This window comes from Bacillus rossius, chromosome 2, assembly GCF_032445375.1.
Source record: "Bacillus rossius redtenbacheri isolate Brsri chromosome 2, Brsri_v3, whole genome shotgun sequence".
Lineage (NCBI taxonomy): Eukaryota > Metazoa > Arthropoda > Insecta > Phasmatodea > Bacillidae > Bacillus > Bacillus rossius.
In genome coordinates, this window is record NC_086331.1 from 13,797,353 (window position 1) to 14,085,710 (window position 288,358).

General features: G+C 38.4%; 1 protein-coding gene across 1 annotated transcript; it reads left to right on the forward strand.

Moving 5' to 3' along the window:
• The first annotated feature begins 1,275 nt into the window (after positions 1-1,275).
• LOC134528842 (facilitated trehalose transporter Tret1-2 homolog) lies at positions 1,276-168,517 on the forward strand. Its single transcript, XM_063362509.1, has 9 exons — positions 1,276-1,357; positions 110,089-110,242; positions 115,120-115,255; positions 128,295-128,480; positions 131,862-131,960; positions 137,149-137,336; positions 140,836-141,039; positions 162,134-162,323; positions 168,399-168,517. The coding sequence occupies exons 1-9, from the start codon at positions 1,341-1,343 to the stop codon at positions 168,515-168,517; spliced, it is 1,293 nt and encodes a 430-aa protein (XP_063218579.1). The 5' UTR covers positions 1,276-1,340.
• Positions 168,518-288,358: the final 119,841 nt, after the last annotated feature.

Genomic DNA, 288,358 nt, shown 5'->3' on the forward strand with positions numbered 1-288,358 from the left:
CTTGTGAGTTCGCATCACCGACGTGCTGTAGTAGCAGTAAGTGAAGTTAAATTGACCACGTGAAAAGTTTAATTCGTGCATATGTAGTGTGCATTGCCCAGTGAACACATGACCTAGGTCTGACATAATTGGTAAGTCATAGCTATGTAATGAGTTTTTACGTATTTTTGACATACCACTGACACCTGCTGTGACTAAAAAAAATTATGTAAGGATAAATGATATCATGCAGACATTATACTGATATAATAAATAAATCATTTTTCCACGTACATTCGACGTATAAATGATGTCATATTATACATTTAAAATCAAAGTTTTAAGTTTTCACTTCTGTCGACAGTCTCCATGATTGCCAATTTTTTTTTTTTTGACGTGACAACGTCTAATAAATCGATGAACGCCGGCTGCACGCACGAAAAAGTGTCCCGTTACGCACATTGTCACGTTTCGCTGTGTCCCGTTACGCTAGTTTTATATTGCTCTTTGCTAACCTGAACCTCCTAGCATTGCGACCGAGTCCGTGGCGTAATTTTATTTTCATGCATTTCAATGTAACATTTTCATTGCTCTTTGCTAACCCGTTCCTCCTAGCATTGCTGCAGAGTTCGTGGCGCAAATATATTATTTTTAACTGCATCTTGGTGTTGGGTAAGCCATTTTCCTTCACATCATCCTTGAAACACTCCCATTCGTTTCCTACTTTTCCTATCATCGTCCTATACTTAACAGAATAACACAGATTGGAAGAAGTTAAATAGTAAACATGTATAAAAGTTATAGTTAAAATAATCTCTTCGTTAAAGTAATAAACATATTTGAGTTAATGAGTGCAAATAAAAGTAAATTTATCAATTAAATGGTAGATTTCATTTCACTCCTTCTTTGTATCCATACGAAATAGCGATAATTCGATAAAAATAATTCAATTTTATTCATAAAAAAAGTATGCAATCATTTCATCAATGTTTTGTTATGACGTTGTCACGTTTAACTATCGTCCGTAATCCGACTTTACAGACAACCAATTTTTTTTTGCGTACCGGTAAGAACGAATTCCGGTACCAGGGCTCGGAGCTGTGGTACGGCGCTCACGCACAACGCGGGCCAGACGCGTGCTGGTCATGGTGTGACGTCACGCACCACGGTCGGGAGGGGAGGGGAGGGGTCGATGTGACGTCACGGGGGAAGGAGGAGGGGGGCTTGGGGAGAGAGGGGGGAGAGGGGGAAGACGGCCGGGCGATCAGCTGTCGGCTCGCCTTGCGCAGAGCGTTGTGCGTGGTCGGCGGCAGAGGTTGCAGTTGGCAGCACCGGTCGGTTGCCTGGGGGCTGCCAGCGTCATGGAAGGGAGCAACAGGTACGTAGCTTCGTCGCCGGAGATTGGTCTCCTCGCGTCAGCCCGGCGCCAATTTACAACACTTCCAAAACCAAAGAACGGCCAGTGTGAATAACCTAACAATGTGAACGACTGGCAGATAAAGACCTGAAAAATTCGCGGTTTCGATGGCCTTCAGGATAGACTGCACATACCCCTGTACACTCGGGCAAATAACGGCAAGTTCATCGGCTGCCGACTTGTAAGTCGTCTCAGCTGGTTTGTCTGTGATTCGATCCTTCTTTGGTTGAGGGGTTTATAACTGGTTGAGATTCGTCCAGATGAACAGTAAAGCCAATAGCAAAATTATCTAAGAGGTATATGTGTTTGAATTCTAGCCTATCACCGAATGAATCCCGCGAATTTTGCAGGTCTCTACTGGCAGATAATCGAGGTTGTACTTGGCACCTGAGTGACCAACAAAGTTAGTTTCATTTTGTTTTCAAGTATGTAAAATTAACATAAAACATATTTCGCCATAGTAAGACTGGAGATCAACGGACAGCTAGCGGAAGGATACACAAATTAAAAAAATGGCGGGAAATAAAGTCGTTTTAGAAGTATAAAATATTTTCCATGTTAAAATTTGGTGTTTTAAGGTGGAACTTTATTTCGTGCCGTTGAACTCTAAGGCTTTATGCGACGGGGCTCCATTATGATTTCATAATAGTGGGCTCCAATGTATACGAGGACGATTCGGTGCTCATAAATATGAGTCTTGCCTTGGGTCTGGGATCATACTTATGCACCTAGTTCATACAAATTTCAATATTTTTCGACGGTGTTTGTCTATCATTTTGAAAATACATTTATTAATGTTCTTATGTGAATTATAAAAAAAAAAAACACATGAACATCAAATCTGTTTTTCTTTGGTAACTTTGTATTAACTTTTTCTTAGAATTTTTTTATTAGCAGCATGATAAAATACTTATAAACGGAGAGACAAATGTCTTGTTTGGAAAGAACTTTTCATTATTAGATATAGAAAAATCTCATTAACTTTTCTGGCAACAGGATGAACTTAAATCACTTCAGTTATGAGCTGATAATGAGAATGGCTCAGATGCCTTGTAGGCTTTAAGCAATGGTAAATCGTCAGTGACTTATCAATATTAGCAGCCAATGAACAAACGATATTTGCTCTAAAATGCATAATACCTCAAAGTCTAGTCTGTAAACTTGTAGTCAGTAACCGCGCGAAATATATATATATATATATATATATGTATGTATATATATATATATATATATATCCCAATTCGTAATTATTTACATCTATGGCTGCAATAATCAAGTAAAATTCTTCCTTATCGCGTGACCAGTTTATACTGAAGTTTTATAAATTATATTTTCTAATTCATATATACATATTTGGGTTATGGTACAGTTTCACATCTCAAACACATTCAACTGCTTACTTGATTTTATATATTTTTTTAAAATTTTAAAATATAATTGTACATGTTACACAGAACAATTGCTCCCGGGAACAATATTCCTCAAAGATAATATTTATGTATGTATGTATGTATGTATATATATATATATATATATATATAATCATATTTGCATCACAAACATAACCAATTGCTTTCTTTTTTTAAATATTTTATTTTACAATACAGCTGCATATGCGATAGGGAACAATGACCTAGTATTATAATAATGTAGAAAAAATTGGGATTTAGAAAATTCTGCATGGTTTCTTGTCTTATTAGGTCTACTGAAAGTGTATGTCTGCATCTATCAGTGAAAGAGAAATTTCGAATATATATATATATATATATATATATATATATATATATATATATATACATACACATTACATCTATTCAAAGAAAACATACAGCTGAGTTTAAGAAATCAAGTTTTTTTATACAAATCTAGAGAAAATATTTTTTTTATGACTGCCTAATATTTTGACGTGCAAATTTACTTCTGCCAAAGAATATCTCCTCTGTTCTCTCTTTATAATGTAATCGGTCAAGATTTATATTTTCCTACGTGCTTGGCTTTTATTTTGCCGGAAGCTGATGTGAGTATCTATGAAATATACTTGGACAGTTAAGATAATGGGGTTTGCACAATTATTGCAGTCCTAATTTATTCAATTTATCGTTTTACAACTATGTTGAGTTGTTACGAAAGATGATTTTATATTGTTTGGCTGTGCACATAACGTGGTTTGAGTGGGACAATCACCACGCTTGCACAAACAGTTGGTAATGCCAACGTTGTATAACGGAAGTTCAATTCTGATATGAGATCTCGAGGCTCGCTGTTTCTTGGGACTAGAGACCTGCAAAAGTTGTGGATTCACTCGGTGATAGGCTAGAATTCAAACACATATACCTCTTAGATAATTTTGCTATTGGCTTACTGTTCATCTGGACGAATCTCAACCAGTTATAAACCCTCAACCAAAGAAGGATCGAATCACAGACAAACCAGCTGAGACGACTTACAAGTCGGCAGCCAATGAACTTGCGTTATTTGCCCGAGTGTACAGGGGTACGTGCAGTCTATCCTGAAGGCCATCGAAACCGCGAATTTTGCTTGTCTCTACTTGGGACCATGGTAAAAATAGCGTTAGACCCAATGTGTTCTGTTTTTACTTGTTCAAACGTGTTCTTTGTACAGCACAGGTTATGTTTTGGTTCGAGGAGATGTCTGAGAAAAAATATTTCAGACCACATGGTCGATTACCCAAGGGTAACAACACGTTTAATGAAATCTACGAGTGATGAGGTGGATATTTCACGAAAGACCCGTAAGGGCTCTGACATTGCAGAATTAGTCACAACTATTTTAAAAATCACTGGAAACTTAATTTCGCTGCCCTTGTCATGTTATAGACGGTTGTTTAGGATTTTGGGAAAACCTGATTTTTATCGATTTAATGAATAATCTACCAAACATAAAGCGTTTGAAGGCGAAGGCTACACAAAGAATAGTCAATCCAAAACTATACATCACATGTCTTCATGTTCCCAGTACGTGCTACGATTGACATAAAAATTTGCCTTTAAGTTCGAAAAAAAGCTTTAAATAAGGGATTGTTTGGTTGAAAACAATCATAAACAAATAAATGTAGTTTTAGTGTGAATTTATTTAAAATCTTGTGCAAAAACGCGAAATATTATAAGCAGAATAATATAGGATAACACCCATTTGCTTTCGCAATTATTTGTAATCGTAAATTTTTTGGACTTAATCTAAATCAGTTATTTAACAGAAGAAGTAAGTTTATAATGGGTTTAATACTTCATAAGTGATATTTAAGGGTGTTGATCAAAATAAAGGCAAGTTTATATTTCAGTCCTAGCATGAATTCAATCATATGTTATATAATTTTGAGTTATGTATTTGTATTTAGCATTTGTCTAAATTCTTTATTTTTAGGGTCTCATTTATAAGTAAGTAAAAATGCAGTTGTTACAAAACTCTTATAATATCACATTTTTGCATTATTGAAAAATCGGATTTATCTTCATTTATGAATAAAATCATAAAAAATTACAAAAAAAAAACTTTTACGATAAAGTCTCATGAAAATGTTTAATTCCGAAAGGTATTGTTCATGTTTATACAGGATTAAAAATATAAGTTAGCCTTTAGGTTTCTCAAAACCATTAATTAAACATATTGATAAAACCATTTTTTTAAATATAAAGGATACCAAAATGTAAAGAATCATACCAGTAGTAGTAGCAAAATATCCCTCCGAGCCCAGGCTTGAGGTGCGAGGTTCCGACTGCCATATTTGATTGTGACGTCACGGCGGCCATATTGGATGACCTTGACTCTTGACCTTTGACATTGACCTTCAAAATTAGCAAAAAATTGCCAAAAATGACTCCAAATTTGTCCAATATTCGCCAAATTCCGCCATAAGTTCCAGTTTGTTGGAAAAAAATATCAAAATATTTCTCTATTTCGAGGGAAAAATTCCCGTATTGAGGAAAAATATCCCGCTTTAGTTCTTAAAAATGCCAAAGGCTTGAAAAGTCCGCAATGAGGCTTAAGAATCAATGTCTACAAACCTAACTAAGCCTCCGAGGTCATGACCTTGACAATTAGGATGCCATGGAAGCCATATTGAATTATGATGTAACTGTTGCAATCATCGTTACGACCGCCATCTTAAAAATCCGTATTTTTATGTTAGAATATCGGGGAAAAATTTAAAATTTATAAAAAATATAATTGATACAATTTTAATAAAAACACTCCGCCATCTTGGATTATGAAATTACTGCCGCCATATTGAAAATCCATAATTATTATTAGATTTTAATGGGAAAGATTTAAAATTAAAAATAATAATATTTTAGTTAAATACTATTTGAAAAACAAACTTGCATCATGGAGTCCTTGGTTCGAACCTGATGAGGGCAAAATAAAAAATGGCGATGGATCCTTCCTCTACGGAAGCCACCGACAGACTGACCTCCCAACATTAATGCCAAGGTATATATCGCCAGCTAGTATGACGGAATGCCCGCCATCTTGTTTTCGTCTGCTGGAGGCCACCATCTTGTTTCGTCTGCTAAAGTGTGCTACCGCCATGTTCGAGTGTAGTAATTAATTATTACTACTGTGGCGCCTACCATTTTGAAATTTTGACACAATCTTGGAAATCTGTATTTATTTAGCTATAAATTCGGGAAAAATTCCAAAATTCATTAAAAAATCACTCACTAATATACTGTTTGATTTTATCGATTCCCGTCCTTGGTTCGATACTTGATCAATGTAAAAAAATATTTTAGACAAAAAATATTTATTTAATAAATCATGTTCAAAATCCTAAAAGCAGCTTAAGTTCCTCAATAAGGAGCCACCTATAAGCCGATATGACCGCCATCTTGAAAATTCGTAATTACTTAGTCCGCCTGTCGGCGGGACACTCCACAGCCTTGCCAATCAGATAGCCTGCTCTTCGACCACGCTCGAGTCCCTTAGCTTGTTCCGTGATACGGATGACGTAGCCGGGAGTCGTAAGACGTGGTTTTGTCGCGGCTGTGGAGTGCAGTACCGCCATGTTGCTTCCTTCGTTACCCGCTAGAGTGCACTAGTAAACGTACTTTGTCTACCTTCTTGCAATCTTAAAAAAATCACCCTAAAAATATGGAAAATAATTTAAATTTTTTTAAAAATAAGTACCTTAATAATTTGCTAATTGATTTGATTTATTTCCGTCCTTAGTTCAATCCCTGATCGATGCAATAAAAATTTATTCACGCTTTAAAATACTTATTATACTTCAAATATATTGTAATTTCTTAAATATGGCTTTACTTTACATTAATGGGTTCGTTCAGTCAAACGGCGAGTTCATGGGTTCAGTCCTAAGTGAGATTACAAGAAATAAAACAGGCCTTGTAGAAACATTATTTATCGACTTCATTTCTAATCTACGAAATAAGCGATATATTACGCACTTACGTCTGCTCGCAAGCTTGCGTCCTACCGAGCGGCTGGATTCGAACCCACGACGCTCGCCACGTGAGCATGGACCGTTAGCGCTCCCGGCCAATCACGAGACGAGCACGTGTTTAGAGACAAGACTGACATGTACACCATACAGGCTGTCCATAACAGACTGTCCCAGCTTCAATGTATATTATTACACTTTAATTTAGACTATTTACAAAAAATCATTAAAAAAATTGAAGGTAAACTAACCTAGTTTTTCTTACAAATGTATAATATGTTCACCTTTAGTTATACGTAGAGACCGGAAAAATTCGCGAATTCATTTCGCGATAGGCTAAAATACAAATAGTTTTACCTCAGTGCTGCCTCTGCTATTGGCTTACAACTCACCTGGATGACTCTGGGCCAATGAGAAACGCCCGAGCAAAGCGTTATCAAATCACAGGCTGCTACGTTGGGACGTTTCACAAGACAGAAGCCAATCAGTGGGTTACATTTGACCGAGTGTATGTAGAACTATGGAGTTCATCCTGCAGGTCATTGGACCCGCGAATTTTTCCGGTCCCTAGTTATACGGCACTCATCAAACCTAAAGTCCAATTCTTCCCACACTTTGGTTAACACGTCCGGAGTAATGGAATCAATAGCCTCTTCAATGCCGTGTTTCAACGCTGGAAAATCATTAGGTAGCGGCGGAACGTAAACACAATTTTTTTTCAAAGCCCCAAAGGAAAAATAAATCGCATTATCTGGCTTTAAGGCATGTGGCAATTGTGACCGGTGTGGACGCATGTGTAAACGTGATCTTAAAACCTCCCACGCGGTCGTCTTTGGCAACGGAAGTTCACGACTTGCTTCCCGAACATATTTCTCAGGACTACGCAGGTCAGACGCTCTGACTCGGTCAACATCCGGCACAGACACTTCTGGTCGTCCCGTGCTTCTCCCTTCACAAACATCAGGTCGTCTCTAATTGCCTGCACCATCGGCGGATGTTTTTGCCAAACTAGGGATCACAATTAAACTTCAAATGAAATTAAAGATTGACTCGGGTTCACTCTTAGCAAATTGCAGTACACTAAACGCAATTTTGCGTAGGTGGCGTTGCAAAGCAGTACTCACGCATGCGCTTAACCAAAACTGTTTTTGACGTGACGTGACGTGACGTCTAATAAATCGATCAACGCCGGCTGCACGCACGAAAAAGTGTCCCGTTACGCACATTGTTCCGTTACGCTGTGTCCAGTTACGCTCATTGTTCCGTTTCGCTGTGTCCCGTTACGCTCATTGTTCCGTTACGCTGTGTTCCGTTACGCTGTTGGCAAGTGCAGTAATAATAGGTTATGTTACAATTGACTAAAAAATTATGGTGATTCATATAATTGATGAAAGATATTTGATTACAGTTTATTTATATGAAAACTTGTTCATAATTATATTTAAACTTTATAGCTAAACGCCAGTTTTAAAAATTAATTACAAGTCATCTACATGTGAACTGTTTCGTCGACTGTTTATAAAGTGAAGTGAAAAGTTAACGTGGTTTTCATTGCTTATTACAACAACAATTTCGGCAATAAAGGTTAATTATTCTTGCATTTTAAAAATCTGATTACTAGTATAATTTCAAGTATTTATTCTTTTATTATTAAAATAAAAATGATTCAATTTTATTCATAAAAGTATGCAATCATTACATCAATGTTTTTTATGACGTCACGCTAAACTATTGTCCGTAAACAGACTTTACAGACAACCATTTTTTTGAGTTACTCTTTAATTGTGACCTTGAACCCAAACTCTATAGAACGCTTACAGTTGATACTATTAAAATTTATAACTGGCGAGCGTCACTCTTTGTTTCTAAACTAAATACAAAATACAAATTAACACTCATGCTTTTTCCGGGACTCAGAAACAGGAAAACTTTGCCAGTTCCGCTGCAGAAGTCGGTTTGTCGAAGACACCATTCGAATTTCATATCAGCGTGACACTTGGTCGTGTTCAGCAAGCGCGCTGATTATGGCAATGGTTGGCGAGTTATTTTAATTTTTTTCCCCACAAATAATGTTGCACGTGTTTTGTGCTTATATATATATATTTTTTTGACTTTATAGGAACAGTACCCGAAATTACAAGTCCGTCACTAACTGCATCTTGGTTTTTGCTTGAAAGCTACGTCCGTGGAAATGATGGTGCGAATGGGGTTTCTGCACGCGTTACTTCTGATTGCCTCTGACTGCAGCAGTTCGTGCGGAAACATCAGGCATGTCATCGACACTACCGTTCGTCAAAGTCCGAAAACTATATATACATATAATTTTTCATCCTGTTCCTACGCCAGTTGGCTAATCGTGAGGCAAAAGTGAGGGTGACCAGACAGATACATTAATATAATTTCCAGTGCATCCAAACATCACGCAGAAGTGTCATCCGAGATTCGAACCCGCACTCCCTCGACATCGAAGTAGGCGTCCCAACCGACTCGCGCCGTGTTCCAATTGGTTCAGCGCTTGGTATTTATTTTGTGTTCTTTCAAATAAAACGCTTTTATCGTCATTTGTCTGCGCCTACAGACGCTGAGTAAATACGGCATTAGTTTAATAATGTTAATGTGAGAAAGCCTTAATTTTTTAGTTTAGTCTTTTTCGTAAGTCTTTTTTTAAAATTAGATGCCAAAATATAAAATAATCATAATAACTAAACTATCTCTAAAAAAAAATGTGAGTCTTCAGTACCTACTCGCCAGTGATGTGTAAATATCTAAACTCGGTAATTAGCATATTCAAGTGTTCTCATGCTGAAAATATCGTAAACTTATAATACAAAACTCGGACATGAAATTTAACGTATAATTCTTTAAAATAATGCCAAGCGTGATAAATATACGAAAATTATTCATTTAAGGGAAAAACTGTAAGAACCTTTATCCTTTTAAAACTTTACTATAATTCTGTTTAACAAGATGGCAATAACCTAACCGAACCCAACCCAAGTTTAATTGTTACTGATTTCCTATGATTTTTCTCAAAGACTGGGCATTTTATGCGCTTTGGGTGGTTTCGGAACAGTTAGGATGCATTTTGTTCTCTTGTTTAGATAGGGTGCCTTAAAAGAACAAAAAGTAAAGTTAGTGCAATTGATACGCTTCGGGCCATTTTGGAATATATACAATGAAGTTCGTGCTTAAGTTCAAGGACAAACCTTTTTTTTTAAAATTATAACTATATATAATTATATTAAAAATTTTAACTGTACTTTTTTTAGCATAAGTTATGATATAAGGTATGGATTAAGGTGTGTCTGTTAAAGGTTTGCCTATAAGATATGATCATAAATTTAATAAAGTTATATTTACAAATCATTTAATGTTTTTATAGCATATGATATTATATATGGTACAAATGAAAGGGCATGGGGTACAGTACATACTATGTCATAAGATTATAAATATATCTTTATTTCAAATGTTTTTTAAATGTACCTATACCATAGATTATTATATTCAGCACGAATTAAGAAAGGGCTATGTTGACATACCAATGTCATGTGATTATTATTAACATTTTATTTAAAAAGGTTTAAAATCTATTTTAAAAAACTGGCGTTATTGCATGTATATATGAAGGGTACATGAAAAAGCATAGTCTTAAGACACATCTTTGTGATTAGTCATATATTTATATTATCATTTAACTAAAAAAAATTTAAACTATTTTATATCCATATTTTATCATATAAATTATGGAGAAAGGGGCGTAGTCTAAAGACATACTAATGCAAAAAAAATATTAGTTATATTAACATTTAAAAAAATGTATTTTAGTACAATTGTTAATGATAATATGTATAATAACTTTATATTATGGCTTATGTCTAAAGAAATAACTATGCCTTCAGATTATATCATAATTTTTATTTAAAAACCTATTTTTTATTAAAGGACTTATAATTATTTTTTCTGAGATATTCGTACTATATATACGTTTTTAAGTCTTATACATTATCTATACATATACACACACACACAATAAAACCTCGTTTAACCGGCCCTCGTTGATCGTGATCTCCAGGTAATCCTGATCAGATTCGTAGACATTTTATTTAATGTTTTCATAAAAATCTTTAACTACGTTAGCAAGATCGTAACTAAAAGTACGCCAAATATTCACTTTTTATTTCGATTCAATGTTCAGTTCCTACACAGATGTTAGAATCAGTGGCGTAGCTAGGATTTGTGTATGGGGGGGGGGGGGTTTAAGAAGCATGGCCCCCCCCCCCCCGTATTAAAGCGGGGGGTCCGGGGGTCCTCCCCCGGGAAAATTTGGATTTTAAGGTGTAAAATAGTGCTATTTTAGTAGTTTTCGGTTCTTAAATTTAAATATTGTAATGGTAAAATTTTTATTAATTTTTAATATGAAATTTGTTTGAGTGATGAATAAGAAATTAATTAAAGATTTGGAGCTAGGGGGGGGGGTTTAACTCCTAACCCCCCCCCCCCCCCTGGCTACGCCCCTGGTTAGAATTGCTCATCGTAGAGTTAAAGAAAGCGCACCAGCTGACAAACATGGCGCACTGAAGCGTCAGCTGAGCTGTTTGTTTCACCGTGCTTTGCTTCGTTCAAACTACATTCATGTTCGAAACAGAAGATGATGGGCGTATTATTTGTTAAGAAATGTCGAGAAAAGTTATTTTTAATGTCATGTATACTATAGGGACACCTGTATTTCGCGATTTCATTTCATGTCAAGGTATTTCACAAAACACTAGCTTTTTCTAAGAGTCATGGCAAATTGTGAGGGTGCAGCAGTACGGTGACCACATTCTCATTGGCCCCGTCAAGAGCGGGACGACACCTATCCCCGACCTCAGCCAATAACCACAGGAGAAAAGCTACAGTATTTTGTGAAATACCTTGACACGAAATGTATTCGCGAAATACAGGTGTACCTATGTATACAATATAAGTATATTAGTAGAGACATGCAAAATTCGCGGATTCATTTCGCGATAGGCTAGCATCAAAACAACTATACCTTCGTACCGCTTCTGCGATTGGCCCACATTTTATTCGGGGAACTGTGAGCCAATGGGAAACACTATACCAAGAAAGTGCCGAATTACGGACAGCCTAGGTGAGACGACTCACGCGTCAGTAGCCAATGAACAGGTGTTCATTTCCGCGAGTATTTAAAGGACTGTGGAGTCTATCCTAGAGGTCAATGAATCCGCGAATTTTGCAGGTCTCTATATATTAGGTACTTTTGTTAGGAAACTTATATTTTTAAAAAATCGTACTAAACGGAAAGTCTGGTTATTTAATGATTTCTTTTTTGCTTATTACCTACATTACCCAGATTGTCCGGGTTTTCGATTGCCCGGATTTCCGGATTGCCTTTGGTCCCAGTTAGTCAGGATAGACGATGTTGAACTATATATATATATATATATATATATATATATATATACACACACAAATATACACACACAAACACACACACGTATTAATCGCGCTGGTCCGCCATCTTTTCGAGTTTCCTGAGACTTCCGCACAGACGCAGCACCGTTGTTAACGCATTTCTGATCACGTTCACGAAATAACTCCTACCAAATTCCGCATACCGAGAGATAAGATGTTTACACATCAAAATCTTTAATGAAATATTATACCCATTAAATATATCGCAACCGGTACAAGTTATTTAATTTAATTTATCGATTCATCACTCGTACGAAGTGAAACTAAAATGGCGGTGATCTGGCGATTTGTATTCGTTGATTGGTAAGCTCCGAAACTGAATGAAACGTAACACGCAAACTACAAAAAACGGGCGATTAGTTCGATAATGCGTGGTCACGCAGCCGATCAGTGCACGAAACAAAAGAGCCAACACGGGCGCACGGGCGGGGAAACTTTCCGGCCGCTGTGTTGGCGACCCTGCGCGCATCTGCCGGCGATGCGCAGCTGTCTGCGGCGGCGCGAGGACGAGGCTGTTCTGCAGGGGTTAACTGCCGTTAACATCGTCCCGGGCGGACGAGTCCTGGCGGAGGGGAGAGGCTTCCATGTTCGCCCTGGCTGCGCGCCACATAACCTATAACTAGAGACCGGAAAAATTCGCGATTTCATTTCGCGATAGGCTAAAATACAAATCGTTATACCTCAGTGCTGCCTCTGGTATTGGCTCACAACTCACCTGGATGACTCTGGGCCAATGAGAAACACCTGACCAAAGCTGTATCGAATCACAGGCTGCTACGATGGGACGTCTCACAAGACAGCAGCCAATGAGTGGGTGACATTTGACCGAGTGTACGTAGAACTATGGAGTTCATCCTACAGGTCATTGAATTCGCGAAATTTTCCTGTCCCTACCTATAACTAGAGACCTGCAAAATTCGCGGATTCATTCGGTGATAGGCTAGAATTCAAACACATATACCTCTTAGATAATTTTGCAATTGGCTTACTGTTCATCTGGACAAATCTCAACCAGTTATAAACCCTCAACCAAAGAAGGATCGAATCACAGACAAACCAGCTGAGACGACTTACAAGTCGGCAGCCAATGAACTGGCGTTATTTGCCCGAGTGTACAGGGGTGTGTGCAGTCTATCCTGAAGGCCATCGAAACCGCGAATTTCGCAGGTCTCTACCTATACCTAGGGGCATGACGATTTCGCGTAAAGATTTAGGGACTAGATGAAAGTTAAAACACTGTAGCATCGTCTGTGTTTCGTTATTGGGTGAGTTTCTTCCAGGTACATATCGATTGTAACAACACCAATCACAGTGATTCAGTGCGGAAGTAAACGCGTCCTGCGTGGCTCGGTCAAATATGGCAACGACTTCTCTCGCAGACGGCCGCCAATCACAAGGAAGAAACCACAGGTGTGGGTATACCTTGTTACAGTCTAATAAATGTTCAGATCTTTTCGCGAAATCTGCATGCCCCTACCTATACCTCCTGCGTGCTTACGATCCTCCAAAAGAACTGTCCAAATCAGCTTTGTGAACACAGACAGTGGCGCCCCGTGGGGGAAGGGGGGGGAGTGTGTTTAAACCCCCTCCAAAAATGTGAAGAAAAAAATCTAGAATGGAAAAAAGTAAAACATTCCCAGTCCCAGCAAAATAGGTACGATGGTCTATGGGCAGCGCTCAATCTACCAAACTTTGTGAGATGTTCTCACGTCAGTGTATACATTATGGTGTTAGTATTACATTTGTAGTCTGCTACCGTGAATTAATTTAATATTTTTTTTTACAAATTAGTTTCTGTTATATAAAAACTAAGAATTGTTTGTGCGCTACGTTTATCTCAATTTTTGCATAATTTTGGACTGTATTTCTGCAGTTTTAAAAAGACATTATATGTGTGAATTTTATACCCTTACTTTTTACTCGTAGAGTGAACTTAATTTGTTTGTGTGAATGCAGTAAAAAGCAAACCATCATTGTCAGTGATTTAAGTTGCACAGAATGTGGACTTCATAATGCATGCTATGATTCTCATGGTATTAAAATAATACTTATTTAGGGCAGACGAGACCCTGGGTTTGATAAAGGTATCTTTGTTTGATTCTTGTCTAAAACAAAATTTAGTACCGTACTAAAAAATTATTCTTTTTTCTACCAGCAGTATATTCAATAATTAGATACAAAAACTTCTTAAATCGCACCAATTTTCACATAGAATTCCTAATTTTCCCGGGAAAGGACCCCCGGACCCCCTCTTTATTTTTGAAACCGGTGTTCCTTCATAAAAAACCTCTTCAAAACCCGTCCACCCCTCCCCCCCCCCAAAAAAAAAATCCTGGGTGCGCCTCTGAACACTGACATGCGTGTTTTACTACAAATGATAATCATGCGCTTTTGTTTCAAATTATTGAATGTTAATTAGTAATATTTCACAGAACATACGAGGATACGTCCACAAAGATTACACACGAGTGCTACGTAGCTACATATTCATACCTATCACTGAAGTTGCAATACTTATTCAGGCACGTTGAGTGTGAAATTTTGGTACGCGACGAAATGCGTGCTCCATGCAACGTAAATTTAGCAGGCCGGAAGTCCAATCCGCATGCGCGTTTCTGCTATACCCAAGAGTTGAAGTCGTCAAGATGGCGGACCCGAGAGTGGCAACATGCATCCGTATATATTCGCTTTCGTGAACATCGTGGGACGTACTAAGCGTATTGATGTACCATATGAAACTATATAATAGTAAAACTATTATGTAATACACATTTTAACTTGAGAAGTCATTACAATATGTAACCATAACTTTAAAAATACTTATAATTTATATGCTAAAATTATTTTGGGGTAACTAACATGGCATCGCATGTATTTATTAATTTGTTGGTTCTCTTTGATATTAAGAATCATGGGCTAATTTTTAATGCATTTGTCAAACTATATGTTGCAGTCTAAAAGTTATATGTTTGTGTATAAGGGGACATGTCTGGATTTGGTAATGAATACTTAACAATTTCTGCTTTGAATCTCGGAAATATAAAGTGATACGAGATTACATAACTTCAACAACGCCTTAAATGTCAGCACCATGAGACATTGTTTCTTTAGTTAGTCATGTAGAAAAGTCATAGAAATCCACAACAATCGTTCAAATTACCTAAAAAAAAATTCTTTCTAAGATGCTATGGAAGATGTTATAAAGTTCAAAATTTTAATTAAAGTAGCCTAAATATTTTTTTTTTTTTGCAAAATTACAAACAAGTTATGAAAGTTTTAAAAATTAAAAAAAGGACTATTCTTCAAATAAAAATTAGCCTACTTGCAATTCACGCAGATAAAAGAAATAATTTTTTCTCCAATTTCAGCACAGAGTTCGTGGGCCCAAATGAAGCACATATCACCCTAGATCAATTGTTTTTGTAATATTGAAGCTGAAATCTTTTGTTACAGTAGATGCACGTCTTCACTTGGGTTGGTTTTCCTGAGCTTTTTGGTTTTTCTTTCTGTAATTGTTTCCCTCCTTCTTCTGCTCATCAGCAGCTTTACGTTTTTCAGCCTCTTTTTTTCCCCTTAAGCTTCGGTTTCATCTTTTGCAGTTTTAATTATTTTTATGTGGACTTGATGTCAATATCTCCCCGGAGCCTTCCATTCGGCCGTTGCTTTTTCGTTCTTTGCTGCTGGTAGGCCTACGCGAGGCACAGTTACAATGTCCCCATAGCTCATAAAAGGGAGTACCCGGCAGTTGGTTTGTTGGAGGAGTGCTTACACTTCCAACTGCATCAGGGGATGAGCTGGCTGCACAGATGTAGCTGCTGATGGTGCAACATCTAGAGGGAGGGGAATGTCTGTCACCTCAGCGGCAAGAAAATCTTCTTCTTTGAAGGTGCCTGCATCAAGTGGCTCATATCCACATTTATTGGACACACTAATGACATTTTCTGGTGTTGACACCTTCAAGTAGGTTTCTCCAAAAAGTCTGCCAACTTAAAATTTAATAAAAACCATCCCTGGATTGTTTCTCTACAACTTTTCAATTGCTTTGACAAACAAAAAGTATTCAATGGCCCCATGAAAGTTATGTCTAGGGGCTGCAGGCTGTGGCTACAGTGTAGTGATAGACAGGTCACTGTCGTGTAATTTGCCCTAGTCAGGTTAATAAACTCAATATTTTTATTGTGGGTAGGGTTACTTTCCAAAGCTAGCAAGAGATGGCCCTCTTTTGCTGGCTTATAATAGTTTAAAAAGTGATGGCACCACTCAACAATTATTTCAATTTGCACCCATACAGACGGTAGTATGAAGTCTCAGGCCCATCAATTCTCTGACATGTGAAGATTAGTAAAGGATGGATGTAGCAACATCCTGCTGAAATGCACAACACCACAGTAATTGCCTCCCTTTCAAGCTGAAGAAAGTGAGCCAACTTGTCATCTGCCTTCAAAATCTATCATTTTAAGCTTTTGGTCTGTATGATAACGATTCCAGTTTCATATATATTGTAGATTCGGTGGGCAGAGTAGATATGTAGTTTTTTGAAGTGAGGATGTTAAAAAACCTTTTGGACATTAACTGTGTTAAATGCAGAAGCTCTTGCAGCTGACATCATTTAAGGGGACCTCATACACCCTTCTGGAATCGAGCAACCCAATCCTTCCCCTCCATCCTATTCTCTGGATTGAATGTATGTGAAATTTGGTTCTGTTAAGCCAGTTCATATGCAACACTTATGAAATTAGCTAAAGACATATCAAAGAAATGAACCTCCAAACATAGAAGGTGATCCACAATCTCCTGTTCTTTTTCTGGACTGAAAACTGTCCGATATCTTCCCAAAACCTTCTTATTTTCAGTGGGATCCTTGTTTGTATTAAGGACTCTTCCCTGCATGTATTCCTGGGCACACCAAAGGTGGTTGCAGCAGTTGAAAACTTAATTCCACATCTCACGGATCGGATAGCTCACACCATTGCATATGCATCTCAAGACTGCTGATCCCCTTTCCTTTTATATTTATAGACGATAGCTACTGGCAGCAGACAGTTCCTGAAATGAAAAAAAAGATCAAGTAAAAAACTCTTATAGGTCAAATTAAAAATAGATGGACTGCCATGATAATCGCCTAAAATATAGCCTATAGAAAGAACTTATCATAAGAACAAATTCATAACGAAAATTTTGGAATATTAATTGTACTTTAATTGATTACGAATTTATATTATAATTAGTATTGTCACTTAATCGTCAAATGATAATACAACATCCATTTAAAGTAGTTTTTAAAATCGGGAGTGGTAATAATAGACCTACAGAAGAAATAAAATTGGCCTATAAATTGGCCAAAAGCCAAAAGTTTGGCCACTTTGCCCAGATTGACGTCATAACACAACAGTTGTTCTTCCTTAACGGCTCAATGGAACTACTTAATGCGAGCCCCTAAAGCGGGAATTTGTAGTCGAGATACACCACCCTCTCAAAACAATTTCCTTGAAGAACGCTAAGTGACTTGGTTTCATGGTAAGAAGAAATGCACAAACTGAGCGCTTACCTTCCATCAGGATGATTAAAAACCCACTCCAAATATAATAACTTGGAGAAACGACCTGCAAACCGAATCGGCCGTCTCGAAAGTGACCGACAGCATCGAGGGACAAGTTCAAGTATTCCCCGGGGGTTGGCAGCACCTGCCTGTCTCTTCCCTATTGGAGAACAAGCCAACACTGTATCACTGCGCAGCTAGCGCACGTGGTACGTGTCCATAACAAGTCTTAGCAACACAACTGGCCAGTTTCCCTTTCCCCCCTTCCCTTCACCCACGAGAGCTTCGGGCTTTCATTGGAGCTGATTGCGTTAATTGTCTGGGGACATTGCGTCAGTGGTGGCGGATGGAAAAGAAGTAACTATTTATAGACTTGTCTCGCACCGAGTTCTCGAGGGGTCTGCCTCCCTGTATTGAGAAAAATGAGCACACAAAGTTAATAGCAGTTCTGTAATAGGTCTACTGGTAAGCAGTTACCAAGCTGCAGAACCAGCTACAGAATGAGCTATACACAGGGAAATTAAACCACAGTACGTAACAGTTACATGTATTAAAGGATCAGTTAGTTATATGGTACCACAAAGTCATCTGATTTTGTCCTTTCTATAATAGTTAACAATCTTTTGTGGGTACATCACATCATTTTGGTTCCTATAACTATGAATTTTTTTCTTAGTGTGGCGAGTGAATTAACACACACAGTCCTGGGCCGCGTTCTAATACGTAGATTTCGCGACTTTATTTTGTATAAAAAACAAACTAATGACGCATTTAGTAAAATCGTTTTCTCTGTTTTTATATGCAGGCTAACGTAACTCAAAACATTACAAAATACAAACTTCAGAACTTAGCCTATTTCAAATTAACCATTGAAATAAAACTGTTTTTGTGCTTGCACCGAGAAGCCAGGTGCAAATATAACCGGCATATATATTAACACAATAAAATATTAATTTGAAAAGGCCAACATCGATGTCAGAGCAATCCATCGGCTGCATGCGAAAGGAAAAATAAGCAGATTCAGTTGCTGGCTGTACACGAAGATAAAGATCACTAACTTTTAAAATAATCATCTACCAGAGGCTCGTTTCATTGTATTTCACGGGAATAAATAAATTAATACATTGATAATAAACGTCTCGCTGACATCCGGGTTATTAGAGACGGATCAGCAGTGATGCAAAAAGGAAGTGAAGCGATGAGAAGTGAAGCGATGAGAAGTGAAGCGATGAGAAGTGAAGCGATGAGAAGTGAAGCGACGAGAAGTGAAGCGATGAGCATTGAAGCTATGAGAAGTGAAGCGATGAGAAGTGAAGCGATGAGAAGTGAAGCGATGAAGTGAAGCGATGAGAAGTGAAGCTATGAGAAGTGAAGCGATGAGAGATGAAGCGATGAGAGATGAAGCGATGAGAAGTGAAGCGATGAGCATTGAAGCTATGAGAAGTTAAGCGATGAGAAGTGAAGCGATGAGAAGTGAAGCGATGAGAAGTGAAGCGATGAAGTGAAGCGATGAGAAGTGAAGCTATGAGAAGTGAAGCGATGAGAGATGAAGCGACGAGAAGTGAAGCGACGTGAAGTGAAGCGACGAGATGTAGCAGTGACGAGATGTATCAGTAGGGGGAAAAAAAAACTTGAGTACCACGACAAACCCCGCTGGCTCTCTGCAACGTTCGCCATGTTTCCCACCTGCGAGAACGCGTCTTGTTAGGCAGGGTACGTAAGGACGTACCACCGCAACATGGAACCGACGCAGGAAAATCACGGTCCTTTACAAAGTTCGAAAGTCGCAAGTCACCAACCCTATACAACTTGAAACAAATTTCTTACCCGGTCTTCTTATGATAGTTCGTGTTTATCATGAAAACAATAGAAATGGTTAATTAAAGTTAGTAATTTTTTCAAATATGGAAGGTGGAAACGCAAGCCTAAACGAAAGAAGTTGGAAGTCGTCCGGTGCCTGAATTGTTGTTTAACGTCTTGTATTGTTTATAAACGTGTATTTGAAAACTTCGTTATTGGACTTTTTTTCTCCTTGCGTTCTTACGTTTCTTGCGTATTTCGGTGGCGTGGTTCGTGGGCTCGATCTGAACACCCCAATATCTCCAAGTCTGGTACCGTAGCGGCTTGAAGACCACAGTAATTTGGAGGATACGTCGCGCTAACCTTCTGTTATAAATAGGGGCATGCATATTTCGCGAAAAGATTCCGAGAATAGCTGAAAGTTAAATCACCTTAGCATCGTCTGTGTTCCGTGATAGGGTGAGTTTCTTTCATCTACATGTTGAGTGTTACAACACCAATCACAATAATGCAGTGAGCCAGCAAACTCGTCCTGAATGGCTCGGTCAAGTAAGGCAACGACTTCTCTTGCAGACGGCCGCCAATAATAAGGAAGAAACCGCTGGTGCTGTTATACATTGTTGCAGTCTAATAGGCGTTCAGATTTTTTTCGCGAAAAATGCCTGCCCCTAGTTATGAACCATGCGACGCAAAGCCCTTTAAAGTCAAAGCAGAGCCTAGTAAAACACACACATTTTTCCTACTGACACCCTAACAATTGAAAGTTTGTAACTACTTAAATTCGCAAAAGAGAAATTTGACACGTGCAGCTGTTTCCCGGGGGTATAAACGATGCAAAAAAAAAAAAAAAAAACGCAAGACGCAAAAGGTAAACTAAAGATGTTTCCAAATACCGGTTTATAAACTGAGCAAGACGCAAAGACGTAACGCACGAAAACATCGTCCTGCTATGAACTTCTTTCGTTTGAACTTCGTCCCATATTTGAATTGAAGTGTTCCGAAAGATTTCAAAGACCCAGACGTCATGTGGATAAAAGGCTAAGATAATCTTTTTTATTCTATGCGTCACTTTTTCACTTGTTAAACGTTCGTATATTAAAAGCAAAAATAATTTACTATCAAACTACTGACAATTATAAAAGTTTTCATGATAAACATGAACCATGCAAATTAGCCCAGAGAAGAAATTTCTTTTCTACGGAGTAAAAATTTAGGGTTGTAGGGTTGGTGACGTCATGCGCCTGTAAGCGCTCACATGTTTTTAAACATTACAGCTCTTCGACGACTAGACCATTATACAAGGGGTCTCCAAACTAACTCTCCCACTAAGTCCCAAGGCCAAGATCTCGATACCCTTCAAACTCCTTATTTATAGTATATATTTCATAAAAACAACAAAAATTAATTTTTCCCCAAAAAAACATAGAATCCTGAGAATATGAAAATATATTAAAAATAAAGATTTTGAAAACGAAGGCTAAATACAAATGGTTAATACAAAACTGTGTAGGTACCACACGATTTTATGCTTTCAGTACATGCTAGGATTAACATAAACATTTGCCTTTAAATTCATAAAAAACATTAAATATGGATGTGTTTGGTAGAAAAATATTTTTTTTAAGCAATGAAATATGGTTGATTAATAATTAATTAGTTGTAGTTGCTTGGCTTCTGGGTTGTAGCCGCGTCGTAGGCGAAGGAAGATATTATCGACGTTTCGGTTGACGTTGCAGTCGCCATCGTCTGGGAGCAGCTACCGACTGACTGCTCCCTGATGATGGCGACTGCAACGTCGACCGAAACGTCGGCGATATCTTCGCCCTCGCCAGCCCAGAAGCCAAGCAACTGCTATTAGAAGCGAGTAGAGGGTTTTGCCAACTAACGCTGCGAGAAAGCGCGTTTGTTTGCTTTACCGTATCTGCACACTTCGTCATCCGCCAGCTCTGTTATGAGTTGCAACGCTTATCTGCAATGGCAATGTTATGCTTCCTTTTGTTTGCACGGCTCTTTGTTTCTTGGGCGTAAGTCCATAAACACACTTGCCGATCGCCGTGCGTCGCGATAGCGAAGATAATGCGGCGGCAGCGAGTGTTGATGCTAAACATTCCCATGAATTGTTCTGCTTCCCCCTTTGTGTTCTGAAAGGTTATCAGCAGCTAAGAAGGTTGCCAGCTTCTTCGTTACCTCCGCGGGTTTACCTGCATCGTGCAGTCATGGATGCCTTAGCGGTCTCGTGTTCAGAGTGAATGTAGAATTGAGAGCGTGGGCTGGGCTGCCTACAACCACGTGAATCGTTCGCTCAACCAATCAGCATCGAGGATGCCTCCCGAAAAAAAAAAAAAAAAAAACAGCGTGTATCAGACATTTTTTGTGGGTCGTTACCACAACGCCGAAATACCACAACGCCGAAATACCACAACGCCGAAATACCACAACGCCGAAATACCACAACGCCGAAATGCCAAATTGACCACAACGCCGACAGCTAGAAAACTGCTGTGTGCCACAACGCCGAAATAACAACTGAATGAATTTGTGTGTGTTTCTTAAATGTACCTTTACGCCGAAATACCACAATCAAACCTAAACTTACCTAACCTAACCTAACCTAGCGTAATATAACCTAACCTAACTTAACCTAGCCTATCCTAGCCTAGCCTAACCTAACCTAGCCTAACCTAACCTAGCCTAACCTAACCTAGCCTAACCTAACCTAGTCTAACCTAACCTAGTCTATCCTAACCTAGTCTAACCTAACCTAACCTTTGTGGCAGTCCTGCAATGACATTTTTCGGCGTTAGTGTATTTCGGCGTTGTGGTATTTCGGCGTTGTGGTGCGTCCCCATTTTTTGTCCCGTCTCTTAGCAACACAGCTCAACCTATACGTTAAAACTACTATAAAACTCATCATTTCATTGGTTTTTTTTCTCTCGCAAGATTAGGATTTTTTATTTAACTAAAGTACCAAATCATCTTAATCATACGCCATTTACGATTCGCAACAAACCATAATTCGATTTTCTCAGTTTAACGAGTTTAAATGTCAGTGACGTAATAAATGTGGGTAATCAAAGAACGTGAACAACAATATTTTGATTTCTATGAAGAATATAATGATAATGAAGTTAATCCCTCACGCTGCTTAGAAAAAAAAACGTTATTTAGAGTTTAATTATAAAATGTATTTTAAAACATATGTTTAGGACTAATTCATGGCGAAACATTCTTTAGTTCATCGAGTTTAAAACCGAAGTTAAAATTTTGATCCCGGTAAAAATTAACTCATTTTCTTATTTTTTGAAGTTACACTTCTTTAGGCACGATATGGAAAAAAATGATTAAAGTGAATTTTTACGATGCGCAGGCTCCATGCAACGAAATTTTCACAGGAAGATGACGGGCACATGTGTATGAACATTAAACCACATGTAGTTACTTTCATAAAAATTATGGGAAATACCAAACGTATTGGTGTGCCAAATTAAACTTTATGATAGGTAGAGTCCCGGAAATTTCGCGGATTCCTCTGGCCTCAGGATAGAATTCAAAATTATAGGTGTGCTCGACCCATGTTTACTTTCCCATTGGTTGATTTCTTAGCGAGAACATTTTTATCCTTGTTATTTGGCACTACCTGATTCGCTTACTTCTCTCCTAGCTGGGCGTCGTTGGCTCGTAGAGAGGCGTGTCCAGATAACTGCTGTCCAATCACGAACACAGTGCGACAGTGTGGAGGTTTGCATTCTAGCTTGCGACTAAATGAATCTGCGAAATTTCCGTGGCTCTAATGATAGGGAAACTACCCTGGAATATATTTGGTAAACTAAAATAGTCAAAGCAAAGAGTAATTTCAAGTTATAAAAAACTTTAGAATACTGCTAGTGTTACAAAATTATAATAGATATTCTCCTCATTATCTTATTTCAGGTTAAGCAGCGCAATGGTTATAATACGCGGTTAATAAACTAAAGGAACGTGGTTCAAAACTCGGCAATGAAAAAGTATTTTAATGGCTGCCCTCCCGTGCGGCAGATGTTGGAACGCAATGCGTCGCGCCGCGCTCGTGTGAACCGCGTGCCTCCGCTAGCGGTCAGAGCTGCGGGCGCGCGCGCACTTCACATGGGTGCGTTATCGCCTGTTGTTCCGCCCCGTCGTGAATCACCTCGTGGACACAGCGCGAGGAGCGAGCAAGAGATTGTTGGCGCTCGGCGAATCGATCTGTTGGAGGTCTAATGGAAGGGACGCGACAAGGTCACGCGGGTTAAATGGGGTCGCTACCCGCTCGCACGCGCTTATCTGCTGGAACGAAAACTCACGTCCCAACTGAACAAGTCCTGGTTCCATTCCCTGACTGGGTTAGACTCGAATCTTTTGGCGTGGGAGGAAAACGGGGCAGACGTTTCTGTGAGCCGAAATAATTATGTCTGGGGGCAAGCATTTCTCGCGAAAAGATCTGAACACATATTAGACTGCAACAAGTTATACCCACACCTGTGGTTTCTTCCTTGTGATTGGCGGCTGTCTGCGGGAGAAGTCGTCTTATTTGACCGAGCCACTCAGGACGCGTTTACTTCCGCACTGAATCACTGTGATTGGTGTTGTTACAATCGATATGTACCTGGGAGAAACTCTCCCAATCACGAAACACAGACGGTGTTACAGTGTTTTAACTTTCATCTAGCCCCGAAATCTTTTCGCGAAATCTGCATGACCCTAATTATGTCGTTTCCACACTTCTGTCATGAACACGGGCAGTCATTTTTTGCGACAAAACCTGAATGCCTGTTAGGCTGCAACAAGGTGTACCCGCACCAACAGGTTCTTCCTTGTGATTGGCGGCCGTCTGCGAGAGAAGTCGTCACCTCGTTTGACCGAGCCACTCAGGACGCGTTTTGCTTCCGCATTGAATCACTGTGATTGGTGGGCTGACAGTGCGCATGTAACTGAAAGAAACTCATCAAATCACGGAACGTAGTTGATGCTGCAGTGGTTTTAACTTTCAGCTGGTCTCGGTATCTTTTCGCGAAATGTGCATGCCCCCTAGTCATGATCATTTTGTCAGATCCGTGTTACAAGTGTAACTCCGCTGATGGAGAAGTAAGAATGTGTGCTGGTGTGAAATTAAGCCAAGCCATAATACGAACACGTCATTGAGCGCCCCACTCCTCGCTGCCATCGAGTTCCCCATGCCGTGATTGGTGCACTTGTAGTTGATCTGTGAAGGCTGCACCTGACGTCGACGTCTGGACTTGCCCCACCGGCTGTAAAGAAATTTCATATAAAAAAAATTGGTTGTCTGTAAAGTCGGTTTACGGACGATAGTTTAACGTGACAACGCCATGACACAACATTGATGAAATGATTGCATACTTTTATGAATAAAATTGAATAATTTTTATTGAATTATCACTATTTTGTATGGATACAAAGAAGGAGTGAAATGAATTCTACAATTTAATTGATTAATTTACTTTTTTTGCACTCATTAATTCAAATATATTTATTACTTCAACGAATAGATTATTTTAACTATAACTTTTATACATGTTTGCTATTTAACTTCTTCCATCTGTGTTATTCTGTTAAGGATAGGACGATGATAGGAAAAGTAGGAAACGAATGGGAGTGTTTCAAGTTTAATGTGCCTCGAAAAAGTCCAATCGATGGTTTTTCCAATCGAGTGGAAGAGAGATAGATGCGGCGCAAGCGTACAATGAGCGTAACGGGACACAGCGAAACGGGACAGTGTGCGTAACGGGACACTTTTTCGTGCGTGCAGCCGGCATTTATCAATTTATGTGACGTCACGTCAATAAATGTTGTGGCTGCCTTACAGAGATAATGTTTGCCCACAAGCAACCTCGTGCGATGGCCTTCAACTTCTCTAAAGGGGCGGTTACACGGGTAGAGCAAATGGGATAGCAACTAGAGTAAGTGGACTCCGCTGACTACTCTAATTTCCTATACACGGTAAAAAAAAAAAAAAGCTGTCCATATACAGAATTATTAAATGGGATAGTTCAGTACAGAAGCGGCTTCCAGAAAAGTAGTCGTTGATGTAGTAAGTGCTCCCATGCATCATTAATTCCTTGTAAATAATTTTAACATAGTATTCATTATTTGTCAGACTTTATATTAATTGAAGGAATATTAGAATATTATCAGATGCCGCGCAAGCCCTATTAAGAATCCATATTTATTTTTAACTAGTTTATGCCCCGCATGCGTTGCAATGCCTCAATGAGTTTTTTTGTAAGTTTTTGCAGTAGGTACACATAAACAAAGCATCCGTCTATCTCTCTCTAATTCTATATCCCTCTATCTAACTCTGTATGTATACCTCTATATTTCTCTAGCTAAATCTCTCTATCTACATATCTATATCTCTTTACCTCTATATCTACATATCTATCTATACCTCCCTATATATCTATATATCCTCTATATACCTTTATCTATATATGTCTCTATATATGTCACTATAGCAATGAAAATATTAAAAATCTATGTTTACCTATCTATATTTTTAGCTATCGTTTTACCTGTCACAGGTGTGACTTAGGTGTTTAAAATACACGCGCGTATTCTAATACATCGTTGTGTCAAAATTTCAAAGCAATCGGTGAAGAACTTTCGGAGATTCAAGATTCTGAACGAACACTTTACATTTTTATTTATGTGGATGGCATTAAGTGCTCTAGTGTTTGGCAAAGGGGCCGAATCTATAGCGCATTCAAACTCTATGACTGCGAATGCCTCTGTGACATGACCAACTGTTGGTTTTATCACGACTGGAGCCCAATTATTTTTGACACGCCCTTTGCGACCCTGGGCTAGTAATAATTGGAGAGAAGTGGGCTGAACAAATGATGCGAAGCTAAAAAAAAACAAAAAAAAAAACAGAAGTGTCCCCTAAACGTGACAGCGGACAATGAAAACAAACCTGCGACTCAAGTACGTAGAGAGAAGTGAGTGCTGTGCCAAAGAACTTGTCTAAATTTACAGTTCCGCAGCTGTGATGCAAGAGCTTGCGCGGACCACAACGGGTTTCTGCGTACAGACACAAGACAATGTTACACAATGCGGTGTGTAACCGAACTCTGTTGTAACTTCCAAAGGGTACCTAACGCCTACGCAGGAAAATGTTTTTAGTAAGAACTATATCAAGGATATCTGCTAATTTTTTTCTCTTCTGATCTTATAAATGAAGACGAGCCATCAATAACTTTATACTGTACATTTTTTTTGATTAACTTTATATGTATATATTCAAAGCATTTTAGAAACGTTCACACTCTCCCATTAGCCACGGACAAAACCTCCCAATACTGTAGTTATTTACACTGAAAGTTAAACTTGGTTTTATAAAGCCGTGCATTGCTTACTAACGCAATATTTTTACTCTCAAGAACACAATTTTTACTCTTTTGAAATATAGTGTTTTAATATTTATTTTCAATACCTAAAATAATTTTGCTGTCACTAAAAAGCCACTTCGTCGAAAAATACTGAATTATTTTGTTGTCCACACACAATTTTCGTTAGGGTATATTTTAACAAAATATTTTCTCGTAGCCTTAAACGTGTGTTTTAAGGGGTCCAACTAGTCGTGGGTGTATTTGTGTAAGTGAGGCTGGGTGATAAGCACGATGCTCGCTGGTGCTTCTAGCACGGTATCGCATCTAAGCGCAGGGCTCTGGACTGGCGCGCAGTCTTCTCGTCGTGCACAAGACAACTATGAGATCCGAGCGGTAACCATAACATTGTACGGCGGAGAAATGAACATAGAGGTGTAGTGTAGGTCCTTTGAGTGCTTTCAACAATCTCTACCGGATGTTTCATGCAAAAAAATATACTGAAAACACTTTTTTTTAAAGCCGTTTTCACTCTTCTAAAAATACAGTATTCTTAAATTTGTTTCCGCAAACAGACCCCACAAGGATATACTGAGCATGTTTTAAAATAGCTTGGTGTTATTTTTTGACGTGACAACGTCTAATAAATCGATGAACGCCGGCTGCACGCACGAAAAAGTGTCCCGTTACGCACATTGTCCCGTTACGCTCATTGTATGCTTGCGCAACATCTATCTCTCTTCCACTCGATTGGAACAACCATCGATTTGACTTTTTCGAGGCACATTAAACTTGAAACACTCCCATTCGTTTCCTACTTTTCCTATCATCGTCCTATCCTTAACAGAATAACACAGATTGGAAGAAGTTAAATAGAAAACACGTATAAAAGTTATAGTTAAAATAATCTGTTCGTTAAAGTGATAAACATATTTGAATTAATGAGTGCAAATAAAAGTAAATTTATTTTTTAAATTGTAGATTTTATTTCACTCCTTTGTATCCATACAAAATATTGATAATTCAATAAATATGATTCAATTTTATTCATAAAAGTATGCAATCATTTCATCAATGTTGTTATGACGTCACGTTAAACTATCGTCCGTAAACCGACTTTACAGACAACCAATTTTTTTAAAGACGTTTTAACTCATCTAAAAATACAGTTAAAAACCCTCAGCGTATTCTTAAATGTTTTTTTCGCAAACAGACCCCAATTGGATATACTGAGCATGTTTTCAAATCGCTTGGTGTTATTTTTTTTTTTGAAGCTTTGCACATCGTATGTGTGCCAAGGCAGACGCCGGCGACAGAACGTAACTGGAACCTAGCGGACATCTGTATGCACGCACAGGCTGTCTCTTGTTTCCACAGCACAAACTGCACGCTTGTTTGCACTGGTCTCGTCTCCTGCGCAATTCGACCGGACTTGTGCCGTTTGCACAACGGTTGCGGCCGATATCTGACGTCTGGGAGTCACGCACCGTAGATACCGCGCGCACGCAAGGTCAAAGGTCGTCGCTGCGGTGACATCACAAGGGGGGGGGGGGGGAATGTGATGATTCATGGTTTTTCTTGGCCTGCAAAGAAAGAGCACGGTCACTTATCTGTTATCTGTATCGCACGGGGATTGGTAATGAACGGAATGTGCGTTTCGCACGGACTGACCCAGTATTACAAAAGCCCAGAAAACCCACTTTATGGCCACACCTTAATCTCAGCCAAAAGGTTCAAGCGTCAGTCTCCGAACCGCGGGACCTACCGCAAGTTCATACAATGACGTGCTTTAAACTGGGTTTACAATCAAACGATCGTAAGTGATTGCAAAGCAGACCATGCACATGATTTGTGCGAAATCGGTTCACAATTTTTTATTTTACCCAATGAAAATTCGTGGTGGGAATGTCTTTTGTATGTAGCCTTAGTAAATAAATATTTTTAGTACAATTTTTCCGCGACAGTTATCCAACATCCTGTAAAAACTACTTTACAACTCGTATATTATTAGGTTATAATAGGGTAAGCAAACCTTTTAGTAAACAACCGTTAAATAACCTGATTTTTTTGTATTTTTATAATTTATTACGAGCCACTTAGCTAAATAGTTATGAAGAAAGTTTGTAAAGGAAGAGTTACGCAAAAAAAAAAAAACCCAATAATTTTCTACCATCATATGTAGGGACCGGAAAAATTCGCGGATTCAATGACCTCTAGGATAGCCTCCATTATCCTCTGCATTTCTCAAGTAAACACACGTGTTCATTGGGTACTAAGTTGTGAGGCGTCTCCACTGGGTAGCTTGTGATTCGACGCTTCTTGGGTCGATAGTAGCTATCTCATTCGCCCAGAGAGCTCCAGTTAAACTGCGAGCCAATAGCAGAACCAGCAGAATTGTACACATGTTTGAATTTCAGCCTATCACGAAATGAATCCGCGAATTTTTCCGGTCTCTAAACATATGGTAAATTAATATATCCGGTTCTCAAATCCCGCCAAAACGGCAACCTACTCTGCTTTATCTGGCTGTTGTGCCATGCGTCCGTAACATAAATCAAATATATTAATTTGTAGAGTCCCGGAAATTTCGCGGATTCCTCTGGCCTCAGGATAGAATTCAAAGTTATAGGTGTGCTCGACCCATGTTTACTTTCCCATTGGTTGATTTCTTAGCGAGAACATTTTTATCCTTGTTATTTGGCACTACCTGATTTGCTTACTTCTCTCCTAGCTGGACATCGTTGGCTCACGGTCGTAGAGGGGCGTGTCCAGATAACTGCGGTCCAATCATGAACACAGTGCGACAGTGTGGAGGTTTGCATTCTAGCTTGCGACTAAATGAATCCGCGAAATTTCCGTGGCTCTATTAATTTGCTTCCTAAGCGCACGATATCTCCCCATGCACACGGCCGTAATATGCGTAATTGTAATTTAGAGACCGGAAAAATTCGCGAATTCATTTCGCGATAGGCTAAAATACAAATAGTTATACCTCAGTGCTGCCTCTGTTATTAGCTCACAGCTCACCTGGATGACTCTGGGCCAATGAGAAACACCCAACCGAAACTTTATCGAATCACAGGCTGCTGCGTTGGGACGATTCACAAGACAGCAGCCAATGAGTGGGTGACATTTGACCGAGTGTACGTAGAACTATGGCGTTCATCCTGGAGGTCATTGAACCCACAAATTTTTCCGGTCCCTAGTAATTGTGAATCAGTAGGTTCAAAAACACGATGGTCAAATCCATCCTACAGTTATTGTTATATTTTCAATTGTGAATTCAGCCATAAGCGTACTGCAGACCCAAGAGTTTCCAAACGACTGCAGCTTACTCTAGCACACGCTCTATGCTTTTATTCACCACACCTCTTCCAGACTGTGGGACATAGGGCTAGTCTGAGAACTACAGTCTCTATGACATAGTCGTGCTCATGAGGCGAGAGTCGTGTGTTCGACCCCAGGGCCGCGGGCATGACTCATGTTCGCGAGCAGTGAGTCGGTAGCCCTCTACACCGCGCAGAACAAGTCGGATCAAGTTTCTGTGCTCAGCCGTGCGATGTAACACCCATGTAAAAAAAAAAAAATCTTGAAAACATGCAACCTTAAGGCTTAATCTCAAACGCAATCTTGATTATTTAATTTTATTGTCATTACTGTTATTCAAGCGATAATATTGCATATTCTTCACAATAGCGTTCCTGCTTATTATGTTTCGTCTAAAAATTTCTCGACAGGTGTTTACAAGACATTTATTATAATAGCGATAAAACGTCACGCGAGTGTTTGTAATGATTTACTTTTCCAGTTCAAAAATTACTTATATAATAAATATCTATCTGTATTTGGCTTAGTAACAAATCCTCAAAAAAATCCACAAATAATAGTATTTACAATAAAAACAAACGTCAAAATTGACGTGTGAGCCCGAGATTAAGCACCCATACTTGCATGTTTTCCGCCCACCAAAGGGGCATGATCGGTGTGCCATACGCCCACCAGAGGGGCATGTTCGGTGTGCCATACGCCTACCAGTGGTGCATGTTCGGTGTGCCATACGCCCACCAGAGGGGCATGTTCGGTGTACCATACGCACACCAGAGGGGCATGTTCGGTGTGCCATACGCCTACCAGTGGTGCATGTTCGGTGTGCCATACGCCCACCAGAGGGGCATGTTCGGTGTACCATACGCACACCAGAGGGGCATGTTCGGTGTGCCATACGCCTACCAGTGGTGCATGTTCGGTGTGCCATACGCCCACCAGAGGGGCATGTTCGGTGTACCATACGCACACCAGAGGGGCATGTTCGGTGTGCCATACGCCCACCAAGGGTGCATGTTCGGTATGCCATACGACCACCAGAGGGGCATGTTCGGTGTGCCATACGCCCATCAAATGGGCATGTTCGGTGTGCCATACGCCTACCAGTGGTGCATGTTCGGTGTGCCATACGCCCACCAGAGGGGCATGTTCGGTGTGCCATACGCCTACCAGTGGTGCATGTTCGGTGTGCCATACGCCCACCAGAGGGGCATGTTCGGTGTACCATACGCACACCAGAGGGGCATGTTCGGTGTGCCATACGCCCACCAAGGGTGCATGTTCGGTATGCCATACGACCACCAGAGGGGCATGTTCGGTGTGCCATACGCCCATCAAATGGGCATGTTCGGTGTGCCATACGCCCACCAGGGGTGCATGTTCGGTGTGCCATACGACCACCAAAGGGGCATGTTCGGTGTGCCATACGCCCACCAGAGGGGCATGTTTGGTGTGCCATACGCCCACCAAAGGGGCATGTTTGGTGTGCCATTAGCCCACCAAAGGGGCATGTTCGGTTTGCCATACGCCTACCAGAGGTGCATGTTCGGTGTGCCATACGCCCACCAGGGGTGCATGTTCGGTGTGCCATACGACCACCAAAGGTGCATGTTCGGTGTGCCATACGCCCACCAGAGGGGCATGTTTGGTGTGCCATACGCCCACCAGAGGGGCATGTTCGGTGTGCCATACAACCACCAGAGGGGCATGTTCGGTGTGCCATACGCTCACCAGAGGGGCATGTTCGGTGTGCCATACGCCCACCAGAAGGGCATGTTCGGTGTGCCATATGCCCACCAAAGGGGCATGTTCGGTGTGCCATACGCCCACCAGAGATGCATGTTCGGTGTGCCATACGCCCACCAGGGGTGCATGTTCGGTGTGCCATACGACCACCAAAGGTGCATGTTCGGTGTGCCATACGCCCACCAGAGGGGCATGTTTGGTGTGCCATACGCCCACCAGAGGGGCATGTTCGGTGTGCCATACAACCACCAGAGGGGCATGTTCGGTGTGCCATACGCTCACCAGAGGGGCATGTTCGGTGTGCCATACGCCCACCAGAAGGGCATGTTCGGTGTGCCATATGCCCACCAAAGGGGCATGTTCGGTGTGCCATACGCCCACCAGAGATGCATGTTCGGTGTGCCATACGCTCACCAGAGGGGCATGTTCGGTGTGCTATACGCCTACCAGAGGGGCATGTTCGGTGTGCCATACGCCTACCAGAGGGGCATGTTCGGTGTGCCATACGCCTACCAGAGGGGCATGTTCGGTGTGCCATACGCCCACCAGAGGGGCATGTTCGGTATGCCATACGCCCACCAGAGGGGCATGTTCGGTGTGCCATACGCCTACCAGAGGGGCATGTTCGGTGTGCCATACAACCACCAGAGGGGCATGTTCGGTGTGCCATACGCTCACCAGAGGGGCATGTTCGGTGTGCCATACGCCCACCAGAAGGGCATGTTCGGTGTGCCATATGCCCACCAAAGGGGCATGTTCGGTGTGCCATACGCCCACCAGAGATGCATGTTCGGTGTGCCATACGCCCACCAGAGGGGCATGTTCGGTGTGCCATACGCCTACCAGAGGGGCATGTTCGGTGTGCCATACGCCCACCAAAGGGGCATGTTTGGTGTGCCATACGCCCACCAGAGGGGCATGTTCGATGTGCCATACGCCCACCAGAGGGGCATGTTCGATGTGCCATACGCCCACCAAAGGGGCATGTTCGGTGTGCCATACGCCCACCAGAAAGGCATGTTCGGTGTGCCAATCGCCTACCATTGAGCTATGATAAATGTGTTGCACCAACTATTGATGTTACGGGTAATGCTAGAAGAATAAGAAGTAAACCTAGGTTTACCCGATTTAATTCAGTATTATCAAAGGTTGTAGGGTGAAGTCTGTATAATCACTAAAATAAATTGGAATCTGGCGATTACCCGTGTATACCTAAGCCTAACCAACACTGGCTGGGTAATATTAGGTGCTTCATCATTTTTGAGCAGGTTAGGTTAGGTTAGTTAGTTAAGGTATAAATGAAACTAAAGTTATTAATCATCTGGTTTTTCTAACATTACCCAGGTGTAGACGGACTTAGGTGTACACGGGTAAACGCCGAATTAAAATATTTGTTAGTTTTTTTTCGGACTTAACCCAACAAACTTGGATAATGCTAAGTTAACCCGGGTAAACGTAGGTTTAATTCTTCTTCTAGCATTATCCTTAACATAAAAAAACCCATGACAGTCATCTAGAGCTATGCGTCTCCGAGACTCATGGTTAGAGACCCGGAAAATTCGCGGGTTCAATGACCTCCAGGATAGACTCCAATATCCTCTACACACTCGGGCAAATGCCAACTGTTCATTGGCTGCTGACTTGTGAGTCGTCTCGACTGGGTGGCCTGTGATTCGACACTTCTATGAGTGAGGGTCTCTAATTGGCCCTCAGTCCTCCAGATTAACAGTGAACCAATGACAGAAGCAGCACTAAGGTATAATTATTTGTATTTTAGCATTACACGAAATGAACCCGCGAATTTTTCGGGTCTCTAGGCAGGCTTAAATGGTGGCGCCATTTCTCAGTCGGGTGTTTGCTTTATTTCGTCATTGATTGTAATGAGGATTATCTGTATGCTCAGAGATGCTGTAGTAGAAGGATGCAATTACAATTTTTCATTATTTATCCCACCTAGATAAACCCAGGATATTGTAATTGTGTGCTGTGGGTCAATTTTAAAATTGACACATTTTTTTAGCGAAATTAATTGTTACTGACGAGGGATAAAACTATTGGTGAAATGTCTTTAATAACTTTTTATAATTGTGGAATATTTAGAATTTTTTACGAATATTTTTAAAATACATATTTTTCTTCATTTTATAACATATTAACGTGTTTGCCTCATGTCCAAAGGCCTCGTGGTGATGGCTTACCAAATAAGTAATTTCAAACACACTTGTGATTGAAGTAGGATTCAAACCTATGACCCCCAGAGTTTGGAGAAATTATCACTGACATCTGCAAAACTGAAGTCAGCCAAAACCTAATATGGCGTCCAAGATGGTGGTCCTAATTTTCCTGGAATTAGAAAGGGCGCACGTAAGAATTAATTGCATAGAATCTAATGTTGGAATCCAAGAGAGCAGATAGAAAATACCGGGCCTTAGAAGGTGGATTCAAGATGGCGGATTCAGGATCGCTGATTTGAGCTGGGGGATTGAAGATGGGGGATTCCAGATGGCTTATTGAAGACGGTGGCCAGAGTTATGAAATCACAAATCCAAGATGGCGGACAGACACCTGTAAACCTCGTTCTCAATTCTGTTCTCGAAGCAACATAATGTTACTACTAAGTTGCCAGCTACATTCACGAAATATTCCTCTCTCTACATAACAACTAATCACGTGACCTTCAACTACGGAGGATGGCTACAAGATCGACTTGAACGCTTCCACCGAGCCCTTCTTTGTCTCTGTGGCTGTCAAGCGCAGACCTGCAGCTCTGCTGCCGGCATCACAATGGCACAACGACCCGACGCAACATAAAATAATTTTCTACCAGTCACGTTCGAAACATCTGTGACGTCAGCATGACGCAAGAACTTGACATCTTATTTCCCGATTTTAAAGTTTTTTTTTCATTGCGTCGCGCGCGCATAGCAACTGAAATGAACGTCAGAATACCGTTTTCCAACTATAGAAAAAATTGGTGCACTGATAATATAATCATTATTTGTTTACTTTTGCGGTTTTGTTAACTCAATTCATTTATCAATGCTTTTAATGCGTTCACGTACAGCGAAGTTCACGAAAATTTTATCATCTTTTCCTAAATTTGACCGTTGAAACAAAAATAATTGATCATTGATTGCCCCCACGTATGTAATGCGTTTGTAATGAATGGTAAGAAACTGTTTCCAACGAGACGATTTTTCTGTTTGTCGCGCGGTTAAAAACCTAATGTTCACAATGAAGCGATTTTTTTTTTTTTGCTGTTGCGTCGCTTCTGTCGCGCTGTTGTGATTCCAGCATCAGGTGATAACTTAATAAAGTGAGTTGATACGATGGGGTTTCGTTTACACATTTCTTTGAAAGTGATGAAATAAGAGATGTGGCGCTTCTTGTTATGTAATTATATTATACTTTTTCTACACTGTGCTTTAAAAAAACGTAAAGGAGCATTTGGTTGATTTTTTTTTAATATTCCAATGACCGAATAAGAAAATAAAATAAGAGAGAGAGAGAGAAACCGCAAACACGATCTTGATTTCAGCAGTTATTATGTCATAACAATCTTCTACCTTTTAATTTTAAAAATTTGGCTTGGTTGATGCATAGTATGCAATTCCATGACATGTCTAAAGCTGATTGCGACTGACTGCTGCAAATAGTTACCCCTTTGAAGTCGTTGATTTGCGTTTAGTATTGAATTCATTCTTGGGAATTGACCTTAACTGTTATCATACTGTCAAAAGACACTATTTTATAGTGTTTACAAATCTGTTCTCAACCAAGAAAAATGTCCAATACTAAACGTAATAAAAAGGTTATGGCTAGGGACACCTGTATTTCACGATTTCATTTCATGTCAAGGTATTTCACAAAACACTGTAGCTTTCTCTAAGAGTCATGGCAAATTGTGAGGGTGCAGCAGTACGGTGACCACATTCTCATCGGCCCCGTCAAGAGCGGGACGACACCTCTCACTGACCTGAGCCAATAACCACAGGAGAAAAGCTACAGTATTTTGTGAAATACCTTGACACGAAATGTATTCGCGAAATACAGGTGTCCCTAGTTATGGCATAAAAAACTGTTCAAACCAGTATGGCGTATTCCGTTGCCTGTGCTTCCCTTCTAACATTTCATGGCCAGCGAGGACACTGCACGGAACTACACGAGGAAACTCATGCCCGAGACACGTCGTTAGGTTGGCTCTGCGAAATGATTGTCAGTTTGACCTTCGGACGCGAGCTGGCCTTGTGCTGCAATGTGCCAGTCAGCGCATGTAGCCACGTTTGTGCTAGCAAACACACCCGTGGAAGAACCTAAACATTTTTGGAACCAAAACAAAGTTAATCCGATTACTTAAGTAAATTAGAAATAAAAAGAAATCATCGCAGTTCCGCCATACGTCTTTATTATTTTGGATTGATGCTTAAACTGAAAAAAAAACCCTTAAGAATTGGGTTTTACACCTTTTCATTACCACCAGGCAAGATAGAGTAAATGAATTGTAATAAAACTGAGTACAGCCAGACAATAACGTGTTCTACCTCAATTATATCAGCGTTTATCAAACGGTTGTCACACGTCGCTGTCATGAGCTCTCTTGGATTCTTTTTTCTTCAAGCTTGACTGGATTGTTATACAGAAAATCAAGTTTTTTTTTTAAGATAGCTCATTTTCCGTATAATGTGGGGGAAACTGGGTCCGTAAGGGATAGCCCAATTAAGTTTTATTACAGTTTTATTAATTACTAATATTTAAATTACTAATAAATAATTGTACTTAAAAGTGTCCGATCACAAATCACTGGCACTTAAAAATGTTCATTCTCAAGTAACTCCTTGTCTGTTAAGTTCCGCAGTTCGCACTCCTCACTGGAGCTAGGCTCAACAGTGGTTCGCCCCTTACTTCGCGCCTGTCAACACACAGTCTCGCGCCACTCGGTCGCACTCTCTCTATCTCGTCGCTCCGCGTCACGCCACTCTCGAGGATGTCTCTCACCCTCTTCGCCGATGTTGCACTTCCCTTCACTCGCGGAACTCTCCGAACTCTCGGAACTCGCTTGGAACTCCTTGGAAGGCCAGCATCGCTGCTTAAATACCAGTGGCGCCCTTCTCAAAGGGACGATAGCGGCTGTGACGTGACGGGCCGACCCGACGCCCGAAACACCCAGAACAGCGACGCTTATTCACGCCACTCCACGCGACGGCCTCTGTAGGCCCGGAATTCCCAGACCACTAAAGATGACAATAGCCCGAGGCGGGACTATGCGCTGGGGCGAAAGGGGGGTGGGTAGCGAGTACCCTTGTAATCCGGCCAGGCACGCGTGGTGTGCCTTACGTCAATGGACGGCGCGTGACGTCAGTGGCCGTGCGTGGCCGCGAGTCAACTCCGACCCTGGCGCGCATCGCGGTCTTGTCTTTCGCGTTCGTAACAATACTTCTACACGTCTTGTCCTTGTATTACTGGCTCATGGACTTCGACGCAGTGTTGACAGATCTGTGGCAAAGTCATCAAAGTAAAGAAAGTACATATGTGCTCCAAGTCTACTTTGCTGCAGAATGGTTCCTGGAAATCCTCTAACCTCTTGCCATATCGAAAGGCCTGACCTCACTGAATAGTGTGAAATCGGTGGATGTCAATCGAACCAGGTTTCGCAGGTTCGCTTCTGAGACGCGACAGCAAGATACTGCGTCATCGTGAACACCCAGTTTTTACCCGCGCCGACAAACAAATGTAAACTATTATATGTAACATATTCCTTGCCATTACTTACATACGGTCACAAATACAACAGCCGTAAATGATTGCATTTCTTTTGGATTTTATGTATTTGAACAAAATAGGGTTTTATTAAAATATTACATTTATTTGAAAGAAATACCATTCTTTTGAAACAGTTAACGAATAACATCAGCAAAGAAAACTTTTAAAAATATACGAATAATAATTTTAGCAACGCACCAATCTCATCATGGTTTAGAAAAAAAATTGGTGGTCTGTAAAATCGGTTTACGGACGATATTTTAACGTGAAGTCATAACAAAACATTGATGTAATGATTGCATACTTTTATGAATAAAATTGAATCATTTTTATTTTAATAATAAGAGAATAAATACTAGTAATCAGATTTTTAAAATGCAAGAATAATTAACCTTTATTGCCGAAATTGTTGTTGTAATAAGCAATGAAAACCACATTAACTTTTCACTTCACTTTATAAACAGTCGACGAAACATTTCACGTGTAGATGACTTGTAATTAATTTTAAAAACTGGCGTTTAGCTATAAAGTTTAAATATAATTATGAACAAGTTTTCATATAAATAAACTGTAATCAAATATCTATCATCAATTATATGAATCACCATAATTTTTTAGTCAATTATAACAAAACCTATTATTAATGCACCCGCCGACAGCGTAACGGAACAATGAGCGTAACGGGACACTTTTTCGTGCGTGCAGCCGGCGTTCATCGATTTATTAGACGTTGTCACGTCAAAAAAATTTTGACCACGCATTTCAGTAACATCGCACTCGCGACGCGATGGAATTAGAAAATCTTTCGCGACGGCTGTCGCGTCCGCGACTTTAGTCGCGCTCACGCGGCATACGTGTCGGACGTGATTAGTTGGAAAAAAAAAAATTATTATATTCGCGTCGCGCCGTTGCGATGCCAGCACTGCGCAAAGCAATAACTCAGGTTTCCTCGAAGCGACGGCTGCCTCGAAATAGTCGCGACCTTGTTCCAAGAAACCTGACCCACACTCGTCATCTGGGGCCCAGTTCTCGCATCTGCTGCGTTCCAGCAACTGTGGAGCTTCGGGACTTCGGGACCGAACGCGTGAAACACCATTCCTGGAAACTCCTGCACACAAGACAACTTGAAAGTAGCCCGTTCTCCAGCTATTCCGTCCGGCAGCAGTAAAGCCTTTCAATATATATACTGTATAGAAGTCGCCAGCCCAGGTTAAAATTTCTAATACGGTTTTGAGGTAGTTGGTTAATTCACCGCCGCAATCGCCACCATCTCTAAGGCATCGACTTGTGGTGGTCCCTAGCGGACAAGTGTCGAACTCTTCAAACACCCCTTCCCCCTCCCGTTGAACGACCGTGAGCTGCAGTGAATGAGGGTGGGGGGTGCGGGGAATGACAGCGGGCGACAGTGCTGCGCCCTAACGGGTAAATAACAACTAAGACGATACAGGGCGTTACGGCAGCGCACTGCAGCGGTGAAGTTCCCAAGCTGCTCATCATACGCTTCTGAAAAACGCAGAGTAAATCCTATCCACTCGCGACTTCTATACAGTATATATATTCAAAGGTAAAGCTGAGTTCGCATGTTAAAACTCACAAGCGAGTGCACAGCAGGCAGATGTTATCCAACCTTATGTTGGCAATATTTAATTCAGCACTTATTTCCTCTTCAAGATAGAAACCCCATTGGGGGTATGCTTGAAGAATTAATTTCTGTAATTAATTTATTTATACATATATACAATTCTTTCCTGGATTCTAAAATGATTTCCCGGGGTTATTGCTAGGTCTTCTTAATTCCCAATATGTATATTTTATATTTTGTATAATAAATATATATAATTAAATTATATACATTTCAATAAATCTTCTAGGGAGTGGAATATAGAGCTCCCCAGGATTAATACATGCTATATATATATATAGATAAAAAATAAATGATTATACATAGAGCCATGCAGATTTCGCGAAAAGATTTCGGGACTAGATGAAAGTTTAAACACTATAGCATCGTCTGTGTTTCGTGATTGGGTGAGTTTCTCCCAGGTACGTATCGATTGTTACAACACCAATCACAGTGATTCAGCGCGGAAGCAAACGCGTCCTGAGTGGCTCGGTCAAAAAAAGGCAACGACTTCTCTCGCAGACGGCCGCCAACCACAAGGAAGAAACCACTGGTGCGGGTATACCTTGTTGCAGTCTAATGGGTGTTCGGATCTTTTCGCGAAAAATGCCTGCCCCTAATTATACACTATAAAATGATAGAGAAATTCCACAATAAATGATATATGATATATACAGAGTCAATATTCCTACTCTTCCTCATCCTCTTCAACTTCATCTTCAGCAGGCAGTGAGCACAACTGTGCCAATGAAAAATGAACATCCACATGTAGTTTCCCGCCTGGGCAATGGAATGGGGCTGACACTCGTTGTAGCCGGCTGTCCTCGCAGAGGGAATGGAGTTGCGACGGAATGAATCTGTCGGGGGTAAACGGGAGCACCCCGAGAAAAACCCACAGGCCACGTTTCCCACGTGCGGAAATCTGGGGTCGACCCTGGTGGGAAGGGAGTGTTAAAACTTTTTTTTTTGACGTGATAGCGTCTTATAAATCGATGAACGCCGGCTGCACGCACGAAAAATTGTCACGTTCCGCCTGAGCCGAATGTGCAAGAACCGGCCAACCACCGTGCGGGAAAATCTTCTATAATATCAAACAGGTTAAGGCGTTTTTTTAAACTAGTTGTTCGTGCTTATATTTAAACAAATTATTTAAATTAAAATTGCAAAAACTGTAAATATTATTTGAAAATTAAAAAGTATGCAATTTCTCATCAATGTTTTCTTATGACGTTATCACGTAAAATTATTTTATTTATTTATTTATTTATCAATTTGTTACATGCCTACCAACGGCTTAAGGCCATGGGTGGTAGGCACGATAAACATAAAAAAAATACATAGACAAAACAAATACATGAAACAAAATGAATAACATTGAGGACAATACTATAATAACACATACACAAGACAACACAGAAAGCAACCAACAGATAAACAAGAACAAGTTTCATAATTCTATAACAACAGAAATGATAATCCAGAACCTGATTATAAAAAAAAATTAAATATGATATCATCATTAACCTTAAACATATTCAATTTAAATTAAGATAAGAAAAATTGTTTTATATTTAAATTATTTTTGATAGAGAGACATAGCAACCATGTTTATTAAAATTTGATATAATTCTGTATAATATAGCATAATAAAGGTGTCTGTCGACTGTTATAGGTGGGTACTTTAATCCCAGTATTATCTAGAATATAATTGCATTTTGTTTTATTAGTATAACAGTTATAGATAAAAAGGGCATCTAATAGCTCTCTTCTTAGAGCTAAAGATCTGAGAGAGGATAGACTATTAGAATTGTTGGTAATGTTGGTCTTTTGATTAATGATATCGATTAATTTATTTTGTAATTTATCTAGTTTGTCACTATCTGTTTTTGTGATATTGTTCCAGACCACGGAGGCATACTCAATCTTGGATCTTACTAAAGCTAAATATAAACTAACAATAGAATCTAAATTAGTGGCATTGAAAGTAATATATTTAATCAACGCTAACAATCTATTACATTGCGATCTAAGAGATTCAATATGGTTATGAAAGTACAATTTATTATCAAGTAAGACACCTAAATCTCTAACACAAACTGACTTAAAGATAACATGATTACCAAGTTTATAATCAGAAGCAATGATATGATGTTTTCTGGAGAAGGTTATAGAAGTAGTTTTCTCATAATTAAGGTCAACAAGATTTCTTTTACACCAATCGAAAACTGATGAGATGTCATTTTGAAGAAGTTTACAGTCTAGATGAAGAGAAATTTTTCTGTAAATCTTAAGATCATCAGCAAAAAGTAGACAATTAGAGAATTGTTATACTTTGGTAATGTCGTCTATAAAAATGTTAAAAAGAAGAGGGGATAATGTTCCACCCTGGGGTACACCAGAACTAACTATATGTAGATTAGATTTAATATTATTAATTGAAACATAAAAGATTCTATTTAATAAATAGCTATTGAACCACTTTAGATATTTATCGCTTAATCCTATATTTGATAATTTTGTTAGTAAAATACAGTGGTTAACCGTGTCAAAAGCCTTGGCTAAGTCAAAGTAACATGCGTCAACTTGGCCCCGCGTTATTACTTCTGAATAAATTGGGTTAACAAAACTAATTAAATTAGTAGCAGTAGATTTCCCCTTTCTAAACCCATGTTGACAGTCGGAGAGTCTATGTTTAAGATTGAATTCAAGATCCTTACATATAATTTTGTCAAATACTTTAGCAAATCCGTTTAAAAGTGATATCGGTCTGTAGTTTGCAACATTAAGTTTACTCTTTTTCTTATGTACAGGTATTACCTTTGCAATTTTCCATTTTTTGGGGTAAATTCCGCTATTTATACTAGTATTGAAAATAAAGTTAAGTATAGGGGCCAGAATAACAGCACATCCTTTTATAATAAAATTTGGAATACCATCAGGCCCAGTTGACATAGTGGATTTCAATGATTTAATTCCCCAAAGTACAAGGCTCTCAGATATGGTAATCATAGGAATAGAGCACTTACTGTTTCCAGAAATTGAGTAGTTTAAATTATTTGTAGGAGTTACATAAATACTAGACAAATGATGTGCAAAACTGTAAGCAATAAGTACTGGGTCATTGGTAACGTTATCATTGATTTTAAGAGATAATTTCTGTCTGTATCCTTCTTTCATAATTTTTACATAGCGCCAAAAAAAATTTGGATTTTTTTTAAATTTATTGTTAAGATTTTGTAGACAAAAATTTTTGTCCCGAGAAATGAGACTTTTGGCCTCTCTACGATATTGAGAAAATAAATCATAGTAATAGGGGTTCATATTTCTTTTATATAACTTATGGAAATGTTTTTTGGATTTTAATGTTTCTATAAGTTGTTTGGAATACCAATGCGAGTAACTGGTTTTTTTTTTATTTTATTCGGGATGTAGTTCTTGATGTAGTTAATCAAAGTAGTAGTGAGAAAATCAACCATTAGATTAACATCATCAGATTTGTACAGTGTAGACCAATCATGTTCTTTAATGGCCATAAATACACTTAAATAATCATTTTTTTTGTAGTCCAGATAAGAAAACGTAGTATTAACATCCCTTGTTAATATATCCATTTTGATATTAATTATGATAGCAGGATGATAAATATCTTCCGGCCGTAAACCGACTTAACAGACAACCCCCCCCCCCTTTTTTTTAAAGATTTGTGGCACACTGGCAAGTTTTAACAGACACCAGTGTGCAAATAATCCCCCCCCCCCTTAATGACGTATTATTATGTTACCCTACTCATTGTGAAATTGTAGTTGTGGTTGTTGGTGTATTAAGACAACACAAATTTCATCCTTGTCTTAGCCGGGATTCGAACCTCGAACCCCCGCAACGTAGCCCGGTGCGTTGCCAACTACGTCACGGAGACCGAGAGATGACAGAAATTAGTGAACACAGTTTAAAAATGTATAATTTAATTAGGGTTACGTAAAACTTACGGTTTACCATTAAACCCACGAAACTTTTAATTTTTTTATTTACGTTAATTGCTAGTGACTTTATATAATTGATAACATTAATACATTTTTAAAGCAGGAATTGCATACGCCTGAGAATTGTAATATCTCAACAATTTCTAGCCACGATATTATTAATAATTATGAACCTTTATCTAGTCCCGCCAAAATCACATTCTGCTCTAACCTCATTGGCTGTTGCGCCATCCATCCGTAAGAGAAATAAAATACATTCATATCCCTTCTATGCACACGACCTTCCTATGCGCTATTGAGAATCAGTAGGTCAGAAAACATGGCGCTTAAATCTTGTGCACACGACCTACTGTTACGTTGCCGTTATGTTTTCAACTGTACACCCCGCTTCAGAAGGACAGGATGTTTCGTATTCCAACGTCCTCTCGACTGAAAAAGGGGGGGGGGGGGGGATTGGTTGTCTGTAAAGTCGGTTTACGGACGATAGTTTAACGTGACAACGTCATAACAAAACATTGATGAAATGATTGCATGTTTTTAAGAATAAAATTGAATCATTTTTATTGAATTATCACTATTTCGTATGGATACAAAGAAGGAGTGAAATGAAATCTACAATTTAATTGATAAATTTACTTTTATTTGCACTCATTAATTCAAATAGGTTTATTACTTAATGAAGAGATTATTTTAACTAAATATTTTATACATGTTTGCTATTTAACTTCTTCCAATATGTGTTATTCTGTTAAGGACAGGACGATGATAGGAAAAGTAGGAAACGAATGGGAGTGTTTCAAGTTTAATGTGCCTCGAAAAAGTCAAATTGATGGTTGTTCCAATCGAGTGGAAGAGCGATAGATGCGGCGCAAGCGTACAATGAGCGTAACGGGACAATGTGCGTTACGGGACACTCTTTCGTGCGTGCAGCCGGCGTTCATCGATTTATTAGACGTTGCCACGTCAAAAACTGTTAGTTTAAAAGTGTTCGAAACAGCTGGAAATGCACTGAACATTCGCGCACACTTTGCGCAGAGCCAGGTGCTCTGTAATATCAAACAAGGCCACGACTGCAAGCGCTACGCCGATAGGTGCGACGCTCGCTGGTGTTTCTAGCGCGGTGTCGCTTCTAAGCGCAAGGCTGTGGACTGGCGCGCAGTCTTATCGTCGTGCATCGGTTCAACCGTGAGATTTCCGTGGTAACCTTAACATTACAATATGAAGGTAAAAGGTGTAGTGCAAGTCCGTTGAGAGCTTTCAAGAATCCACACCGGTTGTTTCATGCCTGAAATGTAGTAGACTGAAAACACGCGTTTTAACAATTTTCACTCATCTAAAAATACAGTTTCAAAACGAAATACGGAAAAAGAACTAACTGTCTCTCCTCAGCGTATTCTTGAATGCTTTTCGTGAAAATACACCACTATGAAATTGTGTGTTTTTTTAAAAATCTCTGTGACCTTTCAACACTGTATAACAACACAGTATAATACACGATATAATACAGTCTTTTAAAACGGTTTCCACGATGACAGCGCCCCTTTCGAGCCAACGTCTCGTGTGTCCGGGTGTCACCAAGACGGACGAGTGAGGCTCCACGCCGTGTCCACGTGGTGATGCTGAATGACCACATCACCTCCTGGTGTCAGCGTTGCCTCGTGCATGCGCGTCGTGTGGGATGCCAGTGCCGTGCTGTGCATGGCACACGTACCACATTTGTATGGCATATCTCTCGTAAAATATATGGGTTAATAACTACTGAAGAGCACGCGCGTAGTGTGCGATGAGAGTACCTTGCTGACGCATGAGATAATTGCATGGGACACGTACCACATTTGTATGGCATATCTCTCGTAAAATATAGGGGTTAATAACTACCATCACATGTCAAAAAACGGCACCAAGTTTTCGTTGTTTAACATATTTAGCTCTCAATGCAGTAATTTCGTGAATGCGACGGAAGTCAAGGAACAAAAATGTGTAGCAACCACGGTGCTGCCATCTGCGGCGGATGGCACGAACCAAAGTTCACAAATACAAAGGTAAACTTTACAGTATCCGCTGTTTGATGAATTTTTTTAACAAGATGGGCAACATCAGGTACAAAGCTGGGGTTTAGTAATTTTTCAAGTCTTTTTTGACGTGACAACGTCTAATAAATCGATGAACGCCAGCTGCACGCACGGAAAAGTGTCCCGTTACGCACATTGTCCCGTTACGCTGTGTCCCGTTACGCTCATTGTACGCTTGCGCCGCATCTATCTCTTTTCCACTCAATTCGAACAACCATCGATTTGACTTATTCGAGGCACATTAAAATTGAAACACTCCCATTCGTTTCCTACTTTTCCTATCATCGTCCTATCCTTAACAGAATGATACATATTGGAAGAAGTTAAATAGCAAACATGTATAAAAGTTATAGTTAAAATAATCTGTTCGTTAAAGTAATAAACATATTTGAATTAATGAGTGCAAATAAAAGTAAATTTATCAATTAAATTGTAGATTTCATTTCACTCCTTCTTTGTATCCTTAAAAATAGTGATAATTCAATAAAAATTATTCAATTTTATTCATAAAAGTATGCAATCATTTCATCAATGTTTTGTTATGACGTTGTCACGTTAAACTATCGTCCGTAAACCGACTTTACAGACTACAATTTTTTTTTTTTTTTTAGCTCTTATCGGAGCCTTTTCATTGTATAGTTTAAAATTTCGGTCTGCAAACCGAATGATTCGATAGTCGACGTAGCTGCTCCGGCAGCGAATTCTAGCGGCGGGCGCGGAAACTACGTGTGATTCGCGTCCAGAAATGCAGTTGGAAACACATTTTATGCATATTTATCACGCTTAGCATTTTTTTTTATAAAAGAATTGTACGTTAAATTTCGTGTTAGAGTTTCGTATTATAAAATGTATTTTCAACAAGAAAACACATGAATTTGCTTGTTACCGAAGTTAGATGTTGAAAGACTTGCACACATGTTAATCCCCCCTATACAGTGATCTTACATTACAAATCGTAATCTATTGGTGGGAAAAATGTGTGTGATTTCGCGATAAGCTAAAAACGTTACAACTTTACCTTTAACTGTCCCCCACGATTTATTCGCTGTTTTTATAATAGAATCTGTTCCAGCCCCAAAAAAAATCTTATGTAAATGATTATTGAATAAAGGAAACCATAGTTTTACATCTCTCAATATAGCAGATAGTGAGCAGGTCACATTTGCCCAGGTATGTAGAAGTCTGTGGGATCCATCATAGAGGTCAATGAATACACTATTTTCCTAATCCCTAATTTTAGGTCAGCGAGTTTCCAAACCAGGCAAATGTACACTCAAAAGTAAGTGGTCAGTAGTTCATAATTATAAGCTAGTGGAACATCACGTTGTAAATAAACTATACAGTTCTGAAACGGGTGTACGGCTATAAACCTAAGATTCATTGACCCCGAGCCAAACAACCGATTTATCCGCGTTCGTTCGCTGTTGTGGAATGTAAAAGTAGGCTAGGCTTTTGAATAATTAAAATTATTGCAAAATGTCTCCTGTTCTTCAGAAAGGGTATGTTTTTGCACGAATTTCAAAACAAAAAAAAAGTTGATTCTGAATAGATTGTGTTTTATTCTGACTTTTGGATTATAACCTTTAGTTTTAACAAGTGGATTCAATTATTGCACACCGTTCGTGTTATAAAAAAAATTAACAAACTTTTAAATATCTTCTATGCCTGTTTATTTTAACACACATTTCTTGGGTAAGTATTTTTGAAGTAATAATTGATTCTTAACTATTAAAGTTTACGAAACGTAAACTTTATTTGGCCCACTTGTACGCTTATTTCGTCCCCTGACGTTTACCAGAGCGAATATATAGATTACAGGTGTATGTTGCCAAGCGCGGATCCGCCATTTTGAAGAGTTCGGCAGAAACGCGTTAAATGTGCGCGCGCGCATTTCGTTGCATATTAAAATTTCCCCCCTCCGGAAGGTTAACTCCAATAATAAAGGATTTTCGAGAGAGTTTTAATTATTTTACAGAACTAACCTAACCAAATTTTTACTTTTTCTAAAAAAAAATAAAAAAAAATTGGTTGTCTGTAAAGTCGGTTTACGGACGATAGTTAAACGTGACAACGTCATAACAAAACATTGATGAAATGATTACATACTTTATGAATAAAATTGAATCATTTTTATTTTAATAATAAAAGAATAAATACTTGAAATTATACTAGTAAACAGATTTTTGTTGTTGTAATAAGCAATGAAAACCACATTAACTTTTCACTTCACTTTATAAACAGTCGACGAAACAGTTCACGTGTAGGTGACTTGTAATTAATTTTAAAAACTGGCGTTTAGCTATAAAGTTTAAATATAATTATGAACAAGTTTTCAAATAAATAAACTGTATTCAAATATCTATCATCAATTATATGAATCACCATAATTTTTTAGTCAATTGTAACATAACCTATTATTACTGCACTCGCCGACAGCGTAACGGGACACATCGTAACGGAACAATGTGCGTGACGGGACACTTTTTCGTGCGTGCAGCCGGCGTTCATCGATTTATTAGACGTTGTCACGTCAAAAAAATAAATAAACGTGAGCGATTCTTTCAGTACTCGCCAGTGATGTGTAAACATGTAACCTCGGTAACGAGCAAATTTATGTTTTCTCATGTTGCAAAAACACGCAGACAGTAAATTTAACCTATAATTCTTAAAAATAATTCCGAGCGTGATAAATATACGCAAATTGTGTTTCGAACTACATTTCTGGACGCTAATCACGCTTAGTTTCCGCGCCCGCCGCTAGAATTCGTTGCCGGAGCAGCTACGTCGACTTTTGAATCATTCCATTTGCAAACTGCAATTTTAAACTGTATGAAACGGCTCCGATGAAAACCGAAAAAATACTGGAAAAAAATTACTAAATCTCAGTTTTGGACCTGATTTTCGACAAGGAATTTTATTAAAATGCTGCCCGTCTTGTTAAAATTTATTAAAAAGTTAATCTATTAAAGATTCCTTTTGGCTTTGTTAACTTTGTTTCCCACCATCCGCCACAGATGGCAGTGCAGTGTTTACGCATTTACGTTCCAATCGAATTTCGTTCCATTCACGACTTTACGCCTACAAAATGCCGTATAGCGAGAGATACAATGTTACACATAAAAAAAAACTGAAGATGCACGAACGCAGATTATTCGCGCGTCTGACTCCGGATGAGTGAATCATAGGTATCGGATGTCGAAAGCGACGAGACCCGGGAAGCCTTCTTTTCACAAACGAGAGAGCCAAACTCCCGATCGTGCATCTTCGGTTTTTTTTTTTGTTCATTGTAACTCATCATAACTAATGGTCAATTAGGTTAGGTTAGCTACATTATAAATACTTTAAAACATTGTGGACGGTTGATTTGGTTAGGATAGGTAGCTACATTAAAGATTCTGTGTAATCATGTAAACGGTTTCCTAGCCCTGGATAGCTACATATTGAAAAGTTATTTGCTAAGCAACCATAAAATGATTTTACAGTATTTTAAATGTAGCCTAGCTATACTTACCTAATATAACCAACCATCCACAGTGTTTTAAAGTATTTATAATGTAGCTAACCTATCCTAATCGACCGCAAAATTTAATGCCACACCGGTTTATACAGTGAGATAGAACGAAAAAAAAAAAAAAGCGAGCACGAACTTCGGGGAACTTCGGGTGTGGCTCTCTCGTATGTGAAATGAAGGCTCCCCGACGAGACCCAGTCTTGCCGTGGCAGCCACACAATTACGTCAAATTGGCGGAGGCCAGCCTGTCTTGTGCGAACCGTTACGAGCTCTCCTGGCTGTTCGCTCCCACCGAGGCCTGCGAACCTGACCGGGGCTTTGCCTCACCCGGCTTTGCACGGAGGCACACGGGTGTTGGCAACGGGAAGCCTAAGATGTGCATCAAGTTCTGTCCCTGCCCGAACACGCCCGAATATTCACCTTCGGCCAACCTCCGCTTTATTTATATATATTTATATTTCTCTGTTTATTTTAATGTAGCTATACTAACCTAACAAACAGTCCATAGTGTTTTAAAGTGTTTTAATGTAGCTAACCTAACCGACCACTTTTAATATTTGAATTAATTTTTCCTGCGCAAAAATAAAACAAATCCCGAAGTGGGCCGAAGGTGAATATTCGGGCGTGTTCGGGCAAGGACAGAACTTGATGGACATCTTAGGCTTCTCGTTGGCAACAACTCGACATCTAACATTCACGTGAAAATAGTTCCGTCTGTAGACTTTTGATGTGAAGTAGCTTGGCTTCTGGGTTGTAGCCATGTCCTTGGCGAATAATTCACAGACGTTTCGGTCGACATTACCTACACTAGGTAACTGTTCCCTGATGATGGCGACTGCAATGTCGACCGAAACGTCGGTGAATTATTCGCCAAGGACACGGCTACAATCCAGAAGCCAAGCTACCTCAGACAATGGCCGTGAAAGCCTGCGCACATTATTGACCTTTTATGTGACTATTTTCTTGAAAACAAAACAAAAAATTGGTTGTCTGTAAAGTAGGTTTATGGACGATAGTTTAACGTGACGTACCATTTGTTTTTGATACGGATACGCTGTAACGGATGAATGACTCGGTGGGAATACAACATCGTTGCATCGTGTCGGGTCAAAGGGTTTATACCATATGTAGAGACCCGTGAATTTCGCGGATTCATTACGTGTTATGATAAAATTCAAATAATTATACCTTAGTGCTGCTTCTGTCATTGGTTCTCTGTTAATCTGGAGGACTGAGGGCCAATTAGAGACCCTCACTCATAGAAATGTCGAATCACAGGCCACCCAGTCGAGACGACTCACAAGTCAACAGCCAATGAACAATTGGCATTTGCCCGAGTGTGTAGAGGATTTTGGAGTCTATTCTGGAGGTCATTGAATCCGCGAAATTCACGGGTCTCTAACCATATGTAACGATGACACGCAACGGCTGAAACAAATGGAAACCCACATTGATGGGTCTATGGGACGTAGCATTTGTTTTGGTTACGGATACGCTGTAACGGACGAATGGCAGGGTGGGGGTTCCAACAGCGTTGCAACGTGTTCGTGTCGCAGGGTTAAGCGTAGCGATGCCACTCAACGGATAACATGCAACGTAGACGACACCTGGTTCTACTGGACGTGCCGAATGCGCCGGCAGAAGGCGTGGAGGCGTGTCCGAATGCGCAGGCGGGGATAATGTGATATGTAGAGACCTGCAAAATTCGCGGTTTCGATGGCCTTCAGGATAGACTGCACATACCCCTGTACACTCGGGCAAATAACGGCAAGTTCATCGGCTGCCGACTTGTAAGTCGTCTCAGCTGGTTTGTCTGTGATTTGATCCTTCTTTGGTTGAGGGTTTATAACTGGTTGAGATTCGTCCAGATGAACAGTAAGCCAATAGCAAAATTATTTAAGAGGTATATGTGTTTGAATGCTAGCCTATCACCGAATGAATCAGCGAATTTTGCAGGTCTCTAGTGATAAGTAACTGCCTGACGCACGAACTCCCGCTACTGAACAAATAGTGGCTTGTCGAGCCACCCGCGGAAAATTAGATTTGGGTGGACCACAACAAAGCAACGATAACCTTTTTAAATGATGAACTCCCGGAAACATAACCCTGATCTCTATACACTGTACAGGGGGTTTATTCTAAGTTTCCAGCGTTTTATATCGGAACATTTCGATATCGATTCCGACATATAGCTCTTTGGCCGATCGGCAACACACAGTTCCGAACGATCGTAATCGAAAGGTACTGAAATTGCTATTCTAAGCGCGGTATCGTTACGAGGCCTAACTATCTCGGCAAAGTTCGGGTTACGATTTCCCCCTCTACAATTTTTCTGGCAGCGAAGATGAGATTTGAAAACTGCCACATAACAACAAAAAACGCTTCATATTTCTAACAAATTTATAAATAAAAACACAGAGTTTATAAGACAAGATGTTTCAATGTTGATAAAAGTATTAATAAAAATCTTAAGTAATTTTTAAAGTGCTCGACCAAGCGAAAACATGTTTATTTCTTAAATTATTTTTAGGGGATATTTGGTGTGTAATGTTTAGAATTGTTTGCACGTGGTCGGTCATTGTATTATTGAAATAATGGCTGCTGACGATCTCGTGTGAGTGAGAGGCAAATTAAAATGTTGCTTTATTTTATGGAGGAGCACCCCGAATTCTTGCGGAGAAAATTTTCATCGAATTTCACGACTGCAACAAAATACACACGCTGAGTTATTGTTGAAACTTTTGATATCTGAAACAGGTGAATAATTTATGAATATGTATTTTGAAAGTTGGGTTATTTTTCTATTTACTTGCATAAAATCTTCGTTATAATATTGTTATTATAGAAAGAACGTCTTTACATTCCCACTTAATTATTATATATATGGAGCACTATGTACTTACATTACGTAATTATTGTAACTTAAAGCGGTAACCATGGTAAGGACTCATCCGAAATAAGGCAAAACTAAAAAAACGGAATGCATTTCTTATACGTCATATCAAATCATTCTATAAAACGGCATTGTGATATGTATATGGTTAGAAGTAGCTTCCATATGAAGAAATACTTTCGTGATTTTGGGATGTATTCAAGTAGTTGGCCTAACAGTCACGAGATTGCAGGGATTGCGGAAGTGCGAGGCAGTAGCGCGCAGCGGCCGGTAGGACTACTACAACACTTTATCGGAATTAAGTTTCGCGTCCATTACCGTTTCCCGAGTGGTAACAGTAATTAGGTACTGAAGATATTTGTACATGTATTACGGATCAATATTTTATACATAATAAATGTACAAATATCTTCAGTAATTACTGTTACCACTCGAGAAACGGTAATGGACGCGAAACTTAATTCCGATTAAGTGTTGTAGTAGTCCTACTCGCCGCAGCGCGCGCTACTGCCTCGCTCTTCCGCAAGCCCTGCTGCCCTCTCATGACTATTAGGTCAACTACTTGTATAGCGCTCCAAAAACATATATATTCAATGCTACTGGGAAAAAATTTCCATTTACAAAATATTAAACACAATTGACACCTACGTAAAATATCGTAAATATAGATCACGCCAAAAATGTACTATTTTCGACCATGTTTAACTATTTGTGTAAACATAAATCGTGCATCCGCCATGATTTCAACTGGCTGCTAATTCCCGATCGGCAAAGGCTTTTCGACAGCAATTGTATACTCGAAACATACCGATCGTTGGATTCCGAGAATCGAAAGGTTCCGAGTTGATTAAAGTAACTTAGAATACCATATTGTAGAAAGCTTCCGATAATCGTGGCATCACGATCGGGAGCTCTTTTCCGAGAAACTTAGAATAAACCCCCAGTTAAACCTCGTTCATCTGGCCCTCGTTAGTCCGGAACACCAGATAAACCGGTTCAGATTTTTAGACATTTTATTTTATGTTCACATAATAATTTGTAACTCCGTTAGCAAGAACGTATTTATAAGTACGCCAATTTTTCACATTTAGTTTGATCCAGTGCACAGTTCCTGCATAAATGGAAGAATTATGGTAATTCCATGCTTCCTATGGACGAATTTTGTTTTTAAGTAATGATGTGAAAAGTTATTTTTTTTAATGTCTTGTAAACAGTATAGGACATCTTAACGATGTATTCTTGTTAGAAAAATTAATTTTTTATCGTAACAAATGGCAAGCCTGCTTATTTAAGGATTTTGTTTTGCGTATTACCCACATTATCCGATTATCCGGATTTATAGTTGTCCGGTTTGTCTTCGGTCCCACTTAGTTAGGATAAAAGAGGTTTAGCTTTAACTGTGCCAAGAAAAAAACTAATTTCCGGCACGTATCTTACTTTTAGAAACCGCATACATTGTTTGTTGAACAAAAAAGTTCTAAAATTCACTTGAGTAAATCACATTGTTTGGTGAAGGAGGAATTCAAAATGAATAGCTTGTAACAAATGGCCGGGATGGTATATAAAATCAAACCTGCATTTTCTGCGGTTTAATATCATATTACTTTGAGTGAATTTCTTTTGAAAATATTTGAAAACAAATGCAAGGGAAGTATGAGTTAAAAGTATAAAAATAGCCCTTAAATAAAAAGTACGACGAAAAAAATTAAAACAAAATTCTGGGTAGGCTGTGTTTTGGACTGCAGCCACTAGGGGTTTGTTTCGCGAATTACCATCGCGCTGAACGGGAATGTTGTGTATGGAATAAATAAAAAAATTGGTTATCTTTAAAGTCAGTTTACGGACGATAGTTAAACGTGACAACGACATAAAAAAACATCGATGAAATGATTGCATACTTTTATGAATAAAATTGAATCATTTTTATTGAATTATCACTAAATTTTATGGATACAAAGAAGGAGTGAAATGAAATCTACAATTTAATTGATAAATTTACTTTTATTTGCACTCATTAATTCAAATATGTTTATTACTTTAACGAACAGAAGATTTTAACTATAACTTTTATACATGTTAGCTATTTAACTTCTTCCAATCTGTGTTATTCTGTTAAGGATAGGTCGATGATAGGAAAAGTAGGAAACGAATGGGAGTGTTTCAAGTTTAATGTGCCTCGAAAAAGTAAATTCGACGGTTGTTCCAATCGAGTGGAAGAGAGATAGATGCGGCGCAAGCGTACAATGAGCGTAACGGGAAAATGTGCGTAACGGGACACTTTTTCGTGCGTGCAGTCGGCGTTCATCGATTTATTAGACGTCACGTCAAAAAAAAAGGGGAAGAAGCCTTGGAGACTGTAAGAATTATTTTTTAATTATTTGATGCGGACTAAATCTACCATCCTTTCTTCCATTGCCTCACGCGTCTCTTTCGTGTGAGTTTGACGGCTGACAAAAAAAATAATTGTGACCCCAAACAGCCACAGTCTCAACCCACCGTTCACAACGACTGGCTCAACTGACTCCATGTCAACATCAGAATCATCAGAGAGCACACCCACGTCCATCACCAAGCAATGTTCTGCAATCCGCGTCGCTTCTCCGATGCGGACGGCTGAGGCTCGCTCGAGCGCAAATTTCACGCCTCGTTCGGGGCTCGCTTTGTCCCACTGGCTCATTTCCCTCGGCTACTTTTCACCTAATCCAATACCAACTGCACTTCTCTGCATTTTTAAATTGCGCCGCTCGGGTCATTCCGCTTGTTTTCTTACTTTTCTCCAAACATAACCCGTTTAAGCTTACGCATTTTGCGATTAATGGCTCCAAAACCAAAGTTACTAACTTTACTGTTATTTCACTCAACTAGCATCACTCAGTGCTAACTCACGAGCAAATTTAAATTAAAATCATGATAAATTGCGCGTTACTTCCGCAGTTAGCTCTCACTGACTTCAATTCGACTCTCACCACTAACGCTCATTACGTCATCACGTAGAGACCTGCAAAATTCGCGGGTTCAATGACCTCCAGGATAGACTCTACTACACTCTACACACTCGGGCAAATGCCACATGTTCATTGGCTGTTGACTTGTGAGTCGTCTCGACTGAGTGTCTGTGATTCGACACTTCTATGAGCGAGGGTCTCTAATTGGCCCTAATTACTCCCGATTAACAGTGGTAGAAGCAGCGCTAAAGTATAATTATTTGAATTGTAGCATATCACGAAATGAATGCGCGAATATTGCAGGTCACTAGTCATGAGTGTACTTAAATGTCAATCTGGTGAGTCATACGTGTCCACCACGAACTAAGTCCGCTCTACTAAGATACATTTACTTAACTCCGTAGCTTGCATAGTATACGAATTATAAGTGGTGTAGAACACTCACCCTACGTGACACCCCACTTTAGATTCCTATTTGAAATTCAAGGGGAAAAAAAAAAACTCAATGTGTCGTCTGAAATCGAAATGTAAGTAACCGCTGTTATGATGCTTCAGCCCAATGACATGTCTTCCGAGGAAAGGATGTTTGAACGCGACGTGAAACGACGTGGTTTTTGTGAGACGTGCAGAAAAGCGCGAGGCTGGCTGGTGTCTGCTCGGAAGTGCCAGGCTGACTGGTGTCTGCTGGAGTGCCAGGCTGGCTGGTGTCTGCTGGGAAGTGACAGGCTGGCTGGTGTATGCTGGGAAGTGCCAGGCTTGCTGGTGTCTGCTGAAGAGTGCCAGGTTTGCTGGTGTCTGCTGGGAAGTGCCAGGCTGGCTGGTGTCTGCTGGGTAGTGCCAGGCTTGCTGGTGTCTGCTGGGAAGCGCCAGGCTTGCTGGTGTCTGCTGGGAAGTGGCAGGCTTGCTAGGGTCTGCTGGGAAGCGCGAAGCTTGCTGGTGTCTGCTGGGAAGTGCCAGGCTGGCTGGTGTCTGCTGGGTAGTGCCAGGCTTGCTGGTGTCTGCTGGGAAGCGCAAAGCTTGTTGGTGTCTGCTGGGAAGCGCGAGGATTGCTGGTGTCTGCTAAGAAGTGCCAGGCTTGCTGGTGTCTGCTGGGAAGCGCGAAGATTGCTGGTGCCTGCTGGGAAGTGCCAGGCTTGCTGGTGTCTGCTGGGAAGTGCCAGGCTCTGCTGGTGTCTGCTGGGAAGCGCGAGGATTCCTGGTGTCTGTTGGGAAGTGCCAGGCTGGCTGGTGTCTGATGGAGTCCCAGGCTTGCTGGTGTCTGCTGGGAAGTGCCAGGCTTGCTGGTGTCTGCTGGGAAGTGCCAGTCTTGCTGCTGTCTGCTGGGAAGTGCCAGGCTTGCTGGTGTCTGCTGGGAAGTGTCAGGCTTGCTGGTGTCTGCTGGGAAGTGCAAGGCTGGCTGGTGTCTGCTGGCTAGTGCTAGGCTTTCTGGTGTCTGCTGGGAAGTGCCAGGCTGGCTGGTGTCTGCTGGGAAGTGCCAGGCTTGCTGGTGTCTGCTGGGTAGTGCCAGGCTTGCTGGTGTCTGCTGGGAAGTGCCAGGCTTGCTGGTGTCTGCTGGGAAGTGTCAGGCTGGCTGGTGTCTGCTGGAGTCCCAGGCTGGCTGGTGTCTGTTGGGAAGTGCCAGGCTTGCTGGTGTCTGCTGGGTAGTGCCAGGCTTGCTGGTGTCTGCTGGGAAGTGCCAGGCTTGCTGGTGTCTGCTGGTAAGTGTCAGGCTTGCTGGTGTCTGCTGGGAAGTGCCAGGCTGGCTGGTGTCTGCTGGGAAGTGCCAGGCTTGCTGGTGTCTGCTGGGAAGTGCCAGGCTGGCTGGTGTCTGCTGGGAATTGCCAGGCTGGCTGGTGACTGCTGGGTATTGCCAGGCTTGCTGGTGTCTGCTGGGAATTGCCAGGCTTGCTGGTGTCTGCTGGGAAGTGCCATGCTGTCTGGTGTCTGCTGGGAAGCGCGAGGATTGCTGGTGTCTGCTGGGAAGTGCCAGGCTTGCTGGTGTCTGCTGGAAAGTGCCAGGCTTGCTGGTGTCTGCTGGGAAGTGCCAGGCTGGCTGGTGTATGCTGGGTAGTGCCAGGCTTGCTGGTGTCTGCTGGGATGTGCCAGGCTGGCTGGTGTCTGCTGGGAAGTGCCAGGCTTCCTGGTGTCTGCTGGGAAGTGCCAGGCTTGCTGGTGTCTGCTGGGATGCGCGAGGATTGCTGGTGTCTGCTGGGAAGTGCCAGGCTTGCTGGGGTTTGCTGGGAAGCGCGAGGATTGCTGGTGTCTGCTGGGAAGTGCCAGGCTGGCTGGTGTCTGCTGGGAAGTGCCAGGCTTGCTGGTGTCTGCTGGGAAGTGCCAGGCTTGCTGGTGTCTGCTGGGAAGCGCGAGGATTGCTGGTGTCTGCTGGGAAGTGCCAGGCTTGCTGGGGTCTGCTGGGAAGCGCGAAGCTTGCTGGTGTCTGCTGGGAAGTGCCAGGCTGTCTGGTGTCTGCTGGGAAGTGCCAGGCTGGCTGGTGTCTGCTGGGAAGTGCCAGGCTGGCTGGTGTCTGCTGCGAAGCGCGAGGATTGCTGGAGCTTATCGCCAGACACTATCGGCACTTCCATCAGCTCGCGTCCGCTATTGTCCGGATCGATTACGAGTCGGGACATCCCCCCTCCCCCTCTATCCGTTTTCCTTCGACTTCCTCCTGCGCACAGCGAAGCCAACCTTAGGCAATTGTAAATATTTTCTGTAGTTCCCTGTACGCGTGTGTTTCACAAACGCCGTTTGTTTCTTGGACCAAGTAACTGCTGGTGCAGAAATGTGATGAGAACGTATGCGTGTATCTAAGCCATTGGCGGATACATTAAGATTTTTTTTCGCGTGGACAAAAAATAATTTGAAAAATTAACAAATTTCATTTTTGAAGATGTTGATTAAAAAAATACATTACTATTAAATCAGTTGAAATGGAAGGTATGTTGTAATAGTTCACTTTGCATCAATAAAAATTGCGTACCGCCTCCAATGATTTTGTGCAAATATTTTCTAATAATTTCGGATACCTAACCCACGTCCTACACTTAGATCAAAGCCACACTGCAAGGAATTTGTTAATCGCACAATAAAAATGCTGACTAAAGTTATGTAAGTATATGCAACACAGAAAAATAAGTCAGGAGTAGCTCTAATTATAAAAACATTTTTTTGTAGGCTTATATTTCTTCTTCAGATTTCAGTATGTTAATTTTCGTTATTTTGGCAATAATGCGTAATGCTTATTTTCCTTTTTCTGCATTATTAAGCCTACATGTTTTATTGGCAGTCTTGGTTCTTCGTGACAGATAAATACTCTGCAATGATAATTGATTACGAAATCACATACGAGTAGGACTTTTCTATTTAAATCAAATCATAAAGTTGGAATCACAGTAGCAAGAAGTACGCGATGCGATAGCAAAATATCGCATTTCATGAACATACTGTTTTAAAAAACCTTCCGAGAAACAGATACAAAATGCTAGATATAAAATGTTTCTTGCTATTTATTTCGTACTACATCAATGTTTATAATTTGTTTTCGACATATTCATTTGGTAAAGTTAATTATTTATTAAGGAAACATTATTGTTTTTGTCCTTTTTAAAATTATTTTACAAATGAATGAAGTAAAAAAACACCACAAAAATAAACGAAATATGATGGTTGTACCGATGCACCAGTTTAGCCATTATTCGAATAAAAAATTCTGGCACTCATTTCAGTAGAATCGCGCTAGCGTTGGAGAATATATATATATATATAACCAATAATTGCTTAAATTTATATGTTCTGTGTGATGACACATGCAAAATGTTTCGTTGTTTGTGCAAACTCCTTAAACTGTAATCGCAATAGCACGACGCGAATACAAATTTATCAAAAATTTATCTAACTAAATACTTGCCTGCGTCACAAAGATGGCGAACACAACAGACTTCACGATTATATATATATATATATAATCGTGAAGTCTGTTGTGTTCGCCATCTTTGTGACGCAGGCAAGTATTTAGTTAGATAAATTTTTGATAAATTTGTATTCGCGTCGTGCTATTGCGATTACAGTTTAAGGAGTTTGCACAAACAACGAAACATTTTGCATGTGTCATCACACAGAACATATAAATTTAAGCAATTATTGGTTAATCCAGGCTAACTTGGATCCATTCTCATAGTTGTGTATGCCCAACATAAGGGAAATTTCACTCTAGTGTTTGAAATAGGCCTACACGTTTTAACAGCAAACGATACGATTTATTCTTAGTGTTATGTGCGTGCTTTAGAAGTTTTACTTACTTGGCGTAATAAACAAAACTAACTTTAATTATGCATGAAAAATAATAAAAATAATGGAGTGATGACTTGATGTAAGTTTTTGGACATACGCCATTGCTAAGAACTTTTTCTGTTTGAAGAAAAACTAATAAATAAAATAAATAAATAAAAATACTCAAAAAAAGACAAAAAACACACAAAATTAAGCAAACAATTGCTGTTGTCAACAAGGATATGAACACCACAAAATATTCAGAAACAGGAATATGGTCAGCAAAGTGATATTATAAATACGGTTGGTAAAGTGTAAATTAGGTAATATAAAAAAATAAATACTCATTATTCAATATTCATATAAGTATGTGTATAAAACTAATTATTTTATTTAACAAAATAATCGAGATAAATTTTAATTAATATTGAAAAGCAATACATTTGCTGTATGATTATTATATTTTATTAACTTTAATAATTAATAAATAATAAAGTAATTCTATTTAATGCAAATAAATTATACATACGGGAACATAACGTCAGAAACCACTCCCATGTAAACGGCCAGGGAACTACTAAACCTTCCACAGACGCTCTGAACTAGCGACAATGGAAGCTTACAAGCAACCTGACATTGTTTTACATACTGAAACATAACCTCACTTTTATATATGTGTATATATATGTACAGTTAAAAATACACTTGGAAAATTTTATAAACACATTTTATATCATTAATGTTCACAATAAATAAATATTTTAAATTCTATATCAGCCACTAAAGTTTTAAAAGCTCATATATAATTTTTATTTGTGTGTAACTTTTTTGTATGCTGCCTTTTTTCATTCTGTGAAAATTTCGTTGCATGGTGCGTACGAATCTTAAAAATTCACTCATTTTTTGATAACTCGTCTAAAGAAGTATAAGTTTAAAAATTCGAACTACGTCCAAAACTTCTTGCGACTGGCAAATATTATTTTTAGTTTATTCAAAATAACCAAAATAGTAATATTCACAATGGTGTATTTGATCATTTTCCAACTGGAAATATACAAAACAATACGAAAGGTATGCATTAAACTTTTCGTTATTCTTTAAAAAAAAACATAGTGTCACAACTTCCAGTTAAACGAAAGGAACAGATGGACGCCATGTTGATTTTAACAGTTTTCATGCCGTAACCATTTTATATCTTATAAAATATTTGTCTTCGAAAATTTCTTAATGATTGATTTATTTGCTTAAACCATGTGCCAATTGGCAATTGGCAGTATTATTACGGATGTTGTCATTAAAAAAAAAAGAATGCCAGTGACTTCACAAGTAAAACTTTTCATAGCAGTCAGTCTCTATTTTGAAACCAATATGGCGTCTTTCGTTTCCTATCGCATCTTCTATGTCTTCTCTTCACGCCCGCGCGCTACCGTAGAGACGATTGGGCCCTTTGTGCGCCTGCTGGTGTCAACCGTATTGCTACCTTGTTTCTTCCCAAGCAACACGGCACTCTCAGTGAGTACAATAAAGTACACAGGTGCGATCTCTCGTAAGCTACTGTAAATTTGACATGCGTGTCTGTCGAATTGTCAATTCGTTTCAGTTAACATCTGCTGCGAAGCCGAGCGCAAACCGGTTCATCTCGCTATCTCTTTGCTTCTTATCTCGCCCAATGCCATCTTTTTTATCAGCAGTTGTCTGGGCGACAAGGTCTAGCCAGTTCGTATCGCGATCCGACTTGTGCAAGCACAGACGAGTGCGTGGTCAAGCCATGAATACTTAAACTGTTTCCCATGTGTCTAGGCCCAATGGCGAACGTACGGGCGTGAATGAGAATGGAAGTTAAAGACACGGTTTCACTTCTCGAATTCGCTTATTGGGCTGTGGGACATTCGAGATTACAGCGTGCTACAAAGCACTCGATGATAGACTCGGTTTTCATTTATTTCGAGTCGTTCAGGAGCTATAGGTTCCTCGACTAGCACGTACTGGACCCTAGTAAATACAACCGACTCTTGATGTTTTTATGGGCATGCTTTAAAGATTAGAAATAGACCGTTATATTTATGGGTAGAGACCTGCAAAATTCGCGGTTTCGATGGCCTTCAGGATAGACTGCACATACCCCTGTACACTCGGGCAAATAAAGCAAGTTCATTGGCTGCCAACTTGTAAGTCGTCTCAGTTGGTTTGTCTGTGATTCGATCCTTCTTTGGTTGAGGGTTTATAACTGGCTTAGATTCGTCCAGATGAACAGTAAGCCAATAGCAAAATTATCTAAGAGGTATATGTGTTTCAATTCTAGCCTATCACCGAATGAATTCGCGAATTTTGCAGGTCTCTATTTATGGGGTTTGAAAATGTATAGTGAGACAACTGTGCCGTTTTTGACGCTTTGAAATAAAACTGGGGAATTTTTTTTGCACCAATATATGGCAGTAGTATATATTGGTTCCTCCGGGCACAGGGTTCAGGGTGTGGATTGTGGATGGGTTCAATGACCGACCATCATAATTTCACGTCAGCCATATTGGATTGTGACGTTACGGCCGCCATCTTGGAACACCTTGATTTTTGACCTTGAACGTGATCCAGCAGCCATTTTGTTTTCCGCCATCTTGGATTCTAGAACTTACTGCCATTTTGTATTGCCGTCATTTTTAAATTATGTCATCACCGTTGCACGCTTAGTTATGGCCGCCATCTTGAAAATCCGATATTATTATCCGATATTAATTGTATGAAATTTAAAATTAATTAATTATGAAAATTAATAAAAAGATATTTCTACCATGTTGAAATATGTCTGCCACTTTGAAAGTCCGTAATTTACATCAAAAATAATTGGCAAATATCAAAAATGTATAAAAAAAATTATAGTAAATTTTTTATAAATAACATTGTGGAGTCTTCGGTTTTAACCTGGTGAGGTCATTCGATTATAAATGATGATGGATCCTTCCTCCACGGAAGCATCCGGCAGACTGACTTCCCCGTTTTAATGCAAAGGCAGATATTACATCGGCCAGTATGACATCATGGCGGCCATCTTGTTTACGTCTGCTGGAGGCCACCATATTGGGTCCGACATATTGTTTTCCTCTGCTAGAGTGTTCTGTCGCCATATTAGTTTAATTTTTATCTGTTAGAGTTCAGTAAATATTTATTAAAAGAGGGTCAAGTGTCGCAGTATCCGCCATCTTGTCGGCCATCTTGGCCACCATTTTGAAATTCTGTAATTATTTAGCTAGAAATTCGAAAAAAATTCCAAATATCATAAAAAAAATCACTTGTTAAAATAACGATTGATTCAATTTTTTCCTGTCCATGGTTCAATCTTTCTCTGATGCTAAAATTATGTAAATAAAAATTAAAAATTACAAAAAAAAGTCGTTTGAGAAATAAAAACAACAAAATTACAAAAAAAATTAATACATCATTTATACACTACTACAAGAATGAAAAAAAAACACAAACAATTGAATTAATACTTAAGATTACTCAAACGAATTCACATATATTTCCACATTTCTTTTTGTGCAGTTCAAGACACTCTATAGCTCCAAGGCCCGATTTTCGAGGTTGATCAACGAAATACTTAAAGCAAATCTTACACACACAAATATTGTGCTGATGTTTTGCAACTTGAGGTTTCACAAGTGGGGAAAAGTTCTTGATGTAACCGTAGTGTGCAGCATTGCTTTCATTTATCATAAGCAACAAATCTAAATGGTCCTTTTTTCATGTTTAGTTATAGGAGTCGGGCACACCTTATTATCCTCATTTAGTGCATACACATTAACTGACACTTGAGGATTATTTTTCTGAAAACGTTTTATCTGATGTAATGGTGGTGGATAGTCCAGACCACTGAAATCGTACTTATTCCCCAAAGCATAATACCTCTTATCAACACGATTTTGGTAACTTCCCCTGTAAAATATTTGCTCCATTTGAAACAAAACTGATTATTTAGATTGCGACAGTTAAATACTACTTTTTTTTGTTGACGACAGACTCAGGCAAAGTAATAAATGATGATGCCTGATGTTTTTGAGGCATACCAGTACTTGTTTGTATTCCTGTGCACATCTGGTGACTACCCAAACTGTTAAAATGTGAAAATACCTTACCAGATTTGTCACACTTATATGTCTTTCGAGACAATGTCCGAGACCTGCTGCAGGTTATAAGAAGCCTTTTTAAGTAATCATTGCGTCCAAATGGTTTATTAGACTTGACGCACTGAAACAGTGTTCCTTGTTCATTATTTGGACATCTGCGAGCACTTGAAGTTGTGGTGAAAGACATACCACAGTACCTGCACAAGCGCGTCGAACATGCCAATGAAAGTTCATCGTGCGTTGAAGTCTCCGAGATTTTTCTGGCGAAACTTCAATCGTGGAAGTCTTCGATGACTCCTCTGCAGTTGGTGGCACACACGTCTCTTGCAGTGCCGGGACAGTAGGTGCAGCTGTTGTCCACCGGATCTTCGCTGCTGTGGCCGTCGCTGCCACAAGGGCCCCCGATGTCGATGGTACACCATCCATCGGGATCGCTGTAGCTGTTGGCTCTGCTGTCAATGAGGTCTGCATCGGCGATGCTACAACTTCCATTGGGGGCCTTCGTTAAAGATGGTAAAGACGCCATCGAGTTCTCAAGAATGGACAATTACGAGACTTATGTACCAAACTAGTCAAAATATATGTTACGTACTCCACCGCGGTCACAGGTGGGTTGAGGGTCTTGTCGTCTGGAACTTCTTTATATAACCTCTGGTATACTACATGAGTCACATCAACAACTTTTTAAAATTATTTTTTTAACTAGGTTAAAATTTAGGTACCTTAAAAATTTTAGAAATAAAAACACACAATTTTCAGTTTTAAAAATTAAAAAAAAAATACAAAAATACGTATTAGGTTAAGGTATTAAGCATTTTCGTAAACAAAGTCTTTAATGAGGCTCAGACTGCCTCGTCGACTCTGGGTATCGTCCCATCGATTCTGGTTCCTCCATCTGGTTCGCTGGTCTCGGGCTCAGGAACTCAGGTATCCGGCTGGTCATCTTCGGCGACGACTGTTTCGGTGAGACATTGGCGACGACGCCTGCAACTATGGCTGCGACTTGGCTTTGACACGGTTCTTGTTGCGACAGGATGACTGACAGGGCTACGACGAGACACATGTCGTTTGGAAGTCTGTGCAGTTGCATCGCAGGTCACGACAGGTTGCAACATGTCCAACTTCGGTGTTGCACGTGCAGACGAGGCGACTACTTCTTCGATGCTGGCTGGAAGGATTGTGTGTGGTCTCGTGTGATAGGCAGCACAGTTTTCAAGTTCGCAGCAATCTAGCAGCTGCTGAGTCGGTTCGCAGGACACAGGAAAGTGCGCAAACCGCCAGCGCCGAGCGCCGCCATCACAGGTTTTCGTATATGTGGGCAGATACCCGACATCCCAGTAGCTGTACTCGACACTGCTCAAGCTAGGTATTTCGCTCGCGTACACGTTGGCAGGATGAAACAAAAACATATTATTGCAGATCAGACGACAAATAAAGGTACCAGACTAGTCAAAATATACGTTACGTACTCCACCGCGGTCACAGGTTTGTTGAGGGTCTTGTCGTCTGGAACTCCTTTATATAACCACTGGTATACTACATGAGTCAAATCAACAACTTTTTAAAATAATTTTTTTTTTTTGCTAGGTTAAAATGTAGGTACCTCAAAAATTTTAGAGTTTATACACGCACGTACTCGTTCGAACTCAAAAGTACGGACAAGAAATATAAAACACATAAACACATGGAGAACTATTCAACATCAGCTGATGTCAAACGTAACATGCATAGATTGCACAAAAACCATAACCATAAAAATCTGAGTTTTTCAGGGTTTTGGGAAAACCTAATTTTTATTGGTAGATAAATAGCATACAAAAAAAAGTTTAAAGACGAAGGTTAAATACGAACGGTTAATCGAAAACTCTAAACCCCATGATTTCATGATGTCAAGTCAATCTAGGCCTAACATAAAAAGTCGCCTTCAATTTCAAAACAAACATTAAATAAGGACTGGTTAAGTAGAAAAATCCTTTTATAAACAATTAAATATGGTTCTATATAAATTCATTTAAAAGCATGTGCAAAAACACACAATAATAAAGCAAAATAATTTAAGATTGCCTTAGCCCGATACAGATTGCCTCAACTTATTCGACTAAAAGGCTTAGGTTAACATGATAGTGCAGAGCACAATCAGCCGTTCGTATGCACCTGATATCACGAGAGAGAGAGCTACAATAATTAATTTCTCAGTCCTCCACACCATATTAAACTGTTTAAAGATCACCAGTAGTTTGCAGCACGAATATGTTATTTTATTCTGTGATTCGACAAGGATCTAGACACTGGTGAGTTCAACATTCGTGGCTTAGCCTATTTCGTCTTCTGCCGTCATCTAGGCGTGGATAGAGCGTGCCAATTAATAAATCGCTATAACTACGTTAAACTGCTCGCAAATACTGTGTGTGTATGTATGTATATATATGTATGTGTGTGTATTAAATTGTACATCTACTAGAAAGCAATTAAAGCCCACATGCGGGGAAAATCTTCCTTACGAAACACAAAATCTTAACGTGTGTATCGCATTAGCAAATATCGCGATTTAAACTCACCAGATTTTCTATCCTTGTGTCAGCGGGAGTTTGCGTTTTTTTTTACGTTATATTGATTTTGATATAAACAAATAAATTGCGATTTTATTTTCGGATTAAATGTTTAGTGTATAACTGTCCCCAGAGATCTTAGGTCTCGACATGACGATCACCGTATTAAAGGTGTTAAAAAATATATATCCCCATATTTCGTATGCAATTTCCACAACACGCAAACCTCACGCTCCGAAAAACAAAATCAGATTGTTTTAAATCATTCTTGCAGAAAAACAAGACTACACTATTTAGTAAATTTACTTTTACCTATCATGTTATTACTTTGTACTAACTAAATGTACTTTAAAATGCTCTCGAAGTTAAAAATCACCATTGCCATACATAAAATGAGATAAAATCACGTTGAAATTTAATTATGTTGCAAAGCATTTACATGAGACCCTATCTGGAAAATGCAGGTTCCTTTTGCATCTTATTTTTTTCCTTAGAAACTAGGCTCGATTAGTTTTTGTTAATAAAAACAAAAAAAAATTCGATAAAGTGTAAACTGTTCATCAAACTTAAAAAAAAAAAAAAAAATGTTAGCTGTTTCTGAGAATGTAAAATTAGTTAATTCATACTGCTGTAAGGTTGCACTGTTGGAGAAATGTAAATGATTTCCTGGAAGCGAATGGAGTTTGAGCTTATAGTACACTATCAATAAAATTGTTTATTTTTACACAAACTGTTTAAGGCAAAATAATCTCCATCGATGCTAGTGTAATTTTACACCTTAATGTGTTACTGTATTTTATTATTTACTAAAGTTAAACTACTGTAAAAAGTGGAAAATTAAAATTACAGTGGTTTGGTAAATTTGACATAGCTGTTGGGAAATTCACTCTGTGGTATGGCAATTTACAAATGCATTGCATGTTGAAATTTCAACAAGCATCGAATATTTAAAATTGAATTTCTTCCAAAAATATGTTAGGTTTTTTTTAAGCCTATGAACCCCTCGTTTTTACTTTAAAATTAAATTTATTTAACATTTGCCTGTGTAAACTGATGAAGCACCTCACCCACGATTTATTGTCTGCTCTAGCTTCTTGATCTCTGGGTCATCGCGTTATTCTAATTACTTCAACTACTGCCGTACAAACAGTAAGCATTTGCACATTGAATGAGATTTTGTCGATATGGGTTTTCATTTGTGCAGTACTTGGTTGTTGTAAATTTACTCTGATGAATATAATGCACTTAAAAAAGGGGGTTGTCTGTAAAGTCGGTTTACGGACGATAATTTTACGTGATAACGTCATAAGAAAACATTGATAAAAATGTCATTTTTTTTAATTTTCAAATATTATTTACAGTTTTTGCAAATTTAATTTAAATAATTTGTTTAAATATAATCACGAACAATTAGTTAAAAAGCCCACCTTAACCTGTTTGGAATTATAGAAGATTTTCTCGCACGGTGGTTGGCCGGTTCTTGCACGCTCGGCTCAGGCGGAACATGACAATGAGTCATGCTTTTTCGTGCGTGCAGCCGGCGTTCATCGATTTATAACACGTTATCACGTCAAAATGATTGTGTTTTCAAAAGTTACAGTTTAATGATAAAGAAATTTATGACACTTTATTTAACTGTTACTGTAAAATTATTTCCACATACACATCCAAGTGTTTAAGTTTTCACGTAGGTTACTGTTATTTAAGATATATATGCTCGTGCACTTGAACCGAGGCTTGAAGTATAGTTTGGTTTCCTAGAAACTATAAAAATGACCCAGATTACACGTGTAATTGAAAATCGCTCGACAAATGTGCATCATTACAAAAAATTTGCGTATGTTAATTTTACGAATATTTTTTGACGTGACAAAGTCTAATAAATCGATGAACACCGGCTGCACGCACAAAAAAGTGTCCCGTAACGCACATTGTCCCGTTACGCACATTGTCCCATTACGCTAATTGTACGCTTGCGCCGCATCTATCTCTCTTCCACTCGATTGGAACAACCATCGATTTGACTTTTTCGAGGCACATTAAACTTGAAACACTTCCATTCGTTTCCTACTTTTTCTATCATCGTCCTATCATTAACAGAATAACACAGATTGGAAGAAGTTAAATAGAAAACATGTATATAAGTTTTAGTTAAAATAATCTGTTCGTTAAATTAATAAACATATTTGAATTAATGAGTGCAAATAAAAGTAAATTTATCAATTAAATTGTAGATTTCATTTCACTCCTTCTTTGTATCCATACAAAATAGTGATAATTCAGTAAAAATTATTCAATTATATTCATAAAAGTATGCAATCATTTCATCAATATTTTGTTATGACGTTGTCACGTTAAACTATCGTCCGTAAACCGACTTTACAGACAAATAATTTTTTATTTTTGCCGTGTAGTATGGCCCTGGACGCGCGGAAGGGCTTTGCGACCTTGGCACTCAAGTAGCGAGCGCTGTCGAAGACCTCGGAGAACCCGTTGCCCTTCGGCGTCTGTGCACTCGGCGCGGAAGCGACTGTACGTCGGGCGGACGGCTCCGCTAGCCTTCAGAGCGCCTTCGTCGGTGTCACTGTCTCTTTCGCCCGGGACACTCTGTTCAAAACGGGAAGCCTTCTTTTCACAGACGAGAGAGCCAAACCTCCGATCCTGCATCTTTCATTTCATTTCATTTCATTTTATTTTGTCCAGAAAATACAGTAGGCCTATATACGTTTTGCACATCACCGTATTGGACATGTCTATACAATTTTTTTTTGTTCGTTGTAAATAAATATGGCGGTGTTGATAAAAGGATACTAATGGTCAATTAGGTTAGGTTAGCTACATTATAAATACTTTTAAACATTGTGGACGGTTGATTTGGTTAGGATAGCTACATTAAAGATACTGTGAAATCATGTAAACTTCGGGGAACTTCGGGTGTGGCTCTTTCGTCTGTGAAATGAAGGCCTCCCGTTCAAAACACCCGCATGGTGTATCCGTAGCGGACACTGGAATATCTTCGGAGGGTAGAAAAGGGGTGGAGGGAGGATTTTGAAGGAAAAAAGGGGGTTGTCTGTAAAGTCGTTTTACGGACGATAATATTACGTGATACCGTCATAAGAAAACATTGATGAAAAATTGCATACCTTTTAATTTTCAAATATTATTTACAGTTTTTGCAAATTTAACTTAAATAATTTGTTTAAATATAATCACGAACAAATTAGTTATAGAAATAAACTGAAATCAAATCAATGTCAATAAATTGTTAATTTGAAATGACGAAATTGGAAAAATAAATCAAATTTTTTAAATTGCTGCTTTTAAAAAGCCCGCCTTAACCTGTTTGATATTATAGAAGATTTTCTCGCACGGTGGTTGGCCGGTTCTTGCACGCTGGGTTCAGGCGGAACGTGACAATGAGTCATGCTTTTCCCGTGCGTGCAGCCGGCGTTCATCGATTTATAAGACGTTATCACGTAAAAAAAATTTAAAATTTCAACACGTGTATTTAAAACGACTTTAATTGCTATTGACACAAACACAATCACATATGAGCCAACAGAATAGTAGCTTCTCACACAGTAACATACTGTCCTCACTGATATTTTACACTTTTTTTATATAACTTCTGCCAGTGTGGTGGGTACATACACAGTAATGCACGAGTAGCTACAGCCACTATCGGGGCGCATTCTTCACATCATTCGGAGTGAAATATGTCATGAAAATGTGGATCCTGTCCCAAATATTAATATGGCGATTCCAAACATTATAAACACTATAGGGAAATACAATGATCTGCTATCAGACCGCATTGTCTACAGTCGAGCATAACAATTGCATGTAACAAGCTGACGAAAGTTTTATTTACCGTAGACGTAGAGCGAAGCTTTACAAATAAAGTTAAAGTGCGAAATTTAAGGGCTTAATTTAGTGTGCTTATGTTTAAGGGGCCTTTAGACGTGCAGTATTATTGTGCAATATCGACGTTTGTGCAATATAATTGATCTGTGCAGTTAATATTTAAGGGTTGTGTATTGTATTGTACCAAATCAAACAGGTCTGAAATATTTTGAGCAGTTGGGAAAATGGAGATAAATTTAAAGTGTTAAGTATTAAAGCTTTAGTTCGAATGCGAAGGTTTAGAGCTAATATGTGGTAGCTATTTATTTATCTTTACCATATTTCCTCGATTTGTGCTGTGTTTTTGTTTTCTATTTAGACGAGACGTAAACCTCAATTAAAAAATGAGCCGTGCCAGTTATTTTGTCCTTTAATTATAACTAGAGACCTGCAAAATTAGCGGATTCATTTCGCGATAGGATAGAGTCCAAATACTTTTGAAATTATTTTGCTTCACTGATTCAGCCACAGTTTATCTGAAGGACTCTGGGCCGATGAAAATCTTTAACAGAAGAATTAGCTGATCACGATCATTCCAGTCAACAGGTGTTACGAGTCGGTAACCAATCAGCAGATGTAATTTGCACGAGTGCGTAGAGGATCATGGAGTCTATCCTTTAGGGATTTGAAATCGCGAATTTTACAGGTCTCTAATTATAACAGAGATCCAAATAATTTTTTTAGTACTTAAAAATCTAGGAATTTTAAAACCATGTGTACATCGAGCAAATAGTAAAAAATGACTCAGTAGATGTACACGTTTCGATCGTAGAACCGTAAGAAATGTTTAACATGCGGATTTGAGTAAGCTTCCAAGCGGGAGAACCAGGCCGTGTTTTAACTTGACTAGACTCTACAGCCGTGCACATACTCAAGAACTGACCAGCAGTTGATTGGTTGCCACTCACGCTACGAGCAGTTCTCTTTTTCTGGTTTCGTGACCTTGGACAATCGGCGCTTGCCGTAGGCGCTACGCCACCCGGGTCGTTTCTAATCAACGGGCGGTTGGTGCCTATTAAAACGAACCCTGCCAGACGTTAATTGAATGGTTTGTTCCTCCTCGCCTGATAGATTCTTGGTATCGATAGTGGTCGCTGGACCTAGCTGAAACACACGCCGAGAAAACTTTTATTAAAAATTTATAGGAACTGGGTTGTGGGGAAAATCGCTTTTTTCTGCCAGTCACCTCTTCCTCCCCAACTACTGGACGAATCCATATGGAAAACCTACATCCAGCCCAGATCTGGCGGTATTTGAATTGGAAATCATTGCAACAGATCGTATCTGTCTATATCTGGAAAAGACTTACAGTTAGCTGGACTAGATATTCGTATTTACGCCTCAGATTTAGGAGAGGCTAAGCCAGATTTGCACAGTTGTCTTTAAGGTTCCATCTCACAAGCCATGTATATTTTATCGTAACTACTTATTTTATGTAAGGGCCATTTATGATTATTTTTAACTTGGTACCCCCCTTGCAGATGTTGTTCCGTCATGAATACAGAATGTCCATTAAATAACGTCCCAGTTTAAAATTTTAATAGTATCAACTGTAAGCGTTTGTAGGGTGTTGGTTCAATGTCACAATTGAAGAGTAGCTCAAACAGTTTTAGATAAGCCAACTACTCAAAATGGCGACTCCTGAGCGTAAAGCGTTTTGTGTTCCGCAATTTTTCTAAGAGTTCAATGTGCGTTTCGTTTAAAGTTTAATTGTAATCCCCCATGTGTAGAGACCTGTAAAATTCGCGGACTCATTTCGCGATAGGATAAAGTCCAAACATTATTTTGCATCAGTGATTGGGCCACAGTTTATCTGAAGGACTCTGGGCCAATGAATAATCTGTAACAGAAGAATTAGCGAATCACGATCATTCCAGTCAACAGGTGTTACGAGTCGGTAACCAATCAGCAGATGTAATTTGCACGAGTGCGTACAGGATCATGGAGTCTGTCCTTTAGGGATTTGAAATCGCGAATTTTACAGGTCTCTAGTTATCAGTTTTATAAATTACTACAAGGGAATATTTGTATAATTCTCGCTGTTGAATTTGGATATTTGCAATAAAATTTATTGACAACTATTTTAAAGAACTATCTCATTCGTATGGTCATAATGATTACAGTGCTATTATTATTTCACGTGTGTTTGACGTGTTTTCGACAGGTAGGTCACTGGAAGCGACGCATCCGTCTATTAAGTCGGCCTGTGTGGGGGAGGGAGGGTGGGGGAGGGAGGGTGGGGGAGCTGGCAATACAGCAACACGCCAAGAAACCCTCACACTCAGCAGACTCACAAATGATTCAGCATTCTTTTAAATCCATCACTATCTCATTTATTATATGCTCTTGTGAATTTTTCCGCAGCCTTTTGTGAAAAATGAACAAATTTTTTATTTTTTTTTTTTGCTTTTGGAAGCGACTTGTGCACATGCTTCGAACAAGAACTGTGCAGTCGTTGTAAAAGTAAGAATGTGACCATGTTATTGGTTCCTCATTTTATGAGTAAATATGTTTGTCATTGAGACCCTTAAAAGGTTTTTAAGCAAACTTTTTTAAAGTCCTCTGATCTTATAAAACTTTACAGTGTAAATTTAATTGTCAGGCAGAATTTAAATAAAAAATAATGTGAGTTTACACAAAAGAGATAATTTGAATGGTCATTGGCTTGAATTCGCTCATTTTTTGTGTGTGTACAAATGACGTATTTTTCGTAGTATTTGACAGTATTTACCATGGCTACGTAGAAGAGCGTTGTTTGTAGCTGAAGGAATAATAAATCTGTGGTAAAACGTCTAATATTTTAATGTAATTTATTGGTATGTATATAGAATAATAAAATATTTATGTCATAAAATATGAAACATTGTCTTTCGTTATTCTTACTAAACAAATGTAGGAAGGAAACCATAAATGTATAGGGACAGGAAAAAATTCGCGGGCTCAATGACCTCTAGGATGAACTCCACAGTTCTACGTACACTCGGTCAAATGCCACCCACGCATTGGCTGTTGTCTTGTGAGACGTCCCAACGTAGCAGCCTGTGATTCGATTAAGCTTTGGTGGGGCGTTTCTCATTGGCCCAGAGTCATCCAGGTGAGTTGTGATCCAATAGCAGAGGTGGCACTTAGGTATAACTATTTGTATTTTATCGTATCGCGAAATGAATTCGCGAATTTTTCCCGTCTCTAACTATAATTCATTATTTCGTCTCACATACGACCCATCTATCGTTAAGGTTTTCAAAACTCTTCAAACGTGGTTTTAATGTCATTATGTCAAATATTTTAATGTCAAATATTAATATGGCGATTCCAAACATTATAAACACTATAGGGAAATACAATGATCTGCTATCAGACAGCATTGTCTACAGTCGAGCATAACAATTGCATGTAACAAGCTGACGAAAGTTTTATTTACCGTAGACGTAGAGCGAAGCTTTGCAAATAAAGTTAAAGTGCGAAATTTAAGGGCTTAATTTAGTGTGCTAATGTTTAAGGGGCCTTTAGACGTGCAGTATTATTGTGCAATATCGACGTTTGTGCAATATAATTGATCTGTGCAGTTAATATTTAAGGGTTGTGTATTGTATTGTACCAAATCAAACAGGTCTGAAATATTTTGAGCAGTTGGGAAAATGGAGATAAATTTAAAGTGTTAAGTATTAAAGCTTTAGTTCGAATGCGAAGGTTTAGAGCTAAAGTTTGAGTGCGTATGTTTAAAGAAAAAGTTAGATCAATTAAGTTTTAGAGTTAAAGTGTAAGTATTAAGTTTTAAAACAAAAAAATAAAGATTTAACATTTAAAGGTTATTTTAAAGTGCTTAGGTATAGAGTTAAAGTTAAAGTGAAATGATTTAGATCTAAAGTTATAGATCTTGATATTTGAGTTAAATTTTATCTACGTCGTTGCACTCGGCTATGTGTAATTACTATACAACCATTCGTGCAGTCCTTTGGTAGACCAGGTCCTATATCTAGACCCACACGCAATAAGCACTTCACGAGAAGACATCGCCAACTCGTCCTGCCAGTGTTTATTTATTTACCGCTATATATTTAAAATGATTGGTTTGTATGTAATCTAGAATCTATAAAGTGTTTGAAACGGTATTATACTTTAAACACCCCCCCCCCTCACCAAATACCAATCACAGCCACAATCACTATTTGTTGTTATTGAGGACTAAGGACAGTAAGAATCACAATATAACAATTTTCATGGTGAACGGTTGAACAGAGTATAAGTAACAGCGCTGCAACGCCATCTGGTGGTAAGTTATAGCAAAATGGATAGCACAAAAAATCTTCTCCATGGAAAAAAACCACTTCGATATGCCAAGTTCCATGGTGATTGGTCAAACGGTGTCTTGAGTTTATCAACATCCTATCCTATAACAAAATCCATATATATGTATGTATATGTATATATGAGTGGTGGTAGCTCTACCTGAATTATACTGTATATTCGTACGTAAATGGGATTTCAAATCATGTAATGCGGCGTATAATCATAGCATTTTACGAGTATATTAAAAATAAGGGAATATTTATTATTTTAAGTTTCTTAAATCGGATTAAGGAAGAACTTTACTGAAGCAGAGTTGTTTTCTTGAAACTTGCTGCCCAGCTTAAAAATTGAAAAAAAAACCATTAAAATTAATGTTATAAATATTACATTAAATGCTAACAAAACAATATGTAGGTTTATGTAATAAGTGAATATTAAAATATATTTTAATTAATACATGCGGTTTTATGTATTCTGACAGCGGAGTTGGCTCAGTAACGTCACACAATCTCAGATAAACATTTCAGAAATTTTAAATTTGGCACAAACCGTCTTCAAACTCGTAAACCAAATAAGGAACTATAAACGCGCGTGTAGTTTTGGCTGTGTAAACACCCGATGTCTTCGGCAAACACGCAATAGTACAAGAGGTAAGTTTGCGGTTAGGTTATCACACTAACGTATCTGTTTACTTTAAACATTACAAGATTCTTATGTGTGTTCAAGTAACACGTAGAAAATTTCTTTCAGCTTATTTCCGCTCGCAACCTCAACAAAAACCAAAACATCCTAATGAGGCATCAGTTATTTTGTACATGAAATTTTTTCCCGAACTAATATTGTTAACGAAAAGTCTCGTTACTTAAATTTAGACAGGTTTGTGGATTGGAAAAAGTTTTGTGTGCCTTTACTTTACTTTTCACAGACGTTTAACAATCACTGTGGTTAGTGGTTTAGCGATAAACACGGCTCCAAAGAATGGCGAAGGTTTAGACGGGAGGAAGGGGGGGGGGGGGGTGGGTGAGCATGAATTTTATCGTATTTTTATATAAGAAATTAAATTTATGTTCCCTGAAATACTGAAATTTATGTCTTAAACTTTTCTTTCATTAAAAGTGTGCATGGAAGTATTACAATTGCGTATTTGAGACCATAAATTTGCAAAATATTCCCAGCCCAATTTCCAATTTCTATACTATTAACCATTTGAACTCTATTATTAATCAGTCCTGCCATCTTCAAACCACTATTCCAATTATTTGCCAAACCAGGCTTTCCAATCCCTTGAATCACGCGCCTTTGTCCTATACGTAGAGACCTGAAAAATTCGCGGGTTCAATGACCTCCAGGATAGACTCTACTACACTCTACGCACTCGGGCAAATGCCAACTGTTCATTGGCTGCTGACTTGTGAGTCGTCTCAACTGGGTGGCCTGTGATTCGACATTTCTATGAGTGAGGGTCTCTAATTGGCCCTCATTAATCCAGTTTAACAGTGAACCAGTGGTAGAAGCAGCGCTAAGGTATAATTATTTGAATTGTAGCATATCACGAAATGAATCCACGAATTTTGCAGGTCTCTACGTACGCTATACAACAAGGTTAAGGTGTTTGGAGGAACACACAAGACAGAACCTGCCTTGGCACAGGAGTTAAATGGGTTAGATGTCATGTTTTGAACCCTACCGTCTCTCTACGCCAGCCCTTCCGGAGGAGTCTTTCTGGAGACGCCCTTGTTCAACAACATGTCAGAAGATAACAACGATGATTCAGAGAATGTACACAAAACTTCATCTGTGACAGTATTATTTGTATGGTCCGAAACGACCGTTTGGAACATAGATAAGAAACCAAGTGAGAGGGGGTGGAGTTGAACATTGGACTCGCATTCTGCAAAATGAACGCTCGGACATGGGGCAAGCTATCCTGATTCAACTTTACTTATAGATCCTCGAAAACACTCCAGGTAAATGATAGGATGGTTGCATACCTTTAACTTAGCGGCTGAATCTTTTTATAATCCACTGAGCTGTGAATTCTTGCCTAGTTAACACATCTACGTACAAGAACTGAAAATGTCACATGTCGTTCATTGTAAAATGACCTACATTCGAAACTGAAGAAAATTCGTGTACAGCACAAATTTCGTACATTAAAAAAAATCTTACAAAGTATGGGATCTTCAGTTTTGAATTCGTCCTATACCAGCGAGTGTGCCAACATTTTGTTTCTTTGCTCTTGAAAATGAATACTGGCATCTAACTCATTTTATAAGTTTTCGTTTTTGCCTTCTATGACTTCAAGGCTGTTCGTGAAACACTGATACAGTGACAGGGACTCAACAAAACCAACCATTAACCAATCAGATCGCATATCGCCGGCGATGATTTTCGAAATGACTAATCTGGTGACCGACCTCACAGAATCAGAACAATTATTTAAAAAATTCCTACGTATTAATTTAATTATAAATACATGCTTTTAAGTTTGCAGATATTTAAAACTAAAAGAAAATACTATTTCGTGTTCATATTTTTTTATTTTACAGCAATTAATTTTTTAAAAAATTTACAGTGTGTATTTTATTTAGAAGCAATGATGTGAAAAGTGGCTGACTCGCGAGTGAAAATATTTAATGCGTTAAAACATTTCTCTGTTCGTTAGTTTATGAAGATGCGTAAATTGTGTGGGATAAAACTTAATGGGCCGTGCTAAACAAGTTCAGTGTATTTACAGTAATTTTATGTAGATATACACCAACGTAGTAGTTTTTTTGACTTGACAAACGTCTAATAAATCGATGAACGCCGGCTGCACGTACGAAAAAGTGTCCCGTTACGCACATTGTCCCGTTACAGTGTCCCGTTACGCTCATTGTACGCTTGCGCCACATCTATCTCTCTTCCACTCGATTGGAACAACCATCGATTTGACTTTTTCGAGGCACTTGAAACACTCCCATTCGTTTTCTACTTTTCCTATCATCGTCCTATTCTTAACAGAATAACACAGATTGAAAGAAGTTAAATAGCAAACATGTATAAATGTTATAGTTAAAATAATCTCTTCGTTAAAGTAATAAACATATTTGAATTAATGAATGCAAATAAAAGTAAATTTATCAATTAAATTGTAGATTTCATTTCACTCCTTCTTTGTATCCATACAAAATAGTGATAATTCAATAAAAATTATTCAATTTTATTCATAAAAGTATGCAATAATTTCATCAATGTTTTGTCATGACGTTGTCACGTTAAACTATCGTCCGCAAACCGACTTTACAGACAACCAATTGTTTTTATTTTTGCGTTTGACTGCTACAAAGTGATGTGATTTTTAAAAATTTCTCACGCACTAATCTGAACATATAATTTATTTTTTGTGCATCAGCATAGTGTTTATGAGTTCGGTGGCTTATTGTGAGGGAAGGGTTGACCGGAATAATAACAGTTTGCGAATCGGTCCACGTGTTAGCCGGTCGGGCGCTTCCGCTGTGGGACGAAGAACACGTTACGTCACGGCTCGAGCGACCTCCTTCAAGCAGCGAGCCGCTTCTGTGATTGGACGACGAGTCAAGAGGCGGGGCGCATCGACCTACAAGGGTTCGCCGGTGGAGACACCAGGAACTACAGGCGCTTCTGAAGTAGCTCGGCCTCTGGGTTGTAGCCGTGTCCTCGGCGAATATATTCACCGACGTTTCGGTCGACAATGCAGTCACCATCATCAGGGAGCAGTTACCTATCCCGGTTGTGGCCGTGTCCTTGAAGAATAATTCACCGACGTTTCAGTCGACATTGCAGACGCCATCATCAGGGAGCAGTTACCTATCTCGGTTGTAGCCGTGTCGTTGGTGAATAATTCACCGACGTTTCAGTCGACATTGCAGACGCCATCATCAGGGAGCAGTTACCTATCTCGGTTGTAGCCGTGTCCTTGGTGAATAATTCACCGACGTTTCAGTCGACATTGCAGACGCCATCATCAGGGAGCAGTTACCTATCTCGGTTGTAGCCGTGTCCTTGGTGAATAATTCACCGACGTTTCGGTCGACACTGAAGTTGCCATCATCAGGGATCAGTTACCTACCGGTTGTAGCAGCGTCCTTGGCGAATAATTCACCGACGTTTTGGTTGACATTGCAGTCGCCATCATCAGGGAGCAGTTACCTACTGAGGTTATTTCTTTCCTAAACTCTTTTTAGAATGTTATTTAACCTGAAAATACAGGGTAGGCCTATAATTATGGTTTCTATTTTATAAGTCCAAACTAAGATTTATTTATAAAATTATTTTACTTAAAAAGAACCACAGCGAGTATGTAAATTTATTTCACTGATGATGGCGACTGCAATGTCGACCGAAAGGTCGGTGAATTATTCGCCAAGGACACGGCTACGATCCAAAATCGAAGCTACTTCAGACAATGGCCGTGAATGCATGAAAACATTATTACAGACGGTTCTATACCCCCTGACACCGGAGGGACGGGAACAGTTTTTAGGTCACAAAAATTTTAAATCGTTCCATTTTAAACGTTTACACTCCTTTCAGCTCGGCATGAAATTTGGTGAAACAATTAAATTTACTAATGACTGGTTGCTACAGATATTGTTCACCCTGTGAAGTCATCGGCGTTTAGTATTTAACTTACTTCGGGAATGACTATAACTCTAATAATGCTGTCCTATTAAATCTGTTAGTGTATGCTTTAATAAAGGAAAATTTTCAATATCAAACGATAGAAAATTGTTACGGAATAGAAACGGTTAAAATGACGATGTGTCATCGGTTCCTATATCTACTCCTCAAATTTTAGCCTCCCCCTATGAAAGTTCCTTTAAATTTTCACCGTTATTATTTTTTAAAATAAATCTCTAAGAATATTTCAATACAGTGTACGCACAGGAAATTATTTTCCGTTGCAATATTTTTTAGGGCAGATTTGTGTTTTATTGTGATGTATTCATTGTTATCTGCTATATATTTGAAAATTAGCCAAAAAAAATTTGTTAGACATAATGTGTCATGATCACTCATCAGATGTTTATTTTCTGTGTTAACACATCATGGTAAGGCACGTTATTTAGCTCCTACCTATAAACGTAGCTTTTAAAAATATTTTTTTTCATTAAAAACCTGACATTAGAAAAATCCCAAAGTCTAACATGGCTGTATAATAAGCCTAGTTGTCTCGACGAGAGATTCAAGTTGGATATATATTCTTCCCCCCCCCCTCCCCCCTAACCAATTTTACATATTTATTTTTTCTTTCGTAAATTACTACACACAGATAAATTTAAAAAAAAATACTCTTCATGTCATAATGAATCCTTTTACGTTTTTCCTCGTACTGGTACAGGAAGAGTAACACACATGTGTTCACGTGTGAAATAAAAAAGAGATTAGTTTGAATTATGGTGATTGGGTGAGCTGTTTCTTTGTTCAAAAATAACTACCTAGCCCGGACTACGCTAGGATAAAATTTTAAAGTAACGGCTCCTGGGAAATAAAGCAAATAATCACTAAAATAAAAGATTTTAATTGAAAAAACAGGCATTAGTTTTGAAAATGTAAGGTAAATGTAAAGAAGCGGCTTCTGAAAAAAAAAATCATAAAATGGTGTGATGATAAATTGCATTTTTTTCATTTCCCAATGGATTCAAAAATGTTCGATATTAGGGAGAGCAATGAATTATAGGGACATTTTGGGGTAAAATTCTTAAAAAAAAAAAAAAAAAAAAAACCTACCCGCATTCTGAAGGTCTAGTTTCGAATCCGGTTCTGGTGTAGTGATTTCTATTTTCCAGGAAAATGAGTTTGTTACTAATATGTGGTAGCTATTTATTTATCTTTACCATATTTCCTCGATTTGTGCTGTGTTTTTGTTCTTTATTTAGACGAGACGTAAACCTCAAAAAATGAGCCGTGCCAGTTATTTTGTCCTTTAATTATAACTAGAGACCTGCAAAATTAGCGGATTCATTTCGCGATAGGATAGAGTCCAAATACTTTTGACATTATTTTGCTTCACTGATTCAGCCACAGTTTATCTGAAGGACTCTGGGCCGATGAAAATCTTTAACAGAAGAATTAGCTGATCACGATCATTCCAGTCAACAGGTGTTACGAGTCGGTAACCAATCAGCAGATGTAATTTGCACGAGTGCGTAGAGGATCATGGAGTCTATCCTTTAGGGATTTGAAATCGCGAATTTTACAGGTCTCTAATTATAACAGAGATCCAAATAATTTTTTTAGTACTTTAAAATCTAGGAATATTAAAACCATGTGTACATCGAGCAAATAGTAAAAATTGACTCAGTAGATGTACACGTGTCGATCGTAGAACCGTAAGAAATGTTTAAAACATGCGGGATGTGTAAGCTTCCAAGCGGGAGAACCAGGCCGTGTTTTAACTTGACTAGACTCTACAGCCGTGCACATACTCAAGAACTGACCAGCAGTTGATTGGTTGCCACTCACGCTACGAGCAGTTCTCTTTTTCTGGTTTCGTGACCTTGGACAATCGGCGCTTGCCGTAGGCGCTACGCCACCCGGGTCGTTTCTAATCAACGGGCGGTTGGTGCCTATTAAAAACGAACCCTGCCAGACGTTAATTGAATGGTTTGTTCCTCCTCGCCTGATGGATTCTTGGTATCGATAGTGGTCGCTGGACCTAGCTGAAACACACGCCGAGAAAACTTTTATTAAAAATTTCTAGGAACTGGGTTGTGGGGAAAATCGCTTTTTTCTGCCAGTCACCTCTTCCTCCCCAACTACTGGACGAATCCATATGGAAAACCTACATCCAGCCCAGATCTGGCGGTATTTGAATTGGAAATCATTGCAACAGATCGTATCTGTCTATATCTGGAAAAGACTTACAGTTAGCTGGACTAGATATTCGTATTTACGCCTCAGATTTAGGAGAGGCTAAGCCAGATTTGCACAGTTGTCTTTAAGGTTCCATCTCACAAGCCATGTATATTTTATCGTAACTACTTATTTTATGTAAGGGCCATTTATGATTATTTTTAACTTGGTACCCCCCTTGCAGATGTTGTTCCGCCATGAATACAGAATGTCCATTAAATAACGTCCCAGTTTAAAATTTTAATAGTATCAACTGTAAGCGTTTGTAGGGTGTTGGTTCAATGTCACAATTGAAGAGTAGCTCAAACAGTTTTAGATAAGCCAACTACTCAAAATGGCGACTCCTGAGCGTAAAGCGTTTTGTGTTCCGCAATTTTTCTAAGAGTTCAATGTGCGTTTCGTTTAAAGTTTAATTGTAATCCCCCATGTGTAGAGACCTGTAAAATTCGCGGACTCATTTCGCGATAGGATAAAGTCAAAACATTATTTTGCTTCAGTGATTGGGCCACAGTTTATCTGAAGGACTCTGGGCCAATGAAAAATCTGTAACGGAAGAATTAGCGAATCACGATCATTCCAGTCAACAGGTGTTACGAGTCGGTAACCAATCAGCAGATGTAATTTGCACGAGTGCATAGAGGATCATGGAGTCTATGCTTTAGGGATTTGAAATCGCGAATTTCACAGGTCTCTACCCGTGTGGCAAAAACACCCGCCGATGGTATAAGCAATCCGAAACGACCGGATGTTTTTGTGAAGGGAAAAGCTGGCCTCCACGTTCACCTGACATAACGCCATGCGTTTTTTTTCCTTCGGGGCTTTATAAATATCGTGTCTACGTTCCGCCACTACCCAATGGTCTGCCAGCGTTGAGACACAGAATTGAAGAGGCTATTGCATTCATAACTCCGGACTTATTATCAAAGTGTGGGAAGAATTTTACTTTAGGTTGGATGAATTTCATTTAACTGAAGGTGCACACATTGAACGTTTGTAAGAAAAACTAGATTAGGTTACCTTCAATTTGATGTATGATTTGTTGTTAATAGTCTAAATTAAACTGTTATGATATACCTTTGAAACTGGGACATTCTTTTATAGACACCCGGTATTTTCAACAGATGGTTACTTATAGTAATATCATGGGTGTGGAAAGTCGTGCAAGTAATAATAATTACGAAAATTTGGGCACCTCTTTACCCCTGTGATATTAAGTTAAAATTGTTGAAAATATTTGAGGCAGAACAACAAAAAATGCAAGGGAGGTACTGAGTTAAAAAATTTAGGTATGGTATAGCCATTAAAGGCAATGACGAAAAAACGGGAAAATAAACATAGTGTTTGAGCCCGAATCTGAAGTCTTGGTGTGACTAGGTCGAATTGGGCATTGGATATACGAGCATGCTGCTTGACCACATGTTAATGACTTGGCTTTATATTTTATTTGTTCTTTTAGTTATTTTGGCTGATCTGCGGAGCGTAGCGTCTTCCACTACAGTCATGGTCATCTTTCTTCTGTGGTAACTGAGTAAACTAAACTGCAGTTATTTATAAGCATAGTTTAAAATTTTAAAAATTTAATTTTTGTATTTTAATGTGGTGATCATGACGCCTGCTTGTCAGCACCACTCCATCGCTTTTGTTCTCATCTTATGATTCATCTGGAAACATGTTGTGTTTTAGAACTTTTAACATCAAGTTTTAATGATTTCGCCAAGTCAGTTGATTGCTGGGCCAAAGTCACGCAAATTACCGTGATTCTGCAGAGTTGCATTTTACCGATATTTGTTGACAAAGATTAAAAAAAACAACCTTAAATGCAAGAGCTATCGTGATAAATTTATGGAAATCGTCTTTACATAGTACTAATGACCGGAAAATAAGATAACCAGCGCAATGTTTGTGACTGATCCTTAAATATTCAGTGCTTTAAAATACCATCGAATACCATTTATTAGTATGATTCCAATTATAAATCTAAACACGCTACAAAAGGTTACAGAATATAAATATTTTTACCGAATTATTACTTTAATAGTAAGAAAGTTTTTTTTAAATAAAGGATTACTATATGGAAGCCATTAAGGGCGCCGTCTGGTCGGGGTGTATGTGTGTTAGTGAGGCGGGATGGTAAGTGCGTCGGTCGCTGGTATTTCTAGCGCGGTATCGCCTCTACGCGCAAAGCTCTGAACTGGCGCGCAGTCTTCTCGTCGTCACAGGACAACTGTGAGATCTGAGCGGTGACCGTAACATTACGTGACGGAGAAATGAAGATAAAGGTGTAATGCAAGTCCCGTAAGTGCTTTCAAGAATCTGTACCGGTTGTTTTACGCCTAAAAAATTACTCCGAAAACACGCCTTTTAGACATTCTCACACTTGTAAAAACACAGTTTATAAACTTAACCCGAAATCAGAAGTACTTTTTGGCCATGAGCGAATTCTTTAATGCTTTACGTAAACAGACCCCACTCGGCTACGTTGAGTTGTTTTGAAATCGCGTTGTTTTCTCTGAAGCTCTCCACACCTTGTGTGTACCCAGGTAGGCGGCCAGGCGGGGGCCTTAAACTAGTATAATAGACCACGAAATGTAAGTATACTACAGTATATTAATGTCAAAAATATACTAAATTTGTGGGTAAAAATTTGAGCTGATATTTTGTTAACTCTATATACGAGGGCTTTCAGTGTTTTTGACGTGACAACGTCTAATAAATCGATGAACGCCGGCTGCACGCACGAAAAAGTGTCCCGTTACGCACATTTTCCGTTACGCTGTGTCCCGTTACGCTCATTGTTCCGTTACGCTGTGTCCCGTTACGCTCATTGTTCCGTTACGCTGTGTTCCGATACGCTGTCGGCGAGTGCAGTAATAATAGGTTATGTTACAATTGACTAAAAAATTATGGTGATTCATATAATTGATGATAGATATTTGATTACAGATTATTTATATGAAAACTTGTTCATAATTATATTTAAACTTTATAGCTAAACGCCAGTTTTTAGAATTAATTACAAGTCATCTACACGTGAACTGTTTCGTCGACTGTTTATAAAGTGAAGTGAAAAGTTAATGTGTTTTTTATTGCTTACTACAACAACAATTTCGGCAATAAAGGTTAATTATTCTTGCATTTTAAAAATCTGATTACTAGTATAATTTCAAGTATTTATTCTTTTATTATTAAAATAAAAATGATTCAATTTTATTCATACAAGTATGCAATCATTTAATCAATGTTTTGTTATGATGTCACGTTAAACTATCGTCCGTAAACCGACTTTACAGACAACCAATTTTTTTTTATTGAACTTTTGTTCTAGTGTTTGGTGCAAGGTTAAGGGCATCTCTTGGGGGTCATTGACAGGATCAAGGTCAAGGTCACCCTAGCTCCTCCCCGCAGTAAGCTGCTCCAGACTCACAGTTTTTGTGCTGGTTTGCTTACGGACAGATTAGATTCTTTCAGCTAATAAGCACTAACCGACTAAGAGCGCAGGATTTTCTTCATAGCTGAGGAAAACTGCCGAACTTTACGTTGGAGAATCCAGGCAGTTCGAAACGGATTTTTCGCTACGCTGTGTTCAATTCACCGTGGATTATTTACTTTCATTAATGCGACAGTCATGGCAGTCGTTGATTACCGATTCGAGAGTTCCTGCATCCGCACTCTTGCTTTATAAACACGGTAATTATTAAACAGCGCGACAAGATAGAGAGTGGTGATGGCTTGTAATGTTTTTGGTACGGATACTTTGAAGAATTTTTACTACCGAGATAAGCATCAAATAAAAAAATCAAACATTGCAGGCCAAAGCTGCAATATATGGTGTACAAAAGAAAATAATACTAATCAATACATATGCTGTAAAACAGTAACTATGTCTGAGAACTGTTTTGCAGAATAATTAACGGAGCTGTATATTTTTTTCTTGGAACAGTTCTAAATAAATTCTGATTAATTAATTCTTTATTTCTTTGTCTCATAATAAGTACACAAAACAGTAGAAATAAAGATTTTTTTATTTAACTTTGTTAACATGTTTAAATAGGAACAAAATGAGGCATTTGACAGGAGGAATTTTTTGAAAGAGATTTCGCAAAGGGGTGATTATCTGAAGTTTTAATTTTAAAATGATTGGTGCCGATATATTATATTAACTATAAAATTAAATAATCATGCATATGCAAAACAAAAAAATTGGATGCAACATAATTTAGTATACTACCCCCTTAAGCTGGTTTCCCGCCATTATTATAAGTAATTTAAGTTTCAAATCAAACTATGAGATTTAGGCCCATTCCCTCGGATATTTCGCTCTGTAAGCATTCCATATAAAGTTTTGTTTCAAATTTCATTGCCAGTTTACATGTTATACGTGATGTGATCTTTTTCCTCGTTTAAATCATGTGATTTACCAAGACTTAAAACTTTGGTCTTGTTCCGACATTGTCATTTAAACGGTGACAATTTTTCTGAGATCAAACAGTTGGGTAATGCGTAATACTGTTGAACTTAAATTTAATGATTAAAAAAAATTAGCAAAAATAAACAACATGAGCGGGTGAGTGAGCTTTGAAGTTGAATACAAATGGAATGTTTTTACTTGACGTGTTTGCACACTGCAGGTATGAACGTGTCCGGTCCCACTCCGCTGCATTGCAATCTGAATGCCGCGGTGAACATACTCTGGATATCTTAGGAATGGTGATTCTTAGGAAATAAATTATTAGGACCATTTTTGTTTATAATTTTACAATATACAATTTTTGTCTGGGCTATATTTGTGATTAAACTTACCGTTTTTGAAAAAAATTCAAAAAAAACCGAAAATCTTGACCTTTGGCCTTGAATAACGTTTTTAGCACACATGGGATCCATGGGGACTTTTGGCACTTTATTTATACTGGTGTTCCCAAGGTCTCTAACAAAATTCAGCTCTGTCGGAATTTTTGCTTTTTGATCACTATTTTTATGTCTATTTTGACCGGACTAGAGTGCGTACTCGGTGGCTTCCGTGGCGTCATGTCGGAAACTTGTCACGACCCGCACTTACGGGCAGGCCACATCATTCTGTGGGCCCCGTTGATAGCAGTCATTATGCCCCCCCCCTTTTTTTTTCTAACAGAGATTTAAAAAAAATTGGTTGTCTGTAAAGTCGGTTTACGGACGATAGTTTAAAGTGACAACGTCATAACAAAACATTGATGAATTGATTGCATACTTTTATGAATAAAATTGAATCATTTTTATTGAATTATCACTATTTTGTATGGATACAAAGAAGGAGTGAAATGAAATCTACAATTTAATTGATAAATTTACTTTTATTTGCACTCATTAATTCAAATATGTTTATTTCTTTAACGAAGAGATTATTTTAACTATATCTTTTATACATGTTTGATATTTAACATCTTCCAATCTGTGTTATTCTGTTAAGGATAGGACGATGATAGGAAAAGTAGGATACGAATGGGAGTGTTTCAAGTTTAATGTGCCTCGAAAAAGTCAAATCGATGGTTGTTCCAATCGAGTGGAAGAGAGATAGATGCGGCGCAAGCGTACAATGAGCGTAACGGGACACAGCGTATGTATAAATTATTTGCATTATAAATTATAATATTACTGTTTAATAAATTATTAAAATTACTTTGTTAGAATAAACATACAGCATTTTTTTTGATTTTCAATATAAATTAAATTTATCTCGATTATTTTACTAAATTAAATAAATTATTTTATACACATGTTCATATTAGTAGCGAATACGGAGTATTTACTAAACAATTTTTATTTGATTTAATTTTAACTTTACTAACAGTATTTTTAATACTACTCCAGTTCTTTTATTATTTTATTTAAATTAATTATTTGCATGCAAAAATAAAGTTAGATTTTTATCACGTCAAGTAAGTATAACTTCTAACGCGCGTGCATTAAGTATACGCATCCATTTTTTCTTTCAGTGTATGAAAATCTAAAAGAGTGAAAACGGGATGTATAAAATAAAATAAAAATTATGCCTTGTGTGCAGATAAAGTTTGAGTCTTTAAAAGTCCTCTGAACACTTTTTTTTTGTTCCTAGCCTAAATTATTCTAAGTGTGTGGGGAGGGTCCAGGTTAGGGGAGGACCTAAGTGTGTCTCAGGTCGAAGCCTATACACTCTACCATGCGGGTTTTTAACCATGCAGGACAAGGGTGCGTGCATCGTGTGCTATTGGGGTTTACTGGCCAGCCATGGCTGCGATTGGCGCCATGGCTGACGCCCCATTGGTCGTCTAGCTTTAAAGCTAACTAAAGTGACCCAGGTAAAACCTGCATAGACACAGAGAAAACCCTGGGCCGGGTAATGCGAGGATCAAATATCATGCATTAAGCAAGCAGGTAACTACTGGACAAGAGGGAAGAGGATCCAGGTAAGAAGAGTTGGGCGGGGCTGAAAAATCAACCATGCACTTTAAATACGGAAGGCGGAGACGCATGAAGTTGAAATTTCGTCGCGTAGTTCGTGGGCGGGCGTTTGAAAACGTCGTTGCCATGGCTGGCCAATCCCCTCCTAGCACATGATGCATGCGACCCTCTCCCTGCATGGCTAATCCCAGCATGACTAGGCGTATAGGCTTCGGCCTGAGACGCATCTAGGTCCCTCCCTAACCCGGACCCCTCCAAAATACACTTAGTTTTAGTTAGGTTAGGAAAAAAACGCTATCGACCAATCACGCGCGGGAGAAACGCCAGCCGTCGTCACGTGTCCCTGACGAGAGCCCGCGCGGCCCCGCCGTATATTTTTAGAACGTCTTTCAAAAGTTCCGGCATGACCGGGGGTCGGTTGACTGTTGCTGCGAGGCGTCGTGACGCAACACTGCTGTTCGCGGCCAACACGTGTCGTTTTACGACGTCGCGTCGTGTTGCTGAGCGCGCACTCGCCTCGCTAGCGCGTCAGCAGCTAGTGCCGCCGTCGTGCGCGCTAGCGACACTTGTTCCCTTCGTCTCATTCCAGCCGACTTGCAGACTGGTTTGAAGCACACGTCGCACAATGTACAACACCGCACTGTATGGTGCGGCAGTTCGCCGTGTTAATGTACGAGGGTTATTTTTTTTTTTCAACATCCGATCGGCTGTAATAAAAAAACGGGAATGAATTGGGAAATTATTTTAATGTCAAAAGAAACGTACATCTTTACTCTATTTTTCCACATAATCACCGTGCAGATTGAGGCATTTGTCGTACCGATGCACCAGCTTTCCAATACCCTCTGCATAAAATGATGCCTCCTGCCTATTCAGCCACGTTTTAACAGTGCTCTGCAGTTCATCATTGGTGTTGAAGCGTCGTCCTCCAAGCCACTTTTTCAACGTGGGGAACAGGTGATAGTCACTCGGTGCCAAATCCGGACTGTAAGGAGGGTGATCAAACACAACTGAGGTGTGAGTTGGCCGCTCCACATGGTTGGTGGAAGGGGGTAAACACTACGAGCGATTAGGGTATCGATTAATGGGCATGCCATGGAGAAATGAAACTGTAATCACACTGCATTTCCATTTGTATCGTTTAAGATTCTTTCGGTTATTTCCCATTGATATTATCAAGTAGATAACATTTACACACATTTCAGTCCTTTCCTTTGATTTATTTTGTTACAAATAGAGCACCTAATCATTGAAATTCGATTATATTAAAGTACATTTATATCGTTATAAAAGGGTTCTTTTGATGCTGTTTCATGTAATTTTACTTCACTTTATTTGTTTAATTACATTCAGGTACAAATAATTCAATTTGTATTGTATTAAGTGATTTTATTTTGTTATATTAGGTTTCCGAATCATTTCGGTATATGTGGATTTATTTCATTTCCATTTCTATCGTTTCAGATTATTTCAGTTATTTCACATTAATATGTTCAAGTAGATAACATTTTTACACATTTCAGTCCTTTCCTTTGATTTATTTCGTTACAATTCATATATATATATATATATATATGCGGTTTTTGTTGTCTAATATAATCTTATATATATGCATGAATGAAAAAATAATATATAAAAATAAACTTCAAGTCTGAAAATATAAATTACTGTGATAGAAAACCACAGGCCTCAAGAAAACCAGTTTTAGGCAAGTGAAGAATCGGAATTTAAGACCACTTAAAAATGGCATAGCATCTAGGAAAGAAGCAAGGCGTCAAAGCCTTAGGAATAACCTGTCTCATTTTTTTTTTCCTTTATGATTCACTGGAACTCAACGATGAAACTTTGTATTGTAACTGTTCCTTGTTGCGTATCCAATTGTATTTTAACATAATTTTTTTTTTAGTATAAAGAAGGGGATTGGATGTTTTGTGATGCAAAGCCGTATAATTACCAAAATACATTTTATTTTGAAAATATGTATAAAACTTTGAGGAACATTGCTCCCGCGAGCATCCAAATGTGTTTTAACGTAAGCTGTGATGCGAAACTGGACTACAACAAAAAAAAAAATTGATTTTGAAAAATTGAAATATAAAAATTTGATATTGACTGGATACGCAAATAAGGATAAATATATCGCATAAATATTACGTTTGTGTACGAGACGATTATTTGCTTTACTTATTCAGAGGATGTGTCATTGTGTACAACATTTATGCTGACAGGCCTAAAAGGATACAGCTCGGAAACTAGGATAGGAACCCAACGACGCAAACTTGGTTTGAATAGTTTTTTGGTCATAATATTTTTTGTGTGGTTTCATTTTCAAAAATTGGTTTATTTAAAATGTAATAAATAATTGAAAGTAATATCTTAATTTAATAGTGATTGACTGCTAAAAATATTTTACCGCGTGAAGTCATTGGTTTTTTTTTTTTTTTGAAGTTAGACATCTTTAGGCGCGTTATGAGAAATTTATGACAGTGAATTTTTACGATGCGTGTGCAGCATGTATCGACATTGTCACAAGATGAAAAAAAGGCCACCTACAAATAAAAATTTTACTTATATGTGCTTTTAAATCTTATGCTTTAACTATTGATATTGAATAAATTTATTTATTGTAAATATCAGTAATAGAAAAATGGTGTTTATAAACTTTTTAAAGTGTATTTTCAAGTGTATTTATATTAGTGAGGTTATGTTCGCGTATGAATAAATTATTTGTATTATGAGTTATAAATCATTACATTATTATTTACTAAATTAGAATAAGTATTTAGCATACTTATTAATTTTCGTTACTGACAAAAATTATCTCGTTCATATTTAAATAATGAATGTTATACACGTGTTTTTATTAGTATTGAATACTGATTGTTTAATTAAATCTTTTAATTTTAATTGAATTTATCCTGAACCTATCGATTTCATAACATCGCTCTAGTCGTTTTATAATTTTATTTATATTAATTATTTGCATTCAAAATTAGAGCTAGATTTTTATCACCCCAAGTAAGTAATAATTCTGACGCGCGGACATAAGTATAAGCACCCATTTTTTTAACGTAAATTTTGTAAGGACTGCTACTGTAACAACACAGTCAATATAAAGATGTTATTAGTAGGGACCGGAAAAATTCGCGGGTATAATGACCTGCAGGTCGAACTCCATAGTTCTACGTACACTCGGTCAAATGCCACCCACTCATTGGCTGCTGTCTTGTGAAAAGTCCCAACGTAGCAGCCTGTGATTCGATAAAGCTTCAGTTGGGTGTTTCTCATTGGCCCAGAGTCATCCAGGTGAGTTGTGAGCCAATAACAGAGGCAACACTGAGGTATAACTATTTGTATTTTAGCCTATCGCGAAATGAATTCGCGAATTTTTCCGGTCTCTAGTTCTTAGATTTGTTAATCTCTAAATGTGTGATCTCTGTCTTAACGCAGACAAAATATCAGTATTAAACGATGAAAAAACTTGTAATGACATAAAACTGGTGAAGCCAATATGTCTTCCGTTCCCAGTCTCTCCCCTCTACGTGATTTGATTAGTCACGAAACAGGCTATGGAAATATGTTGCTCACGTGGGAAATCAAGCACACACCATACACACCACAGCAACGTCATTAGTTTTGTTTATTTGTACAATCGTAGTATGAAACCATTAAAACTAATGCAATTTAGTGGAAATTAACTGGAGAACTGTTGAAACTGCTCCAAACGTATTCACAACAAAGCGATTTGAAATATAGTTTTCTTATTAAAGGTTACTGATTTTCCATAGCTATTTTAATTTTTGAGTGTTTTTATTACAGGCATCCCAAGGCATTTTATCTGACGGCTAGATTTTAAATAGCTACAGCAGAGAGTTCTGAAACTTGGGGAGGTAATTATAAAAGGCATAGCTTCAATCCAAAAACCAAAAAACATATCGTATGTCTCTCGCCACGAAATACTTTCATCAAATATCTCTCGATGGCTTAGGGTAGGTTGAGCTGCTTTTTATTTTCTTTTTTCGTCAAACATTGCCACAAACGTCTGATATTTCCGATATGTCCGTGAACATTTTCATTATTGCTTTCTACCTGAGATTGTTACATATTTGTTACGTGTCACTTCTAAAGCTTTTTAAATTTTTCCTCCTTTTAAAATGCTTAAGTACTTTATTTTTTGGCAGTTTTAAGTACCAAAAACAACATTTGTTGGGGAATTTCAAAATATGAATAAAACTAAAAATGTTTGTGGCGCTGAAGATATATGACTAACTTTTATTTGAAATTTATTGAGGTGTTTTACTCCACCTCGTTAAGAATATAAGTATCTTCGGAATGGTTTTAAAACCTTGCCATTAAGGAGAAATAAAAAAGAAGGTGGAAAAATACTCGTAAAAATGGTTGGGTAACGACCACATCTTTTAACACGAACATAAAATTGTTTAGTCCCAACTCGCGTGAAAAAAAGGTGGTATTTTTCTTGCAGTCCCTTAAACTCTTTTGCATATATATATAAACGACTTTTTGATGTGACAACGTCTAATAAATCGATATACGCCGGTTGCACGCACAAAAAAGTGTCCTGTAACGCACATTGTCCCGTTTCGCTGTGTCCCGTTACTCTCATTTTATATTGCTCTTTGCTAACAAGAACCTCCTAGCATTGCGACCGAGTCTGTGGCGTAATTCGGTTTTCATGAATTTCAATGTAACATTTTCATTGCTCTTTGCTAACCCGTTCCTCCTAGCATTGCTGCAGAGTCCGTGGCGCATATATATTATTTTTAACTGCATCTTGGTGTTGGGTAAGCCATTTTCCTTCACATCATCCTTGAAACACTCCCATTCGTTTCCTACTTTTCCTATCATCGTCCTATACTTAACAGAATAACACAGATTGGAAGAAGTTAAATAGTAAACATGTATAAAAGTTATAGTTAAAATAATCTCTTCGTTAAAGTAATAAACATATTTGAGTTAATGAGTGCAAATAAAAGTAAATTTATCAATTAAATGGTAGATTTCATTTCACTCCTTCTTTGTATCCATACGAAATAGTGATAATTCGATAAAAATGATTCAATTTTATTCATAAAAAAAGTATGCAATCATTTCATCAATGTTTTGTTATGACGTTATCACGTTAAACTATCGTCCGTAAACCGACTTTAAAGACAACTAATTTTTTTGTACAAGTAATAACCAGTATGAGTTTAATGTTTTTTTTCTTCCAATTTTTCACAACAGGAATTCTAAATAATAAAAAATGTAGATAGTCTTTCAGTAATCGTCAGTGATGTGTAAATATATAACTTGGTAACGAGCAGATTTATGTGTTCTCATGCTGCAAATGAACTGTTAATATGAAACTCGGTCACGAATTGTAACGTATAATTCTTTAAAATAATGCCGAGCATGATGAATATACGAAAAGTATTAATTTAAGAAAAAAACTGTAAAAAGGTTTTCCCTTTTTAAAACCTAAATATAATCCTGTTTTCGATGGATATGATACACTTCTGGTAGTTTCGGAACAGTTATGATGCATTTCGTTCACTAGTGTAGTAAGAGTGACTTAAAATAACAAAAAGTAAAGTTATTGCACTTGATGCGCTTCGGGTAGTTTCGGAACAGTTATAATGCAGTTCGTGCTTAAATACCAGGAAACTTTTTTTAAAATTATAACTATATATTAAATATTACTTAACAGTTTTGATGGTGTTTAAGCATAATTTTTTATTATTGTATGGATTAAGGTAGGTATCATAGGTATACGATATGAACATAAATTTACTAATGTTTAATTTACAAAAAAATTAATTGTTGTTATTGCATATATTATTATAAATGGTGCAAATGAAAGGGCATTGAATACAGAACTTATCTATGTCATAACATTATAAATATATATTAATTTTAAATAGTTTTAAAAGGTATTTATAACATATGTTATTAAATTCGGTATGAATGAAGAAAGGGCTTATGTTCAAAACATACCATTGTCATTTAATTAAAGTTACATTAACATTTTAATAACATAAAAATATTTGAAAAGCAGTTGTTATTATACACACACACACATATAGTATAAAGGGATGGGCATAGTCTAAAGACACACCTATGTCATTAGAAAATATAGATATATTAACACTCATTTTATTTAAAACATCTTAATAATGTTTTATAACCATATGTTATATTCATTATGGATAAAGGGCTGCAGTCTAAATACATATCTATCTCAAAATATACAATATATTAGTAATATTACATTTTATTAAAACATGTTTTTATAAAATAAGTTATAATATATCATACGAGTGGAAAGGAGATATGTTATAGTCATCTAGGCGATATATATATATATATAAAATAACTTTATAAGGGCTTATGTCGAAAGACATAACTATGCCTTAAGGTTATATTATCATTTTTATTCACACCTATTTTTCATCAAAGGACTCTTAGGAAATTTATTTTTGTCTGAGATATTACTTTACATATACGTTTGTAAGACCACTGTATCTCATGATGTCATAGTGGCCGAACTGGTAGAGACGTATGCTTGAGTTAGGACAGTTATTAAAGTTAAGCGCCACCGACTGTGGTTGATACTACGATGGGTGACCCTGATTTATATGAAAATATAAACTCTGATATACTATATACTATATACTCGGATAAATTAGAGTTTTCTGAAACTTCTTCGCTCAGCAGCGCTATTACTCATTTCCGTTCCATATTCACGAATTTAAATGTCGTATACCGATCAGCTGTGATGTTTACACATGAAAAAAAAGAGCGCGTAAACTCAGTACACGTGTACTGTTAAGTTAAATCGTAAGGGATAAAATGGCAGAGAGAGAGAGAGAGAGAGAGAGAGAGAGAGAGAGAGAGAGAGAGATAGTGAGAAAGAAAAAATAGAACAAGTCAATTGGAAAATAGCATCGTGAAAATAAAACTACGAAAGAATAGGCGTTAGTTGAAACTAAACGAAAGCATGTAAAAACCGCGTACGGTGATTGACATCTGCCCAGAAGACAGGCAATTAGGGGCGAGTTTCGCGTGCTACTTCTCCCTGTGAAAACTTAATCGGTATATTTCGCTCCCAAAGCTCTTGGAAGTGCGGAGGCGCTAAGGGCGAGACTGGCTCGCTCGTAGCACGTCTTACAGCCTCTACGCACCACCACGTAGTCTCTGCGCCTCCTTGCTTGTGTGGTACATCATGGAAAAGGTCTGTAAATCTTTCACAGTACTGTGAAACATACCTGAAAACGCACTTGTTGTAAACGACAAATTGAAATAGCACTCAGGTGCTGCTCAAAACCAGGCACGTCAAAGATACGTCTAACAGTTCGCAGATAGCTCGTCGACACCTGGAAGTCTTAATAATGTTCGCAGGCTTTCACGGCCATTGTCTGAAGTAGCTTGGCTTCTGGGTTGTAGCCGCGTTCTTGGCGTATAATTCACCGACGTTTCGGTCGACATAGCAGTCCCCATCACCAGGGAGCAGTTACCTAGGCTGTAGCCACGTCCTTGGGGAATAATTCACCGGCGTTTCGGTTGACATTGCAATCGCCATCATCAGGGAGCAGTTACCTAGGTTGCAGCCGTTCTTTGGCGTATAATTCACCGGCGTTTCGGTTGACACTGCAGTCGCCATCATCAGGGGGAAGTTACCTAGGTTGTATTCGCGTCTTTGGCGAATAATTCGCTGACGTTTCGGTCGACATTGTAGTCGCCATCATCAGGGAGAAGTTACCTAGTTTGTAGCCGCATCCTTGGCGAATAATTCACCGACGTTTCGGTCGACATTGCAGTCACCATCATTAGGGAGCAGTTACCTAGGATGTAGCCGCGTCCTTGGCGAATAATTCACCGACGTTTCGGTTGACATTGCAGTCGCCATCATCAAGGAGAAGTTACCTAGGTTATATCCGCGTCCTTGGCGAATAATTCACCGACGTTTCGGTTGACATTGTAGTCGCCATCATCAGGGAGCAGTTACCTAGTTTGTAGCCGCGTCCTTGGCGAATAATTCACCGACGTTTCGGTTGACATTGCAGTCGCCATCAGCAGGGAGAAGTTGCCTAAGTTGTATCCGCGTCCTTGGCGAATAATTCACCGACGTTTCGGTCAGCATTGTAGTCGCCATCATCAGGGACACGGCTACAACCGGGAAGTCTTGCATGTCTGACCTCCCACAACCGATGCCAAGGTATATACCGACGGCCGACAGGAAGCAAGCCCACGGCGGGGAAGTTTACGTCCGTGTCACGCTCTACGGACACGGCGAGGGCGAGTCACGTCACGAACGTGGTTTCCCGCGGCAACACCGCCGCCAGAGCACGGCCAGCAGTCTTCGGGCGGACACTGGTGCAGAGGCGCGCGCGGTGGCTATACGTCTCCCGCCGCCCTGAGCTTGCAGTCGCTGAGGCGATGACCCATCGGATCGCAACTGAAACTGCAACGCTCAGGAGTGGGTCAGGAGGGGGAGGGGGAGGGAGTCAGGCAGCTGTTAGTAGTTTTACAGGTTCTTCGTCAGCAAGTTCGTCAACTCCCAGAGTGAATATCCAGCGTGTACTTTATCGAAGGTGAAATTATGTATGTTAGAGACCAGTAAAATTCGCGGGTTCATTTCGTGTTATGCTAGAATTCAAATAATTATACCTTAGTGTTGCTTCTGTCATTGGTTCACTGTTAATCTGGAGGACTGAGGGCCAATTAGAGACCCTCACTCATAGAAGTGTCGAATCACAGGCCACCCAGTCGAAACGACTCACAAGTCAGCAGCCAATGAACAGTTGGCATTTGCCCGAGTGTGCAGAGGATATTGGAGTCTGTCCTGGAGATCATTGAACCAGCGAATTTTTCCGGTCTCTATGTATTATATTTTAGCGACCTGATTACTGGCCGGAAAAAAAACCATAACTGCAGCACACCCGCATACTTTCATATTTAAACACCTTTATAATTTCATACTTGCTCACTCGCATACTTCCGCATTCTGATACTTGCACACTTTCTCATACACTCGCGTAACTGTACACTCGTCTGCGCGCCTGTACTTTTTTCCACACTTGCGCAATTGTAAGTTGCATACTTGTACACTCGCATACTTCCGCACAAGATACTTACACCAATTCTTATACCCTCACGTACATGTACACTCTCACCTGTACACTTGTACGCTTTCAAACTTGAGCCATTGTATAATAGCATACTTGTGCACTCGCATTCTTGATAACTCGCATACTTCCGCATACAGATGCTTGCACATATTCTTGTACACTCGTTTACCTGCGTTTACCTGTACACTCGCCTGTACGCTTGTACACTTTCATACTTGCGCATTTGCGTACTTGTAAATAGAGATTTCACTCCCAGTTTAAACAAAATCCCTTAAATATTTTTTCTTTGGAATCGGACAAAAGAGATTATACAACTACCAACAATACAGCATTAAACAAAAAGATTATAGTTTTGTCCCGAACGATTTCAGGATGTAGGCAAGGTAAGAGAATTTTTTTGGCCTGCGTATAATTTAAGAATTTATTAATTTCAATAAAATATTGTATTATTTGTACTTTTTTTTTAAATACATGAAAATCGCTAAAGACTTTCATAAGATTTCATGAGACACTAAGATTGTGTTCGTTAATGATGTTAAATTATGAATGACAGTTCAACCTATTGTTTTACGATAAAGACTTTGGCTACTAAAATCGCGTTTTGTGTATATATATATCCATCTAATACGTTAACACAAATCGGCTTATTTTAAAGTTGTGTATTTAAATACCTCACATATTAGCGTAAAATTTTTATTTACTTGTGTATTAAACATCAGTTATATTCAAACACGCATGGGAATGCAAAAATAACGTAAATATTTTATTTGAACGCAACATTTTACCGATTTCTAACTGATACTGTTACATTTGAGGCACTACACATCATTTAATCATCATGCGTTATATTTATAATTTTAAATACATCAAAACAGCGAAAAGTTCAAAACCCAACGATATTTGTTAAACGCTTATTAAATAAACAAGGACATTAACCAAATGGTGTAAAATTTGCTGATTTGTGCCTTTATTTAAAAATCATTTACACTCTGGCTTTGGTATGAACGTACGAACGTATTAAGAGAAGCGTATGTTCTAAGTATCTATAGTGGCAGCTAAGGGAGCAGCTTAGTATAACTTTTTTTAATCGTCATGGTGTATGTTAATTTTTTAATATTTACGTTAGAACTAAACTCAAGTTCTACAATCCGGCAAAGCCGTGTTCCTGAACCTGTCGCACTAACTAGTTGGCGACGCAGTGAAGTCCAATCCACACGATGCACATTTTCTGCTATACCTTCTCTTATACCCACGGGTATAAAAATGGGCATACAAGTTTGCCAAGCAGAAGAGAATAAAAAAATTCGTTACTCTATACACACGATACCTAGAATGCTAACAAAAATCCAGCTAACGCATGCATATCGGGGTAGGATAAACATGTTGCTCTCTTTTTAACCAAATGCTGAAAACAAGTAAAATTTGCAGCTGGTTATTTTAAAAATTCTGTGGCCTGGTGAATGATTTTTGATAATTTGGGTTTCTTCAATTTACTCGCATAAAATATAACTTGAGTTTAAATTGAACGAGATTAATTTTCATTGGTAGGTTAGTTTCAAAATCTAGTAATGTAAAATTGAAATGACACAAGGGAATTTGTGTTTGCTTTAATATAGTTTATTTATGATATATTTAAAATTAACATTAATCAGACATCTCATATTGCTAATTCACACTTTAATTGTGCTTATTTCATTGTAAAAGTTGAAAATGCTACATATTTACATATATAAAATATGTTAATTGAATACTAAATTATTATACTACTTTGAGAAAATATAACAAAAATTTTTTGTTACCAAGTGAGACAAATAAACACACTTAGTTTAAGATAGTATGCTGGGCTCAATTTGCATTTGGCTCCATGTGTGTTTACTATAGGGTATGATCCAATCAGAAGGATACGAAACTTTAGACTAACTACAAATATTTAACGAAAAGGACGTACATTTACTGGAACAAACAACTTAGTAGGATATGATTCCATTTGTAGGATACGATACTACAGACTTGACTACGAACATTTAACGAAAAAGACGTATATTTGCACTAACATTCAAATCATTAGGATACGATTTTATCAGAAGGATACAATTTCATCAGAAGGATAAGATCTGAAGGATTTTATCAGAAGGATACAATTTCATCAGAAGGATAAGATCTGAAGGATACGATCGCAGGATACAACCACATCAGTATGATACGATCGCAGGATACGGTTACATCTGGCTACGATGGCATTGGCTACACCTGGCTACAAATGTAGCCTTGTAGTCTGGTTACAAATTTAGCTTAACCTGCATTTGCTGACATGTAGCCTGGCTACAAATGTAGCCTGGCCGAAATATAGCCGTGTAGCCTGACTACAAATGTTCGATTCCCGGTGGGCTTAAGCCTTGCGTTGACTCAAAGATTGTTCGTGCATTAAAAAGTAATATCTGATTTCACCTGGCATAAGTTACCTCGTAAAACAAAACAAGTATTAAACATTCATAATTCGTTGCATTGTAAAAGCAGTTACGTTTTATGTGGGATACGGGATGCTCTCTCACGATCGCAAGATGAGGTTTTCGCTAGACGTCCAGGGGAAGGGAAATCGTCTTGAATGCTGGTGTTTCTCACCGGTTTTAAGGCATAATAATCGACTGAATAATGAATCTGCTTGTTTGAAATTAACCTGATTAAAATATTATTAGTTCTAATTTAGTAACAGGAATTCACCAATTCACCAATTAAAACGAAACCCTGAATACAATTTCATGTCGGATACAGGAAAAAAATTGTATGTAGCGATTATTTTCTCAGTAATAACTGGAAGCAAACGGAGAAAACCAAAGGAAGATTAAAAAAAATCCAGCTCAGTGAATACACTTGGACATATTCTTGCATATTTCATATAATAATATGCCTAGCAGAGCTATATACGTTTTATGCATATATATTTTTTTCACAGATATGTATGCTTAACATATTTTATATATACTTTGCCTGTGCATACTACATACATACATATCAATTGTCTGAATATAACATTTACTTCATTGTCTCTGAGGGAAGTTATTATGTACTGGATACACACGTCACGTTAGTAAGGCGCACTTTTGAGATGTTAACCCCATCCTCCTTCAAGAACGAAGCAGCGACAAGCAAGACTAGTCCTTAGGCTCGGTCTCTTACGCCAAGTTGATTTTTTTGTCATTACTAGAGACCTGCAAAATTCGCGGTTTCGATGGCCTTCAGGATAGACTGCACATACCCCTGTACACTCGGGCAAATAACGCAAGTTCATTGGCTGCCGACTTGTAAGTCGTCTCAGCTGGTTTGTCTGTGATTCGATCCTTCTTTGGTTGAGGGTTTATAACTGGTTGAGATTCGTCCAGATGAACAGTAAGCCAATAGCAAAATTATCTAATAGGTATATGTGTTTGAATTCTAGCCTATCACCGAATGAATCCGCGAATTTTGAAGGTCTCTAATCATTACTAGAGACCGGAAAAATTCGCGGATTCATTTCGTGATAGGCTAGAATCCAAATAATTATTCCTTTGTGCTGCTTTTGCTATTGGTTCACTGTTAATCTGTAGGACTGTGTGCCAATTAGAGACCCTCACTCATGGAAGTGTCGAATCACAAGTTGCCCAGCTGAGACGCCTCACAAGTCAGCAGCCTATTAACAGGTGATGTTTGCCCAAGCATGATCAGTATCGTGGAGTCTATCCCGGAGGTCATCGAACCCGCGAATTTTTCCGATCCCTAGTTATTACCATTATTTAAGGTCTATTTCTGAAATCTTAAGCCGATACCTACCCCCTTTTTTTGTTCTGTAAGCAGTATTTTCAAAAGATATTCACTATCATATGTACACTGTTAGAAATTAGAGTAAAAATGCGGACTTTTTAACGAAGAATTTACCTGAAAAAAAACTAAGAGTTATTCGTAGTTACAGATAACTGAATCTTCGTGAAAACTACTTGCTATTCGGACTTCCTAGTTCCGTGCGCCGCCGTAGACAAGGAAAACCGGCGAGTGTAAGGAAGAAGGGTGTTCTCGCTCTTCACTTCACAAGTATTTGAATGTTTTTTTTTGTTATACCACGATCGTTATTCTGGATTTGTGCTCAATTTAAGTGTAATCATTTGCGAAGATAACCGTAGATTAACGAATTTCCCTGGATAATTTGTAACCAGCGCTCTTCGTAACATAAAGGTGGCAATTTTTAACAGTGTAATAGGCGCGAAAATCAGCTAAAATGATAAATATTACGAAGAATTGTGATAATCTTTAAAACCATTATATTTCACTCAATGAACGTAGTTCATAGCGTAAAAAAGACAAACATAGCTCTTAAATAATAGCTAGAGACCGGAAAAATCCGCGGGTTCATTTCATGGTATGCTAGAATCCAAACAACTGTATCTTTATATTCCTTCTGTGAATGACTCACAATTTATCTGAAGGACTTTGAGGCAATGAAAAACCTTCAACCAAAAAAAGTATCGAATCGCAAGCGTCCCAGTCGACAGGTGTCGCGAGTCAATAGCCAATGAGCAGGCGGCATTCGCCTGAGAATGTAGGGGGTTGTGGAGTCTATCCTACAGGTCATCGAAATCGCGTATTTTTCCAGTCTTTAATAATAGCTAGGGGCATGCAGATTTCGCGAAAAGATTTCGGGACTAGATGAAAGTTAAAACACTGTAGCACCGTCTGTGTTTCGTGATTGGGTGAGTTTCTCCCAGGTGCATATCGATCGTAACAACACCAATCACAGTGATTCAGCGCGGAAGTAAACACATCCTGAGTGGCTCGGTCAAATAGGGCGACGACTTCTCTCGCAGACGGCCGCCAATCACAAGGAAGAAACCACAGGTGCGGGTATACCGTGTTGCAGTCTAATAAGTGTTCAGATCTTTTTGCGAAGAATCCCTGCCCCTAATAATAGCTGTAACAAGAAATGAACACGGCGTGTGCGACAGAGCCTTGAGACCCAAATGTTGGTCGTAACCCTACGTTCGGGAGCAAGTGCTTCGCGAACTGGGGTCAGGTTCAGGTTGAGTTTGTTTTCCTCGTCTAACTGCATCACAGAGAGTCGCAGAGGCGACGGAATCCGACAGCGGGGTTGAGGTCAATAACCGTGACCCCACCAAGTACTTGTGTTCACGGCCAATGGAGACTCTTCTCAGAACAAGTGACAGCCAGCGGACAACAGATTAGAGCCTCGGTTATCCACAGAAGCGTCTAATCGAAATAAAATACAGGAATTTTTCTTTCCTTATTTCTGAGTGTTAACAGTGGGAAATGTGACGGTTATTTAGGCGAACAAGCACTAAAATAACAGTTATTCAGCTTTAAAAAGAAAATCTTTTACGGGAGTACTTTTGCGAAGAAAAAAAGTTGACAGCAAACTATTCATGGTTGGTTCCCGGAACAATTTCGCGTTTTCATTTATCTACGATAGATAGAGCCACGGAATTTTCGCGCATTCATTTAGTCGCAAGCTAGAATGCAAACCTCCACACTGTCGCACTGTGCTCATGATTGAACTGCAGTTATCTGGACACGCCCCTCTACGACCGTGAGCCAACGATGTCCAGCTAGGAGAGAAGTAAGCGAATCAGGTAGTGCCAAATAACAAGGATAAAAATGTTCTCGCTAGGAAATCAACCAATGGGAAAGTAAACATGGGTCGAGCACACCTATAACTTTGAATTCTATCCTGAGGCCAGAGGAATCCGCGAAATTTCCGGAACTCTAACGATAGATTCCACAGTCCTTTTTATACTTGGGCAACTGTCTGTTCATTGGTTGCAGACTGGTGAGAAGTCTCAACGTGGTAGCCTGCGATTCGGTAGTTCTTTAAGTGAGGGGTTTCTAATTAGCCAAGAATATTCCTTTAAAACTGTGTGCCAGTAGTGGAAGCAAATAAGAGGTATACATATTGAAATTTTATACTACCGCGAAATTAATCCACGATTTGTTTTCCCCTTTCTCTATTGACGGTTGAGTTAAGCGTGTAAGCGGGTGTTTTTACGGAACGTTGCGTCAGACGTTCAGGAGCGATAACTCGTGGTTTGAATTTTTTTTTTTTTAGAAGAAATGTTTTCCTGAGACGAGCCAATATGCGGCTAGGCGTAGTTGTCTAACGGTTCCCTTTGCCTGGAGGGTAGGCACTACGCAACGCGCACAAAACCGGCAAGTTGCCCACCTCCCAGGAGCACAACACCGCCGTCGCCGGCGTCGCTGCTAGTCGAGGACTGCAATTCGTAGACGGAGAATGAGGGAGGGGCCAGTCAAATTCTCAAATACCATCAAATCCTTTGTTTTCGAATTAGATATTTGAGGGATAAAGATTCGAAGAGAAATATTAAATGAATTTAAGTTCGTTAAAAAATTCAACACCAATCTTTTTAAGTTCACTTCATACCTATCCTGTTACTATTCCCCAATATATTGTACTAAATAAAAGTACAATAGGCCTATGTATTGATTTTGAATATAAATTTTGTAAAACAACCATTTATTGGGTAGAATGTTTCAACACCATAGTTAATATTTTTCATTTATTTTTCAGTTATATTTTTGGGCCTTGAAACTTATATTCGACTGAAGGGGTGTGTTTAAGGTACTCTAGGATTCGGATTCAAGAAAATCGCGATGTGACCCATCAAAGCCAAATCGTCGCTAGTTTAACAAAAGTCGCGTGGGCAGGTTGTAAACTCGGAATACTTCTGTCTCTCCCACCCACGCAATCCGTTATTGCTCCAATCCTGCCATCACGTCTCGCAGTCTCTAGCTACCACGATGTAAACAAACTGTTAAAAATCCATTAAGGTCAGTCGGTTTGTGTCTGATGCTAGAGACCTGCAAAATTCGCGGATCCATTCGGTGATAGCCTATAATTCAAACACACATATACCTTTTAGATAATTTTGCTATTGACTTACTGTTCATCTGGACGAATCTCAACCAGTTATAAACCCTCAACCAAAGAAGGATCGAATCACTGACAAACCAGCTGAGACGACTTACAAGTTGGCAGCCAATGAACTTGCGTTATTTGCCCGAGTGTACAGGTGTATGTGCAGTCTATCCTGAAGGCCATCGAAACCGCGAATTTTGCAGGTATCTACTAATGACGGGAACATATGTTTTGTCATAGTAAACCCACTTTGTTCGTCGGTGTTGTTGTGTTGTCCATATCTGTTTATCTTCTTCGTCATCGTGTTCGTATATTTGCTGCGTTGTCCAGGTTTTGTGCTGTGTCTGCATTTACTGTCATTGTTGAAACGGTCCCGTATTTGTTAGCCCATTGTGTTCGTCTGTGCTGTTTATTTTTTTTTCATGACTGAATTCATTCCACGGATTTACTGTGCTGTCTCATATTTCTGATATTTAAGTTTGAATGTGTTCGTCTGTGCTATCGTCGTTGCCATGTCCACAATACATGTTGGGTTTACGTGTTTGACATCAGCTGATTAGGGCTTGTTTTCTGTGGGTTTATGTTTCCAATTTTTGTTTCTTATTTTGCGTGTATGGATTTTTTTCATGACAGACAGTGCAAAACTGCAACAGCGTATGTCAAAGTAATTTGAATTGAATTTGAAATTCCCCATTGAACGATGCATTTAACGAATCAGTTTGTTTAGTCATTGATAGGGGCAGGCATGTTTCGCGAAAAGATCTGAACACTTATTAGACTGCAACAAGGTATACTCGCACCTGTGGTTTCTTCCTTGTGATTGGCGGCCGTCTGCGAGAGAAGTCGTCGCCTTATTTGACCGAGCCACTCAGGATGTGTTTACTTCCGCGCTGAATCACTGTGATTCGTGTTGTTACGATCGATATGCACCTGGGAGAAACTCTCCCAATCACGGAACACAGACGGTGCTACAGTGTTTTAACTTTCATCTAGTCCCGAATTATTTTCGCGAAATCTGCATGCCCCTAGTCATTGATAGAGACATGCAAAATTCGCGGATTAATTCGGTGATAGGCTAGAATTCAAACACATATACCTCTCAGATAATTTTGCTATTGACTAATCTCAACCAGTTATAAACCCTTAACCAAAGAAGGATCGAATCACTGACAAACCAGCTGAGACGACTTACAAGTCGGCAGCCAATGAACTTGCGTTATTTGCCCGAGTGTACAGGGGTATGTGCAGTTCATCCTGAAGGCCATCGAAACCGCGAATTTTGCAGGTCTCGCGGGGAGCCGAGAACTGAATGTTGCGCGCTGGTCCGCGGAAATCTGTTTGGCAATCTGAGACCCCGACACACGTGCACAGCACTGCTTATTACCTTATTTACCTTCAGATATCGTCGACGTCAAGGTCGCTGGAGACAGACTCCGTCGCTGTCTCTCCCCCCTGGCCCCGGTCCACTCTTCCACGCGCTTATTTCCTCGGGGGAAAGAGGATAGCGTGCAACTTGTGTTGCATGGAATAGCTTGTACGAAATTGGGGTTTCAGACTTCATTGAAAAAAACTCTCAAAAGTGATTTTTTTTTAAACGTTTTAAAAGCGCTATTTCGTAAAAGAGAAAAGGGCAAAAACCAAAAAAATGAAATTATAAACGACACAAATATGAAATAACAAATGTTTGAAATAACACAAAATAAATAATTTGTTAATGGATAAAAACGAAACTCTACAAATTTAACGCATTATTTATTCTTTGTCTTCTTGAAGCACGATTTATTTTGAATTTTTATTCGCAAATAAAACTTTTTACTAAACGATAAAGTTTCAAAATTTGAATTGATGAAATGACATTTAGAGTCAATCAAGGATTTTAACTGTAAGATTTTTGAAAAAAAAAATTCTTGTTAAACGATTTTAATGAAATTTCGCACACAGCGTAGCGTAGTGCCAAATGAAACTTCATAATAGTGAAACAATCTTAAAATACACTTTATAAACTTAAGTAGTCATGGCAAGAAATAATCTCAACTTAAAAAATTTTAGCCAAGAGGATTGTGTTAGAACAAACACAGCGACAAAGATGTTAACACTGTTGGTTCTCTTTCATATTACTAGAGGTAACGTAAATTTCGCGGATTCATTCTTCTAACGCGTGCACATAAGTACACGCACAGTGGTTTGGTATTTCGGACTGAATGTAAAATTTAACTTCGTTATATGTAGCGAACCCCCTCCCCCCCATGAGTGATTCGTACTTACGTACTGACGCTAAGCCACGCCTGTGAATTCCCCTTAACCTCAACACGCGAGGTAGACTATGACTAGAGACCCGGAAAATTCGCGGGTTCAATGACCTCCAGGATAGACTCCAATATCCTCTACACACTCGGGCAAATGCCAACTGTTCATTGGCTGCTGACTTGTCAGTCGTCTCGACTGGGTGATCTGTGATTCGACACTTCTATGAGTGAGGGTCTCTAATTGGCCCTCAGTCCTCCAGATTAACAGTGAATCAATGACAGAAGCAGCACTAAGGTATAATTATTTGAATTTTAGCATGACACGAAATGAACCCGCGAATTTTCCGGGTCTCTAACTATGACAAATAGATTGTGCCAAGGACTTCTAATATTTAATTATGGCATAAATAGAGACCTGTAAAATTCGCGATTTCAAATCCCTACAGGATAGACACCATGATCCTCTATGCACTCGTGCAAATTACATCTGGTGATTGGTTACCGACTCGTAACACCTGTTGACTGTTTTACATGATCGTGATTCGCTAATTCTTCCGTTAAAGATTTTTCATTGGCCCAGAGTCCTTCAGATAAACTGTGACCCAATTACTGAAGCAAAATAATGTCAAAAGTATTTGGACTCCATGCTATCGCGAAATAAATCCGCGAATTTTACAGGTCTCTAGACATAACTGAAGACAGTAATTGAAGACTCGCGGGTGGTGTTATCAGTAGTCTGGCTATTATCTCATTATGAACCTGATTTAAGAAGTAGCTTGGCTTCTGGGTTGTAGCCGTGTCCTTGGCGAATAATTCACCGACGTTTCGGTCGACATTGCAGTCGCCATCATCAGGGAGCAGTTACCTACAACCCAGAAGCCAAGCTACTTCAGACAATGGCCGTGAAAGTCTGCGAACATTATTAACTGATTTAAGAAGCTATTCTGCTATGTAAGTGGATACATACCTTTAATGTGAAGTGACAACGTCATTGAAAGGACGTAATTTTCTTCATTACTTTCATCCAAGGGATATATTTAAAATTTTAACTCCATACGCCCTTTGCATTTGTTGTTCGGCCAAATGTTTTCAACATATATTAACTTGAAAGTAATTTAGGGGTTGTAAACGTTCATGTTAAGTCTTTGTAATTATCATCACTTGCACATCTTTTTACACCCATTATACGGTATGTGTATAAAATACTGTCCCAGTTTCAATGGTATATTGTAATAGTTTAATTTAAACTTTTTATAACAAAACATAAATAAAATTTAAAGTAAACTAACTTAGTTTTTCTTACAAAAATGTACAATATATGCACCTTTAGCTATACGGTACACATCCAACCTAAAGTCCAATTCTTTCCACACTTTGGTTAACACGTCCGGTTTAATGGAAGAAATAGCCGCTTCAATTCTGTGTCTCAATTCTTAGAAATCATTAGGTAGCGATGGAACGGCGCGATATTTTATAAAGCTCCAAAGGAAAAGAAAATCGCATTGTGTTATGTCAGGTGAACGTGGAGGCCAGCGAAAAAGAGCTCTGTCGTCTCGACCATTACGACCAATCCAACGGTCAGGGACTTCGACGTTCAACCACTCTCGTACAAAGATATTCCAATGGGGAGGTGGACCATCCTGAAATTACAGATTCAATCTTAGGAAATTACAGAAAACAAAACGCTTTGCGCTCAGGAGTCGCCATTTTGCGTACGTTGCAAGTTAAAAAAAAAAAAAACGAAGCAGTACTCGTGCATGAGCTTATCTAAAACTGGTCGAGTTACTTTTTAATTGTGACCTTGAACCAAAACTCTACAACGCTTACAGTTTATACTTTTAAAATTTATAACTGGGACATAATTTTATGGTATTCTGTAAAATAATTATCACTAGAGCCACGATTTCTTCGAAGATTGATTTCACTCCATTAGGGTTCAAATTGCCTATATACAGTCATGCTTTTTTTTTGGAACGCTCGTGTTTTACATCAAGGGTTACGCAAGATTGTTTAATCAATTCCACTTGTTCATAATAGGCTCAGGTCATCAAGGGCGTGTCAAAAGCACTGTTAAGTCCAACCATCAACGTGAAGCAATAGTATATGTGCTTCAAGTCAACTTTGCCACCCACCGATTCAGTTGCGGGTTGCTCTTATGACGACATAGACCCTGATGGATACAACAAGGGTCGTTGTTCAATAAGACTGTCAAAAAAATGTTTGTCATAGTGAACGTAGCTGACCTTTTGTCGATGTTATAAAATCTCACTGCAATTTGTGTGTTTGAATCACAATGCGGTATCAGAAACCGTGTTACTATAAAGTACATTTAAAAAAATGAACTTCTTAAAATTATAGCTTTTGCATTTGTCAATTTTAACAAAAGCGCATGTCTGTTTTTGTACTTATTCGTAAACAAATGCATACGCCATCATCAGCTAACGTGAACAGCTGTTTTGGCAAATAGGAAGTGACTGGTGGCCCTGGTCTACATATATCATTACTCTTTGGTCTGCAAAGGTTCTACTCTATGTAGTGTTGTGGGAAGTCAAGAAGTTCCACGCCAAAATCTCTGAGCTTGGAAAGAGCCGTTGTTTCCTTCTAAAAGAATGGTTGTAACCCGGGTTAACACTTCAAAGAACCAATAGAAAAACATGCCAGTTGTAACACAGTTCTGTGTGGTCTAGCGTTCTTGTATATTTGTGACTCTCATAAAAAAAGAAACATTTTAACAATATCATTTAAAGTGCCCGCTTTCATGTGCAGAATATAACTTCTTGTTTGAAATACACGTTTTTACAGCCCATTCGGCTTGCAACCGAGAAGATAAAAAGCTTCACGCATGACGCCTATTTCCAAGGCATTCCGCGCTTGATGGACATAATTATGAACCTCTTTCAACATTACCAAAATAGAAATTTTCTAATTGGTATATTGTTCAACCGTCCAACTAAATGTCTGTTTCGAAATCACCCAATAAGCATGCGTTTAACTTTGTTGCACACTTTTTAAAGATGCAGTTATGAGGTCAACACTATGAAATGCTAAGTTGCACGCACCTCCGATCACTGATTTGCATGCACAGGCGTCTGGGCTCTGTTGTCAGTAGCCTTCTATGTTTCTGTTACAAAAATAATGAATTATTTTTACATTAATAAAATTCTTAAAGCGCCAGCCTATCAGTTTATACAAAACCTTACCAGGCCAGCACTAAATACATATCTAAAAAGTGCAAGACAGACACCAGAGGACAACGTGACAACTACGGCAAACACAGACAATAACGCAAGACGTACCTACAAGGGATTATGAAAAAAAAAACTAACACAAGATAAATCACATTATTCTACAAAGAGGTGATTTATAAAATCCCTAAACGAACATTTATTTTAATAGATCGTACAAAAAATTTCCCAAAGGACTACTGAAAGAGATTATTTGTTTTTCTATGCATTGGGTAGGACAGGACTTCAACTTTATGATGGTGAAATAACTTCAAACGTATGTAGAAATTTTCTTACTTAGGGGATTATAGTGATTTTTCGTTGTTTTTTTCCCCCTTCAAAATAACGTACATCAGTCTGGAAGTAATTTGTGAAAAATCACAGCAGTTATCGTTTAGTATAAAAAGTGATGTATGTATAAATATATGTCGTGAACAGTCAGTCAGGTCTAATAATTAATAGATTAAAACTTTTTTGTAACACTGGAAACGTGAGGCCTATGATTCAGATCAGCTATAGTTCCACGACGGAAATCGTAAATAAGCAGTCTGTGAGTTCAGGCCAACGACAAGAGAGATTTCAGGACCAATAAGACGGCTCTATGGTTTACTTGGCCGGGACTATTCGAGGACCCTCAGCGACGTAGTAGGAGAACCAAATGTCCTGGAAGCTTCTGTGCAACCAGGGAAGGTTCTGTGCCAGGCTGTGTGAACGAAAGTTTCCAGAAGGAGCAATCGGCCCGAGACATAGCGGGCACACATGTGTAGTGACTCACGAGTCGAGGAAAGGCTTCTTTGGTTCAGACAGGTCATAGAGCATGTAGAGTCCAAGCGAGGCGCAGGGACCCAGCCTGTACACAGTAATATTTACTACGAGTGTTCAAGGTTGGCTCGGATCGTCATGTTTATTCATACCGAAGAAAATATATAACTTTGTGTTAAAATGTATCAAGCTGTATGTTATGGGAGAAGTATACAATAAATGGCAAGAATATTTCTGAGAGCAGTAGTTAGGTAATTGCCTTTCAAACTCCAGCATATCCACCCAGAAGAAGAGATACCCATTCCTCTCGGGGATACAGCATATAAACGTTTTAGTAAACGATGGTTTTGGGGTCTAGGGATCATGAAAATAAAAAGCTAAATAGAAAATTTCCCGAAGTAGCATCATTGTAACTACTAGTTGCACTACAGTTGTAAAGAGGAAATATATTTTTTTGAACTGATGATATTAACATCACTATTTTATTCTTATAATAGTTATTAATCAGTGACAGGTGAATGTAAGTGGACCTCGTGGTTATCTGAAAAACATCCATTGCACGTTTCCAGTTTGGCCGAGGAGGCAAAGCCATGGCTGGAGAACTGTGCCAAGCCAGAGGTGCAGAAGGCCAAGCAGATTGCCTACGAGATGGGCAGCGGGAAACTACAAGTGGTGTACAACTCTACGACGGAGCAGGATGACCAACCAAAAATACTACCTCAGGTATGTCAAACACTATTCATATGAAGAATAACATTATAGTTTTAAAAAATATACACTTTTACCACTTACACACTAAAAGTTGAAGAGTTCCACTGTCCACCTCCTGGCTCCATCATCAGATGAATTCGATAGTACCAAAGTATTGTATTGTCATCCGGATTGCACATACTTGCAAAGTTTCAAATCGATATGACCATTAGAAGTAGGTTGAAATCGACTTCCAAGATTTGGTTGCATAGTTTGTTTGTTACAAGTGAAGCTAATAAAATTGTGTTTAAAAAAGGGAAAATGAATTTAATTTGCTTAGAAGAAGATCCAACGACGCAACTAAGAGAACCAGCGAAGCAACTGGCAGTAGCTGAGGCCTGGTAAGGAGTCTTGGATGCTAGGGCCGTGGGTTTTGATCCGAAATACCGGCATGACTCAAATTAATGAGCATTGGGTCTTTACTCATGTAGTTAGAATCTTACCATGAGCCCCTGTCACTTTAAGCCACTGTGCATAACTAGGGACACCTGTATTTTGCGAATACTTTTCGTGTCAAGGTATTTCACAAAACACTGTAGCTTTTCTCCTGTGGTTATTGGCTGAGGTCGGGGATAGGTGTCGTCCCGCTCTTGACGGGGCCAATGAGAATGTGGTCACCGTACTGCTACACCCTCACAATTTGCCATGACTCTTAGAAAAAGCTACAGTGTTTTGTGAAATACCTTGATATGAAATGGAATCGCGAAATACAGGTGTCCCTATGCATAACCGTAAAAAGCATACCAAACAAAGAACCTGGGAAATTTCGGGAGTTGATTGACGCTCCTGTTGGACACCACAGTTCGTTACACACTCGAGTCGATTGTCATTGGTTTGTTGGCTGCTAACTCTGTTACACCAGTTGAATTCACTGTTGTCCTGTAACAAGCTAGTAGCATACTAGGGGCAGCAGAACCAGCAGGTTCAGAGAACCAGTAGCCACTGGTTGCGACGTGATCACGTCTGTCGAGACCAGATGAGAGTTGATGGAACATGGGCGGAAAGGGTGGCTGGTGGGGAAAGGAGCACCCCTAGAAGACCCGCTGGCGCGAAACGTTCCTGTGTCTGTGGCAACAGTCTTCGGCAAGAACCTGGCCGAGATTTCGGCTGGAGCGTCTGGAGTGAGTTATGAACCAGAATCTCCAAGGGGATTCTGTCCCTCGTATCCTCCAATACTAATTCATATTCTACGTCTGCGTCACTTTTCATTACACTTTTAAGTATATTTTTAATTAAGTATGAGAGATAGGAACCGAAAGTCGCAATCTTGGCATCAAACAGTTTTTTTGCGATAATAATTTTCTATTGTTTGATATAAAATTTTTTGCTACGTTAAGCCATATCGTGTAATTTAATGGAATGCCAAATTTTTATACTGGCTTGCTGCTACAAATACTTTCCTTTGCAAAGGAACTTATTAAATTAAGATATTAAATTTTGGAACACGTTTCTTTCAGTTTTTTTTAATCGCACAAAGAAAAGGGATGCAGAATTGCGGTGATAAAACACAAGTTGTGTAATTGCACAGAAATTCAACGAACGTATTTAGTTATTGCTAAAACATCCTGTTCCTCGTATTTAATAAGAGTGGAAAATTTTGCTCCCTTAGATTACGTTTAAATAACTACATATATAGAGATAGGAAAATATCGCAGATTAATTTCGCGATTGGCTGAAATCCCAATACTTTTAACTTTTTCCTGCTTTTGTGATTGGGCCACAGTTTATCTGAACGACTCCGAGCCTGTGAATAAACCTCAACTGAAGAAGAATCCAATCAAAATCACTCCTGTTAACAGGTGCCACGAGTCAATAGCCAATGAGCAGGTGTAATTTGCCCGAGTACATAGAGGATAGTGGAGTCTACCCTGGAGGTTATTGAATTTTTCCAGTCCCTATATAGGGTAATTCCAGGAGAGACGCCGCACATTTTGAAAATTATCTATAGAAACACATTTATTGGATAAAAGTTTGACATACATGATGTTACATACACAACATTTCTAGCTTCTGTGCTTTATCAGAAAAAAATACATATACTACTCATTAGAATAACAATATGTTTCGAAATATCTAAACAATTTCTAGGGCTTGTGTTTTTTTCTATCATAATGTTACCTATAGGAGAGATGCCACACTAATGAGAATAGATGCCGCACTTAATTTTTGTTTTGTTGAGAGTTAAGTTTTCTCTTTTCTTCTCTTCCACATTCACTACACAATGTGCCGTACAATGTGCCGTACAATGTACACGTTTCATGAAGCCACTTTGCACACATGCTGTACTGAATCCGGTCCACCTTGAAAGTAGTTTTGTGGTAATGCTCCCAACATTCACAGCAAATATTGTCAGTGTCCATACCAGTTGGAGTCATATAAACACTTTGATTTTTCTTGTAATATTCTTTACGAAGTGTTTTCTTCATCTTCACTCCTTTAGAAGAAGCCATAGGTTGGTTCATTTCGGGTGATGCTGATATTGAGTTATTTTTCTTTTTCTCTTTTAATCTTTCTAAATTCTCTCTTGTGGTAAGAATCGGTGCACATTGTTTTAATCTTCGTTTGTGATGAGGGGATAGTTGCGGGAGTGGGCTTGTATCAAGGAGATACTGTGTTGTAGTTTCTTTAGATGTGGAGGGTTGGAGGGTGAAGGATCTGTTTTACTCTAGTTTTGACTCTGGAATGAGATTTCAATTGGAACTGTAGAGAACTCTGGTGACTGAATAGGCCTATTTGGAATAGTAGCAGCATTAGTAGGGCTATGTCCACCAAGTACCTCAACATTCTCAGGAGCAGCAAGATTACATTCCGTTTTTACAGAAGCCGAATATGCATCAGAAATTGAATAAAAACGGCGAGGAATCGCATTAGGTTTAAAAGGGAAAATTCAAGTCGCCCAAAATCCTGAAACAACATTACCAACCGTGGCAGATTTTTTTCCATGCATTACCAATGAGCTGTTATGCTTGATATCTGGTTATATTCCGGCTTGAATGCTCTGGCATCCAAGCTAGCCTCTTTGTTGTAGCTTCCCTTCATAGGCCCAGAAAACGAGCACTTACATGAGAAGCATGTCCATCAAGAATGAAATATGTTTTTCCTGTTGGTTTTCTTGGTACAAAATGTTCTACAAATGTTCAAGAAATAATTCAGCACTTATGTAAAAGGATTTTGGATTCATGAACACATCTTAACCAGCAGGTAGCCCATCACAGAACTCCTGCTTTTTGTTTACACGTTTCATTTTAAGTACAGGAGAGACAATTAATGCGCAGTTTAGTTTTTCAAGAGTTCTTCATTAAAAACATTTTTTTTGTATTTTTTATCAATTTATATGCAATAAATAATTTCCATTTGCAATATATAAAAATAAATTTAATTGTCAATAATTATTTCATGTATATTAAATTAAAGTGTTTGTTTTGTTCATCATTTTTCAACGGCTGTCTTAGGTGCCTTACAGCTATCTAAAATTACGTAAGAAATTAAATATTAAATTCAAATTAATGTAATATTTTTTCAAGTAACACTTCTTTGGGCGCGTTGTGGAGAAATGATGAGAGCGAATTTTCCTGATGCACGCACAGCATGCAAAGAAAAATGACAGAATGAAAAAAGGTTACATACAATTTGTACATGAGTGAGGTTATGTTATACTTCTTTAGGTACGCTAGGAAAAAATAATAACATTTGAATTTATACGATGCGCGCGCAGCATGCAACGAATAATTGATAAGATGAAAAAAGGCTTTATACAAATAAAAAATATATCTGCTTTTAAATCCTTCACCTATATTTGTGAATTATATTGAATTAAAGGCTTTAAACAAATTAAAAAAAAGTGCTTTTAAATCGTTCACCTATTTTTGTAAATTATATTGAATACTGATCCATATAGTTGAAAAAAATTATTTATTGTGAATATTAGTGATAGAAATTGTATTTATAAATTTTTTCAAGTGTATTTGTATAAGTGAGGTTATGTTCCCGCAAGTAATATTTATTTGGATTACAAATTGTGGTATTAATACATTATTTAAATCCAGTGTGTTTATTGATTTTCAATAATAATTAAAATTTTCTCGATTATTTAACTAATTTATTATTTATTTTATACGTGGATTTATATCAATATTTAATAATGTATATTTAATTAAATTATTATTTTTAATTTGATTGAATTTAAACTTGGTTACGTGGTCAGAGCTGCGCGGCGAGTTGTGAGCAGTGGCGGATCCAAGGGGGGGGGGGGGGCACCAGGGGCAAGTCCCCCACCCCCCCTCGAAAAAATCAGTTGTCTGCTGCTACAATAATATTGCCGACAAAAATGATTGTTTCCGAAACCAATAATACATGTTAATATAATTAATGAATTTCTTGTAGAATCATAAAATCTGGTGGTTGGATGTTATGTGTAGTGTGAGTAGATTAAATTTAAAAAGTACCGTCAGTTGGGGTAACATTGGCCCTTTGAGGGTAACTTTGGCCCAAGACAAAAAAAATGTTAAACCATGTTACAACTCTTCCAAATATTTATTAGATGTGATGATACATATGTAAAAAAGTTAAACCATGTTACAACTCTTCCAAATATTTATTAGATGTGATGATACATATGTAACATATGTATCATCACATCTCATAAATATGTGGAAGAGTTGTAACATGGTTTAACATTTTTTTTGTCTTGGGCCAAAGTTACCCTCAAAGGGCCAATGTTACCCCAACTGACGGTAATTTAAAGACATTTTTTCTCTGGCTACTCTGAAATCATAGAGTGCCCCCTCCGAGGTGAACCTCTGGATCCGCCACTGGTTGTGAGTTGTGCTGTTGGAAGTGTTTTGTCGCAGGTGATAGCGTCCATCTGCGTCGCGGCCTTCCACATCGTGGTGGGCATATCCATGGCCTTCTCCGCCGTCATGGTTCCCCAGCTGGACCAGGGCGTGGCCGGTCTGCACATCGGCAAGGAGTCCTCCTCGTGGCTGGGTGACCACCGCTTCCTCCGACGCACACACGCTCGCACGCTTCAAGCAAACACACCAGAGACTAACACCTAGAGACCTGCAAAAATTCGCGGTTTCGATGGTCTTCACGATAGATTGCACATACCCCTGTACACTCGGGCAAATAACGCAAGTTCATCGGCTGCCGGCTTGTAAGTCGTCTCAGCTGGTTTGTCTGTGATTCGATCCTTCTTTGGTTGAGGGTTTATAACTGGTTGAGATTCGTCCAGATGAACAGTAAGCCAATAGCAAAATTATCTAAGAGGTATATGTGTTTGAATTCTAGCCTATCACCGAATGAATCTGCGAATTTTGCAGGTCTCTACTAATACCGGACAGCTTCAAGAAATTTGTGTGAAAACCTTGCGTCGTTGTCACGTCAGTCCGATAGATGGCAAACGGTATGCCCAGTATGAACAATGTATCTGTTAAATACATAATGGTACCAACATTATGGCAACGAAAATAACTTTCTTTTCTCTTGGAAGAACGTTTTTTTAATCATAGTACAGATTTATGAGAGATATAAACCTCCAGTTCTTAATTTTTAAAAATTAAATTAATAATGTTTGACACCAGATAATATTATATATAATTTGACACTATATAAAGTATGTTCGTAGTTACACCTCTTGCCGCTAGGTTATTTTTCACACTCTCGCCTGTGTTGTTAGTATAGAGCTGTCCGGTATTAGTCTCTAGTGTATTTGCTTCAAGGACCGCAACCACGCAAACACCCAACACATTGCCCAACTTACAAACCGAAATTGTGGAAAACGCCCCCAAATCGGCCAATCATTTGATTTAAAACTGCAATTAATTTTCTTTCGCTGTGCAAAACATAAACAAGAGAAAAAAGTGATGTATGTGAACAAAAACATCATCGCACGAGGTCGGTGTCTGTAAAAACGTTTTGAAGAAAACTTCGCTTCAAATACAAAAGTTTAAAAGTTGGCCGGTGTTTTGGCGCCTTGCGTGTCTTGTGTTCGTTGCGTTCTTGCGTTTATGCGCAGTTTTTAAACCGGGTCTTGTTCTTGTCAACAGAACTCTCTAGCTTGTAGCTTGTGCTTCTTTTTTTATCGCCAGACTACTTATAGGAACAAATCATAACGTCGAAATCCACAATGAGGCAGAAAAAGCGCACAGCTGTAAGGAAACTAAATGTTTCCTTTAAATCATGGGTTTCGAAACTGGGGGTAATTACCCTTGCGGGGGTGAAACAGCTTTTCTGCGGGGGTAATAATACCGGTAATTTTTGGTATGTAGATAATAGAATGACAGATCAGCGCCACGTGGGTTGTGGTCATGTGCGTGTAGGCAGGAAGAGTAGGTAGAGCAGATAGAGCGAGTAGAGTAGGTAGAGCAGATAGAGCGAGTAGAGTAGGTAGAGTAGGTACAGTAGGTATAGCAGTTATAGCAGGTAGAGTATGTGTAGTAGAGAGAGTAGGTAGATCAAATAGAGCAAATAGAGTAGGTAGAGTAGGTATAGTAGGTATAGCAGTTATAGCAGGTAGAGTATGTATAGCAGGGAGAGTAGGTAGAGCAGGTAGAGCAAGTAGAGTAGGAAGAGTAGGTACAGTAGGTATAGCAGTTATAGCAGGTAGAGTATGTATAGCAGGGAGACTAGGTAGAGCAAGTAGAGTAGGTAGAGTAGGTACAGTAGGTACATAAGTTATAGCAGGTAGAGTATGTATAGCAGGGAGAGTAGGTAGAGCAGATAGAGCAAGTAGAGTAGGTACAGTAGGTATAGCAGTTATAGCAGGTAGAGTATGTATAGCAGGGGGAGTAGGTAGAGCAGATAGTGCAAGTAGAGTAGGTAGAGCAGGTACAGTAGGTATAGCAGTTATAGCAGGTAGACTATGTATAGCAGGGGGAGTAGGTAGAACAGATATAGCAAGTAGAGTAGGTAGAGTAGGTACAGTAGGTATAGCAGTTATAGCAGGTAGAGTATGTATAGCAGGGAGATAAGGTAGAGCAGATACAGCAAGTAGAGTAGGTAGAGTAGGTGCAGTAGGTATAGCAGTTATAGCAGGTAGAGTATGTATAGCAGGGAGAGTAGGTAGAGCAGGTAGAGCAAGTAGAGTAGGTAGAGTAGGTACAGTAGGTACAGTAGGTAGTTTATGTATATAAGGGAGAGTAGGTAGAGCAGATAGAGCAAGTAGAGTAGGTAGAGTAGGTACAGTAAGGTATAGCAGTTATAGTAGGTAGAGTATGTATAGCAGGGAGAGTAGGTAGAGCAGGTAGAGCAGGTAGAGTAAGTACAGTAAGTAAATCAGTTATAGCAGCTGGAGTAGGTAGAGCAAGTAGAGTAGTTTCTCAACTTTAGTAACACTAAAAAAATTGTAGCCCAGAAATCGTCTCAATGTGGAACATTACTTAAAGTGCGCGTAGAGTTAAATTAAACTTAACATAAAATAAACTACTGGCGAATGCAAAACAATTCAAACCTTCTCATTATACTGTTATTAATTAAGGAATTAAATTCAAATTGTAGTTACATATATTTTTGTGCAGTTGTATGATTAACAAAATGCTGTTTGTAAGAATGATTTATTTTCTTCGATAACATTTTAAAGGAGGGGTAAAAATCAGTTTCCCTTTTAGGTCATAAAGGTAAAGAGACTGAAAAATTATGTACAGGGGCTTTAAATTTTCTAGTTTAAATTACTTTTTTTTCTGTATGCGCATTAGGCTATTTCCTGTACTAAATGAATTTTTGTTCAATTAATTACTAATCATATATATTATTTTCTAGTTTTTCAAAAACCTAATGGTTTTGTGACACAGGTTGATTTACGAAATGTTTAAATAAATGACTAATTTCATTGGCCATGGAACAACAACGTTTCTACTTTTCAAGGCGAATACTTGTTCACAAAGGTAAAAATGCTATGTTTTTATGAATCTGACTTAACCTTTAAAGAATAACTGAAGTCACATATTTGAAAATGTCATAATATAATAATGTTACAAATCCGATACTCGTTATCAAACAAAAATTTGAAGCTATAGAGTATCCTCAAAATTACCGGTTTTAATGAACATTATCACTGTCTCGAAATTATTTAATTTAAATAATTAGGGGTTGTAACAAGTCATAAAAATTAATGTAAAATGAGATTGTTTCCCATTATTTCACTGAAATAATTTTCAGACAGCGGCACGTTTTGCGGTGGTTGTAGAATTCTGTTAAATTAAACATTTGCTTTCTCCTTTTTTATTTTTGCAATAGTCCAAATGTTCAGCTTTAACTTCAAAAACTTATAATAGTATCGTGAAGTATTTTAGATGATAAAAGAGCGTTTACTCTACCAGTGGAATTGACACTGTTACTTGCCCTAATCGCCTTCCCATTTACTCTACCCGCGTGAACGCTCCGTAAGTCGTATTACTGTTCGAATCTTTTTTCTCTCGTGATTAACCTGCAGCCGAAATTAGCCGGTCATTGAATTCAGACAAATTTAATCTTGATTTGATTCAAGAATGGTTGTTAAAACTTTTGCCGCATGTTCAGCGGACTCATCACCGTCCACAGTGAGAAATTAAATTAAACTGAAGGACTTTTCAACGAAGAATTAATTAAAAATAAACAAAGAGTTAGTAGTATATAATAGTTCCTCCGGAAACTGGCTTCTGGCTGTGGAACCTAAGCCGACTGCCATCTTGGATGACGTCACGGTTGCACTTTTTGTTACGGCCGCCATCTTGGATTTTTACGTCACGGCGGCAATTTTTGTGTCAAATTTTCTCAAAATTCCTCAAAAATTGACTCAACATTCCTAGAAATTTCCCTGTTTCGAGGGAAATATTCCCGTATTGAGGGAAAATTTCCAATTTTATTCCTGAAAAAAGTCAACAGCTTGCAAATTCCTAAAAGCGGTTTAAGTTTCCTAAAAGCAAGCCGCCTAAAGCCGCTGATATCAGGACCTTGACCTTGGTCGTCATATTTGCACTTTTCGTTACGGTCGCCATATTGGAAATCCGTTAATATTATATCATTTTAACGAAATTTTTTTAAATTTATAAAAAAATTCATTAATTTTTTTAATAAAAAAGAACTTCCACAATTTTAAAATTTGTACACATATTTAAATTATGTAATTATTATCTCAAGTTTTAACGGAAAAAATTTTAAAATTAATAAAAAATATTTAAGTGAATTTCAATAATAAACTTATAAAAACGTACTGGGTTCAAACCCGACTAGGACAATCAATTAAAACTGGCGACAGATCCTTCCTCCACAGAAGCCACCGACAGACTGACCTCCCACCACTAATGCCAAGGCAGATATTAGGTTATCCAGTATAACGTCATGGTAACCATCGGGTTTTCGTCTGCTCAGTGCACTGTCACCATATTAGTTTAATTTTTTCCCACCAGAGTGCAGGACTTGTTTATGCCAGAGCGCCCACCCTCTTGAAATTGTTCCGCCATCTTGGAAATCTGTAATTTTTAAGCTAGAAATTCGGGAAAAATTCCAAAATTCATAAAAAAATCGCTTGTTAAAATAATGATTCATCCGATAGGCTCGTCACGATCATTGACAGATGTTAAAAAGATAATTAAATTAAAATTGCCATAAAAAGTGAGAAAATCCAAGAAAAAAACCCAAAATTTTTATAAATATAAAATTTCAACATAATTTTCTCAAGAACAAAATAAAAGCAAATTACTAGCATTTCTCAATTTTTTAAATCTAATACCTACGAAGTAAAACAAGGTGGGAAGCCCACCACTTAACGTAGGATCACCCATTTCTTCGTTTCAAAATCTTCTCCACCAAATTTGTGTCAGGATACATCGTAGGCTGAATCTCTTCGGCATAGAAGCCACCATGAATAGGCTTGTGTTACAAATCTTCAAGGTAGTAGGTTTTAGCACCGATACACGAACGTGAGTTACACGGAAAAGTTCGGAACTCCAATTCACAGTTAAATCTTTCTCGAAGATGCTTCTCTACTTAGAGATTCGTACAAAGTCACCGACATAAGTTTAGGTTTTTCGTGGATCTTTCTTCTTCGTGTTGGAAAACACTGTTCGAAGCAAGTGATCGTCCTTTACATTTTTGGGCTTCGTTTTCGTGGTAGAATGCACGGTAGAATTGCATTAGCTTATTTGTTTCGGCAAGATATCCAGACAATTGTAATTTCCGTTAGCTGTGAACTGTTGCAACATCTTGGTGCACAAAGTTCTGCTATACCTTTCGACAACAGAGGCATTGATATTATTAAATGTAGAGTAGTTTTTGTTGCCAAACATCTTCATCAAAACCTTGAAGATGTCATTGTAGAATTCTTTGCCGAGATCGTTTGTAGGTGCGATGGTACATGTCCATCACGCAAAATTTCTGTCATGGCCTTGGTTATGTCAATTGCATTCTTCGATTTCACAGGTCTGGCGCAAGCGAACCTTCAATACACATCAATGACTGTGAACATTTACTCTAAGCCTTTATTCATTCGGGAATATGGTATCATCTCAACAAGGTACACCTGGAATAAATCACCAAGTCCATGCACGGCGATTTTGCGCCGAAGATATTTTCGTCTTGCAGGAGCGTGAAGTTCTCGAGCGATTCCAGTTTGACTCATTGTATGTAGCCGGTTTCCCTCAGTTGTTCTAGAATGGGGACTATTTCATTGATGTGCGAATAGTTTCTTACACTAAGCGAAGCAAGAAAAAAGTCTTGGTCTGTTGACCATTTCGTCTGGGTCGTCCCAATACACAAAGTCAAAGTTTCGACCACTTTCTAGCTTTTTTTTTTTAAACCTTCACCATGTACTGCTAGTTCATAGTTCACTGAAGAGATTGGCGAGAATGTCCATTTCTTCATGATCTTCGTCTTTATATATGCCACTTTCTGGATCGTTATCACGAAAGTGCGCACGAGTTAGTTCTAGAATTTTATTGTTCTCTTGCAAATCTTCGTGAGAATAGCCTTAAGGTTCCCTGTGAAACAGCAATTCGTACAGACCTGGAGTCCCGTTGTGTTTTTTACTCTTCTACACATATTAAATTTCCTGGTAAAAAGTCTATTTTTTAGTACCATGGAACTACCTATTATTTTATCTGTACACTCCAGAGGTTGTGTTATTAGTACGACTCGTGAAAGATCTCAAGTATGGCCGGACCATTGCATTAACTTTTTTTCATTTTCATAATTATTTCTTGTGCATAGACTTTGTACTTGTAAAGTGCTGTTCTTCTAGATCTGGTTCATATTTCCTCTTCTTTGCAGTAGGCATCTCATTATCAACACCTGTCTTCACAGTGATGGTTGGTTCTTTCCTATATTTAATTTCGTCGAGACGACTAGTGATTGGTTTAAACATCTCTTCATTTTTAATTATACGTGAAAGTCTGGCTCTTCTAGCAAGAAGATATTTCTCACGAACATACTTTATAGCACGATGGTCACTGGTCAAGTCCGACATTGTACTGGGTGAAAACATATTGCAAGACTTCCTTTTATACTTTTTATTCGTCCGTAGAAACTTCTTCCCTGTGGTTAGCAAGTCTGCTTTCGTTGCAAAATGAGTTAGTGCTGCATTGAAAATTCTGCAATTCGTCACGTCTCTGTGCATTCGAAACTTCGATCATGTCGCGAATTTGAGAATCCGAGTCTTCCACGCGCTGGTCGATGGCCAGAAGGTTCTCTAGTAATTTGTTTTTCACACTTTCTACTTTTTTGAGCCAGCAGCGAAATGTATTTACTGATATCGGCATCGTGAGACTCGAGAACAGTATGTAAGTCACGACTACTACGGCCGAATTTCGAAATCTATGATTCATGTTTGAAGATAAACTGATCGAATCCCTGTCTGTACCTGCTATTATATAGAGGCCAGTCCTTGACTGTTACTATAAACCAGTACTCGTTTTTTCCAGCACAAGAAGAACATATAATTGAATTCCTGGAATGTTATGTCAATGTTTAAATGATCGTCATAAGCATGACGTAAATTAAGTTCGTCCGTACGAAACAGTACTATGATTTTCGCGTTGTCTCTTAGCAGATGTTTTGGAATCCTGCTGTACGTCTGACAAGGTTAAGTAGTCTAATTTGGCGTGTATTCCAATGGAAAAGTACTCTTGAATTATGCCTTGCTTTGCGCACACGACATCGTCGAAAACTATTACGGAATTAGCTCTTGCTTCGCTAGGAGGCAGCACATCCGAATTATCGGTAAAACGAAAATACTCCAGGCCATAGGCGTACCCAGGGGGGGTGTTTTGGGGGTTCAAACCCCCCCCCCGAAATAAGACAAGAAAATTATAAACACTCATGTCATTCGAGCTCAATTTCTAAACACAGAGCAACGAGAGAAATAACGTCACCAAGCAGCCCAATTGGTAAGTAAACGTAAAAAAATTTGAATTGCAGTGGTTGGTTCATGATAGGTCAGTCTAAATTCTCAAATCGCGGTGATTGGTCTATGGAATAATCAGTTCAACTCTACTTTGATTATTTTTTAGATTTGCTTAGTAGAATTGGGCATTGATTAACAGTAGTGATTGCGACCTAATTTCATACAAAACTCTATAAAACTATTAAAACGTGGGGGGGGGGGGGATGGGACGTTTTTTGGTCGTTTTGTCAAGTCAGGTACTTTAATTTAAATACTGTACATCTGTACGTTTAACACGAAGAAAAAAGTTTGATTATCACAAGGTGCGTAATTTTAAACGACTGTTACAAACATTGAAAAGCTGAATTGTAAATTTCTCGCCTCAAATGAAAGGGACCTCGTTGAGTGCAACGTGGTGTGAAGTTCTGTTTGAGTCAGTAGCTTAATGGCCTCAACTCAATATGTAGGTGTTTTTAGCGAATATTGTAATAGAACAATATAATTTAATATATATATAAATAATATACTAGCTGCCCGACCCAGCTTCGCACGGCTATACTAATGGGGAAAAATTGAGACTAAATATCCCATTTACAGTAATAATAAATAAAATAAAATGTAATTAATTTCGACAAAATTTTATTACAATGCTTTGTAATGTACCAGAGAGAAAACGAGTAGCACCGATGGTTTCCCGATTCTCGAGCACGCAACGTACAACTGATGTACCCGCACTTCGCTACGGCAGTCTACAGGCAGAACACTTGCGCCGCTCATTATACATACCCCTCCTTGTGGGTACGCCACTGCCGCACTTCGAATGGAAAAAAAATCAAAGCAATGCTCGTTGCCATGGAGATGCAGAAGGCATAAACAATGCAAAATCCCGCTGTCCCACTGTTGGCCGGGCTTAACCACCCTTGGGAGTTGATTTTCGGAAAACGTCATCCAGCATAAAATGAGGAACATTAATGCTAAGTTAAAGTCTGTAGGATATAAAATTGAAAAAAGGGGCAATTTTTGATATTTTAAGTCCCCGTAAAATTTCAACGGTGATGAGGACTGCACTAACAGTCAATTAGTTGTTGCCATAGAGACGAATGAAGCATCAACAAAGTAACAGCCGTTGCCATGGTGATTTTCTACCAAAAACTGGAATTTTGATATTTTACACCCCCAAAACTCCCTTTGGGAGCTGATTTTCGGAAAATCATATCTTAGTGAGCGTCTACATACCTACATCACAAAATGAGTAACTATGCTAAGTTTCAATCGGTTGAAAGATTTCAAGTCATTCGTAATGAGTCAGTCAGTAGTATTTCGCACAAATATATTTTTAAATTTAAATAATTTTACATAAAATAATAATTAAATCTATACAGAAATATGCCTCGAATTGAAAAAAAAAATCGATCTAAGCGATGCCCGTTGCCATGAAGACGCAGAAGGCATAAACAATGCAAAATCCCGTTGTCATGGAGATGGAGTACCCACTGTTGCCAGTGCTTAACCACCTTTGGGAGCTGATTTTCGGAAACGCTGTCATTAATCGAAATAAAAAGTGTCCTATATATAAAGTTGGACAAAGTTACAAATATTTGTGCGAAATTTCATTAAAATCAATGCAGTAGTTTCGGAAACTAGCGCGGACAAACATTGTGACACGAGATTTTTATATATAAAGATTTAATTCTGTTTTGCTACACTTGAATTGTAAATCCTGAATTACAACAGCCCGTCGCATCCGTCCGTCCGTCAGCCGCCAAGCGATATACAACTTCACTTCACGTCACTGCTTGGATTTTGGCCTTGAGCGGTATCCGTTTAGCCAGAAATATCAATTTCATTATTCTTTTTCATCATATTTTATCGCAAGTGTATATTTTGAATAAGTCTCAATTTTACTCCCATACCTTACCCGGGACTCGAACCCAGAACCTCTCCCACCATAAGCCGGTGTGCAACCGACTACGCTACGGAGGTCGGCTGGCGATTTACAACACTCCGCTCGTCCGTCATAATATTTCTCCATGTCAATTCTGACAACTGTTGAGAAAAATTAACAATTTGGTGGGAAAAAAATTATCATATGTAATTATAGTACTTAAACAATTATGTAAAGTAAGTACTTGAAACTCATTAAACTCGGAGGTTTTTTTTTTTTCGGTATGTATTTTCTCATTTCCAGAGTTACCATATGTAATTATAATACTTCCGTGACTTAGACCATTTTTGTTTCAAAAAAGAGCTTTCGATATGTGTCTAAACGTAAGCTAAGAAATATTTTTGGAATCAGCTAAACAATTAAACAAACTTTAGTACATTTTAATATATTTTATCTGCAAACACCTAGAAGACACTAGGAGGTTATAGTTTCATCCGTTCACCCGTCAATTATAAAGTTATCAAGCTTTAGACGGATGAGTGGATGACATTTTTCGGTCCATCTTATTGGGTGCAGGTCACTTAATTGACAAACGGATGACGGATGGACGGGCTATTGTAATTCCGGCCTTAGTTGCCAACACCCTTACAATCAAATTATACAGCAATTTATTATTCTATTGTCATGCCGTCAACTGATTAGGAATAAGTTTGTAAAGTGCGTACGTAAATTCGTTAAGTTAACTAATTATTTTTATATTTTATATATATATCTTTTCGGGGGTTTTGTAGGTATTTTAATATCGTAATGTCAACTTACTTAAGTTAATTGAAAGAAAAATTACGTACAAATTACATATCAACAATAGCCCAGGTTAAAATATGAAATTTGAGACTATTCTATTTATTTACTAAAGAAATAATTAATTTTTGGTGTTTATGTAGTTTTTCTTAAAAATCTGGAAGAACACCCCCCGAAAAAAATTCCTGGGTACGCCTATGCTCCAGGCATTCCACCGATCGTAGAATCGTAGCCAGGCGCTGGTAAATTGGCTGTTGCAGGGATTTGGAATAAAGGCGCACATTTTCGAACCGAAGACAGTTTTATTCCTCCACCATCTCAGTAGAACGCGCGTTTTCCCACAATTGGACGGACCCGCTACAATGCATCGTATGGTAGATGGCAATAACGAGCTAAACACGTCGTGATAATGGATTTTCAAGATGTTGGCCGTAACAAAAAATGAAACGCTAGGGAACAGGGTGTTAGATGGTTGAAAATTCTTGAATTGAAATTGACAATACAAAATGGCGGAATTTAAAATGGTCGAAAAACAAAATGACGGAATTTAAAATGGTCAAAAAACAAAATGGCGGATCCAATATGGCAGCCGGGGTCAAAGTCCTGGTCAAAGTTCAAAGTCATCCAAGATTTCCGCCGTGAATCCACAATCCAAAATGGCGACCATAACTAAAAGTGCAACGATGACATCTTCCAAGATGGTGTTCGGCTCAGGCTCCAAGGCAAGAAGCCGGTTTCCGGAGGAACTGTTGTATACTACTAGAGTTATTCGTTATTTCAAGTAACTTAATTTTAGTAGAATTTACACCGTATTTTGACTTCCAAGTAGGATGTTTCGTTCTAAACGAACACACGCGGGCAAAATAAGACTTAACCAGAACCAGGGTTCTTCATAAATAGAGGGTGAACATTTTTAACAGTGTATATTTGTCTTGTCAAGCGTTCTAATTAACTAATTTTTACCTTTATTACCCTTGTTAGATGGATTATGCGAATACGATGTTTTGAGATAAGCATATTCATAAAAACACTGTTTTACCTCACAACACGGGCGGTAATATTTCTGGACATGAGATGAGTTTTTTCGTCATGATTCTTAACGCTCTAGACAAATGGATTCAACCCAACTCCGGGCTGTTTTCAACATCATAATATCGCCCAATGATATCACGCCATTGTGCTACAGAACCATGGCGATTATTTAAAAAAATAAATAATGTTACGCGGGAATCACAACAACGCGACAGTAAAATATCGCGTTACCGTGAACAACCAAAAATAAAAGATTGTATGTAAAATGTTTCTCGCTGTAACATATGCACCAAACGTAACACAACCATCAACGCTGGCAGTTTTTTTTAAATTAGATATGTTTAAATAAATATGTTTTTTTCAAACTTATAATAGAAATGTAAAAAAAAAAAAATTCGTAAACACATTTATACAATTTTACAGATAAATTCAGTTAACAAAACCTTTTAAAATAAAATTATAATAAAAGAATTACCGAGTCACTTGTATTAAAATATTTAAAAAAATAATTTTTGACACACATTTCAGTAACGCCGCGCCCACGACGCGACGTGATAGAAATAGAAAATATTTCTAATCGGGAAGTCTGTCTCGTTCGACATTTTTGTCGTACTGACGTGATTGGTTGGAAATATCAGCGTCGCCTCTGTGGCGCTGTTGCGAGCCCATCAGCTTCAACCAGCCCCGTGCTGCTGGTCAGCATGTTTGAAACGATTTCACACAGTTTCTTGGACACACGTCATTGCAGTTTTACACTGTTTGTTATGGGAAAAAATTCATTAATCCAAGAAAAAGGAAAAAAAATTGAATGCATAAACCCACAGAGAACAAGCCTAAACCAGGTACTATGGGTAGAGTCCCGGAAATTTCGCGGATTCCTCTGACGTCAGGATAGAATTCAAAGTTATAGGTGTGCTCGACCCATGTTTACTTTCCCATTGGTTGATTTCTTAACGAGAACATTTTTATCCTTGTTATTTGGCACTACCTGATTCGCTTACTTCTCTCCTAGCTGGACATCGTTGGCTCACGGTCGTAGAGAGGCGTGTCCAGATAACTGCGGTCCAATCATGAACACAGTGCGACAGTGTGGAGGTTTGCATTCTAGCTTGCGACTAAATGAATGCGCGAAAATTCCGTGGCTCTAACTATGGGCAACACAACGACGACAAGACTGACGAACACAATAGGTTTCCTATGCCAAAAATCAGTCTGTGTTTGTGCCTGATGACGGGAAGAGATGCCAGTTCCCGAAACGTCTCATCTGATATGTCGTAGTGTGTTCGTCAGTGCTGTCGTCGATGTGTTGTCCATGATACCTGTTTGGGTTCATCGTTGGGTTTATCAGTTTGACATGAACCGTTTAAGAGGCCACTCCAGTGTTTCAGGGGCACTACGCAACCTGCGTTAACCTCATAAGATTCAATGTTATTTTCATTTTGCTTATAACTAATTAACTAATATGGATTTTGAAATGATGCTTGCTTGATATTTAAGACAACGATGCTCTTATCAAAGCCCCTTTCTTCATAAACGTGCATAAATTATGGTTTTATACTAATCTTTACTAAGATGTATAAGTGTATTGTCTAGGTTTGAACCATAATTTACGCACGTTTTTGAAGAAATAAGCTTTGATAAGAGCATCGTTGTCTTACATATCAAGCAAGCATCATTTCGAAATCTATATTAGTTAATTAGTTATAAGCAAAATGAAAATAACATTGAATCTTATGAGGTTAATGCGGGTTGCGTAGTGCCCCTGAAACACTGGAGTGGCCTCTTAAGGCTGATTCTCTTTGAGTTTTTTTTTTTCAGTTTTTTTTTTTTCAGTTTTTTTTTTGCAAGCCAAACGGTGCAGAACTGTAATGGCGTGCGTTCAAGAATGGCGTTAAATCCAAATTGTCCACAGCATGAATGGTTTGAAGAGGGAGAAGGCGTGTCTTGCGCAGTGAGCATCCTGGTGCTGATGGCCCCGGTGGGCGCCATCTTGGCCGGCCTCATCATGGACAACGTGGGCCGCCTCAACACCATCCGCCTGGCAGCGCTGCCGGCCGCCGTCGGCTTCATCATGATCGCGTCCGGCCAGAGCTACGGCATGCTGTTCGCCGGCCGCCTCATCGCCGGCATCGCCTCGTGTGAGTCCGCCGGCGTTCGGCGATTTTTTTTTTCCTAACCTAACTAAAACTAAGTGTATTTTGGAGGGGTCCGGGTTAGGCCACGCCTTGACCGGCACCGACAGGCCCCGACCGGACCCGACAGGCCCCGACCGGCACCGACTGGACCCGACCGGCACCGACCGGACCCGACAGGCCCCGACAGGCCCCGACCGGCCCCGACAGGCCCCGACCGGCACCGACTGGACCCGACCGGCACCGACCGGACCCGACAGGCCCCGACTGGCCCCGACCGGCCCCGACAGGCCCCGACTGGCCCCGACTGGCCCCGACCGGCCCCGACCGGCCCCGACCGGTTTACAACCCAACTCTTTTTAAAATCACACAAAAAAAATGCAAGTGCATGGAGTCCACATGCAGCACAAGTGAAACTTCTTCTTTATCACGTTATTAGGTGTAGGAAACTGCTGATGTCGCAGATAATAATATATATGCTAAATTATGCTATTTCTTAAGTACTCAAGTGTACAAGTGTGCAATTGTGAAATTATGCTGCGTTATTTCTACATCTCCCCTCCTCCACCGGTTTCCCCCACCACGTACTTAACTATGCCCCTCATGCGATCGGAATGTCCGTAAAGCTATAAAATTGTAGCCCCTTTCAGCAAAGAAGTTTGACTTGATAAAATATATTCTTTTTTGTTCCGCACTGAAAGAATGCCCGCACATATAGCTTAATGTGTTAAAGTAAAAAAGAAAAGAAAACTTAACGTACTAATATTGGAGCTTGGAACCTCTTTGAAGCTTCTGGAACAATCTGTAAAAAAAAATATCGAGGGAACATTTTCTCATAATCCTTAACCGAAATATTTCGAATGTTTCCTAATCAGTGCATCCAAAATCTTCATAGAGTTTTAAAAAACATTCTCTGTTAGAATGACGTGGCCACGAGGAGAAAGTAGTTCGGCCAAAATGTCGGACAAAAAAACTGTCGGTCACGAGACTTTTCGGTCGAATTGCATTCAGTCTACTGCTGTGACCCTGCCCTCGTCAAGGTCTGGTCATGTTCCTGCACAGACAGGAATATTCTGTGCTGTGCTGCTAGTGACCACTCCTGTTGAGGTGTCGCAACCATTAACCCACATAAGCTAATCCTTACACGAATTGGCTAAGCCTTTGCGTAAAGTAATGCACTTATCATAAAAAGTTTTAGATAATACTCAGAAAGTTTACAATAACTTTGAAAGGATATAACTCTGTGACTACTAACGAAGTTATGAATTATTTTTAAAACTTCTACCCTTTTCCCCCCACCTCTTGAACTAATTAAAAAAAAAAAGGAATGAAAACTGTGACCGAGTTTTTCAGAACTCGCTAGTGATGTGTAACATCTAAACCTCGGTAACGAGTAGTCATGTGTTCTCTTGTTGGAAATACACTTCTAATACAAAACTCGGACACAAAATTTAACTAGAATTCTTTTTTTTTTTAAAAAAAAAGTGTACTTAGGTACACACGTTTGAAGTTATACTTCTATGGCATAACTAAAATATTAACCTGAAACATATTAAAACACATATAACACTAAGTATATGTTTGCATATTTTATTTGGCTTAATTGACCGAAATCAGTCTGTAAATACTTCCTACAAAGAAACCTTAACCTTACTGAGCTGAGTCAACAATTAAGATTCAACAGTAAAAATCTCATCAGCTAATTTTTAATTTTTCATAGTGTCAAATATATGTAGACTAACAATTTGTTGTGTCTACAGTATGATGAAAGCTGCGCTACCTCAACATTTCAATGTAACTAAGGGTTTATCAAAATTGTAATGCTGGGATTCTAATGCATTTTTAAGTTGTCATTATTTCTTGTTATGACTATAAATTATAACATAAAGTATTAAATGATAGTTGTTCTTATATAAAGTTTTATTTTTTAATATCTCTGCGTGGTGTAAATACTGCGATGTTCATGAAAGCAATATGTACGGATGAATCACGAGGATCCGCCATCTTTTAAGATTTCTGAGACTCCCACAGATGTCGGCATTGTGTTTACACATTTCCGTTCCAATATACTTCCGTTCAATTCACGAAATTATTCCTACCAAGTGCCGCAAACGATGTGATATATTTTATACTAAAAAACCTCCCCTATTTACTGTCTCTTAGTCCAATTTTGCCCTTTAACGAACTTCACTGAGATTTTTAATCTCTATATATTATGTGCATCAAGGGAAGTAGTTTGTGCAAAATCACAGAATTTATCGCCTGTGTATATCTATAAGATGTATAGGATGAGTCTGAATTTGACCGAAAAACTTCATCACAACAAAATAAGTTGAAATATTTATACGACTTTTGGTCTAAAAGTGCTACCGAAACCTGGTAGATATTTATTTTTAGTTTGAGCTGAAAAACATTTTTATTGTAAATATTAGATAAATTATTGAAGATAGAATGCTGAGAGTCTTAATTATATTTAATTGGATGAAGTTTTACTCGCACAATCACAGCAAATTTTATGGCTGCGGATTAATTATTTCTTTGAACTTACCGGATACGGTAACATTTAACAAGAATATGTTAAAAATAAAGGTGTTACTCCCAACTATTTCAATGAAATAGTTTTGCTCAGCGACAGAATTCGCCAAGGTTGTAGAACACGATTCAATTAAACATAAATCAGATGCTTAATGTTACATCTTAAATATTTTATTTATTATTTACAATAACATACGTTGTTCAGCCCCAACTTCAAAGGCCTTTACCAGTTTTGGGAAGCACTTTAGACCACACGTAGAAATACATGTTTTCTACTTATTTTGTCGTGAAGAACCTACAGTTTAAGTTTGCCGGCCAAATTCACACACACCCTGTAGACACAAAATGGATTTGGGTACCAGGGACCATGGAACAAAAAAAAACTAGGTAGAAATTTTCCGGAAGTCGTACCAAAGTAAAACTGCAATAGGTGGTCTTCCTTTGATAGCTACATAAAAAAAAGTTTAGTATTAACGTCGTTAGGTGGGACACAAACTGTAGAAATAACACAGTTCAGAATTCTTTAGAAATAACTCATAACTGGTGGCATGCGTTTTTCGCGAAATAATCTGCTCGCTCGTTAGACTGCAACAAGGTATGCCATTGTTCCCTTGTGACTGGCGGCCGTCTGCGAGAGAAGCCATCGCCCTGTCTGGCCGGGCCATTCAGGACGAGTTTGCTTCCGCACTGGCTGGCTGTGATTGGTGCGCCGACAGTAGACATGCACCTGGAATAAACCCAGCCAACCACGAGACACAGAAAATGCTATAGAGTTTTAGCACACAGCTGGTCGGAAAATCTTTTCACGAAAATCACATGGTCCTACTCATAACGGATTGTTTATCTTTGCAGCCATGGGGACGAGTCCAGCCGTAGTGTACATCACTGAAGTTGGATCTCCTAGGGTGAGAGGATCTTTGATCTCCATGTGCCCGACTTTAGCGTCTTTAGGTGAGTTCTTGCTTCTGCTCAAATTTTCTCATTTAGATACTCAGATGTTCCTTCACATAACTCTTACCTTTAGTCGTATTTTAAAAACTATCTTAATCGATACAAACACACACTTTTGCATCTTCACTTTATATTTCTAGAAGTCATGGAATAAGTGTGTGAATATCAATTCTACGAAGAAAATTTTTTTTTATATATATAAAGTAACATCACATTAGCCGAGCAGCTTTTAAAATATTTTGAAAGTGAGTTTGGAAAAAAATTGGGGCTGATAAGACATGAGATAAAACTGAAAAGGAATAATTTGTAAAATTTTAAGCTAAAAATATTTTTACGTTCACAAAAATGTATTTTGGTGGGGACTTAACATTTGCTTGATGATGAATTTAATTGTTTTGCAACTTTGCAGAATTAAAACTTAATGATATGCATTTATGGATAAATTTGATTGATTTCAGAACTTTTCAGGTAACTGCGGTCGCCCAATATTCTGGTATATATCCAGCTTTTATAAAAAAAAAATGTATCAATCATTGAAGCTTATTTTACGCCAGAAAGGTTTTTCGTACCTCAAAGAAAATTCCGCAACATAATTATTGAATCGTAAAATAACACTCAGAATTGAGTTTTTAAAAATTAAGATGAAAATTTAATTAAAATTCTTTCAGCGCTGCCAAAATTTGTAAACGTGTATATTTTTGGCATTAATATTATACTGACCGCCTAGTTGGACTACCGAAAGTATAAGGAGAATAAATATTGACAGATAAACAACAAATTAGAGAGCACACAAACACCAAAACTCAAAACTGTAAAGGGCGGTATAAATATTTTAAAGCCATTCACACTGACAAACAAAGAAATGAATAAATAATCGTATACAAAACGTTTCGGTGAGAAAGTGAGTTATTTACGTCCTCCAATTATAATAAACAAATTTGATTTTTATATCGGCAGGAAATCGTGTACAGAAACAGAGCTGTAATATCGGGTTCTGTTGTCATCAGACCTGTGCTGATCTCAGCCGTATTTTGTAAGAAATGACCCTGTAGTTTTTTTCACCGGCAAGGTAACTGCAGTGGCAGTTCTTGTAAAAGTGTTGGCAGAATCGTTAGCTGTGTAATTTAGAATTTAGCGATCACTGCCACCAAGGACGCTAACTGCTAACATTCATTAACACATTCGCTCAGTGGGTTTGCATCCTTGAGATGTACCTACTTGGAATCACACAATTCACACCAATAGTTAATACAAGATATCCTACAGTCACATCACGTAATGTTATTCCTTAGCTATACAACTACCTACAATGCTGTTACCATGTGTCTAGCAGACATATTAGACGTGTTTACAAAATAAATAGTAAATAGATTCTTGATTGCCATTTGTAACAACACGCTATTTATAAATCTAAAAATTGTGCTTAGAAATAAAGAGCCTGGCTGCTAATTAAGGCCAGGCAATACGCAATACATACATTATGTACGTAATTTAATGTTAAATCAATATTTTTTTGAGTAAACTAAAAAAAATTAAATCATTTACGTACAGAATATGATTTCTTAAGCATTTACATTTAAAAAAATGTTTGCATTAGTGTGCATTTATGACAGTAGGTACTTAAAGATCAATTCTAAACATGAGAAAAAATGGTGAATACAGCGATATCTCATACAGAGGTAACTACAGGATTGTATTATCAGTACGTATTTTAAACAGTAGAGCACCACAGTTTTGTGTATCAAGCTATCGAGAGATGTTCAAATGTGTTTCCGTCTTCTCCCACACACTTGGCCGCACGGAAATGTGTTGCTCTACGTACAGCAGCACACGACTCCCTTTGGTAAGGCCGGGTGCACAATTGAAAAAAATAACAAGTAACAGTATGTCGTGCGCACAAGATTTAACCGCCATGTTTTCCAACCTACTGGTTCACAATAGCGCACAAGACGGTCGTGTACAAGGGAGACAGGTAGTGCGCATGGAAGGGAAATTAATATATTTTATTTCTTTTACGGACGTATGGCGAAACAGCCAATGAGAGCAGAGTAGGGTGCAATTTTGGCGGGACTACAGAACTGTTTATAGTTATCAATAATTAGAGTCCCGGAAATTTCGCGGATTCCTCTGGCCTCAGGATAGAATTCAAAGTTATAGGTGTGCTCGATCCATGTTTACTTTCCCATTGGTTGATTTCTTAGCGAGAACATTTTTATCCTTGTTATTTGGCACTACCTGATTCGCTTACTTCTCTCCTAGCTGGACATCGTTGGCTTACGGTCGTAGAGGGGCGTGTCCAGATAACTGCGGTCCAATCATGAACACAGTGCGACAGTGTGGATGTTTGCATTCTAGCTTGCGACTAAATGAATCCGCGAAATTTCCGGGTCTATATCAATAATATTGTAGCAATAAATTGACGAGATATTAAAATGCTCAGGTGTATGTAATTCCTGCTTTGAAAATAAATGATTGATATTGCTTGTAAAAATTCACTAGCATTAATGTAAACAAATAATATCAGTGTTTCATGGGTATAATGGTAAACCAAACATTTTACGCAACCCAAATTAATTTATATGTTTAAAGACTGTGTTCACGAATGGCTGGTCAGATGTCGTGGGGTAATCATTTGGTAGTTAATTTAGTTATTTACTAACACTGCCAACATGTCGGTTACATCGTGAAATGTCATTGGCTGAATTTAACAGTAAGATAAAAATTGTGAACCAATTTTGCACAGGAAATGTGTATGGCCTGCTATGCACTCGCTTCTATCTTTTAATTGTAAACCCAGCCTTAATATAGAGGCATGCCTGTTTTTGTTCATGCTGTCCAATAGTAAACAAGGTAACGCTTCGTCAATCATAGACATAGAAAAGATCCTATGGTTCTATTTATAGACTTAGTTTTTAAAAGAGAAATTTGTACTATTGTTTTTATTTTTATTAATTAAATTTTTCCATTAATATATATGTATTATTCTACTAATGTGACTAGAGACACGTAAGTTTCGTAGGGTTCATTGACCCACAAGCTAGAATTGATAGTACTGTGTGTTCTCGAGCCTTAGGCTTCTTTCCTGTAGAGAAGAAAGATATATCAGTCTTGAATGACGCGTATGTGATTCCATCATCCATTTTCTGTTTGTTATTAGTTTAGATTTCCTTGGGAAGTGTCAAAACTATGTAATAAATAAATTGTGGTCCAACCGAAGACACAGCAAAACACACAAGTGTGGCTTAATTTAACTGTTAGTCAAACCAACAAGTGAAATTTCCCGGTTTCTAAACATGACGCTAAAATGTATTTCTTTTATTTCCACCGTAATACATCACAATTTTTTTACAACTGAAAATATGTGTAATTTCCATGTCTAGAACAGCGAATCGACCATCGTTTGTTTGCTTAAAAAAAATGTACCAACGTTAGAAATGTAAAAATGAGATAAGAGATTCAAGATCTCATGCAATTGGGTACACAGTTTTAGTACAAATAAATAGCATTTTCCGAATAAAACATAGTTATTAAAGCTCACACACAATATTTTATTTTTTTATTTATGGTCATTGCCTTTGTGTAAGGGCTATTTCTGAAATTTTTAAAACGACACCGTCCTTGTGTTATTGTTCCGTCACGGATATTTTAGAACATACCAAGTGTAACATAAGGGTTGTCGAATGTCGCTCAGATAATAATTAAAATCACGAAGACTTGCGGGAATTTTTACATCCGTTATATCACATCCAGTGAATATCTGTTTAAATTATTTGTGGCAGGAAAAGAAATGCAAGGAAGGTATCGGGTTTGGAATTTTAGAAACAGAACTTTAATAATTTTTTGTAAATAGTAAAAATTAAACTGTTATAATATACCATCAACACTGGGACACACTTTTATGGACATCCTGTATTTTTTTTAACGAATTTTAAATATATTTGTAACGTATTTGGTTAAAGGCCTAATATTTTTACGGGATATGCAATCGTTATATTTCCCCCTACATTTGTGTTTTAAATTGTAGGATTTGACATGTATTTTTTTCTGAAAATCGAATTACCGTACGTAAAAAGGGGGTTGTCTGTAAAGTCGGTTTACAGACGATAATTTTACGTGATAACGTCATAAGAAAACATTGATGAACAGTTGTATACTTTTTAATTTTCAAATATTATTTACAGTTTTTGCAAATTTAATTTAAATAATTTGTTTAAATATAATAACGAACAATTAGTTATAGAAATAAACTGAAATCAAATCAATGTCAATAAATTGTTAATTTGAAATGACGAAATTGGACAAATAAATAATTTTTTTTTAAAAATTGCTGCTTTTAAAAAAGCCCGCCTTGACCTGTTTGATATTTTAGAATATTTTCTCGCACGGTGGTTGGCCGGTTCTTGCACGCTCGGCTCAGGCGGAACGTGACAATGAGTCATGCCTTTTTCCGTGCGTGCAGCCGGCGTCCATCGATTTATAAGTAGGGACACCTGTATTTCGCGAATACATTTCGTGTCAAGGTATTTCACAAAATACTGTAGCTTTTCACCTGTGGTTATTGGTAGAGACCCGAAAAATTCGCGGGTTCATTTCGTGTTTAGATAAAATTCAAATAATTATACCTTAGTGCTGCTTCTGCCATTGGTTCACTGTTAATCTGGAGGACTGAGGGCCAATTAGAGACCCTCACTCATAGAAGTGTCGAATCACAGGCCACCCAGTCGAGACGACTCACAAGTCAGCAGCCAATGAACAGTTGGCATTTGCCCGAGTGTGTAGAGGATATTGGAGTCCATCCTGGAGGTCATTGACCCCCGAATTTTCCGGGTCTCTTGTTATAAATAGAGACCTCTAAAATTCGCGATTTCAAATCCCTAAAGGATAGACTCCATGATCCTCTACGCACTCGTGCAAATTTAATCTGCTGATTGGTTACCGACTCGTAACACCTGTTGACTGGAATGATCGGGATTCGCTAATTCTTCTGTTAAATATTTTTCATTGGCCTAGAGTCCTGCAGATAAACTGTGGCCCAATCACTGAAGCAAAATTATGTCAAAAGTATTTGGACTCTATCCTATCGCGAAATGAATCCGCGAATTTTGCAGGTCTCTACTTATAAGACGTTATCACGTCACAAAGAGAAAGCTGATTGATCCCCCGGGCTGAGCTGTGCGGGCTGCTGCAGGCATGGTGATCGCCTACTCGGAGGGCTACTTCTTCACGTGGCGCACCGTGGCGTGGCTGACGCTGGGCTACATCGCGCTGTCCGTGCTGGTCATCTCCGTGTGGATCCCCGAGTCGCCGCTGTGGCTGGTGGCGCGTGGCCGTGTGGACGAGGCGGAGCGCTCGCTCAAGTGGCTGTCCGGCAAGAACGTGCGTGCCTTCTCCACCACTGTGGCGGCAGTTGCATTCGGGAAGCCTTCATTCCACGGACGAGAGAGCCACACCCGAAGTTCCCCGAAGTTCATGCTCGCTTTCCCCCCCCCCCCCCCCCCCCCCGTACCACAACAGTTGTATTTATTTGTGGGAAACCGTTTACAGTATCTTCAATGTAGCTATCCTAACCAAATCAAGCGTCCACAATATTTTAAACTTATTATAATGTAGCTGACCTAACCTAATTGACCATTAGTAGGGTCAGGCATGTTTCGCGAAAAGATCTGTACACTTATTAGACTTCAACAAGGCACACCCGCACCTGTGGTTTCTTCCTTGTGATTGGCGGCCTTATTTGACCGAGCCACTCAGGATGTGTTTGCTTCCGCACTGAATCACTGTGATTGGTGTTGTTACAATCGATATGCACCTGGGAGAAACTCACCCAATCACGGAACACAGACGGTGCTAGAGTGTTTTAACTTTCGTCTAGTCTCGAAATCTTTTCGCGAAATCTGCATTCCCCTAACCATTAGTTATCATGAGTTGTATATTTATTTACAATGAACAAAAAAAAAACCGAAGATACACGATCGGACGCTTGGCTCTCTCGTCTGTGAAAAGAAAGCTTCCTTTTACATTACAACTAACTAAAAACTAAGTGTGTTTGGGAGGGTTCCGGGTTAGGGAGGGAGACTAAGTGTCTCAGGCCCAAGTCCACACGCTCTGGGGGTAGCATGCATTATGTGCTAGGAGGGGGATTGGCCAGCCATGGCAACGTTTTGGCCGTGACTAACTCCCCTCACTGACCATCCTAGACTAAAAACTAGATAAGTTGGGCCCAGGTGAAAAACCTGCATGTACACAAGGGAAAACCCTGGGCTCGTTCAAGCGGGGTGCAAAGGTCATCCGTGCATTATGCGTGCAGGTTTGGTATGAGTCTACCATGCGGGGGTTGGGCCGAAAATCAATGCAACGGTTTCGTGAAAACATTGCGGATGGTGCCTGCGCCTGCCGCCACCTGACTTGCTGGCATCTAGTAAGGGAGTATTTGGGCAGAGGGCAACACAACGGGGTTTGAGCTTACTATTTTAATCGATTTCATAGTAAATACAGAAAAGTTGGGATTCTTAATTACTTTAAAAATAAATGAAATCAAAAAAAAAGAACCCGCAGTGTGTTATTTTTAGAAGATTGTCTTCTTTCTCTCTCTGCCATTTTACCCCTCACGATATACTAACGAGTCGAGGTTTGAATTGTCAAAGACGTTTCACATCTATCACGTGTATCTAGTTATACGAGGTATATTTTTTTACATAAATTTTCTTTATAACTGAATTTCAAAAGAAAATTTACTGTCCCACCTAAATTAAATCTCAGGCAGTATCAATTTTTTTTAACTCCAACCTTTACAAGTACAAATTTAAGTAATTATTGTGCTTGAAGAAACTGAACATTTAACATTTTTTTATTTATTTGTTTTTAATTCTTTGTTCTTAAGCCAATTGTTTGATGATTTCTTTAAAACAAGTATGTTTTGAAACACACGAAACATGCACGTCAAGTTTGTTTGAAGAGAGATAGAGAGAGTGAGATATGCAGGTACATAGAGAGATGGAGCGAGGGATGTATTTAGATATATGTAGAGATGTAGAGCGATTTAGATAGGGATGTAGATAGAAACATAGATACATAGAGTTATATAGAGACAGAGTGATATGGAGAAATATGGATAAAGATATTTATAGATATATAGAGCTTTATATATATATATTGAGAAATATAGTGAGATTTATAGAGGGACAAGTATAGAGAGATAGAGAGAGAGAGAGAGATGCCTTGTATGTGGGGAAGCCTTCTTTTCACAGACGAGAGAGCCAAACGCCCGATCGTGCATCTTCTGTTTTTTTTTGTTCATTGTAACTCATGATAACTAATGGTCAATTAGGTTAGGTTAGCTACATTATAATTAATTTAAAACATTGTGGACGGTTGATTTGGTTAGAATAGCTACATTAAAGATACTGTGAAATCATGTAAACGGTTTCCTAGCCCTGGATAGCTACATATTAAAAAGTTATTTGCTAAGCAACCATAAAATGATTTTACAGTATTTTTAATGTAGCCTAGCTATACTTACCTAATATAACCAACCATCCACAATGTTTTAAAGTATTTATAATGTAGCTAACCTATCCTAATCGACCGCAAAATTTAATACCTCACCAGTTTATACAATGAGATATAACGGAAAAAAAGCTAGCATGAGCTTCGGGGAACTTCGGGTGTGGCTCTCTGGTCTGTGAAATGAAGGCTTCCCTTGTATGTGTGTACCTACATACTTGAAACAAATGGCAGATAAATGGAAAGAGGCACAGCAACGCATGGGAAACCTAAGATGCACATCAAGTTCTGTCCCTGCCCGATTACACCCGAACAATTCACCTTCGGCCAACCTCGGGTTTAATTATATATATTTATATTTCTCTGTACATTTTAATGTAGCTATACTAACCTAACTAACCGTCCATAGTTAGGGGCAGGCATTTTTCGCGAAAAAACCTGAACGTCTACTAGACTGCAACAAGGTAGGTATACCCGCACCAGCGGTTTCTTCCTTGTGATTGGCGGCCGTCTGCGAGAGAAGTCGTCGCGTTGTTTTACCGAGCCACTCAGGACGCGTTTGATTCCGCACTGACTTCTGGTGATTGGTGTTGTAGCAATCGACGTGTAACTGAAAGAAACCCACCCAATCACGGAACACAGACGGTGCTACATTGTTTTGACTTTCAGGTGGTCTCGGAATCTTTTCGCGAAAAATGCATGCCCCCATCCATAGTGTTTTAAAGTGTTTTAATGTAGCTGACCTAACCGACCACTTTTAATATTTGAAATAATTTTTTCCTGCGCAAAATTAAAACAAATCCCAAAGTTGGCCGAAGGTGAATCGTTCGGGTGTAATCGGGAAGGGACAGAACTTGATGTCCCTGGTCACTAAATGCAGTCCAGTCCATAGCGGACCACGAGTCCAAGTGCCCAACCCCCGCATGGTAGACTCTTTTCTACTCTGACCAACACTTCATCCAGACCATCCTCTGTCTCCTGTAAATTCCTACACGTAATGCATGCCAAATTGCATCCCGCATGAATGTGCCCAGGGTTTTCCCTGTGTCTATGCAGGTTTTACCTGGGCCCAACCTATCTCTAGTTATAGTCAAGATTTAAGAGTGAGGGGAGTTAGTCATGGCGCCAATCGCTGCCATGGCTGGCCAATCCCCTCCTAGCACATGATGCATGCGACCCTCTTCCTGCATTTCTAATCCCAGCATGACTAGGCGTATAGGCTTCGGCCTGAGACGCATCTAGGTCCCTCCCTAACCCGGACCCCTCCAAAATACACTTAGTTTTAGTTAGGTTAGGAAAAAAAATGTACATGTTAGGCTTCTCGCGACGCACGCTCGTGGCTCGCGACGTGACCGTGTGTGTGTGTCCACAGAGCCGGCTGCCGGCCAGACAGCTGGCCATGATGGTCAAGTCGCAGGACATGAAGGCGCTCGTGGTGGCAGGGTTCTTCGAGCGCTTCAGGACCTTCCTGACGCCGGCCGGCTACAAGCCCCTGGCCATCATCTGCGGACTCTTCGTTTTCCAACAGTTCGCCGGCATCTACAGCACGCTCTTCTACGCCGTCACGTTTTTCGAGGTGAGCGGAGTCGTGACTAGAGACCCGGGAAATTCGCGGGTTCAATGACCTCCAGGATGGACTCCAATATCCTCTACAAACTCGGGCAAATACCAACTGTTCATTGGCTGCTGACTTGTGACTGGGTGGCCTGTGATTCGACACTTCTATGAGTGAGGGTCTCTAATTGGCCCTCAGTCCTCCAGATTAACAGTGAACCAATGACAGAAGCAGCACTAAGGTATAATTATCATCTCCATCCAAAATTTAATATCACCACTGGATAGCTAAAGGATCAAATAATTAGTTTCGCTAAGGGAGGACTGTGAAGTATCGCGCGCGGTGGAGGGAAGAAACTCCGCCATTTTGAGGTCATTTTTCTGCGTTTCGAGATTTCCATTTAGTATAACTTTTGACTCGGAGAAAATACGACGTTCATTTGAGTTTCAATCGTCAGCTCTCGTCAAAATCTATCGATTGTATGTATAAAACATTAGTTTAAATTAGTGAATATAAATGGTGTTAAAATTATATATATTGTCACGTTCCACTTTCAGAGGGGGGAGAGAATCGTAGCTCTTTACATAGAAACAACTCGCTTGGCATCAACTAGTCTTAACTTCATAAAATACTTTACTGTACCTAGGATCATAGGTTCGTCATCCCGTACAGGATGTCTGGTGAGAGCTGAACTAAGGAGATTTTGCAAAATAACATAATACTTAATTAAAATTATTTTATTCTTAAAGTCAAATACTCAACATCATTTTAAAGAACATTTAAATAGCGGGATTACAATTTAAAACAATAATCTCTTTACTTCCTTAACGATTGAACGACCTTACAAGAGAGAGAATGAGAGAACTTCACTAAACACTTCCCTAGTCCTTCCGAATACCTCAAATCATAATTAATACTTAAAATTAAAACAAAGATAAGTCCATACTCACATTTTCCGAAAAGCCTTTCTTGATCGATTACTTTAAAAAAATAACGTAGGGGCCTCTCCTGCCCTTGAAATCCCGAACGAACATTACATTTTAAAAACTATGACGCGTGACCCCTGACGAGGGCCATAGCCTCCGCCCGAAAGCTTGACGACTACATTATGACCTAACTTAAATTAAACGACTCGTGGCCTCTGGCGTCGACCATAGCTTCCGCCCGAAAGCTTGAATTCCTACATCACGAACGAACTAACAACTCGTGACCACAGGTGAGACGCATAGCCTCCGCCTGAGTGAGCCCCGAGTCACCACTCACTTGCGCTTAAATTCGCGCGCCCTGCCGCGCCTACCATAACAAAAGCTCGTTATTGAAGTCAAATTTACTAAACAACTAACTAGAACATCTGGGAAGACTACCCCCCCTCTACCCCAATGTGCAGGCCACACCGCGCGGCTTGTTACGACAGCGCGCCCCAGTAACTGCGGCCCGTGGCTGCGCCAGCGCGCGGCCAAACAAACAAACAAAATTCTGCAAGCCCGCAGCGCGCCGCGCCGGCCCCGTGCCCCAATTACATGGTCACGCCACTTGCGCTGACGAGTGAACAGAGCAGCCAGCCCAGAGTCCCGTCAGTAAAGTCCCTAAATTTGATTTCAACAACCCTGCAAAATTTCAACCCGCGACATAACCCTCCCCTCACAGAGCTCGAGCCCCATCGAGCTACCTCAAAATTACAAATTGTCTTTTTCCATTAAACCATAACTATAAATTCCTCATTTCACAAAAATAATAATTTTCTTAGTTCCTTGCTGTCTGAACATACATCTAAATTCTGCATAAGATTTATTTTAAAACAACAAGTATTCATAAAATTAAATGTAAAACTTTTATCTGGTTTGTTCTCACAGGAACCTTCAGAGGCTCGAGTTCTCAATTCTAAAAAAAATTGTTCTGTTAGTGAAGCTCTCTTTACAAATTAAATTAATGTTCTTAGTTTCTCAGTATTCGTTAAACAATGTGCAAATTCTTGATAATTATTATTATTTTTTTTTTTTCGGTTTCCGTTTATTACCATACTTCTTTCGTTCTTCAAAAAAAATTAAGTGTCCTTACAGTGTTTCAATTAATTAAACTCTTATCTCGTGAAGGTTGGTGCAACTCCTCGAAGTCAGTGTTGTCGAGAAGAGTAGCTCCCTGGGCTGGCCATCAGCAAACACCACTCAACTCCAACAGCTACTGGACTGGCTTCCAGGGCAGCTCACAACTTCTCCCCACATCTGCTTCGGAGTTGTGCCATCCTCATCACGAACAGATTACAATTCTGAAACATCATCAACAGGCATTACCATCACGCCTGACAAATACAAAACTAACTACTAAACTGCAATCGATGGGCAAGGATGCAAACACACAAAAAAATAAAATTAATTAATTCAACTGCTAACATAAAGTATCCCACCCTTAGCATAATCTAATCAGGCAAATAATTTGATAGGAAAAACTTAAGGAAGGGAAACATGACCTCCAATGATTTTCCCTACCTCTTGAGTCTTGATCTTCTCTATACAGCAAATAGTCCCCACGAAGTAACTGGGTTGAAGGTCAGTTCACATGACCCACCCATAACCTCTTCTACTCTTCTTTTCTTCTGGGGGCAACCACAATGCCCACCAATCTCTCTCCATGGTGCCGAACCAGCTATCCCATGAGAGTAAACAACGTAGTCAATAGGAGCGCAGAGGGGAAACACCAATCTCTGGCTTGTCGAGTCATAAAACTGCTTTATCTTCTTCTTCTTCTGAGTAAAAATATCTGACTAACCTTGCTTCTATTCTTCCAAACAGTAAAAGTTCATCAGGTATCTTCATGAAAGAAACATTCTAACTAATAATTCTTCATTTTTCTTCTTCTTTATTTCTGTTAGTTGTAATAGAAGGCCATGTTAGGGAGGTTATAGGGAAAAAGAGTGGCCAATTCCCACCCCATCACCCACCTAGATCATGACTAATTAACTTTTAAACTTTCTATTTCAAACAAATTAAAAAAAAAACATTTTTTTTTATTCAAACTTTTAAACTATAATTACTTTTACTTCATAACCTCAAAAGCTAATCAATAATTCTAAATGAAATTGTGATTTACTGCATCCTTGTTCCATCCGATCTGTTTGTTTATAACCTTTCTTGTAAAGTATAAAATTTTCAAACATTACTAATTCAAAAAAAAATTAAATTCTGGTGTCCTTTGAGTTACAATTAACTTTACTATTTCTTAGCTTGAAATAATTTAAGTTTTCAGAACTATTTCATTGTCTAATTCACAACACTTAAAAATCAACTCAAAACAACAAATCATCAAAATCAATAAGATCATCTGACCTACCTATCAGTACTGTGAACTTGAACTGTTCGTACACATTTATAATAAGCTATTGTATTTAAATTCCAACCTAAATAAGGTTTTAAAAAAAACTACTAATCCCTCTGTAAATTAAGAAAATTAACTTTAAAAATTAAACTTAAGGTATTAGTTCTTTTTGACAGCTACCACAACTCACTAGTTCCATTACATTACTATAACCTAAAAAGTTCTGTAAATAATGTTTATAACAAAAAAAAACTCCAGTTACTGTCTTCCATAAAAAAAAATAAAACTTTACATGACCTTATTAATCTCCACTTGTAAGTCCATGGCTGCCAGCTTTCTCTTCTCTTGAATCTTCAGTCTTGGCTCTTGTTTCAGTGATCTTGTATCTTGTCTCTCGAACTCTTGTCATCTTGTAAACTGGACTGCTGCTCAGCTCATCTTAAGGAATCTGTAACAGTTTCAAAAATACATGTTAATTTAAATTACATAATTCCTGTTCTTTGGTCCTAAAAAAAACAATTGTATTATTAGTACACATTACCCTGAAACAACATTATTATTCATTGTTTATTACTTAAAAAAAATGCTTTACCATAAAATCCTTTTTTGTTCTTTTCATTAGGCCTATTTATTTTCCTTCTTCTTAATTAAATTCTGCTTCAAATGTTAATCCTAACTTAAGACCTACCATCTATTTATTATTCATTACCTACATTATTTATGTTACCCTAAAATTCCCATAAGTTTCTAATACTTCCTATCAAAGACATTCTCTCTCAAAAAAAAAATTTACTTGTGACTCTTAACTTAACAAACTTAAAAAAAAACTTTTACACTAGACTTAACTTATTATTCATTCTTAGTTACTAAATTTCTATATGTAAACTTTAGTACTTACAAACAAAAACTGCCTATTTCTCTCTACCTCTTAATCTCTTTCAATTATTACAATAATAATGTTACCTTGCATCTTTAAACTTTCTTCTTTTCAATTAAATTAGACATCTCATAACAATAAAAATTCTGCCTATACTCTTCTTATGGGTGTACAAACCAACAACAAAATTTCAAATTCTCAAGTTTCCTTATATTTAAATTATGCAATACAAATAACCTCTGTGGTGCCTGTACCCTTTTAGGCCTACCACCTTCTCCTCTCACAGCATGACAACTCTTATTCCTCGGGGTCTGTATTCACTGTTCCAAATCAAATATCTCAAATAAATTAAAAACAAATTTATTATTTTAAGAAAACAAAAATTTACATTGACTTTACTATGGAGCCTGGAAATCTCAATGTCCCACAGCAGCTAACATGACTAAATCCCATGGAACCCCAGGTTTACATAACCTGTGCCCAAAAATTTAAGCATACCAGGCTTTCTCTGCACTGGTTTTACAGCATCACACACTATTTAGGGCCCCTGATCTGCCATCAGTCCCAAGGAGCTTTCCCACAACCCCTCTCTACACAAGCACCTACCGCATTCCTCTCAATTGGCTATCGGTTTTACGGCATTCTTTTGAGATCCGACCATCAAGTTAGGGCTAATCGAACACTAAACCTCCATACTTCCAAACTAATGTAAATCAATTAAATTTTCTCTGTAATTTCTTAAAATCCAAATAAAAATTATTCAAACATGCCCAAGAAACTTTCAAAAAAAAAAATTCATAATCTTATCTTCAAACCCTTAAAATAAAAATAAATAGATTACTCTGTTTTCTCCTTAATAACTGTAAACTGTCAACAAATATTATGTCGTAAATTTAACTATGCTTACTGACTCTAAATCATAAAATCTCATTCGTCCTAATTAATAAACAACCAATTTCCTTGAAATCTCACTGTATCTCTCATACTCAAACTCCACTGGCTGAATATCTCAATAAATTCAAAAACAATTATCTAAACTCTTAAAGAAACTCCTCCCCAATTATTCAAACTTACTTCACATTATTTTATTTCATTACTTAAAACACCTTACTCAAAAAAAATTAATTAATTATCTAGCTATCTTCCATTATTATTTATTTACCGAACAAAACTTTCTCCTAAATTAATTTAGTAACATTCAATTTCACATTAGGCAAGTACACTAACTCTCTACAGCAATGTTTCTCATTTCCCTCCTTCCTAACTGAATCCAATCTTACTTAACCTCCAGGGAATTTACCTCACAAAATAACCAAAAATTTCACTGTAGTGCCTATCTGCTATAGGCCCACTACACAGGGGGCTCTAACCCCACCAACAAACTTCATTGAAATGGTACCCTATCCCATACAGGATAGCCACTTCGGTACTACCATGGGGAACTCCTGCCCCAAACTACTCACAACTCTCAGGATTCTCCTGACCCTTAATTCCGTAGTCAGCCCATCTCCTATGGTCTGCGCTACAATTCCCTTTCTTCCCAGGGACACAACGCCTCACCTTAGGGTCCCTCGCCCTAATGAAAACATTAATTTTGTCTCTCTGTTCTTTTGGAGTAAATTCCCTCTACACACAAAATCTAGCCTTCCCAGTTTTCTCAATGCTTATCGATTTTATAGTGTACCTCCTTAATAATGTTTACAAATCCCAAAAAAATATTTTTAAAACCGAGGTAGAATTTAACTAACAAAAACATAAACAACTTACAACGAAACACTTCTAGCCTATACATCATACACTTCTTAAATTAAATTACTTACATACTGAAAGTTCCTCTTCTCCTAAAACACACTTAAATTTAAATGTATTTAACCAATAGTCTATTTTCTTATCGCTAAGTTACCGTACAGCTGATCAAAACAAGGTCACGGCCTGTCCACGTCTCCGTATGAGCCCGTGACGTCACCGAATTCCATCAGGTGCGCCAACCCTCGCTTGCGGTTCCTCCGTTCTCCGCTAGGTCTCAGCACCTCCCCGTCACGTGTTCATTCTGCCACGTCCACTGACGTGTCGTTCTGAAACAACTCTCAACATTTTTCTAATTAAAACAAAACATCACTATAAATTCTATAACTCTCTTTTACATAAACTCTCGTTTTCTTTTTAATTCCTTTCTAACGTTTATCCTTCCCTCGACTGATTTAATTCGTACGTCTCGTCTCCTACGCGCACGAAAACAAAACAAACTTCTCTTGAAAATAATTCCTATTTACGACAAAAAACTTTATTTTAAATTATAATTCTCTTAACCTACAATCTTAAAATGAACTTCAATTAAATTAAACCACTTGCATTATCTCTAATAAGCATTTAACTTATAACGTATTCTCCTCACGTAATAATCCCCGATATAAATCTACAATAAATTCAACGACTTAAAACAACTTATCACTATAAACTTTATCCTTACAAGTATCCTCAAATAAACATCTGTTACGTCAAAAAAAAAATCTCAAAGACTTCCTCCACTATAGACTAAAATTCCGTAATCCTCTCCTCAAGTAAACTCTTAATAACCTGCTATCAGAAGCTGAAACTAACTTAATAATAAACATAAAAATCTACCTCTCTCTCTCTCCAGAAATAGAACCTACCCGGCGCCTCCACCATTTCTGTCACGTTCCACTTTCAGAGGGGGGAGAGAATCGTAGCTCTTTACATAGAAACAACTCGCTTGGCATCAACTAGTCTTAACTTCATAAAATACTTTACTGTACCTAGGATCATAGGTTCGTCATCCCGTACAGGATGTCTGGTGAGAGCTGAACTAAGGAGATTTTGCAAAATAACATAATACTTAATTAAAATTATTTTATTCTTAAAGTCAAATACTCAACATCATTTTAAAGAACATTTAAATAGCGGGATTACAATTTAAAACAATAATCTCTTTACTTCCTTAACGATTGAACGACCTTACAAGAGAGAGAATGAGAGAACTTCACTAAACACTTCCCTAGTCCTTCCGAATACCTCAAATCATAATTAATACTTAAAATTAAAACAAAGATAAGTCCATACTCACATTTTCCGAAAAGCCTTTCTTGATCGATTACTTTAAAAAAATAACGTAGGGGCCTCTCCTGCCCTTGAAATCCCGAACGAACATTACATTTTAAAAACTATGACGCGTGACCCCTGACGAGGGCCATAGCCTCCGCCCGAAAGCTTGACGACTACATTATGACCTAACTTAAATTAAACGACTCGTGGCCTCTGGCGTCGACCATAGCTTCCGCCCGAAAGCTTGAATTCCTACATCACGAACGAACTAACAACTCGTGACCACAGGTGAGACGCATAGCCTCCGCCTGAGTGAGCCCCGAGTCACCACTCACTTGCGCTTAAATTCGCGCGCCCTGCCGCGCCTACCATAACAAAAGCTCGTTATTGAAGTCAAATTTACTAAACAACTAACTAGAACATCTGGGAAGACTACCCCCCCTCTACCCCAATGTGCAGGCCACACCGCGCGGCTTGTTACGAAAGCGCGCCCCAGTAACTGCGGCCCGTGGCTGCGCCAGCGCGCGGCCAAACAAACAAACAAAATTCTGCAAGCCCGCAGCGCGCCGCGCCGGCCCCGTGCCCCAATTACATGGTCACGCCACTTGCGCTGACGAGTGAACAGAGCAGCCAGCCCAGAGTCCCGTCAGTAAAGTCCCTAAATTTGATTTCAACAACCCTGCAAAATTTCAACCCGCGACAATATATATATATATATTAGGGATGGGATTTTCGAATCTTGGATTCGTCGAATATACCGAATCCTATGGATTCGAGGATTCGTAGGATCCGAGGTGGGATTCGAGGTGGGATTCGAGGTGGGTTTTTAAGAGTTTTAGGTAGTAATTGAAAATTGTAGTGCTGGGCGAAGTTTGAAAATTTCGAACCCGAACCGACCCTTACGTTCGGTTCGGTTCGAAACCTCTTAAAATATATTCGAAAAACCGAACGTTCGTTTAAAAAAAAAAAATAAGTTTTTCTAATTTTCTAACCCCCATTTGAGACCATTCACAAAACAGCTCAACAAAATTCTATTACTTGTAATATTCCGACTTTTATCGCATAATCGTCGCCTCAACAGTTTCAAGCGCAGACAAAATAAAAATAAAATTATTAATCGTCGCATAACTCGCATAGCATCTTTTCATATGGGCGCGCTTTGTTTTTTGATTACTTTAGAGAATTTTGTATGCATTTGTCGTACTACGTAATATAAACTATCGTACAAATGCCAAAGGTATTGTATATTATACCTTTAGCTATAGTGCGTATACGAGAAGTGTTGTAAAATCACCAAACATTGCGTACCCCATACGTTAAACTAAAGCGCTTGTACGAGAACTCTCGTATTTCGGCAAAACTAACGTGATCAAGTTAACACAAGACAAATGCGGTAGGAAATGATTACGTAAATTACGTATTTTAAATTACTGGGATGTATTTATTTTCTTTGGCCTTTTTGGTCATAACAGTCAGGTAATGAAAATATTAATATAATCTTGTGTATTAAAAGTACTGGTCCAGTAAATGTTACAGTACGGTACTAAGTTGACTAGCGTAGTCGCGGCAGCCATCATTATTTCTCGTGTTTTCTTTTTTCCGACGCAAATTTCTATAACCACACTTTTTACGTTACGTTTACAATACTATTGTTCTTGAGGTGATTTGCGATGAGCAGGCTAACGTCGTTGAAGTTTTACAAATGGAGAAAAGATAATGACGACCCGGATGACCCAGAACCACCCCAAAAAAACCGTCTAAAGTTTCTTCTAACGAGCAGCATTCTTCCAAGAAAACAGCAACTGCAGACAGCGGGTTTTGTAATGTAGATAGGTAACTTAATTCACATTCGCCTTTTTTTGATGTCCTATTAAAAAGTTTTACTTATTAAAAATGTTAGGTTATGTCTACCACAATAATATGTGGATAGGTAACTTAATTCACATTCGTCTTTTTTTTTATGTCCTATTAAAAAGTTTTACTTATTAAAAATGTTAGGTTATGTCTACCACAAAAATATGTTATGTGGCCTTATGCTGAATGTTCGTCATATTTATAATATTTTTTTAAAATGAAGGTTAGTGTACACTTAAAAAGGAATATAGTCTTTTTGAAATTTAGATGTAACTTCTTCACGAATTAAAAGTTGGTATATATATAAGCTAAGCTATATAATGTTTTAATTTTACATATGGATGGAGAACCTTTCTTTCTCACCACTCAGTTAAAGACCAAAATGCTGGTCATCGGTTCATTTTAATTGAAAACAATTATTTCTGTATGAGGTTCGGTTCGGCTCGGTTCGAAACCAGAGAACTGAGGTTCGTCCAGCTCTAGAAAATTGTAGGTATACCTAAACTATATTATAAAGTTAACGGAAATGGCACAAACATAAGATAAACTACGCTGCATTTTGTCAATTAGCATAACTACTCTATCATTTCCAACTTTCAATAATATAACATTGCAGAAAAAAACGTAACTTTTTTTAAATGGTGTTTGTTATACAAACGTATTTTATTGAAAACATAGGAAGGATTAATTTAACAGAGAATTAGACAGATGCAAACTTACGTGTGTGGTTTTTGAAGTTATTTGTCTCTATTTTATATCAGGTGTATACACTATGCACTTATTTTATAATTTTATAAATACACATGTGATTTTTTTTAATACATAGGCCTATGTAATTTTTTAAAATAAATGTGTGATTTTTTTTAATAACATGTGGTGAAGCGAAGTGTGGGACTGGGATTCGAGATTCGATGACAAACACTGAGGATTCGAACAAGGATTCGGATTCGACCAAAATGTGGATTCGTCCCATCCCTAATATATATATATATATATATATATATATATATATACATGGGCGTAGATCCCGGGGGGGCCAGGGGGGCCCGGGCCCCCCCTGGAATTAATGGGCCCCTCCTTGGGGGGGCCCACTTCGTGATTTTAAAGTTAATGGTGTACACAACATATATATATATTATTTATATATATTATATATATATTATTTATATATATTTATATATATTTATACATGGGCGCAAATCTGTAGGATTTCCAGGGGGGGGCCGTGAATTTAATTTAAGAATTTTGCTCTAGAGTTCAACCGAAACAAGTCTTCTCTGGATATTAAGCTCGTATGTTATAAACTTTATTTTTACGTAAGTGATATTAACAATAAAGCAGAGCAACATTTGTTTTAGTAATTATTAATTAATGACTATAAGAAGTGATCTCTCAAACATGTTTGAATAATTTGCTAACCTAAGTACATAAAATATCCATGAAAAAATCTATAAAAATAATATACGTGAATATAATGCAAATAGATAACACCCCACCCATACATTACCATTTTCCAAAAGTGTTTATTCTAATTTCAATTTAAAAATAAATGATTAAATTAAAATAAAACAAATATTTAAGGGGGGCTCCCATACAACAGACATGATTTTTTTTTTTTTGCCGTTTTTATAGATGATGGTACGGAACCCTTCGTGCGCGAGTTCGACTCGCACTTTGTCGGGTTTTTTATGCCACATCACATAATTACTGCGATTCAAATGCTGTTCGTGAAATTCTTTGTTCACAGTTTTTGATGCGCCCTAAAAACCCAAAGCGCCAAAGCTAATAAACGGATCAACATCAAATGAACGATCGAATCATATTAAAACCCTTAAAGACTATTTTATTTAGTAAAGGCATCAACCAGGTAAAAAAGAAAAAAAAAACTTAATGACACAAATGAAAAATCTCGGAGATAGAACTATAAAATTTATCCTACAGCTAATTGAACCACATACATTTCTCGGCTTATATTTAGTATAATCAGTATTTTGGCAGTGAATTATTTAGTTAAAATATGCCGCTTGATTAGTTATTAAAGAGACGCGTTTGCTTCCTTATTAACTTAAATACGGATGTGTAAGGTTTAAATACTTCTTTCTCACTCTTACTTCTGTTTACTCGTGCAGTGTTGCAGTTATCAAATAACAAATGTTATAAAGTGATTATCGGCCATGAATTGTTAAAATTATCGTTTGATAATAAAAGGGGAGTGATTTTAAATTCCATATTGACGAGGAAAAAAATTATTCCATGTATATTCACATGTAACGTACAGAGCAGCTAGCCTTACAGAATGGAGATGAGCTAAAAAAATTCCAGAAAATGGTATATAAGTTTCAGTTCGTAAATAAACTAAATTCTGCTATAATTACTCTTAAAGTATTAAGTTGTTTATTTACTGGAAAAAATAACGTTACATAATCACTTAAATAAAATATATTACCTAAATAATAGTCACTACTTATAAAACAATCAAGTTTACCAGGTGAGAATCAGATTATGTTTTCTGTTTCTTCCGCGTCACGAACTTATCCATGTTGATGTTTGCCAAGAAAGCAGAAGACTGGGGCACACGAGAGCAAAACCACTTTAAAAACAGACTACCTGAAACCTATAATACTGTCGTTTCAGAGGACAAGGTAGTGTGGGTAACAATGGGGAGGAAAAGCTAACGGAACCCTACCCTAGCTTCGTCCTTTGGAATGAACGGTTTCTGGGAATTAAGGGTTTAAAAGTTTCTCACTGGAAAACTCCATACCATGGCTTTCGCAGAAGGGGTAGGGGAAAATAACTACGGAACTCGAAGGTAGGAATGTAAAGCATGTCAAAGTGTCTGTCGTCGTTGTAAATAATAATATATATAAATATATATAAATATATATAAATAATATATATATAATATATATAAATAATATATATATATGTTGTGTACACCATTAACTTTAAAATCACGAAGTGGGCCCCCCCAAGGAGGGGCCCATTAATTCCAGGGGGGGCCCGGGCCCCCCTGCCCCCCCGGGATCTACGCCCATGTATTTATATATATTATTATTTACAACGACGACAGACACTTTGACATGCTTTACATTCCTACCTTCGAGTTCCGTAGTTATTTTCCCCTACCCCTTCTGCGAAAGCCATGGTATGGAGTTTTCCAGTGAGAAACTTTTAAACCCTTAATTCCCAGAAACCGTTCATTCCAAAGGACGAAGCTAGGGTAGGGTTCCGTTAGCTTTTCCTCCCCATTGTTACCCACACTACCTTGTCCTCTGAAACGACAGTATTATAGGTTTCAGGTAGTCTGTTTTTAAAGTGGTTTTGCTCTCGTGTGCCCCAGTCTTCTGCTTTCTTGGCAAACATCAACATGGATAAGTTCGTGACGCGGAAGAAACAGAAAACATAATCTGATTCTCACCTGGTAAACTTGATTGTTTTATAAGTAGTGACTATTATTTAGGTAATATATTTTATTTAAGTGATTATGTAACGTTATTTTTTCCAGTAAATAAACAACTTAATACTTTAAGAGTAATTATAGCAGAATTTAGTTTATTTACGAACTGAAACTTATATACCATTTTCTGGAATTTTTTTTAGCTCATCTCCATTCTGTAAGGCTAGCTGCTCTGTATGTTACATGTGAATATACATGGAATAATATTTTTCCTCGTCAATATGGAATTTAAAATCACTCCCCTTTTATTATCAAACGATAATTTTAACAATTCATGGCCGATAATCACTTTATAACATTTGTTATTTGATAACTGCAACACTGCACGAGTAAACAGAAGTAAGAGTGAGAAAGAAGTATTTAAACCTTACACATCCGTATTTAAGTTAATAAGGAAGCAAACGCGTCTCTTTAATAACTAATCAAGCGGCATATTTTAACTAAATAATTCACTGCCAAAATACTGATTATACTAAATATAAGCCGAGAAATGTATGTGGTTCAATTAGCTGTAGGATAAATTTTATAGTTCTATCTCCGAGATTTTTCATTTGTGTCATTAAGTTTTTTTTCTTTTTTACCTGGTTGATGCCTTTACTAAATAAAATAGTCTTTAAGGGTTTTAATATGATTCGATCGTTCATTTGATGTTGATCCGTTTATTAGCTTTGGCGCTTTGGGTTTTTAGGGCGCATCAAAAACTGTGAACAAAGAATTTCACGAACAGCATTTGAATCGCAGTAATTATGTGATGTGGCATAAAAAACCCGACAAAGTGCGAGTCGAACTCGCGCACGAAGGGTTCCGTACCATCATCTATAAAAACGGCAAAAAAAAAAAAATCATGTCTGTTGTATGGGAGCCCCCCTTAAATATTTGTTTTATTTTAATTTAATCATTTATTTTTAAATTGAAATTAGAATAAACACTTTTGGAAAATGGTAATGTATGGGTGGGGTGTTATCTATTTGCATTATATTCACGTATATTATTTTTATAGATTTTTTCATGGATATTTTATGTATTTAGGTTAGCAAATTATTCAAACATGTTTGAGAGATCACTTCTTATAGTCATTAATTAATAATTACTAAAACAAATGTTGCTCTGCTTTATTGTTAATATCACTTACGTAAAAATAAAGTGTATAACATACGAGCTTAATATCCAGAGAAGACTTGTTTCGGTTGAACTCTAGAGCAAAATTCTTAAATTAAATTCACGGGCCCCCCCCTGGAAATCCTACAGATTTGCGCCCATGTGTATATATATATATATATATATATATATATATATATATATATATATATATATATATATGGCCCTATAAGCGACTTCTTAGTGTTCAAACATGAATATAACATACATAATTTAGCGTATTTTATATTTTGTATAGAAAATATTACCTGTTACGTACACGTATTCACGTACAACACACGGCCGTGTCCATGACACAGTTACACCCCTTTTTTTTTACAATAGTGGAGCATCGACTGTCTGACACAATACGGGACTGGTGGTGTTTGGAGGAAAACAATTTTTGGATAAACGGTCACTTACACAAACATTTGTACCAGAGGCATATGAAATATTTCAAACAAAGAAACATGGAAGTGAAACACACTACTGAATTTGTTTTGTATCACATTGTACATAGTAAATAATTTGTGTAAAGTATGTACACATACATATTAGAGAAATATGTCCGAAATTTTCATTTGCTGGGACTCGTTTTTTTTCCCCGCTGAATCTCACACACGTGTAATAGACGGCAATTGGAGGGCGTCACATTCATCTTGTTGCTCTGACCACTTCATGGCCGTCTCAAGGCAATGGGAAGCCTCCTCACTGCAGGGTCCTTTCTCGGCTCAGTCGCCGTCGCACAGCTGTTCCTCACAGTCGCCGTCGCACAGCTGTTCATCACAGTCGCCGTCCAACAGCTGTTCTTCACAGTCGCCGTCGCACAGCTGTTCCTCACAGTCGCCGTCGCACAGCTGTTCATCACAGTCGCCGTCGCACAGCTGTTCCTCACAGTCGCCGTCGCACAGCTGTTCCTCACAGTCGCCGTCGCACAGCTGTTCCTCACAGTCGCCGTCGCACAGCTGTTCCTCACAGTCGCCGTCGCACAGCTGTTCCTCACAGTCGCCGTCGCACAGCTGTTCCTCACAGTCGCCGTCGCACAGCTGTTCCTCACAGTCGCCGTCGCACAGCTGTTCCTCACAGTCGCCGTCGCACAGCTGTTCCTCACAGTCGCCGTCGCACAGCTGTTCCTCACAGTCGCCGTCGCACAGCTGTTCCTCACAGTCGCCGTCGCACAGCTGTTCCTCACAGTCGCCGTCGCACAGCTGTTCCTCACAGTCGCCGTCGCACAGCTGTTCCTCACAGTCGCCGTCGCACAGCTGTTCCTCACAGTCGCCGTCGCACAGCTGTTCCTCACAGTCGCCGTCGCACAGCTGTTCCTCACAGTCGCCGTCGCACAGCTGTTCCTCACAGTCGCCGTCGCACAGCTGTTCATCACAGTCGCCGTCCAACAGCTGTTACTCACAGTCGCCGTCGCACAGCTGTTCCTCACAGTCGCCGTCGCACAGCTGTTCCTCACAGTCGCCGTCGCACAGCTGTTCCTCACAGTCGCCGTCGCACAGTTGTTTTCACAGTCGCCGTTGCACAGCTGTTCCTCACAGTCGCCGTCGCACAGCTGTTCCTCACAGTCGCCGACGCACAGCTGTTCCTCACAGTCGCCGTCGCACAGCTGTTCCTCACAGTCGCCGTCGCACAGCTGTTCCTCACAGTCGCCGTCGCACAGCTGTTCCTCACAGTCGCCGTCGCACAGCTGTTCCTCACAGTCGCCGTCGCACAGCTGTTCCTCACAGTCGCCGTCGCACAGCTGTTCCTCACAGTCGCCGTCGCACAGCTGTTTCTCACAGTCGCCGTCGCACAGTTGTTCCTCACAGTCGCCGTCGCACAGCTGTTCCTCACAGTCGCCGTCGCACAGCTGTTCCTCACAGTCGCCGTCGCACAGCTGTTCCTCACAGTCGCCGTCGCACAGCTGTTCCTCACAGTCGCCGTCGCACAGCTGTTCCTCACAGTCGCCGTCGCACAGCTGTTCCTCACAGTCGCCGTCGCACAGCTGTTCCTCACAGTCGCCGTCGCACAGTTGTTCCTCACAGTCGCCGTCGCACAGCTGTTGGTCACAGTCACCGTCACACAGCTGTTCCTCCCAGTTGCGAAGGACTTGGTCGTCGACCACACTGGCGGTGATTTCATCGTCCGTCAATACTTGATGGCCAGGGTCATTGGCATCACATTCGAGGCAGTTCCTGATCGCATTCTTCAAATTCTCACCGTTTTTTACCACCCCGGCCAGTTCTGACACAATCTGGCTTTTTTGGCGGCTCTTCAGGTGCTGCGAGGACTTATCTGATGGACGGAACTTATTCCAGGTTTTCTGCTAAAGGCTCTGTCACACCGCCAAACACTAGCTTCCAACAACTCCTAGTATGTTGTGTCCAACAAATTGGGTGGGTGGGGGTTTATGAACTCATAGATAACGTCACTAGCACAGCCATGTTTATTCGACAAGTTGGATGACTTGAGTTTCCATCGAATATTTTGAATATAGGACGGGTTCTAAAATAAGCTGGTTGTTGGATGCGATCGGCCAATCAAAATCGTGCCTAATGAAAACGGAAACGACATCCGTTTCCGCGTCAATGTTTTATTAAAATGGGAACGAATCCAATGCCTATTAAAGAGGTAAAAAATTAAAAAAAAAGTATGTTCATATGATTGTCGTATGCAAGAAAATTTTATGCATGAATTTTTTTTTACTTCAAAAAATTTCCGAAGATTTATTTCATTGTATAACGATTATTATTTTAATTTAAATATATTTGTTCAAAAAATCTAAATATTCACAAATATAATAACTAGTTAAAAAGTTCCGTCCTGTACTGTGATGCATTATTTAATTTCCAAATTGAGAAAATTCTAAAAAGTTTGAAATAGCTCAGACCAAAAATTAGCTTTGGCAGTGTGACATGATTTAAAACATGATTGAGGTTATCTGTCCAAATATATTTGATGGAGCGAATTGGAAGCCATTTTTCGTCCAACACTTCCCCTCCAACTCTATTGGCAAACATAATGGATAGAAATATTTGACAGTCCAACAGGGCCTTTATGGATGGAGTGTGCTTGAGGGTTGTTGAAGCTTCTGCAGCCAAGTACACAGCATCCTTCAATTTAATTTCTATGCACACTTTCTGAAGAGTTTTTTTACTTATTATTCCCCTATCATAACAACAATGCCTTTCTGTAATAACGTTTGAAGTTTTCAATAATACCTTGGACCATAGGTCGGAGGACTGAAGTAACGTTGGGGCCAAAAAACTACTTCAAACTTTCCGTTTTCTCTTTCCAGTGAATGGTTTGAGGGGTGACTCATGTTAGCCTTCAGGGTTAAAGACTGTTTCGTAACAATCCTTAAAAATGATTTTATCCGTCCATGAATTCTCATGAGTATTCTAGGTTTAGTATGGTAGGAGTATTGTAGGTATTGTTTCTCCTTTAAACAACTCGGATACTTAGATTTTTTTTCTATGAGCAGCAAATATAGCCTGTGCGTCACTGTAACATTGCATGCCAGAGCAGTGATACGTGATTTGCTTGCCTTAAAACCAAGTGCTCACATTTCATTCTTAGAAACTAGGAATTTTTTGGCGTTATCATCTACATTGTAGACTTTTTTTTTGTTTTAGTCTTCCTTAGAATTATAGTAGTATATGAATGGAGATACCAGCCTTGCAGCAGGATAGTGGATGGGGTCAATGACCAACTGCTCTGACCATTTTTGGTGTCAAATTTCATCAAAATTCCTCAAAAATTCCTAAAAATTAACCTTTTTTGAGAGAAAAAAAAATCCCACTTTTAGAGAATATTTCCCATTCTTCCCCCTCAAAAATTCAAAATTCAAAATTGCACTCCAAAAACTTGGATCTACTAGCACCATTCTTCAACTGGTCTATTATTCTAATTTTATTGAAAAAAAACAAACTTTATTACATTTATGAGTTAACGTTTCACTGATTCAGGTTATGCGTATATAGAGCACAATGTTGAAGTGCATGGTGATAATGAACGAAACATGTAACTAAGTCGTGGTTTATATCTCGTCATTTCATTTCACAATTGTTTTATATACTTCTTTTTTGCATTAAATGTTGTATACTTTATGCAAAAATTTATTATTAATTGTATTTATTTCTCTGAGTGCTGTAATAACTTTTAATACATATTTATGTCCGTCTGTTCTGTTATTTGATACTAATTAATCATTCATAAATTTTTAAACTTTCATTTAAAAACATATTAAATCACAAGTTGTTTAAATAACCTGTATAAACGTATATTAACTTTACAAATGACAGACATTTACAACGAAGTGAATGTCATCATGTTATTGAAAACTAAACGAAAAATTGATTGCATCTGTAAACCTGTTAAATAAAAATGAGAGATGATATTTTTTCACTTAGGATTGTACTTATTTGATGATGGGGACTTCCCTTATTCAAATTTTGCTTGGTTCTTGGTTATGACTTGAAAAAATAACGATTTTTACAATTTCTCAAAAAAATTAGTAAATTATACAACTTAGTAATAATTTAACATAAAATTAACCAAATAAAAATTTATGACTCGTTGGCAATTTGATCTATTAAGATTAACAAATTTACATTTATTACTGTGGCCGTGGACTATATCGATGAATTAAATGCATATTATTTTACGAATAGGTGTACATCAGAAGTATCCTACGTTAAATCAAATGAAAATTCTCTTGTATAGTTTTTTAAAAAAATATTATATAACTACATTTCTAAATTAGCCCAAGGAAAACTTTATCTCATTTAGTCTAGAGTTTGACAAAATTGGTTTTTTTCAATCTACGACACTTAATTTGCATTTTTTTGTAAATTAAGTTCAGAAGAAAAAATAAAGAAATCAATTCCACGGGTTACATTTAGTTAGAATCAATGGCTTAAATTTGTGTCTTTTCAGTATTTGGTTAAATTAACAGCAATATGTTTATTTCTACGCAGATATACTGATGCTATAGAAAATAAAATTCTCTAAGGAAAAAAAATAATTTATAAAAACATTTAACAATTGTTTTCTTGCTTTGGCTTTGGTTGCATATCAACTTTATTGTATGAGTAAAATAATTATTGCTGTGTCAAAAGTATGGTTTTATGTAACACATTGTGTTACAAGCTTTATCCTTGTGAAGCCCTGTAAGTGCTTCAACATCAATGAGTTAAATGTTGCAGTTGACACTTCAGCAGCGATATATATACATATATATAGTTTTAATAACAATGAAGCTTAAATAAAACCTTACGAAAGAAAATATTTTGAAATTAAAAGAAATTAGATTTCTTATTTCACACTTTAATCCTTCCATGTTGTACCACCCAAGCAAAAATTAATCACTTGAATTAAAATTAGTCTAATAAAAGGAAATGCCGACCATATTTCATAAGCACAGTATATATACTATTATTTATATTTAAATAAATTTCGTGGCTGATATCGACCAACAGAGACACTTTAGTTTGCGATTAAGCCCTCCTTACAATATGTTTTATTTCTGCCATTTATTCTGTCATCCCCATGGGTAGGTATGAAAGTGTGCATGGCGGTTTGTGTATCAGAAGAGACGATTGAATTCATTTGTTCACACACACACATACATTATGTGCTAATAGGAAAACAGCCACCATAGTTTCTTACCAAAGCAGCTTCATTTATGAGTATAAATAATAATAATAGAACTGTAATCTAACCAAATATTGAAATGGCAAGAACATTTCAGCAGTGTATTATAAAATTATTAAAAGAGTAATTGGATTTCTCATCTTCTGTGCTTCACTTGCCAAGAATGCATCAACGATGTCCTAATATATAAACACATTCTGAGCAATTTTTGACATTTAACCTAGGTAACGACAAAATTCGTGTGCTCTCATGTTACAAATAAAATTATAATACGAAAAGAGGACACGAAATTTTACCTAGACTTTTTAAAACAATGCCGAGCGTGATGAATATACGAAATATTGTGTTTCCAACTACATTTCTGGACGCGAATCACACGTAGTTTCCGCACCCGCCGCTAGAATTCGCTGACGGAGCAGCTACTTCGACTATAGAATCATTCGATTATGCCGATCGAAAGGTTAAACGATATAATGAAACGTCTTCGCTACAAGCTAAAAAGACTTGGAAAAACACCAAACCCCAGTTTTGGACCTGATTTTCGACAAGGAATTTCATTAAAAATGCTGGTCCTTTTGTTAAAACACCATTAAATAGATAATAATGCAAAGATTGCCTTTGCCTCTATGTACTTCAGTTTGCGCCATCCGCCACAGATGTCAGCACCGTTGTTACACATTTCCGTTCCATGCGACTTCCGTTACATTCACGAAATTTCTCCTACCAAATGCCGTACACATAGAGCCAAGATGTTACATATCAAAAAAAATTTTAAGCAGTCATGAGGACTGCCAACAGAAGTGAAAGCTTTAGTAAAATAACTCCTAAATGCGCATTGCATAGTAATTGTAGGTATTAAAAGAAAATTATGATGTTCTTAATTTTTAGGTTATATTGCTGAAAAGACTCAGTTTTCTTCGTTATTCAAACTATATACCTATATGAGAATATTTATATATTTTATACTAACTTTTTACTGCACAGTAATCGTATACTTAAGGTTTAAAAGCGCAATAAGTTAATACGAATAGGAACAAATATAGTGTTATCGTTAACACGTCACGTGACCATGTCGCTGACGACTTACATGAATTTACTCCCTATCCAAACCTTCCCATAGAAGTTTTCACTTCAAAAAAATTAACGTGGCGAGAGAAATCCAGTCTTAAAGAGAATGGGTGGGCCTTCAGTATGGTCTCCCTCATTCATTGCCCGAATGCATGCATGTTTGTAAACACACTTTGTGCGTGTTTGCATTGTTGACGTGACAACGTCTAATAAATCGATAAACGCCGGCTGCACGCACGAAAAAGTGTCCCGTTACGCTCATTGTAAGCTTGCGCCGCATCTATCTCTCTTCCACTAGATTGGAACAACCATCGATTTGACTTTTTCGAGGCACATTAAACTTGAAACACTCCCATTCGTTTCCTACTTTTCCTATCATCGTACTATCCTTAACACGGATTGGAAGAAGTTAAATAGCAAACATGTATAAAAGTTATAGTTAAAATTATGTCTTCGTTAAAGTAATAAAAATATTTGCTTTAATGAGTGCAAATAAAAGTAAATTCATCAATTAAATTGTAGATTTAATTTCACTCCTTCTTTGTATCCATACAAAATAGTGATAATTCAATAAAAATGATTCAATTTTATTCATAAAAGTATGCCATCATTTCATCAATGTTTTGTCATGACGTCACGTTAAACTATCGTCCGCAAACCGACTTTACAGACAACCAATTGTTTTGTTTCTTGACCCTTGCTTGCAGGACATCGGCAGCGGACTGGATCCCGCCTTGTCCACCATCCTGATGGGGCTGGTGAGGTTCATCATGAGCATGTGCAACACGGGCATGCTGAAGAAGTTCGGACGACGCCCGCTGTGCATGATCAGCGGCTGTGGCATGGCCGTGTGCTTGACCATGTCCGGCATTTTTACCTGGAAGATTGTCAACGAAGGTGAGACCTTTTTCTTTTCCCCCCCAAATCAAACTTGCCTTCCGAATAATTTCAAAGCCGCCAGATACACGCTAAATTCAGACTATCTTGCTAAGTCACCATTAGAGACCTGTAAAATTCGCGGATTCATTCGGTGATAGGCTAGAATTCAAACACATATACCTCTTAGATAATTTTGCTATTGGCTTACGGTTCATCTGGACGAATCTCAACCAGTTATAAACCCTCAACCAAAGAAGGATCGAATCACAGACAAACCAGCTGAGACGACTTACAAGTCGGCAGCCAATGAACTTGCGTTATTTTCCCGAGTGTAGATACAGGGGTATGTGCTGTCTATCCTGAAGGCCATCGAAACCGCGAATTTTTACAGGTCTCTAATTATTAGAGACCTGTAAATTTCGCGATTTCAAATCCCTAAAGAATAGACTCCATGATCCTCTACGCACTCGTGCAAATTACATCTGCTGATTGGTTACCGACGTGTAACACCTGTTGACTGGAATGATCGTGATTCGCTAATTCTTCAGTTAAAGATTTTTCATTGGCCTGGAGTCCTTCAGATAAACTGTAGCCCAATCACTGAAGCAAAATAATGTCAAAAGTATTTGGACTCTATCTTATCGCGAAATGAATCCGCGAATTTTACAGGTCTCTAGTCATCATTCATCCCAGAAAACACAATTAAAAAAATGAGGAGGATCAAACATAAAAACATAGGAGTTAGAATTATAAAGTTGCCTGTGAACTTAATTTACAGTTAGATGTTAAGGAAAATTTAACTCGCGCGTTAAAACACACGACTTATTAGACACAAATTTAAAAGAATAATGCACTAATGTACTTAATATTTTTGGTGATTTTCTACGTTAAGTTGTTTTTCCTGCAGAAAAAAAAATAGTTGCTATTTATTTGGGAGACAAATGAGGGTACACATTAATTTATAACTTAAGATACTGTTTTCTTCTTACTTTAAATGATTCATACAATGGGGAATTTTGATTTTGTGCAGTTTTTTTGGAAATACACCATTGCAGTTTAGCACTGTTTGTCATGGAAAAATTCCGAAAAAAAAAAATAAAATAGAAATATGAAGAAAAAAATCATAATATCTTAGGACTGTAATCAGAGCGATCATACCTTAAATATATTGGTTGCTTGAAAAGTGGGTTTACGGACGATAGTTTAACGTGACGTCATGACAAAACATTGATGAAATGATTGCATACTTTTATGAATAAAATTGAATTATTTTTATTGAATTATCACTATTTTGTATGGATACAAAGAAGAATAAAATTAAATCTACAATTGAATTGATAAATTTACTTTTATTTGCACTCATTAATTCAAAATTGTTTATTACTTTAACGAAGAGATTATTTTAACTATAACTTTTATACATGTTTGCTATTTAACTTCTTCCAATCTGTGTTATTCTGTTAAGGGTTGTACGATGATAGGAAAAGTAGGAAACGAATGGGAGTGTTTCAAGTTTAATGCGCCTCGAAAAAGTCAAATCGATGGTTGTTCCAATCGAGTGGAAGAGAGATAGATGCGGCGCAAGCGTACAATGAGCGTAACGGGACACAGCGTAACGGGACAATGTGCGCTATGGGTCACTTTCGTGCGTGCAGCCGGCGTTCATCGATTTATTAGACGTTGTCACGTCAAAATTCACAGAAAACAAAACTGAATCAGCTGATGACAGACAAACGTAACTAACGATGAAACTAAACACGTAATATGGACAACACAACGACGACAGCACATACAAAAATGTTAAACATTTAAATATCAGTTAGCATAAGAATTCAGTTGAATGAACCTGGTCATGGAAAAATAATATAACAACGCAGACGAACACAGTGGGCTAACAACGACGAGACAGATTAAATGCAGGCACACAACAAGCCTGGACAACGCAGCAAACATATAAACACAACGATGAAGATAAACAAGTACTATGGGCAACAAAACAACGATAGCACTGACGAACACAGAAGATTTCCAGTGACAACAGTTCATATTTCTATTTATTTTTTGATTTTCGGAATTTTTCCATGACAAAAACAGTGCAATGACGTATGTCCAATAACTGCATTAACTGTTTTCTTCTGGGTAAACAAACGCTTTTCTGTCATTGATAACACTTAAATAAATCAATTAAATATAATTTGGCGCGTTAACTAAGTCATTAGCATCGTGTTAAACATGAAGTGAGAATAATAACTTCATTTTGAAGGAATTATGCTCTAAAAAAATTTTTTTAAGCATTTGGTAAAGGTGTCGTTCCAAAAATTTTTAAACTAAAATATTGGTTTTAATAATTATGTTTTACATCGCGCTAATCCGCCAAATAACGAACGCAGGCGTGAGTAGGAAAATAGCATTGCAATAGAAAGAAGTGACAATATGTTCCCAGGAGTAATTTAAAAAAAAAATTATCTCTTTATAATTTATCTTGACATGCATTTACTCTACGTATAGCTAACATTTGACTTTTTGTGGTCTCTGTGTCGCAATATTTTCAGTCATAAATCTTAGGAGGCATTTTGGTAACGGGTTGTATTTAGATGGCATAAACACAGACGCTGGTTCCGGAAAAATAAATGCGCGGTCTGTTTTAACTTAATGTGTTTTAGTGTGGATCGTAATTAAAAAAATCTGAAAATGCGAAATGTGAAATGTAATCCGCTGAAAACGGGAAAAACTGTACTGGAATGAAAACTGACGCCGGGATGAGCTAACGAGGTCAACAAACAGCAGGAATCAACCCAAAACAAATCTGAACCCGAGCGGCTAAATTGGTGCCGGATTACAGAATGTGCCGATCTATACAATACTACATACATTCTTCGAATGATAATAGCAATGGGGAAGATAGGCCAAAATCATTATCTCGGACATACTCCCTCGCATAGTTTACACTCATTCTATGTCATTGAGGAAACCAAAAAAGGGCGGACAAAGAGTAATCAACGCACAAACACACAGCGCACTGTGTTCGCCTGTGCTGTGATATTTTTTTTCTGGCTAATTCCTATGGCGGAATTCCCTGTGCTTGCTGTCTTTACATTTAATATTCGACATCGGCTGAATTTGGCTTGTTTTCTGTGCGTTTGTGTATTCATCGTGCTTTGTCCGTTATTCGGGTTTTCTTTACGACACACTGTGAAAACTAGCAGTGGCTAGAGACCTGCAAGATTCGCGGTTTCGATGGCCTTCAGGATAGACTGCACATACCCCTGTACACTCGGGAAAATAACGCAAGTTCATTGGCTGCCGACTTGTAAGTCGTCCTAGCTGGTTTGTCTGTGATTCGATCCTTCTTTGGTTGAGGGTTTATAACTGGTTGAGATTCGTCCAAATGAACAGTAAGCCAATAGTAAAATTATCTAAGAATATATATGTTTTAATTTTAGCCTATCACCGAATGAATCCGCGAATTTTGCAGGTCTCTAGCAATGGCTAGAGACCTGCAAAATTCGCGGATTCCTTCGGTGATAGGCTAGAATTCCAACACATATACCTCTTAGATAATTTTGCTATTGGCTTACTGTTCATCTGGACGAATCTCAACCAGTTATAAACCCTCAACCAGAGAAGGATCGAATCACAGACAAACCAGCTGAGACGACTTATAAGTCGGCAGCCAATGAACTTGCGTTATTTGCGCGAGTGTACAGGGGTATGTGCAGTCTATCCTGAAGGCCATCGAAACCGCGAATTTTGCAGGTCTCTAGCAATGGCGTATGTCGAAAATAATTAAGTCATTTAATGCTAGATTTTTAACTGTAACGAGACCGCCGCGCCGTAGGTGATCGATACCGCAGACAACCAGCCACAAAACAGCCAACCTCCTGTCGCGTCATGTTCGCCTGGTAGCAATCGGCCAGTTGGCAGCGCTGTGATCTGTCCGGCGTCCATCTGACAGCATGTTCCACCTCAATGTAAATGAATGCTAGCATGCTCGCGGCACCTTGAACGGACCAGGCCAAGAAGGTCGTCCGTCCGTCGTCTTGCTTCAAGAACACCCGGTGCGGTCTGTCACGCAGCGAGGCCGTTCGAAGCGAAGCGCCAGTTGTACCAGGAGCACATGGCGCGCGCGGAGGTCTCTGACTTGTTCTCGCCGCCTGCTCTGTCTGGCGCGGGTTCAGGCGCTACGAACACTCGCATACCACGTTGATAAACCATCTCCAAACAAAAAATTGGTTTTCTGTAAAGTCGGATTACGGACAATAGTTTAACGTGACGTCATGAAAAAACATTGATGAAATGATTGCATACTTTTATGAATAAAATTTAATAATTTTTATTGAATCATCACTATTTCGTATGGATACAAAGAAGGAGTGAAATGAAATCTACAATTTAATTGATCAATTTACTTGTATTTGCACTCATTGATTCAAATACGTTTATTACTTTAACGAAGAGATTATTTTTACTATAACTTTTATACATGTTTGCTATTTAACTTCTTCCAATCTGTTTTTATTCTGTTAAGGATAGGACGATGACAGGAAAAGTAGGAAACGAATGGGAGTGTTTCAAGTTTAATGTGCCTCGAAAAAGTCAAATCGATGGCTGTTCCAATCGAGTGGAAGAGAGATAGATGCGGTGCAAGCTTACAATGAGCGTAACGGGACAATGTGCGTAACGGGACACTTTTTCGTGTGTGCAGCCGGCGTTCATCGATTTATTAGACTTTTTCACGTCAAAAATTTAGTGAACTTTCACAAGTTAAACTAATTACGAACAAATTAATTTATGTTAGACGGGCTTTCCACGAAAAACAACATACAACAGCAGTTTCGTGCAATTATTTACAATTCATCGATGGTTTGAACGAACACTTTCCCCCACGTGACGCATATTAGGAGCACCCAGTTTCTTTATCCACTTGTTAAGGATTACAACATAATCCTGGAGGTCACGAAACATGAAGCTGATTTTTTTGTTTGATTTTCATACATTCCAAGCTCAAAAATACATTCTGCACTATCATGCGACGAAAGAAACTATTCCATTAGCTTTATGATACTTCAAATGACTAATGTCAAACTAAAAATATTAGTTGGTTTAGTGTTGTCCGCTCACTGACAAAATGTTTTCCGCTCCAGGAAAAACCAGTCGTAGCTCAATGCTATTTTTAGAGAGAGGTCACCATCAAATTTTATTCTCCAAACAAGAGCATGTATCCCATAAAAAATTATTTACAAAAGTTTGTTAAAATATTTGCTGGTTTGTATCGTTTAGATAAAGAACACTCTGTGATCGCAAAGTAAAAATAATACCCATATACCACACGCATAGGCCAATTTATGATGGTTCTGAATCAAAAGACAAAAAGTGACGTAGTTTTCGAATTGAAAGCATTTTTTATGAACGATTTAAAAACAACATCCAATACCAAATAATAAGATAGCCGTTTTCCACATTATATATATATATATATATATATATATGTATATATATACTAATTTTTTAACCCAAACTTCAATAAACCCACCATTGATATCAATTAAAAAAAACAATGGTTATGAAAAAATTGCATGACGTATGCAGCGAAAATAAATAATTAGATAAAATTGAAAATACATAAAATAAAAGATAGTACTAAGCTTGCTAGTAAATTTATAATGAAAAGGTTCGTTTAGAAAGATTACAAAATTGCACAAAACTAAACCCTTCGTAAAAAATGTGTTATATTTATAATTTTTGTAATTTTAAACAAATTGTGTCATGTGTTGTTCGCCAGACATGGAATACGTAACATGTATAAGATGACGTGCATCCTGTTGTACGTGGTGACGAGCATACTGGGCCCTTCTTATTTTCCCATGTCGTGTGTTGTTCTCCAGGCATGGAAGGCATGAGCTGGATCCCGGTGACGTGCATCCTGCTGTACGTGGTGACGAGCATGCTGGGCCCTTCTTATTATCCCGTGTCGTGTGTTGTTCTCCAGGCATGGAAGCTGTGAGATGGATCCCGGTGACGTGCATCCTGCTGTACGTGGTGACGAGCATGCTGGGCCCTTCTTATTATCCCGTGTCGTGTGTTGTTCTCCAGGCATGGAAGGCGTGAGCTGGATCCCGGTGACGTGCATCCTGCTGTACGTGGTGACGAGCATGCTGGGCCCTTTTGATCATGCCGTGTCGTGTGTTGTTCTCCAGGCATGGAAGGCGTAAGCTGGATCCCAATGACGTGCATCCTGCTCCCTTCTAACTATCCCGTGTCGTGTGTTGTTCTCCAGGCATGGAAGGCGTGGGCTGGATCCCGGTGATGTGCATCCTGTTGTACGTGGTGACGAGCATGCTGGGCCCTACTTATTATCCAGAGTCGTGTGTTGTTCTCCAGGCATGGAAGGCGTGAGCTGGATCCCGGTGACGTGCATCCTGCTGTACGTGGTGACGAACATGCTGGGCCCTTCTTATTATCCCGTGTCGTGTGTTGTTCTCCAGGCATGGAAAGCGTAAGCTGGATCCCAGTGACGTGCATCCTGCTCCCTTCTAACTATCCCTTGTCGTGTGTTGTTCTCCAGGCATGGAAGGCTTGAGCTGGATCCCGGTGACTTGCATCCTGCTGTACGTGGTGACGAGCATGCTGGGCCCTTTTAATCATGCCGTGTCGTGTGTTGTTCTCCAGGCATGGAAGGCGTGAGCTGGATCCCGGTGACGTGCATCCTGCTGTACGTGGTGACAAGCATGCTGGGCCCTTTTGATCATGCCGTGTCGTGTGTTGTTCTCCAGGCATGGAAGGCGTGAGCTGGATCCCGGTGACGTGCATCCTGCTGTACGTGGTGACGAGCATGCTGGGCCCTTTTGATCATGCCATGTCGTGTGTTGTTCTGCAGGCATGGAAGGCGTGAGCTGGATCCCGGTGACGTGCATCCTGCTGTACGTGGTGACGAGCATGCTGGGCCCTTCTTATTATCCCGTGTCGTGTGTTGTTCTCCAGGCATGGAAAGCGTAAGCTGGATCCCAGTGACGTGCATCCTGCTCCCTTCTAACTATCCCGTATCGTGTGTTGTTCTCCAGGCATGGAAGGCGTGAGCTGGATCCCGGTGACGTGCATCCTGCTGTACGTGGTGACGAGCATGCTGGGCCCTTTTGATCATGCCGTGTCGTGTGTTGTTCTCCAGGCATGGAAGGCGTGAGCTGGATCCCGGTGACGTGCATCCTGCTGTACGTGGTGACGAGCATGCTGGGCCCTTTTGATCATGCCGTGTCGTGTGTTGTTCTCCAGGCATGGAAGGCGTGAGCTGGATCCCGGTGACGTGCATCCTTCTGTACGTGGTGACGAGCATGCTGGGCCCTTTTGATCATGCCATGTCGTGTGTTGTTCTGCAGGCATGGAAGACGTGAGCTGGATCCCGTTGACGTGCATCCTGCTGTACGTGGTGACGAGCATGCTGGGCCCTTTTGATCATGCCGTATCGTGTGTTGTTCTGCAGGCATGGAAGGCGTGAGCTGGATCCCGGTGACCTGCATCCTGCTGTACGTGGTGACGAGCATGCTTGGCCCTTTTGATCATGCAGTGTCGTGTGTTGTTCTCCAGGCATGGAAGGCGTGAGCTGGATCCCGGTGACGTGCATCCTGCTGTACGTGGTGACGAGCATGCTGGGCCCTTTTGATCATGCCGTGTCGTGTGTTGTTCTGCAGGCATGGAAGGCGTGAGCTGGATCCCGGTGACGTGCATCCTGCTGTACGTGGTGACGAGCATGCTGGGCCCTTTTGATCATGCCGTGTCGTGTGTTGTTCTGCAGGCATGGAAGGCGTGAGCTGGATCCCGGTGACGTGCATCCTGCTGTACGTGGTGACGAGCATGCTTGGCTCTTTTGATCATGCCGTGTCGTGGGTTGTTCTCCAGGCATGGAAGGCGTGAGCTGGATCCCGGTGACGTGCATCCTGCTGTACGTGGTGACGAGCATGCTGGGTCCTTTTGATCATGCCGTGTCGTGTGTTGTTCTGCAGGCATGGAAGGCGTGAGCTGGATCCCGGTGACGTGCATCCTGCTGTACGTGGTGACGAGCATGCTGGGTCCTTTTGATCATGCCGTGTCGTGTGTTGTTCTGCAGGCATGGAAGGCGTGAGCTGGATCCCGGTGACGTGCATCCTGCTGTATGTGGTGACGAGCATGCTGGGCCCTTTTGATCATGCCATGTCGTGTGTTGTTCTGCAGGCATGGAAGGCGTGAGCTGGATCCCGGTGACGTGCATCCTGCTGTACGTGGTGACGAGCATGCTGGGCCTGCTGAGCATCCCGTGGACCATGACGGCCGAGATGTTCCCCACGGACATCCGCGGCATCGCGCAGGGCGTGGTGCTGTCGGTGGCCAACTTGCTCATGTTCGCCACCATCCAGACCTACATCGACATGCAGCGGCTGCTGGGCGGAGCCGCCCAGTTGCAGTGGTTCTACGCCTGCATGGCGCTGTGCGGCTCGCTCTTCGTGTACGTCTTCCTGCCCGAGACGCACAACAAGAAGCTGGTGGACATCGAGAACTACTTCAAGAGCAACTGGATCTTCCTGGCGCAGCGCAAGAAGGCGGCACAAGAGAACGGCGTCGTCGAAAACGGCGTCGCCTGACGCAGTTGCGCGCGGCGAGGTGTCGTCGAGTAGAGATCAAAAGCACGTCGGAACCTAAGCAAGATTTAGTGTAAAGGTCTCTGCCTTTTGCCACGTCACTATTTTTTTTTTTTGTTGAATCGCAATTCCTGCACAGGTTCCTTTGCATTTAATCGAAATCATCTTATAAATCAAGTAAAGAATTTTCCCTTGAATCAAGATCAACTATCCTAAATTTGTTTATTTTAAAAAAGGGGGTGGTCTGTAAAGTCGTTTTACGGACGATAATTTTACGTGATAACGTTATAAGAAAACATTGATGAAAAACTGCATACTTTTTAATTTTCAAATATTATTAACAGTTTTTTGCAAATTTAATTTAAATAATTTGTTTAAATATAATCACGAACAATTAGTTTAAAAGTCCGCCTTAACCTGTTTGATATTATAGAAGATTTTCTCGCACGGTGGTTGGCCGATTCTTGCACGCTCGGCTCAGGCGAAACGTGACAATTTTTCGTGCGTGCAACCGGCGTTCATCAATTTATAAGACGTTATCACGTCAAAAGGTAAATTCGTAGGGGACAATTTAATTTTGTGAAATAAATTTGACATAACTTCCAATCCATATAGGTATATTTCGGAAGAATATTATCAAAATTTCACAGTTAGCTGATATTTCACTTTTGATTAAGGCATTACATTTTCCTCTCTGCTGTTTATTTAGTAAGCCACACTATAATTATTGATATTTGTAGAAACATAAGCACAGTTAATAATAGTAATTATTGTCACACTAATCGATTTTTGGTCGTTCAAGTTACGTTAATTTTCTGCGTCTCTACAGCTGGGTAATGCCTTTGAATATATATACTGTATAGAAGTCGCCAGCCCTGGTTAAAAATTCTAATACGGTTTTGAGGTAGTTGGTTAGTTCACCGCCGCAATCGCCACCATCTCTAGGGCATCGACTTGTGGTGGTCCCTAGCGGACAAGTGTCCAACTCTTCAGACACCCCTTCCCCCTCCCGTTGAACGACGTTGAGCTGCAGTGAATGATGGATGAGGGGTGCGGGGAATGACAGCGGGCGACAGTGCTGCGCTCTAACGTATAAATAACAACTAAGACGATACAGGGCGTTACGGCAGCGCACTGCAGCGGTGAAGTTCCCAAGCTGCTCGTTATACGCTTCTGATAAACGTAGAGTAAATCCTATCCACTCGCGACTTCTATACAGTATATATATTCAAAGGTAATGCTTACATATTAACTTCTATAGTCCCATTTTCGAAAGGTTTTTTTCTAATAAAAATTAAACATCAGTGAAAAGCCAACAAGAGGAGTAAGGTTAACGTAAGCCTTAAGAGTTGGTGGGTGATCAAAAACACTCATTTTCAGGCTTTCAAATGTCCGCATCTAAAAGTGTATTGTGATATTCAGTACCTATGTTCCGTTTTATTTCCACATGAACATACGGCAAACTCTTTTATAGGTCGGTATGAGATTTGTTTGCAAAATTTGGGTCAAACCATGTTTTAAAAATCCTTTATCTGGGTTTTTAAACGTTTTCAAAGGGCCCAGTGGATGAACTAACCATAAATAATGGAATCTGAAACTGTACGACATTCTGTACTCTGTTAATTGAAATGCGCGTTCGTTAACCCAATTGCCACAGATATATTTCAAAAGTTATGCGGCGGTAGCTAAAAGCATTTAAGTGGATATGGTGGCTCTCTCTACTACAATGACCCAAGTTTCTACCACCAAGCCTTTATTCAAAAGACTATTTAAGACGGCTCGCTTATATAATATATATATCTCGATATAGTACAAGTTGTACGTCTTCCAGTGATGATTCAACTACTTTTTCGTGCAACGTTATACCTCCAAAACACTTACTGCGCTGCGGGAGAAAATAAAATATTTTTTGAATATATATAAATCTTTTTTAGCGGATAGTATCGAATATTTGGCATGTTTTGTAAGAATAATCCAGGGGACAAAAAACTGAGATTAGTCTTTCAAAGTTCCTTTCGTGCTATAATAGGAAACAGTTGAAAGATTATTGTGCATAATGGATGAACTGAATGAATGAAAAATGTAAAAGCGCCACGCAACAATCACCCAACACAAATAACTATGGCTCAAAATTACGCTATATTTTGCAGCAGTGAATCGGTTATTTAAAATTTTTGAAACGAAAATGTGCGAGTTATAATCTTATAATAAATGGGTTTTTATTCAAAGTGAGAATTGTTTTAAATATAAATAGTCCAAACAAGACATGATGTTTCAGCTACTGAGATTAAACATATTTCGGTTCAAAAAATAAGGCAAACTAGATACAATTTTCTTTCTGGCATCTCGTAAATATATTCTATTATTTAAAATATTATTACTTTTAAACATTTCATTGATTTATTTAAAGAATTTATAAAGTCCATAAAAATGTTTCAATTTTAATTATTTACTAATTACAACGAAACAAAGCCCACACCATTCGTGAAAGTATATGGTAATTTTTTTCATTACTTCATTATTCTGGTAATTTGAATGAAAATAATTGGATTTATTTTAAATGCTCTTCTCGTAATTATAGATTGTTTAGTTTGTAAAATCTAGGTAAAAATATCCTCAAATTGTACCTTTTTGTACCAAAATGTTTCTAGTTTTGTGTTAATTACACGTTTGTGGCCGACCAAAATTTAGTTATATAAGTATTTACTACACCGAATATTTTGTGGTGTCTACACAATTTTGGTGATTACAAATCTCTTTTTTAGTGACCATAAACAATATTTAACACCAATAAACAGTTACGTTGACCTAATAAACGTATTTTTAGTCACACAAAATGTTTTAAGAGTGAATACTCACAAAACATTTGTTGGTAGACTCCTCATTCCACCACCCCTCCCCCCTTCCAAAAAAATGTTTTTAGTGCAGATCTGAAAAATCTAGTGGCGAAGCACGTATGCTTATTTAATGAACTTGAATACTACAATTTCTTGCAAAGAACTCGAACTTGGTTGCAGTTATGTTTCTCTGTACCGACTTTTGCCATTGGCCTAACAGGCCTACCAGTTCGGCGTGTGCACTGTGTAAGTGTCGCACGCCGGACTCCATTGATATTCCAAACATTATGCGAGGGTGTTGTTTGTGTCAGTAGGGGACGAATTGCCACGTTTGCAGGTTTTCATACCAACTGGAGCTAACAAAAAGCAAACTGTGGTGTTCAACACGTTAATTATTTTTGTAGTACAATAGTATGACAAAGGGGTGCACTGATGATGCTGTATTATGCACATGTTCATATTATTATTTATATAAAATGCCATTGAGGTTTATTGCTTTTAAAACATAAGACGATGACATATTATGTATGTGGCCGACTGAACTGGTTAAGCCTTATTTACAAATTCTGAAATAGTTGAAGTTCACATACCTATGTAAAAAAAACCCAGATAATATTAATTTTATACTTGGCCTTAGAGAAACTTTTTAACAAGATTGCAAAGTTGTATATGTTCCATTCAAAATACCAGTTATTGGTAAGCCCTCTTTTTAATGTAATTTTATTTTAATGGTTCAGTAAATGCGTTGATCAAGCAATGCACATGTAATTGATAGCCTTATAAGTTTTTTTAATAGCACTGAGAAAATCTAAATATGAAAGGTGTATTAATTTTATATTTTCTCTCTTCTTGGTGCAGTTTTTAGTTTGGTGATGCATTTGGCATTGCACTGGTATCTTAACATATTTTTCTTCATATGTAAATGTAAGGTTCCTTACTATCACATAAAAAAAATCACTTATCTAATATGAATTCATCCAAACAAGTTAATAAATTTGTATTGAACGTAGTTACGTCATAATAAAACATTGTTTACCAAAGTTCATAAAAATGTAATAATCTTAAGATTTTATGCTTTACGATAGAAATCAATTAAACATTTTGGTTATTAAAACGCAAAGGCGGCAGTGAAATTTATAAATATCTCAAATAGGTTTTATAATAACACTTTTTACAAAGTTTTATGCTCTTATAGGAATTTCGGCGCTATAACAAATTCTCTGGCGAATTTTCAATTTTCATTATGAACTGATATGCAGTTTTTTTTAAATAAAACTTTGTGACTCCAAAGCTATGCACAAAGCTATATTTTGATAGTTTTTGTCTTGATAGCAAAATTCATCACCTTAAAACGTGGAATAAAAAAAATCGTGTCATTAGTTGATCGGGTACATTTAAAATGTAAAATAACTTTCCAATATTTTTTTTTGATACACCTGATTTTATATTAAAAGTAACTTTAACTTGCTACTACATAACATAACATTTTGACTTCAATTTTATTAAAATAAATGAAAAATATTAATTTCGAAAATTTACAAAATTTAATTTTTTTATTTGTAATGGTAGTGATTGTGCATAATACAGCCTTAAGAGGCCTCAAACAAAGATTGCTTAGTTATTTTATTCATAATGGTAATGATTGTGCATAATACAGCCTTAAAAGGCCTCAAACAAAGATTGCTTTAAAAATCAAATACAGTTTCTTAGGATAAGTCCAAGGTGTATTAGTTACGAATATATTTTGGAACCTAAAATAAATTTAACACAAAAATTACACAAATTAGCATAAGTTAACTTAACAAGTTTTTTATAATGGAGAATATTAAAATGAGAAGTAGTACTTAAGTCAAAAAATACATCTATGTTAAAATGTATCATTAGATACTTAAAGACAGGAATCAAGTGAATCAATGTTTCTTAAGTACAATGTATTTATTTTGTTACATTCCATAGCGAACATTGATTTCCTCAACTGTTTACATGCTGTGTATGTTTAGTTTTCCAGACAAGTGTGTAATGTTCTGCTAATGTTCTCAGTGCTACAAAAATAAGTGAAAGATTACCGATTGAGTATTAAAGTACTTAAATGTGTAACATTTTGTCTAAGATGTTCAAAAGTTACTGATAAAAAGTAAAAATAAATTTGTATAAAACATTGTATTTTGTGATATAAATGTTTTGTGAACTTCAGAGCAATTGTTTTAGTAAGCGTTTTAAAGCATCATGTACTTTGAATGTGTATTTCCATGAATAAACTCTGATAACTTTTCAAATGTAATTTATTATAATAAAAATACAATAATTTTTTCTCAAAAATTTTGCAGCATGAAACAACTGTAAAGAACAATTTTGTACCAGTTTTGTGTTGTATGGTTTCGAGATTACGAATAATTGTTTAAGTAAAAAAAAATAATTGGGACAAGTGTAGCTAACATGAGGAATGAAACATGAAAATTATTTTTATTAAAGTCACACATTTTAGTTTGCTTAAACCTTAAATTATAAAAACAGACACTGCATACTCTATCCCAAGGGTGTTCGAATTCCGGAATCTTCAGCTAGAAGTAAAACTTGGCTGATGTTACCGCAAGTACGATTAATTATACTTCTGGTTTTGGGATATCAGTGCGATAAGTTTGGCCAGTAGCGGTCGGTGATGTTAAATTATGGGTGTTCACACACTCATACATACACACATGCTAACACATATGCACTCATAAAGAAAAAAACAGAGCTCCTACCTTACTGCGTTCTTGAAGCCTGTTTTGGTGTCAGATTATCTGTATTGGTGCGGCACTGTAGCAGTTATTGCTTATCTTGGAGTCGTGAAAGATATAGGAGAGGACGGGGCAAGTTGGCGATGTTAAGAGTTCGCCATTTTTTATAATTTTAATTTTGGAAATACGATTTCCTTCTTTCCACACACGATTAGAATAGTCTTTTGTCGTGGTGTAACTACATGGAAAAATCTATATTTATATATTATCTCCAAAATTCTAACCCTTTTAAAAATATAATGCAAATGTGCCATCTTGCCCCGTTACCGGGGCAAGATGACTTTGACTACGGGGTAAGATGACATTTCTGCACAAGTTTAAACATATTTATTCTTAGAATGCAAACTAATATAAATTAACTAATTTTACATTGTAACATGCTTTTTTTACATATATGGCATATTATTAAAGGCTTGGTTTGTTGAAAATTACAATTAATAGTTAACTTACATAACTAATTCAGAGTTGGTGTTTTTATAAACAATAATCGCAAACAAATTTTCCTCCTTCAAAGTTCGAGCAGTCCTCATGCCACCATCTTCTGATGGAGGGTCGACATAAATCTCATCACACACAAGACACTACACTTCGGATATTTGAGCTGAAGTCATGCCTGGCGAAAGTTGGAGCTTCTTGGATTTTTCTCGAGAATCGAACTTCAGTTTCTTAGTAACAGTTCCTTTTTTGGCATCTCGAGACTCATGTCTTTATTGCTTCAAACGTTCTTGTTCTATCCTCTGAGCTTTTCTCTGAACCAGCATCGCTTTCATGGGTGAGCTTGTGATGACACTTGCACATTGCTTATGACTTATCCTTTTTCTCACATATGATCTTTCTTTAGGCAATGGTTTGAAATCGAAAACACTTCGGCACAGTTTTGGCTCAACTGGAGTAGCATTTCTTATAGGCCCTATCTTAATGAGAGTAGCATTTCTTGAAAGTCCTGGCTCAATGGGAGTAGAATTTCTTGAAGGTCCTGGCTCAATGGAAGCTGCGGGAGAAGTATTTATTGAAGGTCCTGGCTCAATCGGAGAAATATTTCTTGAAGATCCTGGTTTAATGGAAATGTCATTTCTTGAAGGTCCTGGCTCAATGGGAGTAGCATTTCTTAATGGTCCTGGCTCAATGGAAGTAGCATTTCTTGAAGGTCCTGGTTCTTCAGTTTTCTCTGCCTGATGTTCATTAACTGCTTTTTCCATAGCAAGATCATGATCGGTGGGGTTCGCTGCAGCTAAATCATGCTCGGCAAACACAAGGGGATCATAAGGCTCAATTCCACATTCTCGGAACCCATTGACTGCATTACCGACTGTAGCTGCTTTTAAATAAGCAGTGCTTAGTAGCTCACCAATTTTTTTTGTCAGTTATGGCTTGCCCTGGATTAGTGACCATTAAGTTGTCACAAGCTTGACTGTAATAGGTTTTTAATGGCCCAAAAAAAGAAACATCCAGCATTTGAAGACGATGGGTAGTGTGGGGTGGAAATCCGACCATAACGATGTGATTTTCCCGGCAAAAGTTTATAGCCTCCAGTGTTACGTGTGTTTTATGGTTGTCAACAAGCAACAGCACGTGAAATTCACTGGTTGGTTTCACATGTAGTTCGAAATGTTTCAAAAACAACACAAATATTTCTCCATTGCTCCAACCATTATCACTGCAATGTCCAACGGTTCCCGGAGGGGCTCTTTCCACAAGTTCAGGTCGCATCCGTTTTCTTGCGAAAACCAAAAAAGGGGGCAGGTAATATCCGCAAGCATTAATGCAACAAATAATAGTAACATTTCTTCCTCTCTCTGCCGAAACGATCTTGGAAACACTCTTACTTCCTGTGGGTGAAATAACCTTTGGTAGCCTATTAGGTACAGTGGAAAGTGCAGATTCATCTGCATTGTAAATGGCAGAAGCTGGAAATCTATGTTTTTCCCGCACTTATTTCAAAATTAAGAAAAACTTGTCAACATTTGGCTTGTTAAAGCCCAATGCTCTGGCAATGGATGTTTCCTCTGGTTTCCGAAAACTGAACTTACATTTTTTCATAAAACTAGCCAACCAATCCTCACCTGCCATCCTGGTCTCCACATTGAACGGATGCGAAATTCCACTATATTCTGCAAAGTAAAACACAAGTCTTCTACATTGCTGCTTTGTCATCCCAAAAAAAATGTTATCCATTGCTGTCGTGTAGTTCCTTAAATATTCTAGCTGCTCTTCAGTGAAAACTTCTCGAAATCTTCCACCATGAATAGGCATTTCCTAGGAAGAAAATACAATTAGGTAGGCTAAATACTTTTTAATTAGAATTTTTGTTTAATGAAAGCCTGTAGGGCATGAACAATTAAGAAACAACTGTAAAAAAGCACTTGGGGCAAGATGACGAGTCGTCATCTTGCCCCAGTCAACTTGCCCCGATCAGCAATGTTATTAGTATGGGATTTTTTCGCTAGGAAAAAATATAAAAGGTTAACAATATATAGTGGTTAAGAAAAGTATATTGTCTAAGGTAATAATGTGTGGCATTGAATAACCAAATATCTTACCAGTTTGTCCATGAGATATTACTTCGAAGTTCTTGAAAATTACAATACGTCAGACCAAATGTACGAACATCATCTAACAAACAACTAAATGGTGGCAGCAGCTTCACTGTGCGATTCTTTAGTGCCCACCAGTGTGGAGCGCTAGTAGTGTCTGTTAGGTGGTGCTATCTAATAACATGACGTGGAACTAAGTCATTCGTCGTCTTGCCCCGCTCGTCAACTTGCCCCGTCCTCCCCTATTTCGTTTATTACACAAACTCATGTCTGTAATTGTAGCCCGAATTAACACAACGAAGCTTATTGAGCAGACTAGTTGTTTTTTAAGAGTTTTTAAATTGTAATTCAAATGGTAGATCGCTGATCAAGCCTCACATAAATAATAAAAAATTATGTTTGATGTTCTTGATTTTTAAAATGTGTGGCTGGGCTTAAGCTTATCAAAGTGTTGCGCCTGAAAGCAATGTGAAGCTAAAAAATATGATTTTACAAACTTTAATGCTACAAAGGTATTGCATCATTATTTATTTGTAAAAAAAAATCCATTCTTCTGGTTTTCAGCTGAGCAAACTTGTTGATGACTCTATGATTAAAATCATGCATGCTATTTATTAGTCTTTTTTTCTATTGACAACATTGTTAAAGCAGTAAGTCTTTCTTCTGACATAGTGTTCCTAAATTTTTAATTGTTAACTTTTCCTTGTAGTAAGTTTTCTGTTCGCTAAAATTGTTTGTACGGAATTCATTATGGCGATTTTTAAAAATTGTACATGTTTGCTATACGCGCCAAATAACGCAGTCACATTTTCACAGTTAAAGTCTTACAACAAAGGAAAACTTTATAACATACCTCAGAAAAATGTTGTCCTGCGTAAGGCACAGAAAAATATTTTACAAACGCACAGTCCCACTAATTATTTAAAAATATTTACGCTCGCATTGAACCACACGCAAATACTTGTTTCTACTGGACGTAAAAAACTGAAAACGGAAAGTTTGTTTGGTTAGGGGTGATAGTATTGGAGTGGACAATACTGGCATCTACCGGGCTGATTCATAAGTTATGACTTACTTCTCTGATCAGTGCTGCTGTGCGTGCTGAAATTTGGAACTACATCAGGACACCAGGACAATCACGAGCACACCAGAGTCGTGCACTCGTCCAATGTTAAATGTCCCGTAGGAGGTGACGTAAGTCCTTCGTGCGCATGCGCAAAAGGACCGAGGCAGGCATGCAGGCAGCGCGTTTCGTGCACAGATCCATTGTGAACATTACAGCGTTGCCGTATCGCCGCAATCGAAAAAATGAAAACAGATATCCGTGACAGATGCAAACAAAGCGACGAGTGTAACTCTGGTAGCTACCACTGGTAAAAGTAGATAAAAAGGAACTTTTAACTCTACAAAATAAATAAATGTTCTGTAGAAAACTGGGTGTGCACGTGCACTTGTGCTCTTTAATACCGGCCGCTACTGAGTTTGGCACACTGGAATGAATCTCTGCCAGACAGCAGTGATGTTCTATGTCACTTGACATTCTTCAGTTGTTGGATTTTTGCTGCTGGCTCAATGATGTGAGACTTCAAAGCTTTTGCTGCGTGTTTGCCGTACCGCTACCGATATTACATCATTCCAGTGGAGGTTTTAACAATTTACAAAGCTGAAGCGCTCTTGTCTACTGTCATCCTAATTTTTAAATACCACGAGGTAGGCGATGTTTCGTTCCTTGAATGTGCATTATCAACTTTAATAACAAAATTTACATCCCGCTCCAATTTCCCCACACAATTTTGTAACCACCCGTTAACGTGCCAACTTGAGGATTTAGGTTTTGGTGAGTAAGGAATGTGAACGCACGTGAACATCGTAAAAATACTGACTATTTCGGGCCCTAACTTGGTCACGTAATAAGTTCATTAAAGCTTAAAAATGGTGATTCCGAGAACGGTTTTTTAGTGAGTTCGTTAAGCATGAAGGAGATCACAATACTAGTTGATTTATTTATTACCTAAGCCCCACATGCTTAAAAATAAGTTTTGACAACACTTAAGGCTTGGACTCGTATGTTGAATTTTTTTCGTTATTTTTGTCGTTACTTTTATTTAAGGGCTTGAGTCAAAATTTTAAGTATATACCTCCTTTGCATATGTTGTCGTCACAATTACTTTTAACAGATATTCACCCAGTGTAATATCATGGGTGTAAAAGTTCGTGTAAGTCTTCGTCATTAAATAAAAGTAATGAAAACATGAAACAAAAAAAAATCCGCATGTTTTGTGAGACCAGCCTTAAGATAAGCTACACGAACTAAACCTTGCCTCTGATGCAGTGATTTGTGAGGATTCATGAACCTCCCATCTAATACGTACAGGAAACTTGTCTCACTGACCGCACCCGCGAACCTAGCGGCCGAAGTTTTCCCTGTGACAAACTCGCCCATAAGTAAACCCGTTTCTGTCTAACCTTTGGTAGGGAAAATCTTACCGAAAACCAATTGTTTTTCAACTGAACCCACGGTTTTTCCAACCAATAATCCCTTCTCACGTCAACCAAAACACGCGTGAAGGCGGAATTACAGTAGCACGTCGCCTCCTTCCCATCCGTCGGTCACGTGACCTGCGGCCAATAGGATGGCCCGAAAAATTCTATCAGTCCATCCGTCCGTCCAAAGCTTGGCAAGTTCTAACTTTTGACGGATGGACATATGTTTTTTTTTGGCCGCGGCAGTCAACAGTAACAGTCACCAGAACTCAGGCCTGTGGTGATTTTGTGGGTCGTTCTGGTGTTGTAGACTATATAATAACATTATCTTTGAAAGATTTGTGCAATGGGAGTGCATGACTTGATGTAAACTTTTGGACATACGCCATTGCTATGCATTTTTCCAACTTCCTCAGGGAAATATGCATACCGGGTCCATACCGGGCATTGATATTATCTTTGAAAGATTTGTGCAATGGGAGTGCATGACTTGATGTAAAATTTTGGACATACGCCATTGCTATAGCAATGGCGTATGTCCAAAAGTTTACATCAAGTATATAATAATATTGCGGTTCTTAAAATTCATGTCCATCAATTTGTACAAGACTCTGAATTTTTCAGAGGAAATAATTAGAAAAATAAGTACATAAAAACGATATAAATAGCAAACAACATAAAAATAAATCTCCGAGAGAAAAAAAAACACGTAATGTTGGCAGCACTTATTTGGGAAAAAAGTTCTGACGGACCGATGAAGTCCAAGTTGTAAATCGCTTGGCTGGATGCGTGGCGTTGACGCATTTCGTGACGTAAGAGTTACGGACGGACGGATGAATGACGGAGGCGATGGGCCATTGTAATTCCGCCTTGACGCTGATGAGACGCTATTGTGAATTTCGTGTGACGCTCACTAGATGGCATCCAGCATTGACTCGATTCGCGAGCAACGAAGGAGCTTGGAACCCAACGCAACCTGAAGGTCGTGTCGTATTCACACTCCGTTCACAACCATGTGATGTAAAGTCCTTCCTTCACCCTTTACCTTAAGTTTGGCTGCATTACTGAGCGTAAAAAGATCGTATGAGAAGCTACTTTTTTGATCTAACTCTGCAAATTCTGGTCCAAGCTCTAATTTGCAGATGTAATTACCTCGTTAATTTCTCATGTGTTTTAAGAATAGTTTTAACACAAGTTAATTTTACTACATAGAAATAATTTAAAATGTTCTATTCGAGCAACGGAGTGTGTAATGTCAACGTCCGTAGCACAGTCAGCTGTGCACCGGCATTCGGTGCAAGGGGTTATGGGTTCGATACTTGGGTAAGACATGTCCTCAAACGTTGTATCCATCTCATTAAGTAACGCCCGTCGTCACACATTAAATTTTTAAAAATTAAAAAAAAACTGTTTGTCAGCATGGTTAATAAGTTGACGTTAAGGCCATATTACCTGCCAAAGCAAGTCTGGTATATGTATATGCTAGAATGTTCCAGGCGCTACTGTACTGTCCCTAATGCCTTCTCTCTTCCACCCCCCCCCCCCCACAAAAAACACACACCCTCCTCAAACAGGACTACCTGCAGTGTTTCCAGGCATTGAGGGTATGCGGCCACTTGACAAGAAGTCCTCAACCTCGCACTGACGATTCCACTGCAGATTCCACCTGAATCACAGCATCGCGCTTGGCAGCCACCCTGTATGTCGGCCATCAAATCACCACTGTATGAAACTCAAATGAACACTAAAAATACAAGTATTTCCTAATCCTAAATGCCAAATTATTTTAAAAAAAAGGTGAAATCACGGTCCTTTATACCGAAAAGGAGCGTAGCCACAAGAAAAAGAGATTCAGTTAAAAATGAGAAGTAATTTGAGTTCGCCAGTCCAGAAAGTCAGCGTATTTTATTACTTTTCACTCACAGACTCGCGGGAAATTTTCACAAAATATCGTTCAGCTGTGAAATGAATATTGTGGAAGGCAACTCATTCATGGACCTGAAGAAACAAGGCAAAGGAAATGTACACAGTTAAACTATGACACCCTGGAGATTTTGTTACAGTAAGGACGAACACATATAAAAATGACATTTAAATAATACTAGGGACGTTAGTGTGCAAACTAAACTGCCTAGAATCTGATAATTTTGAGAAAATATTTATTATTCTGGAAATGTTTGTACGGCTGTGTTTGGAGAAGCATCAGAAAAAAACACACTAATGATAAAAGCTTGACAGCCAAAAAAAAAAAAAAAAAAAAAGATACAAAAGAAAGAGGTGCAATTTTTTCCCTAGTTCAAGTATAAAAACAACAACGGTTATTTTGACAAAATAATAATATAGTAAAATAAGCTTGCTTGTAACCGTCTATATTTATGCTTTTTATTTACGAACATTGCTATATGAATATATTTAACAAAACATATAATGTCTCTCTAATTTTTTTAAATATTATCTATAAGTTATCTTTGTTACTTCAACCTTAAGAGAATAAAAAAACACATTGTTAAATAGTTTCCATACCAATATATTTTTTATGGTAAACAGTAATAAATACACGTTTTAGTACATATAAGTGTTCTTTTGCTTTTGAATATTTCAGGGCGCTCAAAATTTTCTCATTGCGAGAAAATACAAACTCAAGTTAATATATAAACAGTATATATATATATATATATATATATATATATATATATATATATATATAGGGGAGACCGGTGCAGGTTGTAACAGTTTTTGTATTTAATTTTTTTTGTGTTAATGTATAATACCTAAGAAAAATATTTACTGGGAAAATTATGAAAGGGCCCCTCTTCTTCCATCTCAGGTATTTTGGAAACAATCCTTCTGCTATTTTTTGCTGCACAAGGGGAAAACCGCTTAAGAGAAAAGTGTTACAACCAGCCCCGCTCTGGGGCTGGTTGTAACAGTCCCTGGGGTTGGTTGTAACAGTATTTAAAAGTGTTTAAAAATTGAAATCCCGGTATTATTTACAATTTATTGCGAACCATACAGGAAATATTAAACATATACTTGTTTTCACATATTTGGCAGAACGAAAAAGTCTTACGAATGCATAGTAGGTACCTCATGCTTACTCGAATATTCCATCTGATTGACAGTTGTGACAAACATACTTTTTCGATTTTTTCGCACAAGAAAAGTGTGACCACAATTGGCAGTCCAAACAACGAACCCACTCCTCACCAGTCTTGCTTGAAGAAAATGGTTCTAAACACATTAAACAAAAACATTCACTGTCGTCCTCTGATGAGCTGCTGTCACTTTGTAATGAATTTCGTTGTTTTGGAGGAAGTTTTGGCTTAGCTTTAACACGTCTGCACATTTGTGGTAATTTCTTATTTCCTTTCAGGAAGACCCGATTTCTTCGTTTCTCATATTCTTCCTCCAGCGCATTCTTTTCCGGAGTGTCTGTCAAAATGGCACTTTTCCTTGTTTTTCTGCCACCATTTGTTTTCCTCGGTGCGGATTTTGGAAGTGGCTGGACTGCTTCCGGGGAAAACAATTCTGGCTCGAGTGAATTATGAGGACATGCTTGAGTTTGATAATCTGGAGATTACCTTGCCATATCATGTGAACAACTTGGTGCTACGTCTGGATTTGGTCTCTCCGTCAGAAACGAAGGGGCAAAATCTGTATAATTAAATATGTCTCTGTTGTAAGGAAAAATTCCACATTTCTCGAATCCTTGTTGGATGTTTATCGGAGTTGTAGCTAGCGGGAAAGCTATTTTTAAGATCGATGGAATATCATAGATTGTCATCGGCTTAACTGTTGCCTCTGGGGTTTTGTTGTTCCTTAACCATGCATCCATTGCTGTGTTTATCTGTCTCTTGAGTGGTGAAAAGACACTTTTATCAAGTGGCTGAAGCCGATGAGTGCAATGAGGTGGGAACGATAACATAACTATGCCATTTTGTTTTGCAAAATCTAGACATACGGGATATATGTGTGACTGATGATTGTCTAAATGTAGGAGGACTGGTGTCTCTAAGCTAGGACGAACACAAGCGACAAAATGCTTAAGAAAAATAAAAAAAACTCGGCTTCGGTTGTCCATGCAGACTTATTTGCAGCACCTATACACCCTGTTGGATCATCTGTGATGAAGTGATCGTAATACCTGACTCTAGGAAAGATGAACATGGGAGGAATAGAATTTCCTGCAGCATTCACTGCCACAGTTAAGGTAACCAACTGTCATCGTTCGGCTGATGTCATCGCTCCAAATTTCAGTTTCAGTGGGAAGCAAAATCGACACGTGTAGCTGTCAAGGTGATAACGAGCAAGAGGTAATAAATCCTGCTCGAAATAGTATCTGTAGAGTGTAGGGCAACAAGTGTAGTAGGTTTTTTTTTAACTGTCAAAAGCTTAAGGGCGGGGCAGGTTGTAACAGTCGACGGGGTTGGTTGTAACAACTTATTTGAGTTGTTACAACCTGCCCCAGATGACACTACTAGAGAATTCATACATTTTGACAAAGTAGTATATATATAATTTAAATGCTAATAACATATATGCAAAGCCAGTTTTTAGAATATGTATGTACTCCAAAGAGAGTTTTTAAACAATGTAAACACAAATTACAATAATTATGAATATTAAACGGAAAATATTTACTCAACATGTCGAAAAACAGTCTTTCTCTTCTTGTTTCTAACGAGCGTGTCTGATCGGCGATATGTTGCCATTCATACTGAGAGCAACTACAGGCGCTCCCGTGACTAAATGGAGAAGACTTTTTGGTGACTGGTTGTGGAACTAACTGTCGTGTTACAACCTGCCCCTGTTACAACCAGCCCCGGTCTCCCCTATATATATATATATATATATATATATATATATATATATATATATATATATATTGGTGCATTTAATTGTTAAATGATTCATGCAATAGGGAATTCATATTTAATACAGTTTCTTGGACATAATGTTTGTCACGAGAAAAATTCACGGATACAAAATAAGAAATAAAAATGAAAACATAAATCCACAGAAAAAAGACACAAATCAGCTTATGTCAAACAGATATTCCCAAGGATGAACCTAAGTAGCCTAGATGTTTGTGCCTGATGACGGAAACCGATGCCAGTTCCCGAAACGTTACAACTGTTTTGTCATAAGAAACCTGTTGTGTTTGTAGGTATTGTCTTCGTTGTGCTGTCCATAATATCTGTTTATCTTCATCGTTGTGTTCGTATATTTGCTGCGTTGTCCATGTTTTTCTTTTATTGTTGAAACGGGCTCGTCGTTGTAACCCTATTGTGTTATTTTTTTCATGACTAAATTCCTTACCCGTAATTCTTGTGCTGTGATATTTAAGCTTGAATGTGTTTGTCTGTGCTGTCATCATTGTGTTGTCCATAATTCCTCTATAGGTTTGACATAAATTGCTATCACAAATATTTATTTGGCTCACCGATACGGTTGATACGTAAGCGAATATATACAGGTTCTTGCCGCCAGACGCAGCCGGCTGTCATGACGTGGTTACAGCAGAAATGCGCATACGCATTAGACTTCCTTGGTGCGCACGCGCTTCCTTACATTTCCGTTGTTTTCTAAAAATTTTAAACTAAGTGCGCTTAAAGAATTGTATCTTCGATAAGAAAATTCATAGATACTATGAGCACAAGGTTTTTGCAATGCACTTTAGCAGATGGGAGAACCGCTTGTGGTACAATTCGACGCCGCCACAAGCAGCACTGTCTGGACTGGAAGTCGGAGCGCTTGTTGGAGTTCGTGCCCCTTAAGACATCCCAGTCGGCAACACGCAAACCACCGCTGTGTAGCTAAGACACGGGTTGCGGACATGGCAGGCGTCGTCAGCATTGATGATGATGGATTTTCTTTGGTATATCCTTTCCGTGTCCAAGTCAACAAGGATATTGGAATGAACACTTTTATGCACGCGTTAAAAAACTAGCAATGACAGCGTCGGATGAGAAATTTTACTTAGTTTTTTTATACTTTAAGTTAAATGATGTGTGCAATTATTTTGAAAATTAACTTTTAACAACAAGGCTGTAAGCTCTCGTTTTCTCGCGGAACACATCAAATGTTGTTATGCTCCAAACCAACCCAACAAAACTTTGTGGAAGTTACATCCTTAACTGGAGTCACTGCCCGACATATATTTGGCAAGATCTGCAATTGCGTATTTTTTATTCCTATCGAACAAAAAAAAAAAATTACACATCAACGTTTGACCGGACATAAACTTCATCAAGTGAGAAACACCGAGGAAAATACCGATAAACAGTAGTTATTTAGGTTATACTTATTTCCAGAAATATGGCGGTTTTTTCGAGTGTATATGTATAGGCTATTCATTATAAATATTTGAGTTCTTAAATGTTGGATGTTTACAAAAGTAAAACATATTTGGTATGTAATGAATAGCATTTTAATTATTTATAACTTATTTCGGCTGCTCCTTTAAGCTTAGTATGCAATGTTTTTAATAATATAAGTTTTTAATTGTATGTATTTCTTGAGTCCCAAACAAGGTAGCAAGAATTCTACTCAATATTAAGGAGCATGAAACTTAAGCGACTGTTATAGGTAAGCCGATATAGAAATATAGAAACATGTGGAATAAAAAAATACAGACAACAATTTAACATTTTAAGCCATAATTCCATGAACAGAAATGTTTTTGAATTTGGTCGACTTCTTTATAAGACATAATCTGTTACCATTTAAACCCGAATGATACTTAAGATAAACTACACTATGTCACAAAGTTGCAATTTTTTTAGAAGAGCAAGCATTCGAGTCATGACAACAGAGTATTATTTACCTTTTGAACGAAACTGAAATTGCCTATTTTTGATATTTATAGCAACTGAAAATAGTGCTTCATACCATTATATTTTGCTTTATACCACTATATAGAGCGAAGATTATAATCATAGACATAGTGCCAACATATATATTTTTTACTCGTTGTATTTTACTAAATATTTTACTGGAATAAATAAAGTTGACTACCATCAATTACTAAACTAATTCTTCTAACTTCTTAATATATTTTTGTATAAAAATATTTCTATGGTGGCAATATATGAAACAATGCTACAAACACCGCAAATACAACAAATGCCCGTACAAAAATTTCAGAACTCTTGCCGGGATTCAATTAGAGATTTCCAGGCATCATAATGGTTTCTAAGGAAATAATAGCACTCAGCAAGCACTTACTTTTCCCTGTGGTGTTATGTATTCTCTGTTTTTTCTCGACAGACTTGAAATTCGAGATTATTCGAATGTCGCTTCGTAAGCTACGTCCTGTCATTTATGCAAATGTAATACTGCGCGCACGATATTCATCAAGCAACACTTATTTTCAAAGTTTTGATTAAATCATGTTATTTATCACAGAGAAATACAACATGGTGAATATTCAGACATTTTGGAAATTATTCATTCGTTACGTAATATCTTCAGTACCTTACAATAAAAAAAAAAACTGCTGCAGATATCAGTATGGCATTTGCTTACGAATACATTTAAAGTATAATTTCTCGTTTCTAAATTACCTTTAATTCATGTTCCTTATTTAGTTGTACAGTTTTAATTTACTTTTAATCGTTGGTCACTGATCATTCACAGTCCATGCTAGGTATAACGTATGGGTCAGTAATTTTTAAAGTAATTTAAGAGTACGGAATAATAACTCAAGTTTTATTTTGCTGTAGTGAATCCTAAAGGCAATTTTTTTTTAAAAAAAAGTGGTTGTCTGTAAAGTCGGTTTACGGACGATAGTTTAACGTGACAACGTCATAACAAAATATTGTTGAAATGATTGCATACTTTTATGAATAAAATTGAATCATTTTTATTGAATTATCACTATTTTGTATGGATACAAAGAAGGAGTGAAATGAAATCTACAATTTAATTGATAAAATTACTTTTTTTTGCACTCATTAATTCAAATATGTTTATTACTTTAACGAATAGATTATTTTAACTATAACTTTTATACATGTTTGCTATTTAACTTCTTCCAATCTGTGTTATTCTGTTAAGGATAGGACGATGATAGGAAAAGTAGGAAACGAATGGGTGTGTTTCAAGTTTAATGTGCCTCGAAAAAGTCAAATCGATGGTTGTTCCAATCGAGTGGAAGAGAGATAGATGCGGCGCAAGCGTACAATTAGCGTAACGGGACACAGCGTAACGGGACAATGTGCGTAACGGGACACTTTTTCGTGCGTGCAGCCGGCGTTCATCGATTTATTAGACGTCACGTCAAAATTACATAGCAGTGAATGGAAGGAGAATGATAATTGTGTATGTGAACGACAACGAATGAGTAGATGTGTTAGGCGAAGGAATATACCTGCACGCAGAGACAAGTACGGTAATGACAGCTAGAATTTTCACAGCAAACGTTGGTCGCCAAGAAGGAATTAAAAAAAAAACATTTCATGGGTACGTGGTCACGGCCACACGTTTTTGAATTGAAATTTCACAGAGCGGTTGTAGTTTTACGTCCGCTCAGCGACAGCGCTGGTGCAGCTTTCTGTACTAACTAAAACATGACACACATGTGTATTTGTGATTCGAGGGGCAGTTGTGCTAACGCCAGTTCAGTACAACTACAGTTCGTGTGTAAGTCGTGTGTTTACAAATTTATGTGAAACAGAAATTTTAAGTTCTAAACGCATTAGGATGCTCTAGAAAAACGTGTGCAATTGACGTATTCGCAGCCACAAGGCTTTGTCACGCCCATTGATCGGTGAAGGAAAAAACAAAATGGCGCAAAAATTCAACGTTACACCACTTTCCACAACTCTCTGACCGTTACACTTTTTTTTTCATGCACTACTTTTCGTTAGGCTCTTCTGAGTCAAAGCTTTGACATACATTACCAACTGCAAAGAAGTTGCACGTTAAAAAAGACTGAATTGAGTTAAAATTATTTTGAAGTATAATATAATTGTATATTCTTATATACTCATAGAAGTCACAGAAAATATATTTTGAATCATTTTTAAACTGCAAAATAAAGACTTTTTGTAAGGTACTTACATAATTTTTGAGTAAAAATATGCAAATTAAAATAATTAACTTACACTTTATGAAAAGTTAATCTACTGAAATGACGAAGTGGTTGTTTTTTTTATGTGGAGGGGGGGGGGGGATTTCTGGACTTTTCCATAACTCAACGGAGATTTTTCAAAACAAAACACGAAGCTGGAAGTTATAGGTTAGTTCATCTTCTTACGAGAAGATGGACTGAGAGAAACGAACAGAGACCGGACAAAACATTAGCTCCGTATCAGTCTTACAAGACACTTCAGTACTAACAACAGTATCATACGTATGCTTAACATTCTAAACCGCCGATAATAATATTCACACATGGTTCAGTGACAGTCCTGTGTTACCAACATCCTAAAAAACCTGTTCCCTAATGAACAACTTATGAGGTGTCTTTAATAATACTTATTTCTCAATGCAACGTCTTAAATTTTATTACAATCCAAAAACATTTTTTCAAAGATGACTGTTTTTCAGCGCATTTTTGAAATGTTACATGTAAAATTTAATTTAAAAAGAAAGAATTTTATTTTGTTTGGCAGGAGTTTTTATTTCAAATAGTCTAATGCCGTACTTTACTGAAAAAAGTCTTTGCATAAAAGTTTAGTTACAAACATTTAAATTTGCTTTTAACATATAGACAACAGTTTTTAATATAATGTTCGCAGGCTTTCACGGCCATTGTCTGAAGTAGCTTGGCTTCTGAGTTGTAGCCGTGTCCTTGGAAAATAATTCACCGACATTTCGGTCGACATTGCAGTCGCCATCATCAGGGAGCAGTAAGTAAATGCTCCCTGATGATGGCGACTACAATGTCGACCGAAACGTCGGTGAATTATTTTCCAAGGACACGGCTACAACCCAGAAGCCAAGCTATTTCAGTTTTTAATATACTGTAAAGGGCGCGAATATAAATATCACTGCGATAACAGTTAGTGTTCTCAAAAGGAACAAGTCAGGTGGCGTATTAAAAACTGGGAATTACGTCTGCGAACCAGCGTTACGTGGTCTCGCGGAGAGGCTGTTACGTAAGTCGCCACGTCACACGAGCGCAATTACGGAAATAATTGAATTTTTTTTATTACATAATTTTCTTGTGCAACGTCTCCAGGCGGGAAATAATCTGAAGACTTAATAACACACCCGCGGCCTGCGGTCAAGGCCTTGACCTTCAAGGACTGGTCTCTCCGTGAAAAACGAAACAATTCCGCAACGAAACCCTCAGTTACGGATTGGCCACGAAACTTTTCGAACCGCCCAGCCAGGATGTATAGCAGAACTTTCCATGTGCAGCGGTAAATTACTCGCAGCTCATTTCAGCGGGACATTGAAGTTTTAATCTCTGGCTTTTAGTTTGTTGAGCCTCTGAAGTAAACAATAAATTTGCATCTCAAAGATGAATTGAATTTATTAAAAATTTGAATGTGAGGGTGATAATTTACATTTTAGTTTACAAAATTCTCTATGGCAGATGAAATAAACAAATTTCAGTATCAATATGTCAATGTTTATGTATTGATATTTTTATAAATCTTTATTTTAAATGTTTAATATATGAAATAACAAAAAAATTCTTCTTTTAAACACAAAATACAACAATAATATCTTAGGGACTGATAAATTTTGACTGAAAGTTTTGAACATCGCTTGTAGTCCTGATATCGTTCCAAGAAAGTGTACTGGTACCTTTGCAGTCGCCTAAATAAGTCACAACCCTTGTCATAGCCAGTGAAACTGTCCACCATTAAAATACAGAATGCCCAAAAGTGCATGTCCCAGTTTCAATGGTATATTATAACACTTTAATTTAGACTATTTAGAATAAATCAAACATCAATTTGAAGGTGAAATAACCTAGTTTTTCTTACAAATGTTCAATATGTGCACGTTTAGTTATACGACACACATACCCAGATGCGAACATTACGTGTATTTACATTCCCACTCAGATGAAAAGTTGACTCATCGCGGAACACCACGCGATCAAGAAAGTCTTCTTCCCGCTCAAACACTTGCAGTGCAAAGTTACAACGAACACCCATAGTCATCTATCTTCAAGGCATGTGGCAACTGTAACCGGTGTGGACGCATGTGTAAACGTGTTCTTAAAATCTCCCACGCGGTCGTCTTTGGCAACGGAAGTTCACGACTTGCTTCCCGAACAGATTTCTCAGGACTACGCAGGTCAGACGCTCTGACTCGGTCAACATCCGGCACAGACACTTCTGGTCGTCCCGTGCTTCTCCCTTCACAAACATCCGGTCGTCTCTAATTGCCTGCACCATCGGCGGATGTTTCTGCCACACGGGGGATCACAATTAAACTTCAAATGAAACGCACGTTGAACTGAAATCACAGATTCACTCTTAGTGAATTGCAGATAAATAAAACATTTTAAGTTCAGGGGTCTCCATTTTGCGAAGGTGGCGCTGCAAACGAAAAAAACAAGAAAGCTGTACTCGCCCGTGCGCTTATCCAAAACTGAGTCACTCTTTAATTGAGGAGCTTTCGTGCAAAACTAGACATGTCCATCACCAGTAAAAATGTATGTTTCACATGTTTTGAGACCTTTTTCTGAGGCGAAGAACACTAACAAAACCCAACATGTCCAAGTCATTAACAAGTGTGAAGTATGGGTTTTTGTGCTAAAAGGGTCTCAAAACATGTGAAACATTCATTTTTACCGGTGATGGACATGTCGAGTTTTGCACGAAAGCTCCTCAATTGTAAACCTTGGACCAACACTCTACAACGCTTACAGTTGATAATATTAAAATTTGTAACTGGGACAATCTTTTATGGACATACTGTACACCTTGTCAAAAATGAGTCGTTAAGGAGGGCATGGTTACCTCGTTGGTAATGGAGAAAAGGAAGACAGTACTCGGTGGTTGAGAGGCCAGACCGCCTTCCTCCCGCCAAAGAGCGCGGCGTTTAGTTCCCGGCAGGCTAAAACACAGATTTTTCCTTAAGTAGGGAACGTGACGGACGTTTCCCAGGGCTGGGTGGTTTCCTTAACGTGCTTTTATTCCCCGCACTGATTCACACCGTCTTCAGACTCTCTTTGTCCCTTGACCATCAAATGATCCAATCCGACATCACGCAGGATACTTTTACAAATGATTCCTCTGTTAATCAGTTTCCCAAGAAATAGCCCATATATTGTAAATACGTACAACAAATCACTATGCTTATTTTTGCTCATATGAAATACGTTTTTGAAACGCATACTGAATATTCATTGCCGCTCTTACGAAAATTGGCGCATAATTTTATATTTTGATTGATATTTAATGCAACCATACATTTTTTAAAAAGTGGTAGAGATAATCGAAATTTTTACAATCAGTCTATATTTGGTTTTATTGTGCTTTTTAAGGTGCGCAGTTAATACTGGAAAGCTATTCAGGGAACGGTTTACAGGTAACTTTAATCAATGTAGGTACTGGGACTAAACAAAGCATAAATTCCAGGGGAAGAACCCTAACCCAATATTACTGCGAAAGTTTAATTTTGTAGCGATATTGATGCAAATTTTCAAATATCTGTAATTTAACATGATTATTTCAGTTCCATTTACAAAAAAAATACCGTTTACGATGTGAAAGGTACGAGCTAACAATGTGGCGGATTCAGATAACTGTCGGTAGGCCCTTCACTGGTGTCAGAGCCGTGTAAGAGCCTTTTGACCAAATTTTATGTTGTAAATGTCTTGTATATCAAAAGTATACTCCATATACACGCAATGCACTGAATAAGTGAGCAGTTTTTTTTTTTGCGTTGTTGAGTGCAACTATAGGAATTTACAAAACAAAACAATAATTTTGAAATCACAAAATACAAATAAATCTTATCAGCTTTACTAACAATAATAATGATACGCTCTAGAACGGGAATTAATAACCTAAACCACTTCGAAAAGAACCATATTATTACTGACGTAAATATTTTTTAGCTTTGGAGCCTGAAAACTGACACAACATAGATCACATAACTTTCATTAAATGGTATTCAATGCCAGACCAGAAAGTAAACGAAAACAAGATGGCCGCCTCCAGCAGATGATGGTGGTATGAGAATAACGAAATGTGCAACGCACAGGAGTGGGGTGTTCAATGATAACGTCATCGTAACGAAAATTGCAACGTACAAGAGTGGGGTGCTCGATTATGATGTCACCGTAACAAAAAGTGTAACGCACAGAGGTGGGACGCTCGGGCAAAAACATTATATTAAATAATTTTTATAAAATTAAAAAAAATTACCCAATTTCTAAGTTAATAATCACGGATTTACAATATAGCTGACGTGACATCATAATTCACAACGGTGGAATGTTCTAGAAAATGGCGGACGGAATACAAGATGGCCACCATGGTCAAAAGTCAAGGTCATCCAAGATAGCCTCCAGAAATGACGTGATCAAAGATGGCTGCTGGAAGCGACGTAATCAAATATGGCCGCCGCGGATCCCTGGACCCGGTGTCTCCATACGGTCAAATACTTTCTGCTCATACTACACCGTAGGGTAAGATTATACACCATGAAGCACGGAAAAGCAATAAAAATAATGAAATTAATTAGCTTATTTAATCAAAATTCATCTCAGATTAAAAATGTTTCCTTTTATATATATATATATATAAATTCAATGGATATAAATTATTAAGCATGGAGTTAGTATTTCATAGATTGAAATATTGTGTTTTTTTTATATTGCAAATGTTATTAATAACTAATTTTTACATAACAACATTGGTACATTTTTCAAAAGAACATATACTTGATCTATTTGTTTTGTTCCCAGTAGTTTTACATGATTATTACAAATTATTATACTGTCGAAGTACATCATGTATCAGTCAAACTGACACTGTTTTGGTGAAGCAAGTATACCTGAACAAGTTGGTTTGAATTTGTTGAAATTGGTGATATCTTTATGAATAAACAAAGTTAATGAAAAATGGTGCGTTTACTTATGTTCGCACCTTAGAAGTTCTACTTACTTGGCGTAATAAAGAAATACTAACTTTAATTTTGAATGCGAATAATGAATAGAAACAGAATAACAAAAAAAAAAAAAAAAACTAGAGAAATCTCATAAATACCGTTTGTAAATTAACCAATTCAATAAAATTAAAAAAAAATATGAATACCCAGTATTCAATATTAATATAAACACGTGTATACAATTAAATATTTAATTTAGTAAAGTAATCGAGATAAATTTTAATAAATAATGAAAATCAACAAATATAGCTGAATCTTTATTCTAATTTATTAATTTTAATTATTTTAAAATAATAATGTAATAACTTATTATTTAACCACTTGAAAAGGTTATAAAAACAATTTATATCAATAATATTCGCCGTAAATAATAATTTTTAACACTAAAGTATAAGATTTAAAAGTACATATATTTTTTTATTTGTAATTTGCCTTTTTTTCATCTTGTGAAAAATTCGTTGCATCGTTCGCGCGCATCGCAAAAATCCACTCTCATCAATTTTTCATAACGTGCCTAAAGAAGGTATAACTTCAATTAAAATGAAAATACTGAAATATCCTGTTTTAGAAACGAAACAGGCCTAGGAACACCACTATAATAAGGCTGCAGTCTCAATGCCACGGCGGACACGACACGACAGACCCGAGATGCTCAGTAGCCAATGAAATACAAGGACGCCGACATCATTCGAGCCCCCACGACCCGCAGGGATTTTTTTTTTGTTATAAAAGAGCAAAAATACATGCTATATAACTCGTCACATCTGTGTAAAAAAAAGTATACACACACATAAATATTAAAAAAAAGGTACATGAAACAAATATTACATATACATACATCTACTATTATATTACAATGGAGAGATACACAACAATTTAAAATAATTATGCCATATTCATATATTCAGATACACTATAATATGATCCATTTGAAAGAAATTAAAATAAGTGTTTTTTAAACACTTTATTCTGTCGTGTCGTGCTGCACGACAGAGATCAAAACGAAAACTGAAAGGAAACTTTACAGAACTAAAGTTAAAATATATATATATTTACTGACATATGTAAATCTTTATCCTGAAAAACTAAACATCGTTTTACGTGTGGGTACACTTTTAATATTTGCATCTTGCCTTCACATGCTTATATAGACGGATATCGACGTGATCATGGTCGATGTTATTATTGCAGATAAGTTAGTATTTCATTTAAAGAATAACATTTAGTTCATCAAGGTCCTGTCTCGTGGTTTTCTGTACGAAATTGGGTTGAAGGACAACAGAAATCAGCAAAAAAAGAAACGCGTGGGTTGAGATAGCATGTTCTTTTTTCTCTTCCACGCTGTTTTTTGCGCATTCCGTATCTGCTGCATTTCATGGAAATGTTCGGCTTAGAACGGTTTGCCGACAGCTGAATAATAAATCGTCGTGTCATGTTATCTATGGTTAGAGAACAGTGAATTTCGCGGATTCAATGACCTCCAGGATAGACTCCAATATCCTCTACACACTCGGGCAAATGCCAACTGTTCATTGGCTGCTGACTTGTGAGTCGTCTCGACTGGGTGGCCTGTGATTCGACACTTCTATGAGTGAGGGTCTCTAATTGGCCCTCAGTCCTTCAGATTAACAGTGAACCAATGACAGAAGCAAAACTAAGGTATAATTATTTGAATTTTAGCATAACACGAAATGAATCCGCGAAATTTACGGGTCTCTATCTATGGTATTGCGAACCTACGCTGGAACGCTGTACGACGGTTTGTCGTTGCATCGCAGCCACAGAAAAAGGAGGGAAATAAAGAAGTGCGACCTTTACAGTGGGAATTGATACCATGTTTCACGCGACATGTGTCGCTATCTGTTGGGCGGGCCCATAACTACCAGCAAATAAAAAATCGGAATAGAGGTTCTCATACAAAGTTTTTTTAGTTCATACGTTTTTTTGTTATATTAAGTTATCTCCTTTGGCGGCGGAAAACTAACTTAATCGATACGAAAATACTTAATGCTGTTTTGTAATAAACCGTCATGTAATCAATAAAGGAGTAGGAGGTGCAAAAACTCATTGTATTACACACCACAAAATTAGTGGCTACCTAAATAGAGTGAATTTTCACTGGTTTGTTTGCCTGATAATAGCTTATACATTGCTTCTCCTAATAAATTAACGTAGTTATGTCAGCAATATATTATGAAAACTACTATCTAGCGGACGGGCCCATCTCTAGTCATCAGCAAAACTAATTCTAAGAATAGTTTATTTATATTGAAAGTGGCATAATGTAGCACAAGCCAACACCCAGAGAGATCGTTACGAATTACTCTGAAAATTTATTTTTGTTTCATTTAACTTTTAAACCATTTAAAACAATTATTTCAAACCTAACTTAACAAATTATAAACAGTTTGTTATGGTTAGCCATATTAAAAGTATAGCATCTACCATGCCATGAGTGATCATCTCAAAAATCAAATCTTCACAAAACAAGGTCTCAGTCTCGGCAATGAAGAGTTTCTCCCCAGTGCTCGCATCTCCGCGGGACGTCGCCCCGACAAGAGCTGCGCGCGCCTGCAAGCCCCTGAGGCCTTGGCCTTGCGGCAGGTCTCCGCGGCGCTTCCGGCGCGCGCCGGAAGCGGACTGGTATCCTCACTTCCGGTTCTCCGCCGGGAGCGGCGCGGGAGTGGTTGCGCGCACGGGGAAGCCTAAGATGTCCACCCTGTTCTGTCCCTGCCCGAACACGCCCGAATATTCACCTTCGGCCAACCTCGGGATTTGTTTCATTTTTGCGCAGGAAAAATTGAATTCAAATTTTAAAAGTGGTCGGTTAGGTTAGCTACATTAAAATACTTTAAAACACTATGGACGGTTAGTTAGGTTAGTAAAGCTACATTAAAATAAACAGAGAAATATAAATATATATAAACTAGCTGCCCGACCCAGATTCGCTCGGCTATACTAATGGAAAAAATTAAGCCACATCTCCCATTTACAGTAATGGTAAATAAAAAAATTCAGTGAAAATTTATTAAAATGCTGTATAATGTACCGGAGAGAAAATGAATACCACCGATGGTTTCCCGACTCGTGCACGCAACGTACAACTGATGTGCCCGTACTTCGCTACGGCAGTCTACAGGCAGAACACTCTTGCGCCGCTCATTATACATGCCCCTCCTTGTGGGTACGCCACTGCCGCGCGATGCCCGTTGCCATGGAGACGTAGAAGGCATGAACAATGCAAAATCCTGTTCTCATGCAGACAAAGTACCCACTGTTGCCTGGTTTTAACCACCCATGGGATCTAATTTTCGGAAAATGTCATCCTGCGCAACATAAGGAACATTACTGTGAAGTTTCAAGTCTGTAAAATATATATATACTTGAAAAAAATGGTAATAAAAAAACAAAATAAACACAGAGAGAGGAAAAAAACAATAGTTTAGGTTTGCGATTTAAAGTGATAAAAATTATTTAATACTAACTGAACTCCTATTAGGGTACTGATTGCTTCGTTGTTAATATCACACGGGTGTTTTTTACTTGTATGGGGAAATTATGAATGATAAGGCATCTAGTGCGTGGCAACAATGTTAATAGGCAATAGGAAATAAACTTCTAGCGCCTGCGGCATTGTCAACACACACTTCGTACGTGTACTGCATGTTGTAACTAAACGCCTCCAAACCATTTGATTCTAAATTGGACTTTTAGTAAGGATCCCTAATGTTATTGATAATATAATATAGCCTATAGTCTTCCTCGATAAATGTACTATACAACACTGAAATAATTTTTCAAATCGGATCAGTGGTTCCTGAGATTAGCGCGTTCAAACAAACAAACAAACAAACAGAACTTGATGTACATCTTAGGCTTCCCCGTGCGCACGCGACCGACCACCATCCCACCATCTCGCGGCCTCACCGCGAAGCTCCGTCACCGGCGCAGAGAACAACAAGAAGAGAGCGAGAGAAATGTAGGAACTGAGAGACGCCATATTTGTTTCAACAGCATTACAACGTTTTAAGGTTTAATATCGAAAATTTGCCTTCTTTCAAGGTAGAGGTACTCAAAAAATAATATAACGTAGTGTATATTGAAGGTATTATTACAGTTGTAGTCATATAAAAAAATGTTTTAAATACAAAATGAAAATGACTACACAAGGATAGCTAATTCTGACGTGACAACGTCTAATAAATCGATGAACGCCGGCTGCACGCACATTGTCCCGTTACGCTGTGTCCCGTTACGCTAATTGTACGCTTGCGCCGCATCTATCTCTCTTCCACTCGATTGGAACAACCATCGATTTGACTTTTTCGAGGCAAATTAAACTTGAAACACTCCCATTCGTTTCCTACTTTTCCTATCATCGTCCTATCCTTAACAGAATAACACAGATTGGAAGAAGTTAAATAGCAAACATGTATAAAAGTTATAGTTAAAATAATCTCTTCGTTAAAGTAATATACAATTTTGAATTAATGACTGCAAATAAAAGTAAATTTATCAATTAAATTGTAGATTTAATTTTATTCTTCTTTGTATCCATACAAAATAGTGATAATTCAATAAAAATGATTCAATTTTATTCATAAAAGTATGCAATCATTTCATCAATGTTTTGTTTATATAGCAGCCCATTACCTCCTATTTAACTTTAGGCATTTCCCTTTATTTATATAGAATGCTTCGACTCACAAGGGTAGGATCCGAGTCGGGGCTCACCGATTTGGCTTAAACTGTGTGAGTAGAAGCAGGAACGTCCTGAAGTATCTCGCGTGAGTGGGCCCTAGGAAGCGAGTATAATAAATCTGTTTAAAGATGTGAAAGTAGAGATTGAGGTATATTGTTTATGAATATGAAATAGAGTAGCGTGGCGCAGTGGTCAAGAGTATTGTCTATTATCCATCGGCTCGGGCTTGATACCCATTGCTACCTTTTACATATTGTTTTCGTTACAAGGCACTTCATTACTAACAACAGTATGATACGTATGCTTAACATTCTAAACCACCTATAATAATATTCACACGTGGTTCAGGAACAGACCTGTGTTACCAAGGAAACCACACATAACTTAGAAAGTCACAACTTAGAACTGTCATAACTTAGAAAACTTGGAAAAATCCACGTAACTTAGAAACACACAACTTAGAAAGATCATAACTTAGAAACACACAACGCAGAACCACACAACTTAGAAACGTCATAACGTAGAAAGTCACAACTTAGAACTATCATAACTTAGAAACACACAACTTAGAACTGTCATAACTTAGAAACACGTAACTTATAAACACGCAACGTAGAACCACACAAACTTAGGAACGTCATAACGTAGAAAGTCACAACTTAGAACTATCATAACTTAGAAACACACAACTTAGAACTGTCATAACTTAGAAACACGTAACTTATAAACACGCAACGTAGAACCACACAAACTTAGGAACGTCATAACGTAGAAAGTCACAACTTAGAACGATCACAACTTAGGAACACTCAACTTAGAACTGTCATAACTTAGAAACACGTAACTTAGAAACACGCAACGCAGAACCACACAACTTAGAAACGTCATAACGTAGAAAGTCACAACTTAGAACTATCACAACTTAGAAACACACAACTTAGAACTGTCATAACTTAGAAACACGTAACTTAGAAACACGCAACGCAGAACCACACAACTTAGAAACGTCGTAACGTAGAAAGTCACAACTTAGAACTATCACAACTTAGAAACACACAACATAGAACGATCATAACTTAGAAACACATAACTTAGAAACACGCAACGCAGAACCACACAACTTAGAAACGTCGTAACGTAGCAAGTCACAACTTAGAACTATCACAAGTTAGAAACACACAACTTAGAACGATCATAACTTAGAAACACGTAATTTAGAAACACGCAACGCAGAACCACACAACTTAGAAACGTCGTAAAGTAGAAAGTCACAACTTAGAACTATCACAAGTTAGAAACACACAACTTAGAACGATCATAACTTAGAAACACGTAACTTAGAAACACATAACGCCGAATCACGTTACTTAGAATTTGAATGAGAAGGCGTAAATATTTTGAAAGGACTGTAGTGAGAAATATTTTTGTTTGCACTCCCTGCATTCAGAGCTGCACTCTTGTGGCTAAATAGTTACTTTCGTGTTCAGTTTGGTTCTCTCTATATAGATGGCGCTGTTAGTTCCACACAGAGCTAAATTGACTTCAGCTAATGGTTTGCTCGCCACATCTGAACGACACGTTTATTTTATTCCTGTTTTCAATGATTATGATTTAATTTGTTTTAGTAAAACAATTTTTTTGTATAGCTATAATAAATTAAGTTGATTACATAATGAGCGTTGGGCTAAATTCACGTTTTAAAATAACTACAAGTAAAACCAAGAAGAAAAAAAATTGAATTAATTTTCTCGGTTTCTACGACGTCACTGTTGACGGAAATTTAAAACTAAATATATAAATATAAATTGAACTTGTATTATCTGATGTACTTTCGTTGTAGCGTCATTAGGTATTCTTCTCTCGAAGGTTACATTAGTGCCATTTATTTAATATAAAATTTTTACATTTTTTTAAATGTAGCGTTAAACATATACTTGAGAATATAAATACAGAATGTATGTAAAATAATCATTAAAATTTTAATAAGTGAGAAATCACGTAATGTTGAGAAAGCAGAAACATTAATGTTCAGACGCAGGGTAGTTCTTAAATATTTTTAAAACATTTTTAGATTAAAAGCGTTGCAAATTTTATATATGAGGAACATAAAAAAATAATTTTTCCATTTCATAAAATTTATATCAAGGTACTATTTTCCTGTTGATTTCCGGGGCAATACTGCACAAGCAATGTTTACTGGGGATGCAGAAAACGTTTGGCCAGACAGCTGGTTCCAACATGACGGCTAGGTCATTGGAGAGGTGGTAAAAAATCAAGATTCATGAAATGATTTCGAACCTAAGCTTTCGCGTTTGCGCTACGTCGTTGTATTATACGTAGTGCATTTCCGAGTAACTCTCATTACTTGATGAGAGATAATGAAGTATTTTTACGGGAATTAGGTTTTAAATTTAAAAGTATGTATTTTATTACAAATTTTTTCTTTGTTACTGTGATTAATTTATTGTTTGCGTAACCTATTTTCATAGTTTTAAAATAAAATTCGATAGCTATTTTCGTTTAATATACCTATTCATATCTTTGAATGAGTTACCCGTAGTTATTTATAACGATTTTTGACTAATATTATAAAAATTTTGCAGGGGTATTTTCCGTTTATATATTAATCATTACTTTGAATTAGTAACAGTTTAGGAAAAATTGCTGTTTCTTTTCTTCGGCTCGTAGAAGTTTCAATCGAGTTCATATTTCAGCGTGACTCATGTGGCTGAAAATGCGGGTCGATCTGCTTGGTGTGACCTGCGTCTAAATCAGAAATTTTACTATCCCTCGCGGACTTTCTCTTCCATCACGTAAGATTGCAGCGTATTATGTCTACAGACTTTTAAGTTTCCGATGTCTTAGTAAATAAGTTGAAATTTACGTACTACGGCATTCCCCCCCCCCCTTTTTTATAGTAAAGTGTTAACAATATACGGTTTTTCATCAATTAATGATTACATTATTTTTTATTCCGTATTTCGCACAATAAACGTAAAAATTTAATATTATGTATTTTAATGGTTCTATGAAAAAAAAATCCCTCTTCTTAATTACTTTACTCTAAAAGTGAGAACTGTGTAAGGTGATTTGGACAAAATTTTAAGCTATATTGCTTGCAACCAGATAACTATTTACTCGACTTTGAATTAACACTTTCACTAATTCATTGCCAAGTGCAAGTAGGTGATTCACAAATGAGTTAACTAATTGTTTTCTTGAGAAAAATGCTGTGACACATTTACTTAATTGAATGTCTGTGGTTGGTTATGTTATGTGTAGACCTACATTATATAAGTCTGTGGCTTTTTGCCTTATAGTGCTACACTCCATTAACTAGTAATTTGAACATTATTCACTTGTGTTGTTTTGTCATATTTTGACTCTTTTTTTTTTGCAGCTGAAATTAACAGTAGGTCCTTTCCCTTGAAACACACAAAACTCCTTTTGATATATTTTTAAAGAATTCTTAACAAAAAAAAGTATTTGTAATGAATAAGAAGTTCACGCCAGTATGCATTGAAAATAAACTTTTTTCTAACATTCTGTATGAGAAGTGTATAAATGTATGTCCGGAAACTGAAGTCGGTGCGTAGTGTGTTTGGAGTCCGCCATCTTGGATTGTGACATCATGGCGGCCATCTTGAATGACCTTGACTATGATTTCGCCGCCATATTGGAATCTACCATTTTGTTTCTGAAACTTTCCACCATCTTAAAATTGAATGCCCCAATTCGTTACGGCCGCAATCTGGTTTTTTCATTATCTTGTTTTTATCTGCCGGAAGTTGTCATCTTTCTTTTCTTTCTTCTACTGGAGGTCGCCATCTTGGATTATGTAATGTCTACCATTTTTGTTTCTGCTATTTTTTCCTAGTGTGTGTCAGCTACTCTCTGTCTCATGTACATAAGTTCGGTGTTCCATTACCTACTAATGAGGTTATGACCCTTATCGACATATAAAATTTAATTTTTTATACTGTATACATTGGCAGTTAGGTGATTTAAACCATGGCAGTTGGGAACTCTGGATTAGAAACATACGCCTTTTACCACATGACCATCGAGACATTTAACAGACTGAGAATTATATAAGGTATATATAAAAAAAGTCGCATATTCGGACTTGTAATTTTTTTCAATATGATGAAATAAAAATAGCAGAATTTATTAGAGGGGACTGCCGCCATACTTGTTTTCAATTCACAATAATAGGAGCGCGAGTGTTACGTAGTACACCAACCATATGCTAGAGGGCGCTGCCACCATCTTTGTTTTCAGTTCTTGCTACCAGGCACGTTAGTGTCCAGCCGTTTACTATAGAGTGCTACCGCTATGTTGGCAAGAGTGCAGGAGCATTTATTGCAACAATGTTGTCACTTCCGCCATCTTTTCGGACATCATAGCCGTCATATTGTAATTCTGTAATTATTAACCTATATATCCGGAAATAATTCCAAAAATTATAAAAAAAATCCCATTAATGTTATGATTGACCCGATTGATTTAAGTCTTTGGTTCAATCCTTGACCAATACAAATAAAGTGTAATGTTAAAAAATTAATTTAATTTAATTCATTTAAAAATACAAAAAATATATATTTACTTTCCTAATCTATCAGCTTCCAGTGAGCCGCAGATGTAGGTTTGGTCGCCATATTGAAATTTTGTACTTATTAAATAAATAATCGAGAAAAAATCGACAAAATATTAGAAAATTAGCCAAATAATATATCGATTGAATCAATCGATTTCAGTCCTCGGTTCGAACCTTGGTCGATGAAAAAAAAAGGGATTTTAGACTAAAAAAATATATTTTTTTATTTCTCTCTTTACCTTCTGACAGTTGGATAGTTGGCCTTACAACGAAAAGTCTCTCTAGACAGGCCGTATGACAAGCGTCTCCACACCAAAAGGTTTGGAAACCCCTTCAGCTTACTCATGTACCATTTTGGGTACAGACAAAGTATCCCGAACCAAAAGATCTAATTCATCGGTTCTCAGCATACTGTTCGAACATATCATTTACAATGTCAGCCTTGTAGGCCAAGCGTATCCGAACCACGATATATTCGTTTTCGATACTTGTTATGTTTTACTGCTGATAATGACACTGCACCCGTTTAAGTCTCCTCTAGTATGTAAACGACGATGGTAGACCTCCACAATGATCTATACTGACGATAGTCAGCATTACTGTTGTTGTGGTGATAGGTCAGACTGAACTGAAGAACCTCCAATTGGTGATGGTACATACGTCATCAAGGTCTTCGTCGTTGTTGCGACTGCTACTGTCCAGTCCGAGTAAAGATTTTAATCAACATTTCCAAATTGCTCTGGCTTCCACAGCTCCAAATGTCTACGACGGCTACAATGGCTACAGCAGCTCCAACTGGCTACAACGGCTACAATGGCTCCAACTCTCTACAACAGCTACAACTGAATTTGGCTCCAATTGGTTTCAATCATATTTAGCCCGAAACTGTCTCGATTGCTGAGAAGGCTTTTTTGTTACTTATTATTTTGTTTGGTGACGATTATTGCATATTTTAGTTAGAAATTGTAGTGTGAGAAAACAATCTTAGGCGATAAATTAAAATACAAGAAATAAAACATTTTTTTTTTAAAATACCAATTATAATTTATTTTTCAATAAAACACACTTGCAGGTAAAACAAGGCATTATTGTACTATCCTGTACATCTTAGTTCATGAAGTATAGTACATTTTTCTTTAGTGATGGATATATTTTTAACATTTTGGGAAGCAAGTAGAAGTCTTAACCTATCGACAATATTTTAGGATCTTCTCATGTTGTGTAATCAATCTCTTCTGTTGCTGCCGCCATCTTCTTTGTGCTTTTACTGCCAATTTCCTGAGAAACTCGATAGTCTTCTGTTTTAAAACCAGCCTCATAGTTATTATAATCATAATCGTCCCATTGATCATCACGGAAATGATCAGAATTGATAATTTTAACATGTTGCTTCCATCGTTTAGGTCTCAGTGTTTCATCATAATTGTCCATCTTGTAAGATTCAGGTGCTTCAGCTTGGTATTTGATCTTGAAAGGTTCAAGTGTGTCATCACGTTATTCGAACTTGTCAGCTTCAGATGCTTTTATATTGTTTTCAGTTCTGCAAAGATGACTTGAATTTACTATTGATAATTTTTTTTTTTCATTTCCATTAAATATGCTACTTTCTTCGTTAGCATTTAATTTCAAATCATTAACGAAATCTAGGATAGTGTTGTCTTTATTTCACTTTCTGGATGATGAAGCACCGTTCTTGTTATCATCAGTTAGCTTGGTTGTACAGATCTTGTGATGGTTATTCAAGATAAATTCGTCAACTAAATGATGCTGAGTGCAACTAAATAATTTTTAGTAATGTCCCAAAATACACTCGCTTCTCTCATGACGGTTAACATTTATTGCAAGGTAAATTTCTTGCTGCAATAACTACACTTGTGTCCGTTCGATAACGGCTACAGACATCGCTACGGAATCCATACTAGCTTCTGTGAATGTGGTCAGAAGCATACTGAGTGTTCCAAACTAAAACAGAAATTCAAGTAGGAATTTCAGTAAACCATCAGCTAGAGTTAATTTTACACTTGTTGAAAAATTCATCTCCAAGTAGATCTGCTTTTCCCCAACAGATGTCTCCTCATGTAATTGCTCACAGTGTTCGTAATTTAAACAATATATCTGAATCCATCTAGTACAATTTACCTTGTATAATAATGCAAGTATAAAACATTCGTTATTTGTTATGTTTTAAGCGAGATGCGGGATGCTCACTCACGATCGGAATAGGAGAGCTTTGTTAGACCTCAAGCAGAAGGAGAATAGTCTTGCATGCTGTGGTTCTCAGCTGTTTTAATACATAGAAATCGACTCAGTGATAAATCTAATTTATGTGTGAGTTTCACCTGATTTAATTTGTAGTTGTAATTTGGTAATAGGAATTCACTAACTAAACGTAAAACTGAATACAATTGCATGTCTCATATCGAAAAAAAGCTTGAAATGATTACCTACTTTTTAATGATTAACCAGAAGCACGCTAAGAAATTCAACAAAAGTTTTGACAGGAATAACCAGGAGCACAGGGAGAACACAAACAAAATGTTTTCAGGATTAAAAAGTGGCCGAGGTCAAAGTCAAGGTCATGCAAGATGGCCGCTGTGAAGTCACAATCCAAGATGATGGACCTCAACCACACACAATGTACTGGCACCAGATGCCGGACATACATTTATATATTACTTGTATGCCACATCGGAATGTTTTAGGGGAAAATTACAGTGTAGCGGTTCCTGGAAAACAATTTGAATAGTAACTAAAGTTAAAGGTTAGTTAGGTTGCCTTTATTAATTACGTATAAAGTTTTACTTACGTACCAAATAAATATTACTACTTCTGAATTTACGCAACGAATCTTCCACTTGACGGTTTTGTATTAGCCTTATTTACAAGAAGCTGCTATTTTATAAAATTACCATATTAGGAACCTATCCTAATATTTTGTGTTACAATATAGATTTTATACTCCTTATATACGAATTCTAACCAAATGAATAGTGCCCAAAGCGTCATCTAAGAATAATTAGTTCTTGAGTTTGGCTAGGTTAATTTTAGTTCTCAGTATATGTTCTTTAATACTAAGTGGGTTGAGTGTTGGAAAAACAAGTATGTTTTAACTGTGCGTAGCCTTGCTTTTGTGAATAACAGATTGTTTTGCAAACAGCCTTTCTGTTTTATTTGTACAAAACATTTATTTTAAGATATTTTCGTATGGTAAGCTTTCACTTGATTCGTTGTGAGGATGATTTTGACTTTATACCAAAATCTATAGAATTGGTTGTAGGGAAAGTGGAAAATAAGTACATTTCATCTTAAACTATTTTAGTAATTTGGTTGCTCTTGTATTATGTACTAGCCAGGCCCCGATTTCAGGAGCCAGCGCTCTGGGAAAATAATTTTTAGCCGCCCCCCTTTCTTTCCAGTTCCCCGCAAAAAAAAATAAAACTTTTCAAAGTCAAGCTTATTTATAATAAGTTTTAAAACAGCTTATTATGCAACTAAATACTAAGGTTTTTCAAAGACAAAGGCTGTGTGTATTTTTTTAATTTAATAAATGCTTGTAGTATTTTTATACGGCTGTTATAGTTAACGTAATAAAATATGAGTTACAGTATACTATTTAACGAATTTTAAATCTTTTTCTAAATTATTTTATTTAGTAATTTATATTTTTAGGCATTATTTCTCGTCCCTCAAACCTTTTTGTCCAATTTTTTTCGTACCACGAATTCTTTCGCCGCTCAAAAACTGGAAATCTGGGCGAATGCCCGGTTGACCCATATATAAATTGGAGCCTAGTACTAGTACATTTTGTGGATCTACAGTGATGAAATTACTAGAATATGAAGCGTAATACGAAGGTAGGTCATGATATGTAAACATATCAATGCCTGATTATTAACTATTCATGTATACTTGGTTTATAAACACTTATCATTTTTTCCTATTATCATCGAGTTCTAAGGTAAAGCTGCCATGAAGTGAACGATTGTTTTTATAAGAAAATGGAATTTTTTCCTTTTATTTTCAGTATCACTGATAGAATAATATCTTTGAAAATATGATTTTTTTATATCCGGTCATTCATATATGCTAATCCTGTATGTAACCTGTGGGTTGTTGTTTTTACACTGATTTTTTTTGCAAGTTCTCGTAAAGCAAACGCAGTTGTGAATCATGGTAGTTGAAAGTGTAGACGTCCAATAGCGCTGGATTTCAGTAATTAATAAACAGAGTATGCGGTTGTTTTCAACGAGTTTATTTGAGAACTTTTAATATGTAGTTCGCTATTATAAGACATTATTTTCAATTTGCCTCCAGAATCCTTACTTTGTTTTTAATTAAATTTAATTATATAATTATGTTTATATGCATGTGTGTGTGCGTGTAGGTGTGTGTGTAAATCATGACCGTGGTTATTTTATCGTAACTCAACAAATTTTCAGTTAATTAATTTTTTTCGTAACCGGAAAAATTCAATCACTTCATTACCATTTGTTAAGTTTTCATACACTGGAAGCAGCGAACGCATATTGAAACCTACATTTCTTGAAGTCCCATTACACATTGTGGAGCGGGCTTGAGCGGTAGATACGTGGCACTTTTCACGTGGAAGAAGTGTGAAATACATGACAATTTAACAATTGGATGTAACTGTAGTAAATTATGTTTAAGAAGTGACCACGGGCGTCTGAAATTAAATAAAATCAACAAGTATAATTTGGCTACACCTTAAGGTGTTCACTAGTTGGCTACAAGGCTAATGTTATAAAATTCGCTAGAAAAGCAAACGCACAGGACGCTACATGCAACAAGTGCAATAAAACTGCGGCAATTTATAGGTAAAATACGCCAGACGCTAGACATCACCGACCCTGCAACTTGAAACAATACAAATGTCAAAACAATTTACATTTGGCTTATTTCTATAAGTAATGTTAATTTTTATGTCAAAGTAAGCAATTATTTATAATTTCATTAAAAATTTTCATGTGCTTTCCCTGTTTGGTAGTTTCATAAGTGAAAACGTGAAACGTGCAATAAAAATAAAGTCGTTGGCTTCCATACAAATAACTTCAGTGTTTTCGGAACACGTTACACTAAATATGGAGGACAGAATTGCAAGATGTCTTGTGTGATTTTTAAAGGTTATTTGAAAACATTGTTATTTAACTTTTCTTGAGCTTCTTGTCTGAAACTGATAAGACTCGGTCTCATTGGGGGCCATCCCTAAATAACGCCACGCGTTAAGGGGAGGGGAGGTGGTCGACGAAGTGTGACATTGTGTGACAAGAAGTAGGAGGCTACATAAGCTTCGTGATGTCACTTGTCCAAATATAAAATATTTAAATGCGAAACTTTAAATGTAAGCGAAAAACTTAGAAATATTACCAACATATCAATACGCCTATACGATTTAAGGTAATCAACTCATGAATGCGAAATTCAAAGAAGTTTTCGAGATTTGAAATTAGAGCGATTTATAGTATCAGCTGTGCAATATTTTAAAGATTTTGACTTGGATGCTATTTACATTGCCCCAAATGCTCCGGGAAGAAGCGCATTCACCAGAGTTGAACGATAAATGGCCTATGTGTTCCTGACATTAACAACCAAAATGAGAACGAAATGCCTGCTATGCCAGTGATAAGCAATATAGAGGAGTGGGTTCAGAGTCCATGGACACAAGATGATTGAGTTTTGTATCTTTCATTGATATAATTATTAGTTTATCATTCTTTAAGTAGTTTCTTGTTTTGTCAATTTTAATAAATGTTGATTTAATGTTATTTTGTTTAAAACATAGTTTTAATGAAAGTAAAAATAATTTTAAAACTGCTGTTTTAATTAAATTAGTTCAATATATAAAGTTGGAAAATTTGTGACATCACACCATCTGTGTCAAGTCCCGGGTGGGAGTGGGGGGCAAAAAATCATGATTCGTGTGACATAAGTAATTTATGGATGGCCCCTTGTAAGTGTACACGTGCATCTCTCAAAGCTCGTTGTTGTATTATCTGAAAGGGTGAAAAATTTTTATGTGTTATAATACGATTGTAAAAAGTGAAAAAATGCAGATTTTTTTAATAACATTATTTAATGTGAAGGTTTAATTTTGGAAGTAACTTGGAACACTTCAACTAAAAAAAAATTAATTTCCCCATAGAACTCAAGGAGACTGTATTGCGTTTTTTAAATACTTTGTGTTTGTGAATACTCGAATTATATTTCATACAAACCAGCACGAAAATCTGCGTAAGTTTCATTCTGTCCTTTGTCTTGATAATCCGTTTGCACGTAAATTGTTCCCCCACCAATTGGCAACTTCTCTCCCCTTCCCCAGTGACGCACGGGTTTCCTGCCACACCCCACCCCAGCACATTTCAGGTATTCTTCTCGTCGGTGGTCGTCTCTCGGGGCGTGCGCATTTCTCTCGCGGGCTGTTGGCTGGGAGTTCTCTGCGCCCTATTGGGTAACCGAAGGCTGGCAGTGCGTGTGGGTTTTGTGTGCGTGCTGGGGGCGGCCTAGCAGCGCCAACTGCTACCGACCGCGTCCCGCGGGTGGCGGATACGGGAGCCCAGCTCGAGAGTTGCAATCTCGCTGGGGTGGCTGTGAATAACCAATAGCAGTCCGCGGACCAATGGCCGGCCCGGTGGAGTCGTTATCACGGCTATCGGGGTGAAAGATAGCCTGAATGTAGCTCGGCGCGTGGCAGGAAGCAGCTTCGTCGGCGAAGGCACCGCAGGGGAGCTCAATGTGCCCTGGATGCGAAGTGTAGACGAACTGCGGGCTGGAACTTGCGGAGCTGTGAACTGCTGCGCGCGCAACGGAATTGAAATGCATCGGAACTCTGAAGGAAGACATCAGGAACCTTCAGCTGGGGCTGCTGTAGGTGTGGCAGTAGTAGCCTCGAGCGGCGCGACCTTCAACCGTCTCGGGGATTTTGGGTGGCGAGGTTGGTTCCCTCCCCCCACCCTGGCTTGAAAAGTACTGCTGTTAACCTGAAGAAGGAAGATGAAGATGGCGCAACATCAGGCTGCCTTTCGCTCCGTGCGCCCGCAGTTCGAGCCGGTTTACTGGCTCGTCTGCCCACTTCTGTTTTAACTGTGGCTGCCTGGGCAGCTGTGGCTGGGCTGACGAGTGAAGTCGCCCGCCCCTGGGGGCGCTTGCGCCCCTGGTTAATAACAACCCAGGAGTTCCCAAACTTTAAATGCGGGCCGCAAGGCCCAAGCACCCAACTCCAGCATGGTTGATTTTTCAGCCCCTCCAACTCTTCTTACCTGGACTCTTCTTCCCTCTTGTCCAGTAGCTACCTGCCTGCTTAATGCATGATAATTGATCCCCGCATGACCCGGCCCAGGGTTTTCCCTGTGTCTATGAGGTTTTACCTGGGTCACATTTAGCTAGCTTTAAGCTAGGCGACCAATGGGGCGTCAGTCATGGCGCCAATTGCAGCCATGGCTGGCCAGTAAACCCCCCTACGCACACGATTGCACGCGCCCTTGTCCTGCATGGTTCGAAACCCGCATGGTAGAGTGTATAGGCTTCGGCCTGAGACACGCCTAGGTCCTCCCCTAACCTGGACCCTCCCCTACACACTTAGAATTAACTTAGGCTAGGAAAAAAAATTGTATTCTTGTCTAAAGACCCTACGACCTTGAGTCCGGGATCTCAGGCGCCCCACTGGGGCATCACAATGACAAGCCATACAGTACAACCTGCAAACATTTCCGTCGACAACAAGCAGTCGGTGTGCTCGTATACACAAGCATAAATATTCGTTCAACCTATTCATAAACTAAACTAAATTAATTTTTTTTTGTATTTTAGTATCTGATTTCGGGAGGCATATATCTAATTTCATTGAAAGAAATGTCAATGACTTAAACAAATATAGGTAAACGACTATGAAAAATAAACACAGGCCTGTTCCGTTCAATTAGCACTTTTATTCATTCATCCTACTAATATTAAAAATGCAAATTTGATTTTGATTGTTTGTTTGTTACGCTTTCACGCCTTAACTACTCAACCGATCATCATTAAATTTTGCATACACATTGTCAGGGGTACAGAAAAGGACATAGTATACCTATATTTCATAAATTATAGTTTAATAAACTAAAATAAAACTTTAACAGCAAATATAACTAATATATCGCTGGGTGTAGTTATTTTTCGTTGCAATGATCAATCCGTTAGCACGGAGAAAAGTTTCCATAACATAAATTGTATGTATATTTTTTTTTACTGGCGAAAAATCTTATCAAATTTAAAAATCTAAACAAAAATTGGTGAAAGAGTCTACGGAATTCAAAAAATGAATAACCTAGAACCACCTACATGCGATCCCACTTCGAATGGTGATGGTCCCATACCGGTACGTTTAGTCGTGTTTACGTGATTGCACCTCAAAGCAGAAGAAATTTCATCATTTATATATATACTAGCTGCCCGACCCGGCTTCGCACGGCTATACTACAGGGAAAATAAGACCAAATCTCCCATTTACAGTAATAATGAATGAAATACCATGGCAATTGATTTATTACAATGTTTTTTTTAATGTATCGGAGAGAAAACGAATAGCATAGATGGTTTCCCGACTCTCGAGCACGCAACGTACAACTGGTGTACCCGTACTTCGCTTCGGCAGTCTGCAGGCAGTACACTCTTGCGCCGCTCATTTTACATGCCCCTCCTTGTATGTACACCACTGCAGCGCCTCGAATGGAAAAAGAAAACAAAGCGATGCCCGTTGCCATGGAGACGAAGTAACCACTGTTGCACGGGCTTAACCACCCTTGGGAGCTGATTTTCGGAAAACGTCATCCTGAGTAACATAAGGAACATTACTGTCAAGTTTCAAGTCTGTAGGATACCTATATACTTGGAAAAAAGAGCAATTTTTTATATTTAAATTTCCCGCAAAATATCAACGGTGATGAGGACTGCACTAACAATGACATAGTCGTTGCCATAGATACGAATAGCCGTTGCCATGGTGATTTTCTACCAATTCATCACAACATACACCTTTAAACCTCTAAAATTATCAGTGTTTCTCTACTATATTATGCATGTTTTATACATATAAACCTTATTCTTGAATCAATCTCTCTATTAAAAAAAATCGCATCAAAATCCGTTGCGTAGTTTTAAAGATCTAAGCATTCATATTGATAGACAGCGGGAAGCGACTTTGTTTTATACTATGTAAGATATAGATTACAAGCGGAGTTAATAAGGGATGTTAATTAACAGTAGGTAAAATTTAATATGGAGTGAAATCTTAAATTCGCGACAAGGCAGAACCTATCACTCTACTAACACAAACTCCGCTATTTCTTTTCTTCTCCAACATTTAACCCTGATTTATATTGTGTAGTTTTTTTTCTTTTGTAAATATTTAACCTCTACCCGTATTGAACAACAACCTGAATTAAATGAGTTAATTATATTATTAATTAATTGAATTTAATATTTTTGCTTCCTGTGTCGACTGAAAACCTGAATTGAATGACAAAATCTACTTAAACGCGAGCTAACCGTGGGATAAAGCTAGGAAGTAGTAAATGTGATGGATATTATTTTTATTATATTTAAAGAAATGAATGTATTATGCATCATTTATTCATTTCTTATTCTACAAACTGCTGAAAATGTTTTATATATACATATATATGCACATATATATTTATACACATACATATTTACTTTATTTTAAGTGAAGTATAAACATACTTGTAAAACATTTATTTAATAAATTAGTTGTATAATTCTTTATTTTTTTTAATTTTTAGACCAGATTTTTCTAATGAAAAAGGTGTGAGACTAAGTAAGTTGTATGGTTGGATCATATTTAGCATGTTTTCTTTAAAGAAGCAGTAAAAATAACTGATATCAAAATGAATGTAAAATTCGAACAATTTCTTATATTTAGTTTTTAAATTCAACTTTACTTAATTATTGCTGTAGATGTGATAATAATAACAGATGACTGGGTTAACATTCAAAAGTGATGTTAACTTGTGAGAATTATAATATATCATATTTCAAAAGCACGTGTGCGCCACGTTCCGGTGCAACCATGCAGTAATAAAATAGTAAGTGAATCAATGAATTATTTTTTTAACACATTAAATAGTCATAATTGATTCTACACAAAAATATCACCAAGAAAGTATTGAAATACAAATTATTTTATTCCGAACTTAAATCTTAACTTAAATGTTAACACCACCCATAATTTTACAACAAACATATTAAAAATGTAAATATACTTAAATATTTGTTGTAAAGCCAATTTAATTAAAACGCCAAGGTTTGAACCGAGTAGGAATTTGAATAATTAAAACTTATTGGTAGTTTCTAAAGAGAAATGTGTGTAATACACCAAGGGCCTTTCACGACTGCAGTGAAGAAAGCATCGACAATGCAATAGCTGCGGTCAGTAGGAATAACACGGAATAGGGACTATACTAAAAATCTGTCAAATTAAAAGTCATGCTACAAAATAAGTATGCTGTTGATAAAAACAAAACCTTTTAAGTGTTTTGTAAGGAATTTCCGAATAGAAAAAAAGTTCACATGAAAAAAAAATACTAATATAATATAAAGTAAACTTAATATATGCAGAAGAGGCACGTGAGGGGAGTATGTTTAAAATAATAGTTTTACAATTTATGAAACACGGAAGTTGTCGCGTTGTCGAGGTGTATATAATGGCGTAAAGATCGTTTAACATGAAATAAAGGAAACTTTATTAAATTACCCCCTTCCCTTTCCACTCTTCTAGAAGAATCTATGTAACAAATTAACGCCTCCGAGCAACGCAATAGACAGACAGAAAAACTAATTTATTATTGTAATTGACAGAATTGATAAAAAATGCATAGCAAAACTGGGTTTAAAATATATGCATTGATCTCAAAAGTAGAGAAACTTTAAAATATTTTTATTGTAAAGAAAGATGGTTTGATTAGTTAGCAAAACGTAGTTAGGTGCACACTGATGGCTAGCGTCTCCCTTCTGAGCTCCGTGTGCGTGGCTGACAGCAAATAAAGACGAGACTACAATCGCAATACTTAATAAGGTGCATGTCAATGAAAGACTGTAACGCTATAGGCGTATAAGCTTACATGAGAAAGGCACTTAGACTAGGGATTGCAATACAGCTAAGTGGAATCCCGCAATCCCACGGGATGCAGCATCATCTGAAGGCCTGGGGGATCCCGCACTGCTTGTGGATCCACATCGTGAATTTGTTGACAAATCGCGCAAAATTCAGTCAAATTTGCCATATAATGCATGCACTTTTGTATGTTGTAAGTGAATCCAATTATATGTACGAATAAGGCGTTTATAAATTATTGATTTGTATAAACAAAAATATGCGTCTTCTTGGTTAGAACTTTTGCAATTTTTTTTAATGATGTTACATTACCGGTACATGACACTTGCGTTGCTTCTTTAAGCAACAACTAAATTAGATTTTTTTTTGTTAAATGGGTATTCCTGTATTCACTTAAATATAGAACAAGAAAACAATGACGTTAAACTTTTTTCCCTACCTTAAAATATTTAAAATGACTCTATGTATATACCATACGTTGCCAAACATTTCTAAAAATAATTATTTGCATTAAAAGTTATGAAAGAATTTCATCATATGAGAATAATTGTCATTAAATTTTTTTTAAATTGTATGAAGATTTACCAGCATTCTTTATATTTTTATGACATGTTCAGTGAGATTGAAAAGTTAAAGAATAGAAAGAGTATTTGTACAAAAAAGACTTCCTGCTTGCTGCGGAGGAGATCAGTCACCTAATGGGCTTGGAAGTGTAAAGACAGCGGTGGATTTTTTGTTGTCTTCCCGAGGTTCAAATACCGTAATTGAATTAATTGACACTAATAATTTTTTTTTCATGTGACTGGTTTCAAATACGTCTTAATTTAAGTTATATTTATAAATAGTTGTATGAAGAAAAGAGAAAGAAAAAGAATTCATAAGTAGTATATAATAGCCGGAACTAGATCTGGCGCCGGCGCGTGGTGCCGGTGCCGGTGTCCGCCATCTTGGATTGTGACGTCACGGCGGCCATCTTGGATGGATGTGACCTTGACCTTTGACCTTGACCTTGAATTTGATCCTCAAAATCCGCCAAAATTGGGCAAAATTTGCCCAAAATTCCTCAAAAATCGCCAAAATTTCCATTTCTGTGGAAAAAAGTTCCGCCAAAAAATTTCAAAAAATTCCACAAATTAAAAATTTCTCTTTTCGAGGGAAAAATTTCCCGTTTCGAGGGAAAAATTCCCGTTTTTAGTCCTTAAAAATCCCAGCGGCTGAAAATTCCTAAAACTGGCTTAAGCATCCTTAACTCAAGCCTCAGTTAAGCCATTTCTAGGAATAAGGATGTCATGGCAACCATTTTGAAATATGACGTCACCGTTACAATTTCCGTTACGGCCGCCATCTTTAACTTTTTTATTTATTATCCGATTTAAACAAAAATTTTTTTTAAAATTTATAAAAAAATTCACTTAATAAAAAATTTAATAAAATATTAATAAAAAAATTACTTTTACGACACGGAGCTCGGAGCCCTCGGTTCGAACCCGGTGAGGGCAAAAAAATAAAAATGGCGACCGATCCTTCCCCCCGTGGTGACTTTTGGCAGACTGACTCCCACCACTTTTTTTCAAAGCATATATATCGTCACCTAGTATGACATCATGTCCGCCATCTTGTCTTCGTTGCTGGAGACCACCATCTTGTTTTCGTCGGCGAGAGTGCACTGACGCCATGTTAGTTTAGTTCTTATCCGCTAGAGTGCAGTAATCATTTAGTACTGTGACACCCACCATCGTGAAATTTGGCCGCCATCTTGGAATCGTGTAATTATTTAGCTAGAAATTCGGGAAAAGTTCCAAAATTCATTAAATAAATCACTCATTAACTTACATATTGATTCGATCGATTCCTGTCCTCGGTTCGATACCCGATCGATGCAATAATGTTTAATTTTATGTAAAAAATAATAATTTCAATAAACCATGTTCAACATTCGTAAAGAGACTTTAAATCATCTACTACCATCATCCTATCAGACAACAAGACCACCATATTGGAAATTCGTAATTGTAATGCTAGAGATTCGGGAAAAAGTTCAAAAATCATTAAATAAATTTGTAATCCATATAATGATTGATTGGATCGACTTAGGTCCTTGGTTCAATCCCTGGCCGATACAAAACAACTTTAATTTAAAAAAATACTAAAAAAGTGTTAGGTTTGAGAAAATAAAAACACCACAAGTTCTTTTAAAAAAATTTTATTACATAAATTCAATACACTACTACAAGTACAAAAAAAAAAACTGACAAATTACTAAAGCCTTTTGGATTCCTCGATTCAAACAGTCTTCTTATTGTACGGACTAAGCCTTTTACATGACTTTAAATGTCTATCCGATCCGGTCATCACCGCAGCCAGAGACGGACTGAAGTTCATATCACTTATATAGTCTCATTAGCCGGTACAACACATGAGTCAAATCAATAACCATGTTCATTATACGTCTCGGAGCATTTTTTATAATGACGATGTAAGCTATCGAGACGTGAAATTAGTTTATTGCACTTATTGCACTGAAATTGTATTCTTTGAACATTATAAGAACAACCGCTTCTTTCATGTCTGCGAGCATTTGAGGTGATAGTAAATGATACACCACAGTATTTGCACTGATGCGAAGTACGCTCTTCATTAATTGAAGTATTCAATGCTGATGAAACTTCAGCTAATGGTGGAACAGCACATATCGAAGTCTCCTCCAGTGTTGTCAGAGGCGTTGCCAACGGGATCTGCTCCAACATCGTCGGCGCCGACGTCATGGTTCCCGTAGTCGTTTACGCGGAGAGAGAGCCTAAAAAGACATGGAAGAACTTGTAGCGCCAAGCCTGCGTACAAGCTAGAGGACAACGATGAATCTACCATCCTAAGGAAGAGTGATCTGCATTACCACAATAATTTTCTTGGCTCTTCCGATCTCGACAAAGAACTTAAATTGAAGGAGGTTGATGATTTACGGAAGAATGAAGACAATGGAAGAATCCTTAACGTGAAAAGTGAGAATATATTCCAGCCGAATTCAAGTAGATCTTTCCTACTTTGTAAAAATGATGGACTCCTAAAAAGGAAGCATGAAGACGATGAAGACGCTTCAACATCATCAACATCGAAATATTACGGAAAATTGGGTGAAGACGATTCCTTCTACGGTGATTGTTACAGTGACTCTGAGGCTGTTGAAAAAGACATAGACTATGATGAAGCACCTAAAGCTGCCAAGATCGAAGAATGTGGCGGTGTCCTGAGACCGAAACGGTGGAAACGACGTGATATATTAAATAAATCTGATCAAGCTTGTGATGATCACCGTCTCAAACATGAAAGTTACCCTGAGGTTGGTGGTAAAACGGAAGACACCAGAGATCATAATATTTATAAAGGTGCAAGGAAGATGGTGGTAGAAGAGATTGATTACACATCATGGAAAGATCCAAACATATTGGTTGACCGGTTAAGACTTCTACATGGTTCGCTTTGTGCAGGAAACTATTCGTGCATCAAAGAAATATCCTTCATACTCAAGGAACTGAGGAATGCTGGCTACATACAATAATGGCTTGTTTTATTTGCATTTGTATAATGTAAAGCAATAAAATAAACAATTTAAATTATAAGAATTTAATGTTTTTATTTCTTGTATTCTGATTTCTAAGACTTAGATCTCGTAACTTGTGCTTCCTTGTTGCCTTTTTTTTTTGTTGATGGAGATTTCAAATGTGCTGCCTTTTCGATGATGGTGCTTCCAAATGTGCTGTCTTTTCGTAGTCGGTGCTTCCAAATGTGCTGCCTTTTCGTAGTCGGTGCTTCCAAATGTGCTGCCTTTTCGATGATGGTGCTTCCAAATGTGCTGCCTTTTCGTTGTCGGTGCTTCCAAATGTGCTGCCTTTTCGTTGTCGGTGCTTCCAAATGTGTTGCCTTTTCGTAGTCGGTGCTTCCAAATGTGCTGCCTTTTCGTTGTCGGTGCTTCCAAATGTGCTGCCTTTTCGTTGTCGGTGCTTCCAAATGTGCTGCCTTTTCGTAGGCGGTGCTTCCAAATGTGCTGCCTTTTCGTAGTCGGTGCTTCCAAATGTGCTGCCTTTGCGTTGTCGGTGCTTCCAAATGTGCTGCCTTTTCGTTGTCGGTGCTGCCAAATGTGCTGTCTTTTCGTTGTCGGTGCTGCCAAATGTGCTGCCTTTTCGTTGTCGGTGCTTCCAAATGTGCTGCCTTTTCGTAGTCGGTGCTTCCAAATGTGCTGCCTTTTCGTTGTCGGTGCTTCCAAATGTGCTGCCTTTTCGTTGTCGGTGCTTCCAAATGTGCTGCCTTTTCGTAGGCGGTGCTTCCAAATGTGCTGCCTTTTCGTAGTCGGTGCTTCCAAATGTGCTGCCTTTGCGTTGTCGGTGCTTCCAAATGTGCTGCCTTTTCGTTGTCGGTGCTGCCAAATGTGCTGCCTTTTCGTTGTCGGTGCTGCCAAATGTGCTGTCTTTAAGTAGTCGGTGCTTCCAAATGTGCTGCCTTTTCGTAGTCGGTGCTTCCAATTTTTTTTTCCCTTTTTGAAGGTTCTTCCAAGTGTGCTTCCTTTTTTTGATGGTGCTTCCAATTTTTTTTTCCTTTTTTTTGATGGTGCTTCTATTTTTTTAATGTTGTTTTGACTCTAGTATTTTAGTAAAATGTTCTTGGTTTGACTAGCGTATTATTCCATACGGTGCATGTATATAAGCGAGTCCTAGACAGCAGGACGCTCAGTTTTGTTACTGACGTCGACGGTGTACGGATCACCTAGTTTGTTTCTTCTGGTGCATAAGACGTGTAATTGCTTGTTCTTGAGACTTCGATGGCATCTTTGCCGACTTTAACGTCGTACTCGATGGAGGATGTACCATCGACTACGGGAACCATGACGTCGGCGCCGACGATGTTGGAGCAGATCCCGTTGGCAACGCCTCTGACAACACTGGAGGAGACTTCGATATGTGCTGTTCCACCATTAGCTGAAGTTTCATCAGCATTGAATACTTCAATTAATGAAGAGCGTACTTCGCATCAGTGCAAATACTGTGGTGTATCATTTACTATCACCTCAAATGCTCGCAGACATGAAAGAAGCGGTTGTTCTTATAATGTTCAAAGAATACAATTTCAGTGCAATAAGTGCAATAAACTAATTTCACGTCTCGATAGCTTACATCGTCATTATAAAAAATGCTCCGAGACGTATAATGAACATGGTTATTGATTTGACTCATGTGTTGTACCGGCTAATGAGACTATATAAGTGATATGAACTTCAGTCCGTCTCTGGCTGCGGTGATGACCGGATCGGATAGACATTTAAAGTCATGTAAAAGGCTTAGTCCGTACAATAAGAAGACTGTTTGAATCGAGGAATCCAAAAGGCTTTAGTAATTTGTCAGTTTTTTTTTTGTACTTGTAGTAGTGTATTGAATTTATGTAATAAAATTTTTTTAAAAGAACTTGTGGTGTTTTTATTTTCTCAAACCTAACACTTTTTTAGTATTTTTTTAAATTAAAGTTGTTTTGTATCGGCCAGGGATTGAACCAAGGACCTAAGTCGATCCAATCAATCATTATATGGATTACAAATTTATTTAATGATTTTTGAACTTTTTCCCGAATCTCTAGCATTACAATTACGAATTTCCAATATGGTGGTCTTGTTGTCTGATAGGATGATGGTAGTAGATGATTTAAAGTCTCTTTACGAATGTTGAACATGGTTTATTGAAATTATTATTTTTTACATAAAATTAAACATTATTGCATCGATCGGGTATCGAACCGAGGACAGGAATCGATCGAATCAATATGTAAGTTAATGAGTGATTTATTTAATGAATTTTGGAACTTTTCCCGAATTTCTAGCTAAATAATTACACGATTCCAAGATGGCGGCCAAATTTCACGATGGTGGGTGTCACAGTACTAAATGATTACTGCACTCTAGCGGATAAGAACTAAACTAACATGGCGTCAGTGCACTCTCGCCGACGAAAACAAGATGGTGGTCTCCAGCAACGAAGACAAGATGGCGGACATGATGTCATACTAGGTGACGATATATATGCTTTGAAAAAAAGTGGTGGGAGTCAGTCTGCCAAAAGTCACCACGGGGGGAAGGATCGGTCGCCATTTTTATTTTTTTGCCCTCACCGGGTTCGAACCGAGGGCTCCGAGCTCCGTGTCGTAAAAGTAATTTTTTTATTAATATTTTATTAAATTTTTTATTAAGTGAATTTTTTTATAAATTTTAAAAAAAATTTTTGTTTAAATCGGATAATAAATAAAAAAGTTAAAGATGGCGGCCGTAACGGAAATTGTAACGGTGACGTCATATTTCAAAATGGTTGCCATGACATCCTTATTCCTAGAAATGGCTTAACTGAGGCTTGAGTTAAGGATGCTTAAGCCAGTTTTAGGAATTTTCAGCCGCTGGGATTTTTAAGGACTAAAAACGGGAATTTTTCCCTCGAAACGGGAAATTTTTCCCTCGAAAAGAGAAATTTTTAATTTGTGGAATTTTTTGAAATTTTTTGGCGGAACTTTTTTCCACAGAAATGGAAATTTTGGCGATTTTTGAGGAATTTTGGGCAAATTTTGCCCAATTTTGGCGGATTTTGAGGATCAAATTCAAGGTCAAGGTCAAAGGTCAAGGTCACATCCATCAAAGATGGCCGCCGTGACGTCACAATCCAAGATGGCGGACACCGGCACCGGCACCACGCGCCGGCGCCAGATCTAGTTCCGGCTATTATATACTACTTTCATAATTTTTGTAATTTATTTAATTATATTTATTTGAATCTTTCAGTTTCTAGGTAAAATTGGAATCTAGGATTCGAATTTCACTCGAAATATCAAATTCTACCTGAGTTATGGAACTTTATTAGATCTGTTATTTTTCTGTCAAAGTCGGGTATAACCCAACTTTAACAACAATAACAACTCTAAATTATGTTTTCGACTCGCCAGACCTTACTACTTGCAAGAATTCAGAAATTTGTTAGTCCATGAAAATGTTATGTAATTTTGTTCTCTTTTAATGTTAAAATATTCAAGTTAACCAACATGAAAATATCTGTTTAAATGCTACTTTCCTTATTCATATAATTTAAAGGAATTTTGTAACTGGTAAAAATTACGACAAAATTTTTGTGACTGCAGACGTTACACTAATTATTTTGGCAACCAAAGCCAAGTACAAATTAAAAATACAGCAGTATGAATCAGTCCACCGGGAAATATCTTCAGGCAATATTTTGTATGGTTACGAAAAAATAAATACTTAAATTTGTTTTCAGGCTAATTTTTGATATAAAAATTTTAAACAAAGTTTTTAATTTTAATGAGTCTAGAGAAATCGTTTTAAAATATAATTCTGAAGTAGGGGCCTATTAAGCGTTAACACAAATAAATTATGGATAGTAAAAGTAAGCTCAGGAACAGTATAATTAATGTAAGGTTATAAAATTAGTTCTTAAAATAAAGACTCTCTTAAACAATTAACGTTATTGAGTTAAAATAAGATATGATGGCTGGTCGCTACAGCAGTATCAAATATAATTTCGAAACACAACTCATAAACTTTGTACGTGTTTTTGGCATTGTTTTCTTGATTATCCAATACACGATCAAACTCTATTCGACAATCCGTTTGAAGTGTACAAAACTATGTCGCTAAGATTTTTTTCTCATTTCCATTAGCCTACAACACAAACTCTAGATGATTTACTTACAAATAAAAAAATGGTTGAAGTAATATCTTGTAACGTGTAATGAAACCATTGAACTATCAAGTATATATTTTAAATTTTCATGATTATAAAGCCCTGCAGTAAATAATAAAATTTACATATACAAAAAAAGCATATGAAATATGTTGATTTCAAACTTTTGTCAAAATATAGACCCGTAAGTCTGCTAAGTGTGCATTTATTAGACCAAATTTTAAACTAAAATAATACTATTTAACTGTGAATTGCACATAATGAAAACTTAAAAAAATGTTTCACTGTAAATGTATGTGATGATTATGCATTTTCTATAAGACGTCAACTAGCCGTAATCATTAATGCATTTTATTACAAGTAATACTTCAGCGAACAAACATTATTATTGAACATTGGACTGTGAATTAATTTTTCCGTTTCACAAATGACCAATAAAGCGAAGCTTTATCAATAAAACAAAATAACATATAAATTTAAAATATTTGTTTTAATTACGCAGTTTAAAAACACGAAGAGTTATTTGGTGTTCACTATTACAAAGAATAAACCAATCGTATTGTTCCCAGTTTTAAAACCATGCAATCAAAACTACCCATCAAGTTTTAGGCATTGCTAGCAAATTTAAATGGCCTTTATTTCCATCATATTGGTAATTGGATGTTAACTTTATTTTTTAATTCAGTTGAAGTAATTTTTTGTTAGATTGCGCGTCAAATAATTTAGGCTATTTTTTTATACCATAGTTCAACTTTGTGTTTTAATTGGAGATAAGCTCATTTTTTTAATATTCTACAATTAATAATATTTAAAATTTATTTCTCACAGATGTTCTTTGTTAAATGTACGTACTGTGTGGAAATGTCATAGTTAATAAAAAAAATTAAAAAAAAGTAGTATTTAAAGTAACCAATAGAAAGCACTCCTGGTAAAGATGGTTAGGTATTCATCTCCATCTAGCGGGCAAAGTGAGAACTATGTAGGGACTGCATGAAAGACCGTATGAAAACCTTCGCCACAAACTAGCAACCGAATGTTAACAATTCAAGATCCACACAACTTAGAAACGTCATAACGTAGAAAATCATAACTTAGAACGATCAAAACTTAGAAACACACAACTTAGAAAGATCATAACTTAGAAACACACAACTTAGAAACACACAACGCAGAACCACACAACTTAGAAACGTCATAACGTAGAAAGTCACAACTTAGAACTATCATAACTTAGAAACACACAACTTAGAACTGTCATAACTTAGAAACACGTAACTTAGAAACACGCAACGCAGAACCACACAACTTAGAAACGTCATAACGTAGAAAATCATAACTTAGAACGATCATAACTTAGAAACACACAACTTAGAACTGTCATAACTTAGAAACACGTAACTTAGAAACACGCTACGCAGAACCACACAACTTAGAAACGTCATAACGTAGAAAGTCACAACTTAGAACTATCACAACTTAGAAACACACAACTTAGAGCGGTCATAACTTAGAAACACGTAACTTAGAAACACGCAACGCAGAACCACACAACTTAGAAACGTCGTAACGTAGAAATTCACAACTTAGAACTATCACAAGTTAGAAACACACAACTTAGAACGATCATAACTTAGAAACACGTAACTTAGAAACACGCAACGCAGAACCACACAACTTAGAAACGTCATAACGCAGAAAGTCATAACTTAGAACCATCATAACTTAGAAAATTCTAAGTTATGTGTTTCTAAGTTGTGTGTTTCTAAGTTGTGTGTTTCTAAGTTATGACAGCACCCCTGTTACCAACATCCTAAAAAAAACTTCCCTAATGAACAGCTTATGAGGTGCCTACAATAATAGTCTACTTATTTCTCAATGCAACGTGTTAAAATTTATTACGATCCAAGAAAAATTTTTTTTTCAAATATGACTGTATTTTCAGCGCATTTTTGAAATGTTACATGTAATATTTAATTTAAAATGAAAGAATTTAATTTTGTTTAGCAGGAGTTTTTATTTCAAATAGTGTAATGCCGTACTTTACTGAAAAAAGTCTTTGCGTAAAAGTTTAGTAACAAACGTTTAAATTTGCTTTTAACATATAGACAACAGTTTTTAATATAATGTTCGCAGGCTTATATCGAAATATTAAACAATTAGTTACATAATTAAAATATAACTTAAAATTTAAATTTATATATTAAAAGTAAATATTTTCAATTTAGTAAAGTTTGCAATGATGAATGTATTTCAATAAGAATTGTTTTAATAATATCTTTTTTGAATTGTATGTACTGCAGAACGTTCTTTGTGGTTTTAACTTTTGTCCTTCAGTAGCTACGTTCAGCAAACGTTTAGCAACGTTTTTATGTGGTTATATTCCCATTTGGTACTTCTTCTTTGTTCAGAGCACATGGCTCTGGCTGCTGTTTCAAATCATCTGTAGCCGGCCAATAATATTCCTTTTTTCCTATAGTTTGTACCAGTCTCTACAGTTGTGAAAATCGTCTCGCCAAGTTTTTTTTTTCAGTGATTTGTCACAAAAACGTATTATTTTATTGGAAAATCGAAACCCAGCATATGGAAACCCAAGAAGAATTTTCTACTAGTGAAGTGATAAGTGAAAAATGAAAACTAAAAATTTTGATGAAGATTTAAAAAAAAAATTCACCAGTGCTCTTCATTACTTTTTTTTTCAATTTATAAAGAAAAAGGCATGATCGCCGACAATCGTTGTGTGTCTGTTGGTCCTGTAGCAATAGCTATGGGTGAAGCAAATGCAGAGGATGTTTTGGAAATTATGAATAATTATTACATACTAGCTGCCCGACCCGACTTCGCACGGCTATACTAATGGAAAAAAAATTAAGCCACATCTCCCATTTACAGTAATGGTAATTAAAAAAAAATTAGTGAAAATTTATTACAATGCTGTATAATCTACTGGAGAGAAAATGAATAGCACCGATGGTTTCCCGACTCGTGCACGCAACGTACAGCTGATGTACCCGTACTTCGCTACTGCAATCCACAGGCAGATCACTCTTGCGCCGCTCATTGTACATGCCCCTCCTTGTGGGTACGCCACTGCCGCGCGATGCCCGTTGCCATGGAGACGCAGAAGGCATGAACAATGCAAAATCCTGTTCTCATGCAGACAAAGTACCCACTGTTGCCTGGTTTTAACCACCCATGGGATCTAATTTTCGGAAAATGGCATCCTGCGTAACATAAGGAACATTACTGTGAAGTTTAAAGTCTGTAAAATATATATACTTGAAAAAAAAAAGTTAATATAAAAATAATTAAACACAGAGAGAGGAAAAAAACAATAGTTTAGGTTTGCGATTTAAAGTAATAAAAAGTATTTAAATACTAATTGAACTCTTATGAAGGTACTGATTGCTTCGTTGTTAATATCACACGGGTGTTTTTTTACTTGTATGGGAAAATTAAGAATGATAAGGCATCTAGTGCGTGGCAACAATGTTAATAGCCAATAGGAAATAAACTTCTAGCGCCTGCGGCATTGTCAACACACACTTCGTACGTGTATTGCAAGTTCTATCTAACCCCTACACACACAATTTTACCTACACATTTCTATTTGTAACAGGTTCCTTCTTCAAATAAAAATGTGACCGTCGATGATTACTATCCTGAAGAACATTCTTCGGCGATTTCCTCTCTTACTTTGGCGTCCACGGCTGATAAGATGAAAGTCCATAGATTTGCCTGATGCTCATCCGGAATGGAAGTTATCGTCATTAAAATCAAAATTTCCAATCTTGTAAAATTATTATCTTAAATGGTAAGAACAGAAATAAAACAAAGTGGCACTATGGATGACAAATCTTAATTTATCGACTCCGAAACATGGTAAATATTTCAGGATGCTCGAAGATTTTATGTACAAATGACGACGAGAACATTACAACAATGGGCAATGGCAGTCCCATTCCATATTGGTCAGAAAAGTTTCAATTTATTGATAGTGATACCTGGGCAAAAAGGTTCAAACGTAAACATTCAATAAGACAGCGAAAAATCATCAAACTCTTCAGTGAAAATGATGTTGCAACTTTGGAAGAAACGGTGGAAGCAGCAGAGTTCTTTCGTTTAAAGACGAGACATATAATGACAATCTTCAACCCTGATTACATAATTAACACTGTACAGACCGGATGCCTGTGTGAATCAACGTATTATAGGTCACTGCATTACAAGGGCGTAAAGACCGTTTTGGTGCAAAACCTCAATCTCTCCTAGACACAGCGCAGTACAGTTTAACCGCTACAGGGAAACTGGTACTTATAGAATTTTTGTGTATGCCAAAGACTATCGATAAATATGGACCTCGAGTTGCTGGAACGGTCACGAATTAGGAAAATAACAAAAAAATTTGTCGTTTCTTGCTCCAAGTCAGGTAAACTAACAGAAGAACTTTATCCAAAAATCTCGGCAACAAAATTAAAACCATACGTTGCTAACAATAAATTACCTCTACTGGTGGATTCGTGGATTGGCCGAGCAGATATGGCATAGCAAGGCGAAGTAACGTGTATTATGAAGATCATTCCACCAAAATGTACTCCTCTTGTTCAACACTGTGATGTATATTTCTATCTTCAAGTCAAAAATCTAATAAAAAGACTAATAAGTGCTCCTAAATTGGTAATAAAACAACGGCGAGAATTATCAAGAGAAGATTCAATTAAAATAATGTTACTATTGAGGCCGGGCCCCATCAGAGTCCCAACTCCCACTGCAAGCACAACTCCCTGTTACTTTCCACAAGGTAAATACTTGCCCAGATGGGGCCTAACCTGCATATTAAAAAAAAATCAAAACCAAAATCAAAACCTATGCTGAAAAATGTAAGGTGGCAGTAGTATATGAATGTATGTCCGGCGCAGGATTCAGGATGTGGTTGTGGTGGCGGTGTCAGCCATCTTGGATTATGACGTCACGGCGGCCGTCTTATACGAGCGTAACGGGACACAGCGTAACTGGACACAGTGTAACGGGACACAGCGTAACGGGACACAGCGTAACGGGACATAACGTAACGGGACAAGTAGATCACTGCGGCCATTTGGACCCGCCATCTTTGATCCGCCATTTTGGATGACGTCATTTTGTTTTCTCGAACTTTCCGCCATTTTGTTTTCCGCCATATTGGATGATGACGTCACTGTTGCAGTTTTTCGTTACGGTCGCCAACTTTAAAATCTTTATTTATCATCCGATTTTAATGAAAAAAATTTTAAAATTTATAAAAAAATTCAATTAATAAAATTTTAATATATATATTTTTAAAAAACATACTTTTTTGACACGGAGCTCGGAGTCCTCGGTTCGAACCCGACGTGTGCAAAAAAATTAAAAATGGCGACCGATCTTCCCCCTGTGGTGGCTGCAGGCAGACTGACTTACCCCCACCACTTTTTTCAAAGCATATATATCGCCAGTGAGCATGACGTCATGTCCGCCATCTTGTCTTCGATGTTGGAAGCCATCATCATTGTATCGACGGCTAGAGTGCGCTGACGCTATGTTAGTTTAATTCTTACCCGCTAGAGTGCAGTAATCATTTATTACTGTGACACCCGCCATCTTGAAATTTGGCCGCCATCTTGAAAATCCGTAATTTTAATGCTAGAGATTCGGTAAAAAGTTCAAAATTCATTAAATAAATTTGTAATCTATATACTGATTGATTAGATCGACTAAGGTCCTTGGTTCGATCCCTGGCTGATACAAAACAACTTTAATATTTTAAAAAAGAACCACTAAAGTGACAGGTTTGAGAAATAAAAAACACCACAAGTACTTTTAAAACAAAATTATTACATAAATTCAATACACTACTACAAGTACAAAAAATAATACACAGACAAAGAACTAAAGTCTTGTGGATTTCTCGATTCAAACAGTCTTCTTATTGTATGGACTAAGTTCTTTACATGTTCGTAAATGTCTATTCAGTCTATCAGGTCGACATAATGGTACACCACAATTTTCACACAAAACCGAATTATCGACTTCATTAAAAGGACAGTGATATATTTCATGTCGTTTTGCAATTTGAATAGTTGCTAATGATTTGTTACAAAATATACAGCTTGATTCTGATGAATGTACAGACAGTCTATCACAATTCCTGAGGTGACGTTTTAATCTTCCATAACGTTTAAACTTGCTTAAACACCTGTTGCACTGATATTTAATGCGTTCAGAGTTATTATTACAATTGTGTATTACATAATCACGTAATTTCAAGTTTTTGATCTTCTCACAGTACGTACAGTTGGGCGATGGAACACCGTTGGATGCTCCTTCCTTTATCAATGACACTGGAACTGTTGACAACCATTGTAACACTGCTGTCATGTTAACTTCGGAAGCCTTTGAGGTCTGCTCTGCGGAAGATGTTGCACGCGTCGAAATCCCCTGTTGTGCTGAGAGAGCAGGTGTAGCTGTAGACGACGTAGTCATCGTGGTCTGCACTGATGATGGTAGACCTTCGATCCAGGTCGGTGTTGATACTGGTAAAGACGCCATCGAGGTCTCAAGAACAGCTAGATACTGGTCTATTATTCAAGTCTGACTACCCGATGCGTTCATCACCGCAGCCAGAGACGGACTAAAGTTCATATCACCAGGGTCTCACTTATATATTCTCATTAGCTGGTACAACACATGAGTCAAAACAATAACCATGTTCATTATACTTGCACTTAACTGTCTCGTAGCATTTTATATAATGACGATGTAAGCTGTCGAGGCGTGAAATTAGTTTATTACACTTATTGCACTGAAATTGTATTCGTTTCAGTAAATTATTTGGACAACTGCTTCTTTCATGTCTGCGAGCGCTTGAAGTGCTAGTAAATGATGCGCCACAGTATTTGCACTGATTAGAAGTACGCTCTTCATTAATTTAAGTCTCCTCTGCAGTCGGTATCGGGATCTCCGCGACTGTCGACACCGCAGCCACTGAGCTCTCCGCTGTCGTGGTCTCCTCTGCATCGGGTATCGGAATCTCCGACTCCATCATCATTGCTGTCATCGAGGTCCCCGCTGCTGACGGTAAACAGTCTTTCCCGGTCGACATTGGAGCAGTAACTAAATCTCACGAAATTTACTGAAGAGAGCAGGTCCGTACTGCACCGCGGCCAGAGGTATACTGAGGGTCCACTCGTCTGAACTTCGCTTATATACCCGCGGTCTACTGGAATACTACATTAGTCAAAATATTGTCTGTAATTAAAATTAATTTTTATTAGGTACCTAAAAATTGTAGAAATAAAAAACAAACACAAGTTCAGGTTTTACACATTTATTTATAAAAAAATTACACAAATGCATGTTAGGTTAAGGAATTAAGCATTTTCGCAAGCAAAGTCTTTAATGCTGCACGAACTGCCTCTTCGACTCCGGTTCCAACTGGTTCGCAGGTCACGGGATCAGGAACACAGGTTTCCAGCTGGTCATCTTCTGCGATGTCGTCATCTCGAGCGAGACATGGTCGATGACGTCTGCGTCTTGGCTCTACTGCAGTACTAGTTGGGACAGATTCACTGCCTGAACTTCGACGACGTGACGCACGCCGTTTGGAAGTCTGCGTAGAAGCATCACAGGTAGCAAAAGGTTGCAACACGCTCATGTTTGGTGTTACACGTGCAGACGAGGCAACTACCTCAGCGATGCTAGCAGGAAGGATTGTGTGCGGTCTCATGTGATAGACGGGACAGTTTCCAGGTTCGCAACAATCTAATAGCTGCTGAGTCGGTTCGTAGGACACAGGAAAGTGCGAAAACCGCCAATGCTGAGCATCTCCATCACAGGCTTCTATAGGGGAGACCGGGGCAAGTTGACGATGTTAAGCTTTGAAATGGCCTTAAACAGATAAATAAGCATATATAATATCTAATTTGGTACCAATACGAAGTACATACTAATTTCTACCTAAATATGTAAAAAGGTTGTATTACTTTGTGTAGTTCCGAAGTTATTGACAAGAAACCAATTAGTTAGCACATTCGTCATCTTGCCCCAGGAGTGGGGTAAGTTGACGAACCTATTGGGGTAAGATGACGAAACCAAAATATATATATTTATGGACAAAGTAAACAATAGTTTTATAGATATCCTAAACCAAACAACGTGCAGGATGTAAAGAAGATATATTGTAACATATTTGAACGACTTTGATATAATTCCTTGACTTCATAATTGGAAAAGTTTTCGTGCCACCACTCAGAACATGTGGAACACTGAATCCAGTCTTCATTTGGAGGTTCCACGTAAACTTCTTCACATGCAGGGCAAGAAACGCTATTTAGGCTTTATGGTTTTGCTACAGAATGATCACAGCTTTATTTTTCAGTTTTCTTAGTTTTTCTTTCATTTTTCTTCTCTTCATTCTGCTTCTTCTATCTATCTCTTCGTCACTCCAACGCATCCTTTCCATTTTCCGCTTATAATATGCCTAGGCATCTACAAAAAAATCAAACAAAATTGTTACGACTATTAACACAGGAACTATTTATAATATTTTATAATTTCTTTATTATTTTTATTTTACTTAAATGTTCGTCATATCTGTACATAATTGGTTTAAATAGCACATATAATACAAAATAATGCTCACACTGTCATTACCTATGGCAAGTTGACGATTGCAGGGGCAAGATGACGAATTCGTCATCTTGCCCCCGTCAACTTGCCCCAGCAGCCGTATTTTTGCTTTACCAAAATCACGAACAACATTAACAAATTTTCTTCAACAATCTATACACTAAAATACTCCCAAAAGTCAGCATTTCATTTTACATATATAAACATTTAAAACAAATGGACTCTTTTCTCGTAATAGCTTAACATACGTACCTTCAATATTACAACAATGGCTCACGAAACAGACTGCCTCTCAAAACTGCCACATTCAAACTGACTGGAAAATTCCGCTGCACCTGCCTAGTAGGTGCAGATGGTGACACACAAGGTCACAGGTGCGCCAACCGTCTATCTGTGTTTCTGGATTAGTTACATACGATTCGTCATCTTACCCCGGTCTCCCCTATATGTACGTAGATACCCGGAATCCCAGTAGCTGTACTCGACACTGCTGAAGCTAGGTCTTGCGCTCACGTACACGTTAGCAGGATGAAATGTAATCATCTTCTTGCAGGTCGAACGTCAACTGAAGGCTCGTACGTAGGTACGTCATTTATATATGCAGGCTCCTACTAACACTGTGCGTGCCATTTCTGCATTAACTGCGAGTTTGTACAGGCACAGACACGTTCAAACTTGTCACTTGGCTGCACATCGTATATTGCACTAAGCTTGCGCAGGGAAGGACAGCCATAGTCGGTCTGTAGGTCTTCAATTTCAACTGTTCCGTCGTCACATAGATCTCGTAGCCATTTCCTCTGTTCAGGTCCGGCAACGTATATTGTTTCGTTTTGAACTAGTAAATCTTGCAGTGTGTTTTTCACTTGGTGGTATGGGATTTTTCCTTCGTCCCACTCTAGTCCGTGATAATATTTGCATAGCCATTCGTTCGAACGTTTACTTTTTTCGTCTAGTAGTTTCCAAGGATACGGAGGTCGGAAGCTGCGGGTTCGAGTCTTGTCTCCGGAGGTGACGGCAATTTCTTTGAGAACAAAGCCGTTTTGACTCTGGAAACCTTGCAGGTTGCAGTACATCTTGTCGCTAGCAATGCTCGAACGTAACTGAATTATTATCGCAAACGAAACAGTATTTAAGTCAGAATTTTCACAAGTTTGTCTCGACAATTGTATGATGCAAGCCGATCGTGAAGTATCGACAAAAAGCATAGGTGTTTGGTGGAATATTTCCGCTAGTCGTTATCTCGATCCTACAGTCGATGATGTTTGAATTTAATCGATCATCCTGTTTGGAAACGTCAAACACCATTAACGGAGCCTTGTTCTTGAAACTGTCGGGACTCAGTATCGGTGACTGTCTCCGCCCATAGTAAGCTTGCTGAAACTTGGCATACATCTGATATGCGAGAAGAAATCTTCCACTTTTAAAGTCCATGTTCATATCAACGTACGGATAACTTTCGCTGTTTAAAAATATTTTTACATTACATAATTGACAGTTATCGAATAAGGAACGACTTACTCCTGCATTGAGCTGTCTTCCGGTCTGAAGCCCGACGATGATGTATCTTGGTTTTTCCGTAGCGAAGCTGGACTTTATTATCCAATTGATACGCTGACTATGAGGCAAGCCAGGATAAGTTTCCAGGCTCCAGGATCGGAAAGGCACATCGAAGTTCTTGCCATTTTCTATGTTCTTCAACATCTTGACTCGTTCAACGGTGCTCACTTGGATGTGGGGCAGCATCCACTCGATAGACTGTAGTGTTAGCGAGACATCTTGAGGGTTTTCTGCAGCGACGACAATTGCATTAATGTGCGTGTTGGCTAGAAGCAGTACGAGCTCTTGTTTCGAATTAATGATTATATGCTTGTAGTCCTCAGCGAATCCAAGAAGCATGGATAGAGGAACACAAACTTCGAACTTTCCTTCGGCATAAACCGGAAGCTTATATTCATCCTCGAGAGCCCAACCGGCCATCTTTGCAGCAGTCAGTTCATTTGGCGTGAGCGAAAGGTAATTTTTCATAGCAGATGTTATGCCTACATCTCTTGTCTGGTCTACCTCGACGCCATTGAGTACATAAGTAATGCGCTCGATGAGGTGAAGAATACCATTGCAGGATATTGTCGTCGTTGTCGGATGCGTACCATCCGCTTTTGTAAGCATGCCTCTTATACGTAGAAATGACTGTGAAGGTAAAGTACAAATATCTTGGTGCTGTACAGCAATGCGTACTTCCGATGGAAGTGCGTACGGTCCGAGCAGGAAAGGCTGGTACTCGTGCAATTCCATTTTCGTAATGCTGTCATCAAAAATGACCGGATCTTCCACGTTGAGGATTTCGTCTTGCATATTTATTCGGCACTTGTCCAATACTAAGAAGAAGATACTTTATGTTGTCAGGTGTTAATGCACCGATGTCTGGTAGAGAACTGTTCTTATTCACGTCAATACGACTTCTTTTATAACTGTTCGGTGTTACGAACTTTATGCCCATCGCTTCAAGTGCAGCCGTAATGTAATTTCTTCGTCTTGAAAATTCACCAATCGTCCTCGCTGGTCAACGATTCTGACGACGACTTCGTGTGCGCACTTCACGACGACTGGAACGTAAATGATACTTTGAGGTACTTCGACCAGTTTATATCCTGGCGGGACCATCGGCGAAAATTCGTGCAGCATGTTGCTTAGTCTTCCGTTGAGATACGTTCCACTTGCCAAATTACAGTTTATTCTTATGACATTCACAGGCAAAATGTTTACTGCGCGCGTAGATTCGTACGTTCTTCCTGCATCATACACCTTTGATTCGAATCCTAACATCGAACCTATGGTCCCAGGTTTCGTAAAGTCGACAATTTCACTGCATGTTAGAATGCTTTTTTGAGTGTTTGGATTTCCACGCAGTTGAAAGTCTACATCCTGTGGTAACATATCCCTGATGTAATTTGCAATGTCGTCAATTTCGTAAGATCCAACAGGTAACTGTATTTCATGAGCGGTCCCATCGCTTTTCAGGAAGCAGATCTTGCAGTTTTCTTCGTCGATATTCGGTATGGCATTATACGTTTGAAAATCTACGAGTCCGATACACCATTCTCCGTCTAAATCCAGAGGCGGGAAATGAACCGCCCGCAGCTCAGATGCGTGACCTGTCAAGGTAAGTGGTATCGACATGACTAATAAATTATCATCACTGCACATCCTTTAAGTAGCAATTTTTATTTGTCAGCTAATTTTTTATTTTTTTTTTTTTTAGTTAAAAAGCGAAGACACAAGTGACCGCAGTTTGTTTGATTAGGCTTCTGTTCCGTTTCGTAATTGTAGAACAATGTAGTGGTCCGGCCCAGGTACCGCCTAAGTTCAGGCGGAGGTCTCAAATTACCGAAACTGTTGTAGTAAGTAGCTTTTTTTCCAGACTTTATATACGCTACCCAGTGCGTGCCGCGACCTGCCGACGTGTCTAAATTAATTATGGCGCGTTCGTTGGTTTTTGGTTTGCTGGGTAAAGTGTCTCGCATAAACACGCCGCGGAAATTTGGTATTTTCAATTTTTGTGCGTACTTTATTAAATCTACGTTGGTGAGCGGACGTTTCGGCAGAGAACTTAGGATTTTCGTTTCTTTTTCATGCCTCGGCCTGATTTGTGAGGACGTAAGTACAGTCCTGCGCCGTTTTTTTTACCCATGACAATGGCTTCCATGCTTGCATTATGTCGCTGTGCTTCTTTTAACTGCTTTCGCTCATTCTTCGAAGTGTTGACTGCCCGCACTATACCGCTCGTTGCACCGATGAGGCCGCCGAGAGCACCCAATGCAGGCAAAAGCAAAGGAAGAAATCCTCCTATAATCTTTTTGTCGAGAGTCTGTAATTTTTGCTTGGCTTTTTGTATGCCTGCTCCAGTCTTGCGTTTGGTCTTGCGTGAGTTAGTCTTTGACTTGATGGAGCTGGATCGACGAGCACCCAGTCCTAAATTGGCCTTTGCCTTCATGATTTTAGATACTCCCCAGGCCGTGATTTTTTCTCCTAGACCCGCGTGCGACGATTTACTTATTTCTTCAGCTTCCTGTGCCAATGTCTCGTCGGCCCGGTGTCTGGATTCCAGATCCTTGCTGAGCGAGTAGGCAATATCGTGCTGCTTGCACTTTTCGTCGAGAGAATTAATGCCCACGTCACCGCGAGCTAACCTTTTCGCTAGTTTGGTGCCGGGGCCGCAAAATCTGTATCCGGGAATGTGTAGCTCGAATGGCAGATTGTTTATCAGCGAGTTCACGAGTCCTGCACCGCTGTGTTTTTTGTTCTTACCTCTTCGAGTCATTACGCGCAACTGACCAGAAAGTATAAATGTGTATGATTTTATACAATTTATTTAGTACAATGCAGGTCGTCAAGCAAGAAGTGTGTTTGCCCGTGCGCATTACGCAAGACGATGAAACTAGCGGTCGCGAATCGCGACATGGTGTATTATTTCCGTCCACCGTACGTTGCATCATAGCAGGACCGTAAAACTGTGGCAAGACGTGCGTTCTACTGAGTTTACTGGAGGAGCCAAACGGTCTTCGGTTCGAGAACGTTTACTTGTATTCCAAGTCGATGCAACAGCCAAAGTACCAGCGCTTGGCCACTGTTCTACGCTCGGTGGAAGGACTGGAGTATTTTACGTTTAGCGTTAATACCGATGTGGTGTCTACCGACGAAGCAAAGCCTAATTCCGTGTTTGTGTTCGACGATGTAATGTGCGAGAAGCAGGGTGTTATACAAGAGTACTTTTCCATGGGCAGGCACGCCAAGGTAGACTGCATATACCTGTGTCAGACGTACAGTCGTATTCCAAAACATCTCCTACGAGATAATGCGAATGTTATAGTGCTTTTTCGCATGGACGAACTTAATTTACGTCACGCCTACGACGACCACGTAAACACCGACATGTCGTTTCAGGAATTTAAAGACACGTGCTCCTTGTGTTGGAAAGACGAACACGGATTCATAGTCATCGTAAAGGACTGGCCTCTATATAAGGGCAGGTACAGACGAGGTTTCGATCAGTTTATCGTCAAACATGAGTCATAGCATTTCCAAATTCGGACGCAGCAGCAGACATACTGTATGCCACGACTCTGATATCCGCAAATACATTATACTACTGGCTCAAAAAGTAGAAAGTTTGAAAAACGAAATAATAGAGTATCTCGTTGCCATCGACCAGCGTGTGGAAGCCTCGGATTCTCGCATTCGCGACATGATTGAAGTATCAAATGCACAAAGACGTGACGAATTGAGGAATTTACAAAGTAGTATGAAAGCATCACTATCGCACTTGACAACTAATTCAGATTTTGCCACACACAAGAAAGAAGTTTCTGCGAACGAATAAAAAAGTATAAAAGGAGGACTTGCAGTATGTTTTCAGTCAGTACAATGTCGGACCTGGCCAGTGACCTTCATCGTGCTATACAGTCTGTTCGTGAAAAATATTTACTTGCTAGACGAACCAGACTTGCACGTGAGATGGAAAATGAGGAGATATTTAAACCAATCACTAGTCGTCTCGACGAACTTAAAAACAAGGAAGAACCAGCTATCATTGTGAAGACAGAAGTTGAAGATGAAATGCCAACTGTAAAGAAGAGAAAGTATGAACCAGATCGAGAAGAAGAAGACTTAACGTGTACAGAGACCATGCACAAGAAAAAAATATCGAAAAAGGGACATCAAGTGAATTTAATGGTCCGACCATACCTGATATCGTTTACGAGTCGGAATAATGACACGACCTACGGAGTGTACAGAAAACATAATAAGTGGTTCCTCGGTGCTAAAGAAATAGACTTTCTACCAGGAAATATCGTGCGCGTAGCAGAGTTCAAAACGCGCGGGACTCCGGGTCTGTATGAATTGCTGTTTCGTAGGGAGCCTAAAGGATATTCTCACAAATACTTACAAGAGTACAAAAAACTGCTAGAGCTAACCAATGCACATTTTCGCGATAACGATCCAGATAGTGGTGTATATAAAGACGTAGATCATGAAAAAATCGACATTCTCGCTAATCTCTTCAGTGAACTAACAATACATGGTGAAGGTTTAAAAAAGCTAGAAAGTGGTCAGATATTTGACTATGTATATTGGGACGACCCCAATAAATTAGTTGATTGCCTTAGAATTCTACATGCTTCGCTTAGTGTAGGAAACTATTCGCACATCAACGAAATAGTCTCCATACTTGAAGAACTGAGGGAAGCCGGCTACATACAATGAGTCGAACCGGAATCGCTCACGAACTACATGCTCCTGCTAGACGAAAATATCTTCGTCGCAAAGTCATAGTTCGTGGAATTGATGATTTATTCCAGGCGGACCTTGTTGAGATGATACCGTATTCCCGATTGAATAAAGGTTTCAAGTACATGTTGACAGTCATCGATGTTTATAGCAAGTTCGCTTGGGCTAGACCTGTCAAATCAAAGACTGCAACTGACGTAGCCAAGGCCATGAACAATATTTTGCGTGATGGACGTGTACCATCGCACCTGCAAACGGACCTCGGGAAAGAATTCTACAATGCAACCTTCAAGGCTTTGATGAAGAAGTATGGCATCAAACACTACTCTACATTTAGTAACGTCAAAGCCTCCGTTGTCGAAAGGTTTAACAGAACTTTGCGTTCCAAGATGTGGCGACAGTTCACGGCTAACGGATATTACAAGTGGCTTGACATCTTGCCGAAACTAATAAACGAGTATAATTCCACGGTGCATTCTACCACGAAAATGAAGCCAAAGGACGTAAGGGACAATCGCCTGCTTCGAACAGTGTTTTCCAACACGAAGAAGAAAGATCCACGAAAGCGTAAAGCTAACGTCGGTGACATTGTGCGAATCTCCAAGCAGAAAGGTATCTTCGAGAAAGGTTTCACTGCGAACTGGAGTTCCGAACTTTTCCGTGTGACACATGTTCGTGAATCAGAGCCTAGGACCTACTACCTCGAAGATTTGGACCACAAACCTATCCGTGGCGGCTTCTATGCCGAAGAGATTCAGCCTACGTTGTATCCCGATACGTACTTGGTGGAGAAGATTATAAAACGAAGAAACGGACTGTCCTACGTCAAGTGGTGGGGCTTTCCACCTCGCTTTAATTCGTGGGTGGCAGATGCAGACATCGAGAAATCCACAAGATTTTAGTTCTTTGTCTGTGTATTATTTTTTGTACTTGTAGTAGTGTATTGAATTTATGTAATAATTTTTTTTAAAGTACTTGCGGTGTTTTTTATTTTCTCAAACCAGTCACTTTAGTGGTTCTTTTTTAAAATATTAAAGTTGTTTTGTATCAGCCAGGGATCGAACCAAGGACCTTAGTCGATCTAATCAATCATTATATAGATTACAAATTTATTTAATGAATTTTGAACTTTTTACCGAATCTCTAGCACTAAAATTACGGATTTTCAAGATGGCGGCCAAATTTCAAGATGGCGGGTGTCACAGTAATAAATGATTACTGCACTCTAGCGGGTAAGAATTAAACTAACATAGCGTCAGCGCACTCTAGCCGTCGATACAATGATGATGGCTTCCAACATCGAAGACAAGATGGCGGACATGACGTCATGCTCACTGGCGATATATATGCTTTGAAAAAAGTGTTGGGGGTAAGTCAGTCTGCCTGCAGCCACCACAGGGGGAAGGATCGGCCGCCATTTTTAATTTTTTTGCACCCGTCGGGTTCGAACCGAGGACTCCGAGCTCCGTGTCTAAAAAGTATGTTTTTTTAAAAAATATATATTAAAATTTTATTAATTGAATTTTTTTATAAATTTTAAAATTTTTTTCATTAAAATCGGATAATAAATAAAGATTTTAAAGATGGCGACCGTAACGAAAAACTGCAACGGTGACGTCATCATCCAATATGGCGGAAAACAAAATGGCGGAAAGTTCGAGAAAACAAAATGACGTCATCCAAAATGGCGGATCAAAGATGGCGGGTCCAAAATGGACGCAGTGATCTACTTGTCCCGTTACGTTATGTCCCGTTACGTTATGTCCCGTTACGCTGTGTCCCGTTACACTGTGTCCAGTTACGCTGTGTCCCGTTACGCTCGTCCAAGATGGCCGCCGTGATATCACAATCCAAGATGGCTGACACCGCCACCACAACCACATCCTGAATCCTGGCGCCGGACATACATTCATATACTACTGGTGGCAAAAACATTGACCGAACACATCAAATATATTTTCAAAGTTTATTGTTAATCTTTATATCTCACAAATAGTACAAAAATAGTTAGATCTCATAAATATATCACAAATGTTTTATAATTGACTAGAGATATCTCATAAATAATACAAAAATAGTTAAATCTCATAAATAACAAATATTTTATACTTTACACACAATAAATATTCCTGACTTTGATACTTTCTTTGGTTTCAAAACTCTAGGCTAGAAGAGCCAACATTTATTACAAGGTACATTTAAATGCTTAATGACTTTAAACCAAAAATAAACAAACCATTAATTAACTCGCAAGAAAAAGGTCTTTGGAGAGCTAAAATCAATTAATTATTGAAAGCAATATGGCCGCCAACAACAAGCAAATTGCGCAGGAGGTGCAACAAAATTGACCAAGTGCCAATCCACATTATGAACACCTAAAGCAACACTAAGCTTAAACAGGTGCATCATATTCGCACAAAACACAAGTCCAATGGTTACTACTCAAAGTAATTTTCATCATTATCAAAACTTTAAACTCTACTAGCCATATCATAAATAATTACAACACTCATACTTAGCTCTCCAAAACACCTTGCCTTCTGTCAATCTCTCTCTCTCTCTAATTCCTCATGATGATGTTGGTGATGGTCCTGCTGCTCCATGCTTAACTGATCAAAATCCCGGGCTTATATACCCATTTCTCACCCCCCCCCCTTCCCACCTATTGCCCCTCTAATTTCTCGGGATTAATAGAGATAATTTTCGAATGTTCTAGAAAGATCTTCATACCAGTTCACATAATCGATAAACAACCAATTTCCGGGATTTATTCTTCTTCTTGCTAAATCCGGAGTTGGTAACACTGAATTCGATGTTGTGTAGGAATGAAGTCTCCACTTTGTCTATGGTATTTTGTTTGAAAGTGCACTGTCTTCTGCCGCACACAGCCATAGCTTATCTATGAGTCGTGACGTCACTAGAGGTCAGTTTATTCCTACACGTCAACATAGAAGGTAAGCTTCTTCATGTCCTTAAATGTTTGGTGGTGGAAATTTAATTTAACGTCTCGTGACCATACACGGTCACACTATTTATGTAGGAAGAACTACTGGATTCGCAATGAATAGCAGAGTTAATTAGTACAGTTTTAATTATTACTAATTTATACACTATAACTTTAATTACTGCGCTCTACATTTCTGTCCACAACAACTAGTCTTACACTGATCATTGAAACATTAACACTGGCCACTGGAGCTTGGCTCGACAGTGGCTCGCTCTTCTGTCCGCTTCCTTCCCACACTCAGCCACACCGCGCCGCAGCACAGTTCCCAACTATCGCTCGCCAGGCCTTCTCGCAGGTATCGCCTCCCGATAGGTCCGATTGCTCAGCAAGGGCCACTTGCCCTCTTCACCTCTCGCTGATCGCGCAGGTATGGCCAGTATCACTTCCCGGGGGGGGGGGGGAGACTCTCTCCCCTACTCACAGAACTCTCCAAACTCCCGCGCAGGCCGCCGTCATCACTTATATACCGGTGGCATCGTTCTCGAAGGGACGAGAGTGGCTGTGACGTGTCGCGTCATCCCGGACCAACCCCACGCCCGAAACATCCAGAAGAGCGACGCTTATTTACGCCACTCCTCGCGGCGGCCTCCGTAATCCCGGCATTCCCAGGCCGCTAAAGGTGACAATAGCCCTAGATGGAGCGGAGGGGTGTGGGTAGCGAGGACCCTTGTAATCCGGCCAGGCACATGTGTCATGCCTCACATCAGTAGACGGCGCGTGACGTCAGTGGCCGTGCGTGGCCGCCAGTCAACTCCGACCCTGGCGCGCATCGCGGTATTGTCCCTCGCGTCCGTAACAATACATTCGTTCGTGCATCATCAATCCAGTTCGCCTGTTTTCACCCCAATGATTCAGCATTCTTGGTTTGCATCAAAACTGACCTAGGAAAGACCTTCATTAAAAAACTTGAATGAAGTAGGCCTTCCATGAAATCATATTTCAGAAAAATGTTGTTGTTTAAAAAGTGCTTTCATAAAATCTGCTTGGTGAAAAAAAATTATGTTTTAATGGTTTCTTTGATGATTATCAACCTATGAATGTAATGTTTCTTCTAGTAATAAATGTAAAGCAGCATTGAAGATAATTTTTCCAGAATTTTCGTAAATGTTTCTGTTTTACTATATGTAAATCTTTAATTAAGAGTTTAATATTGCGTAAAAAAAAAACCTGTAGCAGCAGGTATCGAACATGGGCCGGCAGGATGCCAGAAAATGCGCTTGATCACAGCGCCACGCCACTGACTTAAAAAGACGTGAACAATATTAATCAAATTTTCAAATTCTACTTTCAATTCTTTAATGAGCTTTTTCTCGCTTCCTAGGGTGAGAAGGGGGAAGGGGAGGGCGTGATGACGTCACGCCGCGGCGTCTTGAAGCGGAGGCGATGAATTCCTTTTCATATTGGGCGCTGAAAAAACGTCTAAGTTCCAAAAAAATTTTACTATAGACGATTCGTTTACTGAAATATTGTCTCTCGGATACAAACTTATATTAACTAACATTCACAAGTCATCCTGGTGGCCATTTCCAGACCACGAGAACAAGTACAAGCAGAAATTAAAAAACAAGTTGCTCATAACCTCTTCACCCATTGAAAACCAAACACGCCGACTGTTCGCAGGTACCGAAGGATGAAATTTGAAAGCTAGTTCTCAATTGAGTCGCGTAATTGCACACGTACTCGCGATACGACCAAAAACGAAAGAAAAAATTGGTTGTCTGTAAAGTCAATTTACGGACGATAGTTTAACGTGACAACGTCGTAACAAAACATTGATGAAATGATTGCATACTTTTATGAATAACATTGAATTATTTTTATTGAATTATCACTATTTTGTATGGATACAAAGAAGGAGTGAAATGAAATCTACAATTTAATTGATAAATTTACCTTTATTTGCATTCATTAATTCAAATATGTTTATTACTTTACGAAGAGATTATTTTAACTATAACTTTTATACGTGTTTGCTATTTAACTTCTTCCAATCTGTGTTATTCTGTTAAGGATAGGACGATGATAGGAAAAGTAGGAAACGAATGGGAGTGTTTCAAGTTTAATGTGCCTCCAAAAAGTCAAATCGATGGTTGTTCCAATCGAGTGGAAGAGAGATAGATGCGGCGCAAGCGTACGTTGAGCGTAACGGGACACCGCGTAACGGGACAATGTGCGTAACGGGACACTTTTTCGTACGTGCAGCCGGCGTTCATCGATTTATTAGACGTTGTCACGTCAAAAAGTTGAGTTCGTTAGGTAGCGCCCGGACCACATAAATATACTGTTATGAGCCAACGACCGACACACGACCTGTAAGTACCTCGTCCAGACGTTGACTGACGAGGCTACGTGCAAATGCGCACCGCCCGAAAGAAAATGGCCGGCGCGCGACCTCTCCAACCAATCACAGAACATCCCTCACAAACACATAGCAGTATACAAATTCCTTACGCCCTCCAACGAGGCTTTTTTGACGTGACAACGTCTAATTAATCGATGAACGCCGGCTGCACGCTCGAAAAAGTGTCCGTTACGCACATTGTCCCGTTACGCTGTGTCCCGTTACGCTCATTGTACGCTTGCGCCGCATCTATCTCTCTTCCACTCGATTAGGACAACCATCGATTTGACTTTTTCGAGGCACATTAATTAAATTTGAAACACTCCCATTCGTTTCCTACTTTCCCCATCATCGTCCTATCCTTAACAGAATAACACAGATTGGAAGAAGTTAAATAGCAAACATGTATAAAAGTTATAGTTAAATAATCTTTTCGATAAAGTAATAAACATTTTTGAATTAATGAGTGCAAATAAAAGAAAATATATATTAATTAAATTGTAGATTTCATTTCACTCCTTCTTTGTATCCATACAAAATTGTGATAATTCAATAAAAATGATTCCATTTTATTCATAAAAGTATGCAATCATTTCATCAATGTTTTGTTATGACGTTGTCACGTTAAACTATTGTCCGTAAACAGACTTTACAGACAACCAATTTTTTTTTTCGAAAGATATTACAACGAGTAAAAATCACAACATCTGGTGACATCAGTTTTTAACAATAATAAAAAATACCCGTAAAAAATACCAGCCAACGCTGGCGCATGGCAACAGAACCAAGTCCTTTCTCACACTCTGTCTCTCTCTAATTATTACTCACTGCTTGCTTTCAGACAAAGGAAACCTACGTTAACGCGCACATTTACGAACAAAGCAAACACAAGCAATACTTAAATATGTGATTACACCGAATAACGTAATTATACACACAAGAAGAAAAAGCCTAGGGGCTTTTTTGATGATAAAGCAAAACAAGAATCGTCAGAACATCTCATATCAGAAAACCTAATCAATACACTGAACATAATGAGACTCCATACTAAATGGTTAGTTAAACCATTTCATCTAACAAGTGGGGAGGGCATTGACCTGGGTATATACCAGGGTAGTTTCAATATCAAAAAGTTTCATTTGGCTCACCAATACGTTTGGTATGTCCCTTAATGTTTTTAAAAGTGACTATAAACGGGTTCCTGTTCATGGACGTGGGTACACCATCTTCCTGTGAAAATTTCGTTGCACGGTAAGCACGCAACGTAAAAATCACTGTCATCAATTTCCATAACGCGCCTAAACAAGTACAACTTAAAAAAAATTGGAATAAGTAAAATTTTATACATTCATATTTTGTGCATATGTACTATAACTATCGCACGTATTGCGTATGAAAATTTTTATACCACGTTATGGCAAAAAAAAACACAACACAAAAATTGCATGTCTACTCTTTTGATAGATTCTTTTTATTTTTACTAAAATACAGGTTAAAATAACACGTACATCTTTGATGTAAAATACTATTATATCAGTGGAGAAACTGCTATCACCTGAATTGTGTTTAAAATTACACTTTGTTTTTTACAGTGTGCCAGCTACATTTGGCCGAATAGCTCCAAAACCAATGCACGGTGGTAGTTTACAATACGGGCGTAATTTTTGTCGTGTCACTGGCCGTCTGTAGCGGGATTTCCGCGCTAGTACCGTCATGTTCGTAACGGAACACGTCCGACATTTCGCACACGTAGTTTGGCCCACGTATTTACAACATCCTGGAGTGGAGACGAAACAATGCGCTTCCCTCATCAGCCTCATTAAATGAAGATGCGACGGGAAATTCGCTTTAACGAAGCCAGCATTTTCGTACAACCAGGTAATTATTTATGTTAATATAAATAGTTAATGTTGCTCCATTGTCTAAGCTTCTGTTCGGCCCAACAGAATGGCCATTTTCTATTTGATTGCTGTTTGGCCATTTTGAGTAAGGTTATTTACACAATTCTATGAAATGGAGAATTTTGATTTAATACTATTTCTTGGTCATAAGCCATTGTAGTTTTGCACTGTTTGTTTATCTTCATCGTTGAGTTCGTTTATTTGCTGCGTTGTACAGGTTTTGCTGTCTGTCTGCATTTACTACTATTTGTTGAAACGGTCGCGTATTTATTAACCCACAGTGTTCGTCTGTGCAGTTGTTATATTTTTTCAGGACTAAATTCCTTCCACGGGGTTCTTGTGCTGTCTGATATTTCAGTTTGAATGTGTTCGTCTGTCTTGTCCATAATACCAGTTCATGTTCATTGTTGGGTTTATCTGTTTTACATAAGGCGAATTAGGCTTGTTTTCTGTGGATTTACGTTTTCATTTTTATTACTTATTTTGCATTTACGAATTTTTCTCATGACAAACAGCGTAAAACTGCAATGGCTTATGACCGAGAAATTGTATTAAATAATTTGTAGTTTGACGAGAACCACACACTTGAGCCAATAGCACGAGTTCTCTCGTCACTAGCTAGCTGGAGAAGACCCCTGGCAAGTATATAATGAAAAAGCCCTGTTAACTCCCAGCTCTCAGTTGATTCTCAACCCTGAAGATGGATGCTAAAGTGAGGATCGAAACTTCTTTTGACACCACCGTGTATTAATTTCGATAGTATTTAAAAGTTGAAAAAGTATAGCTTAAAAATCAGATTTTCTGTCTTCGTTAAAATGTGAATTTCCAACATTATAACATTTTTAGGGCCTATAAAATATATTAAAACATTACTTCTAAAATATGCGGTTCATAGAAAAGGTTATTGAACTAAAATGTTTCAGTTGTATTCTTTACAAGCGATAAAAACATTTTATAAAGGATTTGAACAATTTTATTATTAAAAAAAAATATTATTTTGCGACCTACTTGTTTAATAAACTTGTGTAAGTTTTTAAACTTCTGACACCAGAAATATAAGGGGCCAAAAATGTTCTTTCATTCATGTAACGTAACAAGACACCAACAGTGTTAAAATTGACTAATAGGGGACGAGGTAATAGAGATGCTGGGTAGGGTTAGAAGGGGTGGGGTGGGGTGGGGGAGATAGGAGGGTGTTGAATCCGTGACCTTCGCACTTGCCGACTGCCTATAAGTAGAGACCGGAAAAATTAGCAGATTCATTCGGCGATAGGCTAGAATTCAAACACATATACTCTTTATATGATTTTGCTATTGGCCTACTGTTCATCTGGACGAATCTCAACCAATTATAAACCCTCCACCAAAGAAGGATCGAATCACAGACAAAACAGCTGAGACGACTTACAAGTCGGCAGCCAATGAACTTGCGTTATTTGCCCGAGTGTACAGGGGAATGTGAAGTCTATCCTGAAGGCCATCGAAACAGCGAATTTTTCCGATCCCTACCTATAAGGTTTCTCGGGAGTTAGTCATATCGTCCTTCAGTTAACACCGACATGTATTTCCCGGAATCTTCCTATTTATTCATCGTCTCTGGATACTCAGCCCTGTACATGAAGTCTAGTCGCTGTATGGTCTACTGCATCGGAGGGTCGAAACTAGGACCTCTCTCGCAAGCCCTGTGCACAGCGGTGATGCTTGTGTCGTCTCACAGACTCTACTCCACGCCTTAGTTTGTAGCCGGGAGGCCACTGATTATTCGGGAGGGGCAGGTAGGCCATGCTAGAATAAACAATAGGTCTACTGTTGCAAACTATTTGTTTGCGCCGTCGAGTGCGCTAACAAATTTACATGTGTCTACAGCGCCCAACAGCCTACTAGTGCAAAAAAGGCACACTGGAACTGTCTCTTCTTTCCTCCTCGTCCGCCTGGCAATTTTTTTTTCCTAACCTAACTAAAACAAAGTGTCCAGGTAGGCGGGGCACTGAAACATGAAACTGTCCTCTGCATTTGGCCTGCAGTGGTGTAATTATTTTCATTCTATATTTTTTGGTTATTTTATTTATGATATGAAATAAAACCACAATAAAATGGTGAGTGGTTTATAAACAGTGTCATAAATTTATTAACCGTTTATCTAGTGGTATAGTGAGAAAATTTAAATGCCAATTTATATTTCAACCCTAGAATAAACATAGTACATGTAGTCTTGTTTTGAATAAACCATTTATGTGTATCATTTGTTGAAAACATGTTACAAGTTAGGACACGATTCTTAAACTAAACAAAAACTGTTTTCCAAAAATTTTGGACATCCCAATTTTCCAGGGTTATGGGAAAGCAATATTTTTTTACCGATTTTAAGAACTATATTTTAAAAATAAAGTTTTTAGTGACAAAGGGTTTATACAAACGATTATATTAGGAGTTTATACCTCACAATTTAATGCTGTAGATTTATGCGAGGGCTGAAATATAAACTGGCCTTTAAGTTTACTGAAAACATCAAAACCTGTAAAAATGTATCGTCAGTGGTTACGTCATTGATTCGGTTTATTGCTCGGCAAACATGGGGAATCGCGTGAGCAACATAACTGATGAGCTGGTGTTGGCGACATTGGTCACGTGATGGGCGAGATGTTTGGCCGCGCGGTTAGCACGCCTGGCGGCCCGTGCGTATGTCGGGTTTCCCGCAGCGGTTTTCACACCCGGTTTCCCCCGCAACCGGACAAACCTAACCTCAACCACGCGAGTACACGAGTCGCATTCTCCGAACACGTGACTCGGTCCACTGGGTATACACCACAGACCTCCGCGTCTTGCAGAGCATTCATCCGCCGCGGAGAACCAAGTCTGATGAACACCAAACACTAGTCTGAACAGGTTACAACAAACAAAAACTTGGCGTAGTAAAAATAAACTACTTAATTTTGCGTGTAAATAATTGATATAAATTATATAATTAAAAAACACTGGAGTGATATTATAAATACGGCCGGTTAAAAAATAAATTCAATCAAAATAAAAAAAAAACCAGTATTCAATATTAATTTAAACACGTGTATAAACTTATTTAATCAATTAGTTAAATAATCGATATGAATTAAAATTAATAATGAAAAGCAATAAATATGAGGAATGTTTTTTTTTAAATTTATTTATTTTTTTATTTACTAAATAATTTTATAGTAGTTTAAAATTTATAATGCAAATACATTCTACTTACGGTAACATAACATATAAATACATATACATATAAACGCAATTTCTATCACTTATCTTCACAAAAAACTAGCTATTTTTCCAAAGAAAAATTTGTGGAATTCCAAACAAATATATTTTTTTCTGCTCGTCAAAAAACGTGTTCATAAAGAGACAGGCAAACACAATGCATCTGCGGGTAATCAGGGAATAAATCAGCCACGCACTTCTGGTGAAGAGCCAAGAACCCCTACATTTGCCTGGAGGTATTTCAGGACCAAGTGGAAAGCCGAAATCAGGATTTCGTCTAGGGATGTCCTGCAAACAGCGCATGTAAATATTTTCTCACCAAGTTCCTTACCTCCAATGCAACCAAATTGCTAAGTACACTTGAAGTCCAACGATGTGAAAGATGGATTATTTTCTTAATTAGTGGTTTTACTATTTTTCTGAATCTCAATAGGTTATTTGTGTCTGACGGGGAATCCATAAATAAATGTCTGCGGGTCTTCTTAGTATTCGCCAGTGATGTGTAAACATATAACCTCGATAACGAGCACATTTATGTGTTCTCATGTCGTACATGATGCAAATGAATTATAATACAAAATTTGGAAACGAAATTTAATGTAGAATTATTTTAAATAAAGCCGACCGTGATAAATATACTGATATGAATAATATTCGCTTTTCAAATACCCAAAATTTATGGACGCGAACCACACAAGTACTTTCTACGCCCGCCGCTAGAATTCGCTGCCTGAATCGTAAACATTATTGCCACCATCACGCGCATAAATCAGCACAAAACAAACGGAAATTTTGAACTATTAGAAACGTCTCCGATGAAAGCAAAAAAATAAATAATCGAAATAATCCTATATTTTCGACTTTGGACTTGGTTTTCAACGAGGAATTTTATTTAAACACTGCCCATCGTGTTATGATTCATTAAACAGTTAATACTATAAAGTTTCTGCACACGTTAAAAGTTATACTGCGTTACTAAAATAATTATCTGAAACATTTTATAACACAAATTATAAAACTAAGTATATGCCTGTATATTTGTTATTGTTTAAACGACTGCAACCAGCCTGTAAATACTTCCCACAAACCTTAACTTTGTTGAATGTATTCAAAATTATTATTACATAATATTAAATGATTATGTTATTAAAAGTAATTTTTTTTTCTGGTAACGATGTTTGAACGTCGTCAAAAATTCGCTCTTGAGCACTAAGATTGTGCAATCAACGGGACTTTAAAAACAAAATTTCCTTTTTTTAACTGTATGTCCTACAGACTTGAAACTCGGTGGTGATGTTGCTTATATTATGATGTGTTTAGCCCGGGCAACGCCGTGTGCTTCAGCTAGTTCTTAATGAATAGGCATGGGAACATAGGATGCGATAGCAGCACAGTGTCACCACTGCTGTGTTTACCTGCGAATACAGAACCGTATATGAGGAAATTGAAAATGTTTGAATTTAGTGTAACCATCTTTTATCGCAGGCCGGCATGCTTTCGACAATACGCGAGGATAGTGGCCAGCCGACCTTCGTGGGACAGTTGGCTGCTCGCTTGCCCACGCTGCAAGCCATTCTGGGTTCGAATCCCGGGCAATGCACGGCTGTGGATTCGGAGCACACAAACTCTTCACAAAATATGGCAAAGTCCACAAAAATGGTTAATTTAAACAAATTTATAAATGTCAGCAAGTGGTATAAAGGACGGCTGGCTCTTATGCGATTGATGTAATCAAATTTTAAAAAATTAATAACTCGCGTCCCACAAAAATGACCCTTGTTCGCTTACCGGTGGGGTCATAGAAAACTCCCTCATTCCAGAAAGGTAGAGTATCTTAATATTTTATTGTTTCGAAAAAATAGAACAGTAGTATGTACATGTATTTCCTAGATCACGATGCAGGTAGTGGATTGAGATTGTCGGTCCGCCATCTTGGATTTGTGACGTCACGGCGGCAAAAATTCCTCAAAATTCCTCAAAAATGACTCAAAATGACTCAAAATTTCCCGTTTTAAGAAACAATTTCCCGTTTTCGAGGGAAAAATTCCCGTTTCGAGGGAAAATTTCCCGTTTTATTCCTTAAAAATCCCAACGGCTAGAAATGTCCTGATAGAGGCTTAAGCATCCTTAACTCAAGCCTCAGTTAAGCCTCTATCAGGATGTGACCTTGACATTTGACCTTGACCCCGACGGCCATCTTGGATCCACCATCTTGGATGACGTCATTTCGTTTTCTCGAACATTCCGGCATTGTGTTATCCGCCATTTTGAATTATGACGTCATCGTTGCAATTTCCGTTACGGCCGCCATCTTTAAATTTATTATCCGATTTTAATGAAAAAATATTTTAAAATTATAAAAAAATTAAATAAAAATTTTTTAATAACATATTTAAAAAACAAACATTTACAACACGGAGCTCGGAGTCCTCGGTTCGAACCCGACGAGTGCAAAAAAAATAAAAATGGCGACCGATCCTTCCCTTGTGGTGGACGCAGGCATACTGACTCCCTCCACTTTTTTTCAAAGCATATATATCGTCAGGTAGTATGACGTCATGTCCGCCATCTTGCCCTCGTCTGCTGGAAGCCATCATCAGTGTATCGTCGGCGAGAGTGCGCTGACACCATGTTAGTTTAATTCTTATCCGCTAGAGTGCAGTAATCATTTATTATTGCTGTGACACCCACCATCTTGTCATTTGGCCGCCATCTTGAAAATCCGTAATTATTTAGCTAGAAATTCGGGAAAAATTCCAAAATTCATTAAATAAATTTGTAATCTATAAACTGATTGATTAGGTCGACTAAGGTCCTTGGTACGATCTAGGACGATGCAAAAAAATTAAATATAACATCAATTTAACATAATAGTAACAGGTTCGAGGAATGAAACACCACAAGTTCTTTTACAAACATAATATTTATTACATAATTTCTATTCTACTACAGGATCAATTTCGAAAGCCAGCAATCTTATAATCATTTAGTTCCGCAGCGGTGTGAAATGACTAATTCTTAGCTCCAATCGGTTTATACTAGACAGAGTCCAGCCAGAACCTTTACAGACATAGACAAACTCTTCTTGACAGAGTTTCTGGATACCGTTTTTAACAGTTTGCTTCACATCGTTAGAACTGTAAATTACTGCAGCCGATGTCTTGAATGCACACTTCTTCACTTTGTCATCGAACGGATATGGCTTTCCATATATACAGTCCAACCACAAGTTATATTTCAAAGGTCCGTTTGTTGCTACATCATCAGTAAGCTGATTGATTATGTCCTCTCTGATATCATCAAGAAAATTACAAATGTCTTTCAACTCACCTAACGTATTTAAATAATAGTAGTCCTTCAATGTTCCACGAAATGCAGACTGCGCTAAGTAGAAGCCATTATCGTTCACTTGTAATGCGCCGAACACAGTCTTAGGTTTATTTTCCTGTTCAGACGTCATACCAATCGGTTGCTGCACATCGGTTTTCTTGCTTGTACGCTCACGAGCCTTCAACCTAAACCAAGGAGTCGAAATTTCTGCAGGTAGTTCAGCAGTAGGCACACGGACTTCACCTTTACAGTTTTTCGCATGCCATCGCAAATTATCAATTCGAGTAAACCATTCATGACACTCATCACATCGAAACTTCATGCGAGATGGATTCTTCGTGCATTTGCTCCGCTCATGTCTTCGTGCATCATGAGCAAATGCGAACGACGTATCACAGTAGCTGCAAGGATACCGTGCTGATGAAGACGAACCTTTCAGACCCGATCCAGATACTGACGTTGCCGCAGTTGCACCATCTCCAGGCATACTCTTATGAACACCAATGCATCGTTGTTGCGCTGAAACCTTTACTTTCTACCGAACAGAAGGACCTTTGCATGCCTTCATGTGCGTTTTCATATTATCTTTTCTGGCAAACTGCTTATGACATTTCTCACAATCAAACATTTTACGATATAGGTTCTTGGCACATTCTCTATTCTCATGTCGTCGAGCATTGCTGTTGTTTGAGAAAATCTTGTCGCAGTAACAGCACCGATGTTCGTTAGTTGTTGTCGATTCGGCATCCATTGAAGTCTCCATTGATGACGAACCAGCGTTCGTCGAGTTTCCCTGTGCAGCCAGCACTAGTAGCATTAAAGTCTCTTCTGCTGGCGGTACCACGTCTGTTGAAGTCTCCTCCAGTGTTGACATCGACGTTGCCAACGTAATCTGCTCCACCATCGTCGACGCTGACGTCATGGTTCCCGCAGTCGATGGTACAACCTCCATCGAGTTAGTCGTTAAAGTCGGTAAAGATGCCATCGAGTTCGCAAGAACAGGTAATTACGTGATTAATGCACCAGATGAAACAAACTAGGTGATCCTTACACCGACGACGTCAGTAACAAACTGAGCGTCCTGTTGTCTAGGACTCGCTTATATACATGCACCGTATGGAATAATACGCTAGTCAAATCAAGAACCATTTACAATAATACTAGAGTCAAAACAACATTAAAAATAGAAGAACCATCAACGAAAATACAGCACAATTTGGAAGCACCGGCAACGAAAAGGCAGCACATTTGGAAGCACCGACAACGAAACGGCAGCACATTTGGAAGCACCGACAACGAAAAGGCAGCACATTTGGAAGCACCGACAACGAAAAGGCAGCACATTTGGAAGCACCGACAACGAAAAGGCAGCACATTTGGAAGCACCGACAACGATAAGACAGCACATTTGGAAGCACCGACAACGAAAAGGCAGCACATTTTGGACGCACCGACAACGAAAAGGCAGCACATTTGGAAGCACCGACAACGAAAAGGCAGCACATTTGGCAGCACCGACTACGAAAAGGCAGCACATTTGGAAGCACCGACAACGAAACGGCAGCACATTTGGAAGCACCGACAACGAAAAGGCAGCACATTTGGAAGCACCGACAACGAAAAGGCAGCACATTTGGAAGCACCGACAACGAAACGGCAGAACATTTGGAAGCACCGACAACAAAAAGGCAGCACATTTGGAAGCACCGACAACGAAAAGGCAGCACATTTTGGACGCACCGACAACGAAAAGGCAGCACATTTGGAAGCACCGACAACGAAAAGGCAGCACATTTTGGACGCACCGACAACGAAAAGGCAGCACATTTGGAAGCACCGACAACGAAAAGGCAGCACATTTGGAAGCACCATCATCGAAAAGGCAGCAAATTTGGAAGCTCCATCAACAAAAAAAGGCTAAAAGGAAGCACAAGTTACGAGATCTAAGTCTTAGTTAGAAATCAGAATACAAAAATAAAAACATTAAATTCTTATAATTTAAATTATTTATTTTATTGCTTTACATTATACAAATGCAAGTAAAAAAAGCCATTATTGTATGTAGCCAGCATTCCTCAGTTCCTTGAGTATGAAGGATATTTCTTTGATGCACGAATAGTTTCCTGCACAAAGCGAACCATGTAGAAGTCTTAGCCGGTCAACCAATATGTTTGGATCTTTCCGTGAAGTATAATCATTCTCTTCTACCACCATCTTCCTTGCACCTTTATAATAAATATTATGATCTCTGATGTCTTCCGTTTTACCACCAACCTCAGGGTAACTTTCATGTTTGAGATGGTGATCATCACAAGCTTGATCAGATTTATTTAATATATCACGTCGTTTCCATCGTTTCGGTCTCAGGACACCGCCACATTCTTCGATCTTGGCAGCTTTAGGTGCTTCATCATAGTCTATGTCTTTGTCAACAGCCTCAGAGTCACTGTAACAATCACCGTAGAAGGAATCGTCTTCACCCAATTTACCGTAATAATTCGATGTTGATGATGTTGAAGTGTCTTCATCGTCTTCATGCTTCCTTTTTAGGAGTCCATCATTTTTACAAAGTAGGAAAGATCTACTTGAATTCGGCTGGAATATATTCTCACTTTTCACGTTAAGGATTCTTCCATTGTCTTCATTCTTCCGTAAATCATCAACCTTCTTCAATTTAAGTTCTTTGTCGAGATCGGAAGAGCCAAGAAAATTATTGTCGTAATGCAGATCATTCTTCCTTAGGCTAGTAGATTCATCGTTGTCCTCTAGCTTGTACGCAGGCTTGGCGCTACAAGTTCTGCCATGTCTTTTTAGGCTCTCTCTCCGCGTAAACGACTTGCTACATCGAACACAACTTATCATATTGCGCAGTGGATTTTTAACACAGTCATTCTTCTCGTGTTGTCTTTTATTCTTTCTCAAGATAAACTCTTTACTGCAAAACTTACACCTATGTTCTTTCGATACAGCGTCAGATCCCAAATCGGAATTCATATTAGTTACTGAGACTAATGCCAGATACCAATTGAGTGTTTTAAATTAGATTCAATACTTAAATAGAAATTTTTTCATATTTCATCAGCGAGAATTAATATATCTCATGCAAAAGTACTTTATGCATGTAGTTCTGCTTTTCAACAACATATGTCGCCACATGTTGCTTGCAGGTAAATAATATTTAGTTCTTTTATGCGGGATGCTCACTAACGATCGCAAAAGAAGGATGGCTTCGCTAGACTCCAAGGAAAAGGAAGTTCGTCTTGCATGTTGGTGCTCCACAGATGTCTCATGGCGTAATATTAATTTGACTGAGTAATGATATTTGTTAATTCCACCTGATAAAAATATTGCAAGGTTTGATTTAGTAGCAGAAATTATCGAATTAAATGTAACTCCAAATAAAATGACATGTCTCATTAGACCAAAAAAAATCCATGCAGAGAGCGGTTTCTCAGAATAGTCAGAAACACTTGAAGAAACCACAGGAATGATTGCAAGAACACGGGAAAAACCATCAAAATATTGTCAAGAATAATCAGGAGCACACTGAGAAAACCACCATTATATTAACAATAATAATCGGAAGCACACGGAGAAAACCATCATAATATTGACCAGATTAATCGGAAGAACACAGAGAAAACCACCACATGTTTTCTTTGATATCATAAAATTACAAGAAAAAATATTTAAAAATAAAAATAAATTAATAAAAAAATAAAAAAAAAACATAAACAGTATCTGCTAGCTTGTAAACTTATCATTGTTGAGCAAAGATAGAGTTCTTGTACAAGCCAGAAATTTATGCATTTTTTTAATTTTTTAATTTTTTTATTAATTTATTTTTATTTTTAAATATTTTTTCTTGTAATTTTATGATATCAAAGAAAACATGTGGTGGTTTTCTCTGTGTTCTTCCGATTAATCTGGTCAATATTATGATGGTTTTCTCCGTGTGCTTCCGATTATTATTGTTAATATAATGGTGGTTTTCTCAGTGTGCTCCTGATTATTCTTGACAATATTTTGATGGTTTTTCCCGTGTTCTTGCAATCATTCCTGTGGTTTCTTCAAGTGTTTCTGACTATTCTGAGAAACCGCTCTCTGCATGGATTTTTTTTGGTCTAATGAGACATGTCATTTTATTTGGAGTTACATTTAATTCGATAATTTCTGCTACTAAATCAAACCTTGCAATATTTTTATCAGGTGGAATTAACAAATATCATTACTCAGTCAAATTAATATTACGCCATGAGACATCTGTGGAGCACCAACATGCAAGACGAACTTCCTTTTCCTTGGAGTCTAGCGAAGCCATCCTTCTTTTGCGATCGTTAGTGAGCATCCCGCATAAAAGAACTAAATATTATTTACCTGCAAGCAACATGTGGCGACATATGTTGTTGAAAAGCAGAACTACATGCATAAAGTACTTTTGCATGAGATATATTAATTCTCGCTGATGAAATATGAAAAAATTTCTATTTAAGTATTGAATCTAATTTAAAACACTCAATTGGTATCTGGCATTAGTCTCAGTAACTAATATGAATTCCGATTTGGGATCTGACGCTGTATCGAAAGAACATAGGTGTAAGTTTTGCAGTAAAGAGTTTATCTTGAGAAAGAATAAAAGACAACACGAGAAGAATGACTGTGTTAAAAATCCACTGCGCAATATGATAAGTTGTGTTCGATGTAGCAAGTCGTTTACGCGGAGAGAGAGCCTAAAAAGACATGGCAGAACTTGTAGCGCCAAGCCTGCGTACAAGCTAGAGGACAACGATGAATCTACTAGCCTAAGGAAGAGTGATCTGCATTACGACAATAATTTTCTTGGCTCTTCCGATCTCGACAAAGAACTTAAATTGAAGAAGGTTGATGATTTACGGAAGAATGAAGACAATGGAAGAATCCTTAACGTGAAAAGTGAGAATATATTCCAGCCGAATTCAAGTAGATCTTTCCTACTTTGTAAAAATGATGGACTCCTAAAAAGGAAGCATGAAGACGATGAAGACACTTCAACATCATCAACATCGAATTATTACGGTAAATTGGGTGAAGACGATTCCTTCTACGGTGATTGTTACAGTGACTCTGAGGCTGTTGACAAAGACATAGACTATGATGAAGCACCTAAAGCTGCCAAGATCGAAGAATGTGGCGGTGTCCTGAGACCGAAACGATGGAAACGACGTGATATATTAAATAAATCTGATCAAGCTTGTGATGATCACCATCTCAAACATGAAAGTTACCCTGAGGTTGGTGGTAAAACGGAAGACATCAGAGATCATAATATTTATTATAAAGGTGCAAGGAAGATGGTGGTAGAAGAGAATGATTATACTTCATGGAAAGATCCAAACATATTGGTTGACCAGCTAAGACTTCTACATGGTTCGCTTTGTGCAGGAAACTATTCGTGCATCAAAGAAATATCCTTCATACACAAGGAACTGAGGAATGCTGGCTACATACAATAATGGCTTTTTTTACTTGCATTTGTATAATGTAAAGCAATAAAATAAATAATTTAAATTATAAGAATTTAATGTTTTTATTTTTGTATTCTGATTTCTAACTAAGACTTAGATCTCGTAACTTGTGCTTCCTTTTAGCCTTTTTTTGTTGATGGAGCTTCCAAATGTGCTGCCTTTTCGATGATGGTGCTTCCAAATGTGCTGCCTTTTCGTTGTCGGTGCTTCCAAATGTGCTGCCTTTTCGTTGTCGGTGCTTCCAAATGTGCTGCCTTTTCGTTGTCGGTGCTTCCAAATGTGCTGCCTTTTCGTTGTCCGTGCTTCCAAATGTGCTGCCTTTTCGTTGTCGGTGCGTCCAAAATGTGCTGCCTTTTGGTTGTCGGTGCTTCCAAATGTGCTGCCTTTTCGTTGTCGGTGCTTCCAAATGTGCTGCCGTTTCGTTGTCGGTGCTTCCAAATGTGCTGCCTTTTCGTTGTCGGTGCTTCCAAATGTGCTGCCTTTTCGTTGTCGGTGCTTCCAAATGTGCTGCCGTTTCGTTGTCGGTGCTTCCAAATGTGCTGCCTTTTCGTAGTCGGTGCTGCCAAATGTGCTGCCTTTTCGTTGTCGGTGCTTCCAAATGTGCTGCCTTTTCGTTGTTGGTGCTTCCAAATGTGCTGCCTTTTCGTAGTCGGTGCTTCCAAATGTGCTGCCTTTTCGTTGTCGGTGCTTCCAAATGTGCTGCCTTTTCGTTGTCGGTGCGTCCAAAATGTGCTGCCTTTTCGTTGTCGGTGCTTCCAAATGTGCTGTCTTATCGTTGTCGGTGCTTCCAAATGTGCTGCCTTTTCGTTGTCGGTGCTTCCAAATGTGCTGCCTTTTCGTTGTCGGTGCTTCCAAATGTGCTGCCGTTTCGTTGTCGGTGCTTCCAAATGTGCTGCCTTTTCGTTGCCGGTGCTTCCAAATGTGCTGTATTTTCGTTGATGGTTCTTCTATTTTTAATGTTGTTTTGACTCTAGTATTATTGTAAATGGTTCTTGATTTGACTAGCGTATTATTCCATACGGTGCATGTATATAAGCGAGTCCTAGACAACAGGACGCTCAGTTTGTTACTGACGTCGTCGGTGTAAGGATTACCTAGTTTGTTTCATCTGGTGCATTAATCACGTAATTACCTGTTCTTGCGAACTCGATGGCATCTTTACCGACTTTAACGACTAACTCGATGGAGGTTGTACCATCGACTGCGGGAACCATGACGTCAGCGTCGACGATGGTGGAGCAGATTACGTTGGCAACGTCGATGTCAACACTGGAGGAGACTTCAACAGACGTGGTACCGCCAGCAGTAGAGACTTTAATGCTACTAGTGCTGGCTGCACAGGGAAACTCGACGAACGCTGGTTCGTCATCAATGGAGACTTCAATGGATGCCGAATCGACAACAACTAACGAACATCGGTGCTGTTACTGCGACAAGATATTCTCAAACAACAGCATTGCTCGACGACATGAGAATAGAGAATGTGCCAAGAACCTATATCGTAAAATGTTTGATTGTGAGAAATGTCATAAGCAGTTTGCCAGAAAAGATAATATGAAAACGCACATGAAGGCATGCAAAGGTCCTTCTGTTCGGTAGAAAGTAAAGGTTTCAGCGCAACAACGATGCATTGATGTTCATAAGAGTATGCCTGGAGATGGTGCAACTGCGGCAACGTCAGTATCTGGATCGGGTCTGAAAGGTTCGTCTTCATCAGCACGGTATCCTTGCAGCTACTGTGATACGTCGTTCGCATTTGCTCATGATGCACGAAGACATGAGCGGAGCAAATGCACGAAGAATCCATCTCGCATGAAGTTTCGATGTGATGAGTGTCATGAATGGTTTACTCGAATTGATAATTTGCGATGGCATGCGAAAAACTGGAAAGGTGAAGTCCGTGTGCCTACTGCTGAACTACCTGCAGAAATTTCGACTCCTCGGTTTAGGTTGAAGGCTCGTGAGCGTACAAGCAAGAAAACCGATGTGCAGCAACCGATTGGTATGACGTCTGAACAGGAAAATAAACCTAAGATTGTGTTCGGCGCATTACAAGTGAACGATAATGGCTTCTACTTAGCGCAGTCTGCATTTCGTGGAACATTGAAGGACTACTATTATTTAAATACGTTAGGTGAGTCGAAAGACATTTGTAATTTTCTTGATGATATCAGAGAGGACATAATCAATCAGCTTACTGATGATGTAGCAACAAACGGACCTTTGAAATATAACTTGTGGTTGGACTGTATATATGGAAAGCCATATCCGTTCGATGACAAAGTGAAGAAGTGTGCATTCAAGACATCGGCTGCAGTAATTTACAGTTCTAACGATGTGAAGCAAACTGTTAAAAACAGTATCCAGAAACTCTGTCAAGAAGAGGTTGACTATGTCTGTAAAGGTTCTGGCTGGACTCTGTCTAGTATAAACCGATTGGAGCTAAGAATTAGTCATTTCACACCGCTGCGGAACTAAATGATTATAAGATTGCTGGCTTTCGCAAATGATCCTGTAGTAGAATAGAAATTATGTAATAAATATTATGTTTGTAAAAGAACTTGTGGTGTTTCATTCCTCGAACCTGTTACTATTATGTTAAATTGATGTTATATTTAATTTTTTTGCATCGTCCTAGATCGTACCAAGGACCTTAGTCTACCTAATCAATCAGTATATAGATTACAAATTTATTTAATGAATTTTGGAATTTTTCCCGAATTTCTAGCTAAATAATTACGGATTTTCAAGATGGCGGCCAAATGACAAGATGGCGGGTGTCACAGCAATAATAAATGATTACTGCACTCTAGCGGATAAGAATTAAACTAACATGGTGTCAGCGCACTCTCGCCGACGATACACTGATGATGGCTTCCAGCAGACGAGGGCAAGATGGCGGACATGACGTCATACTACCTGACGATATATATGCTTTGAAAAAAAGTGGAGGGAGTCAGTATGCCTGCGTCCTCCACGAGGGAAGGATCGGTCGCCATTTTTATTTTTTTTGCACTCGTCGGGTTCGAACCGAGGACTCCGAGCTCCGTGTTGTAAATGTTTGTTTTTTAAATATGTTATTAAAAAAAATTTTATTTAATTTTTTTATAATTTTAAAATATTTTTTCATTAAAATCGAATAATAAATTTAAAGATGGCGGCCGTAACGGAAATTGCAACGATGACGTCATAATTCAAAATGGCGGATAACACAATGCCGGAATTTTCTAGAAAACGAAATGACGTCATCCAAGATGGTGGATCCAAGATGGCCGTCGGGGTCAAGGTCAAATGTCAAGGTCACATCCTGATAGAGGCTTAACTGAGGCTTGAGTTAAGGATGCTTAAGCCTCTATCAGGACATTTCTAGCCGTTGGGATTTTTAAGGAATAAAACGGGAAATTTTCCCTCGAAACGGGAATTTTTCCCTCGAAAACGGGAAATTTTTTCTTAAAACGGGAAATTTTGAGTCATTTTGAGTCATTTTTGAGGAATTTTGAGGAATTTTTGCCGCCGTGACGTCACAAATCCAAGATGGCGGACCGACAATCTCAATCCACTACCTGCATCCTGATCTAGGAAATACATTTACATACTACTTAGAACGTTTCGAAATTCTTTTTTCTATAAACGCTATCTGCAGCCAATATGTGTGTTTTACGCAGTTTTCACCCAGATGGACTTTCATCTTAAAATCGTAAGCGGCATACGGTTGGATTCAAAACCTTGGATATCATTGTTTCAAAAATATTTCAAATAATATTTATTTCTTCGAACACATGCGTTAATTGCGATTTTCCACAAGATAAATTTTCGCTTTAGAATCGTCCGCTCTATCTAGGAACGTTGAAACATCTTCATTTGTATCGTTTTAAAAAGAATAGAACGTTTTTATGAACGAAATTCAGGGTCTAATTTTTTTTATCTATTAGTATAAAAAGGAACAGGACGTTGCCGCAAGATGGTGAGGTATCTCCTTGTACTTTAGTTTCACTCACTTTTGCATTTCATTCCTGATTCATTACACCTCATTCACCTCATTTCTTGATCACCTCACTGTCGGCGTGATGTAAATCCTCATTAAATAAATAATTTATTCGTTGAGTGATTGAGTCATCATTTGTCACTACAAGATATTTTAGCCTTTCATAAGCCAAAAACAATTGCAAGAAAATAAAAACTGTACCAGAATACAAATTAACTCAAAATACAAACGTCTTAAGTAATCCATCAGTGAGTATTTAAGTGAATGTAAATAATTATATTTTTTTTACATTTGTATTACATGCTTTACCGACACATTTCTCGAAAAAAAGTGTAATGTTTATTTGACTTATGTCTTTTAAAATCTAATCTGAAAAATAATTTTTGTGAACACATCAGAAACTAAGTACATGAGATGTAACAAACTATGAATCCTTGGATAGTGATCCGTTTGAGAAAGCTCGTGAACATCATACGAAGATGTCAAAGTGGCGTCACTGCTGCAGGGAACTATTCTGAACACAATTAAACGTGCGAGCAGAGAAAAGTAATTTTTTACGTGTTTCGCTAGCTCCCTTGGAGGTGAGCTACGCCGTCAAGCAATGCTGCGATGCCGGCTGCATACCCGGCAGGCGATACCAACCACACCTTAAAATAAATTTACCGTTTTCACAATAACTGCTAACCCTGCAGTGTTCCACTGAGGAAACCAATTTCAGTCATCTTAAAATGTAATTTATTATCACTTGTATGGAAAGAAAATGAACCCCCGAGTGGCTCCGTGTACGCGAAAATGATCTGACACCTTATTTCCCCACTGAAATTGTTAACCTTCACTAAACAAATAACTGTCCAGGAATTTTTTCTTTATTCTCATTTATATTTTAATACTTTTACAAAAAAATTCTTAATATTTAATTTTCAGGGTATATATTTCTTTAGGCCATAGTTCTTATACATTATCACTTTTCTTTTTAATAGGAAACTGCAGAGAGAAATGTACCCTTTATCACAGTGATAAAACAATTTTGCTAATTTGAGAGTTAAACTCCACAATTATTTTTGTAGCAGAAAACTTGCATTAAAATTTTATATGAACTTTAAAAAACTGGCTCAAATGTCCGTAAACAATATCTTCAACATTAATAGAATTTTTTACGTGGACCCTAAGAAAACCGTCTGAAGTACCATGGTCATGTGTTGCCGACGAAAATACTTCACGCCTTGTGTTTAGAGGCGGAAAGGTACGTGCCTCGTGAGCTAGTGTCGCCCTTAACAACCCAGCGCGTTTGTTGATCTCATGCAATATAAAATTATTCAAGTTTAAAAAGGTGTAGAAAAATTAATTGAACACATCACATTGAATTCGCGTAAATATATATTCAGCAAATTTAAGTTACAGAAATGTGAAAAAAATCCCTGTTCCCAGCCGTACTACAGGAATGTTTGTAAATTAATTATCAGTTAACTAAACATAGGTATTACGAAATAAATTTAAATACAGCGAAAATTTTGAAAATTTTTATCTGGACGAACTCACATGTATTTACTATGGCACTTACGTCTCAACACCACACATGTGGCATGTGCCTTAATGCTAGATTCACAAATTCTAGGCATATTCGCCTATTTAATTGACAGCACCTGTTTTTAAAGACGGACAAACAAAAAAAAAACATTTGTGTATTTCTTGTTTTCACTGTTTTTTTTAATGGGGGAATGAGTTGTGATAAAACCTTGCTGTAAAAGACATCCTTAAAATTTAAAATTATTCGGCATTTAACATAGTTATTCGCGAAAGGAAATTACACAACCGGAACATCAATATCATTACCATGTCTATTTTAAAATTTTCAGATTATTCAAGTAGTGGTAAACGTTTCTGGTTAAAAGCAATACTGTGGACTGAAACTTAAATGTGGTTACGTAACATATATATATATATATATATATATATATATATATATATAATAGTTTTGCGTTGCAGAGCTATGTGAAAAAAAGGTATTAAACGACGGGACGTTAAATATTAGTGGGCGTTAAACCACGCGATTTTATAAAAGTGCGCTTAAGTTATGAATCTTTCTGAGTTATAAACTTGTTGAAATGTTACCGTGACGTTTTGAGAGGACTCAATTAAAGAAACTTCTAATATTAGACTTGTACATTGCTGTGTTTTATTGTGCAAAAATTAAATATATGTGAATATTATAAGTTTAAATGTCATAAGAAATAGTACTAGTAATGGCTTGGATAATATTGTTATTTTCATTTTCAAACCTAATTCATGATCAATTTGATTTCATTGAATCATTGTTTTGCAAAAACATATAAACTCTTTTGACTTCTAAAACATAGTTTCAAACTAAATTGGTAAGATATCAGAAAAAAATACCCCAAAAACTTCGATTGTATGAATTATTTCTAAAAACATTCCACATCATAGAAAATGGCCAAATATTTTGATAAAAAATGTTTTTTTTTTTGTTTCGTGTCAAACAATTTACAGAGTGACGATGGCTAATGAGTATGTACTTCTTACTTCCGTTAGAAAACAACTCACTTAGCGTTTAGGAGGTTTTATTGGAACACTCGAACTTACCTGATTTTGGCCAACGAAATTATCCGGAACGAACTCTTGGAATTTAAAATAATAATAAAAATTCTTGGTTATTTTGTGATTCTGTGATGGTGTTTCATTTGAAATAAAATTCAAGCAGCACTTTGGTTAAGAATTCCCTGAGCTACACTATCATTTACGAAGTATATGACTGTTTTCTCGGTAGGCTCTTTTAAACGAAAAAAACCCCGTCTAAAAACACAATACAACCCGCTGCGTTCAACCACCATTTCCTGGATTGTCTGCCAGGTGAGGTCACTTCTGGCATTGTAAGTGCGCCGAATGTACCTCAAGCACACACAAGGTCTGCAATGTCGGATTTTGAATCCGTACACGCCACGAAGAGAAACCTAACTGGAATACCAAACAATTCTTGTATTTTCCAAGATACATTTCGAGAAATGTACTTCCAAGGAGCCGTCTACTACAGTCCCAACCTGTGATCGGGCCGTGTTCTTATCTTAAAATGACTGACGTCACGTTGTCATATGGAAAACCACCCTGTCTACAATTGCGATGTTCAAATCTACTGATTTTTAAAGTAGTCATCAGATCGCAGTAAACACAGGGCGCCAAAATAAGTATTTCTACACGCTTTGTATTAGCTTCACCTGTATCTTTGTAACCGACTCCTTTGCACTCGATTTTGACCCACTTTAAACGGACAGATTTTATCTAAACTTCGTACACTTATCTAGGACCAGTGACAATACACTAATTTAATAAGTTTATCTCATTATCCTGATAAGGATCAACAGGATTAAATAATTTCCTCACCCAGCCTCTGTGTGAGAGCAAGTGAGACAACCGTGCAGTCGGCGCATGCGTACCGTCTACCTACTTTCCAGCTCGATCACTCGGGGTATTAGTATTATTACAATATATCCTCGACCGAGCGGATTAAGGCACGGGTCTTCGATGACGTCAACCCACGGATTCACCGGTCGTGGGTTCTAATCCTGTCCACGGCTGAAAATATATATTTGTTTTCTTTTCAACAAATTTTGGGATTGGTGCCGTAGATCCAACTGTAATTCGTCTGGGACTTCCCCAATTCTTCTATTCAAACTAAAAATTGAAAAATAAATATAGTTTGAAAAAAACTAATAAACACGCTTTTAAAGCATATCGAAATATAAAGTGAAAAATAATTTTTAAAATAAGCTTAAAACAATAATGAATTAAAAATACAAGTTTTATTGAGAAAAAGGCGTGGGGCACTTTGCTCCATATTTATCGTACATCAAGCGCCCGATGGTAGAACAGCCGACATGTCATCGGAAGGCTCTGGGTTCGAATCCCAGTCCGGGCTATCCGAATTTTTTTCTCACATATTCTATACACTCTCATTGAGGTCCTTTCCTCATCCTTTCTCAATCCTTATCCTTCCCAAAATTACTGTTACGTAAATTTGGAACGCTTCACGTAATAATTAATCCGTAACTCCCATCCTTTCCTGCTTCACAGCATTAATTTCGTACAGTATGTAAGACTGGTCGATATCACTTGTTTGTCAATAACCTTATACCATTAAGTCTCACTGTATATATTGATAACGTTAAAATCTTTGAATGGCTTCTAAAATCGAGATTTGACTATCAATACAGCTGTACACACTAATAATTTGGAAAATAATTACAGTTACTTATAGTTATCAAGGAATTAATATTAGATTAGAACAAATAACAGTTTAAAAAAAATTAAAGAAAACACGCTTTTATAAATAAACCAAAGTAGAAAATAAATAATAGTTTAAAAAACTAAAAAAACACGCTTTTATAAAAAATCCAACTAAAAATAGAAAATAAATTTTAATAAATTTGAATTAAAAAATAGTTTAAAATAAAAAAGTATTTTATTTAAAAAAAAGCGTGGGGTGCTTTTTAAGACATTATCAAAATGATAATCCTTCTACTCATATCTGTCAATAAAATAATTATAATTATTGACACCATGCACCCCACGATTTTTTAAAATAAAATATATTTTTTATTTTACACAATTTTAATTCAAATTTATTAAAATTTATTCGATTGTTTTTGTTTATTGTTTTCATGAAATGTAAATGAGTACGGAGTTAAGTTTTTAATTTCATTTCACTTGTGAAAGTTGTGGGTATTGAACAATATTATTCAATAACACAAAAGTGAATGCCGATATTCTAAACAAACAGTCACAAATGAATTTGTGTTTACGGCCTTCTGGTTTTTCACGATAATGTTTGTTTCTCAGAAGCCAAAAACTCGCAAGAAGATTTCTATTTTAACAGCTCAGTACTTAAACTAGAACCGAAAACCGCAAATATTATGAGTTTTCTTCTTGTATGCTACCAAAGGACACAGTTTGGGAAAACAAATTCAATTTTACGAAATAATGTTCGCAGGCTTTCACGGCCATTGTCTGAAGAAGCTTGGCTTCTGGGTTGTATCCGTGTCCTTGGCAAATAATTCACCTCCGTTTCGGTCGACATTGCAGTCGCCATCATCATGGATGAGTACGTAGCTGTTCCCTGATGATGGCGACTGCAATGTCGACCGAAACGTTGGGTAATTATTCGCCAAGGACGCAGCTACAACACAGAAGCCAAGCTACTTCAAGTTTACGAAAGTCCACCAATGTCTACAACATCCATGACATCAGAGGGACACGTGGACCAATTAACGATCTGTGTCCGTCGGACACAATTCTGCACATTACTGAACTAACATTAGTCACATATTCACTTAAAATTATTAATGTTATATTAAAAAAATTGGTTGGCTGTAAAGTCGGTTTAAGGACGATAGTTTAACGTGACGTCATAACAAAACATTGATGAAATGATTGCGTACTTTTATGAATAAAATTGAATCAGTTTTATTTTAATACTAAAAGTATAAACAATTGAAATTATACTAATTATCAGATTTTTTAAATGCAAGAATAATTAACCTTTATTGCCGAAATTGTTGTTGTAATAAGCAATGAAAACCACATTAACTTTTCACTTCACTTTATAAACAGTCGACGAAACAGTTCACGTGTAGGTGACTTGTAATTAATTTTAAAACCCGGCGTTTAGCTATAAAGTTTAAATATAATTATGAACAAGTTTTCATATAAATAAACTGTAATCAATTATATGAATCAAAATAATTTTTTAGTCAATTGTAACATAACCTATTATTACTGCACTCGCCGACAGCGTAACGGAACACAGCGTAACGGAACAATGAGCGTAACGGGACACAGCGTAACGGAACAATGTGCGTAACGGGACACTTTTTCGTGCTTGCAGTCGGCGTTCATCGATTTATTAGACGTTGTTACGTCAAAAAACGTTTATTTTAAATGTATGAGTGTTATCTCAGACACAAATATTGAAGCTATATTCCAGGGATTGGGGAATTGTCCCATCATGGAAAAGGTTCACTTCCCCCAGAGATTCTCAAAACAGGAGAAAACAAGTGACATTGGAAAACTTGCTCTGGGGAAAAGGATGTTCAATGTCAGTATGTTACATCCGGGGCCATGCCTGTTTTCACCCTAATTAAGCACAGTCTTGACCCCGGCCTTCACTCAACTAACATTAAATATCTTTGTCTCTTAGACAACAACCTCGGGCACGCTACATTCCTGAGGATATCTCGAGAACCTCAGGATAATGTTGCAGCTAGTGTCAAGTAAACAGCAGGGAGGCAACAACATGATCAGGTATATATATATATATCTTTGAAAATAGTTTTGGTTAACCTGTTAAAACACAAGACAAATTTATGTCCCTATATAAAGCACAGGCATAGTGCATATTACCAGTTAATATTATTTATTCAGAAGAAAATTTTTTATCAAATATTTTTCTTTATCATAAAAAGTGGTTTTTCATTGTTAATACCTGAAACGCAGTTAAATATATTCGTTGTGGTTAGCGAAAAGTTTTAAAAATTGTAAATTAATAATGATAATATTGCGTGTTGTTGGGGCTAACATTTACGTGAATTATATGAAATTAATTGTATTAACATTTTCCTTTATCAATAAATTGAAACTGTATGTGATTAGCAAAGGTAAATTGACACTGATAATTAAGTACTATTAGATTGGGAAAGCCTTTATCGAATAACTACTATTGCTAGATCTTGTGAAATATTTTTTTTTGCAAATCATATTTGAGTGGTGTGCAAAAAAACCTTTTTAGAGTGGTGTGCATTTTTATCGGGGCGTGGGACTCGCTGCTGGTTGAATGGTGAGACACTTGGGTGACGTCACACTAAGCTTTTATTTTGACGTGATAACGCCTTATGAATCGATGAACGCCAGCTGCACGCACGAAAAATTGTCACGTTCCACCTGAGCCGAGCGTGCAAGAACCGGCCAACCACCCTGCGAGAAAATCTTCTATAATATCAAACAGGTTAAGGCGGGCTTTTTAACTAATTGTTCGTAACAAATTATTTAAATTAAATTTGCAAAAACTGTAAATAATAATTGAAAATTAAAAAGTATGCAATTTTTCATCAATGTTTTCTTATGACGTTATCGCGTAAAATTATCTTCCGTAAACCGACTTTACAGACAACCCCCCTTTTTTTTTCTTTCTCAAATGAGCCTGGGGATTTTCTCATTCTATCCTTGTATCAGTTTCATCTCCGTCAACTCTTATCGTCCCTAACGAGTCCAATGCCGACGAAGCTTTGAGCCGTAAGTCACACATTATTCTAAACATTAATTAATCAGGCGGTCGCTGTCTTTTCCCGTGAACGTGCTTCGTTCTAGCGCCGTGCCGGTCGAGTAAGAGCCTCCAGGAAACACTTAAATACCCTGAAGGTGACACCTTGCTAGCGCGCAAACACTGCCTCCGTGCGAGACTGTAACTACTTTATAAACATGCCTATTTGTTCTCCACGTTACGTAACAAGGATGGAGGAAATAAAACTTTTCCTGGTCCTCAAAGGCTACGCTGTTTTTTTTACGGGGTACATGCACTCCTTTCAGTCACACTTTGCCATTTCTTAAGATATATATTTTTTAAAATTTACTATATATTTGATATTATACGTTGTTATAATCTTAAGCTATATTTATTATATAAACATATAATTTTTATGTTTAACATTGATAAATATTTACATATATTTCATAACATTAAATTACGATGCCGAGTAAAATATTGTTTACAATAATTTGCAATTTCAAGGTTTGATAAAATCCATGTATTGATTGGAATAGAGTCCAGTTCAGTGGAGGAATAGACTGAAAGGGTTAGAAGCATCTTCAGCAAATTTTACATACACAAAACATAAGAACTTTACATATATATAAAGATAGATATATAGATAAATAATGTCACTTGAATGAACTGAATGACTAATGTGATTTAAAGACTAATAAACCTCACAGCTGGAAGACAATGCCGAGACTTCGTTAAGAAGACCATGTGAAGAAACAAAACAATCATTCTTCACCCATTGATAACTATCACATTGAAAAAAACAGCAACACACCTAAACACTGTGGTATCTGAATAAGCTTAAGAAATTAATTTTTAACTATCTTACCTGTATCGTATCATCCACGTATAGAATAAAGAGATGTACCTGAAACAAATAAAACATGTTAGTACACATACTAATTCACAATTTTCGTCAACAAAATAACAAGATTTAATGTTTGAAGTCGCTTAGTTTCAGAGTTCTAGCCGCGTGGATGGCGAAAATTTCCCCGCATTTCGGTCTACCTTACGGTAGTCATCTTCCAAAGAAGATAGACCACCTCAACTTGGCCAGACTACCTAGCCCAGCTCCAATCAGTCAAACCAACCATCCAACCAGAAGAAAGGAGGGTTGTGATAGGCCCACATCTGTAGCTAATAAGTTAAATACTCCCATCTCAGGCGAAAGTATTTAAAGAAAGGAAAATTTCTAAGAACTGTAGTAGGGAACTGCTTCCCTGAAGATGGTTACTTCAAGATCGTCAAAAAAGGTCGGTGAAAAAATGTTTGTCTTCAACGCGGCTAGAAACCAGAAGCCCAGCATTTTTCAGACAATAGCCGAAAAAGTCTGCTATCATTATTAAGATTAATATTTGTGGTAAAGAAATTAGTTTCTATATTTAATTCACAATAATTTACAAATATTAATAGTTTATTAACGAGTCTGTTCAACGATACTGGACATCTTCTATTAATTTCCTTTGATTACAATTATTAAATTTTGATGATCATTCAATATTTTCATAGGTTGGTTTTAATCGTCATTGAGACCCCACCGTGGCAAACCGAGGTGAAACAGGCGAGATGATACTAGAGTGTCTCGTCGTTGCCTTCCGCTGCATGAAGGGGAACGAACAACTCACCATAAAAGCTGACGCCATGAAGAAAAATATCCACAAATGTAAAATCACAAACAATACCAGAAATCGAAGGAATCGAACCCGGCACTTTCATCTCACCAGCCAGAAGGTTCAGCCACGATTTTATATCATTTAAAAGCTAATGAAAAAGTTACTTAATTAACATATATAATGTATATACCTACACAATTATTTTTGTAGATCTATAAGAACACACAAGCCAAATTTTGCCCAGTTTTTTTTGTAACTGGAATAATTTTTGTCTTATAGTTTTATTGACGCGATCGAAGTATTGCAATAATTAAGACGGTGAACACAATGCATCTGCAATCAGAATACACTAGGTGGAATCATGCCGAATCTTCTTAGTGGTGAAAATCTTCGTGCGAAATCGGTTCACAATTTAAATCTTACTTTTAACTTCAGCCATATGAAATTTCGCGATGCATCTGACATCTACTGGCAGTGTTAATAAGTTACTATATTAAATACCAAACGATTATCCCGTGATATCTGACAAGCTATTTGTGAGCACAGTTTTTCAACATATAAATAGATAAGGATTGTATAAAATTTTCAGATAACCATTCTAACCACGACCAATATTTTTATTTAAAATTTTTGCTAGTGACTTATAAGTAATAGCATTAGTTAGTTTTTAAAGCAGGAATTACACCTGAGCATTATGATATTTCGACAATTTCTTGCCACGATATGATTGATAAATATAAACAGCTCTCTAGTCCCACCGAAATGTCTTCCTTCTCACTCTCATTGGCTGTTTCGCCATACGTCCGTAACAGAAATAAAACATATTAATTTCCCTTCCATGCGCACTACCTGTCTCCCTTGTACACGACCGTCCTGTGCGCTATTGTGAACCAGTAGGTTGGAAAACATGGCGGTTAAATCTTGTGCGCACGACATACTGTTCCGCTACTGTTATTTTTTAGTTGTGCACCCGGCTTGATGCGAAGCCAGACTTTAAGGCGTCAAGCGACCAGCGGGTTGCATCCGATACATTTTGGAATTCCAGGCGCAAAGAAAACCTGCATTCACCTTGTAGTTTGGATTTGCAATGATATTATCAGAATTAGATTTTTTGTTATTTCTAATCAAATTATATGGTTGTAGGTATTGCATGATTGTGTCGATTTTTTTTTAAATTTAAAGTAATTGTTACAGTTTTAATATAAAAGTAAAATTTCATTTTTATTATAACCACGCACAAACATAACTAATACAACATTGGGATTTTTTAAATGTTGTTAGTAAGTAGTTCACACACACAACATGAAGCATACCAAAATTGAGCAATTTCAACTGAATGTATTTTCAGATCCAAACTGCAAGAAGTGCTACAAAACTAAACTTTGATCTCGTGTAGCTCACAAACGATCAGTTTTATTGACAATTCTTAACGCAGAGAAAAAACTAGTTTATATGTAAACAATACATATAGTTCGCCCACACATCGGGACAATTAAGTTCTCGGAGTTGATAATATCTCAGCCGCTGGACTACACGCCAAATATTCATACATATTTTAAAAATAAGAAACGTGTTAGCTACAGTAATGGTTATTCGGAACCACGTCATGTTCGCTCAATGGACTGGTGACTACGCGACTTTTCGTTCAAGTCCTGCGACAGGAGAGTTTGGCTCGGCTCTGCAGAGCACTCCCTGAACGTTGTCGCGCCTGTTTCAGCCTTTTTGACTGCCCAGGAAATATTTTGTTAAAGGTTTGGTAACTTAAATTATTTTTTCTGATATTTTATATTTTTGAACATAGTACCGGCTATATCGGAGATGACGAATAATTTTTTTTTCTGTAAATAGTTTCCATTTTTGCTGTATAGTTTCCATTTTTGTTGAATAGTTTCCGTTTTTGTTGTATAGTTTCCGTTTTTGTTGTATGGTTTCCGTTTTTGGTTTTATAGTTTCCTTTTTTATTGTATAGTTCTCGTTTTTGTTGTATCGTTTCCATTTTTTGTTTTATAGTTTCCATTTTTATTGTATAGTTTCCGTTTTTGTTGTATAGTTTCCGTTTTTGTTGTATAGTTCCCGTTTTTGTTATATAGTTTCCGTTTTTGTTTTATAGTTTCCATTTTTGTTGTATAGTTTCCATTTTGGCTATATGGTTTCAGTTTTTGTTGTATAGTTTTGTTTGATGTGTATGTATTTTTCTTTTCTTGAGAATTTTGTTTTTGTAGCGTCCGAGCTTATTTCAATAAATATTATTATACCTACACACTGCTTATTATTTTCAATTAATATTTTTTATATAGAACCTTTATTCCTCAAGTTAATCATATTAAAAAGAGTGAAAAAATACGCAAACATTAAAATATCTGCTTCCATGCAGCTTTAAAACACGAGTATGCAAACACGGACTTGTGATGACTCTGAAAAATTTCTGGTCCGCTAAGAAAGTGTTTTCTACTAACAAAATGTCCTCATTTATTGGTTTTTATGAACCGAAAGGCAAATTTTTATGTCAATCGTAGCTTAACTAAAGCATCACATACTGTAGTATACAGTTTTGAATTAACCGTTCTTGTGTAGCCTTCATCTTAAAACTAATTATTTTAATATATATTATGTATTGAATATATATGATATATTGTATATAAATAAATAAAAACTAATTTTTACAAAACCCTGAAAAAATCAACTTTATATGATTTTGGGAAAACGATATTTTTTATTGATTTATGAATGATATATTAAAATAAAGTTCTTGAAGATGAAGGCTACGAAACAACACTTAGTTCAAAACTGTATAAAACATGATATGTTACGGTTGACATAAAAATTTGCCTTTGATTTCATAAAAAAACATAATTAATGATTTGTTTAGTAGAAAAAGCTTTTTATAAATATTTCAATATGGTTTTAATACAAATTTATATAAGAACAAGTGAAAATATAAGAAATGTTAGAAGCAAATTAATATAGGAAACTACCCTCTTTCTTGCACAAAACTTGTTTACGCAAGTGCAAATGCTCTTAAAAAAGAAATTCGTAATCAGATACTTTCAGTAATCCTTGAACGGTTTGCATATGGCACGTTTACATCCAGTGATGTGCAAGCCATTTGACATCCCGGCACATAAAGTTAATGAGAATTTAAAAACATAAGACAGATAATGGGCGTTTTGAGTAACTGCGGCGGCATTTACGTGGGCAGGAACGAGAATCCACTTGAACAAGAAAAAACCCTTCATCTCTCCCACTCACACAAACCTCTCATAAAACACTGCTAAATCGTCTAATATTGATTTAAAATCATAAACTTGGACATACGCCATTGCTATTTTTCACTGTATCCCGTAGAGGGAAAAAAGAAGAACAGGCAAAGAAAGATGGACACACGAACACACGGAAAACTAGCCAAAATCAGACGATTTTAAATGTTAAGTGTAAATACGGCAAGGACAATTCTTTGGGAAGAATAATTTATTTATCGTCTTTATTGGTCGCGAAGTTAAGACGATATGCCTTTTCTTACACTTAACCACATTAAACATTTACATTTTTCCAGATTAACATTGCATGTTATAAAATAAAATAAAATAATAAAGCATAGCAAAATAATACTTGATATAAAACAAACTTGAATGTAAACTAAATATACAAAGATAAACAGAAAACATATTTGCATTCAACTCGAGATTGGCATACACACCTGCTGAAATGTAATTATATGTTATGAGTCATATGTTGCCAATACGATATAGTTTGACATTAAAACCATCCTCCCACACATTCACACACACACACACACACACATTCCTACAGTAGGCAAGCCGCGAAATGATCATGCTAGGTAGGTGTTCCAGAGGTGTTTCTTCAGCCTGTGCTTGAAGATCGCTAGGTTATCAGACTGCCTTGTCGCCTGGTCCAGTTACCTCCAGAGCCGTTGCTCGTGGCTGCAAGAGATCCTGACAAGTAGAGACCTGCAAAATTCGCGGATTCATTCGGTGATAGGCTAGAATTCAAACACATATACCTCTTAGATAATTTTGCTATTGGCTTACGGTTCATCTGGACGAATCTCGACAAGTTATAAACATTCAACCAAAGAAGGATCAAATCACAGACAAACCAGATGAGACGACTTACAAGTCGGCAGCCAATGAACTTGCGTTATTTGCCCGAGTGTGCAGGGGTATGTGCAGTCTATCCTGAAGGCCATCGAAACCGCGATATTTTGCAGGCCTCTACTGATAAGCTTCTGGATGAACGTACGGCGATTGGTAGCACAGAGTGGTTTGTGGATCGTGTCTCGAGGCCATGGTAGCTGTGCAGATAATTTAAATTGGCCGACAGATAGCAAGGGGATCCCTGTTGCAGCGCATTACAAGTAAGAATCAGTGTGCGCATATTTCGTCTTTGACTGACTTTCAAACATTTAAACTTCCGATAGTGCTGAGTTAGATGGTCTCGTGATTTAAGGTTAAAAATAAATCTTACATCAGGAAATAAAACATCGCAGTAATCAAAGTGAGGTATAATTAACGTCTGAACAAGGATGGTTTTAATGCTGGGGGAGAGAAATTTTTTCAACCGTCGTCAATAAATGCATGGGGAACTGGACTTTCTTGCTAATTTGCATTATCTGCTCCTTCCAAGTTAATGCTGAGTTTATCAGAAATCCCAGGTTTCTTAACACGTTTGAGAACTGAATATAAACTCCACCAAGCGATAAGTTATTACGTTTGTAAGAAATTGCTTTAGCTATCATGGCCTGTCTTTTATGAATATTCAACATGAGGTTATTGACACTTGTCCTTCTCAAAACGGAAGCGACATCATAATTAACATAAATAATTGACTGATTAATATAATTTGCTTTGGTTTTGAAGATATATCTGTAAATCGCCAGCATAAATGTGATATTGGCAATTCTTAAAGCATTTAGGTAAATCATTAATAAATAAAGTTAATAAAAGTGGATTATTCAGAACCATACCACAGCACAGATGAACACAGCGGGCTGGCAACAACAAAATAAAACACACACACGCACACACCGATAACACAGAGACGCACGAGCGAAACCCAGCAAAGAAATCAAACATGCATTCCGTCTCAGTGCTATCCTTACCGTCGGCTGACTTCGGCTTGTTTCCTGCGCGTTCGTGCATTCATCTCTCTGTACGACGTGCAGCGCACACTAGTAATGGCGTTATGTCCAAATTAATAATTGAAAACAATTCTCTTCATTGAGTGATTCATTCAAAGAGCGAGACTCTTATTGGATCCAAATGTAGAAAGTTAGGTGACTGGGGGGGGGGGGGGGAGAGAAAGAGAGAGAGAGAGAGAGAGAGAGAACAAGCTCCGGAATACGCAAAGTTAAAAATTATTTTTCCAAGCCTTGATTTTTGTTAACGTTCGTTTGCTGCACGTACGTACGTACGTACTCGCGGTGCACAAGGATGTAGTGGCCACCACTTTCCGGCGATGGTTCAGCGGCAGGGAAGCGTAACGGTCGCCGGCTAATGGCTTGGGCCTTGGCCCTGGCAGTGGCGGCGGCGATGCAACAGTTGCGTCACGAGGCTGCCGCCGGCGCACGCAGCTGTGGGAATCCTGGGGCCCCGGTCCCTAGCAGAGGCACTCCCGTCGGCCCGCCCATGGCGCTGTGAAAAACTCTCAGCTTGAACCCACGATGATTGCCGGCCGCGAATCACGCGATGAGCACGAACAAACGAGAATAATCTCCGTACACCACAACGTGTTGAGTCAACTTCAAGACCTCCCTTCTTCCTCACACCCGCCTGTTCACCTGTGTTCACAGCGGAGCACGGAACTAGGAAGTTGGAGTACGGCGTAGTTGTTTGTACGGAGATTACGAACAACAGTTCTTTTTGTTTCAGGTCAATTCTTCGCTAAAAAAAAATCCGTAAATTTACTGCATTTCTTAACAGTTGGCACTATTCATATGAAAAAAACCGTTGGCAATTAGATAGACGAGCAGTTGGTGCAACCGAAACTGCTCACACTGTGGTTCCTATGGCATTGCCCTCAGCAGCGCCACAGAGAAAAATTTAACAACACTTCACAAGTTATTCACTGCCATCTTTCCGACACAACTAAGTTCGATTGTAAATGGAACTGACTTTATCATGTGAAATTAAAAAAATATATTTGTAAATCTGTTTACGTAAGCGATAGCTACTGTATAGCTATTAGTCGGAAACCGTTCCCTGAATAGCAATTCAGTACTAACTGCGCACATTAATGCACACAATAAAACAAAAAAATATATATAGCCAGTTTTAGAGCATTCGATTATCTTTGCCATGGGTTATAAAACATGTATGATTGTATAAAAAATAAATCAATATTGAAAAATAATGCGCCAATTTTCGTAAAGGCGACATATATTATACAATCTTTTTTTCCAAAAACGAATTTAATGCACTCAAAAATAACTTTAGGAATGTGTTGTACAGATTTACAATATTTTTCTAGGCAACTAGTTTACATAAGGAATCTTTTATAATAGTATAAAAAACTCTTCGTGGGCCCTTGGTTCGATGCCTATTACGCGACGATGAAAATACAGTTCGTGGGACATTGTGTTGCAGTTAAGTCCGACCAAGCAAACAGTCTGCATGTATTCTCCGCGCAGCTCCCACGTAGGACCTATCGATAACCTAGACGTTGTCTGATGTGACGAATAGGTCTACTCAACAACGCAGGATGTTTCACAATCCGTGGTGCAGCAACGAACAAGTCACTCAACACCGTGCGTTGCCCGGAACTCGCCCGGTGAAGCGCTAGAGGGTGCTTTCCAACAAACAGCAACAGTCGTCACACGTGCTGAGCATCTCCAGCGAGACGGTTGCGTGCGAGAAACAAGAGAAGGCGGGCAATGTATTGTTCGGAACTCGCCTGGTGAAGCGCTAAAGGGTGCTTTCCAACAAACAGCAACAGTCGTCACACGTGCTGAGCATCTCCAGCGAGACGGTTGCGTGCGCGAGACAAGAGAAGGCGGGCAATGTATTGTTCGGAACTCGCCCGGTGAAGCACTAGAGGGTGCTTTCCAACAAACAGCAACAGTCTTCACACGTGCTGAGCATCTCCAGCGAGACGGTTGCGTGCGCGAGACAAGAGAAGGCGGGCAATGTATTGCTCGGAACTCGCCCGGTGAAGCGCTAGAGGGTGCTTTCCAACAAACAGCAACAGTCGTCACACGTGCTGAGCATCTCCAGCGAGACGGTTGCGTGCGCGAGACAAGAGAAGGCGGGCAATGTATTGTTCGGAACACGCCCGGTGAAGAGCTAGAGGGTGCTTTCCAACAAACAGCAACAGTCGTCAAACGTGCTGAGCATCTCCAGCAAGACGGTTGCGTGCGCGAGACAAGAGAAGGCGGGCAATGTATTGTTCGGAACTCGCTCGGTGAAGCGCTAGAGGGTGCTTTCCAACAAACAGCGACAGTCGTCACACGTGCTGAGCATCTCCAGCGAGACGGTTGCGTGCGCGAGACAAGAGATGGCGGGCAATGTATTGCTCGGAACTCGCCCGGTGAAGCGCTAGAGGGTGCTTTCCAACAAACAGCAACAGTCGTCACACGTGCTGAGCATCTCCAGCGAGACGGTTGCGTGCGAGAAACAAGAGAAGGCGGGCAATGTATTGTTCGGAACTCGCCTGGTGAAGCGCTAAAGGGTGCTTTCCAACAAACAGCAACAGTCGTCACACGTGCTGAGCATCTCCAGCGAGACGGTTGCGTGCGCGAGACAAGAGAAGGCGGGCAATGTATTGTTCGGAACTCGCCCGGTGAAGCACTAGAGGGTGCTTTCCAACAAACAGCAACAGTCTTCACACGTGCTGAGCATCTCCAGCGAGACGGTTGCGTGCGCGAGACAAGAGAAGGCGGGCAATGTATTGCTCGGAACTCGCCCGGTGAAGCGCTAGAGGGTGCTTTCCAACAAACAGCAACAGTCGTCACACGTGCTGAGCATCTCCAGCGAGACGGTTGCGTGCGCGAGACAAGAGAAGGCGGGCAATGTATTGTTCGGAACACGCCCGGTGAAGAGCTAGAGGGTGCTTTCCAACAAACAGCAACAGTCGTCAAACGTGCTGAGCATCTCCAGCAAGACGGTTGCGTGCGCGAGACAAGAGAAGGCGGGCAATGTATTGTTCGGAACTCGCTCGGTGAAGCGCTAGAGGGTGCTTTCCAACAAACAGCGACAGTCGTCACACGTGCTGAGCATCTCCAGCGAGACGGTTGCGTGCGCGAGACAAGAGATGGCGGGCAATGTATTGCTCGGAACTCGCCCGGTGAAGCGCTAGAGGGTGCTTTCCAACAAACAGCAACAGTCGTCACACGTGCTGAGCATCTCCAGCGAGACGGTTGCGTGCGCGAGACAAGAGAAGGCGGGCAATGTATTGTTCGGAACACGCCCGGTGAAGAGCTAGAGGATGCTTTCCAACAAACAGCAACAGTCGTCAAACGTGCTGAGCATCTCCAGCAAGACGGTTGCGTGCGCGAGACAAGAGAAGGCGGGCAATGTATTGTTCGGAACTCGCTCGGTGAAGCGCTAGAGGGTGCTTTCCAACAAACAGCAACAGTCGTCACAAGTGCTGAGCATCTCCAGCGAGACGGTTGCGTGCGCGAGACAAGAGAAGGCGGGCAATGTATTGCTCGGAACTCGCCCGGTGAAGCGCTAGAGGGTGCTTTCCAACAAACAGCAACAGTCGTCACACGTGCTGAGCATCTCCAGCGAGACGGTTGCGTGCGAGAAACAAGAGAAGGCGGGCAATGTATTGTTCGGAACTCGCCTGGTGAAGCGCTAAAGGGTGCTTTCCAACAAACAGCAACAGTCGTCACACGTGCTGAGCATCTCCAGCGAGACGGTTGCGTGCGCGAGACAAGAGAAGGCGGGCAATGTATTGTTCGGAACTCGCCCGGTGAAGCGCTGGAGGGTGCTTTCCAACAAACAGCAACAGTCGTCACATGTGCTGAGCATCTCCAGCGAGACGGTTGCGTGCGCGAGACAAGAGAAGGCGGGCAATGTATTGTTCGGAACACGCCCGGTGAAGCGCTAGAGGGTGCCTTCCAACAAACAGCAACAGTCGTCACATGTGCTGAGCACCTCCAGCTAGACGGTTGCGTGCGTGAGACAAGAGAAGGCGGACAGTGTATGTTCGGAACTCGCCCGGTGAAGCGCTAGAGGGAGCTTTCCAACAAACAGCAACAGTCGAATCACGTGCTGAGCATCTCCAGCGAGACGGTTGCGTGCGCGAGTCAAGAGAAGGCGGACAGTTTATTGTTCGGAACTCGCCCGGTGAAGCGCTAGAGGGTGATTTCCAACAAACAGCCACAGTCGTCACACGTGCTGAGCATCTCCAGCGAGACGGTTGCGTGCGCGAGACAAGAGAAGGCGGACAATGTATTGCTCGGAACTCGCCCGGTGAAGCGCTAGAGGGTGCTTTCCAACAAACAGCAACAGTCGTCACACATGCTGAGCATCTCTAGCGAGACAGTGGCGTGCGCGAGACAAGAGAAGGCGGGCAATGTATTGTTCGGAACTCGCCCGGTGAAGCGCTAGAGGGTTCTTTCCAAAAAACAGTAACAGTCGTCACACCTGCTAAGCATCTCCAGCGAGACGGTTGCGTGCGCGAGACAAGAGAAGGCGGACAGTGTATGTTCGGAACTCGCCCGGTGAAGCGCTAGAGGGAGCTTTCCAACAAACAGCAACAGTCGTCACACCTGCTGAGCATCTCCAGCGAGACGGTTGCGTGCGCGAGACAAGAGAAGGCGGGCAATGTATTGCTCGGAACTCGCCCGGTGAAGCGCTAGAGGGTGCTTTCCAACAAACAGCAACAGTCGTCACACGTGCTGAGCATCTCCAGCGAGACGGTTGCGTGCGAGAAACAAGAGAAGGCGGGCAATGTATTGTTCGGAACTCGCCTGGTGAAGCGCTAAAGGGTGCTTTCCAACAAACAGCAACAGTCGTCACACGTGCTGAGCATCTCCAGCGAGACGGTTGCGTGCGCGAGACAAGAGAAGGCGGGCAATGTATTGTTCGGAACTCGCCCGGTGAAGCGCTAGAGGGTGCTTTCCAACAAACAGCAACAGTCGTCACATGTGCTGAGCATCTCCAGCGAGACGGTTGCGTGCGCGAGACAAGAGAAGGCGGGCAATGTATTGTTCGGAACACGCCCGGTGAAGCGCTAGAGGGTGCCTTCAACAAACAGCAACAGTCGTCACATGTGCTGAGCACCTCCAGCTAGACGGTTGCGTGCGTGAGACAAGAGAAGGCGGACAGTGTATGTTCGGAACTCGCCCGGTGAAGCGCTAGAGGGAGCTTTCCAACAAACAGCAACAGTCGAATCACGTGCTGAGCATCTCCAGCGAGACGGTTGCGTGCGCGAGTCAAGAGAAGGCGGACAGTTTATTGTTCGGAACTCGCCCGGTGAAGCGCTAGAGGGTGATTTCCAACAAACAGCCACAGTCGTCACACGTGCTGAGCATCTCCAGCGAGACGGTTGCGTGCGCGAGACAAGAGAAGGCGGACAATGTATTGCTCGGAACTCGCCCGGTGAAGCGCTAGAGGGTGCTTTCCAACAAACAGCAACAGTCGTCACACATGCTGAGCATCTCTAGCGAGACAGTGGCGTGCGCGAGACAAGAGAAGGCGGGCAATGTATTGTTCGGAACTCGCCCGGTGAAGCGCTAGAGGGTTCTTTCCAAAAAACAGTAACAGTCGTCACACCTGCTAAGCATCTCCAGCGAGACGGTTGCGTGCGCGAGACAAGAGAAGGCGGACAGTGTATGTTCGGAACTCGCCCGGTGAAGCGCTAGAGGGAGCTTTCCAACAAACAGCAACAGTCGTCACACCTGCTGAGCATCTCCAGCGAGACGGTTGCGTGCGCGAGACAAGAGAAGGCGGGCAATGTATTGCTCGGAACTCACCCGGTGAAGCGCTAGAGGGTGCTTTCCAACGAACAGCAACAGTCGTCACACGTGCTGAGCATCTCCAGCGAGACGGTTGCGTGCGCGAGACAAGAGAAGGTCGACACGTGGCGAGGCGGTGCAAGGGAAGCGCAGAGACTGTACACAGAAAAGAAAAAGTCTTCTGTTCTTTTCCAATAGATTCTTAAGAAACCAGTTGTCGAGAATAAGTTTGTAAAACTTTAAACAAAATATATAGTAACGTCGTTCAACACATGGCTGTGGTTACTTTTGCATACATGAAATAATATTTTTCTGGATAATATTGAGAATTTCTTACAGAAGTTTGCACGTAATTTTATATATATTTAAATTAATGTTGCCGTCAAGAATATGTATTATTTTATTCATGGAAAATATATTCAAATATTCAATAATTGGACTTTATTTGGTTTTGTTATGTTTACCAATGTGCGCTGTTAATAATGGAAAGATATTCAGAGAACGGTTAACAAATATCTTTAATTACTGGAGATACTATGACAACAGAAAACATAAAAAAGACCGGGTAAGAATCTGTATCCGTTATTACTGCGAACACTATTTTCTAGTGACATAGAGACTAGATGAAAGTTAAAACTCTGTAGCATCGTCTGTGTTTCGAGATTGGGAGAGTTTCTCCCAGGTGCATATTGATTGTAACAACACCAATCACAGTGATTCAGTGCGGAAGCAAACGCGTCCTGAGTGGCTCGGTCAGATAGGGCGACGACTTCTCTCTCAGACGGCCGCCAATCACAAAGAAGAAACCACTGGTGCGGTTATACCGTGTTGCAGTCTAATAAGTGTTCAGATCTTTTCGCGGAGAATGCCTGCCAGTAGTTATGGACAGGAAAAATTCGCGGGTTTAATGACCTCTAGGATGAACTCCATAGTTCTACGTACACTCGGTCAAATGTCAACCACTCATTGGCTGCTGTCTTGTGAGACGTCCCATCGTAGCAGCCTGTGATTCGATACAGCTTTGGTCAGGTGTTTCTTATTGGCCCAGAGTCATCCAGGTGAGTTGTGAGCCAATATCAGAGGCGGCACTAAGGTATAATTATTTGTATTTTAGCCTATCGCGAAATGAATTCGCGAATTTTTCCGGTCTCTTCCAATAGTTAGAGACCGGAAAAATTCGCAGATTCATTTCGCGATAGTCTGAAATTCATACAAATATACCTTTAAGCTTCTTTTGCTATTGGCTCACTGTTCGTAGGGGCAACTCTGGGCCAATGAGAAACCCTCAACCAAAGAAGTAACGAATCACGGGCAAACCAGTTGAGACGACTCACAAGTCATCAGGCAACGAACTGGTGTATTTGCCCGAGTGTACAGAGGACTGCGTAAACTATCCTGAAGGTCATCGAAACCGCGAATTTTTCAGGTCCCTACCAATAGTTAGACACCTGAAAAATTCGCGGATTCAATGACCTCTAGGATAGCCTCCATTATCCTCTGCATTTCTCAAGCAAACACGCGTGTTCATTGGGAGCTAACTTGTGAGGCGTCTCCACTGGGTAGCTTGTGATTCGGTGATTCTTTGGTCGATGGTCTCTCACTGGCCCACAGAGATCCAGTTAAACTGCGAACCAATAGCAGAACCAGCAGAACTGTACACATGTTTGAATTTCAGCCTATCACGAAATGAATCCGCGAATTTTCCCGGTCCCTACCAATAGTTGTTAGTTCTCGTGTTGAGTAGAGCCAGTGGTCGGGGCGCACAACGGCCTTGAGGCTCAGGGCCGCGGCGACTACAGCTGCGCATGTCACTGGGGGGAAAGGAAGCCGACAGGTCACGCGCTACCCGCTGCAGCCAGCGGCGCATGGGGAGGGTCAGCGTGGGACGTCGTCTCCGCACAAGGACGGGCCGCGCCCCAGCTATCCCGCGAGGCGAGCGAGTTGTCCCCGAAACACGTGGCTCGAGCCGCAAGCCCCATCCCCGACGACCGCCGCCAGAAGTGCCCTGGCTTCCATGCGTGGCTGGTGGGACTCGGATTGGCTTCAACCACAGCAAGTGGCCTTCTTGTTGACGAGCTGGTGATGATGATGATTAGAGTCCCGGAAATTTCGCGGATTCCTCTGGCCTCAGGATAGAATTCAAAGTTATAGGTGTGCTCGACCCATGTTTACTTTCCCATTGGTTGATTTCTTAACGAGAACATTTTTATCCTTGTTATTTGGCACTACCTGATTCGCTTACTTCTCTCCTAGCTGGGCATCGTTGGCTCACGGTCGTAGAGGGGCGTGTCCAGATAACTGCGGTCCAATCATGAACACAGTGCGACAGTGTGGAGGTTTCCATTCTAGCTTGCGACTAAATGAATCCGCGAAATTTCCGTGGCTCTAATGATGATTAGTAGAGACCCGGAAAATTCGCGGGTTCATTTCGTGTTATGCTAAAATTCAAATAATTATACCTTAGTGCTGCTTCTGTCATTGGTTCACTGTTAATCTGGAGGACTGAGGGCCAATTAGAGACCCTCACTCATAGAAGTGTCGAATCACAGGCCACCCAGTTATCTAAGAGGTATATGTGTTTGAATTCTAGCCTATCACCGAATGAATCCGCGAATTTTGCAGGTCTCTACAGTAATGTGACGAAATTCCCGGTTCTGAAAATCTGTAACGGTTCTGGATACCCCACCCGCCACGCATTGCCGCTTCTGTGAGGCGCTTCGCTCTGTGTCGGAGGGACTTTCTCGCCAGCAGCCCGCTGCGGGGAACGAAAACAACAAAAACTAAAGGTAAACGTCTTTCCAGCGGTGCGCCGTGGCTTTCCCCAGAGCGCGCGTCGACGAAAGAAATATTTGCGCGGGAAACGAACAGCGTTCGTGGGTGGCCAATAAACGGTCCGTGATACAACACGGCAGCCGCTGTCGAGAAACCACATTCTCTCTAACCGAGCGACCGGAAGCGAGCTTAAAAAAAAAAAAAATCTCTCCCATTTCCTCCCGGCAGCGGTTAACGTAAGACGAATACTTTTTTTCCTTCAATTTTTTACTTTTATTTTATGTAATTCCATCGTCAAGAAAACTGTTCGGAGTTGTTGAAAACCACGAGTTTGAAACATGCGGCGTTTTTTTTTCCAACCCAAGTTTCATAATTCAGATAATAGTATTTCAAAACCATTATTTATTTTTTTAATGTTGTGCGAGATACAATCTGCTAAAAAAAAAAAAAATTCTTAGAAAAAAAAAACGTTTACCTCAGATTACAAAAGAAAGTTAAGATGAAAACTACTGTGATACATTCTTTTGAAACTTTTAAATAACAAAATATAATAGGTTTCGTGTAGTCTACTTATGTACGCGCGTTAGAATTAATACTTAGTTGGCGTAATATAAAATTAACTTTAATATTGCATTATAAATATGAAAAAATAAATAACATAATATTAGTACGGGAGTGATATTATAAATAGGGTTGGTAAAGTATAAAATTAATAAAAAATACTTTGTATTTAATATTAGTACAAAAACGTGTAAAAATTAATTATTTAATTTAGGCAAATAATCGAGATAAATTTTAACTCACGATGAAAATAAATATGCTGAAAATTTATTCTAATTTATTAATTTGAATTATTAATTCAATAATAATGTATAACTTTTAATGCAAATAAATTACACATAAGGGAACATAACGTCACAAACACTCCCATGAAAACGGCCAGCAGACTACTAAAACTTCCACACAAACCTGCCAGCGAAAATGGAAGCTTACAAGCAACCTGACATCGTTATACATACATACGGGAACATAATCTATCTTACATAAATCAACTTGAAAATTTTTATAAACTCAAGTTATATCACTAAAGATCACAATAAATATTTGTTTTAATTAATTATATTGACCAGTATTCAATATCAATCGATATAGTATATAATTTAAAAGTACATATATAATTTTTACTTTTATGTAGCCTTTTTCATCCTGTCAATTTTTGTTGCATGCTGCGAGCGTATTGTAAAAATTCATACTCATAATTTTTCCATAACGTGCCTAAATAAGTGTAACCTAAACTCACGTGTAGAAATACACGTAAAAGTACACTTGAAAAAGATTATAAACCCATTTACTATCACTAAAATTAAAAAAAAATATATGGAACAGTATTTAATATCAACCACTAAAGTATAAGGTTTAAAAGAACATATATAATTTTTATTCATATGTAGCCCTTTTTACATCCTGTAAAAATTTCATTCCATGGTGCGCGCGCTCTTCGTAAAAATTCACTCTCATAATTTTTTCATAACGCGCCTAAAGAAGTTTCACTTCAAAAATATTTAAACATATTTGTGCAAGGAACGCCAAAAATTTGCGAGTTATTTTTTATATTCATGTAACAGAATTTTTAAAATATTAATTTGTTGTTCTGGTTTTTCTGTATAATATGTTTGAATTTAGAGAGACACTCCCCTGGAAAACTAACGCACGTGTTATTCAACAAAAATCCATAAGTGAAAATATGCATAGTTGAGCAAAGTTATCCAATCTATACAAACATCTGCAAATTAACAGTGTGAATGAATCTATAATCAATTTTATGGATGGAATCACCACTAACAGGTCGGGGATAAACTAAAAATTTTCCTGTATACTCAAATTAATGGATAAGATATGTCTATGGTGAGATATCTATTATGGTTTTATTAAAAACTAAAATTATGTATCTATAATAGTTTTCGGTAATATGTTTAGTATGGGATAAAGAGCGTTGGGTTAAAAGTTACCTGTTTAAAATTAGAAGTGTCAAGAATAAACTACATATTAAAGCACAAATGTTAAGGCGAAAAAGAATATCTAGTCAGTAGTATAAAAATAAGTCTGGGAGAATGTATTTCTGATGGGACTACGGCTTTGTGGTAGCTTCTTGTGGCGACTTGCCAGTCGTAAGGATTCGGCCATGTTCGGGAGTTTCCGCCGCGCGTTGCTTATGATAGGCAGGTCCCATGTGCCCCCCCCCCCCCCCCAAGGTAGACTCTTTTCTACTCTGTCCAACACTTCATCCAGACCATCCTCTGTCTCCTGTAAATTCCTACACGTAATGCATGCCAATTTGCATCCCGCATGAATGTGCCCAGGGTTTTCCCTGTGTCTATGCAGGTTTTACCTGGGCCCAACCTATCTCTAGTTATAGTCTAGATTTAAGAGTGAGGGGAGTTAGTCATGGCGCCAATCGCTGCCATGGCTGGCCAATCCCCTCCTAGCACATGATGCATGCGACCTTCTCCCAGCATGGCTAATCCCAGCATGACTAGGCGTATAGGCTTCGGCCTGAGACGTACCTAGGTCCCTCCCTAGCCCGGGCCCCTCCAAAATACACTTAGTTTTAGTTATGTTAGGAAAAAAAAAAGAAAAAAATTATAAGCAGGTCGGCGGCCATTTTAGATGACGCCACGTCCGCCATTTTGGAATCCGATATTTTTAAAATCCGTAATTATTAAGCTGGAAATTCGAAAAAAAAACTTATTAATTTACTGATTGATTAAATTGTATTGGGACCTTGGTTAGATCCATGCTCGATACAAAAAATATAACTAAAAAAAAAAACACTTATTTAATAAAACATGGTGAAAAATCCCTAATGCGGCTTACATTCCTCATACACCTGCCGCCAGTAAGTTGCCGATGCCATCTTGTCTGCCATCTTGGAAATTCGTAATTATTTACTGCAATTCGGAAAAAAGCTAAAAATCCTCAAAAAAATCAGCAATTATTTTACTGATTTCCGCCAACTTCTCCTTGGTTCAACGAGGATAAAGTTCTAGCACAAGCCAGAGCTTGTTTTCTAATTTGTTCGCGATTTTATGGCGTCAACAGCAGAAACATTCAGAGAGCTGAATTTAGCCAGATTTCGTTGGTTTTCTCCGTATACTCCTATTTGTTCCGAGCTATATTTGTCTGTATTGCTCCGTGTGCCTCTGATTATTCCTGGCAAGACTTCAGTAGGTATTTGCCGTGTACTCCTGGTTACGCCTGACAATATTTTGTTGGATTTAAAACCGACATAAACTCTTCTTTATATGTATGTAAAAACTTATATTCAATCATTCCTAATAAATCACTTAGATTGTATTTAAAAGATTTATTTTTAATTTTAGTACTTAAAGTTATTTAATCTGTTAGTTAAAAAAAATGGAGTAATATAATTTTCTTCAAGCAAATATTAAAATGCAATAATAAAATATGTATGTTAAACAGTACAGAAAAAAGTTATTCCTATTGACGGGATGCGATTGTAGTGCATTTGCAACCGAAATCACGAACATGAGCTCAGAACTAAAAAAAAAAAAAAAACACAACGAATACTTCGGATTAAATTTTTGTTTCAAAATATATAATCCTAGTATTATAACATATTTTAAACATGCAATTATTTCTTTTTTGTGGTTATAAACATTTTTTAAAAATCTGTTCCAGAATAGTTATGCTAT

Excerpts from the sequence above, each read along its gene's own strand:
- LOC134528842 (XM_063362509.1), top strand. Across the intron at positions 131,961-137,148 it reads CCCGACTTTAGCGTCTTTAG|GCATGGTGATCGCCTACTCG; the intron begins GTGAGTTCTTGC and ends GGGCTGCTGCAG. Across the intron at positions 141,040-162,133 it reads ACGCCGTCACGTTTTTCGAG|GACATCGGCAGCGGACTGGA; the intron begins GTGAGCGGAGTC and ends CCTTGCTTGCAG.